General features: G+C 40.8%; 3 protein-coding genes across 8 annotated transcripts; 1 reads left to right on the top strand and 2 right to left on the bottom strand.

Moving 5' to 3' along the window:
- Nucleotides 1-24,746: 24,746 nt before the first annotated feature.
- Nucleotides 24,747-52,993, bottom strand: PRRC1 (proline rich coiled-coil 1). 3 transcript variants are annotated; one of them, XM_054808772.1, is made up of 9 exons: nt 52,646-52,993; nt 45,315-45,428; nt 41,091-41,477; nt 40,078-40,235; nt 35,573-35,675; nt 32,453-32,616; nt 31,165-31,268; nt 29,914-30,016; nt 24,747-26,276 (listed from the first exon to the last, which is right to left on the bottom strand). In XM_054808772.1, the coding sequence occupies exons 2-9, from the start codon at nt 45,406-45,408 to the stop codon at nt 26,067-26,069; spliced, it is 1,323 nt and encodes a 440-aa protein (XP_054664747.1). In that variant the 5' UTR covers nt 45,409-45,428; nt 52,646-52,993; the 3' UTR covers nt 24,747-26,066. The 3 variants fall into 3 exon arrangements, with proteins under 3 accessions (XP_054664747.1, XP_054664748.1, XP_054664749.1); XM_054808773.1 differs by lacking the exon at nt 52,646-52,993 and adding an exon at nt 52,380-52,490; XM_054808774.1 differs by lacking the exon at nt 52,646-52,993 and adding an exon at nt 52,388-52,470.
- A 17,215-nt stretch (nt 52,994-70,208) lies between these two features.
- MEGF10 (multiple EGF like domains 10) lies at nt 70,209-181,727 on the bottom strand. Of its 3 annotated transcripts, none has more exons than XM_054810377.1 (25): nt 181,614-181,727; nt 154,956-155,087; nt 150,988-151,089; nt 149,568-149,668; nt 140,542-140,634; nt 125,858-126,104; nt 125,132-125,252; nt 123,166-123,302; nt 119,013-119,225; nt 112,990-113,164; nt 112,048-112,168; nt 109,533-109,696; nt 106,331-106,433; nt 96,831-96,977; nt 94,474-94,608; nt 93,990-94,118; nt 90,778-90,906; nt 88,962-89,090; nt 86,281-86,409; nt 85,556-85,792; nt 84,134-84,261; nt 83,841-83,964; nt 80,791-80,835; nt 75,546-75,752; nt 70,209-74,626 (listed from the first exon to the last, which is right to left on the bottom strand). In XM_054810377.1, the coding sequence occupies exons 2-25, from the start codon at nt 155,069-155,071 to the stop codon at nt 74,466-74,468; spliced, it is 3,393 nt and encodes a 1,130-aa protein (XP_054666352.1). In that variant the 5' UTR covers nt 155,072-155,087; nt 181,614-181,727; the 3' UTR covers nt 70,209-74,465. The 3 variants fall into 3 exon arrangements, with proteins under 3 accessions (XP_054666352.1, XP_054666354.1, XP_054666353.1); XM_054810379.1 differs by lacking the exons at nt 154,956-155,087; nt 181,614-181,727 and adding exons at nt 151,422-151,515; nt 151,786-151,846; XM_054810378.1 differs by lacking the exon at nt 80,791-80,835.
- Nucleotides 181,728-217,725: 35,998 nt separating this feature from the next.
- CZH5orf63 (chromosome Z C5orf63 homolog) lies at nt 217,726-228,189 on the top strand. Of its 2 annotated transcripts, XM_054810644.1 has the most exons (5): nt 217,726-217,891; nt 218,907-219,024; nt 223,958-224,078; nt 226,911-226,967; nt 227,740-228,189. In XM_054810644.1, exons 3-5 carry the CDS (start codon nt 223,959-223,961, stop codon nt 227,917-227,919), a joined length of 357 nt encoding a protein of 118 aa, XP_054666619.1. In that variant the 5' UTR covers nt 217,726-217,891; nt 218,907-219,024; nt 223,958; the 3' UTR covers nt 227,920-228,189. The 2 variants fall into 2 exon arrangements, with proteins under 2 accessions (XP_054666619.1, XP_054666618.1); XM_054810643.1 differs by lacking the exon at nt 218,907-219,024 and having other exon boundaries at nt 217,729-217,891.
- Nucleotides 228,190-239,727: the final 11,538 nt, after the last annotated feature.

Below are 239,727 nucleotides of genomic sequence, written 5' to 3'. Positions count from 1 at the left end.
GGCATGAAAATGACAATGCAGTCACCTCTTCTTAGAGACGGACAAAGGAAGAGAGTAAAACAGATGGGAGGATCCACGGGTGTGCCACAGCTGTGGTTACCTCAAGGAGCAGATATGCAGTAGGACTGTAATAGATCAAAGTTGAAAGGGAGCTGGTCACAGATGGGCCAGAGTGATTTCAGGAGTTCACAGTTAGGCTGCATGTGTGAAGAGAGGTGAAAAGAAGCTGTACGAGGAGATAGGGAGAAGCTGCAGGAAAAAAGGGAGAGAGGTTTGAAGGACAGTTAATTGCAAAACCATGGTTTCATTTAAGTGCACATGACAACAAGAGTCTAGTGACGGAAAGGAAGGGACAGGAGTATTTTGAGTCTCAAAATACTGGGAAAGAAGCGACAAGAAAATATCAGTTAACAGGATGTGTGCATACATGCAAACACAAATATATATTAAGGTATTCAGATTGTAATCATCCCATAAACTGAAGACATTTCTGGTAAAGGAGCAGAATTATTATGGCAAGCTACAAGATTCCCAACCATCCATACTCACACTTCTCTACACTATTTGTACACCCGTTGCAGCTCCAGTAGTCTCATTGCCAACTGTGAAGTGCCCTGGTTGTGGTGGAGCTGTCTGTGCATCTGCTATCATGCAGGAGCATAAGAAGATAGAACCTCACCTTTTCCAAGAGGCCTCATTTTTCTTATATTCTCACTGTAAGGTCACAAGAACAAAACTGAGGAGAAAACTCCAGTGCCAGAGTTTTGGGAGATGGCTTCTCTATCACATACCTCCAGAGTGAAAAATGGGATTGTGGTGTTTTTAAATTTGATATGATATGCTAAATCTAAAGCCCCAGAATGTTACTTTATCCATTTAAAGAAAAATAAAAGGAATATCCAAGGTCTTCCTCATATTCTCTGTCCTCCTTAAATTACTTTAATACAAAATACAAACCATTTTATCTTGAACTAAGAAAGCCAATTTTTACAGTGAGAACAATCAATTACCGGAACAACCTCCCCAGGGATATGGTAGAGTTCCCATCACTGGAGGTTTTCAAGATGCGATTGGACAGGGTGCTGGATAATCACATTGATGCTCCTGTTCCCACAAAAGGTTGGACCAGGTGACCTTCCAAGGTCCCTTCCAACCTGGGCTGTTCTGTGATTCTATGATTCATTTGATATATCTGATATGTCAAAGATTAAAAACAAAGGGAAAAAGAGAGGGACAAGTCTTGTTCTGGGAGATCTCATTACACATCATAAAGCTGCAAAATTGTTCGCAGTATTTTTAAAATCTTTTCAATATTCTTAAATTGTTCTGATTAATCTCAACCACTGCATGATATAGTATTTTGAAAGCCAACTTCCAGCATCTTGACCTTCAGCCTTGTAAAGGGCAGACTGCAGTCTTGTTAAAGGCAGGCACAGGAAAGGTACTGGGGCAATTTCTAACTGCAGCTTGCTGCAGTGAACACTGAAAATGCTACTGAAAGAGTGTTTCATTGCCTTCATGAGCACGAGCATAAGCATTTATCAATAAAGCTTTCTGATTACATTAGACCTTTGTAGCCCTTAAGGCTTCCCAGATGATGAAAACACATTTAACATGCATTGCATTTAAACTTAAGATATAAAATATTGAAACAATTGTGAAGCTTATGAAAGGACGTGGCTTAACAGAACTGGAGACTGCGAGCTTTTGTCTCTCAGGCTCTGCAATGGTATGACAGTATCTCCCCCATGCTGCCTATCAAGATAACTTTACTCTGGTTTGGTGAGTTATCAAGTGGGGATGAAAAAAGTTAATATTTACTCATTAACTCTAATTCACTCCTTTATTGCTAGCAAACAGCAAGACAAATGAGATATTGTGCAAAATCCTCACGTGACTTCAAACAGAGACCTCTGGGTTTTTATTTAAAACAGAATGTTCATTGGGCTACATACTGCACATCTAATAGCATGAATCTCTCAGAAGCCAATATTGCTGTTAATACTAGTCAGCCAGTTTATTTGACAAATTTCGTCTTTTTTTCTACTAACAGAAATTATTTGAAATACTTCCTTTTGAAGGGGTGAGCAAGCACAAGTCGCAACTTAGCTGTGCCTGGTCACATATCATAGCTTCTTCTCCCAGACTCAAAGCACATTAAGAGGCAGTGCTCCTCCCCTCCTCTGAGGAGTTTACATGTTCTGCAATCACGCCTCCAAGGTTTTGCAATTACTCATTCAAAACAACAAACCTATTGATCTCGCTTTCCATTTTCTCCCTATGCCCCGTCATCCTGAAAATCTGCATGCATAGACCTCCCTGTCTCACCCTGCTATCCCACCTCCTCTGCCGTCTCAGAAGCGATGCCTGACACAGGTCCAGTCAGAAGGCATGAATGAAGCTGCCATCCTCTGCAGGATTTTACCACTCACACTTGCATCTGCTTCTAGTCAACAGAGACAACTTAACATCCTCTTAATCTATATCTCTAGCAGATAATCTGTGCAAAATAACTGCAGTTGAGTCATTTTCTTGAAGTTACCATAGCTTGATAGAGAGCAGCCATTCTGTAAAACAATCAATCTGCCGTTTGCTCATCAGTGCTGCATTCACATTCGTGATGTGATGAGGTTGACTTCACAGCACTGACACTGCAGTTCACCTTGCAGTCATACTTGAGCTTTCTCAGGGAAAGCTGTGAGGGAACTAGTACAGCTACTGCACTGGATGCCCTTCACCTGAACTCTGCTTTTACCAAGGCAATGCCCTTACACCACGAAATACAACCTTGCTTTGCCCCGGCTGCAATAAATGTAAATATTAGAAACAGCTGCAAAATCATCTATTTCTGTTGTTTAACCTGCTATGTTGCTTGCCTAAGTGTCTTTCATTTCAGTGAATTCTAACTGCTCACATAAATATTTTCTCTTTGCCCTAAATTTAATATCTTTAAGTCTCACCCAATTCTTTATCACAATTGGGAGGGCATATTATTACATTCTCTTTGATTGTTTTTCAGTTCCAGTTCAGAAAAACCTGCTGCACAGGTTTCTTGGTAGATGAACTATTTCATTTTTCTGCACATGACCTTAGTGAAATATTACAAAGAGAAGGTCTCTTCAGTAAGAAGGGAAGGAGACTCTATTTTGACAGATATTTATAATAAGAGACTCTAAAACTGTGTAAAAAAAAAATAAAGCAAATGTCTCTGAATTTACTTTTATTTCAGGAGAATTTGATTTCCTGCAGAGAATTTTGATCATGAAGATCCTGCATTTTCCAGTGAAATGCATTTCTCTGAAAATTGTGAAAAAACTTTCATATTTTTTCACTAAAAATACCAAAATTACATCTTCTTTAAAACATAAAAATATGGATATCATTGTCCCATTCACAGCCTATTTCTGGAATTACAAATAAAACTTGAAATTTGTGTCTTTTCAGTCCCATTATTTGAAGTCAACACAAGATTTTCCTAAGGCAAAACCGATTACACCAAAATTATTCTGGCAGAACTTTGTCTAACATTCAACAAAGAATGCTGCTGCTTCTTCTCCTCCTCCTCCTCCTTCATTTTGTGAGCTGGTTGTGGGCATTTGGATCCTGCTTGACTGATAATTTCTACATTTTGATGGCTAGAATTTCCTTTTTCTCTAAGCAGAAGCTGAAGTTCTGACATGGTCACATGCCAGTAGGAACCAGGCTTTAAGTAAAACATCAAATAGCCATAATTAAATTGCAGGAGTTTGCAGCATTGTCTTAGCTTGCTGGGAAAGAAAAGCAGGCAAGTTTTTGAGTAGTCAGAGGCTCTTAAGTGGTGCTCTGACTCACACAGAGGGAAACCACACAACCTTATTTTGAGAGCTTCTCTTTGCACCTTCTTCTAATTTGGCAGTCCTGGGGCTTAGTTGGTTTCAGAAGAGCAGTATCATAAATCACTGTCATTGCTGAACTTACCCACCAAGAAATACAGACACCATATTGTGAAGCTGTCTTCCACTGCTTCTTCAGATATAAGTTTGTCTGGAAATGCTTTGAGCGCCACATCAGATGTCCTTTATAGTACACAAGCAACCTTCACACGAAAGCTGTGTACTACTTACCATGAATCACTGAATCTGTGACTCACTGACTTTAAAGTGCAGTTGTAATACTCTGACGAAAAAGGCTGTGTTTCTTCTGCTAAGATATCCACTGGACATCTGTGGATAGGTTCTCTGTTTTCCCAGTGTCCTTATGACCAAAAGTAACAATATAAAAGAAAATAACTTTTGGACTCATCCAATATTGATTTTGAAAATACACTTACAGAAATGTACTATCTTTAAAGAAAATGTCATAGTTTCTTGGGAGTTAGGGACAAAAAAACCCAGTAAGGACCGCAAAAGCAGCCAAAACCAAAGAGGTTAATGGGATGCAGATCCTGCAGGACATATGTCAACCTTGAGTAGGTACCTGATAAAACTGCTTTTCCACGTAAGCATACTGAAACTCACAGTCTCAAGTGTCACCACAGTTGGAGACAATAGTAAACTAGATATGGGCTTGAAGATGTGATGGAGCGAACGATGAAACTTAACTACACAGGCAACAGACAACTGCTGATTCAGTACACAGCAATAAACAGAGAAAATTACTTTTGAGAGAAAACTGATCACAAAATCAAAGAAAAATAAAAGAGCAAGCAAAGCAGGGAAACAGGTTTGCTGCTCCTCTAAGAAAGGAGCAGCAACTGACAGAAAACTATGCATCAAGGGAGAAAAGAAAAGAAGCAAATCTTGACAAAACAGAGATTAGGGTTCAAGAAAAGAGGAAGTGGGCAGCCAAAGGCTCAAGAGAGAGACTGCAACACAGAATGGCCTTGTGACAAATGATGTTGTTAAAGCCCCAGTGCTAGAGGAGAATATGTCAAGCATAAGTGTGTTGTGGAGTATGGACAAAGACGACAAGATTCAGGTTATCTCCAAGGGAAGTCATCGCCTCCTTGGAGGAAAATAACAAAAGTAGGACAATAGAACAAAGGTCAATAGGTTGCTCTGTGTTTGGATCCTTGAGACATGGTTGGTGATAAGCTTTATCTTCTCAATGGATGGACTCTACCTGAGTCTTTAAGTCACTTAAACTAAGCTGATAGATCTGGAAGAAGAACTAGGAAACAATCTAAAGTTATTTCCAGTTTTCAGCTTATGCCTTTACCGAAAGCAAGTATAAGTACAATGGCCTTTTGCTGGCATAACATTTGGTGAAGAATAAAACTGGATATTAGCCCTTGGAATAGCTGAGCATGCTAATACTAGTAGCATTTCTTCTCCGGTCCATATATGAGGGACAGTAAGAACACAAAAATCTGAAGTATACTTATAAAATAAAACTAATAGGAGAGGCAGACCACAAAGATATTTGTGAAGAGAGAACAAGATGTCACATAAAAAGTGAGAAAACTTGAGGACACAAGTAACTGAAATGGGATTCAATTTTAGACTAGAGACCCCTGCTATGCACACAGGGACAAATTAAAAAAAAATCTGTTTGTAGCTGAGAATTGACTAACAAGTGAAAGGAAAGACCTGGAAGTATGTACCTGATCACGGATGAGTACAAGTACTCCAGATAATGACAAAGAACACTTAAATTAGGTCCTTGGTGTCCCTTTATGTGGCTATCTATCTTCAGAGACTACAGATGAGCCTCTGAGTCCCACGAGCCATTGTTGGTTATGGGCAAGTCCAGAATCAAAAGATAGTTTAGACGTTTACCTGAACAAAAAAATTAACCAATTAAATCCTTACTGATATATGTCGGGAAAAATGTTAAGCAAGCAATCAGAAAAAGCTGTGCAATAAATCTTGTCAGTTGGCACATCGATTTTCATTATTTGCTACTTCCTCAGAAAGTCTGTGCAGCTCTGGAAAAAACACGAGATGACTGGAGGAAAACATGGTTCTAATTTAATATAGAAATGTAAACAGAACTTTGGCACAAGGAGAGAGCCATCTTCTCTAGTTCCCACAAGCTATCCTAGGCATCTCTGCTTAATAAACTCATTAGTCTGATTTTTTCCAGTTTTACCTATGAAATGGGTTGAAGTTCAGATTGTCATAATTATAATATGTTAAAAATAAGCTAACATAAAATTTAAGATATGTGGATTAGTGCATTCTAATTTTGTACTCATTATTGCAATCAATGAATGAGAGATCAAAAATTCTGCAATGCGAACATGCTAAATATAGATATTTTGGGGTTGCATACTTGTTCTTTTTGTTTTAAAATTCTGTTAAAACTATTTCATCTTCATATTTCCCTACTTCAAAGTATTGGAATGCTATTACTCCCTTATTTAGCATTTCTTAGCAGTACTTATATGAAGACATGATACTCAATTTCTAATGACAAATTGTGAATAAATATTCAAAAAGGAGTAGGACAACTTCTTTGTAAAATTGTTTCTGGTCTGAAAGAAAGTGTGCATGACAGGATATATACAGGTTTGTTAGTATAGATATATAACCAGCAGTAGAGTGAATCACTTCAGTCATGGCAGAAATTATGTCGGAATAGAAAATTTATAGCAAAATCCATCTGTCTTCATGTATTTTGCTTACTTTTATTTTGGAAGATTGCTGTGAAGTGTATTTTTCTCCCAGAACTTTGTGGGGAATTTCAGACTCTTTGGTTTTCATGATATTCAAGACAACATGACATTCTTTCACTTGAAAAAACGCACTGGGGTAGGATTTGACTTCCACCTTCCCTGCAGCTCCCTTTCTCTGCATACCATCAAGGAGATAAAAAAAAACCCACCTCTATTTGTAAGACCCTAATTTGGCATGCAATTAAATTGTGTGTGTTGGGCATGGGTACTCTCTCTGGAGAGATCCATTCTCAAATGCATGATCATTGGCATTTTTCCCATAAAGACAGTGTTAAGAATTGGGTTTCCTCACAACCACTCTGGGATCATGCAGCCTCTCAGCATTTGTCTGCAATGGACAAGAGCCACGTGTTTCCTTGCCAGCTGTGCTTGGATCCAGGTGTTTCCTCTTGTTCAATGACTGTATTGTGACTGTTTGTTAACCATAATTTATATTTCCATGGTAGTGACAGGATGGGAGTAAATGCCACAGATAGCGTCTGAAACACTCATTTTTGTGTTGTTTCCCAAGAATCCCAGTCCACACTGAAGGAAGTGGAAGTTTTGTATCAAAGTGTACATTCCTGAGCAGGAATAGGTATAGGGTTAATAGGAACAGAAAATAACCTGACATTTACTTTTTCATTAACAGAGAAATAATTAGCCTAGGCTGATGACTAAGCTCTGAACAACATTACCAGGTACATCTAGTCAAGTGAAATGAATGGGCTATCTGTAAGCTAAATGCACACTATCTATCTAAATGCCTTTGTAAAGAGCCACAACACTGAGATACTAAATAAGCTTGCCTTTTCCAATGTGTATTTCTTAAAAATACTGAAAACTGACAGTATTGTCTTTTCCATCTAGTTCAAAATCCAAGAAAATAAAGTCTCTTTTGTATAAAAGAGATAAGACTTTTGCCAATTTTTGCATATTAATTGACTTACAGGAGAAGCACTGTCAATGTAGCAAGGCTGGCATTGTCATAGCAGGTTGGAGTCAGAGTTGGAAAAGAGAGAAGCGATACTGATAAATATGGCTAAGGGAAGTAATGGGCATTAATTTTATCTGCTACAGCCTCTATTTAAGATCTTCCAGTAAATAAGCATTATTTCCAGTATTTTCTCCAGAAGCCTGATACAATGGACTAAATACTCAGTTGTAGATTAGTTATGCTTCCCTGGTTTAATATGCCTTTAAACTGCCTAAAGATCTACAAGGTGCTACTTCGGAGTGGGTTAAATCTGAAATACAGAGAGCTATTAAAACCAGCTGGTTTTAATTAATTTCTTTAATTTAAAAATACTTGTCTACCACTGTTTATCTAGTGTGTTTTGATTTCTTTGGAACTACATTCTAAAAATGCCCCCCAAAATAAATAAAAATATGTCCCTCCCAAAAAAAGAAGCAAAAACTTTTCTGAGGCTTTGAAAAGAGCTGAATGTTTCAATTAAGGAAACATCTACAGAAAAAAGATTCCCTCACAGAAGGAAGGATAAGAGATTGAGAGATTTCCTGCATATGTGAAGTTATATCATCTTGGTGGAATGATCTTTTTGATTTTTTTAATCAGAGTTTTTTTGTTTGTTTAGCTATAAAGCAAAACTGACTAAAAAGCCAATTTTACTTATAAGACCTCCAGGTCCAGATTAAAATTATCTGCCTAAATAGTTTCAGTATTTTCATGTCTGTTTGGACCAAAACTTACTCTCTGAGCATTTCCAAACAATTGAAGAGAAACATTCAGTAGGACTTTATTACATTCCCCTCACACTGCAAGACTCCTTTTTCCCAGTAGTTAAGCTTAGTTCCAAGTACAGGAGAGGGAAAACAGTAGGAAACAATTTTCAAAACACGTCAAAATCTTAGGTGGAAGTTACTGCACTGCTAACATTTAAAGAAGCTAAATGTACTTTTTCATTACCATTACTGAGCTCTTCTGTTCAGATTCGCGACTGACCAGGAGATCTCAGATTTTTAAAGTATGTTTAACATTTATTTGTCACATGGCAGACAGCTTATCTCCCTACTGCTGGTTAATAAAAGTCCTTTATTCGTTGCAGGGCTAGACCCTGCGGTCCCCTGACATCCAGTGCCATCATGTGGAGACATGAACTGTTACCATCTGGATGCCAGACAGCATTGACAAGCATTTGCCCAAAGGCCCCGTGCTTTGGTCCTGTAGACCCAGAGATCCTTAGGAAGGACACACATTTGGCTTTTGCATACCAAGCCTTCCAGGGAGGTCAAAATGACCTTCAAACAAGCAATATACCAGTATTTATTGAAAGTAGATACACAATGGGTTTTTTTGTCGGAATGCATTACTGAGAATAGTAACAGCACATTAACTCTATTCAAGCCGATAGCCTGTGGTCTGCCTCATTACTATGGCTCAAACATTCAATTTGAAGACACAAACCAAAGAAAATGAGTAGTTATGTTTCATCAAGTGTCAAATGCCCAGAAAGTAACCACAATTTTCCACATGACTTTGGCAAGAGTTCTCTTAATTAACTAGAGAATGAGTTGGGGTCAAGTTCGTATGGTGGGAAAAATGAAATCTGAAATTCCTGCTGCAGTGCTTTCTGCTCCCCCAAACACATATGTCCACTATGCAGAACATGCACAGAAACAAGCAGAAAAGCAGTAATTCTACATTTCCCTTACTATATCTCTCCGCAGATATGAAAGCATTAACAGTATTTGTCATATCAGAAGTAATCACGTAAACAGGTTATCATCACATTTAGCAGCATCTTAAACCAGTGTGACAATTTAAGGACCAGTCTTTCTTACAGTGCCAAAATACTGTTAGTATGTCTGTGCTAGTCTGGTTTAACAGAAGAAAAGTACAGCAAAGCCAGCTCTCCTTCCCGTCTGCAGAAACTTTCCTTGTCTTGGAGCCCAAGGTGCCATGAAACGTTGTGTGTTATAGTTTAGAGCTGTGCTTGCAATATAATCCCTTCTACACAGTTCTCATAGTCTAGGAGGAAAAAAGGCAAAGTATTCAAATGAGAAGATTGATTTGCCCTCTTTTTTCTTACATATTTTTATATACTATAAACCATCTACAAAATATTTAATAATTATTATACATATATATGATCATATACATACATATGTGTGCATATTTATATGATCAAAGTAATAGAAACAATCAGACTTCTTTGTGAGAATACAATTTCTGCTCTGTTTTGCCCAAGTTTCTATTGGTTGAGCAACTACAGCTTCTTCATTTGGTGGGCCAGTTTAAACCAGGCCAGTAACTACCAGATACCCAGGGTTTTGTCAGTGGTGAATAGTCTAGGAGGTTCCTTTGTTAAAGAAGCATGAGTAAACTGGTCTTTAAGCAACATTTATATTAGTAAATAAGCAGAATCGAGGGAAAGGCTCAAGCACAGCCCTGCAGTGTGTTTAATCCCTAGCATACTCATAAGCATCACTGACTTTTGCCATACTGTGCTCTGCCTCATGATGTCTGGCATAGTTTTAAGTCTGGCACATGAGGGCCAAAACAAAGACATGTTTTGGATGTAATCACTCTGTGGCTGGCAAAAGCCTTGAAATGTTATTTTAGGGCTGAGCTTGACAAATGAACAGGCTTGTGCAGCGCGGCCACAGAGGAAGGGATCTGACAGCTGCAATGCCACCCTTAGGCTATACAGTCCTATGTTGCAAAAAACGATGGCAATGCTCATCACACCAGCTTCCCAGACAATGATTGATCCCTGACTAGTTCTCCTGCTGTCTCTCCTTCTCCTCCTGCCTCCCCTTTTCAAAAGGTGTTCTGTGGGTTTGAGTCTGCACACACAAAGGGGAGGTGTGTTACCAAACTTCAGTGGCAGCATACTAGGCAAACTTCAGACTAGGCAACATATACTTTTCCTCTGCTTCTCCTAGTCTGTCCTTGAGCTGGTTTCTCCCATCCAAAGTCACTTAAGCCGTTTTCATGCCCTCCCTCAGCCCTTTCACATTTCTTTCTTCCACCACAAAATATCTTGTCAAGTCACCAAACTCAGACTGCTTGCCTGTGCTTAGTATCAGCCCTTCGTATCTCCTAATTTTATTTTATACTATGCTTTATTTATTCTGATGCGTCCTGAATGCCTGTCAATACCTTTTCTTTTAGCAGTCCTGTCTGATAGATATATTTCCATAAATATTTATTTTAGTGATAATTTACTAGCCTGGACAGTATTTTCCTTTGCTTACTGAGACAGTAACTGACAGTACAAGACAAATCTGTAATGATTGCACTTTAGGCTGGTTTAGGGAACTGGCACCGCTGTAAATTGAGATCTGGATTTGCTGTATAGCAGATGGGCTCAAATTATTCCCCTCCACAATAAAATGAGCAGAGCAGGTTTGCCTCCTGGAATTCATTCTCAAAGGTCTCACTGAAAACAGGAACCATTTCTTTACTTGATCCTCTGGTAACATGGCTGCTTTCCAGTTCACTACTGATTGTCCACCCACAGTGCAACCTTGCAGGAATCTGAGATCCAAGGGGAATCAGAAACAATATAGGGTGCAGGCTTTGGGATGCAAGTGTCTTCTTTTACTTAGTTGCTTTCTTGCTATCTTGTCAGACAAGCAAGAAAAGGAATGAATGGAAAGCATCAGGCTATTTGGTATCTACTGGTAAAATCCAAATATTTCAGGTGTGGGGAACATGGGCAGCCAAAAGGGTGAACATGAGAAAAGAACAGGAGGAAGCCAGGAAGCATTTTGTTTTCAGAAGAAAGGAGAGAAATAAATGAGAGTAGACCAAAGTAAGTGATCATAAAGATACAGACACTGCTCTGGAGAGTCAAAGAAAACAAATACCTATTAGCTTCTTAGTCTCTCATGAATAAGAACTAGTATATAGGCTGGATGAGTATTTGATTTCCAGCTTTTGAAAAAATTATGGAGAAAAACTTGAAAACCCATTTTCTTAGTCAACCTCTCCAGAGAGTCTTAGAGGATTTTGTCAGTGGTTGTCTTGCAACACAAGATCACAACAGCCATCCTGGGCCAGGTCAAAGATCCCTTTAGCTATACATCCTATTTCTGATACTGGTCAACAGCAGACACTTAACAAAATAATGCAAGAACCACCCAGCACACAGTGATGCTTCTCATGCTAAGGCCTTCCATTTTCTAGCAGGTGTAGTTTAGGGATACAGCTGTATCTGCATCTTTGTGATTAATGGTGTTTTGTATTTCCCCATTAATCTCTTTCTGAAGCCATTTATACTTTTGGATTTACCAGGATTTAGTTCACCAGCATATTTGTTTTGACTCTGCATCTGATATATACTACATATCAGTTGTTAGTTCTGCTGGCTACTTAGACGAGCTGTAGCTCGACTCAACAAAATCACAATTTGACCCTTTCTCCCATCCCTATTTTTCAAGAATGATACCCGAATCATTCAGAAAACAGCAATAATCAGTTTTTCTGCTTATGTTTATGATAATTGAAATAAAGAATATGGTTCAAAAACCATTTAAAGATCTGCATGCAGCTGCTCTGGAAATCCTCAGGTTTTATCTTCTTGCTCATGTGGTAGGTTTCAAGTGTGGGAACCAAAGACCAGCAGGAAATGGGTAAATGTATTAAAAACTTGCCAAAAAGGAGGTTTTGAAATCAAAGACATGTCTTAGACTACAGCCTCATACTGTCTCCTGTGCATACTCTACTGTGGTGGTTACTGCATGAACAACACTGCCCTCCTCTGTATGAAATCACAACTCCTTACCTGCATGTACCCCTCTTACTCTTATGAAGTGGCAGCCGTTCCTTGCTGTATATGAAGATCTCCTCAAGTAGATGAGAAAAAAACATTACACAGAAACACAACAACAGGACAACCTGAAGCTGTAAGCATCTATCTGTGACTGTCAGATCAGCCATTTTCACTGCTGTTAGATGCTGAAGGCAAAGGTAGAGGGCTGAAAAATCATGAAGTTTTGACAGAGCTGTTGAGTTGTTCTTCAAAGAGTAAGGGTAGAGTGAAACACTGTCAAAAGCTGGAGGAATCAAGAGGTCCCTAACAGCATCCAGGGGGAGGATGACAGGCCTACCACAGCAGTAGGATTTCCCTAAAATGGAAGAAAGCCAATAAAACTAGGTGAAGAGAATTAAAAGAAGAAATGGAGGTGAGGCAAAGGACTTACAATGAATCAGACTAGGTTGAGGAGACGTTAACAGAAAGATAAAGTAGGATGGCTGAAATAATACAAATCAGGAAATGAGAGTTAAAAGCACAGCTGAACAAATCTGTCAGAGGCACTTTGTTGTTGTTGTTTTTCTTGTGCTCTCCTGCTTGATAAAGAGATCTGCAGATAACATGAGTTTGTAAATAAAACTGAGAACCATAGAAGTGTCCTGGTTAAAAAAAACTCAACAACAAAACCAACCCAGAAAAACAACAAAACTATTAGTACTTCATTTTGAGACAGCATAACTAGTGTGAGAAAGTTAGGAATCACAAAGACTATGTTCACATAATATTCATATGCCTTACGTTATCTTTATTTTGAAGTTTTCATCAGCTGTGCTTGTGAAATAACACCAACATCCCCTCAAAAGAAGCCATTGTAAAATCTTCTGCCCTTGGCTTTGGCTGGAGCAGAACATGGCAGATATAGGCAACCATTCACGTTCAGCAGAGACACCCCAGGTACACACAGCTGCACCACTGACACAGGGGTCTGGCACCTCTTGTGTTTTCCCTTGTTTTCTTGGCATTGGTATCCCTGGAGTGGATAATTACAGGACTGGTTTCAGAGTAGCTCACCTCCCTTTTAGAGCAGTACACAGAAGAAAATACACAGTGAGGGATTACACATACAAAACTAAAATGCCAAATGCTTTCAGCCCAGTACAATCCAAAAATCCATTTAGAAGTACAGCACTAAGGCTGTCACATGAATACTGCTAAATACATGCAAAGAAGGAAGGAAGCAAACACATGCATTTGCTCCATGTGAACTTGCCATCACCAAAACACTGGCACGCTCAAACTGAAAGGGGTTGCTGTTCCATGTACATCACTCTAGCTTGCTCAGCAAACAGCCCCACATCATAGAATCATAGAATCATAGAATGGTTTGGGTTGGAAGGGACCTTAAAGATCATCTAGTTCCAACCCCCCTGCTGCACGCAGGGACACCCTCCACTAGACCACATTGCCCAAAGCCTCATCCAACCTGGTCTTACACACTTCCAGGGATGGGGCATCCACAACCTCTCTGGGCAACCTGTTCCAGTGCCTCACCACTCTAACAGTAAACAATGTCTTTCTAACATTCATTTCACTACACTCCCTCATAAACAGTCCCTCACCAGCTTTCCTGTAGGCCCCTTCAGGTACCGGTAAGCCACAGTTAAATCTCCCCAGAGCCTTCTTTTCTCCAGGCTGAACAACCCCAACTCTCTCAGCCTGTCCTCATAGGAGAGGTGCTCCAGCCCTCTGAGCAGCTTCGTGGCCCTCCTCTGGACTCTCTCCAACAGCTCCATGTCTCTCCTGTACTGGGGCCCCCCCAGCTGGATGCAGTACTCCAGGTGGGGTCTCACAAGAGAGGAGTAGAGGGGCAGAATCACCTCCCATTAGAGGAATGTCAAATATTTGGATTCTTTCAATGTAACGTCTCATAGATATTAAGTCTTCACTGAATAAAGAGATAAATAAATAGAATCCTGTGTTAGGATACTCAAACACAATGGGATGAGTCTAAACATGGGTAGACACAACTTCTCTTTGTTCTGATACTTTTGCAAGCAACAGTCTCTTTTATGTAGATATCTAGGTAGAATATGCAACGTCACATAGTGTTTGTGGTTGCTTACAGATGACTGTTATGTCTTCTGCCTCTGAGCTGTTTTCCTACAGTGCCTACTGTACTAAAGATGTGTAGAATATACAATTATATTCATTACCAAGAAACCTTTCCCCTTCACTATACAAACCTAAGCAAATAAAAAGATATGCACTGAAACTATATTATTGTAACTATTTTATTCATACCAGTCTACTAGGAATTTGCGAGAAATTCCTCTGCAAGTAGCAATTTTATGAGGTGTTTTGAATGTCTTCAAAAAATTCAGCAGAAATATGCCTTTCTTTTAAAAACTAAATTTAAAGGTAATTAGGCAACTCCACAGTTTGAAGGATGCTATATTGGCAGAGGCAGAATATTCTGCTCAACTTCATCCTGAAAACGTGTAAGCACTGACTGGAGAGATCTGCTCTCACAAAACAGTGTTTATTCAGCTCTTCTTTTTAATGCCAGATGAGTTCAGCTAGCACTAACTAGAAGGGTGGGTTTGATCACAGCCACTGAGTAGCCAGATTAACTTCTGAGGCTACAAAATACTGGGCAGCATATGAACTCTCTTCAGTTCCCAAAACTATGAGACATTTGTAACCTTAGGTTTCATTCAACTTTTTATCTGTGTCTTCAAACCCAGTTTGTTTTGGTTTTGCCATAACTCTAAAGTCAAAACAAACTGCAAAGAAAACATTTTTTCGTATCCTTTAATTGTATTGGAGCAATGGTTTGGTATTACCCAGTTCTGCAGAACTCTGAAAAGTGTATTATGACCTGCTCTCTTTAAATGCAACCAAATCAAAATCATGAAAACATGGGACTACCTCATCAGCCTGCATGAACTTCTATGTTTCCACTTATGTTAATACAACAACACTGATTTAAACTAGCAAAGACTGAGAGTTTGACTAAAAACAGTCTTGTTTCATTTAACAGAAATGGGAGAGGTGGGCTTCCACATCAAGAAAACAGAGAGCAAATAGTAGGTAATATAAACAGGCTGCTGTGAGAGGTAACTAAAATTAGCAAAGCAAATTAAATAGAACACTCAAAAATGTTACAACGGTCTTTTCTGGGCAAAATGACAAAACTTTGCCTTTCATACTAGGAGAAACTTTACTATTAGAAATGAACCCAAGAAAAGGTAGCACTGTTTTTGTTTCTTTTGTCTAAAACTGTGTGCATTCACACACATGACTTTATGCAGGTATTGTACAGACTTTGCTAGTACTGCTTCATGCGCATCAGATAAAACTAGTCTTTATTCTGTTTCACTGTACCAATTAATCTGTAAATGCGTATGTTCAACAATCTCCTACTCAGTATCAGATAGTCCTCCAAGAATAAGTAAGAAAAACAAAGTTGCTCATGCAGTAGCTTCCAAGGTTATTTTGGACCGTTACAGTGGCAAGAGAAGATATGGTGACACATACCATCATCAAGAGGGGCTGAATTTTGCATCAGATCTGACCCACATGCTTCCACCCCCCTTTACTTCACACTCTTAGTCCCCAAAATACAGCTTCAACTCCTCATCCTTATTATTTTACTCTGTACCATCTTAAATTAGGCTTATATCCCTCCTTTCCTCCTCAGCTTTGTACTATATACTTCTTCATTGGCTAGGTCTTCTGCAGCTTCCTATGGCAAAAGTGCTGTTCCCACCACGGATGCATTCGTGTACAGCTAATGGAAACCAGAAACAAGCTCCAAAATCCACCTGAAGTCAGCCATGGCATCTGCAGGCAACAGCTTTTGGTTTTTGCTTGCACTTAAGAACCCAGAAAGCAAGAAGAAATTGGGAGCTCACTCCGAATTTTGCAGTGGTTCCAAGTTGCTCACTTATTTGGCTGTCACCCGGTGGTAAAAGAACCTGCCCTCATAGATTCATGGGATTTGTAGCACTTCAAAAAAACAAAACCAAAACACCTTATCCCCAGTAATAATTTTACTTTCTTAGACTTATCAATTTAAGACCAAATTTTCTGTATGTGTTGGGTTTGCGTGGCAGGGTTTTGGTAGCGGGGGGGCTACAGGGGTGGCTTCTGTGAGAAGCTGCTAGAAGCTCCTCCTGTGTCTGATAGAGCCAATGCCAGCCGGCTCTAAGACAGACCCGCCGCTGGCCAAGGCCAAGCCAATCAGGGCCTCTGTGATAACATATTTAAGAAGTAGAAAAACACTTAGAGGGGGAGAGCTTTTGCAGCCGGAGAGAGGAGTGAGAAGATGTAAGAAACTCTGCAGACACCAAGGTCAATGCAGATGGAGGGGGAGGAGGAGCTCCAGGCGCTGGAGCAGAGATCCTCCTGCAGCCCGTGGTGAAGGCCATGGTGAAGCAGGCTGTCCCCCTGCAGCCCATGGAGGGAGGATGAGGGGGTGTAGAGATTCCACCTGCAGCCCATGGAGGACCCCACGCTGGAGCAGGTGGAGGCACCTGAAGGAGGCTGCGGCCCGTGGGAAGCCCACGCTGGAGCAAGTTCCAGGCCGGACCGGTGGACCCGTGCAGAGGGGAGCCCACGCCAGGGCAGGTTTGCTGGCAGGACTTGTGACCCTGTGGGGGACCCCACGCTGGAGCAGTTTGCTCCTGAAGGTCTGCACCCCGTGAGAGGGACTCCATGCTGGAGCAGGGGAACGATGAGAGGAGTCCTCCCCCGGAGGATGAAGAGGCAGCAGAAACACTGTGAGATGAACTGACCATAACCCCCATTCCCCGTCCCCCTGTGCCGCTGAGGGGGGGGAAGGTTGAAGCCAGGAGTGAAGTTGAGCCCGGGAAGATGGGAGGGGTGGGGGGAAGTGTTTTAAGACTTGATTTTATTTTCTCATTCCTCTACTCTGTTTTGCCTAGTAATAAATTAGATGAATTCCCTAAGTTTGGTCTGTTTTGCTCGTGACGATAATTAGTGAGTGATCTCTCCCTGTCCTTATCTCGACCTACAAGCATTTCGTTATGCCTTTTCTCCCCTGTTTAGTGAATAAGGGGAGTGAGAGAGCGGCTCTGGTGGGCACCTGGCCTCTAGCCAGGGTCAACCCACCACACTGTATTACTGAGTTGCAATGTCCAAGAGAATAAGCTCTGCAGATACAAAGGACTGCATCTGCATAGGACAGGGAGAGCTTATATTGCTTACAACCTTCTAAGTATTGGGATTTGCATTTTTATAAATACTCTGAGATCCACAGATGAAAAGACCCATGTAACAGTGCAATTATTAATTACAGTAGCTCCCACTACATTCAAAACAAATATTCGCTGTCCTTTCCTCTTCAGACACAAGTTTGTTGATTTTGTTTTGGTTTTAATGCATTTTTATGAAAATAACAAATTGCAGTAGCCTACAGCAACATCTCAAGTATATCGTTGGTTGCAGGATAACTGTTTGGCCTGTCTGGGAAGACTTTCTAAACCTGTTGCTCTGCAAGATACTGTTTTTTACCTCTTGTTGGATGGCACAGCTATATCAGAATCCCACTACTGGTTGAAGTACTCTTCCCTACACAAAATACAACTTCCTGCACTTTGCCAAGAACTCATGGAACAATCACCATTTATTTGCAACAGTTGTTCCCACAACTGTGAGAATTAGATCATGAAAATGATCCCTAAGTACTATGGATGTATGTGTGGTCTGTTGTAAAAGCAAACAGAACAACTCTCTGTTTGATACTTGAGGAAAAAATAAATTAGGGTACTTCTCACTGCGGTTAAATGCCATTCTTCTCACAGCCTGTCCCAAGTTGGGAAATATAGCCAGTCAAGAGAGTTTAATTAAGCCTATATCTCTTATCTACTCATCTTCCCACTAGAAGACATAATTAAACTAGTTTTAGCATGTAAGCAGGGCTATGCTGCTTTTTGTTTACCAAGCTGAAAAGAAACAAGTTCCCTCTAGTATCCTGTTAGGTAAGTGTTTTCTTGCATTAAGAAATAGTACTATGAAATTCAGAGTAGAATTGACTCAACTGCACACAATGTAAGGCATCAACATACAGAATTCTATGTAATTTTGTAATAAAGCCAGCATAACCTTGGAAAACCAACTCACCTGCTCGCTCCTCTACTATATGAGGTACTTCTCTATTTTACAGGAAAGTCCATGTCTACATTCACTCACGCTTGTAGAATGCAAAGCTAATAGGAAATCTCTTTCTCAACACAAAATATTCTAAAATTTGCCTGTAACCTTTTTAAAGCTACATCTACTTTGATTCCAGTATATGAAAAATCACTGCAGTAGCTCAGAAGCAGCAGCTGAGTGGTTTTGGATCTGTTATTCCTCTGCAGCACGGTATATTCACAATTTAATTGCCAGGTTATAGTCTGGCTGCTTTACAAAGTCAACTGGCTGGAGTATCTAAAGCTTTGAACAGAATTCTGCACAATGAGATGATAAATCAAACCAATTGGAATTTTTTCCTTTTAGGAACTGTAGCTCTACACACCATTATTTTTATGTGAATAGTTTTTACTTAGTTGTATAACTATGGATGGAACAGAGCCATAAAGTAAAAGCCAAATGGCTCTGAGATTCAGGATGTCAGAATGTGAGTTCTTGATAGGTTACAGACAGACTTAATTGTTGGAGTTAAAATCCACGTTGGAAAATTAACCAAGTTTGAAGTTATTCTATTCTGGTTTTCAAGTCTGTTAACAACTTTTGATGGGTTACAGAATGTTCTCATTTGCTGCTTGTTCCAGTGTCTGCCAACAGTAGGAAATGAAGAAAGGCTTTTTTTAAAAAAATTGTTTGGTCAAAAATTATTAAATGTAGTTGTAAACTAGACCCACAGAGGTCTATCTTTCAGAGTGACTACTGTGCAGTGATAAACTCTTATTTTCCATCTGCAAAGTTTGTATCACTTCATACCATTATGAAAAAAAAAAGGTGACTTTTACAAATATCCTTAAGAATTTTTACTAAAATTCTTCTTTTCACAGGTTTATACTTATAGTTCTTCAAAAAACCTCCCACTTGAAAAACTTTCACTGAAAAACCTACCCTATGCTGCATGCAAGGTGTAAACATCAAAGGCAACTTGCAGGCATCATTAAACACAGATACTGAATCACAATTATGCTAAACCTCTCCACTGCAAGACTTGTATGTTTGTGTTGGTTCTCTTCTAAAGCTGGCCAAAATCAGCAGTAGCAGACACATCCAAGTTATTCCATGTTCCCATCTTATTTCTCAACTACCCTCTACCATCTCCTGCATCCAGTGCATTGAATAAAAGGCAATTAAGCTGCTGTACACTTTCCCCTCCATTCCTCACTAGATGTTCCTACTTCTCTGGTACTCTCCTGATTGCTTTCACATCCTTCCTATTTCATTCTTTTCTTTGCCCTCTTCTGCCATTGCTCATTATCTTGCCCAAATTGAGCAGGTGTCTAAAATAGAAAACTGGTATTGGAAGGAATTTCTAAAAACCTTTTGTTAAAGGACAACATTCTAGAAAGTGTATGAGCAGTCATTGAGGCTGTTCTGTTTCTGATTTTGGATCAAGATGTTCCACCAAAGTGTATTTGCTGTTTCAGCAGGCCCCACATGCTCCCTTCTAAACATCACAGATGTTTATTGCAAATCTTGAGAGGGGCAGCTGGGTGAAAGTTACCAGATTAGTTTCAACAAGTGTTTGGGGAATTTTGTAACCACAGTTTTTCTAACAGAGCCATGCCAGTCTAAATGGTGCTGTGATGAAAAAACTGAAGCCAGGCCCAGAGCAGTAACTTGCCAAACTGAGCCTAGCTGCAGCCAAAACAGAGAGAGCAGCCCCAGGTAACTTCAGCTCATCCTGAGTAGACACAGCTTATTCTGCTAGGAAATCTGCAGAAGCAGAAACCTCCACCAACAGGTCTGTAACACCTTAAGTCACTGCAGCTGCTTCTAAAGTCAATGTCTGACTAAGGCCACAGCGTAAGAGCTGGGATAACTATATACTTTCTAAGGCAAAAAGCTGTTCAGACTACTGACTGTGCAAATGAAGTCCAGAAAAAAAGTTTTGTCCAAGCAAAGCAGTTTTTGCACACTTAACTTTCTAGCCCTTCTCTACTGATAACCCAGTCACAGTCTCCCTCAAAATCCTCATTTGTGACATGCCTAAAATTCATCTATCTAATTGTACAGAGAGGGTATGCCACTGTATCTATTCTCTAAAGTACTTATACACATCAAGGAGTTAAAAACAATAAGCAATAGTTATTTGTTCTTATTAACGGCTGCTGTATCTTTAGTGACATCAAATAAATTGCAACAGGACTGAATTTGACCCAGCCTGTATTTGCAGCATACATCTTATTTTAACCTTTGCTATTCTGTATTGTGTATTCTTAGGGCAGGGCACCATGGTAAGTTAAAAGTGGAAATGCAGCACACATAGCCACACTTTTGCCACCTGTATCTTGACACAATTAGCAAGTGTTTTGAAAAAGCAGCACCAAGGGTTTCATCACAGAGTATCAACAATCCCAAAAGTATCCAGAGCCCAAATACATCCCTGTGTTTTTCCTTCTGTTGTCATCTGCAGTAACCAGATTGAGTTAGCACATGTAAATGTAAGCTTATCTCTGCTGCCACCTCATGCACACTTTGCTTCACAGGTACACCTGTAGGCACTCATTCCTCATTTTGAGGATAATACTACTGAGACAAGTATCTGGCTTTTTTTTGCAAAGCTTTCGCCTTGGACCTCTGTTGGATAACTTTTAAGCAAACTACAGGATTTTCCAAAATAATGGAGTTTTTTTTTTTTTTTTTTTTTACAGAACAGATATACTATTGGACCAGAATATTGGGAAAAAGAGATAAAACTAAGTCTAAATATTTCACTCTCTCCTAAACACTCATTTCTGAACCAGATAGGCAGGCAAACCAGGTACTTGCAGCAAGCCTCTGAGAAACTGCCTTTCTCAGTTTTGGTCTCCCAGCTTCCTAGTCACAGAGTCAGGGTCAACTTTCACAATTCATTCATTCTGCTGCTGGGAACCTCTCAGCCCACTGAAGATTTCGGCCTCATCACTGCATGGGAATATTTCTGGGAATATTCCTTAGCTGAACCATCCTTTTACATTTTCTGCTTAGCTTCTTTAAACATTATCCTCTTGTGGAGAGTTACTTGTTGTGAAGTTGGACCAAATGGGCACAGTAGATTTATTTAAAAATAAAATAAAATTTTTTAAAGAATATTAGAATTTCCTAAGCTCATTGATAATAAAAACTACCCAAACATCCTACTACAAATGGGAAAGCTCAATAGTTGCCACTAGGAGTAACTTGTCACAGAAAGTATGTGTAACACAGAATGTCTTTCTAACAGGATGGCTGTTGACATTACAGGTTTCTCCCCCTTCAAGAAAACCAATTAGAATGAAAAAGCTGGAAAAATATCTTTAGCTTCTCTCTGATCTTCTAAAACATCACTTACAGAAAGAAACAAAAATTCTTAGACTCTTAAGAGCTGGCATCACATAATGAAGGCATTTCAGAGGCTTCTATACTCGCCAGCAGGTGCTAGCTCTCATTTCTTTGAACAACTTTGTTAAGTCCCAAACTATTTTTCAGCCTCAGAATAAAAATTCAATATTCTTCCTACATATAAAATCTTTGTGCTGATTTTTCTGAAGACTGATTCATCTCTTATTATCCTATACAGGTCTTCTTAAGTTCAACTTAGATTTATCACAGCTCTGCTAAATACTAATTCCCATAACAACAACTAAAATCCAGCCATTGTACAGTGCACAAGCAACTTAGAGTCACTACCTTAACGTGTGCAGAGCAGTGCATCTAAACACTTAGCATGACAGGGGCTGCACAAAAGCAGCAAGTGTGGCTGCTTAGGGTACCAGGCAATAGCAGAGCTGATGAGCTATCTCCAAGATTTTAAAGACAGTGCCTTGGTTTAAAGATCATGTAGACCTGCTTCAATTTAATGCAGACTGGAAGAATTTGGCCGCATTTATCTGAAACGCTCTTTAAAAAAATGGTAGTATAATGGACAATTATATATTTTGGCATGCACACAGGCATGTGAAGGTTTTTAATCAGGATATCTCTGTCATGAAATAGCGATTAGGCAGTGCTGAGAAGCACAGGTGCAATCTTCTGTCACGTTCCCGTCCCAAGAAACCGAACTGACCACATGCTGGCAATGAATGAAATTACAGCATCATTATAAAGATGAGCAGCAAAAACAAGCAATGCCACCAATGCCGTAGCAGAGCACGCAGTTATTACTACATTTTTGCTTACCTACAGATGCAGACCATCTCTCGCAGCCTGGCCTTCTCCTCCCTGCTGATTATAGTGCTTTTACATTTGACTGCAGTGAGGCAGGAGCTACAATAGAAGTGGGTCAGGGCAAATTATGTCAATTTTACAATGTTATTTATCAATGTGTATTTCCTTGCTGAGGCAAATACCTCCAAAACATCATGAGAGTACTGAACAAGTCCATGATCATGGAAAAACAGCTTTCACTACTGCTTGCTACAAAAGATGCAGTAAACAACTAAACCAGCAATTCCAAATGCGGAAATAAAACACAGCAATTAATATAACTGGTCTCCCTCCGTTCTGGACGTATTCCCAGAACCATTTTCAGCAATCCTTGATGTCCACCATCTTCAAATGTGAAAGCTTTCCTGATCTTTTGTTTATGACGCTTGTATTTGAGCAAACTTATCCATTCACAAAGTAGCAGAAATGGCTTCTGCAGCTGCATCTAGTGATGACTAGCCATTGAGAATTGTCTTTATGTGGCCAAATGTATTCACAGATTCACAGATCGGTAGGGGTTGGAAGGGACCTCTAAATATCATCTAGTCCAACCCCACTGCTACAGCAGGATTACCTACAGCAGGTTGCACAGGATTGCATCCAGTCGGATTTTGAGTATCTCCAGAGAAGGAGACTCCACAGCCTCTCTGGGCAGCCTGTTCCAGTGCTCAGTCACTCACAAAGTGAAGAAGTTTTTCCTCATATTCAGATGGAATTTCCTGTGTTCCAGTTTGTGTCCATTGTCCCTTGTCCTGTCGCTGGGCACCACTGAGAAGAGTCTGGCCCCTTCCTCTAGAGATCCATTTTATAAGCATTTATAAGCATTAGTAAGATCCCCTCTCAGTCTTCTCTTCTCCAGGTGTTCTGATATCTGCTTTTCTAAGTTGATTTCAATATAAATTTAACACAGGATGTCAGTGTCCTACCTGTTGAGCTTCCTCTCCTATTATTGCCCTCATGACCCAGCAGATGGTAAAAAGCTGGATGTTATTTTAACTTGCTCCAGAATTCATCCATGCCAACAGCAACTGAGACCCTGAAAAAGGCCTTCACTCAGATAGCAAGTAATTTCAAATTTTATTAGCTTTCCAGAGCATATTGCAGTCATTTTTCCTCTCCCTGGCCTCTCAGGGAAGAAGCTGAGCTCCTGGCTTTTATGTGAGGTGAGGATGTTATTTTTTTATACATAAACACACAATGCTCAGTAAAGGGAGGGAATTAACAGAGTTATCAAGTTGAACTATTTTAATTCTTGGATGAGCAGTTGAAACTACATCAAAAGACCTTCATCGAGCCAGAGATTTTGAATGGAGAAAGACAGTTTCACCTGATCACATCATATCCTAGCACCCAATCATGAGGAGAAAGTACACAGAGAGAAGGCCGGGCAGTTGCTCTCATTTTGGCATAAAGAAAGCAAATTTCTACAGGAGAAGAGAGACTAAATATTCTCTAAGGCAGGCCAGGGCAGCCTTGGAGTATGCGACATTAGCAGCCTCCTAAGATAGCTGGAATGCTGGGCGAATGTCACCACAATGAACCAGGTGCTGCAAAACAAGAAGCTGCCTTCTATCTCCACTGTTACCACCTCTGAAAAACAATGAAGGCCAAGGCCACGAAAACGAAAAAGAAAATAGGAATTCCTCTTCAGTTTTATGCCAGGGGACATAAACCTATCGGTGATTTCACGTCTTGTTCCTTTGCATCATGGAGGATGCTGTAAGCACGGGATAAAAAGGCAGCATCCAACATAATATACGCTGCAAACTGAAATTACAAGACTTTACTGAACAATGACAAACAGAAGTCCCTGTATCACCCGTTTAGTTTACGATATGAAGAAGTGCTCCCAGCGAGAGACCTCAAGACCGCAAGCACCAGGTTCTGTTTGGTTTGGGTTTTTTTTCACACAACATAGATATTTAAGTATGTGCCAAATTTGTGACTTGAAAATGCAAATATAATTTCAATAAACAGATGTTCATCAGCTGTATTAAAAAATAAACCTTTAAAATAGATACCATCCTCTAGGAAAAACATTTATTCAAGTGATTTACAGAGTAAGCCAATTAAGGCAAAATATATTACTTGGAAATAGACAGGCTTTCACTAGGTACAAATATGAGCTGGCTTAACAGTATATTGTATATAAAAATGTTCTTTGAAAGCATCTAAGAAAGGTAAAGGCAGAGCAATACATGCTGAAAAACTGCTTCTTTATTGCAAACAAAAAGTATTTACTTATTCATAATTTCTTAAAAAAAGTATTCTTGCCAAAATATTTTCTTCACAATTATTTCCATATCTCTAAATAAAGATTTAAGATTGTGTGAGCATGGAAAGAGGGCATTTATAGCCATGAAAAAAATCAGACACCACTGAAGACTTATACATAAGAAACAGTGAGCTCATGACATCAAGAAGGCATTTAAGACTTACAAATGTTTAGAAAACTCAGGACAGCAAAGCAAGTGATACTCATCTCACCATTTTCCACATCAAAATGCTGACAACCATAACTTGATAGAAGAAATTACATAATTCCATACAAAATACAAAATTTGGAAGCACTGGAGTAAACTACTTTGTTGAAACTGTGGAAATAGTTTCATGCGTATGCGGTACCTGACCTAAAAATCACTGAAGCAACTTGAAATTTGTCTAGTGTTTTAACTGGACATGAATTTCATTACTGTTACAAAAAAGAAAAAAGCAGCATGGAAAATGAGATTTCAAAATTATTTGACTTCAACTAATGGGGCATGGATTTGTGCTCTTCTTCAGCAGCTCACTCATGCTGTAAAAACTACTCAGCATCACTCCTGATAACTTATATACAGACGCCAAACCTATAAGGTGTTAAGTACTACCTAAGCACAGGCCCCAAGAAAACATCTAATACAAAAGGTAGTCTCTCTGGATTGAAATGCATATGTAACATACATGTTATACTGTTAACATGTTTGTATTACTAATATAATAGCAATGCGCCCCTTCTTTAAAAAAGTATACTAACTAAAATATCTCAGCAAATGCCTAATAAGGTGTTAAATAATAGCACATTCCACTTTACAAACTAATGCTATTTGTCCCAGTTATAAATATACGTTTGTTCTGTTTTCCTGTTTTGTGAATCATATTGGAAATCACATAGTAGTTAAAAATTGCAATTGCTCATTTCCACTATTGGAAATTACCTTCACTTCTTAAAAAGTAAAATATACTTTACAGTTAGATTACAAATCTGCGCTGTATCCTCTGAGAATGAGAATATGTAGCTTTCACTTCAATTCCAGAATCAAACCCAGTATTCCTTAGCATCATGGATCAGCCTTCTGTCAAACGGTCCTGGGTGGTAAGTGCTGTTTGTACATTCCTGCTAGAGCCTTAGCTGCACTGTAGATCATCTGTCGACGGGACATACCAGTGAATACCATGTGCCAATCAGTCCTGTTGACATTCATTATACTCTTCTCAAGCACTTCGCCCACAGTCACCAACAGGCCTGACCATCTCAGATTGTAGTCCTGAGGAGTGAGATTCTTAGCCTGTATAACATTTTGAGAAGTGATTATTGAAAGAGTTTGAAATGAGTAGTTTTGTTTCTATCTTCACTATTACTGACTAAGTAATCATTCTTGTATCAATAGGACTACATGGCAAATTAAAGGGTATCAGAATCCAAATTTCAGACTGCCCTATAATTTGCCTAGCCAATTATACTTTTTGGACTAGTACATATCATGATCCAAATGACATCTTAACAGTATAAATAAGATGCTTAAGAGAGTAAAGACATTCAGCCATTACCAGGAAGTAGTTTTCTCTCTTAAAGTAGCCAACAGATGGAATCAGTAACAATACGTATTTATATAATGTCTCTTACCCTCCAAAGGTTTTATAAACAGTTAAAGTGTCCTTCTGAAGCAGGCAAGTAGCCAAATACAAGAGAAAGCTGAGCCTGGCAGAAATGTAGGACCAAGATACTTGCATGAGATCACAGAGGGATTACATACTGTAATTCCCTGAAGCTAGAAACAGAAGGAAAACAGTGGGGGAAGTATCACTGCGTTTATCTGGTCTGATGCTCATCCTAGGCAACCGCCTCTGGTCACTGTCACATACAATGAAGGGTAGAAGGCTTTTAGCCCCAGTAAGACTGTTCTTAGTATTAGTCAGTTCTTCATAGCATTGCATATTGTGCCCATTTCTTCATACAGATAATCTGACAAATATTTGAGTTAGTCTGTCTCCAGTGCATGTACAGCAGATCAAAGTTTATTATTGTGTTCCAGCTTTCCTTAAACTACTGTCTTGCATAACAGCATATATAAGTCTGTTAGATTATGCAGTCTTCTCCAATATCAACATAACTTATTATCAAGAGGTACATAAAAGGCAGATTTCTTAAGCAAAGGAAGAGGAAATTTTCCTTATTAGTCAGAACATACTGGCAGTAAGAAGTAAATAAGAGTGCATCTAGCTGCAATTAGGGACTGAATATCTGATTGCGGTATCTCCGTTATGATCCACAATTGCATATAACTTCATCAATTAATTATTTGGTATTTTTACTGCTAAAGAATCAGTAAACTGCAAATAACATAAAAAAACAACCTTGCAGTGGTTTCCCCATCATGGTTGCAATTTCTGGCTCAGCAAAAAACCAAGATGACATCTGGCCTCTTAACAGAAAAAGGTTCTCAAAGCAAGCCCTCAAATCCACCTTTTTACTTCCTCAAGCAATATTTAGAGTTACGAGCAGTGATGAGTCTCATACGCACTCAGAGAACTCTGTGCCATTGGTAAAGACATTAACATATTCTATACAGTTTTACCACTATTTCCACTACACAGAACAATAAAACACACAGCTAGCAAGAATTCTGAGGAACATAATTGCTTTTAATGTTGTTTTTATTAAATCTTTTGTATTGTAAATAACAAATAACATTGCCTGCCCAACACATACTTCTTCTCTGTTCTTAGTCTTAAACTATTCAATTGCTGGTTTTTTTCCTGTCATAATCTAGATTTTGCGTAAAGATATTGGACTGGATTTATACAAATGTATGTTTCTTGCACACCCCTGAGAGAAATCCACTCTGATCTAGAAGACACATAGTGGGAACAACTGGTGCACACACACAATGAAGAGCCCAATGACTCACCACACATTATGCACAACTTAACTGAAATATATAATAGCAAGATTAGGAAAAATTTAACGCTGAAAGTATGAAACAAAGCTATGTTTTGCTGTTGATGTATATAAAAGGACAGTTTTCTTTGAATAGCAGAGCAGAGTTTGGTATAATTCAAGTTTAAAGATTCCAGTTTCACTGAATCTGTACTATATGCCAAGCTATACACTAAATAGGTTGTATAAGAGTTAAAACAAGAACGTTTCCTGCTATTATGAGGTAAACACTATTTTTCAAAGTTACAAAGCATGTTTACCTAAGGGAAAAAACCCTCAAATTTAAGCTATTAACTATAGTTTTTAAATGACAAAATAGAGAATTTTCTGTGAAACAAAAATTAAAGATATGTATTGTGCTTTATGTTTAAAAAAAATCTTTCAGTTCAGATCAATGCTTCATAGACAATGTGACAATTATTTAAGTAGTAACTTCACATTGCTGTGTCTATTTTCATGGCATCATAGAATGGTTTGGGTTGGAAGGGACCTTTAATGATCATCTAGTCAATGAAATTTTATCTGCTTAATTAACATTTTTCCCTGTAGCTTCACATCTTTCTCCACTCTTTTTGAAAAGCACTCTGGAAAACTATAGAGAGACAGAGCAGTATTTCTCCTTTTGCCACTCATCAGCTTTCAAAGTTGTAAGAATTCTGAAAAACAAGAACTAAAACCAATCCCACAAATGTTCACTCAATTGGAATTGGTACTACAAAAAAAAAAATTAAACAGCTACTATTTTTTTTTCTCAAAACCCCCAAAGGATCAAAGCCCAAACAGTTTTGTTTTGAAATTCTTCACAGAAACATTTAGTTAAAAAGAATTTTCAGACCAGAGTTAATTAATGTATGACAGTATCTGCTGTCAGGCAACATGTACTGACTGGAGTTTGGAGTAATTCCCAGTGTGTGCCCAAAGAAATGTAAACAATCTCATGAAAAACTTCTATTGGTGATATTTAAGAACTGCACAGTACTGCATTATTTCTATGGGATGAACCATGATATTTCCAAGATTCATATCTTTCCATTTCAGAAATTTTACATGCTTGTCAGAATAGCAGTCAGAAGAGGACATCCGTCTTGCCTTTTAGGTGAGAGTTTGTATGTTCATGGTAGAATTAAGTCCAAGCACAGATCTGAAGAATGGGTATCCTTTATTTATTAGGAATGAGTTTTGAGAATACTAATCCGTACTGTATGCTGTCTGTTTGCTGCTAATTAACAACATAAATACTGAGGTTTTATTAAAAATTGAGTGGAAAGATCTCAATTTGTAAACTTGTGCCTAAAGGAAGTGCTAGCTACTTCACTGCATTGCTACCATGTACATGTGTTCACACAGACACTTCACTATTACACAGTTTTGTTGGCATTAGATGAAACTCCAATACATATGTGAAGTCAGTTAAAGAAAGGAAATCAAGCCTTCGGATGGATAAGAGTGCTTACGGCACCTCCTAGGTGCAGCTGCTTAGTGCATTACTTAAGCTGCGAAGACCTCCTTCTGCATCTGAGGAAGGGTGAGTATTCTTATCTATGTAAAGATTCATGAGGGTTAATTTTGAGTCATGGAACCAGACTGATGACAATATTTCAATAATTAAAGTTATATTTCCTTTTTGAGGGAGTACTTTGTGGTTAATTTCTTCCTGGTTAATATTTCCTCTTGGTTAATTTCTTCTTGGAATATTTCTTCTTCATTAATAAGAAAGTAAACCTAGTGCTTTCAAGTGCCATGTATTGCAGAATGAGACTCTTGATCAGTAACTGCTTTGCCAGAAATGCCTAAAGATTTTTAGGTAATACATAAACATGATTCAAAAATAGTTTTTTCTAAGTTTTATATAGTTTTTAATTTTATAAATTAAAACATTCAAGTGGAACTACTGTCCGTAAGAACTGACATCACAAATGACATGAAAACTTAAGTCTTATGTCTCTACTGTTAATCCAACGTTGGTAAGAAAACTAAAAACTCACCTGCTGAACATATTGCAAAGGCACTGGTGTTGCTTGGGTAAAAGCTTCCAGATGAATTCCATGAACTGGATCCTCAATAATCAGACATCCAATGTCAAACCACCTGCAATGACATGCAAGTTACTTTACCTTTGAGTACTGAGTATCACTCAATTGAAAAACATGTTAGCAGTTGAATTATGACCATTTTACAAACTCTACAAATGTAGTATATAATGCAATAATGAGTTATCTCAAAGTGTTCTAGTATTTTTCAATTAAAATTTGCATATGCATATTTATAAATTGATATATTTTTATATATATATAAAAAATTGTAGCGCATGTGTATGCATGTAAAATACATACTATACACAAAAATACATAAAATATGTGAAACATTGAAGAAACAAAGAAAGCTGGTGGGGTGGGCATGAGTGCAGATAAGATCTTTTGGCTGTATTTATTATGCTACAGTTTTCATTCAATCTTTGAAAGAACGTTTCTCATTAAGATAACCTTCCCTAACAATAAAAAAAATAAATCTATTTATCATTCATGTTCTATATCCAGATTTTCTGGTATGTCTAATACTATAACAATGATTTAAATGGTTTATTCAGAGAAACACTTCTGAACCTTTCAGAAAAGATGGTGCCTGCTGTAGCAGACACAGTAAAGGCTACTGAAGCAGTACCCAAAATGGTTCCCTATCTAGCTTTCAAGAACATTAAATCATTTCTCCCTATCAACAAACTAACATGATCCAACACTGACATGATCCAAATAAAACCAAGGGCTACCTCACTGTATTCAATTCCTGTAACAGTTTTACAGTTGAGTTGCCACAAGAGAAACATATTCCAGGGAAAGCACAAACACAAAATCAAGGCCAAGGATCAGAAAAGATTTTAAAAGAAAAATAATTAACTAACAGTAGTTAGTTGTTTCATATATATTATACATGTGTCTACATATAAGTTGTATTCCATTCTTTAAAGCATGGGAAGCAAGGATGTTGCTATAAAAAGAAATGCACGATTTTAAGCTTCATGTTAAGAGTTCCGTGGAGCAAGACAGGAAGAAGTACTTCACTTGCATCATCTTTGTAGCACATGAACATCATCACCAAAATCAAGTCTGCCAAAGCAACACTGAAGGCTGACTCTCTCCTTTCTTCTGCTCGAGTGATACTATCAGCAACTCCTTATAGGCCCCTTTGAGTCCACAAGAATGTTCCTTCCCCTCGCCCCCCATATTTGAAGTTCTCACTTATCAGGAAGCAATTCCTCAATGAAGTTTTCTACTGATACAGCAGGCTGTTTTTCATGTATTACTCCTGTCCGACGCAAGCTGTCTATTCTTTCTTGGGCTCCCTAAATGGTAACATAAACCGTTAGACAACATGCTGTTTGAATCAGAACATAGTACAATGCTTACAGATGAATGCAAACAGAAATCTAGAACATACTTTAAGTTAAACAGAAAATATGAGAGATTTTGAAAAATTACTCTTATTTCAACATTAGAAAAAACAAACCCCCAAACTCATGAAAAGCATTATAGCTTTTCCCAAATAGGAATTCCAAACAGTAACAAAAACTACAGAAAAACTAATTAAATATTTTAGTTTGTTATTTTTCGATGAAAATGACCTAGATTAGCATGTAAAGAATTCCTAACCTGTAACTGTGCGAAGTTTCACTATTAGTTAAAGCATTAGTATATATTTCTGTTACTCACTTTGCAGCTTAAGATTTGCTGGGTTTAGATCCTTTAAGAGCTTTGGACCAACTTTGTAAGACCAACAGAGAAAATCTCTTTGTTGTGGTATATATCTAATTAAGATGTAGGAATCATTCGCTTCAAACCTGTTATCACTCAAACTGTAATACAAATACTACTACTACTACAGTACAATAGCTAAACAGGTAAATGAACATATATATCTTTCTCATTTACCTTAGTATAAAATTGTATCAGCTAATATATTGCTATAAGGATAAGCTTTACTGAGCTGTGAACACTGCCACAGCAGTTAGGAGAAAATGCTTCCCTTTTAATGAGTAAATTATTTGCTTACATTTAAGAAACAAAATACTAAATAGTTGTTTTCAGAGTTTTTACTTATTGGCCAAGGAAGTGGTTCCACCTAGATACAGGTGACAAACATGTACATTTTTAAAATCTGGTGAAACATCCTTTGCTAACACTTCCTCTGGGCCAGCACAGCCATTTGCAAGGCTGCACAGTGAATTTTTACTTTTTAAATGTAACACAGATCTGTTGGGGAAGATCCCTGACAAGCGTTGGTCAAACTATGTTTGATCAACAGAACTAGTGGGGAAACAACTCAAAGAGTCTCTTAACTTCTAACATTCCCAACATGGTGTGCTAGTAAAAGACTAAGAATAAATGCCTGATACACTTTGAAACTACTGTAAAGTAGAACTAGATGATCTTTAAGGTCCCTTCCAACCCAAACGATACTATGATTCTATAGTTTCCACATTGTCTTTGTGCATTGGAGGTACTTCAGTACTGTTATATATCAGCTTACTTTTAAACCTGCAGCATAGCCCACAGGTTGGGGTGCGATGTTAGACTGTGCAGCCTCTCCAGTAACAACAGCCATTCCAAAGACTTCTTGAAAGGCATCTCGAATTGCTGCAACTTTTACCTCTTTATTAGAAGTAACCACTATGTCCAGTTCTCCCCCAGTTTCTGTAAAATACATATATATATATGTGCATGTATTTTTTCTCATTCCTATTATAAGCTAGTTCAAATACACTCTACATCTTAAGACTATACTTCAGCTGGTCTTCTTTCTCATGCACTGTACATAAGTTCTTTCCTGAACAGAAAAAATTAAAAATTAGATGAATAGCCAAGTGATTCACAGACGAAAGACAGACAACAGGAACTGATGGTTATTCAGCACCTAAAAAAAGCATACCACGCATTTAAGATGACGATTCATGGATTTAGGAGAACAAGAGAGACATCCATTTCTAAGGACGTTTTGGTGTTACCAAACCACTAGGAAGTGGTAAGGAATGTTGGTGTTACACACAAACTCCTCCCTATGAAAAAGACCAAGAATGCAGATGCAGTTCATAAATTCCAGTGACTAGCTGTCAAATTACATAAGCTATAAAACTACTTTCTAGTTGTTGTCAGACTGTGAATTTCAGTGTCATTTCATTGCCTGCCTGCCTCCCTACAGCTTTATCTTGTTTTTAGATATTTTGTTATAAGTGTTTCTGAAAGATTTCCATATGGCAATATGTCCATAAAGAAGGATGAGTTTTCACTAAGCTTTTTTAGAATAAAACAAAACAGTTCATGAATTAAAAGAAATCTAAAACTACTACAAAAGACTCAAGATGAGCTCAATTATACCTCACATCTGTCTTTATCACAGCTGGATCATTTTCATTGTCAAACAATTTATGCAAAAACATTTAATAAAATTTGTCCCTGCTGTGACAAGTTTTATTAAGAACAGCTTAAACTTTTTTTTCAAACATGGAATATGACATCAGTGAAAGCTGCATAAATAACTTGGCATCAACAATTGTAAAGGACAAATTAATGGTCAACATGTCCACAAGCAGGCACTAAGAGTAATAGGTATGGATGTGCCTCTTGTCATCCTTAGTCCAATGGCTGTGGATGATGGAGGAGTACAAGGGGAAAGGACTACAGAAGTCACCAGATCTACTGTCATTTACCATTCAGCATCTCCTGTTGCTTCTGCTGAAGACAGAATATTGAGCTAGATGAACCACTGGACTGGAGTACCTTTTATAAGGAAACACTGACAGAGCTGGTAATGTCCATCCTGGAGAAGATAAGGCTCAGAGGGATCTTACTGATGTATACAAGTACCTGAAGAGAGGGGGCAAAGAGGAAGGAGCCAGGTTCCTTTAGTGGTGCCCAGTGACAGACCCAGAGGCAATGGGCACAAACCGAAACACAGGAGGTTCCATATGAACATGTGGAAAAACTTTTTTACTGTGAGGGTGACTGAGCACTGGCACAGGTTGCCCAGAGCAATGGTGGAGTCTCCATTCTTAGCGATATTCAAAAGCTGCCTTGACACAGTCACAGAATCACAGAATGGTAGGGGTTGGAAGGAACCTCTAAAGATCATTTAGTCCAACCCCCTGCTACAGCAGGATTACCTACAGCAGGTTGCACAGGATTGCGTCCAGGCAGGTTTTGAATATCTCCAGAGAAGGAGACTCCACAGCCTCTCTGGGCAGCCTGTTCCAGTGCTCAGTCACCCTCAAAGTGAAGAAGTTTTTCCTCATATTCAGATGGAATTTCCTGTGTTCCAGTTTGTGCCCATTGTCCCTTGTCCTGTCGCTGGGCACCACTGAGAAGAGTCTGGCCCGTTCCTCTTGACATCCACCCTTTAGAAATTTATAAGTATTGGGATCCCCTCTCAGTCTTCTCTTCTCCAGACTAAACAGACCCAGCTCTCTCAGTCTTTCCTCATATGAGACATGCTCCCCTTTTATTCCACATATAGTCCACTGAATTAGTACAATAGCGCAGCAATGTGGTTAGATGGATCACAGAATAGATCCAACTGAATAACAGCTCAGAAAAACAAAATGTAAAAACATTTTAATGGTTTCTTCTCAGCCCTATCAGTTTCCTGACCAGCTTCACCTACATGCAGACAAAGGGCAGTACTGGGACAACTAAGAAGGAAGACTGCTTACCAGACTGCTGGAAGAAAAAAAAAAACCAAAACCCCAAAACCAACCAAAAAACCACCAAACAACAAGGAAAAAAACAAACCAAACCAAAATCCAAAACCTAACCACAACCCTGACAAATTACATCATTTGTTTCCCCATTTTAATGAAGTAGTAATCTTAGGTCAGTCATATGTGACATGCAGTGTATTCTAGCAAAACAAAAAATGATGAATACCACAATGCTGTTCCTTCCTATTAATTTTCTAGCTGTAATTGAAATGCTATGCTTTTCATTCCAGGCTCAATGCTCAGCAATACTTCAGACTTCATTAGACCATTTTAGAATTTAACATTCCTACTAACTGATTCAAGAACTGCTTCAAGTTTGCCGAATTTCCTAAAAATAGTATAAATACTATTAGGCTAGAAAAGCGAACAGATGAAAGTCAGAAGAAAGCCTCAAAAGCAATGTAAACACCTCTCCCCTATGCCTCTCTGAGTACGCTTACCTTTTGGCTTGTTTTAACTTTAATGTGATAGCTTACACAGTAGCATTTAAGCATGTGATCCAATAGAATACATACAGTGTATTTTAAAATCAACTCCATAAGGCTTAAATAGAGACACAGTGAGAGAAAACAGTATGCAACTTAAGGATTACAGACAAGGTCTCTTCATTGTTTTTTCTTTATAATTTTCTCATCTTTCACAATCTGAATTAAAGGATATTACTATGCTGCTATCTGAACTATAGCAGAATACCAAAGTCAAATGAACCTCAAGACACACATAAAAAGTCAGCCTCCAGAGTGAGAGTTTCACTGGACAATACACTTCAGAAATCAGTGCATTACTGTGACTTTGAATTAACGCACTACATATACAAACCTCAAGCGTAGAGTGCTATTATATTAACCTCTCTAATATTTACATGTATTACTTAATGGTTTGGCACAAATACTTACTGATATATGGAACCATGCCAGGATCCAGTGTTGCGATCATGGTCTCCACTGAATGTTTGGTTTTATCAAGAACAGACTTCACCATGGGATTCTCAGCTACACCCTAAATTTAAGCAAACAGATTTCCATATTATCTTTTGTTTTTTTCCCCCAAGAAACTCCAGTGTTACAGTTAAAAACCAACCAAAAAAAACCCCCAAATATGGTCTTCTTACCACATTTACACTTTGTAACACTTATTGTATCTCACTCCTCAGCACAAATGCTGCAAGATGAAACTATCAGTGCATGACTTTTCAGTTACAACATAAAGTTCAAATATAGTCTTTACCATCCTCTTCTGCATTAATGCAGAAACAGCCCCATCAGTGATGGTGGGCAACATGCTTGATCCAGTCCTATTCTGGGACCAGAAGTCTTGAGCATTTAGCATAGTTGTAGATTCCCAATGCTAATTATAGGTATCATCAGACTAGGTAGCTAGATTTAAACTGTGATAACTCAAGCTGAAGAATCTTTCTTTTCTGACCTTCTTAAAGACAATAGGACCTATTTTTGAATGGCCCATTACTAACAAGTAAATTGAGCTGGAAGTCCTCAATTTATACATAGATTCTAAACATTGCTGGAAAAATGTTCTACATTCTCCAGCCAAATCATAGGTGGAGCTGCTGACAGACCTAAAAGTTCATTAAACACAAACACTGTCCAGTGTCTTGCAAATAGTCTTAATGAATATGTGTGTCGTGGTTTAGGCCCAGCCGGCAGCTGGGTACCATGCGGCCGCTCACTCACCCCTCCCCCAGTGGGATGGGGAGAAGTATAACAAAAGGCTTGGGTCGAGATAAGGACAGGGAGAGAGATCACTCACTAATTATCGTCACGAGCAAAACAGACTGAACTTAGAGAGGGAATTCATCTGATTTATTACTAAGCAAAACAGAGTAGAGGAATGAGAAAATAAAATCAAGTCTTAAAACACCTCCCCCCACCCCTCCCATCTTCCCGGGCTCAACTTCACTCCTGGCTTCAACCTCCTCCCCCCTCAGCGGCACAAGGTGGGTAGGGAATGGGGGCTGCGGTCAGTTCAGCACACATTGTCCCTGCCGCTTCTTTGTCCTCAGGGGGAGGACTCCTCTCATCGTTCCCCTGCTCCAACATGGAGTCTCTCCCACAGGCTACAGTCCTTCACAAACTGCTCCAGCGTGGTCTCTCCCACGGGGTGCAGACCTTCAGGAGCAAACTGCTCCAGCGTGGGTCCCCCATGGGGTCACAAGTCCTGCCAGCAAACCTGCCCTGGCGTGGGCTCCTCTCTCCACGGGTCCACAGGTCCTGCCAGGAACTTGCTCCAGCATGGGCTTCCCATGGGCCACAGCCTCCTTCAGGTGCCTCCACCTGCTCCGGCATGGGGTCCTCCATGGGCTGCAGGTGGAATCTCTACACCCCCTCATCCTTCCTCCATGGGCTGCAGGGGACAGCCTGCCTCACCATGGTCTTCACCACGGGCTGCAGGGGGATCTCTGCTCCGGTGCCTGGAGCACCTCCTCCCCCTCCTTCTGCACTGACCTTGGTGTCTGCAGAGTTTCTTACACCTTCTCACTCCTCTCTCCGACTGCAAAAGCTCTCTCTAACTGTTTTTTTTTCCTTCTTAAATATGTTATCACAGAGGCGCTGATTGGCTCAGCCTTGGCCAGGGGCGGGTCCATCTTGGAGCCGGCTGGCATTGGCTGTGTCAGACACAGGGAAAGCTTCTAGCATCTTCTCACAGAAGCCACCCCTGTAGCCCCCCCGCTATCAAAACCTTGCCACGCAAACCCAACACAACGTGTATCTCATCAAATGTTTATTTAAATTCAGATAAGATCACAGGTTGAAAGAAGAAAGTTACCAATACTGAATCATTGAGAGATAAATCACTGGAAACTACTTCGCAGAAACCTTGTATAAAATTTCTTTAGTAAGCAGACTGCTTTCTGTCTAATATTAAAGCTGTCAGGTGCAATGACTGCAATAGTATCTAACTCTGCCTCTGATACATTACGTAGAAACCAATCTTGGAACTCTTGTGAGACCGCTTAGCCATCTTTGACAGATCAAAGGAACTGCAACAGTCTCATTTGATTCTAGACCACTAATTTTTTAATTTTAGATTGTCAGAGTCTTGGATATTATCTAGCTTGAAGAAAATCTGGAAGAAAGGTGTTTGATTTCCAAAGAACACCAGAGGAAAAAGGGTAGTTCAAGCTGTAGCCAAAAAGAAAGGCCTGTAACGAAGGCCTGCTTATATTATACATAATAAGAAAACATAGCCAAGAAGAAAGGCCTGTAATGAAGGCCTACTTGTATTATAGGTGATAAGAAACTATTCATTATTACTTTAGGTAGAAGGCTAACGATTCTTAGAATGAGCACCTGCTACACAGCATGAGAAAAAGGAGGAGCTACAAGACACTTCAAGGTCCTTATGTACATACTTTGCAGAAAGGGAGGACATTAATTGCCTCCAGCAGCATCCTTATCTTGCTGAGGCGTATAGCAAACAATTACCAACACCGAAATATTGAGAAACTAGGGGAAAGGTAATTTGGGCCAGGGTCCCCACGACCACGGACTCATAAGCCCCCTACCCAAATTATCCCACCTACTCAAAAGATAGAGGCGGAGAAAGGAACTGAGCATGCATTCTAGTTTGCATACTAGGCAAAGAAATATGAACCAATTATTGTAACGGGGAGTGTACCACTTTGTAATCTTTGTAACATTTGTGTATAAATATGACAAGAGAACCAGCATTAGGGGTGCCTGATTAGAGGAACTATCCTCCTGACACCCAGCCCTGCAATAAAGGAAATGCCTGCTTCTTAATGCTAAATTGGTGTTAAGGAGTTTTCTTTCATTCCCGAATTTCGGTGACAAAGCTACTTCAAGAACAGAAGTAAAGATAACTGCTTGCCACTACTGTGTAAGCTCTTCAACAGGGAATCCAGGATGCATTTCTGTAATAATTACCAGTTAGTCTCACAGATTCTGGCTGATGTTTAAAAAACACCTGAGACTGATGTGTGCTTCCACACATCAAAAACCTGATGATTTCAGTACAACTAATGATTCCTCATTCTTCCACCTAGGAAACTCCCAGAAGTCACTGAACACGCAGAGCACATAGAATGCTTCATACTTCAACCAAAATCTAGATTACTGAAGTCAATGATACACATTCTCCAAAAATGGGAACAGGACACATTTTGGATCCTACTGGTATACAGACAACAGTAATGTGGATGCGATTGGCTTTTCAACTAATTTGCAATTGCAAGCTCTGGTACTTTCAAAAGGGCTACACAATCATGTTAGAAGAAAAACATTCTCTTCTGGAACATTACCATCTATTGAAAATATTAAGAGGAATATGATGACCGAGAGAAAGACATTATTACTTAAAGGAAGGAAGATGATGTGTTTTTATGATCATGAGAAGACACCTCTCCTTTAAAAGGGCAGCATGACAACTCTGCTGTCACCGTACTGATGGAGGATTAATCATGCTCTTTAGGACCATATCACTGTCAAGATGTGTAGTCCTGGAGTAAGGGAGGGCTCGCTCTGTAATGTGTCACACAACCTATTTTCCCAGATTTTCTTGTTCAAAAGGCTTTGAAAGTCCCTCCAAAACTCTTCAATCCCACTGAGACATAAATCATCTTGATTCTTCCTTCATGTTTAGTATGACACAGTACAGAAAATGGTGTTGCTCTCAAAGACGGTTCAGTGTTCACATACAGTCCTTAGATCTTTCTGCCACAATCTTCATGATGCTACTTATATGTAGCTTTTGTCACAGCTCCAAAAAGGTTACAGGCTAATGAAATTCTACTAGTTGATGTTGCTGCTTATTTCCTCTGTATGATTAAATTGCACCATAAGGTGTATCTGTTCTGCACTACATACTCCATGCCTTCTAGCAGAATCGAAAAATCCTACAAAATATCTTAGACACTTCTTAAGAAACTGCTCCTTGGTGGCAGAAATATGTATTTGTCTCTCCTTGAAGAGACATGTTTGTTTTAGAACAGGCAGGACTTGCATCCTATAGAAAGCAAATTCAGTTTGTTAGGAAATGACAAAGAAACAGGATATGCAAAGAATTCTGGTGAGGTAAAAGAGACTATCTTTTTCTGCATCCAGTCGCTGTAAAATAAAAATTAGCTTTTGGGTCTTGAAGAGGTTCTGAAGCTTCATGTGATTTAAGAACATGTGACAAACCTATTAGGTATGTATATCTTCCTGTCACAAGCACTAAAATGAACACGTAGAATACCTGCATTTATGTAGTCCTCATTCTTCTATATAGAGGAAGAGCAAAAGCACAGTTTCAGCAAATACCACTATTAAAAACAGCCACCTTGCACATAAGGACAGTAGTAACATGCATTTAAAAATGTTATGTCTTATAGCCAGTAAAAAATGGTAATTCGTTGTGAAGGGTAATATACAAAACCCCATACCTTTATAAACCCCCACAGTCCTCCAGCAGGTGTTCCACCTTGGGCAGTAGATACTCTGGGGTCTTCATGTTCCTCAGGAAAAGTGATTGCAGAACCAGTTCCAGGAGCCAAAGGTGATGAGAAAGTTGCTTGTTGAGTAATAGGATCTGCCAAAACACCTAGTAAGACAGAAAAATAAAACACAAGTGTTCATTTATTGTACTGCACTTAATTTGTTATACTGTAGCAACATGCAATTGTTTAACAGGAAAATAAGCAGGAAGAATAAAATAATACTGGGCTGATTTACTTCATTTCTTGAAGGCCCCTGAACAATTATGCTTGTTAAAGGTTAGCAGATATAACTACTGTAAGTTCAACAACATCTGCTAATAGAACCAAGATTGCATGTACATTGTGTATAAGATTAAACAATTTTTTTTTCTTAGCATGTTAGTTAACAGTGGTGCTTTTTATTGTCTTCAAATTTTCATAAGGTGGCCTCAGTAAAGGAAAAAGAGGAATGGGTGTTGCTCTCTGAACAAAGAGAGAGAAGTAAGAAATTTTCTAACCTGGAAACAAGAAAATAGAAGCTGCTGTCATGTGATGGATGGCTTCTTATAGATAGCTTTTCAGAACAAAAACCTGAAAATTATGAGATTACAGCCTGAGATATCGTATCATTCTGTGGAAATATAATGGCTGAAATTGACTCTCTGATCTAAGCAACAGATAGGTATACATGTTCAGCCAGGCTTTCCTGTGCAAGTTAACAAAAAATAAAGCTCTCAAACAAAGACTCTTCTGTGAGCCTGAGTGCTAGCAGAACTCTACTAAAGAGGACTCTCTGTCCTAGACCGTGACTGTACTTTAAAGGCTATTCTCCTTTCTCCTGAGTGCAGCTACATTAATTAAGCGTAACTGGAATAATAAAGAAGCTAAATTTGCAGGACTCTAACGGAAATGTGAAGTAGCCACCCAGGAGATCCCTCATCCTGTCTCACAAACATGAAAGCATATATACAAAAAGTTACCTGTGACTGGAGGTGCAGAAAATGATGGCATCAGTGGGCTCTGTGGTGCTCGGCCAGCATGTCCTCTGGTAATATCATAGGTTGAAGATATGGAAAATCCTGAAATGGGGGGACCAGTAGGAGGTGCAGGAAGACTAGAGCCAGTAGTAGAGCTTAATGGAGGAGGTGTAGAGAACTGGGACACGGAGGTACTAAAAGATAAAGGGGCAACATGAGGTGGGGCAGGAGTTAGAGGTGGTGCAATAGTAGAAACCGTTGCAGAAGGCACAACTGGAAGAGAAGCTGAAGTCATCATAGGAGGAGGAAGTGAAGGCCCTCCAGCTGGCACAGGTGGTGAGTATGCAGGAGAAGATGACGTGCTTGGTGTTGCAAGGGGACTGGACAAAGCTAGGGAAAAAAAGAAAAAAATTTTGGAAATGCTGAGTCTTAATCTCAAAAATTCAGTTATATAATTGTTCAAATTTTTACAAATATGTTTTGACTTGGTCTGCTTTTTTCCCTTCAAAGTGAGTTTTAGTTCTGCTTGAGTTTGCATACAATACCAATTTTTGGTGATAGTATCTTGTAATCTCTTTTTCTTGCATGACCCTATTTGTCATAAGCTTAAAAAGATAAGTCAACATTTGACTTATCTTGAATTTACAGCAGCTGAAGTCTGCCTCAGAAATTTCTAGCTAGTGCTGTTCCTTCTGAGTGACTGCTTAATCAACAGAAATAATGATGATGCAGGAAGTGTCCATCTTTAATCTTAAAACGTACACTCATAATATCTGGGAGGGTGGGAAGTTACCTCACAGGTATGGTTCTATGAGATGGGCTGAACACCAGGCACCCTCTTCCCTGGCACTCAGCCTCCTAATCCCTCTGCTTTCTCTGCTTCAGTCTGGCCCTCAGCTGATCCTTGGATAAGCCAATTTTGCTCTCTAAACCAAGTTTAAACAGAAAAGTAAGTCAGAAAACCAGAAATTACCATTTTTGACAGCAGTAAGCTGTTGGATAACCTCAAACATCAAACTGGCCTCAGCCTAAATATCAACGACAGTCAAATGATATGCCAAGTTACACTAATGCAGTGGTCTCCAAACTTTATCATGCACACCTATCAATAAAAATTTTTTGAGCATGTACCTCCCCAATATATGTATTTTTTTATTTATAGATTATTTACATGTACCACTGTACTAGCATATTATGTATATCATAAAACATACACAATAGAAATTTTAAAAGGATGAGATAAAGATTAATTTAAAAATTTCAACTTTTCTGATCCCGCTGAAAATTTTTTTATGAATATACTATTAATAATATAGTATGTTAATAACGGTTAAGGTACTACATAAAAAAATTATTAATAATAGTTGTATTGTGTGAGCAACATGATTGAAGCAGCCTCATTATTTTTTAAATCTTGGGTTAACATCTCACAAAATAGCAATTTGAAGGCCTGGTTCTATGTTCAGATTATTTCAATACTTAGCTTTAATGGCTGTCATAGCTGGAAAAGATACCTTACAAAGATATATAGATCCAAATGGAAGAAGTGCATTGTTCACTGTGCTTACTAAATCATGCTATTTGTTTTCCACTCCCACTCACCAATTATACAAAGGTTTTTCTTGAAATGGAGCTAGCAAATCTCTGCCTTCCCTGATGTCAATCAATAGTTCTTGCAAACAAATCAAAAGGTGTTGCACTTTGTTATTTTTAACAAATGGGTTCAAAACCCACTGAAGCTCTTCATTTGGAAGATTTTTACACAGGTCAGGAAATTCTCTTTGCAAGTTTACGTGTACAGATTGGACCGTTTTTATACGTGACACTTGCATTGATTTTGGCAACAGGATTGCCTAACACTGGAAATCTTTCCAAATATCAATTTTCAAAATGCTCTCTCAAATGCATGACTTTCTTACAAAAAGTAGTTACTGTATCACTCCTTGTTAGAATATCACCTTTAATTTGAAGGGACAAATTATGAATCCCTTTTTTTTTTTTAAATATCTACTAGGTAGCACACTGCTGACAGCCACCTGTCATCACAGAAAATATCAGCAAATCTGGGAGACTTGTCTTTTTGTAAAAGACAAAGAGTTCATGCCATCTTTAAGTCCAACTACTCTTTTAAACACCTTGCCACATGACAACCAGCGAACCTCTGTGCGATACAAAAAAATTTCATGGTCACTTCCCATCTCATTACAAAGTATTGTTAAAAAAATATACTATTTAAAGATAATTTCTATAAAATTAAGCACACTGATGACATCCTGTAGCACTTTGTGCACTTCCAGGTCCAGTTTCTTTGCTGCAATAACTTGCCTATGAATGAGGCAGTGAATAAATCTCATGTGTGGCGATACCTTTGTAACCTTATTCTAAAGTCCATTTTTATCCTAGTCAAAGCAACTGCTCCATCAGTGGTTACACTTACACAGTTTTAATAAAAGCACTGCTTTTATTAAAGAAGTCATTTACCCTTGAAGATATAGCTTCTCCAGCACATCCCTCCTTTAGCATTTGACAATATAGTAGTTCTTTGTGTATTTTATTATTGAAGCAGAATTTAGCAAAAACCATAAGCAGAGACATGTTAGGAACATCTGTACAGCAAACCTCCCATGCTGTAATTTGTTCTAATACTTGTTTCTTCAAATCTTCAGCAATGTTTTCTATGGGTCTTTTAACAATATTTGCTGACAAATGCCACTTGTGACCATGCTGTTTCCATTTATTACTTAAGACATTTTTACCATGTCAGGAAGAACAAGTGTTTCCCCAATGTAAATAGCTTTTTGTCTTCACTATTAGGTAAGAAATCTCCAAAGAGGCTTCTAAAGATTTATCATTAAGTTTGCTGAATTTTTTTAAGTACTGGATTGAGTACTCTATGACTTAAAACATTACAAAATAAATTTTTATATTTTTAGAGGTTTTCATGTTCTGATTAGTTTTTAGATGTCTTGCTAATCATAGTGGTTTCACACTATCCTTAGTTAATATCTCAAGGCACAATATACACTTAAGGCAAGGTTCATCATTAACAATGGCAGATGTAAATTTAAATTTGTCCTGGTTTTTGGCTCAGATAGAGTTAATTTTCACGAGAAGCTGGGAGGGCTAAACCATAACAGTATTTCAAATAGTTCTCTTGAAAATTTAGAAATTTTTTTGGCCAACTTTTTGTCAAATCTGATTAGATTGTTAGCCATACAATGAGGTAAAAACAATGGCAAAAAGCTTGTATTGGAGTCAGAGAAGTGTCAGCTCTTCCATATCCTTTTTGTTTGCTAGTGCTTAAATTTTTTTAGCAGTATTTTCAATCTGTGGTCTCTTTGCAGGCATCTTTTTTTAAGTCACTTGTTCATTTTGTGAGGGTTAGTATAGTTAAAACTAGATAATAAAACCCATAAATCCACTTAAGCAGGCACACAAATGGCAAGGCATCACAACATGATGAAAGTGTGTTAACAAGTGAGGGTGCCAGTGTCAATCCCTTAGCATCATGGAACATCCACTTCTCCCTCAGGACACGTGAATGTTCGATGTACGGACAAACTGAGTGGGGACACCAGTGTCAAGCAGTATATTAAATATTAGTAAAGCTTAATTTTTCTTATTTTAGATAAAATAAGTATTAATGAAAGCTCTAATATTTTCTTCCTGCACCCCAATGGATTGCCTGGCACACCCTCTGGGGTTAAGGGCACCCCACTCTGGAGTCCACTGCAGTAGTGTGACTCAGGATAACAATACCAGATGTGTCAGAAAATTGAATATTCGGTATTCAGAATATGGTGTTCAGATTCTTGAAAAATTAGATTAAGTGCTTTGATTACCACTCACAATATTAAAAACCAAGTGATTATGCAGGTTTGCCACTATCCCTGACAAGACTGTAAATTTGTTTTGAACTCCCTTCTATGCTGCTCATCTAACAGTGCGCTGTACCAGAAAGTATTATTTCCTTGGCTCCACATCCTTAAAAAACACAAGTGCATCCACATGACTTCATAAAAGAGTTTCAAGAATAAAAAAATATTCTGTGTGTCAGATGTATGTCAGATAAGAAGCACACTTCCACGATAAAGAAACAATTTAAATTTTTCCAATTAGACTGGTGAAGACCACTGTAATTATCGTGATTGCAACAACTTTCGATGAATTGCTGTGCTTCAAAAGACATGAATAAACGTGACCAACTTGCTGAGGAAGTTTCTGTACCTAATGAGACAGGTGTAGCAGCAGCAGCAGCCCCTGCTGTGCTTGGTGGGGGCGTACCAGGTGGAGTTGTCTCTATTCCACTCTCTTCCATCATTTTCCTCCAGCTACAAAAAGCTGTCAGGGAAAAAAAAAAGCGTATCTTGAGAAACAAGGGAAAAGATTTTATATTAGAATGTAAAAGCCACAACACAGTGATTTACAATCCTGAACAGAGCAAGTAGTTCAAATGCAAACTCTAGAAAAAAGAAAAAAATTACTGATCACAAGTACATAATTACCCAGTATGTCTCATTTCTCCTGTATCTTCCCTTTATTTTTAGCACTCTGATAATACTTCAAACGCCAAACCTCCTTCTAAAAACTTTACTGTGCATGCCAAGTTATTGCTTCCAATATATACTGGTGGTACTTAGATAGGCAATAATAGAGAAGTAATTAATGATCATAAAACCCATACCCCACTGCAAGAAAAACTTAACTATGGGTAGTGTTTTGCTGCATTATTGAGCTGTAGTAACTCCAACAAGGACTTGTTACTTTCAGAGCTGATGCATGACAGGATGCAAAAGGTGGCAAGAGGCAAAACAGAGGACCGAAGTCTCCCCCTTCTGCCAGCGAAGAATGACAACTACCCACAAAGTTGTAGCCCTCTCGGGCTTAAACACTTCAGGAGATGCTCCTGACCATCATACTTGAGCGCAAACACCGTAACAGTGGCATAGCTGGCAAGGGCCCAGGACTCCTGACTCTGTGACCTTAACTCTAACCATGACCTTGTCTACCTTAAAGGATAAGCATTTTGGGGTCAGCTAAATAAACCTCCAGAAAAGCCACGTGAAACCAGCTGAAATTCACTTATAACATGAATAAAATTACACTGAAATTAATTTACACTGAACAAGTTTTCCAGTACAGACAATACCTGTAAAATCCAAGTATCATACTGCTCTGGTGACTATCAGAAGTGAAAGTAACTGAAAACTTTGGCTTTTATTTTGAAGGCCAGATTATGTTTGAAGTATCTTTTAACATCTTTGAGTAAATCTTTAAAATATACGATGTCTGGAAAGGTAAAGCTATATGCTTATTTAAAAATCTTAAATTAATGTAAAAGGGCTTAGGAGAAGAAAAGGAGAGGGCGAAAAATTAAGACTTCCATGAACATCTGGAGATTTTTGTTCTTCAGTGCAGAGGCAGCTAAAAAAACCCCTGCTTCTGCCCAAGTCTGGTAAACTAGACAGAAATTATTTGTACCACTCCCTGATGTAACAATTCATAAGGAAATTTTAATGACACAAAAATCCTATATAAAGGAATTTATGTATGAAAAATAGGTAGAAGCAAACAGTTTCCATTATATCCATTACATCAGCAGCTACTGAGGACTGCCAGCTTATTCTCTTTAACAATTAACAAAGGAAAAGGCTTAGATAATGTGTTGAGTGAAAGTACCCATGTGTATATAAAAAGAACTCCACTTAGAAAAATACAGGGGTTTTCCTCTCTTTCAAAAAAGAAAAAACCCTCATTGCCTCATTGTTGTTTTAAATGTGTATACAACTCAAGTTTAATATGGAGGAAAAATTACTGTTATTACCAAATTGAAAAATACAAAAAGTAGGATGTCAATGTTAGTCTTGACAAGCTTACAAAGAGCCTCAAAACCAAATGAAAGCATCAAAATCACAAAGGAGAAATTATAGTCCCTCTTACAAACCAGTATGCTTTGCGTAAGTAATTCAAGATTAAACATTTGAGCCCAGCCTCAGAAAGCAAGTAAATGTGGTTTATGTGCAGCACTCTTAATGACAGAGGGATTTTAGGTTCCAAGTACCTCTTCAACTCATCCCATCTGAAGAGAAGCTTTTAAATGAAGGAGTCAGTAACTGTCTGATGGGGAACAGACTGGCTTGCAGAATGAGTACATCTCACCATCCCTCAGAAAGGAACTGCAGAGTCCTCCATTAAACTTCACTAAGTGGAAGAATTTGCAATAATAAGATTTTGTCTTTTAATCAAGCTGCAGGAGCTTACATTCCCCCTCACAGAAGTATTTCTAAAGTAATTCTTCCAATTATACACTGTGAGGAAAGAATTTTCCATTGTGCAACTAAAGCACTGAAGACCAAAACCTCCTAGAAACATTTTCTCAAGGCTCTTTTAATCTGCTGCTTGATTTCACCTAATGCCATGATTAAAAACTGCTGAGAGGTGCTTACTAAAAACAAATACTGTAGCCATGTAGAATGACTGAAAAAGTTATACAGACTCTTTGAAAAGCCACTCTGTGGAAAGCTTTTTCAAAGCTTTACAGAGCTATTAAAGGGGGGGGGGGAACAACCCCCCCAAAAAGTAACCTAACTGGTATCTGGAAGTTAGGAATTAGTAGAAATGTAAATAACTCTGCAGTTGCTTTTGTCTATTAACTTGACAATGAGAAAAGCAATTATTAAACAGAAACAGCAATCCCAAACTTGCAAAAATTTTGAGTTGGTTGCTGAAATATAATGATTAAACCCCCCATAAAACTGACTAAAAATTTGAATTAAAAAAAAAAAGAAAAAAAATCAGTATTTCACATTTTCTTCTCTTACTTGTAAGCCTCTGGGAAAGCCAACCATCTGCAAATCCAGCCTGACCAGGAAATGGACGCCTGGGAGGAAAATATTGCCAGTTGTAGGGCTTATTTACATTCCCTTGGACTATGCAGGTCCAGGTGTGCACCCATAGGCAATACGTCCCAGTAAGCTGTATACCCTCAGAGTGACACCCAGTCAGGAGTATACTGCTATCTCCCTTCTGTTCTGGCTTAAATTTTATCCTTTGACCCTAATACATCCCGTACTCTTTCATATATTGTCCACTATAATCAGTTAGTGTTTTACCACTAGCTAGGGAAAAGAAGCTCTCTCCTTACCTTTTGCTAGAGGAGTTGACAAATTACTTTATTCTCTCACATAATGCACAACCACAATAGCCTGTAGTATTTTCTTCCAATTCTCAACTTTTTCTTTACTCTTTTCCCCTTCCATCTACCCATCCCGCTGCCAATTAGAGAGCCCTGAAGCCTAAATGCTCCTCTATCCTTTTCCCTTTAGCTTACCCATCCTCTCACACAACCAATAATCTCACTGTGAATTTCTGATCTGGCAGGGACTAACATGAAACCGGCACAAATAACAGCTTTATATACACTGAATTCTCAACATAAGCCAGTTGTAGTTTGCAAATGCTGCAAGAAAAAAACATAAATAATTGGGAAAAAAAGAATAAGGTTAAGGAGAAAGATGAGACATGAGAGGAACGAATACACAAGGAAGGAAAGCAAGAAGTACAGACAGGTGTAATTTGAAGCTAATAGGTCATAGTGTTGAAAAAAATCCAGCACTATGTGTAACTGAAACTGATCCTACAGGACATATGGTTTAACACTTGAATCTAAATGGCCTACCTGAAGCCAGTTACACAAGAGAAACTGGGAAGCATTGGGGTGGAAGAAGAAAATGGAGGGCAAAAACCCCAAGCAATCCACAGACTTTAACAGTGTTCAGTCCTCAACAAAGTTTCCAATGAGGGTTTCCAACTTCCCTTATGGGAGTTGCAAGGAAAAAGTTCCTCAGGAAGATCAGTCTGCAAATCCTTAATGACTGCTGGGTGTGGAACTGCACTGTCTTTTCAGTGATTTGAAAAAAACAGTAATAGTAATAATTCTTCATAGTCCAAGCCACAAACACATAATTTGCAGCAAATAGTGCCTGAAAATTCAGCCTAATTTCATAAGGAAGTGACTTTTTAGTCTTCCTGCAAACCAGAATGTTTTGTGTTACTAAATTGAAGACATAAAGGAGAAACTGAGATAGGCAAATTGAAGCCTGGGCAATTAGGCGAACATAACGGCAGTACTGCCATCTAGTGATTTGTGATGATAAATTGATTTCACAAATTTCATAATCTTGCCACATTTAGCTAGAAGAAAATCTTGTCTTATGCTTACATTAAAGTAAAAAAGAAGGGATACGGAAAAGAGAAATACACAAAACCACAGGAAAAAACCCTACACTCCTAATGAACAGTCATCCTTAAAATAACCCCTTTAAGAGGTGAAAGCATAGATTTTGTTAGGCTTCCATCACTTACCTGGTTAAAAAAAAAACAAAAAAACAACCCCTGTCAGTACTAATGAAGACACTATAGGGATGATATTAAACTCCCACATTACACAATGAAAATAATAGTATACCCACAAGGTCTACCCAGACTGGTAACTGTATTTTACTGGTTCTCACCAGCTGAATCTCAGCCATTAACCTAGTTCCCAAATGCAAGGCCTGTGTAAGGTGAAGGGAAAACCAGGCTAAAGTTCTGACTGTTAATTTTAACAGGGCTTGTGTTAAAAGCAGGAATGAAATAATTTTATTTGGAGACTTAAAGGCTGAATTGGTAAATTATTAATCTTTTGGCTTAAGTTTAATAGGAAGTAATTACATTTGCATTAATATTCTGCAATAATCCTAATGATATAACCATACTTCAAAAGCATTCTTCAGGATATTACTCTAAAATATAAAAATTCACAGTTAACTATAACCTACAAATGGAGATTAGCAAATTTCACATGGATAAAAAAACATTATCTAGAAAGCAGTCATACTTCAGAGTTTATAATGAGGCCATATTTTCAGTCATCCTTAATTAATCGCTTCTTGTATTTCAGTAGATGCTCCTGTTAATAAAAAAACTCCGTAATATACTTAAGAACCCTAAGAGGCAAAATTATTCTCTAAACAGAGCCTAAAATGAAACAAAACAACAGCTGGAATACTAAATTCAAATACTATTAAACCTCTCATCTTTAATCACAACAGGCATAACTATTTTAATTGTGTGTAACAGTACTGATTACACACACTGTTAATAGCTAAGCACAAGTTGACAACTGTCCAGAATAAGGAGCAGTAATTTTTTTATTTATTTGAACAAATCAATTGTTTGGAGCCATTCCCAGTGCAACAATCTCTTCAAATAAAATGTTGCATCATAAGTTGCATTAACTAATAGAGGGATTCATAGGCACATACTGCTAATCAACAAGAGAGAAGTCAAAGGTGAAAAAAAGCCCAAGAACTCATAGAGACACATGACCAAGAAGAAAACAAGAAAGAAAATGACAAAAGGAAAACCTTCTGCTATTAAAAATGGAGTGAAGCTGACATCAACCAAAAAGACAACACTTTAAAAAAACCCACAAAACAACAGAGTTGAATTGTTCATATATTAAAGTTTCATCTGAAAGATTCCTCACATTCGTTTATTCCATTTTAGAAAGGGAGAGCACAAAGGCAGGCATAAAACTTCCTTCAGACTCTGGTCTGTTAAATGCAGCCAGGTCCCAGAGGACATACAAAGCCTCACTGAAGCCAAAGGAAGTGCATAGAGGGATCATCAGTTTAATCACCTGGTGTTAAATGGCTTGTTCTAAAGTCCAAAGCCTTAAAAAGTGGTAATCAGGAAAGAGAAAAAAGGAAAAAAGAGAACAAAACTCTCCTATACCTGCTTTATATTCATAGCATAATGTTAATCACAACACCCACATTAAAAAAAAAAAAGTCTGTTTACCAAGCAGAATCCAGTATGCCTCAGACTTAATGCAGTACCAAGACAGCTTGAAATACCAGGCATGCCAGAAGGGTTTGGCCTCATCTCCAGACTACTGCAGATAAGAGTTATTGTAGTCCATAGATACCATAAAAAATAGGAAGTTTTTCTAAAAGCTTCCTAATCTTTGAGAATTATTTTGTTTCCCACATTCTTAGTGCCATTGCCAACCCTTAGGATTTGTTCCAGACCACACACATCCTTATGATAAAATATTTATTTTTAAATATCACAAAGCTTATGTAGCTCCACAGACTATTACGTTCCAGATCACTGATAACCACAGAGAACTACTGACCTAGTATTCAGTGTTATATGACTACATAAAACCATCAAAGAAACAGCTAGACAAAACCACGTACATCCTACCAATTTACACCAATAGCTATATCGTATGATGTGATTCAACAGCTCCAGCACTTTCAGAGGATTTTCCCCCAAAAGAAACGATGCTTTTTTCACGTGATGATAAAATTAAGTAAAACATATAAATCATTGGAACAATGCCTCCAGAGATATTATAATAACAAATAAACGTCCTGAAGCATCACTTCTATAAGATACCAATAGATCCTCAAGGGTAAGGATTTCCACTGTCAATCATGCTAATTCAAGCTAAAACCACGTGGGTTTACCAGAATCAGCATTTCCATCCCTAGCTGCAAGGCTGGAACACACAGCCCTGAAGGCAAGCATCTGAACACTCTACGCAGTGCCTGGAGAAAGCCTGGTCACTCAGAGAGCGACTCAGAAGAGCAGAACAATATACATGACCTAACAAGGTATCAGGACCAGCCAAATGGAAATTCTATGGAGTGCTGGTCCACGCTTGTGTTTGCAACACCACTAGTCACTGAAGCAGCAAGGAGTCCTGCCATGAGGACCCTGATCTGCCTTCACACCGCACGACCCTAACCTTACAATAAGCCCCAAAGCACGTTCCTGTCAGCAGGGAGGACAGGAGACGCTGCTGCTCTTTAGAAGGACAAGATGGTTCAGAATAGGAGAATAACCCAGACTGCCCTTAGCAGGGTCAGGCCTCTGGCAACTCTCCAGGACTGAGCCCGGTGAGGGGCCGACTCCGTGCAGCCGCAGGTTGTGCTGCCCAAGGGGGAGAAGCGCCCGGGCGGGAGGTCTTGGTACGGCTCCCGGAGCTCGGCCCGAGACCTCTACACGCCCAAACACACACACGCACTCGCGGTCGGGCCGGCAAGCTACCCCAAAGGGCCACGGCGCTGACGGACCGCCAGAGTGGCGCGGCCTAGGCCGGCAGGCCAGAAGAGGCGGTGCGGCCCCCGCCGGCCTTCCCCCCCCGTACACCCCCAGGGAAACACCTCAGTGGCCCCCCCCGCGACCCCCTGCCCTACCTGCCACAACCTCCCACACTGCCCTCCCCCCCGCCGCCTTAACCTTTGAACCTGCCACAGCCGCTTCAGGCCCCAACGGCAGCCAACGGCTGCAGCCGGCACGCTGGTCCGCGGGGAAGCCACCGCTCCGGGACGCCAACACCGCCCCCCGACCTAGCCCAGCCCAAAGCCTCCGGCCACTCCCTCCCCGCCGCCAGGGACGATGGGTGCCAGCGCGTCTCCTCTGCCCGCCACAACACGCGGCCTCACCGAACCCAAGCGTCGGAGCCCAACGCCTCCTCCCGCCGCGGCCCACCCGGGCGCGCTCACCTGGCGGGCAGGCCGCGCCCCAGGCCTCGCTGGCGATGAATGGAGGGACCGACCGATTCCGCCACCGACTACAACTCCCAGCAGCCGTAGCAGCGCAGCGCCCGCGCGCTGCGCCGCACCGGCCCCGCCCCGCGTTGCCACGTCTCCTGCGGCGCTGCTTGGTGACGGAGCCTGCCGCCTGCCCCTGCCGCCTGCCCCTTCCGCCTGCCCTTTCCGTCGCGCTGCTGCCGCGCACCCGGGCGCCCCTGGGTGCCCCTGGGTCCAGGGAGACGCGTCCTGCGGTTTCGGCGGGGGGGTGCTGTTCCTCGCCCGGCGTGCCCCTGGTGCAGCTCGCTCCCTGCCTCCAAAATGGCGGCCGCGGGGAGCAGCACGCCTCTTCTGCCACGTTCGCGGGAGGCCGCGGGGAGGGAGCGCGGCAGGAGGGAGGGTAGGTAGGGCGGGGTAACGGACTCTGCACGGCGCGGGGGCGCCGTTTGGGGCGGCACGCCGTCTCGCTGCCCCCCACACCCCAACATACTTTTATGCTGTCTCACGCGCCTGTACAAATCGTCAGCTGCGTGGGTATCAATAGCCCCTCTGCCTTCTTCCTCTGGCTGCCACCAACAAACAAATTACTCAAATTTTACAGCCTTAACAAACCATCAGGCATGCTTTACTAGATTTCTAATTATGGGAGTTTATATTTTAGTTACAATCACTTTTCTCCTGTCCCTCGATGACATCAGAACCCATTGCTTAGAAACACCATAATGGGCTATCCTCAGCTATGGTGCACGCCCCGGCAGCTACACGTTCCCCGGCATGTAACATCCACTGGCTCTTTCAGTACTCTGGGATGAATCCCAGCAGGGCCCATGGGCTTGTGCCCTCGAGACCATGGAAGAGACGTTGAATATGGAATGGAACTGAGCCCTGAGGAACAGTGCTCGTGACTGGCCACCAGTCAGATGTGGTCCCATTCACTACAACCCCTTGAGCCCTGCCATTCAGCCATGTCTTCACCCAGTGCACTGTGCACCTGCTCATCTTGCAGTTGGACAACTTGTGCAGAAGGATGCCATGAGGGACTAAAAGCCTTACAGAAATCCAGGAAAGCTGCATGCATTGCCCTCCCTTCACCCCCTAGGTGGGTGACCTTATTGTAGAAGGATCTCAGATCAGTTAGACAGGGCTTTCCCTTGGTGAACTCACGCTGACTGTGCCTGACGACTGCCTTGTCCTTGAAATGCCTTTCAGTAGCACCCAGTAGGATCTTCTCCATCATTGTTCCAGGTACTAATAGGCTTGTAGTTTCCTGGGTCTTCCCTCATGCCCTTCTTGTAAATGGGAATAAGGTTGGCCAGCTTCCAGGCAGCAGGGCCCTCCCCAGATGCCCAAGACCTTTGGTAGATGACTGAGAGGGGTCCCGCTGTAACATGCGCTGGCTCCTTCAGTACTCTGGGATGAATCCCACCAGGCCCCATGGACTTACAAACATTCAACGGATGCAACCGGCTCCTCACAATTTCAGGGTCCACAAATGATGAGTCACTGTTCCCACAGTCGTGCTCCTCCAACTCAGAGGACTGGGCAGCCCAAGCTCTATCGTTAGTATTAAAGACTGAGGCAAAGAAAGCATTGCATGCTTCTGCTTTTACTGCATCCCTGTTTGCCAGAGGACCATCTTCATCAAGTATCGGCCCAGTGTTTTCCTCCTCTTGCTACTACCATCATTAAAAAGTCCTTTCTTGTTGTCTGACAGAACACTGGCCAGTTTCGACTCTCACTGAGCTTTAGCCTTTTGTTCCTTTGGGGCCTGGCAGCAGCTCTTGGTGCCAAACCCAGCAGCTACCTTCTATGCCTCCCCTCATCTTCATCTTGCATGGCCGGCTTGGCTGCAGAAGGGGTCATGGAGCAGAGTGTCAGAGGAGGTGGGGGACCCTGGGGAGCAGAGGGGAGATGCGTTGCCATTTCTGTGGGGTTCATTCACAGCAGAGAGGAGCTGTGCTGGGGGAAGTCCTGCAGAGAGCACGCGATGGGGAGGGGTGGTGGGGGTGGTGGCGAGGGGCACTGGGGAGCTGACAGTCCCCATCTGCCAAAGAGGGGTCCTTTCCAAGCGGAGGAGAAGAAATGCCAGCGCCAAGGCTGGATCTGGAAGAGCAGGAAGAAAGCCTGTGCTCGAGGGCAGCAGCATGTCCATCTTTCTGAGCTTGTGTCCACGTAGCACTTGAATGAGGGGAAAGAGGGCCCAGCAAGACCAGCTGGCGTGACTCAATGGCGCTCAGGTCAGTGCAAAGAAGCCCTTCAGGTCCATAGGGCCAGGACCCATGGCGCTCAATTGAGGGGAAAGGGCCCCTGCGAGACCACAGGGCCAGGCGCCATGGCACCTTGCTGAAGGGAAAGGGCCCTGCAAGAGCAGAGGGCCAAGATCCACGGCGCTGTGCTCTGGGGAGAGATGCACTCAGGGAGCACAGATAGTCAGAGCAGGGCAACGAGGCTGTGCGAGGCCAGAGGGAGAAGCCCCATGGCGCTTGGCTAAGGACAGCGAGAGGAACCGGTGGGCATAGACCCAGGAAAAGGGGGAGAAAGCAGCACAGGGGGGATAGCAATGGCACCTGCACTGTTAGTAACACCAAGACTTTTTCTGCATTTTTCAAGCCTTTATTTTCTTTCACTGCCTGATAATTAGACTTAGAGGGCCGGGAGCCCTTGAGGGCCAGCGCATGCCCCAGCTGCTGGCCCAGCCCTGGTTTCAGCAGCACCTGAGGCGTTCTCCTAGTGCTGCCGGCGGGGTGGCCTCTTCTTGGCTGCAGAAGAGGCCTCAGGGCTGCTGGCCCTCCTCTTCAGGGGTCGCCATCGCCCCCCAGGGGAGCATTCTCTGCCCTGGGTAGAAGCAGATGGACGTGCTGCAGCCTCCTGGGGCTCCTCCTGGGGCTCTTCTTGCTCCCTGGGGATAGGAGCAGGGGCAGAGGGAGGGCTGCTGGGACCCTCTCGAAGGGCAGCTGCTGCGGTGCTGGGGAGGTCGCCCACGTTGGTTCCTTCAGGGCTGTTGGAGGGGGCCAGGCCAGGTGTGGGAGACCCTCCTCGGGAGGCAGCAGAGCTAGGGGCAGCCATGGGGCTGCCCTCCCACCCCCTGGCAGCACGGCCGTCCTCCAGGCCCAGGAGATGGCGGGCCTCCCCACTATACCATTGCACGGCAACATCAACAAGCTGGTGCACAAATGTCACCATGCAGCTTTGGAGGGAGGCCCTCAGCAGCTGGACCAGAAGATCTTCAGCCACCCAAAGAGGACCAGGAGGGACATGACGAGGCCCTCTACTGTGGCTGCCCGCAGTGGCTGGTTCTCAAAGATCAGTCCCAGCTCCTGCCGCACCCAGGCCTGAAGGAGCTGGAGGAGAGCTGGGTGGTCCCAGAAAAGGGATGCCCAGGTGTGTGGCTGGAGGTCGCCCAGAGGAGCCCCAGGCACCATCCTCACAGGCCGTCGTCATGTTGCTGTAGGGCTGTGGGCAGCTGGACGTCCAGGAACTCCTCCTGCCTGGCAGCCGGTGACTGGCGCTGCCGCAGGTGGTGTGACGACATGCTCCTCAAACTTGTCATCTGCCAGCACCGAGTGCACAATGGAGAGGATCCTCCTTTTGCAGAGGGGGCACTCGGGCTTGCTCTCAGCCCACTGCTGGATGCATGCATAGCAGAATTGGTGGAGGCATGGTGTCACGTAGCTGGCCTCCTACCAGCTCTCCAGGCAAATTGGACAGCGGTTGTCTGGCTCCATGGCCATGGTCTCCACGTGCTGCAGTGGGCTGGGGGGAGCTGGGGATGTCAAGCCGCTCCTCCTGACTGGCACTGCAGCAGGGGGTGTTGTGCTAGAAAGGGAAAAGAGGCCACGGTCATTGGCTGGCCCGGGCAGGGTTGAAAGAAATGCCCAGGTCCCTCAAGAAGGAAACCCTCCCAGCTCCCTGGGGTGAAGTGTCCCCTCCCAGCTCACCTCTGCTGCTGTGAGCCCGCCTCTGGGGTGCCCCGGCTGCCTGAACCTGGCAGGGCCAGGGAAAACCCTCTATCAGAGGCAATGGAGACATTGCAGCTCATTCCTCAATGACATCAGAACTCATTGCTCAGGGAGTCGGTGATGTCAGAACCTACCATTTGGGGACTCAGTGACATCCAAACCCATTGCTCGGGGACATCACAGTGGGCCATCCTCGCCCACTGCACTCACCTTAGCAGCACTGCAGCCCCAGCACATGTGTCTGGGGTTACCGCAACGCCACTTCCCACTCCATCCCACAATGTCCTGTTAAATCAACTTACTTATTGCCTCGTATACACTGCTAAAAGACGGGAAAACAAAAGCGAGCAGGGCAGTGATTCTCATCTCCTAGTTGCAGGGCACAGGTGGTTTCCATTTAGGATAATCATCCTTCCCCAGTGAATGAATACTCTGTGCAGCCCCAACAGTGACTTGAAGGTTGAGATGAACTGCCAAGAACAAACGTGAAGAAGGAACCTCAAACCTGCCCAGTGCAATACCCTTAATGAAGTAATCAGCTCACTATTGTTCCATAACAGCCTTTTGCTGACCGCTAATTGAGGTTTCTGTTTTCCTTTTAGGTCCATCTGTGGATCGATACTAAGGGAATAGGCTTCCTCCATGGTGTCGTGAGCTGCTCCTAGCCGGCACCAAGTCTCATGCGTTTTCCTCTCCAAGATGGTCTGGGAAGTTTCAGATTGGCAAAACTCCACTTGGATTCCTTTCCCAGCAAAATCTCAGGAGAAGCTCTAGTATGGTCAAGAGGCAGAAGCTTTCCAGTGCCTTACGCCACCGGTGCCTTTCTCGTTCCCCATGGTCTGGCTCTCCCTGGTTGTCCACTGGGACTCCAGCAGCATTTGCGATTGTTGCAGCTCCAGGCAGCCTGGCACCTTCACAAAGGAGAAGACCCAGTCATCCCAGGTCTGACACTGGTGCAGACACCCCTGGCAGACCTGTGTGTCACACTGAGAAGCTCAGCTCTCTATTTGCCTTTCCCCATGTCAGATGCTGCCAAATCGGTCTTTGTCCATGCACATAAATCGGTCAGCCCACCTGCGGCAAGTCTTGTCCATGCTGAGAGTTGGTGACAGCGATGTTTCATTTATCACCTATGACTTCTTCTGCCCATAGAAACACTGAAATTTCCACCTAGTCCACAGAGATCGTCATAATTTTTTTTTAAAATGGAAATGAACCAATAGTCTTTTGTTAAATATGGGCCACACTTGGTGTGAAACGCAGATTCAAAATGCTTATGAATTTTGTTTGTGAACACTCCAAATTTCCTTTTTTAGGCTTAGCACCTTTTTCTAGCCCCAACGCACACAGTAATGCAAGAATAAGCTTCTCCCTTTCCCTCCTGCAGCCTCTTATGCAAAAGCATACTGAGCTATATGACTAAAGGAACTAAGGAACATCCTTTCCTCCTCGGCTAATACAATTGATTTTTCCACATCATTGCACTATATTCTCAAATTTGTAACACTGAGAGATTGGAAAAGAGGCATGTGCCTGCCCCTTTTATGAGAAATCACCTGTGTCAGCATCATCTCTCTTCACAAATAAACTAAAACCATTAGACAGGAAAACTGATGAAATTAACTGCTTCTACTGTGTGGAGCCAAGGTGTGTAGGTACATCTGCAACAGCAAAAGGATCCGTGAATTCTATACGGATTTAATCCCTTTCTGTGCACACTGCAGTACTAATTTTTATTTCTGTAATTGTTTTTTTTAGTAGCTGATAAAAGAGCTTTTCCCTAGATAGTGTACGGGTTGCATTTGAAACATGTAGCTATGAAATACTAGGAGGCTTTGCAACAATTTTTCAACATGCCAATGAAGGGAACAGAGTGATTCCTGTCAGTACTGACTGAGAAGAAGAATTGCTACTTGCGAACAATTGCTTTCATTAAAGGTGATTTTCTTTTCTGTTGGCTGATTCAGACTCAAGACATTTATCCAGAAATTATCCAGAATTATCTCTGTGAACTGCAGAAGGAAAGCAAAGGGGTTGTTTTTCATTAGAAATAATGATATTTTTTTTGGTGATGTTATTTTGTTTGTAGCTTCATCACTAGAAATGAATCTTCCTCAAAGACCAGGTGGGGGCAAAAGTCACACCTTTAAGGATGGGTTATATGAACAAAGGTACCGGTTACAGAGAGTTATATTCAAGAAGATTTGTCAGCCTTAAACTCAGGCCAGAAAAACTTGCATGAAGCAGAAAGTTTGATAGCAAGAAGAGAAATTGAATTGTACCAGTTTTACTTGGCTGATGATTATAGATGGATCAGCTAATGGTAGTAGAAATTTCATCACTGATTTCACCGGGAAGAGGATAGTCTCCCAAGAAAACAGCTGCATGAAAATCAAACTCACCTCTCAGGCAGTGAGATATTTGAATGAGTAATGGTGGCAGAACTGAGCAAGAAATAAGCCTTATTTAGCAGGTCCAAAAAACAGAAAGAGGGAGTGTTTTTTTGTTTGGGCTTTTATTTTGGTTTGCTTTGGTTTGTTTTTTTAAGGGAGAGATAATAATTCTGTGTATGAAGATACAGCTATCTCTAGTTCAGGAAACAGAACAGTTCCGGATATTTTTGACATCAAAGTGCAATGACTTCCTGTCTCTCTTGTAGATCTTAACTGCACGCACGGAACTAGCCAAAGAAGAGAAGAATGCTTCTTCAATTAAGCACCTGAAGAGGAGGAAGATAAATACATGCAAGGCATATACATGTTTCTGGAGTGTATTGTGGATCTCATCTCTATGTATTTTTTGTTAGGTCTGTTGCCTTGGATGTTAACTAACCTTAAATCTAGACACGGCTATGTAAGAAAAGCTGCTGATTGTGCCATTTCCAATCGAATAAATGTATTTAAGGCAAAAGGGGTTATATTGCCAGAGGCTTGTTTATACAGTACCTATTTTACATACTGGAAATATTCCAGACGAAGAGAAAGACTAATGAATAAGGACCTTCATCCATTGCGATGAGTTACAGTAGAGAAGTTAACTAAAGGTTCTGTAACTTCAGTCTTTGTTTATGCCTTATTCAGTGGGTCTGCTGGTCCTTGTCAAAAAGGCATCCCTGCTCATTTCCAGTGCGAAGAGGCAGGCAGTGAGTGACATTTGCAGAGAGAGCGAAGTTGAAAGGAATGACACATACTCTTCCAGTGAGATTCAGGTTCAGGAGGATGTCAGGAGAACTCCTTTGTGACCTTGAGGGACAAACGTCTGCTCCTGCTTCGATCTCAATAGTGTGGGCAGGTGCTGAGAGAGCACGGTGGAGAACTGTTTTACAGACGGCTGCCAAGCACTTGAGAGGTCAGCTCCTCAACATTGACTGTGACTGCAGCTTGGGTTTGGCTCAAGCTGCCCCAGTCAAGGCCGAAAAGTTTTCAAGTATCACTTTTAAGGGCCAAATGCCTTTGAGACAAAAATAATTAATAAAGACAGAAGAGGCAAAAGCAGAAATAAAATAAAGCCCCAAAAGTTCAGTAGTATCTAACCAAAACCTGTTTCAGTTGCTGCAATAAGACAATTGTCTTGCTCTCTTGCAAATTTAAGTGTCTTCAGTAAAAATCATAAGCCCAGTGCTTATAGCAGATGATAAAACACCACCGAATAATTCACAGCTGCACTGAGAGAACAGCGGGTTCCCAAAATAAGTACACCGTCTGGTTTTGTAGCCATTACATGTTCCTAAGCACTTTCAAAAAATCACTCAACTTGCTCAGCCAGCAGACTTTACCAGATGCTCAAGTGACTGCAAGGGAGAGAGAGGAGTAAGCTGCCTTTTCTCTCAAGGTGAAGACGACTGACATCTCTGAACACTTTGGCTTCAGCATGATAGTACTGAAGTATGTACCAATCCATAACACATTTTATCATAAGTGAAATAAGAGACTGAGCTTGGCCTGCCAAATGGTCTCTGTTAGCAATTTATTTCATAACTATTTGGGGGCTGTTAAGTTCTAGAAACATTTGTGCAGGTATACAAACAAGACCCTAGTCTGAATTTCAGAAAGGTTCAGACCAAGATTTCTCTTCAACCCAGGCCACCATATCAATTAGGACAGTGTTCTCTACATGGCACTGCACTTTCAGCTAGGCATTCTCATTGCCACCAAAACTTTTGGCAAAATTGGTTTGTTGCTCTCCCGGTGACAAGCCATAAATCTGGCTGGAAGAGTGTGGTATGTTAACTTATGAGCTCTGGAACACAGATTCTGAGGTACTTAAAAAAGTTACTCAGCATAAGCATGCATAATTACATAGCTAATTTTGCCGCTGCGAGCTCCCTTTTCACACACGTAAGTCCATTTTGAAATAAAGTTTCTTAAAACTACTCGTGATACTTTTCTTCTTGAAACACGTATTTTCACCTCTCTTTATAAAGCTGAAGGCAAGAAACAAGGCTGAATTTCAGAACAAACTGCAATTTGGAAATGGCCGTTCATCCAGATAGCTTTGTAGAAACTTTAGAAGGATTGTAGCTTAACTGTGTCTTAGGTGTGCCTTACACAACACCTGATCATAGCCAACTGTGGCTTGATCATGCATGTGCTTCTGAGCTGCTCCCACTCGTCAGTGACTTTCATGGAGGAGAGAATCGAGACTCCGAAGAGCACAGGCCGTGTTCACAGAGCTGCAATGTGGCTCTGCCTACGCCCCTCTCTCTAGCTCAGTCCAGCTTACTGCGTGTGTTGGCACGCAATGTTCTTCTCTCTTCGGGGATGTTGCATAAGCCATCAGCCAGATCCTGCACTACCCACACAATTTGAAGTTCTGGCCCCAAGTCGTTTGGGGCACCTTTTGTTCCCTGGAATATGAGCTAAAATAGCCTGGATGAGTGCTTAATGCTAAAATAACATTTAGTCTGACCCGTAAGGAGGATTTAGCTACTATCATTGTAAGGAGAAGAGTGATCATCACTCACAGCGGCTTCACTAGATGCTGATAAATTCAGCCTGGGCAATTCAAAGATTCTGGAAAGGGTGTGTTGGGAGGTGGTGAAGGAGAGGGAAGTGGGGAAGAAAGGTAAACGAGAGAAGATGCTGCCTGTCTTATGGCATTGAAAACTTCAGCCCATGATTTTGTCTGTCTCAAAGAAACAGCTTTTCCCCCACTCTAAGAAAGGATGGTATCTTTTCTATGCTACCCTGACTGCTGAGGCCTGACTTCTCAAAGAAGAGCCCAGAAAGGTCAGATTTCCAGGGGATGAGATCTGTCTTGCTACAGAAATGAGATAATGCAGTACACACAGCCGCGGAGTTTGGGCTGTTGTGCTTTCTAAATCACAGGATTTGGTTTCCCGGTCTCTGTTACTGCAGTACTTGAACTGACCTAGAAGCAGCGATATCTGGCTACTGATTCACACTCCTGCTGCAATCAGGTCTTTGCCTTACTCATTTGCAATATCTACAGAGGTGTCTCTCCGCGTGAGGGTTTCATGTGCACCTGTCAGTCAACTGTGCGATGCCGGGAGGACACCAGGGAGAGAGCAGACCACCTCTAGGTAGAATTACACTACCGGGAATGCATATTGGCATACTAGACGGTGAAGAGATTAGACCTACGCACGCGTACAAAATCTCACGTGTGCACGGTCTCTCATACTCCTCTCAACCCGAATCTACCTGTTTGCCTCGTGCCATACATAACTCTTTGACTTTAGGGACTGCAAAGAGTAGGTAGTACTCCCTTCGTTTCAGAAGCAAAAAAGAATGGGCACTTCTCTCAGAAAAGTGCTTCTCTTAATCTCTAGCAGTTCTGGGTAGTATTTGTATAACATTTGGGCACTTGAACTCATATAAAGAACCCCTCACACACACAGGGGGGTCAAGCAGGGAGACTGTAGATGTTTTTTCCATGACTGCCTACAAGGGAAACCCAGGCTGGACTGGGCTGCTGTCCCTGTCTGACATGGGCACGCTCTGCCAGCAGTTGAAGTCAAAGGAAAAAGGCTCCAGCTGATCTACTTGCAGTGCTGTCCTTCAACAGTACATTAGCAACATTTGGAAAAGAAACCACCTCCAGCTTTCCTGTAAATCCATCTCTCAGGAAAGCGCTTATGACAAATCCTTCCATTTACCTGAGAGCCCTAAAAGAAGCCAAGACCTGTCACAAGTTATGGTGAAACAAGTCTCATCGTGACACAGGTCAGGATGTTTCCAGACTATCTTGTGCTTGTACTGGAGAGGAAACAGACAGTAGGCACTCCATCAGCAGGTTTACTCTGACTCTGTAGGAGACTTGTCATGACAAGAGAAGATATTATTAACTGTTATTAGAGAAAAGACATTACCTTGCATCCTGGGTGAGGTTCTTTTGGTAACTCCTCCTCATTTGGTATTCTTAGTAACAGCATTTCATTGACAACAAACATAATCACACACAACTAGGGCCAGATGCTCCACAGGTGTAAAGTGGACCAGTGCCACTGAACTTGGTGGAGTTTCTCCAAACTGCAACAGCTGAAATGGCAACGAATAAGCATTTGTGGAGTCGGTGATGGGTTTTCCTGCAGAATCCAAAACAGTGTTTTTGTCTTGCTTTGTTTTGTCTCCTGTTCCTCCACTGAAAGTGATGGGAATCGTCCTCTTACCTTTAATGAAATCAGCAATGGGCTCTCATTATGGATGGTAAAGGATTTTAAAAGTGTAATTCTTGTATTTTCTATAAGCCCTTTAATGAAGCTATCTACCATTTCCAGCTGCTGATATTAATGAAGGTAGTGAAAACTCATTGATCATAAACATCATGAGCGTATTTTAGAAGAATTTATACAGCATCTTAAAAAACTAGCTAAGTTTCCGTAAGCACCTGTCAGTAAGGATAGTGAGTGCTGTAACTAACTGGGCCAACCCCAAATTCCTACAACATGGGGGAGCCTCCATGCCCCAAATATTCCAGGCACACCCCATGAATGTGTGGACTTTTTACTTAGTGGCATTGTGGTTTTAACATAAGCAGACAGCAGAGTGTGACATACTGGCAGCCTTTTCTGCTTCTATCTGTCAGCAGTAGGGCAGGTGCATCTTTAGACCAGGCTCTCGTCTCCATCTCTGGTAACATTATAATGGAGAAAGGCAGCAAGCCTTTGCGTTTTTTATCAGGTCTGAGCTATTAGTTTTATTCCAAGAATGGCCACAATAAATGCCATGCAAGAACAACATTTGAAGGATGACTCTAAATTTAAAGAAAAAATACTGAAATTGTTATTTTTATTATTCAAACCATGGAGGGTTACAGAACCAAAGTTTGCTTGAGCTACTGCCTTTGAAAGAGGAGAAGTTTTCTTCTAGTGGGAACATTAACCGAAATACCTGGCAGTAGCATTGTTCATACAGCAAAAAATACTGAACTATGAGCACCTTGTGTCTCTTGTTATTAACAGTGACGAGAATATATCTAACCAAGCAATTTAAAAAAAATGGCCTCAAATTTCTAAAATTAGAAGCGACTTTCTTTTTGAGGCATTTTTTTCTCCTCTTTCTTTCAGTGTGCATTCCACATCAATATATTTTCCCAATTTAACAAGGCCCCATTTTTATGGATACTTCCTAATCCCCTAAGAAGGGGGGATTTAAGGTAAATGCTCAACAATTCTTGTTTGCGCAGCCAGCTTTTGGAGCAGGGGCTGTCTTTCTCTGTATTTTATACTGTTCTTGGATGATGGAATCTGGTGTGTGATGGGGCACCCCGAAGCGCCTGTGGCCATAAGTCCAAACGAGAGCAGGTACATCTCGAAGCGTCTGTGGCCGGGGTTATGTCTGTGCCGCAGCAGGTATTCCTCTGAAGGGATTGTGGCCCAAGGATAAGTCCGTGCTGCAGCAGGTACACCTCGAAGCATCAGTGGCTGTGTATGAGATCATGCTGGAGCACCTCAAAGTGTGTGGCCGTGGATAAGCCCACGGCAGTAGAGTACAGAAAAAGCAGGACATTGCTATCTGATGTAAATTAACTGTCTCAGCACAAATACAGAAGGGATTAGAATTAAGTGATGTATGCAGTCATCATTTTACAACTTATTTTGAATCCCACCCTTTGCATCCCTGACTGAACCACTGAACTTCATTTAGTTTTGGATAGGAGGAAGTATATGAGAAACTTTTTTTCCAGAAGTATATTGTCAATAACTTATACCAGAAAAAATAAACATTGTCTGTACCCAAAGCATTCTTACCAGCTCATACAACTGGCCGTGATATGTTATTATTTCTAATAACGGAAGTAGAGATGAGTGATTTTGTTGTCGTTGTTCCCTTGTGAATAATTTATTTTGAAAGTTTGTTGGTTGTGTTTTGTTGGGTTTTTTTATCCTTGAAGGCAAGGACAACACTGGGAAGTACTCACAAAGTGAGGTCAAGAAGACTGAACAGTTTCAACTGAAATAAGAACTACAAGATCAGCAGAAAAGAGAGAAAATATTTATTCCATAGCACAATGGTTATGGGTCTTTCCTAGCAGTGCTAGATTTCAGTCCATTTTCTTAGTAGCAGAAACTGCACCGGTGTCACACATCCTGGTACGTGTCCTGAGGATGGCGAGTAAGTATAAGCAGAGCAGAACTGTACTAGTTTCCTCTTTCTTCACTTGATATAACCAAAATGAAGTTGTTAGAATAGATTCTTGACACAGCTCAAATACTTTCACAGGATCACAGAAAGGTTGAGGCTGGAAGGGACCTCTGGATGTCATGCTGTCAAGGCCACCTGCTCCACCAGACACAGCTCAAGACGCTTACCCAGGATGTTGTCCAGACTGCTCTTCAGTATCCCTTCTCCTGTCACGGGGCACCACCGGAAAGAGCCTGGCTCCATCTTCTCTGCAGCCTCTCTGCAGGCCTTTTAATACCTTGATGAGATCCCCTCTGAGCCTTCCTCTTCACTAGGCTAAACAGTCCCAGATCACTCAGGCTTTCCTCAGAGCAGAGATGCTCCAGTGCCTTCATCGTCTTCATGGCCTTTGCTGGACTCTCCCCAGTATGTGCATCTCTCTCTTGTACTGGGGAGCCCAGAACTGGATGCGGTGCTGCAGGTGTGGCTTCACCACTGCCAAGTAGAGAGGAAGGACCATGTTCCTCGACCTGCTAGGAAAACTCCTCCTAATGCAGCCCAGGACACCGTTAGCGTTCCTTGTGGCAAGGACATATTGTTGGCTCATGATGAACTTGGTGGCCACCAGGACCTCCCGGGCTTTTTTCTGAAAAACTGCGTTCCAGCTGGGCAGTGTGCTGGTGCCTGGACTTGTCCCTCCCTGGGGCAGGAATCTGCGCTGCCCCTTGTTGAACTTCTTGGGGCTCCTGCCTTGGCAGGGTGCGACCCTGGGGTGACGCAGAGAACAGTACCACGTCGTGACTCTGCGCAGGAGGAGGGGTTGGAGAGGGTGCCGCTGTAGCGAGGCTGCACCAGGCAGTGCAGGATGGTAGGAGAGCAGAGCCCCAGGGGGGATGTGGGGGCAGAGGGTGTGGTGAGGAGATGGATAGATGTGGGATGATGAGGGGTGGGGCACGTGCCCCAGCTGCTGGCCCAGCCCTGGTGTTGGCAGCTCAAGCGGCATGGTTCTAGTTTTGATGCCGAGGTGGCCTCTTGGGGGGCTGGGAAGAGTCCTGGGACCTGCCAGCCCTTCTCTTCGGGGGTCGCCGTGGTCTCCCAGGGGAGCGGTCTCTGCCCTGGCTGGCAGTGGATGGACCTGTCACAGCCTGCCCTGGATCTGTGTGCGGCTCTTCCTGCTCCCCGTGGGTGGGAACGGGAGCGTCGGGGCGGCTGCTGGGACCCCCACGAAGAGCAGCAGCTGAGGTGCTGGGGCGCTCCTCTGCGTCCGCTCCAGCAGGGCTGCCGGAGGGGGCTGGGCCAGGAGCGGGAGACCCCCTTCGAGAGGCAGCAGGACGAGGGGCAGCCGTGGGGCTGCCCTCCCGCTCCTCGGCAGCATGGCCGTCCTCGAGGTCCAGCAGACGGCGGGCCTCCCTGCTGCAGCGTTGCACAGCGACATTGATAAGCCGCTGCACGAAGGTCTCTGTGTGATTCTGCAGGCTGACCCGCAGCAGCCGGACCAGGACATCTTCGTGCAGCCCAAAGAGGCCCAGGGTGGACATGACAAAATTCTCCCCTACGGCTGCCCGTGAGCGCTGGTTCCTAAAGATCCTTCCCAGCTCCTGCTGCACCCAGGGCAGCAGGAGCTGGAGGAGGGCTGGGTGGTCCTGGAAAAGAAATGCCCAGGTGTGTGGCTGGAGGCCACCCAGAGGAGACCCGGGCAGCTGGTGCTCCACAGGCGCAGGTTCTGTTGCTGCAGGGTTGTGGGCTGCTGGACGGCCAGGAACTCCTCCTGCCTGGTGGCCGGCAACTGATGGTGCTGCGGGTGGTGTGATGAAATGCTCCTGAAAATCATCATCACCTCGCACTGAGTGCACGATGGATTGCACTGTCCTCTTGCAGAGGGGGCACTCAGGCTTGCTGTTAGCCCACCGCAGGATGCAGGCATAACAGAATCGGTGGAGGCATGGCATCACGTAGGCAGCATCATCCCAGCTGTCCAGGCATACGGGACAGCGGTTGTCCACCTCCGTGGCCATGCTCTCCACGTGCCGCGGTGGGCTGGGGGGAGCTGGGGACGTCAAACTGGCCCCTCTGACTGGCGCTGCAGCAGCGAGTGTCGTGCTAGAAAGGGAAGAGAGGCCACGGTCATTGGCTGGCCTGGGGAGGGGTGGAAGAAATGCCCAGGTCCCCCAAGAAGGAAACACTCCCAGCTCCCCGGGGTGAAGTTTCCCCTCCCAGCTCACCTCTGCTGCTGCGAGTGTGCGTCCGGGGTGCCCCAGCTGCCTGAGCCTGGCAGGGCCAGGGCAAGTCCTCTAATGGCTCTGGGACTGAGCACAGGAACAACTTCCTGAGCACTCCACCAGCACCAAGGCTTCGCTCAACACTCCAGCCTTGCAAACTGCTCAGCTGGAGTCTGCGCACGAGCCGGCTGGGTGGGACTCAGCGCCCAGATATAAGCAGCGAAGTGCACCTGGTCACAATCTGTCACTAGGTGACATCACAGCTATCCCTCGGTGACAACAGAACCCATCACTCGGGCATATCACCATCCATTACTCAGGGACCGCACAAGGGGCCATCCTTGACCGCAGCGCTCGTCCCGTCAGTGCTGCAGCCCCAGCACATGCGTTTGGGGTTACTGCAACACCAGTGCCCGCTCCATCCCCCGTCTCTTGTCATGTGCTCGGCATTGGTGTTTCATGGCAGTCACCGAGGCCTGGGCCGTGTCTTCCCAGGGCCCCATCAGGTCACCCTGGCCGGGGCAGACGTCGCCGGGCACATGCAGCAAGAGGGTTCCCTCGGTAGCACCTGGAGCCTCCCTGGGAGGCTGCAGGACAAAGTCCCACAGGCTCTCCCCACACCCCAGCACTGCTGGCCAGCCCTCTGGGCTCCCCGGACTCCTCCCACGGGGGTCACAGGCAGCACTTGGCTCGCTCTCGCGGGTTTTCTCCTGTCTTTCTCCCCTAGCCAGAGGGCACAAGGGTGATCTGATCCCCTCTGCTCAGCACCATCAGGCCTCATGCATGCACCACGTCCCATTTGGGGTGCCAGCGACAGGAGGGAGGCCGACAAAGCAGAGGGGCTGAGGGGAGGCAAGGAGGGTCTGTGGGGCCAGGGCCGGCTCCGCATGGAGCAGAGGAGGCGTTGGGGCACCTCACAGCGCAGCCCGGTGCCCGTGAGGAAGGCAGCAGAGGGATGAGGACAGGCTCATCCCAGCACTGCCTGGTGGGAGGGTGAGAGGTGGTGGCATCTCCTGAAACTAGAGAGGTTCAGGCTGGAGATAAGGAGTCAATCAAACCCAAAATCCCTGTGAGGATCATGAAGCACTGGAGTGGGCTGCCCAGAGAGGAGGTGGGATCCCTGAGCTTGCAGGTCTTCAAGACCTGAGTGGCCACAACCCAGAGCACAGCTGTCACAAGCCCGTGAAGAGATGCTCCCAATGTCCCAGAAGAGAAAGGATTGCCAGTGGGAAACGTAGCAAAGGTTTCCAAAGGTGCAACACCTTCCGGAAGCGGCAATGTCAGACCACCATTTTCTGGTGGTCTTCTGGCTTTCACAAATATTGATTTAGACTAGACTAGACTAGACTAGTTCGAGTTGGAAGGGACCTACAACGATGATCTAGTCTGACTGCCTGACCACTCCAGGGCTGACCAAATGTTAAAGCCCCCACGGCTGGGGCTAAACCACAACAGTCCTGCTGCTGGATCCCAGGCAAAAGAGATCAGCACCTCCCTCTCCACTTCCCCTCCTCAGGAAGCTTTAGAGATCGATGAGGTTGTCCTTTAGCCTCCTTATCTGCAAACTAGACAAACCCAGAGTCCTCAGCCGCTCCTAATAGGACATGCCTTCCAGCCCTTCCACCAGCTTTGTTGCCCTCCTCTGGATGCATTCAAGTACCTTCACATCCTTCTGAAGTTGTGGGGCCCAGAACCTCACACACTGCTCAAGGTGATGCCGCATCAATGCTGAATACAGTGCGATAATTCCCTCTTCTGACTGGCTGGTTACGCTGTGTTTGATGCCCCTCAGGATGGGGTTTGCCCTTGTGGCTGCCAGGACACGCTGCTGACTGATACTGAGCTGCTGTCTTCCAGCACCCTCAGATCCCTTTCTGCAGGGCTGCTCTCCAGCCACTACTCTCCCAATTTATACTTGTGCCTGGCATTCCTTGGTCCAAGATGCAGATTGCCCAATGCTCCAATGTATCTAGATCCCTCTGCAAGGCCTCTTCGTGCTTGCTCGAGTCAACAGCACCTCGCAGTTTAGTATCATCAGCAAACTTGCTAACAGTGCATCCAACTCCTGCCTCCAGGTGATTGATAAAAATATTGAATGGAACTGGCCCGAGAAGTGAGCCCTGAGGAACAGGCCTTGAGCGCTTGGCTCACTCTCACGGGTTTTCTCCTGACTTTCTCTCCTCATCCAAACAATTCTGTGTTTCTATGATTAGTTCTTAATGCCAAATCTCTCATCCTTGATCAAACTGTGATAGTAAAGAACAATTTCCCACATGTCTATCTGTAGCCAGTGTCTTAAATTCACCTTGGGAGGTAAGAGTTACAAAACAGAAATTGCAATATGTTATACCCTTTCATGCCATGTTTGTACTTTGGTTACTGGCTTTTTAATGGTTAACCCAAGGCTATTATTATTATTATTAAATTATTAAAGGGAAAATGCCTTGCTTTTGTCAACTCAGCTCCCTGTCTTTCTCAAGGTTAAAGCTTTAAGCATTCAAGGTACAGGCGTTAAAGAATCACACCCATTTACGGAATTATGTACAAACAGACAGTAATCACAGAAGTTCAGTAGTTCAAAATCCTTCATTTTCCACAAAGCATCTCATAAACTACTTGCTTTCTATAAGAGGGAAAATAAAATACATTACTTGGTGGTCCAGCATAGGCAAGTATAACATGTTTTATATTTCCCATGCTATTTCTAGATCCATCCTAAGCAAATGAAAAACAAAGAAAAAAAATTCACAGCATTTCACATCTTTCATTAGAAACTTTATTACATTAACCTACAGGTATGTGAAGTGAAATAAATGATAGTGAAGGGCAGAATGATGAACATCAGTCATCTTTGGAAAATAGATATATTTTCACAACAAAACACTTTTTTGTTACAGCTAAGAAAAAAAGCCAGGCATACTTGATAGGTTTTCTTTAAAAATATATTACAGTTCAATCATATCTTGTTGGCTAAAAACCTGAAGATAAAAGAGTTAGGTTCAGTGCTCTAGCACTAGTATGAGTGTACCAAATGACAAGGTAATTAATAAACATGCACCCATTTGTTTTCAGTCATTTAAACTACTATATATACAATCTTTAGTATAAAGCATTTTTGTCAAAATTAGCTCTGTATTCTTCAGTCTGGACTTTAGTGCTTCAGTATACAGATTATTATTTGGACACATACCTAATAAAAAATTCAACTGTAGTCCTGGTACTTGGAAAATCCAATATATTTTAAATAACACATTCCTCACTTTTGATTTTGTTTTATCCTAACTTCAATATTAACTCAACTTTGCAGATTGTCTCAGCAGAAAGTATAAGTACAATGAAATCTTCTTTCCCCTGTAATCTGCATGCACATCTCCAATTAAAATCAATGTGAGTTCTCTGGGTAGATCAAGATAGGAGAAATTTTATGTATAACTGTGTTGTGATTAAGAATCTTTGATATAGTAAAAAGCTTTGAGGTTCATGGTGTTTCTAAATGACCAGAATTAATATACCTACATTATTTAAAACCTAAAGTTTATACTTACTACTTACTTTAAAGTCAGCTATTAACTTTGGGCAGCATTTTGCACTTTATTAAACTGATACCAGATTGCTAGGGGACAGCTATCGCCATTTTCAATGCTACATTTCTCACTATTGTAATGTGAATATTTAGAGGCAAGGCATCTCTTTCCATTCCTGTCTGTAGTGAAGCCAATTCTCTAAGTAGATGGTGTTTGCTAAAATTATTCTATAAACTCACTCATTAAGTTCCCACCACAATATAGTATGCATGTTCAGAAATATTTAAGTTCTCTAAAGAGCATACTGGGATCTACAAAAAGGGCTATATAAGAGGCATGAGGATTGGTGGGGGGTCTTTTAAATTGACAGCAGATTGTACTTCCCTAGCTATACAGGAGACAGCAGAATTGCTAATCTAAGTCCCATGTGCTTTTTTCCTCTGGAATGATATACATGGCTATCATTTAACAAGAACACATTAGCCCTGCAGGCAATCTGCTTTCATCTTTCAATGATCATTCACTGAAGTAAATGCAAAAGTTGTTTACTTGACCTATATGTATTACAAATCCAGCTCTGATATATGCAGACATTGTTTACGCTGACTACACAGTAGGAGTTTTACCCACATACAGAAAGGCAGACTTTGGTAATGTGTGTGTTTAGAACATACACAATAGGCAAAATTATCAGAAACTCATCTGTTTTGATGAATATTTGGCTCAATATATCACTTGAGGATATGTGACATACTGGAAGTTTTGAAACATGTAATTTATTCAGGTCTTCACTTTTTCATATAAAAAAGAACTGTTTATATTATGAAGATTAATTTATCTAGTGGTCTCCAAATTTTACAGAGTAAGAAAATAATTTTTTGTGAGCTCACAATTGCTAAATACAGCATTTGCTATTCATGGCTTCAGAGAATAAAGGTTTTATTTTAAAGTCTGTTTTGTACAGTACAAACAGATGTATATACCAGTAGCTCTATATGTTATCTACACACACACAAAGCCAATCAATACTTTGTTTTACGGAGGGATTAAATGGTAACTAGATTTTGAGATCTTGTAATTAATTTTTGTACTTGCAAAATCCAAAGATAACCAAATTATTTATTCCAAGGATGTACAAGAAATGCCCAGGGAACTGCAAAACAGCCAGTGCTCGTGGCCTGCGAGAACCCATAACGTTACAGGGCACTACAGGCATATACAGGCATATACACTCTCAGGCTTGGGCACATCTGCAACAATGTCTTTGGGTACACATCTCTCATTTATCACCACTTCAGTGATAACAAATAAAAGCAAATTATATTTCCATTTCTGGGGTTCCTTTTAAAAAAATTTTCCAAAACTTTTTTCAGTTTTTCTTCCAGTTGATCCTCTGTTGCATTTAGTATTCCAAATGCGATTGATTGTTATTTTCTTAGGAATACATCAATGCTGTCGCAATAGTGATAATTCTTTGTCTCAGACTGTATTGCAGCTCAGATGTGAAGATAAAAATGGTCATGGGACTCCCAGTGCTAAGCCAGAGAGCACATATACCAGACTCTTGGCCTATCAACTGCCCTTCACATTGTTATAGTATATCACAGGTCTCGTGCCAAAATGTGACCCCAACACAGAAAGAATAGAGAAATAGTGCTTCCCATTATATGCCATATGATGCAATCGCCTGTATCCTTTCCCCATCAATCAGAGATATACTAACCCTTGGGACAAGCTATTCACAAGAAGATAGCTACCACCAGGGCAAGGTGGAAAAGCCTGCTGGGGTTATGTTACAAGCATGTCAGCAGGTAGCATCACTGACAGCAGCAGCAGCTGGAAGTAATACTGCCACATCATTTTTAGGTTTCTAAAGGTCACTTTCCACTGAAAGAGAATGTCCAGTCTATAACAACCACTTTATTTTTAGGCTGACAAGTTTGGGGGACACTTTTGCTTCAATGGATGGATACCTTGGCAAATTTAATTTCCATCGAATTGCACAGTTCATAACAGACTGTTTTGGAGAGAGAGAAAGGAGCCTTTTGGAAAGATGGTCTCCGTCCATATAGTCAACAGAATAAGCTGAACATTAAAGAGGGACTGTTTTTTACTTTTCTTCTGCTTTCTTGTTATTATCCTTGACAAAAGCACCTTGATTTTTTTTCCCAATTAATTCATTAAGTTATGTATTAGCTAACCACCTCTGACAGACATCAGTATGACATGAATTCTTTCTTAATCCTCTCCCTCTGCCCAGAGGTCCCTTTAACCAGACAAAATAAAGGCCAGTTGGCAAAAATGCAAAAGAAATAGACACACAGTAGAATATTTTTGCAATTACAAGCTAGATCACTAGAAACACAGACACACAGCATAAAAATGGAGACACAAGTTAATGAAGAATGGGGTGTACGTGTCACATTATTAGCAATGCAAAAGACCAGCTTAAGCATGTGTTTCTCTACATCAACTATAAAAAAGAAAAGGTGCCTTTTTAGCAAGTATGCACAGAGATTGCTTAGTTATTTCTAACAAAAAAAAATCAGAACACTTTACTATTTTTATCCTATATTACAGTCATTATTACTACCTGTTTATAACATGTAAACCTTTCCTTGCAGTTAAGATTTACAGCAGTCATCACCTTTGTCCACTCCTTACATAATCAGTCCATGATGACAAAAATAAACTGATTTAATATACATATTTTCTGAAGCAATTACTGATATGTTATGGATTATTAGTTGTGTATGGCAGAAATAGCGGTCAGAACTGCAACATATGGAGTTAAATGGCAACGAAAGATTTGTTGAAGACTGGAGCAGGGTCTGGAGTACCAAGAGATCTTGAAGCATCATTTGATATTGATGCATGCAATGCTTTTATCTCCAAGACTATTCAAGCAAGGTATGCCCACCATCAGTAATGGACAAAAAAGCCTGATAATGGATTTCCTAAACAACTGCCGTATTGTGCTTACTAATCCCCATCAGATCTTGTTTCTTAATATGTCTTGATTAAAGATCAGAATGAAAGGTAAAATTTGGCAAAGCAGTTTTTCTTCTACATAACTAGTGAATCAGATCACCTGTATGAAGTGGTATTTGGTAAATTGCACTGTCCTAGGAGTATTTCTACTCTGAAACATGACAAACACGAAGTCTATATTTAAAGTTGCTGAAATAGGATGTTATCAAAACTGATCTGCAAACTAATATTTTTAAGCCAGTATATTACAGTATAAATGTGTTGCATACCTGTTTCTATAAAATTTACTGCCATGAAAAAAAGAATGAACAGGATCCCCAGAGTGTGGCATTTGTCCATCTGTCACTTGTATACACAATAACAAAATCTCATGTTGACATTCTGTTTAATGTACAGCAATTGTCTGCTGGACAGATTCAGAACTAAATATGATGGTAAGTAAATTAGAGGAAGGAGCACAATCATGCCACTTTGCCCCTTGAGAGTCCCACTGTACTATGCATCAGCTTTTGGAGTCATTCACTGCTGACCTCCTTCGTAGAGGATGTGGGGCTATCTCGAACTGGTAGCAAATCATAATGACATGGAATATGGCTGTTTTTTGGAAGATCATAAGGATCCTGGCTGAAACGTCCGGTGCTGCTGAATGCTCCCTGGACAACACTCACTGTAGGCTCTGTAATAAAAGAGAGCACATGCATGCAATGCTAGAAGCGGCAAACAGAAGGCAAACACTGTATTTCATTTCAGTTTGCATTACAAAATATCCTCCCCTTTCTGCTTCAATATTCCTTGTCATGCTGAGTCCTGAAATGCAGGGGTAGAAACAAAGATTGATATTAAGGTATTTTGGCTTTATGCTAAGTTACACGTGTGGGCTTGCAGCAGGGCCCTACCATGAATATATTTACTGACAGAAGCAAGTGGAGCAACGTCTGTTCTTTGTGTGTGGATAAACTAAAAACAAAACCCCCAAAACCAACCAAACAAAACAAAAACAACCCCAAACACATTTGAGGCTTTTAATCAAGTTTTTATAAAGATCGTTAGAAACACAACGGGGATATTGATGGATTTCAGAGGAATCTCTAACTACAGACAGAAAAGGAAAATGGTATCCTATGACATGTGACATACACTTTATTCCAGTCTAGAGACCATTAGGATAATTACCATTCTACAAGACCCCAAAGTTTTCTGTAACTACAAAGTCTGCAGTAACTCGATAGGGCCCATATCACTGAAATACTCTGTCTGTGGGTCAAGAGCAGGGTCTTCTGGTCAAGAGTAGGGAACAGATCTTTTCTATCCCTCCTGTACACTTACTCCAGCTGCGTTCAGTACTTAACAGCCTAATCCAGAGTTGAATTATAGTGCAATCACATGCTAAGCTTATCTTATGCTGTTGTTTAAAGAAAGGCTTTCAAACCAGGGAAATTCAGAGGTACCTCTAGATTATAGAACAGACCTGAATGTATTTCAAGCTCTGTTCTTTCAGTCATTTTTCATGTGTTTTGACTAAACTGATTGAAGAAAAAAAGTCCTGTGTTCTTTGTTCTTAACCTTCAACATCTAGAAGTAGATTTTGTACTTACCAACTTCATAAACGTTCTTATTGGCTGAAGCAGAGCCAGCGATCTCAGCATATGGGGAGTCCCTGCGTGCTGGTGACTTCATTTCAACATATCCACATTCTGAACTTTTTGGTACGAGAGCTGGTGGGTCTTTTATAGTAGCATATGGGTTCTCAGAACTACTTAATGAGCAATTACTTAAATTGTATTCTGAGTTCTTCACTAGATCTGTGAAAAGAAAGGCTCTTTCAAGCATGCTACATACTATGGACATTGATACTAAACAGGGTGTTAAATGAATATTTAATTGCAAACCAGTCACAACACTTCAAAATGTTATACAGTAATTAATGAAAGCACGTCTACTGCTATACTCTTTTCTGGGCTTGATCTTGCAATCAGCAAATTCCTGTTGCAAAGTCTGAGCATCATCAGTTCTGGTGAGAATAGTAGCTAGCATTAAATACAGATAATCATATAGTCATAGACCAGTTTGGGTTGGAAGGGACCTCAAAGATCATCTAGTTCCAAACCCCCTTCCAGGGGCAGGGACACTGTCCACTAGACCACGTTGCCCAAAGCCCCATCCAACCTGGCCTTGAACACCTCCAGGGAGGGGGCATCCACAACTGCTCTGGGAAACCTGTTCCAGTGCCTCACCCTCACAGTGAAGAATTTCTTCCTAACATTTCATCTAAATTGACCCTCCTTCACCTTAAACCCATTACCCCGTGTCCTATCAATACATGCCCTTGGAAACAGTTCCTCTCCAGATTTCTTGTAGGCCCCCTTTAGGTACCAGAAGGCTGCTATAAGGTCTCCCTGGAGCCTTTTCTTCTCCAAGTTGAACAACCCCAACTCTCTCAGCCTGTCCTCATAGGAGAGGTGCTTCAGCCCTCTCATCATCTTCGTGGCTCTCCCCTGGACTTACTCCAACAGGTCCATGTCCTTCTGATGTTGGGAGCCCCAGAGCTGGATGCAGTACTCCAGGTGGGGTCTCATGAGAGAGGAGTAGAGGGGGAGAATCACCTCCCTCGACCTGCTGGTCACACCTCTTTTGATGCAGCCCAGGACATGGTTGGCCTTCTGGGCTGCAAGCACGCATTGCTGGCTCATGTTGAGCTTCTCATCAATCAATACCCCCAAGTCCTTCTCCTCGGGGCTGTTTTCAATCCATTCCTCACCCAGCCTATAGCTGTGCTTAGGATTGCACTGATCCACGTGCAGGACCTTGCACTTGGCCTTGTTGAACTTCATGCGGTTTGCATGGGCCCACCTCTCCAGCCTGTCAAGGTCCCTCTGGATGGCATCCCTTCCCTTCAGCTTGTCAACTGCACCGCACAGCTTGGTGTCGTCAGCAAACTTGCTGAGGGTGCATTCAGTCCTACTGTCCATGTCACCAACAAAGACATTAAACAACACTGGTCCCAATACTGACCCCTGAAGAATTCCACTTGGCACTAGTCTCCACTTGGACACCAAGCTGTTGACCACAACTCTTTGAGTGCGACCATCCAGCCAATTCCTTATCCACCGAGCAGTCCATCCATCAAATTCATGTCTCTCCAGTTCAGAGACAAGGATGTCATGCGGGATGTCAAATGCTTCACACAAGTCTAAGTAGATGATGTCAGTTGCTCTTCCCTTATCCACCAATGCTGTAACCCCGTCATAGAAGGCCACCAAATTTGTCAGGCATAATTTGCCCTTAGTGAAGCCATGTTGGCTGTCACCAATCACTTCCTTATTTTCCACATCCCTAAGCATAGTTTCCAGGAGGATCACTCCATGATCTTGCCAGGCACAGAGGTGAGACTGAGCAGCCTGTAGTTCCCAGGGTCTTCCTTTTTTCGCTTCTTAAAAATGGGGGTTGTGCTTCCCCTTTTCCAGTCAGTGAGAACTTCACTGGACTGCCACAACTTCTTAAATATGATGGCGAGTGGCTTAGCAACTTCATCCACCAGTTCCCTCAGGACCCATGGACGCATCTCATCAGGTCCCATGTACTTGTGTGCCTTCAAGTTCCCTAGATGGTCTTGAACCTGATCTCCTACAGTGGGTGGTTCTTCATTCTCCCAGTCCCTGCTTTTGCCTTCTGCAACTTGGGTGGTATGACTTGAGCACTTGCCAGTGAAGACCGAGGCCAAAAAAGTCGTTGAGTACTTCAGCCTTCTCCATATCCTGGGTAATCAGGTCTCCTATTTCCTTCTGGAAAGGGCCCACATTGTCGCTCGTTTTCCTTTTAGCACTGATGTACCTATAGAAGCTTTTCTTGTTGTCCTTAACATCCCTGGCCAGATTTAATTCTATAAGGGCTTTAACTTTCCTAACCTGATCCCTGGCTGCTTGGACAGTTTCTCTGTATTCTTCCCAGGCTGTCTGCCCTTGCTTCCACCCTCTGTAGGCTTCCTTTTTTTGTTTGACTTTGCCCAGAAGCTCCTTGTTCATCCATGGGGGCCTCTTGGTGTTTTTTGCTTGACTTCCTCTTTGTTGGGAAGCATCACTCCTGAGCTTGGAGGAGGTGAGTCTTGAATACTAACCAGCTGTCTTGGGCCCCTCTTCCCGCCAGGGCTTTGTCCCATGGTACTCTACCAAGCCGATCCCTGAAGAGGCCAAAGTCTGCTCTCCTGAAGTCCAGGGTGGTGACCTTGCTGTGTGCCCTCCTCACTGCCCTGAGGATCTTGAAATCCACCATTTTGTGGCCACTGCATCCAAGGCTGCCCTTGAGCTTCACATTCCCCACCAGCCCCTCCTTGTTGGTGAGAACAAGGTCCAGCATGGCATCTCTCCTCATTGAGGAAGTTATCATCATCCCAGGAACCTCCTGGATTGCTTATGCCCTGCTGTATTGTCCCGGCAACAAATATTGGGATGGTTGAGGTCCTCCATGAGGACCAGGGCTTCTGAACGTGAGGCTGCTCCTATCTTTCTATAGAGGGCATCATCAGCTCGGTCTTCCTGGTTGGGTGATGTGTAGCAGACCCCCACTATAATGTCCCCTGTCCCTGCCCTCCCTTTAATCCTGATCCATAAGTTCTCGGTGTGCTCCTCATCCATCTCAGGTGGAGCTCCATGCACTCCAGCTGGTCATTGACATAGAGGGTGACACCCCCTTCTCATCTCCCCTGCCTGTCCTTTCCTAAAGACCCTATATCCTTCCGTTCCAACACTCCAGTCATAGGAACCACGGCACCACATATACATGATGCCAGTAAGATCACAGCCTGCAGGCATGCGCATGTCTCTAACTTGTCTTGTTTATTCCCCATGCTACATGCATTTGCATAAAGGCATTTAAGTTGGGCCCCCGATGAAGCTGACTTACTGGCTGGAGTGGCTGGAATTCTTTTGTGCTGCACTTCAGGTGTTCTCCTGTTGATCTGTGATCCTTCTCCCAGCTCTGGGCATCTATTGCTGGCACTGGCATCAAACTGGTAGGAGTGGGATGGATTGAAGTTCCCCTCTCGTGGTAATTTTAGTTTAAAGCCCTCCTCACCAGCTTGGAAAGCCTATGACCGATGATGTTCTTCCCCTTCTCTGACAGATGGACCCCATCAGGTTTCTCAAAGTGAGTCACATGGTCTAAGTAGCTGAAGCCCTGGCTGTGGCACCAGTCCTGTAGCCATTTGTTGACTTGCCAGATTCAACTGGCCCTTTCATACCCCTTCCATTTGACCATGACACTACTTGTGCTCTGGAGTCCCTTACTGCTGCTCCCAGGGCTCTGTAATTCTTCCTGATGCTCCTCAGGCTGTTCCTGGTTGCATCACTGGTGCCCACATGAAACAACAGCAGTGGATAGTGGTCAGTGGGCTGTATGAGGCTTGGTAGTTTCTTGGTGACATCCCTGATCTGAGCCCCTGGTAAGCAGCACACCTCTCTAGAGACTGCATCAGGTCAGCAGACGGGTGGCTCTGTACTGCTCAGAAAAGCCACCTACTACAATCACCCGTTGCCTTTTCTTAGTTGTGCTGGTTGTTATCTGGTTGTTGACTGGGCTGCCTTACTCAGCTCCAGCATCTCTCCTGATGTGGTGGGTCTTTCCTCTTCAGTCTGCAGCATGATGAAGTGGTTCTGCAAGGGCACCTCAGGCTTGGGGGAAGTCCCTTCCTCCTCCTGGTCCTTGCTGTCACAAGCTTCCATGCTTCTGTATTACTGGACCCCCTCCCTTCAGTGTGTGCCAGTGCAGCTTGTGGCTTGTCATTTCAGGATTTAATAGGACAGATAACTGTAGTTTAAGAGAAGACGTATTTTCTTATGCTGGGGAGAGATTTTGTGGTGTCCATATTACTTTGTTCTCTGTATTGTTTTGTGACATGCTGTGTTATTTAACCTTTAGAGCTGAGACTTTCTCAGCTTGTTCCCAACTCTGATTATCCAGTATGAGACAGACCTTGGTGAGCCTGTCAGAGGATAGGTGCTCATCATTTTGTGACTCCTTTAAGATATTTTAAATTGGGCTTCCTCTAATTCTCCAAAACCAGGAAATGTCAGGTGTAATAAATCACTCTTTCAGTTTAATTGTCGTGTATTATATATAAGGTGACAAACCAGCTGTTTTTCTCTATATATTTAATTCATTATTCATATGGACTTAGCTACACTTTTTTCATTGTTTGGATATCCAGGCATTCTAGTCACCCTTGGCATACCTTAATCATATAACAAAAATAGTGACACACACCAGTATGGTCCAGTGTAAAGTCTTAAGAGAAAACTGGATAATTCAGAAGATCAAAATATCATCACCACCCATAAGTTCTGAAGCTTTTCATTCCTTTCTATGTATTCATATTTTGATATCCTTTCCAAAGGCCTCCAGTGAATGTAATGAAGCACTGCAGGCTTGTAGTCATGCAGTCCTACATGGACCATGCCAGTTGCAAGAGGAATTGGCTCTCTTTTAAAGCCTTTCATCAGAGGCAACATGCACCCTTACCTGGCTCACTAGGCTGAATTCAAGGGCCATCCCCTTCCTGCTGTCTAGAATAGAGCCATTTCATGACTGAAGCATTACAGAAAAATTTGATGTATGTGACCCATAGAGGACTTAGAAAGGCTTGGTTTGTGGGTTGTTTGGGTTTTTTTAAACCCTCCCCTCAAAAAAGAAAAAAACAAACAAACTTCATGCATTGATTCAGTATCTAGGAATAATTTAGTCCAAAATAATTTTACATTCTCTTCACACAGAAACCAAAGATAATTTAGAAGAGTAAACTGAATGTCTACCTCATTTCATCTAAATGCATTCAGAAAATAACCTCACCTTTCAAGGACTTTCCCAAATATCCCCTATCAAGTCCAAAAGCACCTGAGAAAAATTATATAAAAACAGTAGTTTTAAAATCAAAGAAAAGTGATTAGACTACAACTTCTAAAGCTTTAAAAATTACTTTGGGACTAATTTCTATCTTAGAATAATTCTCTTACAAGCATTGTGTAACTGCCCAGTATAGGGTTACAGAAGCATTGTTACTATTTGCTTGCATACTTTCATACAGTAGCTACCTGAACAGGGAAGGTGGTTAAAGTCATAAGGGACCATTAAATTATCTAGTTTGACCTCACATATGTCACAGGCCATTATGTTTCTCCCAATTACTCTTGAATGAGCCTAATAACTGCTGTTGATTAAAGCATATTTTTTGTTTGGATAAACCATATCTACCAGAAAGGCATGCCATCTTGACCTGAAAATCTCAAGGTATGCAAAGTTCACTCCCATTCTTGGTACTTTGCTTCCAAAGTTAATCATTCCCATTGTATTATCCAAGGTCACTCTGTTCCAGTCCCTTGACCTGCAGGAATGGCCTAAACACCTAGTACTTAAATCAACAGCTTTGCAATTATTTGTTAGTAACATCTTTCTCTCAATAGAAATACCTTTATAAACATCAGCAATCAGCAATGCCTGACAACTGTCTTCAGAGACTTGGCACTTACCTGGTTACTAATCCATTCAAATAGCTTGATTGATATTATGGAGTGCTAATTTTTTAATCTGATTGTATTGTGGTACTATGCTAGAAGCATTACAAGAGCCTAGAATAATTTTATCTATACAATATATCTCTAAACAAAATTCATAGTTTCCAAGAATGAAATTATGTTATTTGAGGAGTCCTAAATCAATTAATTTTATTCCTACCTCATCTTTATTTATTAGATCTCATGTCAGCTGTTCTGTTGTTTTTACCAAGAATAATGCCTGAGTCACAAGCCTAGTTACCCAAGTAATCCCATTTGATCTTCTAGAAAACAGACATAATATCAACATTCATCCAGTCCTCTAGAATCTCCTTGTTACTCAAGATCTACTGCAGTGGGTTAACCACAGCCAGTATCTCTTAGGAGTCTTAAGTGCTAGTACAAATGCTCTAAGAAAATGTAAATTTGAACATTGAGCATTATGACTGAAACTCTTTCCTAAATAAACCCCAGATCTCAGCCTGAATTGTGGTTAGACTGAGAGTGGGGATGAGCAGGAAAAAAAATAATGCTACATAATGTTGTTCTGATTGCCAGAATTTGATACTGGTAAGAACCAGAAATGAAGGTAATTAAATGATTGGGTTGGATGAGGGTCAGTGAGGTGGGTAGAGAACTGGCTGAATGGCAGAGCCCAGAGTGTTGTGATAAGCGGCACAGAGTGTCGTTGGAGGCCAGTATCAAGTGCTGTGCCCCAAGGGTCAGTGTTTGGTCTGGTCCTATTCAACATATTCATCAATGATGTGGATGAGGGGACAGAGCGTACCCTCAGCAAATTCACTGATGATACTAAGCTGGGAGGAGCGGCCAGCACACCAGAAGGCTGCGCTGCCATTCAGCGAGATCTTGACAGGCTTAGAGAGCTGGGCAAAGAGGAACCATATGAAGTTCAACAAGTGCAAGTGTCGGGTCCTGCACCTAGGGAAGAACAACCCCAAGCACCAGTACAGGTTAGGGGCTGACCTGCTGGGAAGCAGCACTGTGGAGAAAGACCTGGGAGTCCTGGTGGAGTCTCCATGAGACAGCAATGTGCCTTTGTGGCCAAGAAGGCCAATAGTATCCTGGGATGCATTCAGAAGAGCATGGCCAGCAGGTCGAGGGAGGTTATCCTCCCTCTTTACTCTGCCCTGGTGAGGCCACATCTGCAATATTGCATCCAGTTCTGGGGTCCCCAGTTGAAGAAAGACAGGCAACTACTGGAGAGAGTCCAGCGGAGGGCTACAAAGATGATTAAGGGACTTGAGTATCTGTCTCATGAGGAGAGGCTAAGAGAGCTGTGTCTGTTTAGCCTGGAGAAGAGAAGACTGAGAGGAGATCTTATCAATGCTTAAAAATATCTAAAGGGTGGATGTCAAGAGGAAGGGGCCTGACTCTTCTCAATGATGCCCAGTGACAGGACAAGGGAAAATGGGCACAAACTGGAACGTGGGAAGTTCCATCTGAATATGAGGAAAAACTTTGGCACTTTGAGGGTGACCGAGCACTGGAACAGGTTGCCCAGAGAGGTTGTGGAGTCTTCATCTCTGGAGATATTCAAACCCACCTGGATGCCATCTTGTGCAACATGCTCTAGCAGGAGGGTTGGACTAGATGATCTTTAGCAGTCCCTTCCAACCCCTACCAATTTGTGAATCTGTGAATCTGTGATCTAAATTATACTGGCACTAAAAGTCCTTTTTAAGGGTGTCACTGGTCAGAGATATGATGAGTGCAGTCCAGCCTTTTTGGAATGTAGGACATTGGGAAAGGATGAAAAGACAGCAAAAGATAGCATAAAGCAGGATACAGCAGCTCTCACCACTTCTCAGGAATTTTTCTCCTTGAGGACAATGCTCTGTCTTTTAGCAAACAGGAGGCTTAGCTGGGCAGATGCTCCTAGAATTTACATCTGAAGCAGCTCAGATGATAAGAAACTAGTTTTTAAAGCATTGATTCCATTTCATCAGGATTAAAAAAAGATATATGCAACCTCTCATTTATTTAATAAGTAATTTTGCCAAAGCAAAAATTATTGTACAATACCCATTGGTTTATGAAAGTAATTAATAAGCAAATATTTTATAAAAATAATATGAGATATTTTGCCTATCATGTCTACACTGGGCATCAGACTGATTCACTGTTCCTTACAAGGAGTTACTTTTTTATCTCTAAGGGTACTGCCTTAAAGGAAGGTTGAACACATAACCCTGAACATCACACGCAGTCTGACAAGCCTGGCATTACCCTCAGTGCAGAACCAGGAAAACATCTCTGCTTTCCAGTCGTCCCAAACACAATGAATAACATTCACAGTCTCCTCCTTTTTTTTTTTTTTTTTTTTCTTACCAAGCTCATTGAGGTAGCCACCATGTTTCCAGTCTGCAGGCAGTGTTCCTGTATAGTCCATGACAGTTCCTCGTTTTCCAGGTACCACATTTTTCAGATTCACAAACAGCTGATTATTTTTTGCCTAATTCAAAGAAAGAAAAGTAATAGAAACTGAAACTGATGAGTAGTTGCTGGATTTCCAGGTGATAATCAGGGAAAGCAAAAATAAACCAAATACAAAACATTAGGGAACAAAATAAAATAAACCAAAGGCTAATTTACACAGAAGCATTGAGATTTTTCTGCTTTACCTTTGCCAGGGTCAGTCTGTCCATGTTGTTGACATGCGGTGGGGTAGTGCATTGAGTTAGAGTATGATAACTAGGGTTAGAGAAATAGTGACTGTTAGCATTTCCACCATTACTGTGAGGGATGGTTTCTGAAAAGAAAAAGAAAGGAAAATGATCAATTAAAAATAACATGCCATTTCTTTCTTGGGATATGTTTTCAACAGTGCTGCACTGATTCCAAAATCTGATTTAGAGTTTCTTGAAAAAAAATCTAAAAATTTTCCATTAATTTAAAGAAGTTAGACATACAGACCAGTATCTGACTAGTCACATCCTCACTTCCAGCAAAGAGCATTCACAAGGGTTACTTGCTAACTTCTCTTTCTGCTGTGGTCCCTTGCTCTCTTTTGCCTCTGTAGTCATTGTCCTAATTATAGACACTTTTACCATCAAGTTCACAGCAACATTTTCTGGTGCTTCAAGAGCACCACCACCTTTGCTGATACATCTTTCTTGGCTCTGACAACTGTTTCTGCTGACTTCTTCACCTGCAGCCTTTCTTAACAGCTGTGTGCAAAAGTCAGCATTGCCTGAAGTTTCATGCACCCATTGCATCACTCTTATTTTGTTTTAGTAGCATTGTTCCTTCCTTTCATTTGTTTCAAACTCAAGCCACTCTGCTATCTGCCTCTCTACAGAATCTTGCCACAGCTAGTGTGAAATCCTGATTTTCTACAGCTATAGCAATCTTTCTGTATTCAAGCTGTTGGCGTTGAATTTAATGTCTTAGTAGAAACTGTATTTTGCCACACTTTCCAATTCTGTTTAAAAATAGCCACAGAAGAATAGAAAAGTCCACACTTCCACTGTTTAATGCAGAATAACATTTGAGAGTACAAAAAGTTACACAGTAAAGTGAGGTATCTGGTCACTTGTTCCTTACAATTAACACATTTTACCAGGGTAAGGCACCTTCATAGTATCAAAAGCAGAGATTAAAAGACTATGATGCAGAACAAACTGAGCAGCTATAGATGCTGGGGCAGCATCATTCTGAACTCGGGTGAATTACCTCCAACAGCTGAAAGGCAAGCACACAAGTCTACCATCACATGGTCTCGTGTGCCAGTTCACCAGCACCACTGTCAGTGTGGTCTAAGGGGCTGCTCCCCTGCAAAAGGCAGGTGAGAGCAGTGTCTCAGACTTCCTAAAGAGGGAAACCCTCCCCTGCCTCTCTTTCCAGGAAGGCTTCCAAGGCAGAATTGTAGATGCCCTTTTTGAAGTTGAGTATGTTCCTGCTTACAGCAGCCCTTGCTAATCCAAAAAGGTGAAATGTGCACATTCAGGCCCTGCTAGGGGCAGATCTGAACCCCTTCAGAGCTCAGCTAAAAAAGCACGAAGTCAAGAGATGGAGAAAAAAACCCTGTTCTAAATATTACTTACCTGAAATGGTGTAATCTGCATTGATGACCCTCATAGCAGGGGTATAGGTCACTGCGGGCATGTTTGTTTCTTTTTCTTTCTGCTTATGTCTGTAAATGACGAACAACACTAGCAGGAAAAGCACAACCAGGACAAGAATGATGATGCCTGCTATAGCCCCTATCTGGTAAGAATCAGCAGGGATGGCAGTACTGGTACGGCTTAAACTGTTCAAGTTTCCCACTATAATTACACCAGCTGCAATAAAAGAAGAAATGAAAATATGTGGCATAAATTCAGAAGCTTATGTGTCAGGAGCAGAAGACAGTATTTCACTTCTGAATCTTTCTGTTAATTTAACTGTGTTTAATAATGCCAAAATAGAACTATGTCCGAAACCAATGTGAAGACAATCCTAGCCTTAAGGAAAAGATTAATCTTCTTCATAGAAAGAGATATATTCATGAAGTTGAAAAAATAAGAACATTCTGTAGGCAAAAGCACAGAGCAGGTAAAGCACATGGTCTATCAGCAGCTCTGGCCAGCACAGCACTGTAACACATTTCATGCAATCTACACTTGAATGCTTTACTCCAATAAACTATTACTGAGGCAACAGAATGCACTATTTAAACACACATGCCTTATCAGATTAATTTAATTAATGATACAGAGATGGCATTTAATAGGTTAATCCAAGCTTTATATAAAACAATTACAACAATTTTATTGCGTCTAGGCTTTACCTTGATCACACCTGGCCCCTTTCCAGCCTGGGCTGCAGTAACACGTTCCTGTGATGTGGTCACAGGTTGAGTTGTTCAGACAGTCACATATCTGCCGACATCCATACCCATATGTACCCTGAGGGCATTCTGCACAAAATAAGTGCAAATAAAAATCAGAAATAGTCAGTACTTCTTAAATGTTTTGGTATTACAGATCTACAGCACCATACATACTTCCATTTGTTTCTAACCCAATACCTTTTTTTGTACATGGCCAGCAGATGGCAACGTGTTATTAGTGGTAGACCTCTATGGAAAAGACTTTCTTGAAAGAGGACCTCTATGTGTGTGGTGTATATGCAGGAAAGGAGAAGGAAAAGGAGAAGGAAATTGTATTCAGAAGTGATTTTCCTTTTCTTGTAATGTGTCTGCCACTAAGACAGTGAAATTAGGAAGGAATAAAAACCAAAAAAGATTAAAAGGGTAAAAGACAGTGAAGAAATGGACAAAATGTGCCTTTCTACACCAGAAGGTCAGGTCTCCCAGGTTACTCAGATCCCAGTGCTTGAAAAATCACATGATCATATGAGTGGAGCTAGACATCTGGCTGGTGTCATGTCATACAACAGATGTGTTGATGTGGTAAGAGAGCAAGAGATAAGGGCCGTAAGAATGAGTCTAATATATACCATGCGTTTATATAAAAATAAAAGTGGTCCTAGGCTGCTTATAGCATATTTTGTTACTATGATGTATACATTAAGAAACTACCTACAGGAGAAAAATGCTAAATTATGAAGAATAAGCTAACTGGAAGAGTTTTACAGGATTTTTTTCTCTCCCAGAATGATATGAATACAACAATTAATTACTCATCAAGGTGTCTCCTACTTCATGTAATTAGCATAGTAAAGAATCATCCCACACTGATAAAAATTCTTTTCTACTGCCACCTCTATTACTGTGTGGCTTGTTACATTATTATAGTTCTGATGGTCTGAGGAAGTGTGGTATTTCTTTACCTTCTGAGACTCAATTTTCTGAAATCTCTCAAGAGCTTTGTAACTATATTAATTTATTTTTCATTTTGTCTTTTTACAAGAATCTAACTCATATTTTAGGTATTCCTAATATAGAATAATTTACAAGATAGGTAACAAAACAGGTGCCAGAGAAATCTTCTTGCAGTCTTGATAAATCCAGACTCAAGTGGAATTTCATGCTTGTATACCTTCTCCTTCTCTTGGTTACTTTCAGTAAAATAAGATTATAACTACTGAAGTCAATGGCTGGGCAAAAACCATCACAACATAATATATTTTGGCATTTTGACATCTGAATTGGAATGAAAAGTCAATTTTTGAAACTGGTGTTCAAATTCAGAAATACTAAAACATTTAGTTTAATATTGTTAAATAATTATTAACAAATTATAGGATAAAATATAAAATCTATAAAACATAATAATAAAGTTAGATTTGCCAAAGTATTCAAAATTATTTTTTGATATCATGACATCAAGAGAGGATCTTAAAAAATTTATCTTTTCCTAAATATTATTGCTTTTTTGAAGTGAAACACTGAAATCATCAAACTAGAATAAGAAACTTTAAATAGCTAATAATCATATGTTGCGATACATTATTTCATTGAAATAAATGTATTCCTCTAAACCATTCAGATTTTGTTGCAAATGTATTTTTCCTAGGAAAAAAAATCCACTTCTAAATTTTTAGTGGTTCTATCATAGATGTTGATTAGCCTTAAAAACCTAACTCATGTTGCAGCTGGGGCTAGACTCACTGCTGAGGGAATAAAGGGTGTCTATAGGAACACTAACCCCTCCCTTCTGTTACAGCACTGCCGGGTGGGACACATGCTATCTGGGCCACTGCACAGCCCTTCAGATCCAGATGCAGCTAAATCAGTCCTGGTTATAGGTAATATGTAGTGTCTTCCACACAGCAAAAGCAAAGCCCTTGTGCACAACTCTGATGCCAAAGACAGGTTTAAATCTTCACAATAGTAGGTTGAATGGATTGCTTTGCACTGCTGTATAAGGCAGGAAGTGTGGGAGCACCACCCTGTAGTGTTAGCAAAAGTTGGACTAACAGTTCTGTGCTTATAAGCCTGATTATTCTTTTAATGTTGTACAACGTTATACCACCATTGATGTCAGTGGTGGTATTCTTGATTTTCTTGAGTAAAGAACCACACACATATGAAAAAAAAAATGCCATCTATTATGCTTTTATAATCCAATTGCATTGTAAAACCACATTGCAAAGATTAATTTTATCCACTTGGATTGATGTGGTACTTCTTATCTTTAGTTTTCTAACTATTAGTTTTCATTGTGGTTTATGCTAATGACAATTACTTGGATTCATTTGTTACTTTTACATGACAGAGTTGTTAGGATTTTTCAGTATTATGTCCAAAGCAACTAGAATGTAGTACAAATGCCTCTTAAGTGTTGCTACGAATTGAAAGAAACAGCCATCACAATCATAATCAGTCTTAATAATTCTGCGGGCTTTTATCTGTTTGGAAAAAGGTCCAACTCCTGAAGCTTTAACCCCATCAAAACTCCCACTGAAGCAAAGAGGTTGTATCACAACACTGGCCAAAACAACAGAGGGTTGGGCTCAGGGTTTAGTGTTTGCTATCAGACACGAACAATTCCCATCCCTACTCACTCTGCTCGCAGTGCTTCCCCATGAACCCTGTGCGGCAGGTGCACTGCCCACTGATGTGGTCGCAGTCGGCTCCATTCTGACACTGGCATATTGATGCACAGTCCTTCCCGTAAAACCCTAGGGGACATCCTGCAATACATGGAGGGGGAAGAGAAAAGGAGTGAAACGACTGCTCTAAAAATAAAATGCAAATATTCTGGTTAAGTATGTTACTGAGAAGTAATTTCTGTAGCCCTGCTATTCAACATGGCATTCTATAAACACAGTAGATCAAGACCTATCCTATTTTAAGCGGTTTAAAATACACATTAGGCAAAAAATACATAAAAATGAGGTTGAGAAATTGTGTGGACAGCAGATGTTCAGAAGGAGGCAGCAAGAAGGGCTCCTTAAAGAAATGGGTTTAAGAAGGTATTTGAAAAAGGAGAAAGAGGGCAGTTTGTCTACCAGAGCAGGGCGTCTGTTCAGTGATGAATGAACCTTTGGACATATTTTCTGCACAGTTGATGTTGAAGCATAAAAAAAATAAAGATAATAACATATTGTATCTCAGCTCCTCACAAAGATACCATTTCAGTATGAAGAAGACACATCACCGCAAAGAGATCATTATTCACTAGCAGGAAGCAAAATAACCACGATAGCTGACAGCTGAACCAGTATAGTGAATGTCTTCCAGAGCTGCATCCATATGGCCCTATAATATATCTGTTACTTCCTGCCACTACAACATTATTCAGTTGAAAAAGGAGAGTTCTGATTTTATGAAAAACGTGTATTTAAACACTGAATGCAAAACACAGTTAGCAGACTTATTTTTTTTGAGTTCTGGTTGTGCCCAGATTACAGACAGTGGGGGTGCCTGGATTGAAGATAAACCAAATTGAAGCTGTAGTATGATAAGGATAAGAAGATAACTTTATCAATATATATCTCTAACAAATGTTTATTTCTCAAACTTTGTATGAACACTTACCCAGCATATAATGAGTGCCATATACCTACACAAGTCACTGCACTGCTTGTATTTTTATTTTAATGAAAAGCACTTGGAAAAAAAATCCACCAGTATTAATGTATTAATTACATTAAGAAAATTCCAAAAGAAATTACAACATTACAGTCTCGTGAAGTTAAGTTTCTAAGTTCCAAAAAAAATAGTTTCTATATCAGTATTTGAATTACATCTGCTGTGCTAAAGCTGTTGTTGCACTTTCCCCCAGGAGGTAGCAATTACAGATACGAGATGTACTGTATGACTCCTTTGCAGTGACAACAGGGACTGTGCCTCAGTAGACCACAGCTACAGCTAAGCTAGAAGTTGTTCTCATGGCTTCATTCAGGTCTGTGTTATCTTACCATTTTTGTTGTTGGGTCCCTACTGCTAGAGTACTTTTTGAGGAGGCTTCAGAGAGGGAAGGAATTAGACAATACCGTCATTCCACCCTGTGGGGAATGCCTGCAGAGCTGACACCATCCATGCTACAGACTGCACATCTGCAGTGGTAACATCTGAATGACAGAGTCGTTCATTCTGCATGTGCATATGATAGACTCTTCCACAGGGATGCCCAGCTGCAGCCAAAAGTTGCCTTCCCCTAAAGAAGGGCTAAAGAGGAGTCTGAATGTAGTCACCAGCACTATGCCAGTGCTTATACAGGGGCCTCCCCTGCAACCATGGAAGTAATGTGTTGTATCTTCTGGATTAAAAACAGTTAGCAGCATGGGAAGAAATCAATGAATAAAGTGTGAAAATACTGAAGGAAAATCGTGTCACTGATTTGTAGATTAAGAACAGATAACAAAATTCACTTACTTTGTGTGCAGTAAAGGCCAGTCCATCCTGGGGTACATTTGCACTCCCCATCGTAGGCACTACAGTAAGCTCCATTATGGCAGTTGCATGTGTGGATGCAGTTTGGTCCCCAGTGGGAAGGTGGGCAAGCTGAAACAACTCAGAGCAATTAATTAATCTCAAATGACAAAGATCCTTGATATCCATGAATAGAGCTGCTTACATTTGCATACGAACACTGCTTTGTTTGGTGTTTGTTGTTTTTCTTTTAAACGCATTTTTTGGGCTGCTCTATTCTGAGTAAATAACCACAGAATTTTTTTTTTTTTTGTAAATAAGGAATCTTTTTACTCTACATAAAAAGTGCTGCAAAAGATTAAAAGTGTGAAAGAAACCAGTGATTCATACTGGATACTCAGTAACTAGGACACTCATACTGGCTTTCTCTTAGAGAAAGCCATGTAAGTTTCCCTTCTTAATTTATTTTTTAATCTGCAAACAGTTAAATTGAGCACAGTAGAGGGGATAAGCCTTGTAAGCCTCAAAAGTGAAGGAGAACAAACAGAGAAGGTTGAAACATATCTTATAGCCCATAGCTATAGACCCAATACTAAGCTTACTTCTTGTATTTCCACTGTTAGATTCTACATAATTGCCTAAATGTGGTGCATATAATCAGGACTGTACCTTAATCAATTTAACTCAGTTGCTTCCGTGGGTCCATTAATCAATACAATATTTCTAAAAACCAAGTAATTGTCTATAAAGTGGAGATTTTTTTCTCCTCACAATCATTTCGACATGTTATGTTAAAGTTACAGAACTTTACTGACTGCTTTGAAAATGTCATGGTGAATGAATTTGATACTATGTGCTGCCATTAGAATAGTGAAGTGGTTCGAAAATGCTAATTACTATTCAGAGATAGCAAAAAATAGTCTTCTTCATGACAGACTATCACTAAGTGCAGAGGGTGCTCCAAGAATAGCCCCTTTCTGTTGATTAGGTTTTCAGAACATCTTGAGATTTTTATTTGTTCCTTTAGTAAAGATATGCATAATTTAAAAATAGTTTTGTGGAAGTACAGCATGAGTATTTCATAGGAGAGAAGAAGCAAGTCAGATATGGAAACCTTAGCTTTATTCCTGTGTCAGTTTAAAAAGGCTGTTAACTATTTATTGTTGTGTACTGATTTGGTTGTCCAGAGACATGTCTGAGAGCAATAAAAACTCTTGAATCCTTTAAATGTTTGCATGATGACTCATCTATGTGTGGGCTGTATTTTTGCGAAGTGTTATCTTTGCCCAAATTTCACTTCATTAAGAAATACACTACATTGTATTGAAAAAAGTACTAAGTTTGTTTTTTGTTGTTTCTACTTCAGTTGTGCCTTATGATGATTTTTATTTTTGTTTTTTGTTTGAAATTAGTGGTCAACTAAGAAGGAATGCAAATCCTGTACAGACGAAAGGTTACAAGTTTCAAAAAGGTCGCTAGTTCCGAAAGAAATTAATGGAATCATTATTTTCCATGTGAACGAAAGGCTTTTATACAAAGCAAATAAACTTCCTCTGTTACGGTCCATGAGCACAGTCTCAATAGAAGCTTCCATTCATATTGCTGGCACCATTTTCTTGTTATTGATTCAGTGAGTGAGTCCCTCCTCCGCTTAAATACCCCTATTCTGCTACTCTCCCAACTACCTACTTATTTTACCATAAAAACAGGGACCTTTGTTGCTACTGCTTTCCACAGGAATAGGCCAAGATTTATTTTGGTATCATATTGAGTTGTGCATGCTAATCACTTCACAGAATTTAGCCAGCAAAGGATTTTTTCCAAATTGACCAGATGTTACATCACACTGGTACAGAGCCAGTTAACCTGGACCAGTCAAACCATAAATGATATAAACCAATGAGGCATGTTATTAAGAAATGCACCTTCGTGGAAACCAGCAGAGTATCTTTTGAATTTTGACGTATCAGGGTCTGGTACAGCTTCTTTTATTCATAAAAATAGGTTGACTGAAATTTTGGCATACATGTATTTCACACTGTGTGGATTTTGGTACCTTGTGGAGTTGGATATGCTTCTTGTGAGAATTTTGCTTCAAGTGTTTCTCTACTGTTATTAGCATTTGCATAGAACTGGCAAGGCATCTGGAGAATGCCTAATTATTTAATAAAATAACTCTATGAAACATAATAAAATCAGGGCCTAGCACTTCTCCTTTCTGAGTCAATAACAAAGTCTTCACTGACTTTAGCATACCAAGACAATGCTCATCAAGTGAGACAGAAAGACACTAAAAATGTGATCTGTGAAACATTTATAAAAGAAAGGAGAAAAATCGATCAAAAACTTATAAGCACTTAAAAAAAGTAATAGTGAAAAATTTCTTAACAAAATGTTCAAATGTTTACAAGAATAAGGATGATCTTGCAGCCAGAGAACTAACTTGTATCTAAGAAAATTTTGGCTTTGTTCTGAGGCTTGCCACTAGCTCTCTATGCAACTGTAGTAAGAAGAAACACCTTGTATTTCAGTGCCTCAGCTCCTTATTTGTAAAATAATACCTCTGTTATTCATAAGACTGTCCTGAGGACACAAGCCCTGGTATGTTCACAACACTGTTATAAGACTAAATAATCACAGACAAGCAAACAATAGGTCAAGAACCCTCTCTGCAATGGAACATTCATCAAGTCACAGGCTTTTCATGTTGGAAGAGACCTCTAGCACCACCTAGTCCAACATCCTGCTCAAAGGATCTTCAACGATGATAATTTCACAACATCTTCCAGACTGGAGACTTCAGAGCCTGTCTAGACAGTTGCTGTGCTTGGCCACTCTCACAGTAAGGATTTTTTTTCTTTTATCTAGTAAAAGTCAGACTTGCTGCAACCTGTGGGCGTTGTGACTTGTCTTTTCACAGTGCACTTCTGCAACAAGTCTGATCCAGCTTCTCTACAACTCTTCTGTGGGCAGTGAAAGACTCAAAATTGATCCCTCCTGTCATATGCTCCAGCACACTTATTAGAAAAATCATAGTGCAAATATGTTTCTGATAGTGCCAATGAACTGCAGAGAAGTTTAAGATTTCTTCATTATATACCATGAAGTCCTAACTTCTAACTTACACAATGTTTCTTTATCAAAAAGTAGATCATTTAAATAGACAAACCCTGATTAATTGTTTTAAAAATAAAGGAAAAAAAGCTGATACTTACGCTGAGAGCAGTCACTACCAATCCAGCCAGGGTAACACTGACAGGATCTATCAATAGGATTACATGTTCCATTATTGGTGCATGTACATATTCCAATGCAGTTCTTGCCAAATCTGCCACTGGGACATACTAAGAACAAGTTGTCAGAATTAGAACTCCTTAGTAATCAGAACAAGATTGTATTTTCTTTATTTCAAGAGAAAGCAACTGATATTTGGATTGAGAAAGGTATTGCCTAGTATAATGTTAAAGTAAGGCATTATAAATCCTGGTATTATACAAATAATACAAATTACAATACAGTGGGTTTTGTACTTAGGGATCAAATGTTCAAACAGCTTAAACCTGCTTAAGATTCCTAATTTATAAACTGCACATACTACAACGGAAGCTATTTTCAGTTTTATAGTTTCCAAGTGATGAAATGAAAATTATTAAAGTATTCTGTCTCTGCATCCCATAGAGTCTTTATTGCAACTTGTACCTTCGTTACAGAGGGCTCCTGTAAATCCAGGTAAGCAGTCACATAAGCCAGTAATATGGTGGCAGGGACCACTGCTGTGTACACACTGGGGGCATGTCTGGCTGCAGCGGTGTCCATAGAACCCAGGGGAACAAACTGGAATCAGAAAGAACAAACTGTCATTGCCTCCTGCACTCCCTAAACAGCCGTGAACTACTCTTCAGTGCACTTGTTCCTGACTTTGAATTAGCTCTGCTTTCTAAATACACAAGACTTGCAGCGGTGGTTCTTATTATTCATACAGTTCAATGCTTTACACTCACAAAAGGAAATTTGCTCATCTTCCTCAAGGGTTTACTATATTCTAGTTAGTAATGATTTAGTTGACTTGTCAGGCCACACTGTACTTGGGTTATGTTTGAAATGTATACATGCTTTTTATATTATACATATTTGGCTATACATTATATGTCCTCTACAACATGAACATTTTTTAAAGTGTATTTGAAGAAAAGTAATTTAAAAATGTAGAGTGGATAGTTTTATCTGTAGATGAGTATGGTAATCTTAGACCTTGGCTTCTTATGTGTTTCCTAACTTGGAAACACTTATTTTTATAATAGACATTCTTCACTCAGAAAAACGTACAAATGTTTTCCAGTCATCCTTTCCTTTAGGTATTCACTGTACTCATTACATGATACAGGCAGCTACACATCACCTAACTTTTAGAAAACCTGAGACCAGAAACACAGTCATTCACCTAAGGTGAATGCTAAAGGTACTAGTTTCTTTTTAAAAAAAGGAAAAAAAAGAGGGGAAAAAAAGGCTGTCACATAAAATCTCCTTCTTTGTTGCTCTAATCTCTTTTGGCATTTATTTCCTGATAAATTAGAATATTATGTAATGCATCAAGAGAAATACCTGTTGCACAGCAGCAATTAGCACTGACAAAAACTAACTTGGAATCTTTTCAATATTTTAATTTTATTCATGATTCAGTCTTTTAATTATACACTTGATACAAGCTACATGGCCAGATCTCTCTAGAGAGATTAACTTTTCCAAGTGAAACAGTGCCAAAAGGTCTTCCTGTTTACTGAAAAGGCACTTTCTGACTGGGATCCAAATTATTCATATGACCTTTGTCTTCCTAGCCTCCAGACCATGCATCAGTGAGGGGCTCTAAGAGCCACCAGACTGGAAGCCTCTTGCCCAGATTATAAGCACCATTCCAAAACACAGGGAACATTTTTTACATGTAGTGTTACACTTAATCTGTCTTTGGATTAACTGATTAACTGCAAGGCCTTTAGAGATTAGATAGTGAGAATAATTACTGAACTTAGTTAGAAATGCTTAAGGAATACTAATGCCACACTAATATGGGATTTAGTAGTGCCATAGGCAATCACATTTTTCAGCTTGAAATTTTGCCATTCCTGGACTGTTAGGACTTCATCCTCCTCTGGTTCTCCTTCTACCTTCTAGGAACCATTTCATGTTATCTCCTGCCTTTTACGCCTCTTTTGGAGGACCTGGTAGCATCTCTGCTTGGCCTTACTCCATCTGCTTCTTGACCCTGTTTCTGGGAGACCTCCTCTGAAAACAGGTCTAACCTCCAAGTGCAGAGGACCCACATTTCTCTTCTCTGAACACCTTTCCTTCACAGCTTCAACAATTGAAACTGAAGACAGCTAGACTGCTGGAAAACTGCAAAAAATCTTCTTGGATATTTTGCATATCATCTTATTTTTGCCTCCCTCTTTCTGGTATGATTTGCCTCAGTTATCTGTAACTCTCTTCCTGTAACATTTAAATTTTACAGAGACAAACTCTTCAAATGTGATTATGGATACCTACGACATCCTCTACTTATTGTGAGGCCTGATCCCACTGGCCATTCGCTGCTGCTTCCAAATAAGTGTTAAAAAAAGCACAATAATTAGGTCAATGATTCCTATCGGACTCAATGGGAAGCAAAGGTTTCTAGCTTCTGAAACTCATGCATGTTTTATTTACCTACCAAAACATATATTACAAAATTAATGATTGACAATCACATTTGTAAATGCCTGCCTTTAGAATGGAATCTCCTACTAAATTTGTTTCTTAGAAAGTTATGTGCATAACGACATCATGGCAGGCACAAACAGTGAATAAAAGTAAAGTACCATAACAAGAAGACCACTACTAGTTGGAAACATTTGTTAATTGTAGTTAACACTTATTTCTGTATATGCATACATTTTGATAAAATGTCCAATGTTTCATAGTAGTTCATACTACAATTAACAAAGCATTATGTTATTATATCACATGTATTCCAAGTAAGGGAGGAAGAAACAGAGATTTTAAAGTATTTATTTTGTCCTTACTTCTCTGACAAGTGGTGCCTCTGTATCCTGGTGCACACTCACAGATTCCATCATCTGGAGAGCAGGATGCTCCATTTTTGCAGTAACAAGACAATGAGCAATTTGGACCCCACTGTCCCTCAGCACACACACTGTCACAGTGAATGCCTGCAACCATAAATAAACAAAACCGTCAGCCTTTGTAAAGAACACTTACACATAGTTAGTTTAAACCTTTGGTCCTCAGAGGACTCATTTCAAAAACACAAACCCTGTTTATGAAAGTATCACTAACATCCAGAAAACAGAACAAGGTAAACTTGCATCTCTCCTTTCCCCAGAAGTGAATTTCTTTTGTATTCCAGTTTTGATGAGATGTACATAAGGGCTGATCCTGAGTTCTGTAATGGGAAAGCACTTCTGCAGAGTTACATGGCACATAAGAGCTCCGTGGGATGCACAGGTTTCCAGCCCACCGATAATTTAAGATCTACAAAGATGAATGCAAACCTCTCAATAACACAGAGTTCCATAATTTTCCAAGACCTTTATACATACAAAAATTTTAAAAGGTCTTTTATTCCTCCCACTTTCACCACTGGTATCAATAAAGAGAATTGAAAGTAGAAAGTAATTTAAATGCAGTGAAATAATGTCTTTTTCTTCCTCCATAATGGCTGTTTCAAAACAGCAAAAGCTTATATTCAAATTTTATGTTAGGGAAATGCATGACAAAAGGTATTGCAAAGACTTTTCTTTCAGAATGTAAAAATTCCTAAGGTCTGATATAATTTTGAGTAAAAATGGGGTGCAGGATACAGAATGATTTCTAATTAGTGGTGAGCTGATTACTGCTAAGCCTCATACCAAATGGAAAAATGTAGTGCACACAAAGGGTTTCCAAACACACCATGTGAGCATTCCAAAATGCTTAGCTGCAACAGTGTTAAGGATGCTGGTCAGTCAGTGCTTTGTCCAACCATTTTTGGCATAAAATTCATTATAAAATGGCCAAACCTGAACCCCTATACATAAATCACAGTAGAAATCACTAATTGTAACCATCCAATCACGGGATTTTTTTTTTTTTCAATGCAGCAACATTAAATATAACTTTCCTGTTTGTTTTTTCCACTATCTGCTTTATAAAGCATGTTAAATGCCAGCAGGCACCACTGTGGAACTCAGACCATATTGTGTCTACAGTACTTTGCATTAACAATTAAGTATCATTGTAGCGCCTCCACTGAATGAAGCCCTTCACTAAGGGAAAAGTGGAATGAATCCAACCACAAGCATGTCTTGCTTTGTAAGTAATTCCAGCAAAATATGCCACAGGTTTACTGGCTGCCAGATTCCTAAAAAAGCAGAACAGTTTCACATGTGACAAGAAAAAAATGTTTTCATTTCAAAGAGCAAAACCTATGTTCATAACAACACTGAAAAATACTTATGCTGTTTAATGATAGACCAGACTCAGGTGATTCCTCAATCCTCACAGCATGTGCCTTCTAAAGCTGCCTATATCCAAATATTCTCTAATCAGAGGAAAGGTGAAACTCCAGACTCTCAAATTGTTTGCTTCTCTGCAAGACAATCAACAGACTGAATAATCAAAAACATGGTTCAACAGATTGCACCCACTAACGCCAAAAAGAGAGAAAACACTCGCCTTTTAGAATCCAGATGCTAACCAGCAGCAAACAGTACACAGACCACCTAAAAGCCCTAATTGTACAATGATCATTGGTTAATACTGACCTAAAACAAATTTATTGAAAAAAATGAAAGCTTCTTATATCATTACTTTTTCATTTTTGCCTACATAGGCAATGTCATTCTCCTATCTTCATCAAATTTGAGAGGCAGTGTAGACTTGCTTCTCAATAGCCTGGGTCAACTTTTTCATTAACTCCCTATTTGTGGATAAATAGATAAAAGAGAGTGGTTTGATTTTGAGAGATGCTGATGCACATGAGGAGCATGACATCACAGCATTTCTTTTAGAAACAAGACCACTTATTTCAGAAGTGTAAGACTGGTCTGCTTGAGGTTCCCAAATTTGAGAACTCGGGTTTCTAAGTCTGTGAAAGCACAAGCAGACATACGCAGAGGATTTCAGAATTGAGCCTGGCATTCTGTTCACGTGAGTGTTATCTGTCATATCATACGTAGCTTCACTCAGTGAACCCTGCTAGAGAAAAGATATATTTCACAGAGTCTTAATGGGTTTCAGTTGTGTTCAGTATACAATGGTCACTATTAACAAGTCAGTGGTTGCCAAGAGTTGCCATAGTGCATTATCTGAGATTATGTAGACCAATGACATACAATAACACCAGGCTCAATTATATCATCTTGATCTGTACACAGAGGATTCTTTATGACAGCATAGTGTCAAAGGGTGATACTGGGCACACTAGGATAGAAAAGACAATGGGCTCCATGCTGCATAAAGCCACAATACTTAAAAGAGCCAATAACTACCATTAGAAGCGAAAAAGGAAAAAGTTCCTCCAGTACACATCAGGGAAAATTATCCATTGGGGAAACTGAAAAAATTATCTTTTCTTTCCCACTTTCACCCCTTATGAGGAGGTAGTCAGGTGAAGAATGATATCCCTCTACTTAGCAAAGAAACAGTGTATTGTAAATATCACTGAATAATAATGATGACAATATAACATACTGAAAGAGTGCTGAATATGACTTCTGTTTCACTATAAAAGGAATTTTATTATATTCACTATTGATTATAAGCAAAATCAATTTCACTCCTCTGTGTGTGTCAAGAATGAATGTAGCACAGCAGAAGTACTAATTCAGTTAGTAATTTAGTGCATCTCATAAAAATAGTTTTAAATCTCATTCACTCACTATTATTTAGATAACATCACAAGGCACTTAAAAATGAGAAACTGAGTTTCACATCTTATACCTGTAAAAATCAAATATATGTATTTTTGAGAAAGAACAGGCTAGAAATATTTAAAGGATTAAAAAATAAAAAAAGAATTTTCTAGACTCTTATACTTTATATGAAATTTCCTCAAAGAAAGCTATGCTTTTATAGAAAAGCTAGAAAATAATGAGGAAAAAAGAAACATTTTTACTAGAACTTACAAAGCAAGATAGACTCAGCTTTTACTACAATGATATCGTCATTGTACTGGTTTATGACTGCCACAATTTCAAGTGAGTATTAATCTCTTATGCAACAGAACAGTTTTTGGTAGGTTTTCATGTTGATTTTGATACTGATAAGGATAGCTGCGAGGAAGTGTTTTTGCAAGAGCTGTGGACAAAGAGCTCTTTGATGGCCTTCAGAAGTTGCTAGGCAATAGCTGAATGGTCATGATAAACTTCAGCTAAGCTGCTCTGAAGAAATGCTCATGCATTTCATGCCCAGTACTTTATGCTAGGGGCCTCACATCTAAATCAGCATTCTCCCAGCATTCGTAATTGCATGAATGAAGTAAATAATTCTTTAGGAATACCAGTGTTTCTGCCCATGCTAGCACAGTGTTTACATACTCCCTATGCTATATTTTTAAGTTGAGACTCAATGATCCATCCAAGTCAGATCAACGGAGAGCTAATTTGTTTTAGCACTCAAAGGGGAAAAAAATCTACCAATTATTTCTTAAGATCTTCCCAGGCAAATTTATTATTTATTATTATGTTTCCATTAGTCTGATAAAAAGTTATCCAAACTTTAAAGGTTTGGGTTTTTTTCATAAAGAACATTTATTTGCTATACAATTTATCTTCACAACACATGGAACTTTCCAGTATAGTCTCTCAGGATTAAAACCTATTTGTATATTGGTGTACTTCCCATATGTCAGAGCTAAATTGGATATACAACAGCCTAAACAAGAGAAGGGTCAAGCCATCAAAACTTGGGGAAATCTTGCTGTCATTAAAGCTAATGATACATTTCCATTACGGTCCAAGATCTCACCCCTCATATGTGAGAGAAACAAACACTAGATCACTTCTGCTCAAGGAAGCTAAGACTTCTGATGGTGAGAATTGCTTCCCTATCCCTCTGTCAAGTAATGGACGAGCAGCCCAAAGAAAGGAAAAAAACAGCACAGGGGAGTGGTGAAAAACTTCATAGGCACTATTTAGAAGTACTCTCATTGTCTGTAATTACCTTGCTCCCTAGCTGAAGATAGCCAGAAAACTTAGAGTGTCTCAATTTAAGGAGCTAAAGAAAGGAACAAAGTTTTTTCTCTAGAAGTTCAGACTGCTGCTTCTTCACTGCGGCAGCAGGAGCGTTTGTGCCCACAAGTTTTGGTAGGAAGCCAGCTACAGAAGCTTGTCAACAAAATCAGCACCGTATCAGAGTTTGAAGGCAAACATCAGTATCTGCAACTTTTAGTTGAAGAATCACTTTTGAGATATGCCCAGTATCTTTCTGAAGGACATATTGTTGCTACATACTATCATCCACTCCAGTGATGTTCTTCTTTTCATCTACCACATTTTAGGTAGCCACAAGAAAATAACACTTCTCCTTTTCTTACCTTCTTGACAGGTAGAAAATAAATATACTTAATCTACTACTTAAAGGTCTTCTTCTAAAACAGTGGTATTTTTTCCACATAAAGACCCACCACAATGCATAGACAATAGAGATACGGACACAGTGAAGTCCAGACGTAGGGTAGGCCAAATGTCATATTGAAGAATTAGTCTCCCTAGGTTTGCAAAGTAAATACGCCATTTATCATGACACAGTGCCCACATATGATTTATTATTTGGCACACTGAATACTCATCACAATGGGACCTTGTGCTTCAGGAGCCCAGGGAAATCAGCTAAGGTGGAAGGAAACCTGGCTTGGGTGCACCTGGGTGCCAGCACCACACACACCGTTCCAGCAGCAGCTCATTTCTCAGTCTCAAGGTGAGGAAGACCCATGACAGCAGTCTTTTATGTCTTTTTTATTCTGCATAGGAGGGGAAAAAAATGTGTACACATTAAAAGCTAAGAAGCAAGGGCGAGTTCTAGTTCATGCTTCCCAGGGCACTTAGTACTTTGCATCAGTGTGGGGTGTCAGATGACAGTCCTCCCTGTTATAATCCAGCAACAAATGTGCCTCTTAGAAATAATGTCAGGAGCACATGGAAAGACACAGCACTTCCTCACAGAAACAACACATCTGGTGATGGGCAATCTGACCAGCGTCAGCAGGTGTTCGGCACAGCAAAAAGTCACCAACACTCTATCTGCGGTAGCATATGGATGAATACAATACTGTGCATGCTGGTAAAATGTAGGCTGATATTACTGCATCTGTCTTTTCCATAACCAATGCTATTATTTTGGTACAGATAGCAGACCAGTGGTATTTCATAATCCCTGGCACTGCATAACCTTTAAATTGATTTTAAAAATTGTCAGTATGAGAATGCATTTCTTCACAAACAGAAAGGTCCAGGAGAACTGCACCCAAGAAAGCAGAACAGTAACGTGTTATCAGTAACACCCACATTACTGTAATACAGTAATAAACAAACTGTCTGGACAAAACCCTTTGCCTTTTTTTACAATGCTTTAATGTGAAATCTCAGTTTGCAAGAAAATGAACTCTCTCATCTTTTAGGCAATTTGGAAAAACTGTATTTTGACAGCTGCTTGCAGAATAGGTAAGATTAAGGGATGAAATTACAGTTATCGTGGTGCTTGCTGGATTGTAGTCATTGAGAGAAGTGGCCTATTAAAGGTAGCCCTTTAATAGAAGTTAACTTAAAGTTTTGGTATATATTATTAGGAGAATTCGTTATCATTCCCTATTGGGGGAGTACATTTTCTGCATCTTTCTTCTGCTATTTTAATGGTTCCTACTCTTTTCCAAAGTCTAGCTTTTGCGCTCCCTCCAAATGAAGAAGTTATTTATAACATACAGTGAAAATGTCAAGGGACAAGAGTGTTTGGGGCAGACATCATCATCTGTGTGGGCGAATGTTTCTGGTTTGTGCCATCCTGTCATGTGATGCCAGGAAAAAACATCACCCTTAACTCTTGCTTTTCTAAGAAGAATTAAGCTGCTAATAGGAGCACTTAGTGTAAACTACAGAGAGGGCAGGATTTCTAACAGGAGTCCTATAAACAAAGCCACTTTCATTTAGGATGAAATATCTAAGCATCCTCGTAGGCAACAGAACCTAAATTAAAAATAGAAATCCTAAATTAAAACAGAACCTAATTAAAACCAATTTTAATTATTTCTTGAGTTTTATAACAGCTCATGACAACACAATAATCAATAACTGAACTTACACTTTCGTTCATAACTAGGACCTAAGAAGCAAAAGATAATACGTAAGGCATGTTCAAAAGTAAAGTAAAAAATACTTAAAAAACCTAAACCATATAGCATCTTATTGTTGACCCAATGCTCAGCTGCAGCTATATCATGAGACTAAAGTAAAGGGTAGCACGTTAGCTAGGCTGCCCTTTGGTACACAACAGCACTGGTGCCCACTTCAGCAGCTTGGAGCTCCCTCACTACCCGAGGGAGCATGTAACATACGCTGTGACCCCCTCTCCTGTGCAGCGCATTTGCTGTTCCCCAGCGTTATGGTACAACTGTGTCATCCAGCAAGGGAAAAATCTTCCACCCTTCATTTATTTCTGCAAAGTTATATAAACTATTCCCTCTGATGAAACTCCCTGGGGAAACTGTAGACAACTGCTCTGTTCACAGGGCTGAGAAAAATATAACATTTAAAATATCTTTTTGGAAGCTTTATATATTTTTGGTGGCATCAAAACATGTGGAGAAGTTCACCTTGGATTCATCAGTTTATTCTTGCTGAAAAAGAGAAAAGACTTACATTTTTAGGCTTCTTTAAATGTATTTATTTTTAACAATACCCTCCCCATAGTTTTTAAACAACTAAATCCTTCATTTGGCTTAGATAAGCATTAGACTGATCCAAAATCAGTTTCTCCTTCTCTTTTTTTTTTTTTTGGTAGGTAATACTAACCACCAAAAACTACTAAGTCTGATGGTTACTTTAGCAAATCTATCAAAAAAAATCTAAGCTATTCTAAAATAATTTGTTGCAGTTTAGTACCTTCCTATATTTTCACAAATCCTCCGCTTCTCCACCTATCATGCATACAAATACGTATACAACTACCTTTCTTAATCCTACAATCTAATGCTATCTCTGCAATGTAACATTACAAAACAGCTATTTGAGAACCTGTTTCTAAAGTATTCTCTCCTTTTTTTAATCATTCCAAATATAAGTATCTACACAAAGACCAGATTCCTCATGGGTATTGCTCTGACATGTGAAGTGTGGGAGGAGGATTTTTCCAGACACTGAGTATAAGGCAAACTATGTTGTTTATGTCATATTGTGTGTCTAGACATCACCAACATGTTGAAACTAGTCTGTTACACATGCTGTTGTGATGACATCATCCAGGGACAGATACTCAATTTTATCTATATTATCTATTGTTACTCTTTCTAGTAAACACTTCTTCCTTTCTAAATATGAAGACAAAATAAGATTTCAGTAAAGGCAAAAATATTGTCTCCTTTTCAATACCTGAGTTTAAGCACAGTCAAGGTTTGTGCTATACTTGAAGCCTTTATCACATCCCAGGTAAGATACATCACACTGGCTAGATAATTTTTATAACCTGTTATAAAACGATGCTAGATTTGTAGTATGGCCTTTCAAAACCACCTACTTTAATCTGGGTTCATTCATTAACACACTTCTGGTATCTGATGATTTGTCAGTCCTAGTGCCTCACAAAATAGTAATAGATGGCATAACGCTAATGGTATTTTTTCATTTCACTCAACTTTTATTATTTTTGCACTCTTGTGGTAGTCATTTCCCAGAGGTATCTGAGTGGCTGATGGTAAGTCACACTGCAGCTTTTGGGAAGAGAATAAAACCAACAAACTCCTGGCTCAGTTAGGTGAGTGCTGGCTCTGGGAGTCTCTTTCACACTGAAAATGGCGACAACGGGGAAACCCAATGGTGAGAAAGGCCTTCTCAAAGAACTTGGCAGAAGCTTAGTATTCAGCTACCTTGCACAAATAAGAAATGGGTTTGGTCTTCCAAAGCAAAGCATGAGCCCTTCCTGCCCATGTCTGTATTCCCTACAGATTTCTACTTCCTACCCCAATAATCATAAAAGCCATGTTCATCTGAACAGAAAGTAGAAAAAAAAACACCAGGTAAGCTGTAATCAACTACAACTAATCAACCTGAACTGCAGACACGGAGTATTATGTACTTTGAACAAAGTGCCTGTGGTCCATCTACAGAGCTAGGAAAAATACCCAAAAACACATAAAAAATAAAACTTGGGAAAAACCTCAGTAAAGACTGTATCTGAGGAAGTCATAAGCTCTACACAAACTTTTGTGAGCACAATGATTTGCTAAACTTGTCAAATAAATGACTTGATGCAGATTGTCTCTGCTCACCTCCATCTACCATGTCTGGAAGCACCAGAGAAAAAAGGAAACAATTATATCATGAACCTACAAGTCAATTAGGAAAAATAGTAATTTATAAATGAGTGAGTGGATAATAAATAATACAAGCTTGTATCTGAAATCACAAAAAACCTTTCTTTTCACAGCAGAAGCATGCTTTGTTTATTTAAGGTGTGTTTTTCATGCTGACTTCTCATTATTAAATGGACGGAGTCCACACAGATGGATGACATGGAAACTGATCCTTGCAAACTACAGTATCACAGTGGGACACAAAGTCCAGAACACTCTGAGGAGGGGCAAACTTAGAGTGTCAATTAATCCTTATTGAAGACGGAAGAGTTTCTGCAACACTTAAAGCTTAGAAATTCATGTGAGAACTAAAACTACCTCCTAGAGATAAAAGGAAGGTTTCATAATAGCATGCCTTTCTGCATAGTTGCATCATGTTTTCAAAAAAATCTTGCTTTCTGCAAACAAGAGAGTGCTACAACCATTTCAAACACAAATTCTGATGAATAATAAAATATATATAGTCCTTAAAACCACAAGGAAAATGCTGGAGAAACTTTGTGAAAAAAAGTGCAACAATTTTCATACAGAACAAAATACATGCAGAGAAACTTAATTTTTCAAAAGTTTAAAAAACTTAAATGGCAGCACAAGTTCTGCACAATTTATCCTCTTTTTGGCTGCCTGAGCAAATTTTTCCGAGTTCCTGGATGTGATGCTTTATGTACCAAAGCTGCCAGCACAACCTTGAATACTTACAGTTATTCACCACTTTCATAAGGAATCATACTGTGGAGGCACCCAATTTTTCAGATTTACCCTTCTGCTCCCAGTTTTCTGTGGATCCCATGCTCAACAAAGTTTCCACACCTGTGAATCACATGTGGGACACAGCACCCCCAGAACTGGCCCTTCACTCCTTCCAGCCCCACATAGACTCCTGTACCAATGAAACTGAGAGGTAAGACCAAGTGCCACCATAGTGGAAACTCTCATTGTCCTTCATGACAGTCTCTTTTGTACCTGACCATCCTGGTAGACAGCGACAGTAACCCGTGGTGGGATGACAACCGTCCGCATGGCTGCAGTCACAGCGTTCAGCACAATCCATACCATATGTGCCATCCTGTGGCAACAAAAAAAACCAACCCAGAGATGACAACAACTGGGAATTAGAGAACAAGTTCTGGTCAGTCCTGCCTCAAAAAGAAACCACAGATCTCTCCTGAATCTGTAATTCACTTTCTTGACATAAAACGCTTCTGGCTTTTGGAACAGTTTTTGCACCCCACATCTTCATTCTTTCATTTAAGAGGGGAAAATAAAGAATTAATTACATTCTCCTGAAAAATCCCAGACTACTGGACTTGGAGACAGTGATTCAGAACACAATAACCTACAACATCAGAGGCTGCAATGAAAGCTTATTGTACTGTCCCTCTAATTTCCCTTACAGGTGAGTTCCTACTCCAGGACCTGGAGGTCCCTTGAAGGGAAAGAATTCAGTCTCCTTTCTGCCTCAGACCCTGAGCTCTCTACATTCTAGTCAAAAAAGATACCACATAATGCCACAATTTCTAAAACAGAGTAGTAAAATATTAGATGAAAATATATCTACCGTGTGAAGTTTATTGCATAAAAAATACAAACTGTATCACTTTCTTCTCATTAAAAATCCTTCCCTCTGCACTACAGCATATATTGTTAAAAACAGAATCTCTTTGGCTATGAGACAGTACACAAAACAAAATCATTTTTTTGCTATGCAATATTTTTTGAACCATCAAGAGAAATTAAAGTAACAAATTGAACACCCCTCTTAGTGTATTCAGCTGTGCCAAAAAAGCACAGCTGATTTTCATGGTACATCTGAACATCTGAATTTGCCTGTTCTTCTTCTTCCATAGAAGGTGGCACATACATTTGGGGTAATTCCATACGAAATCAATCTGAGAAACTGTACAGAGCAAAATCTTTACAACTGCATTCTCAAAACAAGGCAAAGTACAGCTGTAAATTGATCTTACAGAAAAAGTGTCAAAACCAAATTAACAAACATGGGAAACAGCCAGTATAATTTAAGGTAATACTTCTGGGGCTACCCACAGCAAAGGCAAAAAAAGAAAAAACATGGCAGGTTTAAAACCCAGTAATTTAAATTAGAGGCTAAAAATTGGTCTCCATCATATTAAAAATCAGAATAAAATCTATATGAAAACTCATCTTCTGTTCTTTGATGTTCATGCCTACAATTCTACTGAGTTCCACAGGATTTAGCTATTCAATTACCAGTCTTTCCAATCTAAAGTAGAACAAAATCTTACATTACTTGAGTATAAGGAGTCTTTTGCTCATCTCAACAATACATTTTTATAGAGAGAAAAAGAAAAGACTAAGCGTTTCCTTTCCATATAATCAGATTTGGAAAGAAAGGAAATCCTCAAATGTTGTTGAAAAGTGGTATTTTTAGTCTGCTATGTATTTGGACTGAAGTAACAATCTGGGCAGTGATACTAATTTTCTGAAGTTATTGAAACAAATTGAAATACACTGATTTAAATAAACACTGCTCAAACAAGAAAAAAATTCAGACAACACTGGACATATTTCAATTAGTTTTCTGTTTATTCTCCTGCTCTGGAATTTTGAGGCAGAATATGCATTTGAAATATGTAAATGCTTATGGGCATCATTTGACACAGATAGAGAGAGAGAGCAAGACCATGAGCATGGGCATGCTAAATTACCTGATATAGAAATGCTTTTAAGCATTATTTGGCTAAATTTGCAACAGTGAAACAATACCTATCGTTTTTAATAAGTCATTTCTGGAAGAGCTAATGGAGCTTGGGAGATCTCATCATCCTTCAGAATCAGACACTAAGTGATAAACAAAGCTGCTTTAGAAAAAAAAAAGAAAAATTAGTCTTTGATGGAGATGCATTGTTGGAAACACTACATAAACGTGCACAGATGGTACTCTAATCAGCTTTGCAGAATATTTTAGAATTTGTCACTTTAATCACTATATCAATGTATGCTATATCTCATCTTAAAAAATGACCACACAAAAAATTACTTCTGAGTATTCTGAGAACAGGTCAACAGAACAAATTTTCACGCAAAACAAAGGTGTGATTTCCAGTCTTACACTGTAGTTCAGCTATTCCTATCATGTTACTGCTCAGTAGAGCTAGTCCAAACTGACAGAGGCTTAAATATGATATGGGAGAGGAATTTACAAGGTTTGTGTTCAGTTCAGGTGATTCCTTTACAAATTATATTAAACCAACAACGTGCTATGCAGTAGTATTGCAGAAGTGAAGCACAGACAGTGGAGAGGAAAAGGGGAGCAGACAGTTTATTAAATAAAAGAAGTTTGTTAAAAATTTCCCTTTTCCATCGTTGGAAAAGATGGACTCTGGAGAACCCAATTTTTCATAAAAGATGTCATTTTTTTGTCTATGAAATCTAATTAAAACCAAACAGTTACATAATAAAGCAAATCAGTTTTGAATTTTACCATTTTTAAGATTTTGAAATTATATATTTTTATGACTTCCCCAAATTACAGATTATAAGGTGGAACAGAACTGATGAGGTGAATGCCTTTGTCAACGCAATGATTTCTAATTTTGCATTTCTCAAAGTCTGGGAGATAGTGGAAGTCAGAGCCGCAATAGGAAGGCAAAGACCTGTCTGTCATGGGACTGGGTAGAAAGAGCGACTTCTCATGTCTGACTGAGAAGGAATGAAAGTTCTTCATTCATACTGTACCACAGATATAAGCTAATTTAATTAAAATTATGTTGTTTGATGTGAAATACATTTTTGGTACATTTTTTCTCTCATCATTTTTACTTAAAGTAGTTTAACAGAAGCAGTGTGGACAGCATTTGATGCTGATAGAGAGGGAAAAATTAGGTTCTGTGTTTTTCAACAAATTCTAAAGGAGCTGGTGAAAAGTCTGAGGTTCAACTTTAAAGCATGAAAGCAGAAAAAGTATTCATCTGTGCATCTTCTTTTTGTGGTTTCTGTGCTTTGGTGTGCTGTGCAGCAGAGTTCTTCCAGAATTGTTGGTGCATGACTAGAACCCAGTCATGTATGGGCTACCAGGTGCAGTGCTTCTTGGGGACTTATGCCCCTGAAGTCAGAAGAATGACAGAAGCATCCCCCTGCCCAGTATTATCCTACAGTGCAAAATTTAGTGAAATTATTAAACTACCTGGCAAGGGAGTTCACATTTTTCTCCTCTCCAGCCTGGGGCACAGGTACAGGTTCCATCCAAAGCATTGCAAGCCCCTCCATTAAGACATTGGCAAGTTAGGTTACAGCCAAGTCCCCAGGTACCACTGGGACAATTTATTGAGCAATCTACACCATGCCAACCTGTCAAAAATAAGAATTAAAGTGTCAAATTAATCAGGTTTTCCCCCATTCCTCTTTAAGGATGTTTCCCTCTGCCTACCATGTGGCATCTCTTGGAGATGCGCAATACCAGGGGTAACATTAACTACAGGCCAGTATCAGCTGTTTCAGCTGAGGACTTGCCCAGGTTTGAACAGAGGTGCTCAAGGGCACCTTGTAACATCTGTGCACAGCACATATTTGCAGAGGGGTGCCAACATACAAAAGCAATTGATAGGAGATCTGAAATTAAAACAGAGACACGTTGAAATTTCACTGAGAAGCACTAAAGTATACTGAAAGTTTTAAGGCATAGCCTGAAAAAAATTAGGAATATTTTCCCTAGACTTAAGCTGCTGCTTTCCTAACTCTGCCACCAGTGTTCAATATAGACAGTTCTGCAATATGGTTTTAACAGAATTCTTAGACACAAACCCCAAGAAAACATAAAAGTTGTGCATAAGTTGGATTTCTCCAAGGATACATAGAAGACCTTTTAGATTATTTCTGTATGTCTCTCCAGACAGAAGAAAAGAATGTAATGAAAAATGGTTCTAAAATGCAGCATTAACCACTGATTATGCCTGATAGCAACAATTTGCAGACTGCACACTGGATAGACAGAAATGTAAATAGATTTTTAAAAACGTGATCATCTATTGGATATAATAGAAATGGCATGAACCAGTCATACGTTATCATCAGCAATGACACAAGCCAAGTTTCTAATTTTGTACCTTGTTTACAGTAAGCGAAGGGAAAAATAATTCTACACTGAGCCTAATCAATAGACTATGCAAAACACATGTATTGAAATGAAGCTGCCTCGTGCCCTGGATTGATAACTTTGAATTGAGGGGTCATTTCAGGAAAAAATGTTATACTAGACTAGCTAAAGAATTGAGATGCTTTCTCTCAAGTGTCTTCCCAGGATTTATAAATTTCCTTCATTTACATGACAAGTATCTGGGTTTAGTTTAATTTCACCATTTGTTGTCATTTTTCATTGTAGTATGATTAAAACTGCATGATACACAAGAAGATAGGATTATGCATGACTCAGGAAATAGTTTTTCTCCTCACAACCTAGCTACTTAGCAGTAGGTGCTTACCTACTTTAACAGAGTTAAATCAGCTCCACTGTCTCTGCTAAGAGTAGAAGCTGGAAACTCTTCACGTTTGCTACATGACTGATTTAATCATATCAGTCCCTGACAAATTTAGTGGCTACTTGTCTAGGTAACTCTAACACTTCTTCCCCACTCTCAACCGTCATGTATTTTTAGAAAAACAGTTTTAGATGGGGGAGATCTACAATGTAGGCTGGGCATGGGATTTGCTTGGGAGCGTTCAACAGCCTGCCTCTCTCTTCTCAGCAATCCAGCATCACAGCTGAGGGACATTGGACTTTAAATCCTTCCTTACAGCAGAAGTGAAAAAGAGAACAGGTGTATTGCAAGAGTGGATCTTTAAGTGGAGTTTAGAAGCATATTTTGGGTTGAACAGGAACACTATGTAGACCTTTAAATGGGAAAAGATCTCTGCAGAAGCGGTGCTGGAGGATGTCTGAGATATCTTTGCCCCAAAGGCATGTGCTAGTGGGAGATAAAGAGGTGGGCAGGCACATACAGTTTCTAGTGGAGATACACTGACGATCAGAATTGCTGTTGGCAGGAAAGAGCCAGGCAGAGGGGTCAGGGAGTGTGAGTCCACTCGCACTAATAGTGGGAGATTCAGAAAGTCTCTCATGGAAGCAGGGAACAGTAGAGGGCACAAGCTGGGAAGGGGATTAGGCAAGGTTTTGTCAGAGGACTGTTGATGAAGAGAGTCTTCAAACAGAATAAAATGCCAGTAGATATCAATATCAGTGCTAAACTGGCAGGAAGAAGTCTGTGCCTCTGTGTTACTGAGAGGGCCGAGGGGGGCAGGCAGAGGTGGTGCTCACCCAGGCTGAGAGGAAACAGGGCTATGTATTTTTACTAGAAAGGCTGCCATCAGATAAATGGCAGGCATGCCAGTAGTCCTTCTAACAGAGGATAGCACTGCCACAGGAGATAAGTGGTGGCACATCTCAGGGCAAACACTAGTAATTCACTCAGCCACAGTATCCAGCCCACAGAGAACTGCACCAAGGAAACACAAACATGAGGTACGTACACTCTTCTCTGAGCAGATGTTTTCACCTCCCAGAGCAGCAGAAGCAAAAATTATCTAGTGATACGGCCTTCAGGGTGGTCTGCTTTTTATTAAGTTTCTGTCTTCTTCTCTACTTCAAAAATCCAATTTCATTTTATGATTACAGAAAAAGAAAAATAATCTGAAGGGACACTCACCTGCTTTGCAGGCACAAGAACCATCTACTGGTGAACAGATGGCTTCGTTTTTGCAGTTGCATACAGACGAACAGTTTACTCCGTATGTCCCCAGAAGACAAGGAGTTCCACAAGTAGCGCCCTGAATTGTACAAAAATAGAGTCTAAAAACTATCTGAGGAGGTTCAGACAATAAAACTAATAAATGATCTAGACTGACTCAGGTGTTACAAAAGCCAGAAAACATGACTGTCCTAGGCTGTCACGAAGTTATCCTAAATTTAATGGCGAGGGAGTCCTTCGTGCTTTTTAAGTCTACAGTAAGCATTAGTTTTCTGTTAGCTGCTGTGAAAGCTCAGGTCACATAGCTAACACCACTTGGTTAGATCAATGGACAGTATTTTCAGTAATAAAGAAGTCCTTCATGAAACCAAAACACAGTAAGACAGCAGGTTAATGAAAAATAAAGTGGATATGTAAACTATTTTTAAGAATTAATTTGGCTGAAGTTTTCAGAGTTATTATTGCTAGAAGAACAGTCATACTGTAAAATGTTTTCTATGTTAGATTAGCATCAAGGTAACAGCAACTGTGTATAAAAGCTGCAGAATAATCTGTCCTGAACTGTAAAAACAGATGTCTTTAGGGTTTCTCTGGATGGAACATGAGGAATTGGTGCAACAATATAATTACTGAAATCTATCATTCCTTCCTTTATTTACACCTCAATAGGACAATGTCTTATAAAGCAAGTAATTTTCCTTCCTTAAAACGGCTTCATTTCAGTACTGAGAACCAATCACGTATTTTGCCTTTTCAGGGTCTTCTAACCCAGTGGTACCTAAATATCCTTACCTTTCTTTTTCTCTGGTGGAGAAAGGAGACCCTGGCATCTTGAAGAATTTGGCACTTAACTAAAGGCAGTGGAGTTGAAAATGGACTGTGAAAGTGAGACTTATTTACCTTAAATCCAGGGGCACAGGTGCATTTTCCAGTCACACTATCACAGTCAGCGCCATTTTGGCAGCTGCAGATCTGCTGACATGACTCGCCGTAGAATCCCGGGGAACAAGTCTCATTGCAGTAGAGCCCAGACCAACCAGGCTTGCAGGAGCATTCCCCAGACATAGGGTGACAGCTGCCAGGAGGGGATGAAAGGATAAATAATTCAGGACTAAATGTGACATCAATTTCTTTTTTTTTTTTCCAGAGAACAGAATGCCGTTATAGATAGGTTGCATAAAGGATCTTGTATGCTAAGCATAGAGATGGTTTTACTCCCCAAACCACAAAGCAAAGCATTCTGTATATGTATATATAAATGCATGCTAATTAAAATAAGAAATGTATCATACAACATATAGACATTTTGGGACAACATGGAAAGAAAAGAAGACGTATTGTTTTTCTATAGCTAGTTGAAAAAAAAAAGTATCTGAAACACAGTTTTTACCATAAAATAGATATTCATGGTTACAAATATTAAGGTGATGAAACTATTAAGTTCCCCAAAATACATTGCTAGGTTTTGACTCCAAGTATAGAAGGATCATTTTCATAACACTGCCCAAACTCAGCAGCAAATTGTCTGAGAAATATGATGCTTCAGTAAAATAACATGGCATCCAACACGAAATAACAACACAGCACCCAATGAGTAGCAAGCATGCTCTTTTCTTTAAATCTTTGGTTGAAAAGAGGACAACTGGCATCTTTCCAGGAATTACACAAAATCATCTTCATTGGGCAGAAGTCAGATATACCATCAGAGCAGTGACCTTTTGGAGAGTATCATCTCCCCTATGCTGGCCATACCTGGTGGCAGACCAGCTGTCCCTACCTGGAACAGCAGCTTCATTGAATGGCCAGTCAGACAGCTGTTGCCTCATAACAAATGGACATCATCAGCTGTGCAAAGAAATATGTGCTGGAAAAGTGAACACAATGGGGTACTCTGTAGCTTGTCTGGCAGACAAAGCACTTGCTTAATTCTCACCAAAGGAAAGCCTTAATATCCAAATCCAATATATTTACAATGGGAAGACTGTTTAAAGATATTTATCTGCCACTGATTTAAGTGAAGTTCCTTTAAGTGTGCTGGGGAAAAAAATGTGCCATTGTCCAGACGCATTAAATGACCCGTGACAAGAGCCTGATTTTGCGAGATTTGCTGACTCCTTGTGTGGGGGTATGTTTGAAACTGAGTATTTTTCTGACCATTTGAAAGTTTGAAAAAACACTTAATGCACTTTTAGGTGCTATAACATAAATAACAACAATATTATTTGAGGAAGTTGCAACATAACAAGGGAATGCAGTGTTACTTGCAACTGCTCTTGGACTTGAGGACTACTATTGTCAAGCTAAGAGTTTCCTATTGCCGGATACAACTAACTGACAACATATTGCTGATCAAGTATGAATTATAAAAGTTGGAATATTATGCATTCTGCTGTCTCTATATTATTATATTATTATGATGTCATGCACTATGACATCATAAGAATTTAGGGGTCTTGAAGATATTAAAATCTCTGACAATATTAAGCTGGTTTACATAAAGTGAGAGGAAAGGTCTTTTCAAATAAATGATATATGCAGAAATGGTTCATGAAAACACATGATGCAGCAAGATAATAAGATTTGTCCCCTATTCCTAACTTCCTGTAGGCACACAGTGGCATTTTGGATCCAGTTTCCATGTTTCTTATCAGTGGAAGAATACAGGGCAGGAAATATGAAAAGATTTTTCAATCCACAACTGAATAGTCATTAGGATATGAATTAGAATGTATTTATAACATAAAATTAGTAGGACTGTCATTTTAAGACATAAATCACAGCGCTGTTTGTTGTTGGGGTTTTTTCCTTTCAGGAGAGGGGAAGACCACACGCATGAGAAAGCATTAGGTATGAATCAGAGGCATTGATATTCTGTGCCCCCCAGTGAGTGTTACTAAGGCATACCTGCACATATATTGATTGACACCAAAATTAGTATTCCGTAATTTGTAATTAGATGTAGGAAGCTGGAGCACTTCTGAAGCTTTCTGATGGGTTCTCATGCAGTTAGCTTAATTGGCAATAAGATTTATGTATTAAGATAGGGAAACAAAGAGATATTGAGAAACATTTCCAGTACATCTGCTTTTATTCCTGCTCTTTTGTTCACACTTTCTGGAAATACAACCCTACTCTGTCCAGAGACAAAAAACCCCTTATGCGTAGTTGATATTATATATTTAAAGAACTTAGGTGAACTTAATGATTTTCACATGATTTATATAGGTGTTTCACTATTAAAATATCCAACTAAATTCTGTAGCACCCTATGCAATATAAAATTTCCATGAAAAGCTCTTGTACATGTACGTACAAGTCCATTAGAAAAATGCAAAATTGCAAGATGCCCTAATCTTGACTTTAAAAATACACCCAGACTATATGAACTAAGCATGTATCACACCATAAAATTCCACTCAACCCTATATATGTATCCCAGAAAAAGCATGAGACAAAATAAACCCTATCAGAGCTCATGAATAAACGCTAATTCCATCCTGAACTATACCTAATGAGTTGGTGATATAGAATGACCCCAGATGATCTTACCCTGACATGTGAAGTAGTAGTGGAAGATCACCAGAAAGAGCTTACAAGAAAAAAAACCAGAGACATCTCAAACTTAGCTTGGAGATCAATGTGAAACCAGTGCATGTGCTGTAACACAGGTGTAACAAATGTCCTTGGTAAACCTTCTATATAAATACACAAGCTACAGCATGCCCTTTTTACATTTTCTTAATGATCATCAGATGTCACTTGAGTAAAGACACAACAAAACTCAGTCTAAAAGTGGTTTAGTCTAGAAGAACATTCCTATACAAAACAAAGTGACAATGTTGACGAAGGCAGATTGACGTCTTTTTCGCTTATTCCTGCAAACTGGATCTTCAGAATGACGAGTTTCTCTAAGCCTCACAAACTGTGATTGGAAGTGGCAAGGACACATGGACCTGCTCATACCAGCTCACAGTGCTGCTGTTGTACCCCACTGAGGAAACATGTTTTATATGGTCTTTGTATTAGCCAGCTAGCACTCACTCTAGTTTTTTTCTTGACTATTGAGTAAAAAGGAGAAATTCATAATGTCACCTAGTCACAGAGGTCTGTGTCTGATTTGCACTCTAGCTCAAATCCTTTCGTATATATCAAAAGATGCAATGGAGAAGAACCATTTGTGAAAAAAGTCTTGGCACAAGAGGGTTGTTACCTGCTGCTGTCCTCTAGACCACTCAAAAAGAACAGAATCTCTCTAGTATATCTATATCTAACCCTTTACAAAGTGTAAAGGCTGCTGATACAACTAAGAACAAGGATGGGCTTGCCTTTCATCCCCAGGAGCTGCCACCAACAGCAGCAGTGAAATCCCTCTAGCTTAGCCTACCCAAAATGCAAATTATGAATGATTGCCAAAGCTGTTTTGATGCAATTTCCTCAATCATAAAACAGTAATAGTAATATGTATACATTTTTGAACTATGGTGTATCATAATGTTTTTGTATCTTTAGGTATTTGAATAAAACAGCTAGACACATACTTGTATACTGCAACTATGTACATATATTTTATAGCAATATTGTTTGGTGCTAAGTATTTTTTTAACTAACCTTCAGTTCATTTCCATATCTATGAATACTAAGAACATAAGTAATAACATAGGGCTCTAAGCCTACCAACAGCTCCTCTTCAAGGATATCTAAACTAGTGGTCATACCCGGATGAAAAAAGTTTTTACAATACCAAGGGCCCTAGAAGTTCTAACAGAAACCTAGACCTACAGACACACAAAGTGTGTTTGAAGAAGGAATTGTACCCCCTTTTTTGTACCCTGGGATTATTGGTTGTAACATTGCTGCTAAATGGGTTAGTGCTATAAAGAATATCCTTTGGCTACAGCCAGCACAAATAGTACTTGTGGTGGACAAGTAAGGGATGAGGATATTCCCTCATGTGCTTAAAAAGCTGTCTCCAGGCTGATTGATATTTAGTGAGAGATGAAGACAGCCAGACACAACTGGCTTCTCAAAAGATTCTCAAAAGTGTAAAGTGTCCACAGGCAGCATTGTCTTCTATACCATTACTCAGATGTGCTTTGATTTCTGTTATTTGGTGGTCTTAACCACTTCCTGACCCAGGGGGAAGGAACTTATATATGAAAAATACACTTGTGAAGTCATGAAAATCTTTGTTGTCCTGACAGATCATTTATGCCCTCGCAAATATGGTCCCGCACCTACAGGGCTGCTAAGTGCCTTTTGATTTGTCATACAGAGGGGAAAACGTTCAAAAACAGACCAGCCATATGCTGCTGTTTACATGTGAACATTTGTGATCTGATTTGACCACAAGCTGTCTTCCAGCGGTATAAATGAAGGAACAGCTGTGTTGAACATGAATGAGAAGTAATCCCTGTAATATCAGAAATACTATACAGTGTAATGCATTCCTGTCAAACAAGGCTGCTACAAGAGTCTGCAGACAAATTTTCAGGAAAGCAGCTAACCATAATTCATAATACAATAGTATTTGGTCTACTAGCATAATTTAGGATCTAGATAGGTCAGCATTATGGTGACATTTATTCTTGAATGCGTTGCCCAAAGAATGAATTGCTTGATTTTATGTCAAAAACTGTATTTTTTCAAAAGACATTTCAAGTAAATGGGATAAACAGAACTGCAAGCGCACAACTGTAAAAGCATATGAACGGAAAGGGAAAAGAATTCAGTTTGCTGCCACATGGTTTGTTAATGAAAGGCACGTTGAACAACTCAGACAATCTACAAAGTACTTTTTCACAGAAGACTAAAAGAATAGGTATTTCCATGTATGAGCTTGAGTGCCTTAACGTCATTGCTAAATTCTGACTAAAGGCTTTTGTTTTATTTATGAGGAAAAGTGCATCTTATATACAACATACAGCAATGTTCTATGTGACAGTCAATAGTTTCTGCAAATTTCTTTCACAGTTATTTTCAACAGCAAAAACTTAGACTATGCTCGCAAACCTTATCTAAGGTATTGTGATTAGTAATGCAATAAAGTGTAAGTGAATGCACAATGTCCAAAGTATTTCAGCAGAACTGTGTTTTGTAACAAGAGAAAGCTGTCCAGAATTGTTCTATAAATATGTTGGCTTGCCCTGACTGACATCTAACATTCCTCTCTCACAGCTGAAAGTTTGTCTCCAAATAGCTAGTTTTTAGATTCTCATAACAATATGCTGAAACACTGTGAAATCCACAAAAACACACAAAACTCAAAAAAATAGGATTCATTACCATCTGAATAAGGAAAGATGGTAAAAGGTAAGTCAATTGGAAAACTATTTTCATTTGATTTCCAGGGATCAGATTTTACCTGCTTTCTAGGAAAATAATTTAAATGACAAAAAAAAAAATTTAAACTTAAAATTGGTAAGGCTTCAGAAATTTTGTATTAAAATAGTCGCCTACACCAATTCTTACATATTCATACAGAGAGAGATAGAGAGAAATGGATTCTCTCATGCCTGACTTGTAAGAAAATAACATTCAGTTATTTCTCATCTACAGCACACCAGAATATGCAAGGAACATATGATGTATACTGACTATTTACTGCGAACGATATAAAGATTTATTCATGTGGTAAATAGAGACAAAGGACACACTTTGTTTTAACATTTATTTCATGGGTCAAAGACCAAATAGAGCGGTGAATATTAAGATCAAATATAGTTGCAAGCACTGAAATTCAGAAGCTCTTTTGGGTTGGTATTTTCTTTCTTGATATGGTTAGAGAATACCAAATACTCTTACAAGTATTTAGCTGCTTCATTTTGCGTGAAATTACTAGAAAAATCAGGAAATATTTATTTTCAGATTATATTTGGATTTTTATGTTCTATATGGAAAAACAAGCTAAAGGGTGTAAAGCCTACCTCCAGGTATTGGGCATGTGGCAGGGACACTTTTTATCACACTTGAGACCATAAATTCCCTCAGGGCAAAGCCTTGTTTCACAGTGTTCTCCAGTGTATCCTGGTTCACAGAGACAGGAACCGCTAATATGGTAACATTTCCCACCATTCATACACTTGCAGGTCTCAGCACACTGCACTCCGTAAGTCCCCACTGGACACTCATCTTGGCACCTGTGAGAAAAACAAGCAAACAAAACTTAGTTTTATTTCCCATACAACACAGCATTTGGACATTTAAGGGAAATATGGTTTATGAGGAATCTCTTATACTGGTCTAAAATGCCTCTTCAATAGAGCAGGAATTATATAACTTCATATTTAAAAGTGTCTGTCTCTATGGTTTCTTTTGCTGCTCAGCTAGACAGGCTTAAAACCATTGGGTCTGCAAATTCCTTTGGAAAAGGTCTCCCTTCTCTCGAACAATCGAGACAACATGCATACACAGACCATTGCACTTTGCGTTCAGGAACCAGAACAAAACCACACCCTCTTAAATCAGACCTTAAGCATGAAGGAATAAATTTTCAAGTATTTTCTTTCAGAAGCCATGCATCTGTAACTTTTTAAAGTGATCTAGATTCTCCACTTAGCAATAGTGTGAATAACCAGCAGACACTCGCGCCCCTGCAGACACTCAGGCCAGGAAATTCCCTGGCAATCACACTCAGCAGTCTCCAATGAGAATATTTTCTAATTCTGTTTCCAAACACATGATGTTTCCAGAATACCTTTCTTTTCAGAATTCCATTCTAAGCCTATTTTTCTTTTGTGATTTTGCCCTTCAAAAATTCATTGGATGTTATGGAAAAATCTTCAGGAAGCCAAAGCCCTTCCTTTCATCTGACTTTTCTAATAGATGAAGGTGAAAATTAGTAAAGATTTGCATTTAACCCATATGGGATAATAGCAATGATTTTTGTTGCTCCTTAAGGAAAATATATCCTAATAAAGAGACTTCTTCACCAAGCTTTTCCAGAGCTTTTAGAAGTTAGCTACTTTAGTCTTATAGACTAACAGACTAATAGCCTTATAGACTAATGGACTAACAGTCTTATTTCCTTAATGTTTTACAAAGACATTATTTAACCTAAAGATCAGACTGTATGTTTAGCTGTCTAGCCTGACTACAAAAAAACAACTTTCAGTACCCTGTTTCTAAAACTTGCAACTCATTTACTAATGAATTTCCAGATAGCAATTTCATTTGGTGATGTATTTAAGAGATACAATATGAGTTTGATGTTTTCAGCTTTACTTTCTCTGTGTTTTATAACTGAATTGTTAAAATTTGAAATGCCACTACTACTACAGCATTACTGAAGGCTCCAGCACTAACTGCACTTAAAATATTTGATAATATGTATGAAAGTAGACCTCTCAACTCAACAGGTTCATGCCTCAGAACCAAGGGTGACAACATTTCATAGCTTGTGTGTCAGGGGAAATCCCCATATTTTTCAGTTTAAGCATCCTATAAACTCTGGATTATGTTGACATAGACAAAAAGACAAACCAGCTAAATCTCAAAGCTTTAGGGCCAGAACATGCTGACATTGAAGTCCTGAGGTGGGCACAGGCACATAACATCTTCTGCAATTTGGGTACCTGTAAGTTTTACCAAGTTACATATTGTGCAAAAATATTATTTGTTAATAAGGCACATTATTAATGGTTTTATCAGCTTATAACCTGCTCATTTTTCCAGCCCTGTAAAAGAATTTCCTTGGTGGTCTCTTTCCATTTTACTTATATACTTGGCTTTTTTTTTTTTTTTTTGTATGATTGGTGGTTTATTACAGGAGAATTTCAAAGGCACATGATACAAGGCCCTGCAAAACATTACAGAATTTAGCAGAGCCCTTTGACTGAGGTAAAATGGGTATACATGGTCATATCATGCTTCCACAGTATTTGCCTCAATCTGTACTGTTATCCAGAAACTTCAAGATATTCGTAACTCTGCCCTGACTGAAGCCGTAACTCTGCCCTGATTGAAGCCAGCAATAAAATCCCCTTACTTTCAGAGATGTATCATAATACTAAAGCTAATAACCCTGTTTAAATGTCTCCTAATGAAGTTAAACAAATAAAGCTGAGAATTAATTTTCTCCAAATGACAATCAGGAATCCCAGCCAAATTAGACAAAATTTAACATTGCAATTATATTTATTTTTTTAATTGCATCTTCATAAGCCTCTGAAACACCCTTTTTCACTTCCTGGTGATGACAGGTACTGATCAAAAAGTATTAGGCAGAACGATTATAAAGGTAGTTTAAACTAGATTCCCTTGTGTTAACTCAGATCACCTAGAATCTGTTACTGATGTAGGAAAAATAAGGGTTAAGACTGCAAAGTATACACCACTTCAAGTACCCCTAACAGTATGTTCTGAAACTATAGTAACCAGGATAGGATCTCCCAATGGATCAAAGATTTAGAACAATAGGACCCTTCAAAGTATTCTTTCCCTATTGTAAGTGTATATAAAATATATCTGGCCTTGGAATAGTATCAAGAAATAGTGTATCCTCAACTCACCTGTATTGATTGTAATACTAAAATGTACACCCCTTTGTGAATAATGAGCATGCTAACAAGAAGACCTCCCCAAATGTTTGAAACGTGAAGTAAAATGTGTATTTATGGTGAAGGTGGGTGAAGGGTGGTTAAGGAAGTTTAAGAACACCAATCAGCTACATCTTGTTATTATGAAAAAGGCATGCTTGATGTACTCGGCGTGCCAGCTGGTGTTAGATGCCTGGCACCCTATTCTGGCCAGAATTGAAATAAACAAATATCTCAACTCTGTGTGTGATTGGCTCTTTGCACACGGTGTGAAGGAAAACATTATATGCTCTAGGAGTCCTCTTTTTCTTGCTGTATGACCAAGTTCCAGGAGTCACCACAACACCAAAATCTCAGACAAATGCTATTGAATTTACACACAGAAATGGACAATAGCTTAGTACTTTTAAAAAACATCTCTTTTGCTGCTGGTATGTATGTACTAGCTCAGCCGATGCCCACACATTTCTTGTAACACTTCCCTCCCTTGCCAGTCCTCTGACATGAAATAAGAACCAGGTCTAAACCCTTGTTTCTGACCTCTTCCTGTCCTTGGAGTATCTTGAAAAGCAAAAGAATTGCAAATACAGCCTGTTCTGCAGGGAAAAAAGGGAGCTCGGACGTGCAAAAGTGATCAAAATGCTGCAGCCTGTAAGGCATTTCAGATTAAAGTCAGATGTAACTTCCAAGACAAAAAAGTTAATTGCTAGTAGTAGTGCAATGCATAGACTCTCATACAGTTATTCGATTTCCCTGCTGACTTGTCTGTGTCTCCTTAAATGCATCTACCACCTTCTGCACTGTTTCTTCACAGATGTATATTTAATTCTGGCATCCAAATGGCTCTGGACTAATTGTTTCTGTGAACACTCTTTGTGGTAAGTGCATATGGATATAATACCTACTATTGTTGGCAGAGGTCCCCTGGACTGACCCCAGTGATTAAGCTGCTGCTGACTTCAGCAAATGAGTTGTGTGCTCTTTAAAATATATGCAGGAAAACACTTCTTTCATCACTTTCCACTGCCTTCAAATGTGATGTCTTGCTATATTATCTTTGCAATCTACCAAAGATGATTTTTAACAATCAAGTCAGAAAATAAAGAAGTTTCGCTTCTTCATTTGAATGAAATATTACAGGAGACAACTCTCCAGCTTGCTCCCTATGAAGACAAACCAAATGAGCCTCCCTTGCTACTATGACTGCCAAAAATCTGCACAAAACCAAGAGTTTCCCTCCTCACCCCTTCATCATACTCCAGACTGCGTCATTCTGTAAGCCACTCAAGTGAAGACCCACAAGACACTGCCAGAGCATGGGCAACAGCAGGAAAATCCTGAAACCAAGGAGTTCCTCACAGAAAGGGAATCACATAGGCATTTTTAACTTGTGACCCAGCATCACCTAAGTGACAAACATTTCCTAAGACTCTCTTAATGGTATCACAGATATTTTCATTCTGCTTTCTACCAGTTTCTTAACTTTCTCTGTCATAGCAGATCCCTTGCAGGTTCAGCAGTCAGGCAAAAAATTTTTCCTTACCGTTCCCCTGTGTAACCTGGGCTGCAATGGCATTGACCTGTCGCTGAATCACAGGTCGCTCCGTTGTGGCACTGGCACTCCTGGGAACAATTTTTCCCATAACGACTCTCAGGACAAGGCTGACCACAGACCATGCCCTGCGTGTGCAGAAAAAAATCACAGTATTAGATTTGGGATTACAGCTTGAATGGACAAGGAAGAAAGTTTTGTAATGAAGGAATATCAAGATCTCGTGTCAGTCGTCTAGTGCTGATCTTGGAAATGCCAAACTCTTCTCCAGCTTTAAATGTGGAAAGGAATAATCTTGTAGGATTTCCATGTTGACAGCCAAAGCTAATGACAGACACTATCTCTAAGCAACACTGAAAACACTTAGACATTTAAGATTAATTGATGTCTAGCTCTTCCCAATTTATTTATCTGGAGTAATATACATCAAGACATCCGGAAATGCCCTCCAATGAATAGTGGTGTGGAAATCAGTATTTGCTGTAATGCCCCAATTATACTACTTTATAATAAGTTGTTTTATTCTGATGAAAGGAAAAGCTGGCTGTAATTTCATTGAAAGCAGCATATCTTAAAAGCTTAGGCAGGATGTCTGCTTCCCTTCAATGCGTTTTGAATTTCTGCACTGCTGTTTACATCCTTGGAATTAATTACACCTGTGTAGCGAGGGAAGCATCAGATCTTAAGACATTGACGAAGCCATTTCAAGAAAAGCTTATTTATGGCATTTCATCAAACAAAAGACATGTAGGTATTTCAGCTGATGTGAGATACTGCAGAATTTATACCTGGCTACTTTAAACCTTCCTTACATGAAAAGCAAAAGAGGTTATACTGAAAAAATTTGTGTTTCACAGAATTGAAAAATCTAAAACTAACAAAGAGATATGCTTAAATAACTACTTGGAATAGAAATTAGTCAAAGGGCTAAACAGTAATTTATTAGTTAACACACAAACTTGTATAAAATTTCCATCACTGCATCATGTGCTATCACATTTTTCATTAGCTGTAGGAGTAAAGAATTTTTGCAAACATTTGTACTCTATGACCAAGAATTTCATTCTTCTAACATGAAGTGGATTAAAAAGGAAAAATGGCTGTAATCCAAGTTAGGTAGTGGTGCTAATCAAACACACAGAGATGATCACTTACAGCTATGTTCTCTAGCTGGTGAAAAACTGACCTCTGCCACAGGCTATCTCAATATAATATCTCAATTATCATGAGAGAAGTTCAGTAAATGTGGATTTTCACCCAAAATGGACATTCAAATAGAAAACATTATTAACACATATTATTGATAAATATTATCTACAAATGTATTTCAAGACATTATTTGGGCTTTGATCACCTTCCAGCCTTTTGATCACCTTCCCACTCCATTACTTGCCAACTCGAGTTGGCAGCCTGATAGTAGGGGAAGCTGCTTGCAGCTCCAAAGTCAATTCTTCTTTCCCTACTCACTGACAAAAGAGCAGAAAATCTAAAGATAATGTCAAAGTTCTGATGTCCCATTTCCATCACCAACATTTCACACCGTATCTAAAGGTTTGGTGGTTTTGCCATGCATACTATACATATGAAAACAGGCACAAAACCCACTTCTAAAATACTTAATGGTGTCACCTCCCTATAATATCAAATTATATCTAGAAACTAATGACTTCCAGACAAGATTTAAAGGATGTTGCCTTGTCACAGAACGATTCATATCTTTTGTTTCCCAGAATCTGATATGGTTAAAAAGGCAGCACAGAACTGGAGGATTTTCAATAACAGATGGTTTTGCAAGCATTTTATTCCAGTCTCTTATGCTAAAATAAGTTTCTTATTACTCCTGGCTGCAGGCAGACTGCATTTGCTATCCTCATTTCTTAACCTTTTCTGACGCTGCCCAAAATCTACAAATATGGAAGTTTTATGGGGCTGTGTAGATTTCAGAAAGTGTTTTTACCATCCATCCCGGTGGGCAGGCACACTCCCCGGTGACGTGGTGACAGATGCCTCCGTTCTGGCACGGGCACCTCTCCTCGCACTGCGGCCCATGCTTCCCGGGGGGACAGAGGTCCTCGCAGCTGGGGAGGCAGGTGGTGGTGTACAACAAAGACAACCATTACTTCAGCACACGCTCCACTATCCAGCCACCTCTTTATTTTTAACGCTATTGTTAACTTTTCCAGCCAAAAATATGAAGCAGAAAGCAGTCCAACATAAAGAGGCACATGCTGAATATTGTGAAGTATCCATGCAACAAATCTAAGCAAACAGACCTAGCAATCTAGGAATTATTTCTTCTCAAAGATACTTCTTTCTACACTGGTTGGTGCTCATTCGTTCTTACTGATAAAGCTCAAAATCGATTCTGGAATGACAAAGCCAAATAACACAATGTTTCAATGTGATTTTCCAAACTTGTAGCCAAACCGCTTTCATGTGGTCATGAAGAAGCTCCTCCTGCTATGTTTTATGGCTTTTACTTAGCAGTCCAGACCAAGAACACTTGATCTGAATGTGCACTGCAACATGATTTGCCCAGCTGCTTCTTAGCCACTAGCCCTGCTTCCCTGCATTACATAGCAGCCAGACCAACAGCACAGTGTTAAAAATTAATCTAATTTCTCTTGTTAGCACTATTCAAAACTTGTATGTCTCCCCCATAAATAATATACCCACTGCTTACAAGGCACCAGTGTATCCAGGAGGACATCTGCACCCTCCAGTCACGTGGTTGCAGGTGGCTCCATTTTGACACTGGCATTTTTGATGGCAATCGTTGCCATAAGTCCCTTGATCGCAACGTTCCTCACAGCGCCAACCTTTGAAACCCGATGCACAGTGGCAGGCTCCAGTGATGGGGTTGCACAAGGCTCCATTTTTGCACTGGCAGCGGCTGCTACAGTGAGGTCCCCAGTGGTCACTGTCACATGCTAAAGGGGTAGAAGGAAAAATTTACAGCAGTTTTATAATAGCTCATGTTACAGCACTGAAGATACTATGAGTCAACTGTAAAAAAAAAAAGTTATAAAATGGAAATAGTTATGTAGTATGTCTTCAGTTCTCCTTGGTCCTCAAGGATCTTGGCAGGCAGACAGAACTTAACTTATGCACACAAATTAAATTCTTAAGCATAAAAGCAAACACTTTAAAATGTGAAACTGTGAAGTAAATGCAAGTTCTAGGCTCTTCATTGACAAAACTCTTCATTATGACTCTCCACCATCACATAACAGTTATGGTTGCAGTGAGCTTCCATTTACACAGAGAAGTCTTGCTAACTTAAAAGAAGTAAAAAAATGTAGTTTAACTCCACAAACAACTGTCTGATTCCCAGAAGGAAGTTGCAAAGCTTACTCAACATAAGATTATGATTTTTTTCAAATCCATAAGTTCCTACTTGTTAACGTAATTGCAAATATTTCCTTTTCAATCTTGCAATGTACTGTTAGGGCAAAAGAAAACACATGAAGTGTTTCACCAAGCAATAGAAATTAATGATTACATGGTTAAACTTAATCTGGATGCTACAGATTTGGTTATCCAATGTATCTTCATGATCATTCAAATGCATCTTGTCTGCCCCAATGCAGCCCACTAAAACCTTATAAGCAAACCACTCGGAGGTTATTTTAGCAACAAAAGAAAAACCTTAATGTTAAGGAAGAAATTTTTCCTAAGTGAGAAACACAGGAGTTCTGTAAAGAGCCAGAAGATTAAGGTCACCTAGAGTTCAACAGGAATGTGCTAATCATCTGGTCAAATGATCTTATTTTATTTTTATGTTCTGTTGATAACAGCAGTACAATGGGAAACTTCAATTGCAGTGACTGGAAGCCCAGGCTCTCCTCTTGGGAGACTGACAACATTGTTCTCCCAGTCTTCTCCGGGGGCAAAAAAAGCCAGGCAGAGAACAGGCACACTTTCCTAGACTAATGTAAAGTAATTCAAGAATCCTCCTCAGGGTAGGAATTATTCAGCTATAGGAGCTGTTCAATCAGGTTACACAAATAAAAAAGGATTAGGGTCTTTTAAAGAATCTAGTCTTTAAGACTTTTTTTTCCTGGAGAGGTCACTAGAATATGCATCCATAATGGAGATATTGTGAGCACCTACACACAATAAAATACAGAACAACAGAAAGTATTGTTATGTATTATAAACACCCAGCAATACTGTCAAATGGACAGAACAACTGTCCATCTATTATTGGTCTCTTTCTTCATCTCACACATCTTCAGTGTGTGTTTTTTGTTCTGGACTATACCACAACACATTGCTGTCTACAGCACACAGCATCTCACAAGTTGCCTTTTCCCATGATAACTCACATTTGTTCAGAACTGCTATATGTTTCTTGTCAACATGTCTGCATGGAATAGAAAGTGAGATCCTCGTGCTTAACCAGTCCTCAAATTGTTGTCAAGAAACTAGTTATTTTGGGATATATATAGATACATGTACAGATGGTGAGACATCTGAGACAACTGCATGTTCTGTCATGATTTGGGCAGACACCTCTACATATTTTTTTGCTTAACACAGTAGTCTGCATTCAGATAACAGTCTTCCTCCTGCTCCCAGACAAAATAGACAATTTCAATTTCAGCTATTCCTCATGGAATAATTTAAAAATTAAAATTAAACAAAATTTAAAAGCCGTGTCCTCATAAACAGAAGAATTCAGACTGATCACCAGACCTCAATTGTTCCAGTGCAAAGCTCAGTCAAGGATGAATGTGGCTTGAGCACATTCTAGATATAAACACATGACAGGCAAGAGAAGACTTAATCTTGGGTGATTAGTGCGAGCTTGTGTTCTTTCACCAGTAGCTGGAAATGGGATATTAGATGCAGTGCAACAACATTCATGCTGAAGATACAGCGTAATGAGTCTCAGAGCCACACAGATGAGAAACATCTACTACCACACATCTGCCATTGAATCCAACACCCAGGTATGAAGACTGCCTTGCTAGAAACCATTTCACTTGTGAAGCAACAGAGGCCTTGTACCCTCTCTGCTCTTTTTACAATCCCATCCCCAGCCTGTCTCCTGGGATGCGCCCTGCTGTCTCCTGGAGATTTACTGATGTCCAAGGTGAACGTGCTGTGTCTATGAACTTGAACCTTTCTCAACTATTTGACTATAAGAGCATGTACCGCACAGTACGTAATAATTTATTAGTTTCCTGGTATGACCTTCTCATTATGTTTGCAGGAAATCATTAATATAAAAAGCATCATATGGCTGCTAATGGGATTTCCGGTCTCATGATGGTTCTCCTGGCAATGGCCAGGTGGGTAACAAATATTGACTATGCAGTTTTTCACTACAGCACAATGGTGAAGCATTCCACCAGGACAACGGTGGCCCCAGCATAGTATGACTGCACACATGACAGACAGTCCTTTACGCAAGGTCTGTCACCAGCCTAGCATGTATCTGTGAGCTATGGGCAGAACTGTGGAGAAGTTTGCAGGATTAATGGGAATAAATAATAATTTTGAACGAGATGGATAAATCACATATTTTACCTCTATGTCCTCTGACTGATAATCACTAATGCACCCCATAAGAAATTAAAGTGATTTGTCAAAAAGTGATGCTCAGTTTACTATTAAAAAGAAGAGGGCAAAGGGTAGAAATGTTTCCTATGGTGAGTTTGGTTTATTTTTAATTAGTTTTGGAGGCTAAATTTACCAACTATTACATCAGACTATTTCTGCTGCTTCCTCATATTCAGACACTAAGAAAGCCAGGCTGGAAGTCACACAGCTGCTAATCTAGTAGAATGGGATAGTCTTTGAGTTAATGACTACCGTCAGGTTACAGACTGTCAGCTGGAGTTTGATCAGAATAGCTGCTCTGACTGTCCTGACTGCACCAAGGTCGCAGGCACACACGCATATGCAAACACTACATGCCCACACACATAAAAGTGTCAGCTACTGGCTTCTGAACAGATTTGGAGCTGTACATCATCTGTCTCAGCACAGGGTATATGCGAAAGGGAAGCAAAGTATAGAGACAAGAGCCCCGTATTCAGAATGGTTTCAACACAAGGACAATGTATCTCAGCCAAATAACTCCTGGAAACAGTCTGAATCCTGCAGAAATGCAAAACTCAATCAGTAAAACAGGGTTAATTTTCTGCATTGATCATACAGAACTGGCCTAATGCTGTTCTGTTTTACACAAAGCACCTTCCTTAAAAAGTTGTTGTCCTTTCCCTTTTAACATATGTCATATTCACACTCAGGTTTTTCTGTTTTAAATAGAAGAACTAGCTAGCTGTACTGCTCCCTATCAGCTTTCATAGTAGAGTCACATGGTCCTTTCTGCCTTCACCTTACGCTGTAAGGGAAAAACAAAATCGAAGTAAATGTTTAACAAACACCATTGTATTATTGCCACACCTTGCCATTTTTCTTTTAATACATTCATACATGTGGGAATATTTTAATTTTTTTTGTCACCACAGTACATGCTGTGCAGATCACACAATGCCACAAATACAGGACAGAGAACTTTTCTCTCAAAAAGCAAAAGTTTGTCCTTGGCAATAAGGGCACTACATTGTATAAACTCTCATTTAAAATGAGCAAGTATAGTATGAAACTCGAAGACAATAGAGGTCTACCATCATAAATAAATGCTTGCTGAAACTGAGTGCCAAATAACAACTTTAGAAACATAAAGAAGCTCAAGGATTCAACGGTGAAAAAATCACCTTCAAGAAGAAATTGAAATCTGTGATTGAAATTGCTATTTTCAGGGGCCTCGTAGCATTTTTGAAGATTTAAAGTTCTGAATTTCCTAGTATAACAACTTTAATGCACATTGTTATTATGCTGGGCTAGATGTGGTTTTTGCACATGGTTTCTGTGACCAGCTGGTGATTTGCAAATTGGGATGGAGGGAGCCCTGATATTTTATAGTGCAAGGTATGAATTTTTATAATAATCTGAAGGACATCTGCAGAATTTAGTAACTCCTTTATTGCTCCGTATAAACAAAGACATTTTTAACTAAATGTGGTCACATACTTCGTAAGGGGGTTTTCTGCCTTTTTTTCCCTCACTGATTTCATTAAAAGGGAACACAAAAAAAAGTGCAAATGAGCCCAAGTTTATTCCTGACAAACTCACCTTGATCACCTACAATTCTGTACTTCTCTAAAGAATGGCCTATAATGAGAACAAAATGAGGCTATCAAATCAAGTCAAAGAACATTTCAGAAGAAAAACCTCCTTAGAAACTCTGACTTGCAACTGTCTTTTAAGTACGCTACAGTTTCCCTTATAACATGACATTCAAGCCAGACAATGTTTATTGCAATGCTTTTTTAAAGATCTTTCTTCTCTTTTTGTCTGTCTTTTTTGCTAATGGGGAGGTGAAAGTGAAGAATCACAGCAAAACTAAGATTTACTTTCCTTGCTATCATTTTTTGTAGCTGTCTTATATGTAGCACCAAGACAACAGAATGAGATTTTATTCTGGTTACACATCTTTCTGCAACACACAGTGCTGTGTGTTTCTGGAAATACATACCATTGTCACCAAAACAGAGATTCTTACCACAGCATTAGGCTTATGTATTTTTATGGTCTTGTAAAACAACCAAAACCAAAATTCCCTACTACAGACAGAAGAAACAGAGTGAATGCTCCCTTACTTGGAATGCAATATTATGAAGCACAAATTTAAAATAAGCAAACAGTGCCAAATATGCAGAATTCCTATCTCTCTGTTGTCAAAACTCCAATATAATTTCTTTGGATAGGTTCAAGGAGCCACAGCCTTTAGTAAGTGGAAGCTGATTTTCCTTGCTCCAGCATGTAAAACAAACTGACCTTTCTTCCTTTCTAGATTGTCACATCAAGGACAAGTCTAAATCTTTGTGCCTTCCTTTGCTTCCCCCCTTTGACTCTCAGATCTCTATTGCCTTGTCCTTACTTCCATGGCCTTTATGGTCTATCTCTCATCCATGATTTCTTACCCAGTATCCAAATATCAACCCCCACATTTACATCGCCCATGACATTAGTTCCTTTGTTGCATTTTCAAACTATTGTCTTACTTGTTTCTCCTCAAGTTGCCTCTATAACATGGCGCAGCTCTCTACATCCCAAGCCACAAAACTGCCATGATGTCCTCCTCCAAGTGCCTAGCTTACAACTCCTCCTTCCTGTGAAGTCCACAAAAAGTTGATGTGGCAAGTGTGTCAAAACCACTACCTGCCACAGTCATTTATCAGTATTTGCTTCCTTCCTCATCTCCTATGTGTTGCCAGCTTCGTGTTATGTCTTTTCTTTCAATCAGAGGTTCTCTGGGGCAGAGGCAACTTTCTGTTCTGTGTTTTTAATTGCAGAAGGAGTCCACAAATCCCTAGCGGGGACAGCCATGAGGTCCACCAAGGAGCAAGACTGACTACCGTCTAAAAGTAGACCAATGTGTTTTAAACATTCCATGTTTAAAAACTTTTCCAGTTTTTTTGAGACAGAGGATATAAATAAGAGTAACATTTCTGGGAGGGCCCACAAGTGACTTGCATTATCAGAGAATAACCACCACGAATAGCCAAGTGTAGCCAGCATAAGTAAAATAGGCCAATATTAAGAAAACTTTGATTTATCTAAAGGAGTAACTCACTGACAATCTTGTTACCATAAATTGTCTAAGGCTGTCCAGAGTTCTGGAAGAATGATTCTTCCCTATGTTCCAGAAGCAAGAATCATGCTTGTCTTAAAATAAATATACATTAGTGGAACTAATACTTTAGATACTGTGTTGGGTTTGTGTGGCAAGGTTTGGGTAGCGGGGGGGCTACAGGGGCGGCTTCTGTGAGAAGATGCTAGAAGCTCCCCCTGTGTCTGATAGAGCCAATGCCAGCCGGCTCCAAGACGGACCCGCCACTGGCCAAGGCCAAGCCAATCAGTGCCTCTGTGATAACATATTTAAGAAGGAAAAAAAACAGTTAGAGAGAGCTTTTGCAGCTGGAGAGAGGAGTGAGAAGATGTAAGAAACTCTGCAGGCACCAAGGTCACTGAAGAAGGAGGGGGAGGAGGTGCTCCAGGCACCGGAGCAGAGATCCCCCTGCAGCCCGTGGTGAAGACCATGGTGAAGCAGGCTGTCCCCCTGCAGCCCATGGAGGAAGGATGAGGGGGTGTAGCGATTCCACCTGCAGCCCGTGGAGGACCCCACGCCGGAGCAGGTGGAGGCACCTGAAGGAGGCTGTGGCCCGTGGGAAGTCCATGCTGGAGCAAGCTCCTGGCAGGACCTGTGGACCCGTGGAGAGAGGAGCCCACACCAGAGCAGGTTTGCTGGCAGGACTTGTGACCCCGTGGGGGACCCATGCTGGAGCAGTTTGCTCCTGAAGCTCTGCACCCCGTGACAGGGACTCCATGCTGGAGCAGGGGAGCGATGAGAGGAGTCCTCCCCCTGAGGATGAAGAAGCGGCAGAAACAACGTGTGATGAACTGACCGTAACCCCCATTCCCCATTCCCCTGTGCCACTGAGGGGGGAGGAGGTTGAAAACCGGGAGCGAAGTTGAGCCCAGGAAGATGGGAGGGGTGGGGGGAGGTGTTTTAAGATTTGATTTTATTTCTCATTCCTCTACTCTGTTTTGCTTAGTAATAAATTAGATGAATTCCCTCTCTAAGTTCAGTCTGTTTTGCTCGTGACGATAATTAGTGAGTGATCTCTCCCTGTCCTTATCTCGACCCACAAGCTTTTCGTTATACTTTTTCTCCCCTGTCTAGTGAACGAGGGGAGTGAGAGAGCGGCTCTCGTGGGCACCTGGCCTCCAGCCAGGGTCAACCCACCACAGATACCTAACTGCCAGTAAGTAGAATCTGATAAATCTCAGTAAGAATTTCACAACAAAACAGAATAACTTTTATGAAGGCAGCATTTAAATTCATAGGTGAGAGAAGCCACTCACCTCAACTCTGCTTCTGATGACCTCAGTAAGGAAACACACCCAGGACAAGTCCTCCCTTGTCTCCATCAACAACAGATGCCCATCTAACTTTCAAGTGTCAACAGAAGGGAAATTTAATTCTAATTCATGTGTTAGATAGTCTTGTATTTTGCATACCTGAAAATGTGTTTACTGCTTTGCCTGAAGAGATTGCCATAACTACAATATGAAGGCTTCCAAAGACATGGTGTACACCACACTCAGCTTAAAATTTTGTCAGAAAACTGGATTGATATTCTTTTTGATAGGAAAGAACATATTTCACATACCGTGACAACAGCCAAATAGGTCATATATTACATTAAGGCATCATGTACCTTTGGTCTACGCAAAATTAAATCTGGATCCTCAATTATTCTTAGCTGATAAGGACACAAAAAGTCACAGCCATACAGATGCTACTTTTAATGATCTTAATTTCTAAGTGTGTTTGTGTTCAGAACAATATTCATTGATTCACTAAGGAAAAAAAGTGATAAAAATATGTATGTTGTCACTAATCTAAATCCACATCATCCTTACTGGAAAGTTTAGAGACTATTCTTGAAACTGCTCTCTGCTATTATGATTTTGTTAGCTGTGGATCTAAATTGATGGTGTTTATTTCCCTGAAGATATTCCTGCAGGACAGGAAACAGATAATAGTTCTCCCAACTGGAGTTTAAACCAAATAAAAGTAAATTCCTGCTGATTCTGAAAGCTATAAATACTCAAGTGTGTTCAAAATTCGACAAGATGCCTTAAGCCCCCAGTGATATCAACCTGTATGCCAGACTGGATTGCAAGATAGTAAATGTGGAACATGGCAAACAGAAACTTCAGAGATGAGCTGAAAAAGCCAGAAAATAAAGCCAGCTATTCTAAAAGTAGAATAAAATCATCATTTATAAAAACCTTCAAAGTCTTATTTAATAAAAATATGAGATTATTCTCGATATATTTTTTATATGCTTTGTTCTAGTCACCTCAGAATGTTATGAAAATATATGCACATGCATATCAGAACAGAGATCTTTTTCCTTTAGAGAATAACTTATAATAATTGTAAAATATCAATGCCTTTTAGTAAAAGACTTATTTTACCTACATCCCAGACACAGAAATGCATGGTAGTGGGGGGTTTTTCAGAACGCACTTTCTATTAAATCTGGATTTTCTTTGAATCTTTTGTTTCTATGAGATTTTATTTGTTATACTGTACGCTTTTTACCCTGTGGCATATTTTTCATTCTTACTTTTAGTTTTGTGTATAAGAAAGGATTTTTATTCAAAATGCTAAGCTTTAATTTAATTTATGGATTCTTCTTTTTTACTTTGTAAAAGCCTTTTGATCCATGAAGTGGAAGAACAAGGAAAATGTGTTTTTCAGATCCTATAAAAGGCTGGAACTATATGCCTTTCACATGCCATAAATTTCAGAAGACTCTTTAAAGTGCTTTGGAAATCAGAACACAAGGTTGGATAATTGCTAAGGAAAACACACGCAGATTGCTATTGGTGTTCATTTTATCTTGCTACTGAGATAAAACCTGTTAAAAATAATCACTATTATAGGAAAACTTACAAAATTGTAAGTATCTGATTGTACTGTATAAAATAGATTGATGTCCATGATCCTGATTTTGCACACATCTCCTTGTAGGACCATAAATTAGCCTTTTTGCTTTTTTGCAATGACTTGAAGGTCATCTTAATTTTTAAATTAGCAACAAATGTTATCCTTTACGTCCTCAAATATCTGCTAAGTGAGCCACTGACAATACATAAGTCCATCAATATATAAGGCAGATTGAAATTAAACTAATACTAAAAATACTTCTGCACTGTTAGTAGAAAAAATAATTACACAGACATTATTCAAGAAATCAACTTAGGTAAACACCACAAATATATTGAGTTTACGAAATGGTGAAAAGCAGAAATGAAAAACATCTCTGATCCAGAAAATGTTTACAAATCAATAAAACTATCACCATTTACTGCAATGCCTTCCTTCAGTAAATCTCAATATTTTTTAATAACTCAGTTTTGTAGAAAAAATATTTTTGTTTCTGCTTTTGCTTAAAGATTGGAATTATAATTCAGCAAAATGCTAAAGCATGTCCACAAAGTCTAGTTCCCTAGACCTTCAAAACCAAAATGCTTTATAGGACAGAAATTATATAAAACATAAGAATAATATTTCCAATACATTGTTGTACTGAACTGCAGAAAATCATGGCTGCTATGTAACCCTGGGAATTTTGACACCAGCTACCTTAGTGACACTGTCAACAAAGAAGGTGATGGCAACTTCCATTAATACTTATTTTCCCTATTTACACCTGATCTAACTTGCTGGTGGGTTAGTTTCTCAAGCCAACGATATTCAGCCTTGTTAGAGGAGAAAATAAAGAGTTCAGCTGGCAAAACTGAGAAGTCAGGAAATTACAGGAATAATAATTACAGAAGAATTAAGGTTAATGAAAAATACAGGGAAGACACATGTAAAAAGAAAAGGCTAAATTTAAGACTGTTAATGACCTAACAGTCCTTTTGCTAACAAGATGCATTTGCACATGTGGCCATTTGGGAGCCAAGGCGGGGGGCAGTTCTGCGTTACTTGAATGAGCTATTTCTCTACATCTTCCGTAAAATCAAATACATCTCTGTCAGGCTACTCTGCAGTTTTGCTTGTGTGTTTAGCAGTTTCTCAGTTCTAGGAATCAGGCCCTTCTGGTGTAAGCATATGGTTAAAACTAGAACCTATTTCTACAGCCTGTTGGAAAACTGAAGGATGAGCTAGCTCTTCAGACATATCTTGCAAGCCCTATTAGTCAAAATGCTTTCGACAAACAGAAAGGAAGGCAATGCCTCTGTCAAAGAAGCTCATTCAAGATACACAAGCTGTGCCGTCAGAGTGTACAAGATGCTCCCAGGCACCTTGCCTAGTATCTGCACCAAGGGGGCTGTTTCACTCGGGGTGCAAGTGTATCTGTGGAAAATAGTCACGCATCCACCTCTGCAGGGTTAATGGAAATTATAAGCTCCACTGAGAAACTGGCAGCGCTTGTAACTCACGTGAGTGTCTCACAAAGCTATGCCAAGGGATCCAGTTTCTGCCATATTCTGCATCTGCCAAGTCCCATGAAGAAAACAGTGAGATTTTGCGAACTTTACAAACACCCATGACAGTAAAGCAGAGCTACTGTCCCTTAAAAATTTCCTTAATAAATGCATCTAAAGGAAAGAAGATGTTTCTCTGAGATGCCAGCTTTAAACACTCAGCTTAATGTATTAAGGAAAAAGCCATTTCTCTTCTCATGCTTTGTAAAATCCTGGAGCCAAATTACACCTTAGTGTCACTTTTTCTACCCCCATGCCCTCAGACTGTAGTCCCAATGAAACTCTATTAATCACCAACAGAATCAAATTATAAATTAAAATCCAGTGATTCAAACAAATCTAATTACTTAAATACAATAAAAATAGAAAATACCTATACACATTTCCACAAACAATCCTAACGTACTTGTCAGAAACCCAAACCATGTCATTCCCTTTTTTCTGTACTACTCAGGCCAGCTGGGGAATCCCAAAGGCTATAACCTTTGCAGATGAGTCAGTGTAATATTGATTTTGGCCTTTTGCCTCTGCTCCAGCTTATTCAGAAAGTGTCCTATTGATTTTGACGGAATTATTTGTGGACTACTAGGCATGGAAAGAAAAACAAAGTGAATATCCTGATTGCTTAGTGGGGCTCCATGTTAGGCTGCATGTGTATCTATCTTGCACACACATTCAAAACTGACCATCAGTTTTAAACATTATGTATTACAGCAAATACTGTTGCAAGAGTGTGAGCAGAAAATAGGCAGAAAACAATCTACAAATGTAAAACATAGTTTGATCATCTCTACACATCTAGACAGCCCATTATTACTACATGTAGCAACTTTTACAGAAGACTGCTTTATACACAAACTGTAGTCAATAATGCTCTTACAACATGCAACAATCCAATCTGACATATGCAAGTTAAAAACTTGATATAAACAATGATCCAGTTTGTGAGGGAAAGGTTGTGTTGGTTTGTTTTTCAATAAAATCTGTTTACATTTTTAATCTACAAACACACCTATCTTTACCACTGTGTCCTTTTTTCTGAATTTTGTCCTTGTCCCCAGCCCAGAACCGATCAATTTATACTCCTGAAGTTCACAAACACTTATTCAACAGGGTGCTGACAGTGCGCTGCTTGTGCTGATTTGCTTGCTCCAAGGGATAAGTTCAACACATCTTCTGTCCACTTGTCATTGACCTGACTACTGTGTTCAGTCAATAAATCTTTATTAGAATAACTTGTTTTGCATGACTGTCATCTCTCCCACTAGAATGGAAATGTTCTGCAAATGAGTGATCTTTCAATCCAAGTAGTATTTCTTTTCAGATACATGTACATTATCATCATCTCCTTCATCACCTCCCACTGAAACTCACTGCAAGCAAACATTGCCTAATACAGTATATTTCCTTTAACTAAAAAGAAAAGGCCTGAAGAAAAAATACTTCTCACACAGGAAATGTTCCCCAAGGAGGTATTATTTAATTAGTCAAATTTCGAGACTACCACTCAGGTTTTACTTACAAAAGGATACATCCAATCCTATTTTAATCTCAGGTGGGGTGTAAGGTTTTCAGAAAGGCAGAGGATGTTATGGAGAGGAGAGTTACGGGTTGAGCTAGAATTAAGCGCTGAAAGAGGACAGCCTCAAGTAGTCTTGTCAAATTTTTATCTCTCTTCTCCCTAAACTGAAAGCAGCCACTGACCTAGGCTACTGGGAATTGGATAAGACTCACCACAAAAAGGAGGTAATGGTTGCTACAAAAGGAAATGTGAGCATCCCAAAAAGTTCAGTCCCTAGAAAGGTTATTAGGCTGTAGCACAGCGGTATGCAAAGACATGCAGAGGAAACTTGCTTATTCAGATTTTACTGCACAATGCATGAATTTAGTTGGTGCAATCACTCTATCATTTTTGGAGAGAACATTATAGCATTTAGGATTTGCACTTGTCTGCAATTACCATCCAGAAAGTGACTGTCACATAGAAGCTGTGGCGCACAGTTTAAAAATTTATTTTAAACACAACTGAGAAACAACAGACAAAATCAAGTTGGCAGTTGGCAGATGGACAGATGCTGCAAAAGGACTAACTCTGCTCTCAGATACTTACAGGTGAAATTCCTTTGTAAAAAGAATCATCAATCCTAATAGAGAAAGGATAATACTTTGGAAGAAAAAGTTTAGTTCTGCAGTTTTACAAAAAGTTTAGTGCTTAGAACAGTTGCTTCCGATATGTTTGTGTCCATGAAAATGAACAGATTACTAAATCTGGAAGTTTGCCTAATATGTCACACTTTGAGAATAATCTCTCCCTTTCAGTTACAGTATTTTATTTGGTAATCAGTAACCATTAAATCCCCAACTGTCTGCCTTACAAACATACTGGCCTGTCTTTTAATCATTGTTCCTTCTCCATTAATTCAGTTAGTTACATAGTTAAAATGTTTACATGATAGACATAATTACAGTATAGCAATTTGTATGTATTTTTTTTGAATGCATAACTTGCTATTCAATCAAAATTATTATTTGAAAAAGCATCTATTTTATCTCATTGTACCTTTCTGTTACCAAAACTAATCAAGCTGGGGATCATGCAGAAAATACAGTTAAAGGCAACATATGAAAATCTCCTGTGATCCGAAACAAATTTCAGCAGTTCCAGTTAGCTCTAACGTCACGCAGCAGTCTTTAGAGGATCAACAACCTCTCCAGAGATCACACTGTTCAAAGGTACGTGAACAAAGGCTCTTTGAGCTTTGGCCTGTTGTATATGCACACCAGAAAGTATTTTTGCTATTGAGGCTGCTGTGAGAAGCAATCAAAGGAAGAAGCAGAGGAAAAGAGCTGCACATGTATTAAAAAATGAATTATACCAGACAGGTAAGGCAAACGGACTCTAGAAAGTCCTGTGAGAGGAAGGATTATTTCCAAAGACAGATTTAGATGTTCCTGTCTCATCTAAAGTGCCCTTTCAGAGAGTATCAAACTTAGAAATCTCAATAAATAACAGTATCTCCCCATTCTACATTGTCTAGTGATAGACATTTCTTCTGCATATTTGATTATTTACAGAAGAGTTTGATATATAAGGCTTTCAGAAAGAAAGATAACATTTTTTGACAATTTCTTCTGACCGTTTAGCACACTAGATTAAGATCAGTACTACAGTAACATTGCATTGCTAACTGAGTTTTAGGTCTTATACAAAACTTGGTGTTTCTTTAGACCTATTTATGAAAAGAATCACGTGTAAGTATATACAAAGACTATACAGCAAATGTAATGATTTTTAACCGGTTAAGTTCTTCCTCATGTAATTTATTATTAATTATTTTTAGTCAGTCTCTCAAATTTCACAAAATATGCTGCCAGATAATCAGATCCGTTCCGGATGAAAAGTCACTGTAGCACCTTGTATGCAAAAAAAAGAACATTTCCCTATTGTTGTTCAGTGAAAATAAACCACATTATTTTTGTCCTGCTGATGATGCAGTGACTAAGAAGTTCATGAACTGATATTTTACTACTTCACCTTGGTTTTTGACATTTTGCTATGTCCTTGCATCAAGTGTGTGATGGCCTTGATCTTCATAATTTCCTTATTAAGCGTGACCACCTGCTCGCGGGGTTGCATGTGACTGCACCCACGTGCCAAGCAGGAAAGGTGCCAACCTGCCCGTGCCTCCCACTGTGCACGTCCTCGATACTCCTTACGTGCTCCACTCATCTCCTGCACACACTCTTGGGAAAGGAGAAGACAGTTGGAGAAACGTGACTAGTTGGTGAGAGTAAAATGGCAAAGAGACTGAGCAGACAGGGAGCAACTAATAATGCAAGAGGGGAACACGGGAGGGGCGGGGGGGGGCGGGGAAGGACAAGTCAGTGGCAGAGTGAAAGGGGATAGGGTTGTGAGAAAGGCTTTGCTCACAGCATTTACACGTGACCTGGCACCATCATTCTTTATGCATTAGGAAAAAGAAAAAAATAGAGATTTTCTTATAGTTAAAATATAATTTTATCCAGACAATAAATTCTGTATAATCTGGCATGTTTCTGAGCACAAAATAGCTCATGATATTTAGTGCTGCTAACATTGGTAACATTGTTTGCAAGTAAATGAAGAAAAATCAGGTCACGCAGAGTAACCTGGTAACTCAGAACAAACCCCTGACCAGAAAACAGGAGCCCAAGCATAGGATCCATGATAATCTGCCCAAGAGAGAGGACAACACTGTGGAAAGAGCACAAGACAGGCAGAAGCAGGTGAAAACTCACCACTGGAGCAGTTGGGTCCTCCCCAGCCAGGCTCACACTGACAGGTGTTCGGCGCAATGCAACGACCATGGACACATTTATCAGCACAATGAGCTGTCAGAGAAGGACATAAAAAAAGAATTAAAGTAGAACTCCTAGCACTAGGAAAAATATTCTAAATGTTTTCCTAATCCAGATCTTTCATGTCTCAAAGATGTTTTAAAAGCAAAATAAACATAGTGTATTAATGTTTGATAGTGTCTCTTCTAAATAAATCTTCACTCTCTTCTATTTCTCCTAAGTTTGAAGGGTCCAGCTAAAACCATGTTGGTGCTACTCAACTACTTTTGCATTTAACAAAGAGAAAATTGTCCACATTTAATGAAAAGAGTTACAGTATGATATGGGTTGGAAACCCATCTGAACATGGTCCTGAGTAAGAGGCTACAGGTGGCCCTGCCTGAGCAGGGAAGTTGGACAACATGACTTTAGAGGTCCCTTCCAAACTCAACCATCCTGTGATTCTCTGAAGCAAACTCTCACACCAAGAAGAAGAGGGGAACTTCTGCACACATAAAAAGAGGTTCTCTTGCAACAGCATGGATAAAATACGATTTGCAACACATCAGTATTTTAATATTGATTTTTCTGAATGGTTGCACAGTTCAAATGAAGCCCAACAAAACAGCGATGATTAAGGTAAAGCACTAGATACAAACCCTGTGAATCACTGCAACCTGTATTCTAAGTGCTAAGCAGAGCTGCTTGAAATTTTTGTTTATAATTTTTTTTATGATTTGCAAGCAAGTTTTTCTACAGTTAAGGCTTACTTTGAAATACAGCTTTTATTTGAAAGTTTTAAGAAAAATTTGAAATGGCTTCAATACCCAGCACATCGATGTAACTGATTCAGAATAAATACACTGAAGAGGAAGAATCTACAATCAGAAACAGTTGGCTGGCATCACATTAATCATGAAATACCCTTAACTTTCCAAAATATATACACTGTAATACTTTCCTTCTAGTTTGAACAACAATAAAACTTAAAAAATGTGCACAGGATGAGAATTTTCTTTGTACCAACATTTCCAGAGAAAGTACAAGAGGAATCTGATTGGTATACCAAAGAATACAAGGTGAACAGTGGGAAAAAGACAAAGTTGGTGTTTACAAGAAGTTTAATGGCACTACATGTGAATCATTTAGGTCCTGAATGGATTGAAAATGCTCTACAGTAATTAGGAAAAATACCTGCAAAATGTCCTGGTTTTTTTCTAATTAAACATGATGAAACATGGTTGAACATCTATTTTGTGTGGCCAAGGAAAAGGAAGGCCACACAGAGATCAATCATATATATTATTAAAATCTTTGGTTATCTGGGATCCCAGCCATTAATTTCATATTTTTACAGCCTTTAATTTTCATTCTCAACTTTTATTGCTAATAAGGTACTTTTCAGATGTGCATTAAAGTGATCTTCATTAGAAATCAACAGGGAGAATATGAATTTTTAAATGTTAGATGATACAATATACTAACACAAAGCTATTTCATTGTTCTCTATTTATTTATTTAGTATGAAAAGAATGACTTTAAATAATACATCACAATGTTCCATTAGTCTTATCACTCAACATGAATTACTTGTATCTGAACATTCTTGCTTAGTAAGTGCTGCCTTGGGCACTGAAGCTCTTTCTAAATCAAATGTGTGAAAAATCTTAACAGAAAATGATAAGACAACAGACAGTAGCTGTACGCATACACGTCTCTGCATGTCCACATGTATGAATAACTTAGTGAATACCAACATACTCAACCCACATTCCTGAGCAATAAGGCTAAATACAGTAAAGCAAAATTCCATCGCATACTGTGTGGGACAGATGGAAAAAAATACAAAAATCAAAATGTTGTAAGAAACTAGACCCAGCGAGAAGTACAGAAGAAGCATCTTTGAGCATGTCCTTGCACTGCCTCTCAAACCATGCTGAGCACATAGGTCCTTACTACGGTCCCTATGTAACAGCACACACTATGGCACTGTGCAAATAATCATCAATTACATCCAATAATAAAATAGAATTGTCTTAGAACAAATGTACAACAGATGAAACTTTGGGTCAGAGTGTTTACAATGCAGAGTCATCTCGCAAATTAAAGCTATATTCTTTTCTTAGCCACAATAGCATAAATCAATAGTTGCTTCTTTTCAGCCACTTGAAGTGGTGTTTCAGTTTTCCAGTAGTAGAACGTAAATCAAACACAACTCTTCAAAACATGCTACCACTTCTAAGTTATCTATAGGTAACAAAGTCGGGGGTTTTGACAGCCAAAACTCTGCTGACTCTAATGACAAAGAAATATGGGATAAGGACCACTGAAGAAGAAGGAAGTTGTATAATACAAATATTGCTACTTCCAAATAAATTCAATGAAGATCATTTAAAATTGTTTTTTATATATATATGGCATACAAATACACAAATTTCTTTCTCAAAGAAGGGGTTCATGTAATTCTCTTCTAAAGCCAAGAATGCATCAAAAAAATGTTCAAGATATACAAAAGAATTAAAGATATCCAGTATTTCCTTTTTTTTTTTTTCAAAGTTTCTTAATGCCCCAAAATATATCTGATCAAAGAATGATTCTTTCTACACTCTGGATATACATAAAAACCTATTTTGTAACCAAAAGAAATTATTCTTTAGACACCTTATGGGCTAACTGATTCTTGGCAACTGATTCGTAGTTAACAACCCTAAGAGACAGCATCTGTAAGAAAATTATTGCACTGAACATAAGAGAAGTAAAATTCACTACACGACCTACAAAAAGGTGTAAGGTGAGGACAACATCAAAAGCACTAGAACAAGCTGAAAAGACATGAATGACATCAGGGACAGAGAGACTATTTTCTCTTCATTTTCTAAGGAATTGTTGGACATGATAGAAGAAAATACTTATGTGCAAGAGCAGGTGAAAAACTTAACATGAAGTCTTTTTGATACTGAGCAGCGTAAAGAAACAAAAATTCACTGGCAGCAGTAAATTGCATAAGTCATATTTTCTTCTTTTGTAAGGGAAAAATCAATTATCACATGAAAAGCAATCTGAGCTTACTCTCGTGTGTTTCCTCTCACATCTTACTTCCCCTTTTCCTCTGTGTCTTATTGTTCCCTTCAAAATCTACTCTAAAATCTTTCCGTGTCCAACTTACAGGTCTATTTCAGAGGATCTTATCCTTTCGTTATCTTAAAAAACAAAACATAGATTTGCTCTTTCTGATTATAGAGTATCAGCCAGCTTGAAGTATCTATAAAATATCTACTGCTGCATGTGCAATTCCCTGTAACAGCCCCTTCTGCACCACGGGAGGAGCTGCCCTGTCCCCTGGACACCAGTTCACCAGGCTGCTTGAGCTCTGTTCCCACCTCAGTTGCAGCCACTGGTACTTCTGTAACCAGCTGGATGAACATGCCCTGCTGAGGAAGCTCAGCAAAGTGAATCAATGTGAAAAGACATGTGTAACCCACCGAGGCCATCGACACCAACATTACAGCAAGCTGAAAGTGATGTGAGGCAAGGGCTTGACCAACATGATCGCAGACATGCCTTAGCACCACAACTTTGGAAAGGGAGCTCATACCAGGGGAGTTGAGACAGTCATGCTAAAGGCATAGAATATATAATACAATTTTAGCTCCAGTTGCCACTTTCAAACACTGACCACGAGTCTCGTACTGATGTCAATGAAGAGAGGAAGACAGTGCTGCAGCATATGAGAAGACTGCAGTTCAAATGCCTACTTATATGCTGATGGGCTCCAGCGTACCCCCTGCGGTTCAAACACAGATAGCTCCTCCATTGCTCTACCTACTTAAAGTACTACAGCTAGGTGGAGTAACCTCTGTGCCTCATACAACATCCACTTCCATTTCTGAACTAGAGCATATATGAAGAGTGGAACATTGTAAGACTTGAAATTTGTGAATGGCATTTTATTAATCTGCTCCCTGCGATTAAGAAAGTGACATGAAGTTATTTCATTGTAAGTCACCATAGATGACATTTAGAGAGCTGTACATTGCATTATGTGATGTTAAAAGAAGATACAGAAAAATTTCCAGTAGTAAAAGGCATTTAGATCTTTAATGACATTTATGCGTGCATTTTAGGAACTGTTGCTTTTTCATTTTGCAAAGTCAGACATAAATCCATTAACATAAACAAAGCTTGAAATATTTTGGCTGTAATTATGCACAGAAGTAAATGACCAGAAGAATCAACTACAGTTCTACAATTAGACTTCCACCTTTTAAACAAATTAATCATATCATCAAAAAGGCAGATACCTGAAATCATACCTGATTTCATGAGATTTCATACCTGAAATCTATTAAATAAAATTCCTATCAACTTTACAGAGAATTCATATTAGGAAGACTGGAGTAATATCTGAACTGGCCCTGCTTCTGGATTGCAAGTAAATCTCCAATTTATTTATTTCAGATAAATGACTTCCAACAAAAGAAGTCATACTACATGCCTGACTGTGCTTTGTGTTTAGCATTTCTGCTAATAGCACTCTATCCTGATTTGGATACCTAGTCTTTGAAAAGAGCAAATTGAAGAAGGAAAAAAAAAAGCTACTTCAGTTGTTAAAGTTCTCAAAATTTTCTGAATTAAATTTGAATGCACAGAGCATTTCAAACTGGAAATAGAAAAAAACCCTCTTCTACATATTCCACAAGGTTTAACTTCAACCTCCTCAAAATTAAAGTCCCTCAGCACTTAGCATGCAAAATAAAATTCGAATATCTTTTAAACTACATTATAAATGTGTTTTTTCAAATAAATTCTTCACTTCAATACTGTATGCTAGAACATTTGGTTAATCCCTTTTTCCTATGCTTGATGACTGGTTGCTATTGAAGTGAGTGATATCCAGTTATGCATTAAGATAGTTTATTTTCTATTTCATGTCTAGAGGAAATTCAACAGGCATAAGTCTTCTTTAATGTTCCTAGAAATGTGTTACACGTGTTTCACATGTGTTTCACATACAGTCAGAAACTGTATGTGAAACTAATGTTCGAGCTATGAAAATGCTACTAGGATCAATCTATGTTCTGCATGTGTGTTAATCTACAAGAAAGCCACCAGAAGACATCTTAATGTCTTTGAATTCTTTCATTTCAGAAACATGCTAACAATTGAATGGACTTTGTAAATGTAAAATAAATAAATGTAAAAAAATGTAAAAAAAATAGAAGATTGCAGTTTTTTTAAAAACTTGGTATATATATATATATACTGAATCAAAAGACAAAACACAAAAGGAATTTTCATCAAACAGTGAAAACATAACATATATTTCACCTATTGAAAGTTTTCAGGAACAAGTATAGAAGTCAGAGTCACAATTCCTCAGAAATCTTGTGTCCTAAGATGAATTCAAATTTATCTGTTCAGATTGGACTTGAAAAGGACTCAAAAAACCCCTCCGCATTTAAATTTCAGCCAGTGCTTTTCTGTGGCTGTTGGTCATTCTTTTCATTTTTGAATACAACATTTACAGACTTTAGCAACGTGAGGCTGGCACATTCTTGCAATTCTTTATGCATTTACAAATAATTGTCTTCCCACTATAGGCACTACAACTAGGAAGTACTGCCTCTAGGGGAACAGTGACTGGTGAGTATTCATGCTGTAGATTCCTAATTATTATTTTTAAAAGGAAGTCACAAGGTTTCAATTCATCATTGTATGCACTGAAGTGTTGAGTCATACTAAAATCATCTACCAGCAGAATTTTCTAATTAAGCTTTCTAAATTGAGAAGTCAAATAAAGGAACAAACAAAAACAAAAACATCAACAGCACCACACATATTTTGGCCTTTCAGAAGCATCCTACATCCTCCACTAAGTAAAAAAAAACCCCACACTGCACGAAACATAAAACTACCCTAACAGAAATGCTGTGGCATTGTGGAGCAGCAACAGCATAAAAGAAGGTATCATCTGCAACACTTCAAATAGCTTTGATCCTCTTCTGTCTTCACATCTTGTTGGGGTGGTTCAGCCTGGTGAAGAGAAGGCTCTGGGAAGACCTTATAGCAGCCTCCCAGTACCTGAAAGGGGCCTACAGGAAAGATGGAGAGGGACTGTTTACAAGGGCATGTAGTTACAGGACACAGGGTAATAGCTTTAAGCTGAGACAGGGTAGATTTAGATTAGATATTAGGAAGAAATTCTTCGCTGTGAGGTTGGTGAGGCACTGGCACAGGTTGCCCAGAGAGGTTGTGGAGGCCCCATCCCTGGAAGTGTTCAAGGCCAGGTTGGATGGGGACATGGAGGGTGTCCCTGCCCATGGCAGGGGGGTTGGAACTAGATGGTTTTTAAGATCCCTTCCAACCCAAACCATTCTATCATTCTATCATCCTAGGATATAAAAAAAGGGGGAAGTGCATGTGTGTTTTTCAATGAGGTCACCATTTTCTTGCAGAAAAAGATTTTGTATTGCCTCTCTGCCAGTGATATTTCTGCCATGATGACGTATGAGAAGAGTCCTCCCCATATCACTATCTCAGCTGACAGCATCACACTTGCTTTCCAAGTTAAACTGAATATCAGCATTTGGCATATTTTTATGTAATAACAGTAAAAATTTCATATATCCAATGTGATCTGAATTTACCACGTTCTGAGTATTACTATGTTGTGAATTTACTACATATACTATAGCTATGTAAAAGCTATAGTCACATAAAAGACTTATCATCACACCTCTCACGTGATCAGTCAAACTGTTATATACTTCAAAAGGTATACTACTTAATAAAAAAATTAAATTTGATCATTCATATATGCTGCATAATAACCAACTGTAGTTAGACATTGGTTCCTAAAAGTCTAATACACACATGCTAAAAACAAAAAGGTTAAAAAAATTGCCAATCTGATCTCAGATAAATCCATTCTTTTAAAAACTTGGTTTTTAAATATATCATTTTGACCTTGCTTTTTCATGTACAGAAAACACTTTAAATCAAAGATCTTACTGCTGCATTTTCAAATTCCAGGAAGTGCTGTGAAACAAAAATATAAATGAGGATAGTGTGATGTGTTATGATATTCACAGGGTATAATTTTCCATGGATAGATACAAATAAATCCTGTTGGTCACTTCCAGTATGCACCTCACAGAAGCAGAAAGGCAAAAATTAAGAAACTATTTTGCGTTTGTATTGAATAAATAACATACATACTGATATTGATTTTCAGACTCTCGTTTATCAGTAAAGACCACAGACTTATCCACTGCATTGCTGTCTCCTGAACTGGGTTGCAAAATCCAGTGCCAATGACAAATCTCTAGTTATCCGTTATTTCACAGAACATTTTCCTGGACAAGCTTCTCCATACCTTGAATGCTATGCTTCACCACTGTCTTACAGACGTAAGGCAGGCAATAAAGCAATGAATGTATCTCCATTTTTCTCATTCTTGGCTGAGAAAAAATCACCAGGTAAAGCAGCGTGCCTCAGAGAGTTAGGCTGAAAGCATGCTGTTACAGAGCCAGCCTTTCGCACACGCCTCAGTCCAGGTCCCGCTCCAGGGCAGTGGGAGTGTGCCAGTTGGCTCCCCATGCAGACCAGCCAAGTCAGGATCTGACCTGGGGAGGTGACACAGAGCTGCACACGAGAGGAGCCAAAGCAGCCACCAAAACAGCTCACATGCTGTGGCTTTCCCAATAAGCTGGGCTTTTCACTTTTTTCTCCTGGCAAGGCTTGCCAATCAGTTGCCTGTTCAGGAACTGGGCGACAAGCCCAAGGGCAGCCCCTGCAGTGCAGATGTTCCAGCCCCTCACAAGTCTGCTCCTACAGGGCCCCACACTTCCAGAAAAAATTCGACTATACCACCTCAGTCCCTCTGACATTGTTGGTTAAGGTTCTGGAGGGTTTTAAAATCTCATTATTAGAAGAACTGAAGCAAAACCAAGGAATGGATTTTTACCTGTTTTCCTCTATAATGCATGCCCTCTCTGTCTCCTAAAATTAATAAAAGTATACACACAGGTCAATATCACAAATGACATTACAGACAAAAGATTGCCCCTGATGAGCCCAGTTTTTCAAGGAGATGAAAAGATGAAGAGGTTTGGTTCCCTGACTTCTGGAATCTTACCATTGCAGTCCATGCTGCACATGTACATTCACAGGGACAAATAATCTGAAATACTATTGAATTAATTTCATTTTTAGCCCTACACATTTTCCCATCTCCGAGGATACGCTGTCTTTCACAATTGCTTACCTATCACAAGTTCCATGCTGTCAGTCCTGCCGACACAAGCATCTACCCAACCTGCTGTATGACTTTCAACAACCCCACATTAAACTATTTACCATACACTTCCAAGGCTCTGGATGAACACCACCTCTATTTTCATACTGTCTTGCTACTGTGCTCTTGAATGAGTACCATTTTAAGAATCAGGCCTTCCTAGGCACAAGGCCATACAAGAGAGAGAAAGAGCCAAGGCCACCACCAGGCTCTGGACACAGCTCTTCCCTCTTTAGACTTAGGAAGATGTGGAGACGGGGCATGTGCCGCACGAAAAGGCAGGCTGCTGCCTTCAAACAGTTGTTACAGATCTCTGTATCTGCAAGAGATGATAAACATGGGGATCAACCGGGGCCCACAGTAAGGAGAAAACCCTTGTATTTCCCTTCTGGTTTTGAACCTCATATTTATTTACCGTGTTGAAAAATGCACTTACACTTGTGCTTTGCATTTTCCATATGATCATTAGCTGGAATCACATCAAAGCTGGTTACTTAGACATTTGAGATCCAATTATCCTATCATTTGCATATGCACAACACCATTTGACTTCAACGAGAGCTGCACGTGCACCACTGATGAATAACTGAGCCCCCACAACTCAGCTTCCACAAGCTGCCCATCAAAGGGGAGTCAAACCCACATTGTGATAAATGTATGGAATTTCAAAGCAAAAAGAAGATAAACTTACGGACACACATTTCTCTGCTTTCATAAAATCCAGGGCAGCACTGGGATTTACGCCTGTACATTGTTTTTTCACCATGTCTATAGGCAGTACGATAACTGATCCTAAAGAAAAGAATGAATGGTTGTTACATACAATTAATGGTTCAGAAACAAAACAATATATATTCATACACATTTTGAAGAACATTCAGGTATCAGTAAGAGGAGAGAAAAAAAGCTACTTAACTAATATGCAAACCAGAGCATCACTGCCTTTGCCATTAGCAGCATCTATGGAAGCTAAAGGCTGGCAATACAAATCAGTTTGCTGGATCGTTACAGCTATCAGTTTCCAAGGGGAAGACTCCTGAGGAACATCCTCCCAAGAGTGATTCAGTTTTCTAGGGTCAGAGATGTTGTGAGAAGAGAAGGTCTGGTTAAGGCAAGAGATGGGAGGGCTCAAGAAAGAACTTGGCCCTCCTGGGCAGCCAGCAGCATTGCACACGTTTTGCCAGGGGTGTGCCTGTGTTTTGCTGAACGCAGCCCTGCAGAGCAGTGGTGAGCAGCACACAGAGAAATCAGCACATAGACCTGTCAAGAACTGCAGAAAATATAGCTTCCTTCTGACACGAGCAAGTAGTATTTATCAGAAGTGGGCTCTCCCACTGCTCTCTCCTCTCTGCTCCTCACCACATCTGTAAATCTCCCCACGCCACCCCCTAGCTCTCCTGGCGGCTGACCACATACTCCACCAAACAGTAAACACAATACATTCCCACAACACCTGAGACAGTCTGAACTCCCAGCAAGGAACAGCTCATATATAAATGGTGAAATAGGTAAACAAAGTGTAATCTCTCTTTAAACTCAGTATCTGCTTTTTACATACTATCTGTACTGGTCTGTCTGCTCCAGCTGCTGTGCTCCAGGGACCCTTTCCCACTGCTGATGGTTCATACGTATGGGCGTATTCCTCTGAGGAAATGCTTTTTACAGCTGTCACCAGTTTTTAATCGTTCACCCCTTGCTTACTTTCTGCAAGCACAAGGAGTTTCCTTTAACAAATCTTTTTATTTTCATTTCAAGTAGCATGCACTTTCCCCAGAACATAAGGTTGCAAGCAGCAAGGGGTCTCTCATGACATTTCTGAACAAATACATCTCCCAGGGTCTGGGGAATTTAATTTTGTGCATTGTACACTTTTTCTCAACCTGTTCATTTTCTGTTAGCACTCCATGGGATGATACATCTCGACTTGTTAATGAAACATATGTGACATTGCTTGGACAAGCATTTTCCAGTTGACACAGACCATAGTATTTAGACACACTAGCCACTATAACTAAAATATCCTGCATATCATACTTGACTTTGACAGACACATAATCTTTACAAATATCTACAATATCAGCAGTTTGACAATATTAACTAGCATACATCACCTGTGTCGTGTGCACTTAAACCAGTTTAGGATGTCAGTACAACTGGTGTAGTAAATTTGATCAAAAGGATGAGGATATGACTCTTGCACTGTAACTGAATAACTGGGGGAGAGAGAGAGAAAGCAGATTATCAAGTTAAGTCCTTTATGCTACAGTCTGATTTAAATAAGTCTTTTACAGAGTCCTGGTATACAAAGAAATAAATAGGAGAAAACACTCATGTGCAACAAAAATTCACAGGAAGTTTAAGTAAAACATGAACCAGCTAATTTTAAAAACCAGAAGATATCAATTGAAAGTTTTTTCTTCAACCAAGCAAAGAAAAATACGTATACGGAGAGCCATCATATCTCTACTGTGTAATATATTTCATGAAATAGTACCACTAGACATTGAAAGAGCAGTAAGCCTGAATTAAAAAAAAAAAAACAAACCTGTGTCTCAAATGAGCAGCAAATTGAAGTAGTGTGTAGTACGTGTTCTCCTGTGGCCATAAACTTTTACTAACATCACTGGGTAATTGGAAAACTAGTTAAGAGTCAGAAAACAAGGTTTCTTCTGTTACCATACAAAATAGAAAAATCCAACTGGATTTTCTGAGAAATTTATTTTCAGAACTGTAGTTGTACCCATAGCAAAATATCTCCTTTGGTAGTGGAAAGGTCCACCAGTGTATTTAGATACTAAGTGGGTGTTGGCACAGAAATACACCTAAGTAATAATTACTGAAAAGTCATGTAACAATTATGCCATCAGTCTATTCAGCAATCAGAAATTATAAAATATTAAAGTCCATACCTTATCTTACCAGCTATTTTTTAACAGAGAACTTCTTTTTTTCAGAAATACTGTACTGTAGTCCTATTATTATTTTCTGTTAAATTATAAGTGCAGTGTCCTAGAAATAAATCTACACTCTGATGTCCAGAGTCTACAGAGCTGTCAGTGGGGCAAGAGGAACAGAGCCCTGTTGCAAAAGGGAAAAATATTGAATCATCCTAGAAAACTCTTCAGCAGGCTGTTTGTGCTGGCAGTCAGTCAGTCCTTGATTGCACAATGGGGTTAGAAAATATGGGAATGCATGGCAAGTTCCTGCAGTAGGACTAATTCCCAGGACCAGCCAAAGCACTTACTAAGTGTGTAGCCCATTTGGCTTTCACTCACTTTCACTTACACCCTCTTTGACCTCTTAGCACCTATTTCAGGGTAACAGCCACAATCTCCTCTTCCTACTGTCATCACCTATCCTGAAGGAAAACACATCCAGACCCACTTAACTCTAACAGCCCAGAACTTAGTCTTTGTTTTTCCTACATCCATATGAAGGCAAGCAACCCTAATCCATCCAGCTGTCCGACCTAGTCCAACAAAACGTTGGTGGGATGCCAACGCCTGCCTGGGGCTCTACGCATTTTTGTTCGAAGCAGGACACTCTCTACTTGCTGTGATTGCGGTTCATTTGTAAAGACCATTTTATTACTGGCTGGGTTAGATTTATTGAAAGCATATAGCACTTCCAGTGACAACAGCAGTAAAGAGCTTGTATCTGGGATTTTTCTCTTTCATACTTATGCACCTTTGTTGCCTGCTCTGAGCAACAGTGTGAATGTTTTAGTAAGTTAACTTGGAGTTCCTCTCCATTTCTGAGATTCAGCAGAAGGAAAAAAGTTCATGCAACAAAATGGGCATGCTTGCTAGATATATTTTTCTTTCTGCAGACTTTGATTAGTTTGTTTTAAAATACATTATGCAATGTAAATAGTTGTATTTGAGTTTTTTCCCCATTTTGCTTTTACTATGTTGTAGCTTCCCTGAAAACCACTTTTATCTATAAAAATGGTAAACAAAACATACACAATATAGAGCAGTACCCAGTAACGTAATAGATACGTGTCTGAATACTGTAAACAGGTATTTAGTATGGTAACTACTTCATATATACATTGTTGTATAAGTCAAATTGTAAACAACACTAAGGACAGAGACTCCAAATGCTTCACATGAAGCTCAGACAAATTCCTGGGGAAAGTCCTTAAGTGATTTTTTTTAAAAAAAAAGTAAATACAAGTTTCAGTTTTCTTTGTAAAGATGCAGCCATAACAATTGCAAACAAATGTACAGCGGCTTAGCAGCACTCCCGGTGATTAAACATAAACCACAGTTAACCTTAAATGCAGAAATACTGATGTCCTCAAGTGAACAGTTAGACTGTCTCAAGGACTAGCTAATCAATCACAGGCACAACAATAATAATGAGACCATAAGGCTTGGTTTCACTACTTGTGGTGGGTTGACCCTGGCTATGGCCAGGTGCCCACCAGAGCCACTCTCTCACTCCCCTCATTCAATAGACGGGGGAGAAAAAGTATAATGAAAAGCTTATGGGTCGAGATAAGGACAGGGAGAGAGATCACTCACTAATTATCGTCACGAGCAAAACAGACTGAACTTAGAGAGGGAATTCATCTGATTTATTACTAAGCAAAACAGAGTAAAGGAATGAGAAATAAAATCAAATCTTAAAACACCTCCCCCCACCCCTCCCATCTTCCCGGGCTCAACTTCACTCCCGGCTTCAACCTCCTCTCCCCTCAGCGGCACAGGGGGACGGGGAATGGGGGTTATGGTCAGTTCATCACATGTTGTTTCTGCTGCTTCTTCATCCTCAGGGGGAGGACTCCTCTCATCATTCCCCTGCTCCAACATGGAGTCCCTCTCATGGGAGACAGTCCTTCACAAACTGCTCCAACATGGGTCTCTCCCACGGGGTGCAGAGCTTCAGGAGCAAACTGCTCCAGCATGGGTCCCCCACGGGGTCACAAGTCCTGCCAGCAAACCTGCTCTGGCGTGGGCTCCTCTCTCCACGGGTCCGCAGGTCCTGCCAGGAGCTTGCTGCAGCGTGGGCTTCCCACAGGCCACAGCCTCCTTCAGGTGCCTCCACCTGCTCCGGCATGGGGTCCTCCACGGGCTGCAGGTGGAATCTCTACACCCCCTCATCCTTCCTCCATGGGCTGCAGGGGGACAGCCTGCTTCACCATGGCCTTCACCACGGGCTGCAGGGGGATCTCTGCTCCGGCGCCTGGAGCACCTCCTCCCTCTCCTTCTTCAGTGACCTTGGTGCCTGCAGAGCTTCTTACATCTTCTCACTCCTCTCTCCGGTTGCAAAAGCTCTCTCTAACTGTTTCATTTTCCTTCTTAAATATGTTATCACAGAGGCACTGATTGGCTTGGCCTTGGCCAGCGGCGGGTCCATCTTGGAGCCGGCTGGCATTGGCTCTGTCAGACACAGGGGAAGCTTCTAGCATCTTCTCACAGAAGCCACCCCTGTAGCAACCCCCGCTACCAAAACCTTGCCACGCAAACCCAACACACTACTACAACCTTTACACAAGAAAAGAAGTACAGCAGACACTTGTGGCTCAACCTCTCCTACCCATTGTGGCATTCTCCTTGCAATTAACATGCAACTGGATGAATGAATGGACTGACTAAATAGCTGAATTTCTTTCTGTATGTTATAAATTCCTGAGCCTCATCAAAAAAATTAAACAACAAATCTTAATTCACATTCAGTGAATGTTCAATAGGGAAGAATTAGCATAATCAAATTTGGCCAAACTCCAGTACGGTTAATTATATTTCGCATATGTAAAAGCTTCTTTTCACTTAAATTGAAAAAAGCTATATTTAATCACTTCCTGTACCCAGATAGTTCTGTAACATTGGTGGTGCTACTGTAATGTTTTGTGCATCCTAACCCCTACTGCAAAGATAACTGCATTTCAGCTCAGTGTGAAATAGTCTTTTACTTATCCATGAACTTACCTCGCCCATGCAGTAATGCAAAGTCTTTTCCTAGTGCCTTACTCAACTAAAAGCTTTAAATCATTTAAAATGTGCCAAGTAAAACAAAACAAAATTATTACAATCAGAATCCATGTTATGTATTTTCCAGAAGAAAAGATTACCTTTCCCAGTGGCTACACACGTTGGGATCTTCCAGATTCAAAGATAAAGTTGTCCCCATCCAATGGTACAGGAGTATGACAGGGAACCCAAAAAACAAGTTCAAATGAAGAACCATCTTTCCAAAAAGGTGGCTGTAAGAAAAAATATTTATAATGCATTAACAATATTATACAAATGATAAAGGAGATAAAAGTATTGACCCATATATAATTAATATATATAATACAAAGCAACAAGTACTTCAAGAAACACACACTGCTTGCCTAGTAGCAGCAATATCATGCCCATTTTGGAAGAAGAACCCAAATGGAGTAGTTTCACATGAGTGGCAGGGCAGTCAGCTGGTGAACAAGCTACATTTTAGAGGTCCCACTGTCCCATCAAATTGCAGGCAGTCAGGCTCACTCTGTTTAGTGTCCACACCAAATGACAGGGCTGTAATTTAAAATAAAAGCTGGCATTTGCTCATCACTGCAAGAGTAGAAAGGTTCAGGTGATGACACACAATCAGAAATCCTGCACATCACTTACTCGCAGGAGGAGTTTGTGCTACTCTGTCTATTGCCAGCAGCACCAATTCCTACAGCCTACACTGACCTCTTAAAATCCCCAGATGCCACCCCATCTCAAGCAGCATCTTTTGTAAAAAGCTTTTCCCCAAAGTTACACACTGATGTCACTATGTGGCTTCATAAGGATGTCTGAGCACCTGGACCCAGGGTCTGCTTGGGAAAGGCTGCACCCTAACACCTGGGCACTACCTCGACCTGAATATCTCCATAAAATGCCTTCCTATAGGGCCCAGACAACAGCATCACATGGAGAGATGCAAGTCAGAGGAACAAAAAGCAATATAATGATGTTCAGCAGGACTCAGGGGGTGGTGGTGTTTATTTTTTAATGCAAATATATAAATGAAATTATATATAGATGCATCAATACTCCTTATCAGTTCTTCAAGATGCTAAACAACAGTATTGAAAGGTGCAATGCGAGCTCGGGACTTGCAAAAAACAGCATGGTGCACTTGCTAACTAACCTATAATTCTCATACAAACCAATTAATTAATCAGGGGAAGGGTTTAAATTACTTTGCTTTACATTGTTAACAGACAGCCTCACGTGTTATCCTGCATTGTTACTGTTCTTTAAAGTTGAATTCCCAACATGGTTTGTAAAAACTATACCCCCTCCTCTGCCAGACGTACAATTCCCAAATACAATAAAAATTCTGCTTATAAAAATTTCTTGTAATAACATAAAAATCTAAATGATTATCCTAACACTTTGACTAGGTTTATCTTTGTTTTCAAGTAAATGATTTTAATTTGCATACTGAAAGACTTTTAATCCAACTTGCCATTAATCCACAAACGCAAGAATGAATAGTGGTAATAGGTAATTTGTAATGACTTAAGCTACTGTATTTCCCTTTCAGAGAACATTTGACCTTATATCCTCATTTTTTCACAAATTTTAACACTATGTGGCTACAGAGATCACCAAAAAAAAGATCTTTGAGTCTAATCTGCAGTATATAAGAAAATAATTTCTAATAAATGTTTGTTTTGAAATAATACAAACATTTTAAGCAAAGTAAATTAATCAGAAATAGCAATTTCTTACTTTAAATATTACAGAACATAATAAAACAAACCACACCAATAACTTTATTTTAGGAGAAAAAAGTCCACTGGACCATGAAAAAAAAAAAAAAGAAGAGTTTAAATAGCCTTACTTTACAATGCCTTCTTCAGAAGTCAACATAAAAAAGCTCTCAAAAAGAAACTATTATATTTAAGATATCTGAGGATACAGAGATGATCCCATTTTGCTGAATCCCACTTGAAAAATCAGGGCTGCTGAAAGACATTGCATGGTCTGTAACTGTTTCACTGCATGCACACTGCATAGCAGAGTAGTCAATGTGCAGTTGTTTAAAAAGCAGTAAAAACAGCTGTATTTTCAGCTAATAATTTCCACAAAGTGGTTATTTCCCTCATTGAAAATGGTCACTTTGATTATGCAGATTGTATTTCCCTTTTTTCTTTTATTCTCAACTTCAGTAGCTTTCCTTCTGGATACATTTAACAAAATTTAAAATAAAAAAAAAAAAATCATTTGCATGAACCCCCTAGTGTAAATCTTGATTGCATTCCAGATCTTTTGCTTAATTATTAAGGAAAATCAAAACAGAAAATCAGTACAACTGATTAGCATTGCTAAAGTGTTTATATTAGCAATAAAAATTGTAGATGACTCATTTAACTCTTGCTGTCTACAGTTTGCACTGAGATACCCTGTTCAGAGATTCACTTTTGTTATTATATTTCACTTAAATTATGTCACCAAATAATACATCGGTATCTTCACTATCTACATATATGTAGTACCTGTGACTTAAGTACTGAAAATGCTCATGTTGGAGAACACCTTCTCTACGCAAATTAGTGATTAGTAGTTGTATGAGAGAGTAAATAACTCATCCTAAAGCAGAAAGCTCCTCTGACCTCCTACAGCATATTGTATAATTCATATTCCTGAGCCAGAAACAGGAATTTTGCTACCAGGCATTGAGCTTTCTACTTTGAGTAGCACCATTGACCTCCATGAAAAAGAACTTCAAAGAGGCAAACAGTTGTTCCCAAAATGCTCTCCAATATCCAGCAACACATTTGCATATCCGGGGTGTGCGTGTGGGTGTGGTGGTGTGTGTGTAAGAAAAGACATTTTTCAAACTTCATATTGGAGTTAGCAAAATACATTTTCCAATCATTTTGGTTGTTAACCAGCATGTATGGCTCAGCGCAGGTCTGGCTTCACAACCCAAATGACCACACAACAAATTTAAACCACCCCACAGTGTTTTACTGCCAAGTCTTTCTTCCACTAACGCACATGTAGAACACATATGTCTTAACAGAACACTGAAACCTTATTGCCCCTTAGCATTTTTTGTACTATTCGAGGCAAAAACTTTAGTTGACAAAGCTGCATCTTTACACTCATTTGGGCAGGATCTTTAAGGCATATCCTGTGCTGTACGAGGTCTGTTTAGCTCAGAGACTTCTCTGTTTCCTTGGACTTTAATACAGGCCCATGGTTTAAAAATGTTAATAGGAAAGCAATGCAGCTGCATGAAGCAACCGTAGACCATTCCCCTAAGCTTCTGTAATCTAATTAAGGAAATTTAGCTCATTATACATTACATCAAAGGAAGATATTAATAGTCATCAATAATAGTCATATTAAGAAATTAATCTGATCATCCCAAGGCACATTAGAATTACTAACAAGCTCATTTAAAAATAGTATAACAGGTGTACAAGTATCCCAAAAATATACTCCCATAAATTTCAGGTACTCCCCTAAATACATTGTTATGGGAGCAACTACACAAACTACATTCATTTCACCAGTAGGCAGATGAAAAGCCTGTATGTGCACCATATAAACACAGACAGTTAACCATTACTACCCATCGTCTGAGATTTGTAGGCACTTTCTCCGCCAGTACGAACCGTGTTGACAGTTTTGCATGTTTTGCTTTGGTTTGGGCTTTTTTTCCTATAGACTTCAGGATCAAAACCAGAGAAAGAATAAATAACTAAAAAAGGCAAACAAATGCTTCTCCTCTACGTAGTGAAAACTGAGACATGATTACAAACTAAACTCTCCACCCACCCAGAGCAGAGCCACAAGCAAAATTCAGGGTACACAGCTCTCCCTCAGATTTGCTGTAACAAAAGGTAAGTAAGTATGAGTGGAACTAGGGGAGCAGAGGAAGGTAAAACAATGCAAAAAGTAAAAGAAGTGAAGGTTGCTTAAGGCTGCAAAGAAGTATTTTTTGGTCAGCACAATCAAGTGCTGCCAGTGAATTAAGCAGGATTAGAACTGCATGAGCAACAGAGAATAGTATGATACAGTTGCTAACATGACATAATGGACCCAAGACCAGGGGAAATGCTGATGTAGCTTTCTCATTACTGTTGCAAAAGCATTTTTACCACTGCCACATAAAAAATGCAGCAGGAACATGCCATTTAGTTAGAAGATGAACTTCAGAATAATAAGAGGTTTTCATACTCTGTCATACTATCTTTAAGGTTTTACAACACTCATTTCTCTCTTTGTGCAGTGATATGGCACAGGTATGTCGAACTGTTCTCTGGGTTGTAATTCCACGGGCTGTTCTTAATTACATCTGCATTGCATTAACCTGCATGTAAAACAAAGGCTATTTTAAAAAAAACCTTCATTCTGTGCATCATAGTTAAACTTTCAGACTGAATTGTAAACCACACGGTCATTACTGCAGAGTCCCTTGCTAGTGCCTCTGCCTTCACACTCTCCAGAGCATGACAAAGCCAGCGCTGCGTATCAGACTTAGTGACTGCTACCCACAACTGGAAATCACAGCTCCAGAAGAGACAAAGACTTTTCCTAAAGATTTTCTGGTGAAGAATTGTTTGGTCCTTCACTTCCTATGTAGTGTTTCTCATAACATTGTACTCTCCTTACTCTTGAAGTTCAGCTCCTCTACCAGGGGCACAATTTGTTTATAAAATCGTCTCTTACACTACCGATGTCAGGCAAAGCAAAATTTGAACCTGACCTAACCTTGTCAATGATAATTAGTCCCATGTTAACTTCTGCGAAAAAACCTGATTGCTTTTATTGATTACATTAGAGAATTAATGGGTGAAGAGCAGAAGGCGTTTTTCCTTTGGAAATCAGTAAATCAGTTTGATGCTGTGTCACATGAAACCTCTCTCATAAACCAAATACGAATTAACCTGAATAGGAGCATTATCACACAGACCCTAGACTAGCTGAAGAACTACAATCACAGCAAATCTAAATAAAGTGACTGGTCTTTTCTCAAATCCTCAAAATATGTCACTCCAAAGGCATCATCACCAGTTAGGGGAGCTCAGAAAAGACCAATATGCAACCCATCTGGCAAGGCTGAGACTCCTCTTGACAGAAAACGTGTGGGATCTGGACAGCTAATATTACAGTTTGCTAAATGATAACCCAATAGTGCCCTAAATTAAATAACCCTTTCACATCCCCCATGATCAGAGATTACAATGGCCCTTCTTCATGCAGTTTAGTCAAATCTGATCCTCTTAACTCATGTTTCTTTACTTCTATACCTTATTGCTCATCTGAATGCGTGCTGACAGGTAACTGCCTTAACCACGCACTGACAACCTGACCCAGCTGGATGAATTTGCTAAATATATGTGACTAACCGTAATCCATACTAACCCAGTCACTGAGCCCTCCTTCAAAACACAGTATTAATTTCCTTATTTCATACCCCAATACACAAAAGTAACAGTCCCTCCAGTCTTCCTCTTCACACATTTATTCTTCTGCAAGCTTTATCACTCCTGAGGGGTGGCAGCCATTCACGTCAATTAAGACAAGCCAATGCAGCTGCACCCCAGCTTTCCTTCTCAATTGCTAGCTGGTCTTGCATGAAAAATAGAGTACCCCTAAGTCACTCAGGAACAGTGACACTGCAGACAAAGTTTCAAATTTGAGTTACTATCTAAGATTCAAAGTGAAACAAACTGACACATTTGAAGAGTCCAAAGGTGTTTAAGATGGACTAAGTGCATGAAATGCAAACCCAACTGATTTAGAATGATACCTGAAGAATAACCAAATTAGAGGCTGAGTGTGCTGGAAGAAGTCTCCTTTATGGGGACAGATATACTGCTACTTTTTTCAAGTGCCATGCTATTAAGAAAAACAAATCATTAATGAATTGCCATTTTTCTTCAGTTACAGATTAGATATTTTTTATTTTTCTATCTTTAATTATCAGAGGTTTCTAGGAAAATGAGGTTTATGTAATCACGATGTTTGTGTATGTGTTCTGGCCTCATGCCCAATAACTTCCAAATCACTTAAACTGGAGTTAACAGAAGTGAAGAAGTCTTGAATTGTCAACTTCCAGAGAATCCACTGATAACACACAAGTCTGGAGGAGAACAGGCTTTATTTGCCCATAAGTCATGGAAATACCTGTTTTGAAAGCTATGACATAACAATCCTTTAAGTAATGTTATCATTTCACAGGCTGAATGTCTGTACCATTCCTTCTAAATATAAACACAATAATACATGATCTGATCTTACATAATAGAGAACACCTGTTAAACTGTATTTTGGAGTAGGCACCTTCCACTTAAACATGAAAACTTTCAGTTGGAAACCTGGAGAGGTTGGGATCTGTCACACTGCACATTTTTTTCTAAGTGTCAATCTCTTGGACTGCAGTTATCAGTACTGTTCCACAGGCCAAGTGCAAAGTGCTGCACATGGGTCAGGCAATCCCAAGCACAACTACAGGCTGGGCAGAGAACAGATTGAGAGCAGTCCTAAGAAGAAGGTGTTGGTGGATGAGAAGCTCAACATGAGCTGACAATGCACACCTGCAGCCCAGAAGGCCAACCATATCCTGGTCTGCATCAAAAGAAGTGTGATCAGTCGAGGGAGGTGATTCTGCCCCTCTACTCTCCTCCCATGAGACCCCACCTGGAGTACTGCATCCAGCTCTGGGGGCCCCAGTACAGGAAAGACATGGCTCCTGTTGGAGGAAGAGGTCCAGAGGAGGGCCATGAAGATGATCAGAGGGCTGGAGCACCTACAGGCTGAGAGAGTTGGGGTTGTTCAGCCTGGAGAAGAGAAGGCTCTGGGGAGACCTTATGTCAGCCTTCCAGTACCTAAAGGGGACCTACATGAAAGCTGGAGAGGGACTGTTTACAAGGGCATGTAGTGATAGGACAAGGGGGGTCCTCGAGGACTCTGGATTTCCCTGCAAGTCATTCAGCAGCATCTTTCACAAGATTTGTTCTTACTGTAAAAGATCAGATGACTGTTTCCCCAGGATCTTCTGTCCTCTTGAAAAGCAAGACCAGCTTCGCTTATTGCCATGCAACACTCTCACCATACAGTGAGAGTTTCCATAGCCACTAAGCTGGCAGGGATGATAGATCTGTTTATCAGTCCTCTTCTCCCTCAAATTAGTATTAAAAGGAGAGGGAAAGAAAGTTCAGTGGAAGTCAAGTTTGCATGAGGCAAGGAGGCACGGTAAAGACAAATGCCAGTATGCCAGATCCTTTGCAGATGGACTCATTATTATTCCTCTGAGGCAGGTTGCCAAACATCACAAGCATGGGGTCATTTCACTGTAGCTGTCATTGTTCACTAAATCAGAGTACTGTTCACTTTTTTTTTCAGGCAGATAACAAGTATAGGTCTTGAACATGCAAACCTGTGTTTGTTAAGGTTACCTACAGCACATGGTACTGCATGTTTAAAGATTACTCACACAGAAAGTTGACAGGATGAACAAAAATCTTGTGGCTAAATGTGCTGTCCGCTTATTTTCCACACAGGTGAAAAGTTACCAAATAAAGACAGTTAAAGCTGTCTCGAATCCAAATGAAAGTACATGAAAAGTGCACTTTCAGAAGATGAAACAGCAGCTAGAACATAAACCCTGATATACTACTTTTCCACAAGACACTAAGTGAACCATATAAAACTATGTCAGGTAAGTGTACTTATTAACTATTTCTGGTCTGAGTATCAGTAGGCAATAATTTATTGCTTTAACTCCAGGCTTTCGTACAAAAAAAAAAAAAAAAAAAAAAAAAAAAGGAAAATTCCTTAAATGCTTAATGCTCCTTCGTCCCAAGCCAAATAATGAACAAGAGTAAGCAATGGACAAAGAAGCTATACGTGAGATGAGGAAGGGCAAATAAAAGGAATTTGTTTCTAAAAAGAATTTATAATAAACCAATTTTGTAAACAGAGAGCACTGAAAATCTTCACAGGCTGTGTCTGTACTGTTGATGTTAGCATTGCCTCAGGGTCACATTTTTGGGCAATGGCAACGTGCAGCTTGTCACCAGGGAACAACTTGGGACCAAGAGTAGTCCCCTCTTCCACACATAGAGAAGGGCATGCAGCAGCCTGGTTTTAGAAAGGCCACCTTCAACCACCATCTCTTTCTCTTAAGCGTGTCTAGATCTTCAGAGATTGCCATTTCCCAGCTGACTGCCTGTCTGCCTGTTTGCGGGTGAGCTACTGCAGCTGGTTCTTGCCTGCACCCTCCAACCAGACCTTCAAGGTCTTCCTCCTTCCCTTCCAGACCCTCTCCACAGCTGCAAATTGCCCCAGGGCTGCCCAGCTGCCCCCAGGAAAGCCACAGGCCACGTTTTGGAAGAAAACAGTGGCGGGATGCAGAGACATGCAGAAGCCAGGGGCTGGTTGGTGATGTCACTCAGCTGAGACGAGGCTACTGATGCAGGGACCAGCAGCTTTCAGTCCAGGCACAGATGGCACTTATCAGCCCTGGGCATCTGGGCAACTGTTGACAGCTAACAGTTAGTTAACAGTAATGAAAGCAAGTAACACATATTTTAAGAGAGGCAATACAGTACAGGGCTTGATATAAAAATCATATCCACACAGACAGACTTCCTTTCTCTGCTCTTCCTCTTTCCTTTTTTTAACCAAATCATGTATTCCTTACTGGACCATCGGTCTGTATATTAATCCTAGGGCTATTTTAATAGTACAGGTGAAGGCTAGAAGGCTAAGAGTAAAAATGGCTAGATGCATGTGTTTAAGGAAAATTATTTGTCAAGTTAGATGTTAAGAGGCAAGTATGAAAGCTCTGTTTATTACAGAATAAAATGGTAAGAATTTTTTGCATAGGCCCTTAAGCAGATAGCATCACCAGACATATGATATCTCATTTTTTTCTAATGGGAATCATAGAAAAGGATATTGTATTTATGGATGCCACTGTGAAAACTTTGTGGTTGCTGACAAGTTGCCTGGGACAATCCTGTGGTTGCCTAAATACACTGATGCCCTGGTTCCACTGCTGCAGAAATTCTCATTCATGGTTTTACCCTCTCTTGTCCACAGCTTTGTGACCCCTCTTTTCCTATTATCTCAAGTACCAGCCTCCCAGACACCACGTCACTTCCAGCTTATTGCCACAGTATAAAGGAGTACAATCACAGGACTCAGACAATTCCTTTCACTTCCTATGCAATTTAGGATCCATTTCAAATGTGCCTGCCTTCCTTTAAAAGTCTTCTGCTTTCTTGTTTCAGCCCTCTTCAAAGACTGCCTCTGTTTCCTTCCTTCTCCCATTACATGCATGTTCTCTTTTTCCAGATAAACTTGCATCATACATTAGATTCTTCCTTTTCCCAGACACAGCCTCTGTTATCACTGGCAAAATTCTTCAGTCTGCGACTCCCCACACTTGTCACAACCTTTACTGGACCCTTTCACTACAAAAATCAGATATATGAACACCCTCATTTGTTTATACCTTCTAGTTGCTAACAAGTTATTATAATTTGTGAACAAATTTGTTGGTAACACTGCTTCAGTACCTTCACCTTTGTAAATCATCCAAGGAAATGCCCTTTTGCATATAACGCTCTACAGAAAATAAATTTGTCATTCCAGTTAGCTCCTGTTTTCATGATTTACACTATTTCACTCCTGTAAATCCTTATCACAGTACTTTGTTACAGACGTCAGTTTTCAAATTACCTGCTTTGTAAAAAAAAAAAAAAATTAACTCTGATGCCATCTCATTTTAACAGCTTCTGAACATTTCAATGCATTACTTATCAGCTTTTCTTTTCCACCTCCAGCAGTCTAGTTTAAAGCATCTATGATTCATTGCACAAGCCTCCCACGCCCTCCCACGCCCCACAAAGTCAATCCAAAATATTTTAGTAGAAGAATGGGGAATCCAGAAGTGTTTCCTTTGATACTTCATTCATTCACTTCTTCCATCTTTTATTTTGGCATTTTCAAAGGTTAGAACAGATGTAGTATTCCTGCCTTCTTTCCTCAAAGGGGAAAACGGAAGACTATAATGCAAAACCAAGTGAGACTGGTTAATTTTAGTTTTTTAACAAAACCACATTTAAAGGAACAAAACTTATTCCCATTAAACTCAAAGGGAATTCTGCCCTGAACAGCTTTCAGTATAACCCAATGAGGCGATCCTATAGAGTAAGCAACATATAAGACTGTAGTTTGCACAGTAAACTGGCTCAGCAACACTGAGAGATCCTTTCAGTGCATCTTGTGGAATTGCTACTAGCTGGAATAAATGGAAGGAGCTCCATAAAACAACATGTGCAAGACCAGACCCATTTTCCCACATACTCATTTCTCACCCATGTCCCTGTCTCTCTTCACCACAGTTAATTTACTACTGCTGCAGGCCTTAATGAGATGCCATCAAGTGATTACACTGTGTCCATTTATACTGGTGGCAGCTGTATATCATTGCTACTGCCTCAGGAGAACTGGGGCAAGACTTCAGTTTTATTTTAACTGTATACCTTTCATAACACTTGTAAGCATATGCAGTTATAGAAACCACACCTCTGAGCCTCCCCCTTGACCTTTATTTACTAGTTTGATTTTCACTGCTGCACTGACATTACAGGGTGACAATTTGGTCTCATTATCCTATCTGTGGCCTGTAATATCTACAGACATAGTATGAACAACAGGTTAAGGAGTAGCTGAACATTTAAAACACCTGAACTCGACATTACATTCTTTTTAAAAAAATATTACAAAATTAAAACCATGTTTGCCGTTGTATAATTTTAGTGCTTAGTCTCCCTATCTGTCATCAGAGAAAAAAAAATCCTTAGGGAGAAATTCAGCTTGCCAGGTGCCAGTGGTGTCTGCAGGTTACTCTCCTTCATGCACGCGCATCTACACACTGGTGCACATATAGACATGCAGGTCAATGTACACAGACAGATTCAGTATACTCCTAGATAAATAGTTGAAGCTGTAAGACAAGATGCTGTGCTTTATTGAATAAATAATACCTCTAAGAAATAAAACTGCTACCAACACTTGTGATGGGCAGTAAAAAACATATTTTTTCCAACAATGACAAAGTAAACAACTTTGTATTTTATGCAGAAAACCACTTTGATACTAAAAGAGTAATTTCATATCAAAGTTTTCAGTTCTGATTTATATTATTTTCAGTTTTCTCCTACCATAATTTTTAGAACATCTCAAATCATTAATTTCTTAAATTAATTTCTTTTAATGATGAATCAGACTCTCCTTTAGAAAGAGTGCCTAGTACATCATTAAAAGGAACTAATGAAGGCAAATGCCTTAGAAGCTCTAACAATCAAAAGAAGACTTTCTTTGGTTGCAATTAATATCTTTTTTCAAGACAATTTCTCTTATTAAAATATGTTAATATACTTTGGTTACAGGTTCTCTGAAACTTTCCTAAATGTCTGCTGCTAATTCCAGCTGAAGGCAGTGTAATTTGAACCCAGAAGGATCAAGACCACATTTTTATTAACTTGAGCACGGGGCCCTAAATCCCTCAAAATGTTATCCTTCAGGACACACATTGCCTTCTTTAAACCCACACCGCTTTGCAGTATGGGTTGTGAAAGGACAGCAATAGCATGAGCACATATCTGTCATTACAAAAACGGTCTATTCATAGCATTGTCTGACAAAGCACCTTTAGTAACAAGGCACCCTATTCAGAGATCTAATTTTTGCAGACATTTGTACGCCAAATTAAAAAAATCTCTATGATGGTATATTTAATGAGGTACTTTGTTATTCGTTGTAATAAAAATTAAAAGAGAAAGACAGAATTCTTCAGCTTAACTGCCACATCTGTCATTGGGCACTTTACTGTGATTGACTGGAGTGTGTGTCAGAAACCGTGCCAGGAAACAGGCAAACTTTGTAAGTAGACTTGTAACTTACAGCCCAACTGGCATTAGCAGCATCTCTGTTACAACTTCTACTGCCGTTCAGTTAAAACTACAGGAATATTGGCCTTGGTTCATTCATTCATTAAAATAAAAACAAGTATTGCAAATTGGGCATGGGGTTTTTTTAAAGGACAAATTAAAAGTGTTCACTATTTTCAGAAGGAAATGCAGTGGTCATCTGAAGGTGTGAACATGTCATCTCTCATTAATGGATGAGAGACATAAGCAATCCAGAGTTTGGAAACTGTACAGGATGAAATTTCATGTTCAGTAGTACATCTCCTGCTTTATTTTGCTAGCAGATAAGCAGCAAGCTGAGAGGACAGTGAACAACAGCACAGCATTTGCAGAGGGACTGGACGATCATGGCGAGGGAGCTTCTGGGAAGAGCAAAAATGGAATGGACACTCTCCTCTGATCTGCGTGGAAATTTGGGACGAAACTCACTCACAAAACTGTTCTCTTTGAAATCCAGAGCAGCCCAACAGCTCAAAGCTGCCAGCATTTGCAAATGACCTTGCTGGCCACAGCAGAAACACTCCAAGCAGCTTAGCAGGGCACTTCATGCAGAGGTAGCAAACCTGACTGAAACTCCCTGGCAGCAGACAGTGCAAACTAGTAGGGGAAAGCAAAGCCCACATAAGAGGGAGGGATCAGAGGAGACATCCCTGCTGGAGGGAAGGGATGCCATCCAGAGGCACCTTGACAGGCTGGAGAGGTGGGCCCATGCAAACCGCATGAAGTTCAACAAGGCCAAGTGCAAGGTCCTGCATGTGGACTGGCGAAATCCCAAGCACGACTATGGGCTGGGCAAGGAATGGATTGAAAGCAGCCCTGAGGAGACGGACTTGGGGGTATTGATTGATGAGAAGCTCAACATGAGCCGGCAGTGTGCGCTTGCAGCCCAGAAAGCCAACCATGTCCTGGGCTGCATCAAAAGAGGTGTGACCAGCAGGTCAAGGGAGGTGATTCTGCCCCTCTACTCCGCTCTTGTGAGACCCCACCTGGAGTACTGCATCCAGCTCTGGGGGCCCCAGTACAAGAGAGACGTTGAGGTGTTGGAGAGAGTCCAGAGGAGGGCCGTGAAGCTGATCAGAGGGCTGGAGCACCTCTCCTGTGAGGACAGGCTGAGTGAGTTGGGATTGTTCAGCCTGGAGAAAAGAAGGCTCTGGGGAGATCTAATTGTGGTCTTCCAGTATTTGAAGGGGGCCTACAGGAAAGACAGTGAGGGACTGTTTATGAGGGAGTGTAGTGACAGGAGAAGGGGTAATGGGTTTAAGCTGAAGGAGGGTCGATTTAGATGAGATGTTAGAAAGACATTCTTTACTGTTAGAGTGGTGAGGCACTGAAACAGGTTGGCCAGAGAGGTTGTGGATTCCCCCTCCCTGGAAGTGTTTAAGACCAGGTTGGATGAGGCTTTGGGCAACGTGGTCTAGTGGAGGGTGTCCCTGTGTGCAGCAGGGGGGTTGGAACTAGATGATCTTTAAGGTCCCTTCCAACCCAAACCATTCTATGATTCTATGGTTCTATGACTGCGTGATGCTGGGAGGAAGCGCATCCCTCCTCCTGAACATGGTGGTATGCTGGGTGGTGCTGACAACTGACTTTAATGACTAAAGACTCAGATTCATGATCATGACCCCTGGTGAAAACTCCACTCTGGGCTGGCCAATAACTGCTGTTATGCTGGTTTTTACTATCAGCTATTCTTCTTTTGGCTCTAAAAGCCAAGTTCTTAGCATCACCAGTCCTGACATTGCAAAATGACTCTGAGCTTACATGCACTTTCGCCCTTGACTGCTTCTTTCCAATTTCACACAGGCTTTCTACTAAGAGTATAGAAATGTATGTTGCTATTGTCAGCAAGGAAGATGGACAAGCCAGCTGCCACATTGCTTAAAATTACTTCTTTTCATCCATTTCATCCAGTAAGGAGCAAGGGATTATTTGACCTTCCTTACTGATTTTTTGCGCTGCTCTAGAGAGTGCAAAGAAAGGTAGGAATGTGTAGAAGAGGAATGAAAACTGCATCGATATCCATTCCATCCACTTCTGAAAGGCAGAAGGATGCCCTTGTATTCAAAGCTAAAGCAAAGCTGTCTACCACAGGCTAGGGTAAGCGACAGGCGTTTAGTTTGACCCAATCTGTTAGCTACGCAGTGAACTAATACATGAATACATCTTTCTTCTCTCTGGAGGGCAGATTGGGACACTCTAATTCCCTCCCTCCAGGAGAGCAAGTGACTGTTTTTTGGAAAGAGTCTCCCCTGATGAGTGAGATGAGCCAGGGCAGATGCTCTCTGTCACTGTCTGAAGGTCTTTGTTGTGCTCTCAGGAGTCCAAGGCTGCTCCATGCTGCAAGGGATTCCAGCACGTTTCCGTGTGGCACTCTATCTCTGGGCTCTCTTTCCTCTCATGTGCCTTTTGCAAATACCTGATCTTCCTCAACTTCTTTAATTTGGCAAAAGATAGGATTCACTTCTTAAGCACACTTATTTTTAAGTATATGTTATGTAATAATCTCACATACAGTATTTTTATCAGTGTAACTCTGTATAAGATCTACAACACTTTTTCTAACACTGGAAGGCTTTTTGTTCTTAAGGCTACTCTTAATAAGCACACTGTATATGGAAAGTATTTAGACACCTGTCTAAATATTTTATGTCATTTCATAAAAGAAATTAGTAGCAGAGCTGAAAAAAGAATTTAGGTCTGTTAGTCTCCATATTCAGCCTACCTTTTGGACCCATGCCTCCAGTTGGATATTTTGCCACAGTGGCAATAACCCGCACAACGTGCTTACAGTGCTTACTGTGGGTGTAGCATCAGAACCATGAAATACAGACTTTTGGGTCTTTGACATTTACAAAGGAATCACCACACATAATATCACAACTGAGAGAATTTTTAACAGATTTGGGTCACCTCTGAAGACACCAATAATGCCCTCCTGTCTGTCTGCTTTTTCATTTCTTTATTTTTCCCATTGGCGTTCTTGTAAACTGCAATGAAGAAAAACACACGTGCATGCCTAAAAGAAAACCTTGATGTACTACAACTTTGGCATTTCCCTGGAGACAGACAACACAACAGAAAGCACGGTAACTTTCAGAATTGTGGTGAGAGACTCCCACAAGCGAAGAGGAAGAAGCCTAGGATGCAGCCTCCAGAGATGTTTCTGAATGCCACTAGACATCTTTGGAGTGACTGCAATGGATTTCTACTTCATTCCAAACCAAGAGGCAGCAGCCTCAGACATTTTTTACGTCTTCTCTGATTGCTAGATGAGAAAGAGTATTTCCTCCCTGTATCCCAGCACTACTTTAGCAAACCAAACCAAACAAAAATCTATTTTCTGAAGTTGATCCACCGTCAAAACAAAAATTGACTTGTAAAAGGCTGTGGTACACTCAGAAAGGTTGATAGTCTGCAAACACACACAAAAACCTCTTCTGTATTTTAGTGGTGCAGACCAGAACCCCAAATCACTGCATCCTTTGAGGTTCAGTTACCATGAATGCATATCCTGGCTGTTGTTATTCATACATAATGCAAATTGGCAGGAACTAAAGTTCAGCAAGCAACAATGGAGCATGTCTTAAAAGTGCATTAAAGTTGCAGAGGAACAATATTGTTCCAGAGATGTGATTAAGTCTCCCAGCTCTCTGAAATGGATTATGCAGATGGAAAAATCTACTGACAGCAGCAGGGACACTTAAAGCAAGGAAGCATCTCTCTTGCTGTGTTTTTGTTTAGTTTTTCAACAACTACTCACCCAATCTTCTTATTCAATAATTAAAAATGCACTCTTTTGTGGGCTCAGAGTTTAAACAGCTTCCCCAGAACTAGTGAAACTCACTTCTATTCAGTACTATCTGCTGTCTTGAAGTGATGAAGCCCTGTGGCACACCTGCATAGCAGTAATTGCAAAGTCTAGTGCCCTTAATCCAAAACAACCCTAAAGCATAAAAAGCAGTAATGTTGCTAAGCATTCTTAGCAGAGTCCATTACAGATCTGGCAATTCAGCTTTTTTCTAAAAGAAAATTTAATAATCTATTAAAAGAGGTCAGCTTTAGGATATCTGAATGACACAGAAGAGTGTGTGTGTGCGCGCGCGTGTGTGCGTCACAGATCCTACAATGCATTACCCGGGCGATGCATTAGGAATCTGTGTTCATGCACCTCACATCAGTTACTCTAAAAGTCCACTGATTTCACTTGAGTTATTCCTGGTTTACTCAAGGCACATAAGAAAATCGGGCCTTCAGCCTCTGTTGTCTTATGTCTTTTAAAAGAAATGAAACTAGCTAAAATTAATTTATTAAAAAAAAAAATTCTTTGCACACAGCTACAATCTTAATGAAATTTATCCCTCAGTTTAAAATACGCATTTCAATGTCACTGGCAGGTACCCTTCAGAAACAGTTGTTATTTACAATATCAGTCTAGGGAGAAAGAAAAAAAAAAAGAAAGAAAAAGAAAAGATTAAAAGATCAAGTTACTCTTCACTTCCAAACAAGCCTGGCCACAGCTGTACATCAGCTTCCGAGCAACTGCTCCGCAAACACACAACAGGCCTTCTGTCTTCCCACAGGGTTTGCTTGGGTCACTGGCATGTGGCATGGATTAAAGCAGCACTAAAGCTCCATTACAGAGCAGGCAGAGCCGTGAGTTAAACACACAAGCCAGCGGTGCCACTGGTCCTCATCCAGTGATCCGCCCCGAGGAGTCTCCCTCTGTCTGGCGCCCCTGCCCCCAAGGGTCTCCCCCAGTGCCGGGAGGAGCTCATGCACAGCTCTCACACAGTCCATGGCCAGGGTGGAAAAAAGGACCCCGAGTATTTTTCTGCTTTCATGTGTTAACTGTCTAAGCAGAAGGGAGTTAGAGGGAAGGAGATGAGTATGTTTAGAGGGTTTTTGGTAGGCAAAAAGAGGATAGTGAAGCGGCAGTCTATGATTTTGGTGGTGACAGAGCAATGGAGTTGGGCAGCCTGTGCAAATTGTGAAATTTTCTTTAGAAACACCATTGTCAAAACTGAAAGCCAGAGGAAGGCGCAGTCCCCATGCCAAACACCTGAGTAAGTGGTGCAGAGGCTCCACTGGTCAAGGTTTAAGTCCTCAGTCCCCTGCACAGGAAAAGAAGGAGATGGTTTTACCAGAACTGTTACACTTGGTAGACCACTAGCCTTCCTGCACCTCAGCAGGCAAGTAAAACCGCCAGCAGGGCCAGGAAGGTGGGTTTATTGCTTCTGGACTTACAGTTCCTCTCTTCATACACGTGACATTAAGAAACTGCAGTGTTAGGTTTGGGTTTTTTCCTGCGGGTCATGCCAGGAAGACAAGACCAGCGCAAAACAGCAGCAGCAGCCATCCAGCCACAGGTGCACAGATCTTTGTCATGGCAGGGAAAAAAATCAATGTCTTAATTTCAATTCTGGTGCATAAAAAGCAATCATGTCGTTAATCAGAACCCACATAAATAAATAAATAAATAAATAAATAAATAAAAAATAATGCACTGCAGCCAGTGAAATACTCCTCAGCTGCAGTATATCGAAAACTCCCACCAAAGGGCAAAGCAACACCACCCGTTTGGAATAATGGCATCAGGTATTTTATTCTGCCTCTCTTCCATGCTCTCCAACCAACATACAGCTGATGTGGGTATTAATTACTCTTAACTGTTTCACCTTTGCTGCTTTGAGGAACGTGGCCTTTGGACATGAGAAGGGATTGTGAAGTAGTGGCAGGGGACATGCAGTCTCTGATGGAAGAACCACCCAGGGTTTGTGGGTATTCACCTGCTCACTCCCAAAGCACGTAATGGCTCTGGAAGTAACATAACAAAATTAGAGCACATAGGACAAAGCTACAGATGGGCAAATGGGACTCCCATTTAGGACTTCACAAAAACTCTACTCCTATTACAATTATCTAGTTTTTCTATGAAAGTAAACACCACTCTAGAGAGGATATAAACTAAGACTTGTTGAACACAACTGATAAATCTCCTTCCCATCGTTCCACAAAATCTTTTTGAGGTGTTTAGATTCCTGAAAATCTCATAGTTGCATCATAAAAAACAAAATTTCACAAGTTTCGAAGTTCCCATATTTTGATGTCACTGAATGCAGTCATTTGAATACTTTCAATGCATCAGAAAATACCAAAAGGATGGGAGGACCTGACAACATCAAACAGGACCATGACAGCTTACCTCATGAGAGACAGCAACACCTATACCAAACCGTATATAGCAGGCAAAAATCATACAGCACCATCTCTGCATTAAGCCCCACCCACAATTTTTTAAAATACATACTCAAATGTCCTTCCTTGTTTTTTATGGCCCCAAAACCAATCATGGTCCAGGAGGATGCGATTTGATCAGTAAAGCACACCTGGGACATGAGTTCATTTGTACAAATCCAAACATTAGTATTTGGAAGTAATAATTTCCTTTCGCTGAGTGAAAGGGCCATGTGACAGATAAGATCTTAGATTTGGAGAGGCTGTTTGCTTTGCTGTCTTCAGGAGATGGACAATGTGCTGTTTCACAGGACACGCACTTTTAGGATATTCATACTAACATTATAATTGAAGAGATTCTTATCCACAAAGGAGTAACTATATGGATAATGAAAATCCACTGCTGTTATAAGGCTGTGTCATGGCCTACAAACATCCTTTAATGGCAGCACATGCAGAGATCACAAGCATTATTTCCATAGTGCTTGCAAGAGAAAAGGAAATCCTAACTTCTATGCAGTCTGGCACCCTTCTAACACAGTTTAAAAAAAAAAATATGAAGTACCAATCCTTTTCTTGAGGACTGTTTGAAAAATACCACCTGTCTAGCTCGGCTTTACCCTCAGCAAGCATTTATTCACCTGACTTACTCAGATCACTGAATTTCTTAACTAGCCCAGTCTCCCTCTGACACCAGCTGGGCTGTATCCTCAGTATTTCTTTCCATTGAAAGATTTACTAAAACATCTAAGGTAAACACTGGAGGAAGAAGCTGGTCACGAATCTAACTGTGCCAACCTTGCTCCCCAAACCACACAGCTCTTGTTTTTTTCCCAGGAGCAGTGAGACTCTTCAAGCACACTAAGGTTAAAGAAGCGACAACCACCAAAAATTGATCCAAGTGTCAGGCCAAAATTGGCTGGGATTTTTACTGACATGTGAAATTCAGACAAAATCGTTAAGCTCTCTAGTTTTGATCCTTAACCACAAGCAACTTGGCACAAAAAGGAATTTGTGAGCAAAAGTGCCATGTTCATACAGAGCCTGCAACAGCTCCTGAGAATCATGTCTTTGGAGTGCAGGGGGTGAGCAAAGGGAACGGCTGGCTGCTGGGGCAGCCCTCAGCACATGCTGGATGGAGCAGGACTGAGCTTGGCCCTTTATTGGTGCAGGCAAGAATAACAAAGTCATCATCTCTTCCAGCACTTCTGTATTTAAATAGAACTACCAATATACCATGCTTCTTGATTTATCATTTGTACCCCAAACACAAAATACAGCCTGACCCTCTTCATATTAAATCTTGGTGACACAAACCTCTTAACAGAAGCATAAGTAATTTTGGTGATTGTCTCTCCCAAAAGTATAGACAAAAAACCCTCCAAAATGATGGAGAACTGAATAAATAAAAGGATTAATTATTTACTACTACTCTGTCACCAGTTGCAAAAAATGCTTTCTGCTCCTGTTTGCATTTCAAAAGCTTCTCTAAAGTAAAATATTCACTAGGAAAGTGTAAATAAAGTAGGAAAAATGTGTCAGGAAAAACAAAACACAACTGTAGTATATGAAATAATTTTATATTTTGAGTTTCTGTATTCAGAAAATGTTACAGTCAGACCAAAATGAAAAAACATATTTGAACTTTACGTGAAATTAAAGAAATTGTACTCACGGTGCTTTGCTTTTATAAAAGTATCAATATATCAACAAACAGACAAAGACTGCTCTGTAAATGATGTGTTTGCCTTAAGCTAAGTGTTTAGGAGCAAATACCATTCAAAAGCAAACACTAGTTTAATAAGGTTCTCAATGAGAATAAGAAAAAAGAAAAAGGAAGAGAGGGGAAAGGAAAAAATAAAAGGAAAAAAGGGGGGGGGAAGGGAGGGAAGGGGGAAGAAAGGGGGAAGAGGAGGGGCAAGAGGAGAAAAGGGGGGGAGAAAGGGGGGGAAGGGAAGGGAGGGAGAAAGGGGAGGAAATAAGGGCGAAATAAGGGGAAAGGGGAGAAAGGGGGGAAGGGGAAAGGGGGGGAAAGGGCAAGAAGGGGGAAAAAGTGGAGAGAAGGGGGGAAAGGAGGAGAAGGGGGGAAGGGGGAGAAGCGAGGGGAAAGGGAGGGGAGGGAAACGGGGAGGGGGGGGAACGGGGCGGGGGAGGAGAAACGAGGGAAAAAGATAATGTACAGCAGTAGCTAGGGAATGAGGCCAAAGCGCCTTTGCCAGCTGTAATCACCAGTGACTCCGGTCATCATCGGGTGCCACCTCCTGTGTGATGGAGAAGACAATCCAGCCCCCAGGGCTGCAAAGGCAAAACAGTTGTTTTTAAACAAATACATTTCTAATTGAAAAGCTTTCCAGTCCAGCTGCCGTATCCTATTTTTTAAGTAGATTTACAATGGCTGACACAAGCATGAAGAAGCTCACAAGTTGTCAGGGACATTTCTTCATGTATCAAGTGCTCTGATTCTTGTTGAATCTTTTAAAAAGGGTGTGTAAGTCACTAAACATGTGCTTCTCACAAACATATAAGCATTATTTGTGCCCAAGTTCCAGTGATCATAACTTGTGTGTTGACAGACCAGAGCAGTCCAAAATTTTGCAAAGACTTTAGAGGAAAATAAAACTCAGTTATGCATGCTCAAAAGCACACTGTGGGAAGCAATCCTGTAGCACAGAGCAAAGGAACTGGAAGATCTGCTTGGTCTGTTGACATACTTTGTCTTATTCCCACCATGCCTGTCCTCAGTGCTATGTTACATGTTTTTTGTTGAATCCTGACAGCAACTTCCAAAAAAACATAAATCAATGATGTCTTTTTGTATGTACAACTTAACAGGACCTTGGCGCGCACACACACACGTATTTGCGTGCGTGCGCGCACACACACACATCTTCTTTTTTAACATGCAAGTGTATTCATGTTCTCAGGGGCGACCAAGCTCAGTCTGACTATTGGCTTTAGGAGGATCTGATGCCAGCCAGCCGTGCATAATGGCCTCTTTGTCTGCTGTCACATGAACAGCGTTGTGTTACAATCATTGTCACTCTGGGCTTAAACTGCAAGGCATGCTTCTGCACAAAACATTCACTTTGGGGGCTCTTTTTGGCAGACCCCTGTGATCAAAACTGTTTCACTCCTCTTTAGTTAATCAGTTCAGCAATACTGAAACTTTGAAAGTCAGGATTCTAAAGCTCTCATCCAAATCAATTGATTCTGAAACCTCTCTATGGGTCACATGAAGAAAGGGGCACGTTACATAAAACAGCCATCATGTAAATCACCATGCATGAATCAACACCAAACTCAAGTTTTGAGCAACACAGTTAATAAAAAATAGACTGCCATGGTACAAAAGGTCTGAATGAAGCCAGCAATAGTGAAAAACATAGAAAAAAGTTTGATTTAGTTCACCTTTGCAGTATGTGAAGTCAGAAGGATACCACCATGGTAGTGGGATCCCCCTACAACCTAGTTTCGGAAAAGACAAGCACATGATCACAGCTGCAAATTCCTCCCCTTTGTTCCATGAGCTAACAACCTCACTGTTCCTGCCTGCATCTACAACGCAAGGCAGATGCACCCTGTAGCCCTGATCTTTAGACATGAATTACGATGGTTAAAACTGCATGTCAAAATGAGACTGCAGCATAATGCTTCCTCCACACATGCTGGCTGCCCTTGAGAAACCCCAACACACGTGCAGAACTGGAGCTGGGGAGCCCTCAGGCAGCTCCCACACCCTGGGCTGGCACCACTGCAGAGCTGTGGCGTGACTACAGAGTACAGGCAGTGCACGGCACTGCCAGATCCACTGCGAACCATGGATGAGGATCTCATAATCACTTTTCCTAAGCCCTTTGATGGAAGAGTGTTTTGTTTCATATGATTACTTGTTGAATACAGTGCTAGTCACTTTGAAGAGGGCTTACAGGATCTACCCCTGAAGGAGATAAGCATGATGTGGCAAGAACAATGCTTGTGATGTACAGAAAACTTTACAAAGCAGTGGCATCTTTCCAAAAGAAATAGGAGTGTGCATGGAACAACAAACTACCAGCTTGCTTATTGTTTTCTGTCCAGTCCATTTTTCCTTCCTTTTCAGTCCATGAAAGTAACATATCTTCTGCTAACCTCTGGTTTGGTATTCCATCCTGCTATTGCTCTTAGATGTGTCAGTCACCCTAAACACACACTATCACTCTCTTGATCATTTTTCCGTCTTGAGCAGCCTTGCCCAGCCCTCCCTTTTCTCTACATCCTCTGCTACTGTTTCAAGCATATCCTCCCAGACCAGCACTGCCCACGAGAGACATCACTAGACTGGGTCAGGGCCCCCCAGTCTCATGTCTGGACACCCTTCCCCCACCACAAAACCTTGCTGGTCTTCTCTCGTCCAGACTGCAAATCCACCTTCTGCATCACTCTAAGGTCATGACTTCTCCGAGCTTCCCCTTGCCTTTCATGGTCACTTCCCATGCCCAACTTTTCTCATACTTAACAAGATGTTGACTCCTTCTTTGGCAGGGCCATGGTACTAGCCCTCACTGGTAATATAATGGTGTTTCAGAGAGGTAGTTATACATCATCTCCTATTTGAAGACTCTCACCTATCATTAATTCCTTTAAACATTTTCATTTCCATGATTTTTGATGAATAATAATATGACTGTGGCTTGGCAGCTGTTTTCATTATTTCATTGTCCTTCCTTATTTCCTGTTGTTTTTTGTCTTAAATTTTAGATTATAAAAGGCAAGATCATTTTTGCTATTGTTTTTGTGCTGTTGTACAGCTCCTGTTACTGGAGTGGTGGGACACTACAGCCGTACAACCAACAGCTGTTTAGTGCTAGTGTTTCTATTTTAAATGTAAGACACATTAATATGAAGTCTTTACATTCAACTTTCTTTGCAAGACTTAACTTGCATCTCTGTGTGTTCAACAAAAGTAATTTGGTAGGCTTAGAAGAATGTTCTTTTACAGCAGCAGAAAAAGATTAAATTTCTTTCCTGAGGTCACAGAGCAAGTCAGTGTCAAAGTTGAAATTATGCTTTCTGCTTCCCAATCTATATTCTTTCGTTGTCTTGCACATCAAAGGGCTCAGAATTAGTACCTCATTGCTGACTATGGGCTAATTTCTCTGACAATCAGATACAAAACACAGATAAAACATGAAGAGCTGGCTGTCTACATTTTAATATAAACCTAATGTGTACATCCAAAGCCATGAACCACAAATCCTTACACAAGCAGAACATCAATTAAAGACCAGACAGTTTGAATGGGTTAATTAGCAAGAATGCTGACACAATCAATAAAGCTATTCTAGTAAAGGCAATCCCTCCCCAGAATACTACTCCTATTTTTCTGACAGATGGCTTTAGATGACACACACTCTTTTCATAAGAAAAACATATATCAACACACACATTCTTCTCATAGATGAAAAAATAATGCAGTTACATCTAAGTTCATGATATGCTGATTCTAGTGTATGTTTCTAATCTTCAAGGGGGAATATGAATGCCAGTTACTAGGAAACTCATCCCTTAATATTAAAATCAGGGTCAAGTTCCATTGCTGACAGTGAGTCGGTAACATTACTACTATATAGTAAAATCTGGTGACACTGGCATAATTCATCAAGGAAGACACTGCTTAATGGGAATAAGGATGCAAAAACTGTGACTGTAATTCCACTACACCATTCCACTCCACATCTAAAGAAAGGCTTACAGTGGATTTTCACTGCTGTATACTGTGTTCCATCTAAAAAATGAATGTACTCGGTGACATCCATGCTATGGTATTCTCTATAGAAGAATAAACATATCTTTGTTTTGACTAAAATTGTAGCACATATGCAAAGAATCTGGGTTTTTTTTTTTCCTTCCTCAAAAGGCACTTAACTTCCCCTAATGAGAAGAAGTGAAAATGCCTAAACAAGAAAAAGGTATGTAGAGACAGCACAAAACTCCTGCCAACTAATCTGAATATAAATTCAAGGGATCCTTACCAGCTGCAGTCAAAAGCCCACTCCAAACTCTGTTAGATGTTAATCAAACTTAAGTATATTAATGCACGGTTCCTGTGTTCTTTGCATAGATGAGTTAACTGCTTTTGTTAAACTGCATTTGCTTCCCTAGGTATATGCTTCCATACTGCAGAATACATCCTTTTGTGGAAAATGTGGTTATGAGAGTCACCGAAGGACTGTTCACTTGGTCAAACTCTTCTGTTCACCTGCAGCACAGGAACAGCTCATGTAACACTGTAACCTCTGGACAGGTCCTCCAGGTGCCCAGCCTGTGAGGACACAACACCACACCTCCAGTAGCATTTTAAGTGTTGGCATTAGCTATGCATATTTTAGTTACAGCAGCTAAGTGGTAAAAATTATAGTATAGAAACAGCTAAATCATCATGCTATTGAGGCAAAGGCAGTACAGTTTCTGTCTACTGGGGCTGTGTTTGGGGACTCAAAATTGGCATGCACAGCCCTGCCCCTGGAGAACAGCGCAGACTCTGGACCATTTCACCATCTGATGCACAAAACAGGAGAAGTCTTGTGATTTCCAGGGAAATTAAACAGATACAACCAGCTTACTTCACACAGGTGACTGTGCAGCAAGCAGTTGAGAATTTTTTTTGGAAGATATGGGTTGTAATCAGAGAGCGAGACATAGAAAATTCATTGCCAATCCTGAGAACTGCTCATCTTCTAGCAGAGACTTATAACCTCCAGACTTACAACTGCACCATCTTCAGAAGCCAAATGCAAAGCCATGCCATCTCCACAGCATATTAACAGTCAATACTAATATGATGCAACTGATCCACCTCTTGTAAATTTGATTGTATGACAAGGCCATATGATGATTACAGTTGTCAGTGTAAGAAAAATTAAATAACTTTTACTAGATATGGTCCCATGTTTTGATGCTGTGCAGGTGCATGAGTTATATGAGCAAACAAGTAGAAACTTGGGCCTAAATTACATTGTTTGTCTAGCTTATTAAAAATCTGGGGCACATCTGCCCAGTTGGCCTTTCTGCCTTGAAACGCAAAATAAAAATAGGCTTCTTAATACCATTTCATTTACAAGGTCATTGAGTAGCAACCGATACAGGTAATTTGGCCACCCAAGCTGTTATTTTCCTACATTCTGCCTCCAGATCAGACAGTTGCACACCCTTCTGTGCTTCAAGAAGAACGCACATACCTAATTACATATGCTTTCCTCACGGTATTGTGTTATTGGGCACAAATGCCATTTAGGGGTTTTGACAAGGAAACTGAAGCCTGAAGCCAGCTTTCAGTTTCAGTCTTACATCAGACATGCTGCTTAGTCAAAGCATCTCAGACTTTTCAGCGTAGGTCTGTAGTTTATCTGCTGGAAAACAAATGTCACTCTCCAGACTTGGCTTTTTTTTTTTGTTCTTCCAAGTTACTGGATAAAAACATTTTTCCTAAATAGAGTCATTTTGTTAATCTGCTTTCCAAACTGCTGCTGCCAAAGCTCTGTTACAAATCTGAGAAAGTACGCCATGAAACATCTTCAGTACTGACAGTATGTTCCAAGCTAAGGTTTTAAACTCGCTCTATAATAAAAAGTTGGTACTTGAGAAAAACTTCAGAGCTGTACACAATTCTGGGAAACACATGTCTGCTTTGACTACATTTAAGTACTCAACGACTAGCAGCAACATTTAAGTAATTCGTAAGATTACCAAAAAGCCCTGCATTCCCAGCTCATTCTGGGAAAAGCAGCTGCTTATTTTTCCTAATTGATTTGTGCCTAGATTTCCAGATAGAGCCTACTTCTTGGCTGAAGCACAAAATAGGAAATATTTACACTACTATGACTGTTGCCAAAAGAAAATCTGTACAGGATACCACATAACTGAGAATTTCTCTAGGCAGCTTCTGCTGAAAGACATATGCTGGAACAAAGTCAAGTTATTAAACAATGTGCATTTTCACGTGCAGGTTATGCTTATTTACATATATAGAAAAATATCCCCCTATCTCAGTACGTACCCTCTTTCCAGGCTCTGTTTAGGACTGTCAAAAGCTTTTTCGTGACAACGAACCTTGAAAAAGCCTTTAAAAAACCCTTTAAAAAAAAAATCCTTGGCTTTAGGAGAGCCTGAAGGGACTCGTCCCGGCTCTGGACCGCTAGCACGGGAGACGGAGACCATGCGAGCTGGGGAGAGAGAGATGAGCCTGCCCGGAGCCCCAGAGCCGCCCCGCCAGCCCGGTCACCGACCAGTGACAGCACGGAGGGAAACGCTCGGGCGCCTGGCTGCTCTGCAAAGGCGGCGGTACCGAAGAGCGGTGCCGGCATTCCACGGCGACCCCCAGGACACCTGTGCCGAGGGCAACTCCCGCTCCGCTCTGGGGACGATCCCGCCTCACCTCCTCGTCCCCCTGCCCCGGGCACAGCTCGACCCGAGATGCCGCCGCCTGACCCGAGATACCGCCGCGCTGCTCCGCCGCATCCGCGCCCGGCACCGCGGCTTCCCGGAGGCGCACCTGCTGCGTGGGGCGGGACGGGATGGGTCCTTGCTTACCTGTCCCGCGGGCGCCCTCCTCGTCTGACCGGGCACCGGGAGCCGCCGGGTGCCGCCGCCGGGTGCCGCGCCGCCGCTGAGCCGAGCGAGGGGCGCTGTGTGCGGCGGGGCCGGCGGGGCGCAGCCCCTTCTCCGCCCGACCCGGCCCGGCCCGCCCACACCCCTGGCCTCGGCCTCCGGCCCCGCCGCTGGGGTGGGCGTGCGAGTGATGGCGGCGGAGCGGCGCCTTGTATCACGACGGACAGAGAGACGTTTGACGGACAGACGGACACTTAACCGGTTGCGCGCTTTTCGGACTGGTATCGCTGTGGAGCGCTCCGCAGCGCGGATGATGCCTTCCCCCACCCCCCGCCCCAAAATAGCCTCCCTCCAGTCACTTGCAGGCAAAGTGAAAGCTAGATAGGGGCCTCGGAGGTTATTTTGTTCATCCCGGTGAACGATGGGTACCTACCTGCCAGGTGACCGAGGAATAAAATCGTCAAAGCTTCTTAGGTCCCACGAGTAGGAGCTGGTCCTCGGCTCCGTCAGGAGACTCAAATCCACAGAAAAACGTACGTCATGTGCTCCCCTCCGGTACTGCTTGAGAAAGGAAGGACATCATTACTTTACCACTTCTGTATGTTTTTGCACGTTTAAGTGGAGATACTTTTTATTCCCCAAGTATTTCAGGTAAATCAGACCTGTGATCCTGCTTCGTGATTAAAGTTGTAGCCTGGAGCATGGGGAGGAAAATGGTTTGTGAAACTAAGCAACCATTACATGGTGGTTGCTCTCCACAAAAAAGCCCCGAAGAGACACAAATGTTATCCCACCCACACACACTCCCTTTAACACAGCCTCTGCACGATAAACTTATGTATGTTTTAAATATGAAAAGCAATCATAAATAATGAGGACAGTAGCTAATCTACCAAATCAGCTTTTGCAAGGGGAAATCTGCCTTCCATAACTGCTAAGTACTATTTTGGAATAGATGGAATTTTGGTTTTTGCACTTCATGTACTAGGAAGTTGTGCCATTAAAGCCTCTTTTTTTTACAGAAGAGCGGGTAGGTTTTATTGCTGCTGCTAGCTCAGGCTGGGGTGTGAAAGCAGCACCCAGTTTGCACAGGCTGGGCAGGGCAGGAGTGAGCCAGGGCCCAGCCAGCCAATGCTTGGGCTGTGCAGAATGTGCTGCAAAGCAGAGACACCTGCTGTTGCTGCAAGCGTCGGGGTTCTGAGAAGCTCATTCCAGTACAGTACAGCAACGACACAGCTCTAATAGCTGTTATACTATACAGATAGTATCTTTGATTTACCAAAAAAACCCCAAAACAACCGATAACCCGAATTTTGTCACAGGTACTCCTCATCCCTGTATCTAACCCTATTAGAACTAATGGCAGTTTTGCTCTGATCTCAGGCCTAAATGATTAAAAACCACCAAGAAATAGCACTAAGATGGGGAAAAAAGATATTTCGAGCTGATTCAAATTAAGTATCTTAATCACAGCCAGAGTTTTTTAATCCAGAATGAATGGCAATTGTCTGCACAAGGACTTGGTCTAGCCAGCTGAAGATCATCAGTGCCAGTTGCATGCTTGTTGCTTATATTTGCTTACCTTCATTATCCTTCATGGGAACATATATCTGTTTACTCCTTCTCAATGTGTGGGCCTTAAGATATATCAGTGGTTTAAAACACTACGTTTCTCCAAAGCAGTAAGTTTGTAATTTAGTTGCGTATCACTGTTCCTCCAGTTTTGGTGTCAGAAAGATACATTCATTCTCAGATCCCCAGTTAACATATCAAATGAAGTTGTGCCAATTGTGTGTTACTCCTTTTTGACATCTCTTACAACTTGAAGGACTTCCTGTCTGTTTCTTTAATCATATGTCCATCTGTAATGTATGCATATAAATGTGAAATAGTAAGAAAATATATTTATATTTTTCATCATCTTTTGCACTGAGAACCACATTTTTTGTGAATTCTGTCATTTGCTTTAAGGGAAGTTTTGGAGCAATAAGGAATTATAAGAGATATGTCATTATAAGAATATGGCCCTAACTGCTCATTTGAAGATAACTTCCTCTGTAGTACACTTGTCATGGAAATACACATACCAGGTAGAAAATGGACAACCTCAGCAACAAATGATGCAAAGAGAAGATGTTCTACCAATTAACTAGATCACCTTTGATAAGAAGTTCCTTCTTTTTTATTTTTTTATTTTTTTGCAGTGGTGGTAGTACCTCTTCAAACTGAACTCTTCAAAGTAGTCTGAAGCCAATAATCCTGTCTTACTATCAGGATAAGAATTAGTTTAGAGATGTGCAAGACAAACAAATCGGGACCAGTGCCAAAATTATTTGCTTTAGAAGCTGGTTTCCACATCTTTCCCCAGTCTAAAAGTCCACACTGTTTCCTAGTTGTTTGGAGTGTTATTCTCACTGATAGCAAATGGAGAACAACAGCATATTTTCATTTCCACCATTCTGAACTGATCTCCTTAATTAGACAAAGTTTAAAAAATTATCCGATGAATATGCTTAAAACCAATCTGAAATACAATTCGAGTGTCTCTATAAAAATTATGAACCTGTAGAGGATCAAACATTACACCAAAATGAAGTCATCCGTAAAGGTTAAGCATCAAGTTAAGCTAGTCATCATTGCAAAGGGCAATTACGCTTACCTGTGGTAAGACACCTGTCTTGGGATGGGGTGAACTGGCCTCTAAAGATGTTTGCCCATCACTACTGACTTAGATTAGATATCTTAACTTTTAGACTGCAATAGGTGGCGTGAGATGAAAGCCACCCTATTTTGCATACTCAGGGATGTGCTAGGCAGTGTATCCAGATTGCTGGCCAGAAGCACACACTGAGCTGCAAAACCTTTCTATGAAGAAGCTGCTTTCAAGAAGTCACGATTCTCAACAATTAATTGCAGCAATGAAGAAGTAATTCCTGTTCTGAGAGCAGGAGAGAGCTACACATCTTGAGTACTGCAAGATTATCAAAATGTGTGACTTGTTAATGAAGCCTGAACACTCTTAAAAATTCTGAGGGCTGCAGGACAAAGAATGAGACTTATTGTGGCTGCACTCTGCTCTTATCACTAATGGTCTTCAGTTCAGCCCGTGAGGCTTAGTTTCAAAGCACTCTAAATGTTTTAAAATATTCTGGTGCCGTATATGCTCCACCTAATTTCTATGTAAGCATGATTATTTCTCCACAAAAAAATAACACTTTAAAACAAATAATTGCCAGTCTCACTCTTTGACTCCCTAAGAAAAATTAATTGTATGATGATGTCTTTGATCTGGTTTCTCTTTGAGTATGGAAAACTTTTAAATTATTGTGTGGAACATCTGGATTCTAGACATTGAGCAGAAATCACAGAGGAGATTGTCTTCTACCATATCAGCATCTTAAGGCCTTTGAGTACATCCACAAGAGGTTATGGACACACATAACTGACACTGGGTAGTAATAAAGCTTCAAAAGGAAGAGCATAGATCCAGAAGAGGAAAAGTATTGGATACTATCTACTGAGGAAAAGAGTTATATGGTTTTGGCAGGGATAGAGTTAATTTTCTTCCTAGCAGCTGGTATAGTGCTGCGTTTGGGATTTAGGATGAGAATAATGTTGATAACACACTGATGTTTTTAGTTGTTGCCAAGCAATCAAGGACTTTTCAGTTTCTCATACTGGCCTGCCAACAAGAAGGCAGGGAGCACCCAAGAAGCTGGGAGGGGACACAGCCAGGACTGCTGACCCAAACTGGCCAAAGGGATATTCTATACCATACAATGCCATGCTCCACGTATATAACTGCGGGTCAGCTGTGAGCCAGGGCACCTCAAGAACTAGCTGAGCGTCAGCTTCAGGTGGTGAGAAATTGTGCTGTGCATCAGCATATTTGTATTTATAGTTATAGTTATAGTCATTATATTGCATATTTATCGTATTTATATTTATTATTATTATTATTGTTGTTGTTGTTGTTGCTGCTGGTGGTAGTAGTAGTAGTAGTAGTAGTAGTAGTATCTTCCTTTTCTGTTCTATTAGACGGTCTTTATCTCAACCCATGAGTCTTACTCTTTTTTTTCCTTTTCGATTCTCTCCCCCTTTCCACTGCAGGAGGGCAGTGAGCAAACAGCTGTGTGGTTGTTTTAGCTGCCGGAGTTAAACCAAAACAGCATAAAATATGCATGTATATAAACGGCACAGAAAGTGTGATCTACAGTTATAACTATCCAATGCTTTCCATTTCTATTTACCACTTTGTCAGCCAAATTATTTGATCTGAAAATAACTAGATGTGAAATTATATAACATGACCGATCCAGCTGGTACACAGAAACACAATTGCATTAGAACACAAAATTTGCACTCACAGTCCAGATGATGTCTATAATTTCACATTGTAAGGATTTTAGAATGAGATATTCATTCTCAGAAAATGAGGTATGAAAGAGAAAAGTGGTGTGACAATGAGTTACAAGTGGTTTCATCATTCTTTAACTTTGAAGGGATGTGAACACAGAGTAACAATGCTGCATTCCCTGAGTGCCTCATGCATATGCTGTTTTTCAGTGATAAAGGGAGTGCTGTTTGCTTTCAAACTGTAATTGCAGGGAAAGGAAAAGTGAAAAAAGGTATCACTGAAATCTGCGTGACCCTTCTTATTTGTGCTTTGGCCTTCAGAAGGCAAAGGTGAAATGAAGGGGTGATTGTAGGCTGGCCCTAGACTTGAAAGTAAAAGGTTCTGGGGAGTGGAGACAGGAAACTGGAAAACAAAACTGAAAAAAAGAAAGGAAGTAAGTGGGGAAAAAAATACAAAGATAGTAAGGAGAAAACAGCGAAATAATAAACAGAATAAGGAAGGAGAAAGGGATAAGCAAAATAATATGAAAGAGATTATGCCAGAGTGGTTTTTGAATTGTCAGGTTCTTCAAAGACATCCATCCTACATTTCAAAACAGGCAATATTTTTAACAATTCCTTGTCATTTTATAAAAAAAGTTATTTTGGGCCTAGTTCTGGGCACAAGCACTGGTGGTAATCCTGCTATGATATGATAATGATATGATATGATATGATAATGATGTGATATCAGAGAGAAACAGGACAATTTAGAAATTGCTGACTCTCCAATTCTTTTTGGTGTGGGTTTGAGGACATATCATGGCAGGTTTTCAAATACATCTATAAGTGAAAAAAAAGATGAAAACTTAAGTATGAAAATGTAACAATCTATGATTTGAAGACATAGGTAAAAAAGAAAGACATTCAAAATTGGAATTCCTGAATTTTCTACTGTGTAAGATTTAAAATACATTTTATGTTTACCTTTGAAAACAATCTTTCTTCACTTTAAATAGTGACCAGGGATACTATCAGGTGGAAAAAAATACCTGCTGTGGCCAGCAGACAACTACTTAACATTCCAGACAAAACAAAATATGCACAGCAGACACAAGCAGTCTTGTAAGATCATTTCATCAAAACAAATTAAACTGAAGTAAGATATAATTTATAATATTGGCTTTTGGAGGTGTACAGCATTTTCTATGTACAAAAATTACCTTTATAGTGCAATGATCCTCTTTAGAAAAATAATAGTGTTATTTGAGGTAATTAATAGGAAAATCCAGGATTGTTTATCTTACTGCTAATAAAAGGGGGGAAAAAAAGCTTAAATATAGTTCTCCAAAATTACTCTTTAGTCTTTTATAACACAATTTGCCTAAAAATTCTCAGCTTCTTGCAAGCATTAATTCAGTAACTGTTGAGAGACTTACATTTCTCATACACATTGGTAAACACGGGCTCAGACTGGCTGACAGATCTTAGAACAGGCCTTAGCTGTTTTGAATCATGGTTCCCTAATTGCCAGTTCCAGATGACACTTTCAGACTACTCCAAATGTAACTTTTTCCGCAGAACTCAGAGTTAGTAAGTCTTATGCTCTGAAATCTCAGGATAAAATAAGTTGCCCTGTGTGCTTCTCGGTAAACCTAAAATTTTCACACACTGATAAAAAAACCAGCTATAACAGCACCTTCAAACTTATCAACAGGCATGCACTCTGTTTAGAAAAACACTGCAGCAGCCTAACGGCAACCCTTTTTCTTTTTTAAAATAAGCTTTTGTGCTGTAACTTTCCAGTATGCAGAAATAGTAATGCCCAGGGGAGATATTATACTCTATTCAGGAGTAACACCATTGAGGAAGTAACACCATTGAGGGACATTTCTACCTTGCAGCAGTCCCATCCAGCAAACTGTTCCCTTCCTTATCTTCTCACCATCTCTCTGCTATTGACTTGATGAAAGAAGAGCATTGAGCAGTTCAGATCACTCTTATAACAGGATAAAGCCTTTCCACCAGTTCACTACAGCTCAGAATAGTGCATAGAGGCTGGTGGCAGAAGCCAGAAAGTGATTCCTTCCTACCACTCCGAAGTATGGTCATGCCTAGCACAGATGACAAGCAAGAACACTCCAAATACATCAACATAATATTGCATTTGTCTCCTTTAAGAGGCAAGCAGTGACAGAATCCGAACAGCTAATCCAACCAGCTCAGTATCGCCCGCCGTTAACAATGCTTCAGGTCTTTCAACTCTATCAAAAATATTTAACTTTTCTTTTTCTTTTTTTTTCTAATCTCAGACTAAAAGCATTCATTTCCACTTAAAAATAAAAGCAACAGTTTTAAAAAATATGCAACATGCAATGTAATAAACTTTCTCTACTCTAAATGATGATACAGTCCCAAAGTGTTCAGATTAGCCAAGGAAAAAGTTCTGTTGCAGCACTACAGAGCTACAGCCTACCTAAGAAAGAATTTTACAGCAATGTTACGGTTGTACAAAAACTCTTTTTAATGCAAGGTCTGGGGTAAAAAAGAAGTTGATAAGACTTCCTATTGATTTGCTATTTAGTTTCTGAAATCTATTTAATACAAAAGCATGAGTTCAGTTTCATTCAAGTTCAGTATTCCCATATAACATACTAAAAGTCACATTTATTTTTGGAAGCTGAGCATCTCTTAACATACTTGATTTGTTATTTTTCTTTGCTAGATTTTAAACCAGTTTCTGTTGTGTAGAACAGTCAAGTCAATAGAAGCACAGAAGTGTTGCATAAGAAATAAAGTATTTCTAGCTTATGCAACCAACCCAGCTATGTCCCTTGGAGCAGTTAGGCCATAAATAGCACACAATCACTGACATAATCAGTTACCACCTGTTTACACATACTGATGAAAGTAAAGCTATCATATCTGCTTCATTTAATAGCTGGTATTATGCTTGTAGTGTAACAGAAATCACTATCTATAAGGTCTAAATGTTCACTAGAATTTGATTTTAGGTCACAGGAGCCCAAGATGAGATGCATATATATGTGCCTATATATGCATATGTGTACATGTGGAGAATCATAGAATGATAGAATGGTTTGGGTTGGAAGGGTCCTCAAAGATCATCTAGTTCCAACCCCCCTGCTACGGGCAGGGACACCTTCCACTAGACCGGGGTGCACAAAGCCCCATCCAACCTGGCCTTGAACACTTCCAGGGATGGGGAATCCACAGCCTCTCTGGGCAACCTGTTCCAGTGCCTCACCACCCTCACAGTGAAGAAGTTCTTTCTAACATCTCATCTAAATCTACCCTCCTTCAGCTTAAACCCATTACCCCTTGTCCTATCAAAACATGCCCTTGTAAACAGTCCCTCTCCATTTTTCCTGTGGGCCTCTTTTACAGTACTGGAAGGCTGCTATAAGGTCTCCACAGAGCCTTCTCTTCTTTAGGCTGAAAAACACCAACTCTCTCACCCTGTCTTCATAGGAGTGGCGCTCCAGCCCTCTGATCATATATATATATATATTCTATATTATAAATATATATAATTATATATAAATATTATTTATTATATTATCTATGAATACATGGGCAACATTTCTGCAAAGACTTTATCTCCCCATCAATGCAGCATCCATGGATTTCAAATATATGCATTTGAATTCAGAGTCTTGATACAGAAAAGAAATAACAAACACTACCACTTTCAATGAAATACCTACTTAAACACTAGCTAAGCACATGCAGGAGAGAAAACAACACACAATCAAAATGTCTTTTTTGGTAGTCTCCTATTTTGAACCTCTCAGTATATAAGTATGGCTCTGAGGGTAGTTCTTAGTTAAAATCCCTTTTTTTTAAGACAGCATCACGCAAATTAACATACCACTAAATAGAAATAAATACAATAGATTATCATCATTGCAGAAAATAAAAAGACTTATTTTTTCATTTCACAGTTTCCCAATATCACTTCTTGAAAATAGCTGTCCCCTCATTACAAGTAAATTTTGATGCTTTGAAAAACATAGCCCAAAATCTCTGATTGCACTAGGCTCTGATAACATGCCACTTCAAATTCTTGAAGGCTGCTAATAAAGTGTTCAAATTTCATTTCTGTGAAAACGCTTGCTCTTCTGCAGCAACAATTGTAGCCTGATACGTTACACATAAGTGAAAAAGAATATATGTGAAGGCCAACCATACTGAGACACAATTCCAGTCCAATAAAGTAATTTTTATTTACGTGGTGACAACAGATGAGTGTCTGCTCTCTGTACTTAGAATCATAGAATCATTTAGGTTAGAAAAGACCCTTGAAATCATCGAGTCAAACTGTATAGAAATAATTAAGTCTTGTCTGCCCAGTTACAAACCAGGGACCTTTTGCATGTGAGGCAAATGTGATAACCACAACACTACAGAAATACTCTTTATGTACTTATTCACATACTCTGGGAGAAGTGCCTATAGTACAGTTATGGCATACAATTTTATTTATTCAACATCTGGTGTAAAACTATAATTTCTCCTGTTCAAATATTAGATCCTGTGTGTACAAATGGAATATATTAGTGTATTTGTTTGAGGTGATAGAAATAAGCTCTATAATTTTCAAAAAGTTCACTAATGTGGCTCTCTAACAGTTTTCAATACAGAAAATGAAGTTAATGTTGCCATACTTGCGTTTAGATCCCACAGTAAGGAAAAAAAATTCACATAAATGAATAGCCTTATTTGAAGTTAGATTTGATTTATGTAAGTAACTTTTAAACACTTGCATTTGTTGCACTTCATAAAGGCAAATGGTTTTCTTGAACCCACAAGAAAATACAATGCTTCTCTTGCAGGTCTTAGTGCCTTATAAGAATATAAAATTAAATTTGCCAGCTTTTGTGACTTCTTGATAAGGTAGATCTCATTCGCATATGGAAGAAAAGGAAATTAAGATTTGGTGGCAGAAGTATTCACGTAAAAATCTTGACATACAACTCCTCTACAAAAAACCTGAGGTTGGTATGTTGAGTACTGTAACATTAAAGACAACTTAGAAAAGAGATAAATAAGGCAAATGCTGTGACAAACCCATATGTAAATTGGCTAAGAACTTCTTCAGTCTATACTCTTTTTTAAAAATATAATCAGTTTTACAGAAAACTAAAAACAAAACAATAAATTACACCCTTTTAGAGAAATTCATCCTCATAGTTTGGAGAAGAAAATTAAGATGTTCAGAGCATGATAAAATTAAGTGCAGTTTAAATCAATCACACTTCTTACATGCAGCAAACAGAAGAAAACCATCATTCAATTAGGTCCACAGCATCTGGAGTGCTACGTGCTACCTGGTGCTGAATACTGCCCTACTAGCTTGCATTGGGAATCATCAGAGACGCCTCATATGTTTAGCTCAGAGTTGTAATATAACAGATACCATAGTATTTAAAAGAGTGGAAGGTTTAATTAACCCTCCTTAAAGATTTAGTGCTTTCTTATTTACTTTTTTAAGAAAAATGTGTTTGGGGATTACTTCTTTTGAATTGCAAATTTAGCATAAAGACCTTATTAGTCTTCCTCACTAAAGGGATGTTTTTCAAAGTTGATGCAAACTGTATTAGCAGCTACATTTTCTGGCAGAGATGGGAATTTCAAAGACTTGAAAAGCCTGCCAGGCTAGAAAAACAAAAGTGGGAAATACTGCCACATTCCTTACAATGTAATTCAGTAGACTGAAGTTCAATTAGGTGCCACTGGTTATTTGCTACCAGCACTTTGCTTTATCTAAAGTCCTGAACGCTCATTTCATGATGGAGTTGTGCATTTCCAATTTTTTAACATGGTGGACATCTGAAAGTGTGGCCTACTGCCCTGAATGCAGCATACCAGGGATGGTTGTATTGCAAAAGGTATATGGAAATAGGATTGCAAAGAAACCATGCAGATGTCACCTGCAACTCCGAGACGTTGCAGACGTGTCTGTGTTCAGCACAGCTCTCCTCTGCTGCTGCACACATTGATATCTAAGGGGAGAGAAATCAATACGGCAATTATATTTGCAGCTATGCAGTCTTGCTAGCAAAATACCTATGCTGTTGAGGGCAATAGATCAGGCACAGAAGCTTCAGTGTATCTCAGATTGGATGCAGTATCTCAGTGTGCATTTATAGCATTATTAATTACCTTTAGGGGGGTTTCTTTTCTCTTTTCTTTTTTCTTTTCTTTTCTTTTCTTTTCTTTTCTTTTCTTTTCTTTTCTTTTCTTTTCTTTTCTTTTCTTCTCTTTTCTTCTCTTTTCTTCTCTTTTCTTCTCGTTTCTTCTCTTTTCTTCTCTTTTCTTCTCTTTTCTTCTCTTTTCTTCTCTTTTCTTCTCTTTTCTTCTCTTTTCTTCTCTTTTCTTCTCTTTTCTTCTCTTTTCTTCTCTTCTTCTCTCTTCTTCTCTCTTCTTCTCTCTTCTTCTCTCTTCTTCTCTCTTCTTCTCTCTTCTTCTCTCTTCTTCTCTTCTCTTCTCTTCTCTTCTCTTTTCCTTTCTTCTCTTTTCTTCTCTTTTCTTCTCTTTTCTCTCTTCTCTCTTCTTCTTCTCTCTTCTTTTCTTTTCTTTTCTTTTCTTTTCTTTTCTTTTCTTTTCTTTTCTTTTCTTTTCTTTTCTTTTCTTTTCTTTTCTTTTCTTTTCTTTTCTTTTCTTTTCTTTTCTTTTCTTTTCTTTTCTTTTCTTTTCTTTTCCCTTCCCTTCCCTTCCCTTCCCTTCCCTTCCCTTCCCTTCCCTTCCCTTCCCTTCCCTTCCCTTCCCTCCCCTCCCCTCCCCTCCCCTCCCCTCCCCTCTCCTCTCCTCTCCTCTCCTCTCCTCTCCTCTCCTCTCCTCTCCTTTCCTTTCCTTTCCTTTCCTTTCCTTTCCTTTCCTTTCCTTTCTTTCATTTATTTTCACTTCTTTTGATGATGTTGCCTACCCTCACTCCCCACTGGAAATTAGGCTACAATGTTTGCTTTTTTCCACATAATAAAGCAAAAATGACAAATTATTTTTACACTTCAGCATTTGAAAGATGCAGAAGCTGATGGGGTGATTGTTAATGTGTGGGCCATCAATCATGTTATAGATCCACAACCAGAAAAAGCATAATACAATAGGAGGGGAACGATTGCATGGTACTTTATTCTATAGTTCACTGCACCGTGTCAAGAACAATTGCAGCCACTCCAGATGCTATAATGCATTTAAGTACACATATCAAGCAAAGTAAATGGAAACCACAAGTCTTAGGGGCAAAGGAGACTCTTTCTGTAGGTTTTTCCAAGAAAAAGGAATCAAAACTACTGTGCAATTTTAGGCATTTCCAGAGAAAATATCGCTTCATACCCAACACTGCAATCAAAAGTATCTAACAGTGGTAATAATGTCAGCATGAATATCTGTGTGTTGATTTGTAGGTTCAGGTGACTCGCACTGAAAGCCAAACTTTAAACTGAAATTGCTCTCATCTGCCTTTGCAGTGCATAGTTAGGAGTGAGCTAGTTGAAAGCCAGGGACACTGTCTCCGTACTTTCTTCCTCCTGGCCACATTCTCAATGACAGTTTAGGCAAGGCTAATATAAGGCTACTCAGGGTACATCTGAATGACATCTTTGAGTGTTGTGCAGATGTAAAGCAGCCTATGCACATCAGCATAGACCTTTGCAAAGAGCACCATCTGCCATGGGATGTATTTGCCTAAGCAGAGCATCAGATGAAAGTGAAAGTTGTTAGTATGCAAGAATCTGCCCAGAGCTACCCCAGTTATGTATGCATGGCTCTGAACTGACAATGGAAAACGTTCCTTGATCCCTGTCCCTTGCTAGGGGACTAAGCAAGACAACAAGCAGGATCTGAGCCTAGGGTCAAGCACTTGCAACAACACTTGCCAAGTAAGGACACCAGCAGTGCCCAAATACTCCAAGACTCATTTTGTCATGGCCTTTTCCATGTTACCAGAAGGATTACCAAAAATCTGACTTTTAAAAGTTACCTCATGTCCTGGTCCTTTGGGCTCTATAGCTTCCAAAATACACAAGGTAGATACTCCTGTCTCATGTAGAAGTACCTGAAACAAGGTATTTGAAGGCAAGAGTTCTTATTTTGAAAGACATTTCTTTAGCATTTCAATACCTACAGCAAAAAGAATACTTATACAGTTTTAGTCTCTGTTCTCTGCAAGAGCTTATGCTGCTAATAAAGAATATATTAAAGCTACAAAACCACTGTTATAGTGAAGCAATATGGTATAGTCTTCTACTGAGTAAAGTTCTTGTGGAGAGATTTTTTAAGTTAAGACAAGACTTTTCCAAGCTACCAGAGTTTAAGGAGGTTTTTTCTTCTCCTTCAGAAAAGTTTTCTGTGCCACATAGCATCTCAAAAGAAAAGCTGCTTCTGCCTAAAATGTTCCTGTGCTTATGCATGAACAGAGTTTCTGATGAAACCTCTGTTTCTTTCATTCATTTCATCATTAGCTTTCCTAAAACTGGACGTCCAGAATGGAATGATGAGCTACTCTCCACAAACTAGTATTTGCAAGTATATAGGCTTCTTCCAGTTATAACTCATACAACCCATTACAGTAGTATTTTTACAACCAAAGCGGTGAGATGGTAGTACTTCACATAGCTCTTTTTTTTTTTTTTTTCCCCATAGAATAACATGTTCAAAAAATAGCTAAGATTATGAAGGAAGCAAAATTAATACTTCTGCAGTTTTATTATTAATCAGGAAATTTTCAGAGAGAACATCTACGACAGAGTAAAGTTTACAAGTATTCTTTCTATTATTAAAAAATACTCGAAGATGAGAAAGCAACTGTTAGGTTTATGGCATGGAGATATACATATATATATAAATATATATATAAAAATCAGTTTGTTGTGAAATGATAATAATTTTTTTTAGAAAGTAGGGTTCTATGTTAGACAGTTTAAGAACCATCATTTAAGTTTCCAAAAATTTTTGCCATAACCTAGCCAGCCTCTCAACTATATACCCCTTTCATGTTGCACAGCACAGGAAGCTGTACATACTTGTAATGGTAGAATATCTTTTAACATGAAAGACAACACATATTTTGAAAGAAAAAAAAAATCCTACAAACCATATTTTGATTATTTTTTTTTTAATTTCACTATCACCTGTGTACATTTTAAATTGAATAAAAGTAGATTTTACTAAAAATGTCCCTACACCATTTATATAATTTTCAGGCTTTTGTTAATGTTCAAAGGACTTAATTATAGAAGGTCTTGAACTGCCAACAACTCCAACACTAACTACAGACATGATGTAGCACAGTTACTGAAATGTCATACTGACAGATTTCAGTCCCGTTTTCTTGTAATATGTCAAAATTATTACTTCTGTTCTACACTAGAACTTAAATGGATAAATTATTTCAAAGTTCTTATGAAACCTGATGTTTATTTCAGAGGCCAAAATCATGGCTTCCATTCACGAATCCACTTAAAAGGCCAGGACAATGCAATATTTTTTCAAGATCTCTTCATTAAATTTCCTGCAAAATAGTTATATCATTTTAAAGGAGTTGGTTCCTAAGCCTTTGACAGAATATCCAGCAGCTCACATCTGAAAGACATTATTGGCATCATTGAGTATTGATAGTATGTACCCGTTAGTACTACTCATAAAAACTAAGTAGCTATTAGTACATAAATGTGCTAGTTAACTTCTCATTAGGGCGAATTCCCCACTGAGCTCTACAATGATGTAGCTAAACTGCTAGGTATTCAGTGCAGTCAGTTTAAAGCAAGCTCAGGTATCTCTACCATATTGCTGTCATTTTTCTGCATGGAAGGATAATCTTATAGATAGCTGTCAAAAATGAAAAACAAAATAAAGGATCTTCTTTCGTCTCATTCATGCACATGTACACCCACCAACCCATTTTCTCTGCCCTCATCCCCTTTGTTTTCTTGCATTTGCCTGCCAAGTTGCTCTGGGATTTCTTGCTTCAGTACTGTTGCCTCCATCCCAGACTGTCAATTGCTCACTCTGAAATGATAGTTCTCATTTGAATGTATTTGAGAAATAATGTCTGCTAGCAGAGGCTACTTGGTTGTTGTTTCAATATCTAAGGCAAACCCCCAAAATATGGGTACAAAATTAGCATGCATGGGATGTGGCATATGAAATAAGCACCTCTGGCATTACCAATATTTAAATGCAATAACCAACAGATGCTACTGGAAGTGTTTCACAGGCTGGTCTGGTTTGGGGCAGCATGCCCTGTTATGCCCTCCTTTCACCTAAATAACCAAAATTCCACCCAAACTTAGTCTGGCTAACATCCTTTATACTTCTCTGGGTGCTTTAGATATACTTTAGTCATGAAGAAACACTGTTTATTGTTTATATCGCATGGTGAAGACCAGGATTTATAGGTCTGTTTTGCTGGAACAAAATCTGTTACCTGGGACTTTTATTGTTTGAGCCTTGCTGGGCACCAAAAATTTGGTGGCTAGCAAAAGAGAACCACATCAATGTTTCCATTTATTTCCAAGTAAAGCACCAATCTCTGGAGTGATTTATTAATAGAGGAATATCATTACATAGTCTGTGAAACAAACTGTAGTGATTTTAGGGTTGGTTCATAAAGAATAAATAAAACATTAGAGTAAGAGTGCAAACAATGGCATGCTTTGTTATTATGGCACTGCTTCACTTTTATGACAGGTGTGGCAGGATATTGTCAAAATGTCATGAGTGACAGTGACACTCAAAGGTGTCACAGAGCACACCCCCCCCCCCCAACCCTGGTCCCAGGGGCCAGATGCACAGGGCACAGTAGGTGTAATACTGGAAGCTGCTCAGAATACTGTCTCGTTATTGAGAGTCCTTTGCACTAGCAGAAACAGGGGTGCACAGGGCCTCCAGAAATTACTAGCAGGGTGCTTATTTCAGAACTGAACTGAAATAATACATATTAGGTTTCTAAATATCAGGAGACTAGTTTGGCAAAGGCCTACCTGAGGTGCTACTTGAGGTCCTGGTCAATTTGATTAATTGTAATCCATATTGTTGGATATATACATGCCTATATCAGAGGTGGCTTCATAACTTTCTGTGAATAACAAAAAAAGTAAACACAAAATAGCATAGGTTAACAGCAGAGTGTGCAAGCTATTGGGTTTTAATAACTTTCTGAAGATGGAGTCAGATTCTTACCCCAAATACACTCTATCTCATATACGGTGAATCAAGGTTTCTAAAACAAAATCTGCTATCTTTCATGAGCTAAAATAAATTACTTATTTTCATGTGCATTATAATAATAACCAGCATGCATCTGAGGGAGTCAATCAGAGAGATTTTACTGTAGGATTTTAAATGTTGCAAAGCAAAGCCAAGCACAAGCCACAGGGTGGTGCTATTCTCACTTATATAACCAACATTGTTATATTGTATATTGTGTCAAATAACGAACATTTTCTGCATTTTACTTGCCCAATAAATTTAGGACAACAGGAAAACTTGTAGTGATACCTAGAAATGCAGTCAGAAGAGTGGAGGAATGATTTTGCATCCTGATGGCTCTCCTTGAGGAATTACAAGGTGCGTTATGATTGCTTCACTGCAATCAAACCCATTAAAACAAGGAATGAAATTCGGCATGAACAGAACAACAGAAGGGAGTGCAATGCAGAAGTAGAGCCAGGCAAACTCCAAACAACTCTTCATTCTTTCCACTCCATCATCACACAAAATTCTGATCAGATGCTTTAGTCTATGGTGTAATTAGTTTGAACCATATTTAGACAGGCTCCTAATGTCTTGCAGTTGATCTTCCAAGATCATGGTGCTCCACCTGTTATGATATTATGGACAGACCTCTCTTTAATCTAAAATCAGTCTCATTCTTGAGCTGAAAATGCCTTCTGGCAGTCTTATCCTTCTGTATTTGTGAAGTATATGAGGTTAATTAATTAATGGCTCTTTCCAGTACTTGCTTCAAGAAAAACTTGTCTGCATGGATTGGTTTAAAATCCATAATGAAATGGCCTTGGCAGAGATTAGCTCTCTATGATCAATAGAAATTATTGATTCATTTGCTTTGTAAGGAAAGTTGCAAGTACTTTGTTAAGGAAACTATAATGCTTTGCAGTTGCTTTTTGTAGTAGCCCCAAAGTGCTGAAGTGCTTGCTGAAATGTATGCTGATTCTGAAATAGCTTGCAGTGGAAATTCACAAGAATAACAAGAGTCTCCTGGGTTTTAGTATCTGCCTTGCTGAGGAGAATTTTGTTCCTTCTCCATCAACTGCTGTAGAAACACAGAATCATAGAATCATAGAATGGTTTGGGTTGGAAGGGACCTTAAAGATCATCTAGTTCCAACCCCCCTGCTGCACGCAGGGACACCCTCCACTAGACCACGTTGCCCAAAGCCCCATCCAACCTGGTCTTAAACACTTCCAGGGAGGGGGAATCCACAGCCTCTCTGGCCAACCTGTTCCAGTGCCTCACCACTCTAACAGTAAAGAATGTCTTTCTAACATCTCATCTAAATCGACCCTCCTTCAGCTTAAACCCATTACCCCTTCTCCTGTCACTACACTCCCTGATAAACAGTCCCTCACCAGCTTTCCTGTAGGCCCCTTCAGGTACTGGTAAGCTGCAATTACATCTCCCCAGAGCCTCCTTTTCTCCAGGCTGAACAACCTCAACTCTCTCACCCTGTCTTCATAGGAGAGGTGCTCCAGCCCTCTGATCAGCTTCGTGGCCCTCATCTGGACTCTCTCCAACAGCTCCATGTCTCTCCTGTACTGGGGCCCCCAGAGCTGGATGCAGTACTCCAGGTGGGGTCTCACAAGAGCAGAGTAGAGGGGCAGGATCACCTCCCTCGACCTGCTGGTCACACCTCTTTTGATGCAGCCCAGGACATGGTTGGCTTTCTGGGCTGCAAGCGCACACTGCCGGCTCATGTTGAGCTTCTCATCAATCAATACCCCCAAGTCCTTCTCCTCGGGGCTGCTTTCAATCCATTCCTTGCCCAGCCTATACTTGTGGTTGGGATTGTGCCGACCCACGTGCAGGACCTTGCACTTGGCCTTGTTGAACTTCATGCTGTTCGCATGGGCACACCTCTCGAGCCTGTCAAGGTCCAACATGACAAACAGAAAACTGTCCTACTTCAGCTCACTGTAGGACCTAATTTTTTTTTAATTTATTGATTTCTGTTGCTTACACTTCTCATCATAGTTCTCAGCTAAGAAGTGGAACATACTTCCTATACCTTTTTTGAGGTTCTTAGATATGAATAGAAACCAATCATCAGCACCTCCTCACGGCAATGCAAAACCAACAGCAAAGCTAAATGAAAAATTACATATCAACTCACTTTACTATGGCTAGAACACTACAATATTTACTTTCAAAATAGCTGCTAGGAAGAAGTCATTGAGTGCAGCAGAGAGAGATTGACTGGGTTAAAATATACCAAAACCCAGGTAGGATTTAGTATTAAAAAATTAAAGGGTGGTGAACACTAGAATAAGTATTGAAGCATAAACGGATAAAATTATCTTAATCTTGTACTCATTCCTATATAGGTTTATAAGCATCTTCTTTACAAACTTCCCATCTCTCTGCCCAACTACACATAAATATCATTAAGAGAGATAGTGCTTTAATTGCATTTAGTATAATACAGTATTTCCACTATCATTCTACAAAGTTACCCAGTCCTCCAAACCTATTAGGTAAATGTTAGAGTACTACTACTACTAATAAGAAAAATAATAATAACCCTTTAGAGATTCTATGTGCATGCCATTTCACTGTTGAAAGTAATCAGGGATAGAAAATCAGTCAGTGTGAAAAATGTTATGTCATTGGCAGATGAGATTAAAATATCACTAAGAAAGTTGGAGTGTAGGTTATTTATTAGGTTTTTCTAGTACATATGGTATAATATTCAGTAGATTTATCATCCAGCTTTAAAAGGGCAAGTTTTCATAGCCCTTAGGCTCACTTCTTAGATTTCTAAGGAGTGTATGTGGTAATTCTTACCATCCAGTTATCACTATATCAACAAAACAAAACAAAAAACAACCAACCAACAACAACAATAAAGGAAAAAATCGGACTGTTCACAGAATGGCCTAGTTTTAAAGGGATCTGATTTTCAGACAAACTGTTGAGTGCTTTGTGGAAATCACTCTTGGAAATCTCCAGTAGCTTAATGGAATTCAGGAATTCCTTGTTGTGACAAGGGAAGTTTTCTTCAAATTCATGGGTAATACTTATTTTTTAAAATTTAGTAATGAATAATGATTGAGTAATTGTAACATGAGATATCCACAGGCTCCTCATGAACATCAGGTAGGTCAATGCAGTCAGTGCAATTACTGAAGATTGTAAGTGTTTGAATGAACAGACTGCAGAAAAGTTGAGAATAAAGTAAAACTCACTAATATGTTATCCTGAATTTATGTTAAAGCCTTAAGATGTCAAAACATTTTTAGGCATATCTTTTTATATAACAACTTCAAAGGGAAAAGTGTTGGATAGTTCATTAAGTTTGCAAATGCATTTAAATTTTCACTTCTGCTTAGGCTACTTTACACTGTTCAGCAAGGACACAAATGAAAATTTGCTGATGAAATGTCAGGGTCAGAAAGCTCAACATGAAAGAAAAACTTCATCAGCTGTGAGACAGCTACAAACTTCTGCTACGTTGCCTATATGGAGTCAAGTATACAATTAATTTATGTCTCAGGAACAGATTATTTTATCTTGTATTGTGAAATTACTTTTAACCAGATCATCTGCATCACAGAATGGCCTGCAAGTGGATTTGACATATAAAAAAAACATTGTAAAGGTACTATACAAATTCTGAAGCTGTAGTGAGTAGGTCCTGCAAGTTGCAATAGGAAAAATGTTTAATCTCTCTGAGTTGCTATTTGAAGCCTTTGTTTACAAACACTCATACAAATAGTTTAATGTTAGTAGCAGAATAAAGCAACACAGTACCATCTCTTCTCTAATATGCAGTGTTAGAGCAGTATTTGTGAGACCAATAAGTAAGTCAAAGCTCAGACTTTCCTCAGGTGCTCTAAAGAGAAGACAGCAAATTGCTAAAGACACTTTAGGCACAAGAAATAGTGCATAAAAACCTTTGTTCAAAGAGTTGGAGTTTTGCAGCCAGAATATCTTCTTTCACAAAATATTTTTCAGAACTCTTCCCATTTCTGTTTATATAGCTATTGATTTGATATTTTCTACATAAAACTGAGACTTCCTATTTTCTTTTAATTTGTCAACTTGTCTACTGTTTAGATTGAACTCTTCAGGCAGAGATCCTGCATCTGAATTTGTTTGAAACACTATAATTTGTTCCAGATATTTTCCACAAATTTAAATAACAGTATCCAGTGATGCTATTGACCTTGTGATTTTAAAGATTTAAAATAAGGATTCAAAGACTTTCAAGATTATTTCATTAACAGCTATTTAATTGTCTGATTTTTCAGACAATGCTAATCTAATAATCAAAGAAAATGTCTGCAGGTCTGATGTCATTCTTTATCTGTGCTAGCACACCATAATTATTACTAAACCTAAGATTTAAAGTACTTAAAACTTTATATGGCTTTATGAAAACTAAAACTAAAAAAAAAAAGTACAAGAAACATTTGGAAACTTATTACAGTGAAGAATTGTTAATTAAAATGAAATATTACACTTGCAAAATTTGATTGCTGTTTCAAAGTCTGTGACAGATTTATACTGCTTGGCTGAAGAATCACAGGCACATTTTAAAAGAATTAGATCTGTACTGGTTACAGCCTTTGAATCATGGTGTATTGTTCTGTTCTGACAAATTGGAAGTCCTTGAACAGATAATTATACACAAAGTCTTGAGGCTCAATTTTGCCTCCTGACAAGCACTCCACTTAGCTGAAACCAAAGGAACATCACAGCCTATCTTCTAAATTAAAACTGAACTTCCTTGAAACATAAGGAAAACTTTTTAAAAGAGATGCTGAATGCTGTATCTCACTCACACCAGTTTAATTTTATTTTTCAGAGCAAAGAAAGAAGTGACTACGACAGATTACTAATACTGCACTTCAGGTTTATCATCATCATCATAGATCCAGATTTGTTACTTCGTTACTTCATTTCTTTGATCAGTATTTTTGCGTTGACCATGTAAGTACTCATAAACTAACCTTAGCACCCAACTATAAAGTAAAACTATGTAAAGCAGCATGAACCCATCCCATCAATACTTAACACTGTTTTCCCAAGGTACTAGTTTTCCACTGGTTAACAGGAATATAGTAAAATAGGATTGGAGTTCTTCACCTTTTACCCAAAATTGCAACAAAAATTGCAGCATGTCTGAGACATTAATAAATTAGATAAATCATGGAAGTGAAGAATTTTTCATGAGGAAGCTCTGATGGAGCTCCTTTCCTATGTAGGCTCACCAAATCCCTGTCTACACAGCCCTGCTGAAGCCAAAGTAAGAGTTATGCCTTTTCTTTTAAAACTTTCTGCCTGTACTACTCAAATAAAGCTAGTGTCTCCTTTGCATTGAAGGACTAAAACTGAATTACTTAATTATCCTTCCCTACCTAGGAATCTTTTTACCTTGTTCAGAACAACTCTTTCAGTATCTTTCCCTCTCCTTCTCTCACCAAAAATAAATATAATGTAACACACCATACTGAAACAAAGTCTCATAATGCAACTGCAAGAAGCCTCTGCAGAGATCAGTTTTGTTGAATATCTAACTACATTATATAGAAGCCAGTGAAGTATGTGGTCACATTCCAGCTGTGCTTAGCATCGTACAGACATACCAAGAAGATAGCCACACTTTTTCTTGAAGCTACAGGCTGCCTGACAGCAGGGTCCTGTTTTTCTTGAATGTGAAACAACAGTTGAAGGAAGAAAACCTCAGAAAATAAGGGCACACATGAATAGTACAGGCACAAATTGACTACATGTTATGTGTCCAGTTAGTTTCTGAAATAATGAAAATAGCTGCCTTCAACACAAATGAACTGCATCGTCTTGAGCAAAGTTGAGAAAGCAACTGCTGTGACAACATCATACTGTCAACACATGGATCCCTCTGTTGGCTGTCAGTGTACAACAGATAATATTATTCATGTTAACATTACTGTGGCAGTTTTGGAGACCTAATCAAGCGTCAAGGCTGATTCATATATAAAAATACAACATATGAAGGATATTTGCTGCAAAGATCTAACCTAAGCATAAGGCCAGAGATAAATATGGGTGGCTGGAGAAACTTTGATGATTAGTATGACCAAACAGGCCCATCATCCCATATACTGGACTACATATAAAAATTACCTTAAATTATATTAAAAAACAGAGATAACAGGTAAGCTTTAGGGCTGTGTAAGTAAGGAGAACACTTGTATTTGACATGACAGAGAACAGGAGTCATGGGCTGAATGAAACTAGACAGGTGACGTGATGAAAATAATAGGATAAGAAAATTTTATTTACATTGAGAATAGATGCGTATGAAGCAAGGCTGCATTTTTTCTCTTCTCAGGGATGAAGAAAGGCTTTTGCAGCAACCAAGTAATAAATTGTGATCCAAGACAAGAATTTTAGCTGCATAAATTAATAGGAAAGGCCGGGGATTAGAGATGTTATATGACAAGATCTAGATAGACCAGAGAAGTAACAACTGGAAGAGGGGTCTGAGTTGAAGAGTTTGCCCAGTTATCAGCCTGAGTAACAGACACTATAGTGATATTCCACAGGGACAGAGAAAAAAAGGTAGCAATGGAGAATCCTGGGGAAATTAATGTTGTTTTATTCCTGCAGAACTAATAACTAAACAAACAAAAGAAAGGAAAAAAAAGTACTTAACCAGCTACATTTTCATTTGGACAGTAGAGAGAGGTCCAGAAGAAAGAATTTTCAGTTTAAAACAGTAGCTGAATCTGTGTTTGAGGATTCAGTCACTCACAGAGAAACAAGATGTTGAGAAAGAGAGAGGTGAATACTATGGGACCCTCACTCTTTTACCTATTTTCAACCTGCTAACACATGCATACATGCACAAACGCACAAGCTGATCAAGAGTTGAAGAGCCCAAAGCTGAAGGAGTGATTAGAAAACAACAAATTCTTTCTCCCATTCTTCCTTATGCCTACTGAAAAACACATAGTCACTGAATCTTACTTTTGGATGAAATATTGACTTTTGGATAGAAAGGACAAAATGATCATTCTGAGTATATGCATGCTGTCTTTTATGTTGTAGGATCTCCAGTTTAACCTAACAGTTCAAAGAAAGTACTGAATGAAGTCACAGAAATACTGTGAAATTAAGTCAAACAGAAAGAATAAGGGGGTTTGATATATCTGCATTGATTAGGAATAGAACAAAAAGCTCATATTTGATAGCATCTGTGCACAAATTACCATAGAATTGCTTTAATTGTGCAATGCTGCTGAAATAAAGCTGCCATCCTTTCTGTCTATTGATTTTATGAAGATCCCAGGGCAGGTGATAAAGCATGATGAGAAGATTTACATCAGTAGCAATAAACAGGTGTCACCATCATTGTCACCTTACAACTTCTCTGCCATGGGATCATAATTAGAGCAATACCCAAGGTATGAGTTATCCCATCATGTACTTCTCTGTAGTATAGGGGGCAGTACTGCCCTGCATGCTAGGGAGATATCCTTTATTAGAGGTTTAGCTTTGAATACAGTTTGAGATCAAATCCAGTCAGTGATCCATGCAGCATACCATAACTGATTTTTGCTGCTGTCAAACCAAATCCTTGAGATGTCTAGACTATAGCTCCATACATTTTTGGTAACACAAGCTTTACACAGAAAGTCAGAGCCCTCATCTATGAAAAAATCATAGTAACATCATGTTCAGCTAGATCACATTATATTAAAGGGCATAAAACCAACAGCCTTTCTCAGCAATCCAATTCCTTTAATCACACAAATAATAAGACTATCTATATGGCTGTCACCAAAATCAAGAAGCAGAGTAAACTAGAATGGGCTGAACTCTTGTTAGGTCTCCAACAAGAGACTGCTACAAGAGCCAAATAGCATGTTTAAAGCTTGTCTGAACATCTTCAGGCTAAGGAAACTGTTGCTGTGGAGACATTCCAAAAGACAGACATTTCCACAAACCCTGAAGCTAGCTTCTTCCTTTCTAGTCTCCCCTGCCTGACAACAATACATTAATGGTCCCCAAGATTTCTGCAAAGAGGGTCATGCATCATCACCCTGGGATCTTGTTTTTCTATGTCTTGCAATTTCAAGTTTGTGATCAGTTTTGAATTTATTTTAAATCAACACAAAACACAACGTTACTGCTGTTATGAACCAGCATAAAACGCTTAGCTAAAAAAATCCACAGCATCAGAGGGGATTGGTTCAGCACAGATTATGCTAGTAGTGGGTTCATTATTTACTGTGTAGCAAAGGAGGAAACAATACTAAGAAAAAAAATCCCTGAACAAATGATGTGAATAGAAGCATTTGTATGCTACATACAGCTTTTAATTGGGTAGTTAGATTTAAAATAATTTTAGTTTCAACTGTAAAGCCACTGCTTTACTTTTTTACCTAGAGGGAATTCAAAATAAGGAAGAATTTTAACACTTTCTAACATTTTTTATGAGCTTTTTAGCAGGGGGACAGAATATGACTTCCTCGTGTTTGATTATAAAGTGATCAATTGGGAATAACAGCAAAAATCAGCCTTTGCATGATAGCAACTATATTTTGTCTGAATTTGAAAGAAATACGTTAACAGTGTAAAGGTATTGGGAGAAGATCCATTTCCTTTAGAAACCTATATTATGAGAGGAAATAAAAGCAACGCATGCTATATTAGGTAGAACACCATTACTTAATACATCATTATACAGTACATCATTACCCTGAGAAGGAAACTGTTTCTTCTTCATTTGATAGCTGACAGAAGGATACCAGAGCCTCACATTCAGTCTTTTTCTCATTGTCTTTCAAACTGTAAATATTTTTTCAAGCAATGAGTGTTGCAGTATGATACAAGGAGAGGCGCTTTTTGTCTTAAGAGGTAAATCCTTGTAAAATACAGAAAAGCATTTCTAGGCAAAAGATATGAACGTCTAGGAGTAAAATGAAATCTCTGCTATTCAGTTTATAATGGCAAATAAATGCTACTTGTTCACATGCCATTTATGTGTGATCAAAGGCATAGTATATGATGGGAAAATTTTGGTTAGAAAAATGATTGCTGAGGCCTTCACATAATTTACTGGGGACACATGGACCAAAATTGTATATGTTATTTCACTGTCCTATTATTCCTTAACTATATGATCTTGGAGATGATGGGAGTAGGACATTTACAACCACTGTTTGTCACAGCAGGCTTAACATTTGTTTGAAGATATGGCTAGTGATTATCCTAGCTCCCATGAAAACTTCCATCTTCCTACAAATACTCTCCACTGAGCTAGAATTTATGTAAAGGAAATGATACTATTAAAAAAGCTGTTAAACACAACTGTAGTCCACTTTTTTTAGCACTCAGAACAAACACACCACAATTATTTTCTGTGCTGCATGCAAAGGAATGGTCTGACCAAAAGCATTTTAAAGGGAAGGGAAAGAATTGATTTCCAATGTGCTCTGGCTCAGCCTGTAACCAAGTGCTCTGTTGGTGCTCAGTAAACTAAGGTGCAGATATCATAACAATCATCACAGCAATGTTCAAACAGAAACTATTAGATATAAAAATAGAGTCAAAGTATTCTCAAAACCACTATTATGCAATGTGTCATTTAGGTGTCACTACATCTGATGTTCAGATGATCACTGGGTTAACAGACAGTGAAAGTTCATAGGCAGGTGGTCCTCTAACTTTCAATTATGTAGGTCATTATAAGCAAATGAAAATGCTCTTCAACTGTCATTCACCGTATAAAGAGGCACATTGCTGTCTTTTAATATATTCCGCAAAGTGGTTTGCCTCGGGCTAAGATCTCTAAGAGGCATTCCTTGCAGTTACATACTATTGCAAGAATTTGCTCTAATCTTAGAGCCAAATGTACTTCTCTAAAGTATTTTCCTGATCTTCCTCCACTCCTTATGTAAATTATTGAATCTGTGACACTGTGACTGCTTTTTCAATTTGTTACCTTTTTCATATTTAAATTACCTGAGCACTCAGAATTTCACATTTCATCCATACAAAACAATTCCCTACCCTGGGCAGCCTATTCCAGTGCTGGACTATACTTTCGGTGAAGACATTTTTCCTCATATCCAATCTAAACGTCCCCTGGCACGACTTGAGGCCATTTCCCCTCATCCTATTGCTTGTTACTTGGGAGAAGAGACCAACACCCACCTCACTACAACCTCCTTTCAGGTAGTTGTAGAGAGCGAGAAGGTCTCCCCTCAGCCTCCTCTTCTCCAGACCAAACAACCCCAGTTCCCTCAGCCATTCCTCATAAGACTTGTTCTCCAGACCCTTCACCAGCTTTGTTGCCTTTCTTTGGACACGCTCCAGCACCTCAATGTCCTTCTTGTAGTCAGGGGCCCAAAACTGAACACTACTCGAGGTGTGGCCTCACCAGTGCCAAGTACAGGGGGACGATCACTTCCCTACTCCTGCTGGCCACACTATTTCTGATACAAGCCAGGATGCTGTTGGCCTTCTTGGCTACCTGGCCACACTGTTGGCTCATACTCAGGCAGCAGTCAACTAACACCCCCAAGTCCTTTTCTGCTGGGCAGCATCCAGCCACTCTTCCCGAAGCCTGTAGTGCTGCATGGGGTTGTATGACCCAAGTGCAGGACCTGGCACCGAGCCTAGTTGAACCTCACACAGTTGGCCTTGGCCCATTGATCCAGCCTGTCTGGACCCCTCTGTAGAGCCTTCCTACCCCCAAGCTGATCAACACTCCCACACAGTTTGGTATTATCTGCAAACTGACCGAGGGTGTACTCAATCCCCTCATCCAGATCAAGATAACAATATTAAAGAGAACTAGCCCCAGTACTGAGACCTGGGGAACACCACTTGTGACTGGCCACCAACTGGATTAAAATCCATTCAGCACAGCTTTTTGGGCCCAGCCATCCAGACAGTTTTTCTCCCAGTGAACAGTACACTTGTACAAGCGGTTAGCAGCCAGTTTCTCTAGGAGAATGCTGTGGGCTGTCAAAGGCTGTACTGTCAAAGGCTGTACTGTCAAAGGCTTTACTAGAGTCCAGGTAGACAATACCCACAGCATCTTCCTCATCCACTATGTGGGTCACCTTGTCATGGAAGATCAGGTTAGTCAAGCAGGACCTGCCTTTCATAAACCCATGCTGACTGGGCCTGATCACCTAGTTGTCCTGTATGTGCCCAATGATGGCACTCAAGATGAATCTGATCCATAATGGTGCTGAGAACTAAGGCTAGACTGACAGCCCTGTAGTTCCCCAGATCCTCCTTCTGTCCCTTCTTGTAGATGGGTGGCACATTGGCTAACCTCCAGTCAACTGGGACCTCCCCATTTAGCCAGGACTGCTGATAAATGATGGAAAGTGGCTTCATGAGCACTTCCACCAGCTCTCTCAGTACCCTTGATGGATCCCATCAGGCCCAATAGACTTGTATGTGTCTAAGTGGTGTAGCAGGTCACTAACCATTTCCCCTTGGATTATGGGGGCTTCATTTTGCTGCCTGTAGAATCTGGTCCTCTTCACTCTGCTCTGTCTTCCAGCTCAGGGGGCTGGGTACCCATGAAAAATAGGTCTAACTATTAAAGACTAAGGCAAAGAAAGCATTAAGTACCTGAGTCTTTTCCTCATCCTTTGTCACTATGTTTCGACCCACATCCAATGAAGTATGGAGATTATCCTTAGCCCTCTTTTTGTTGTTAATGTATTTGTAGGAACAGGGTGGGCAGTTTGTCTTTTACACCGGTAGCCAGATTAAATTCTAGTTGGGCTATGATCCTTCTAAATTTATTGCTGCATAAGATCAAAATGTGTGTAACTGTGCCAGGGCAAATGCCCTGATGGTGCTTTATCTACCATGATCTGATAAGTATGGTAAGGACATTGAATGCATCCAGAGGAGGGCAACAAAGCTTCTGGAAGGACTGGAAAGCATGTCCTATTAGGAGCAGCTGAGGCCTCTGGGTTTCTCTAGTTTGCAGACAAGGAGGCTGAAGGACAACCTCATTGATCTCTACAGCTTCCTGAGGAGGGGAAGCAGAGAGGAAGGTGCTGATCTCTTCTCTTTGGGATCCAGTGGCAGGACTTACGGGAATGGATCAAAGCTATGTCAAAGGAGGGTCAGACTTGACATTAGGATCAATCTCTTTACCAAGAGGGTGGTCAAACGCTGCAACAGGCTTCCTTGAGAGGTGGTTGATGCCCCATGCCCATCAGTTTCAGAGGCATTTGGACAATGCTTTTAATAATAGGCTTTAAATTTTGGTCAGCCCTGGAGTGGTCAGGCAGTCAGACTAGATGGTCATTGTAGGTCCCTTCCAACTGGAACTACTCTATTCTATTCTATTCTAAATCAATGAGGCATGTTCTGGGGCTGCAGCGCTGATGAGGTGAGCTCTGTGGTCAAGGATGGCCGGTTGTGATGCCCCCGAGCAACGGGTTCTGATGTCATTGAGTCCCCAAGCGGTAGGTTCTGACATCACTGAGTCCCTGAGCAACTGGTTCTGATGTCATTGAGGAATGAGCTGGAATGTCTCCAAGCAACAGACTATGACATCCCCAAGCAACGGATTGTGACCAGGCGTCCCTCGCTGCTTAAATCTGGGTGCCGAGTCTCATGCAGCCAGCTTGTGTCCGTACTCCAGCTGACCAAGTTTGCAAGGTTTGGAGTGTTGAGCAAGGCCCTTGGTGCTGGTGTCATGCTCGGGGAGTTGTTTCTTGCAGCTCTCAAGGCCCGACCCCAGAGCCTCTGATAGAGGATTTCCCCCAGCTCAGGCAGCCAGGGCACCCTGGAGGCACGCTCACAGCAGCAGAGGTGAGCTGGGAGGGGACACCTCACCCTGGGGAGCTGGGAGGGTTTCCTTCTTGGGGGACCTGGGCATTTCTTCCACCCCTCCCCAGGCCAGCCAATGACAGTTGCCTCTCTTCCCTTTCTAGTGCAACACCCACTGCTGCAGCACCAGTCAGGATGAGTGACTCAGTATCTCCAGCTCCCCCCAGCCCACCACAGCACGTGGAGACCATGGCCACGGAGGTGGACAACCGCTGTCCAATTTGTCTGGACAGCTGGGAGGAGGCCAGCTACGTGACACCATGCCTCCACCAATTCTGCTACGCCTGCATCCAGCGGTGGGCTGAGAGCAAGCCTGAGTGCCCCCTCTGCAAGAGGAGGATCCTCTCCATTGTGCACTCGGTGCGGGCCGACGACAACTTTAAGGAGCATGTCGTAGCACCAGTTGTCGGCCGCCAGGCAGGAGGAGCTCCTGGCCATCCAGCTGCCCATAGCCCTGCAGCAACACAACAACAGCCTATGGGGATGGTGCCCAGGGCTCCTCTGGGTGACCTCCAGCCACACACCTGGGCATCCCTTTTCCGGGACCACCCAGCTCTCCTCCAGCTCCTTCAGGCCTGGGTGCGGCAGGAGCTGGGACTGATCTTTGAGAACCAGCCACTGCGGGCAGCCATGGTGGAGGGCCTCATCATGTCCCTCCTGGTCCTCTTTGGGTTGGATGAAGATCTTCTGGTCCAGCTGCTGAGGGCTTCCCTCCGAAGCCGCGCAGTGACATTTGTGCACCAGCTTATTGATGTTGCTGTGCAACGGTATACTGGGGAGGCCCACCGTCTGCTGGGCCTGGAAGACGGACATGCTGCCAGGGGGTGGGAGGGCAGCCCCATGGCTGCCCCTAGCTCTGCTGCCTCCCGAGGAGGGTCTCCCACACCTGGCCTGGCCCCCTCCAACAGCCCTGAAGGAACCAACGTGGGCGACCTTCCCAGCACCGCAGCAGCTGCCCTTCGAGAGGGTCCCAGCAGCCCTCCCTCTGCCCCTGCTCCTATCCCCAGGGAGCAAGAAGAGCCCCAGGAGGAGCCCCAGGAGGCTGCAGCACGTCCATCTGCTTCTACCCAGGGCAGAGAATGCTCCCCTGGGGGGCGATGGCGACCCCTGAAGAGGAGGGCCAGCAGCCCTGAGGCCTCTTCTGCAGCCAAGAAGAGGCCACCCCGCCGGCAGCACTAGGAGAACGCCTCAGGTGCTGCTGAAACCAGGGCTGGGCCAGCAGCTGGGGCATGCGCTGGCCCTCAAGGGCTCCCGGCCCTCTAAGTCTAATTATCAGGCAGTGAAAGAAAATAAAGGCTTGAAAAATGCAGAAAAAGTCTTGGTGTTACTAACAGTGCAGGTGCCATTGCTATCCCCCCCGTGCTGCTTTCTCCCCCTTTTCCTGGGTCTATGCCCACCGGTTCCTCTCGCTGTCCTTAGCCAAGCGCCATGGGGCTTCTCCCTCTGGCCTCGCACAGCCTCGTTGCCCTGCTCTGACTATCTGTGCTCCCTGAGTGCATCTCTCCCCAGAGCACAGCGCCGTGGATCTTGGCCCTCTGCTCTTGCAGGGCCCTTTCCCTTCAGCAAGGTGCCATGGCACCTGGCCCTGTGGTCTCGCAGAGGCCCTTTCCCCTCAATTGAGCGCCATGGGTCCTGGCCCTATGGACCTGAAGGGCTTCTTTGCACTCACCTGAGCGCCATTGAGTCACGCCAGCTGGTCTTGCTGGGCCCTCTTTCCCCTCATTCAAGTGCTACGTGGACACAAGCTCAGAAAGATGGACATGCTGCTGCCCTCGAGCACAGGCTTTCTTCCTGCTCTTCCAGATCCAGCCTTGGCGCTGGCATTTCTTCTCCTCCGCTTGGAAAGGACCCCTCTTTGGCAGATGGGGACTGTCAGCTCCCCAGTGCCCCTCGCCACCACCCCCACCACCCCTCCCCATCGCGTGCTCTCTGCAGGACTTCCCCCAGCACAGCTCCTCTCTGCTGTGAATGAACCCCACAGAAATGGCAACGCATCTCCCCTCTGCTCCCCAGGGTCCCCCACCTCCTCTGACACTCTGCTCCATGACCCCTTCTGCAGCCAAGCCGGCCATGCAAGATGAAGATGAGGGGAGGCATAGAAGGTAGCTGCTGGGTTTGGCACCAAGAGCTGCTGCCAGGCCCCAAAGGAACAAAAGGCTAAAGCTCAGTGAGAGTCGAAACTGGCCAGTGTTCTGTCAGACAACAAGAAAGGACTTTTTAATGATGGTAGTAGCAAGAGGAGGAAAACACTGGGCCGATACTTGATGAAGATGGTCCTCTGGCAAACAGGGATGCAGTAAAAGCAGAAGCATGCAATGCTTTCTTTGCCTCAGTCTTTAATACTAACGATAGAGCTTGGGCTGCCCAGTCCTCTGAGTTGGAGGAGCACGACTGTGGGAACAGTGACTCATCATTTGTGGACCCTGAAATTGTGAGGAGCCGGTTGCATCCGTTGAATGTTTGTAAGTCCATGGGGCCTGGTGGGATTCATCCCAGAGTACTGAAGGAGCCAGCGCATGTTACAGCGGGACCCCTCTCAGTCATCTACCAAAGGTCTTGGGCATCTGGGGAGGGCCCTGCTGCCTGGAAGCTGGCCAACCTTATTCCCATTTACAAGAAGGGCATGAGGGAAGACCCAGGAAACTACAAGCCTATTAGTACCTGGAACAATGATGGAGAAGATCCTACTGGGTGCTACTGAAAGGCATTTCAAGGACAAGGCAGTCGTCAGGCACAGTCAGCGTGAGTTCACCAAGGGAAAGCCCTGTCTAACTGATCTGAGATCCTTCTACAATAAGGTCACCCACCTAGGGGGTGAAGGGAGGGCAATGCATGCAGCTTTCCTGGATTTCTGTAAGGCTTTTAGTCCCTCATGGCATCCTTCTGCACAAGTTGTCCAACTGCAAGATGAGCAGGTGCACAGTGCACTGGGTGAAGACATGGCTGAATGGCAGGGCTCAAGGGGTTGTAGTGAATTGGACCACATGAGCACTGTTCCTTCCAACTGGAACTATTCTAATTCTAATTCTAATTCTAATTCTAATTCTAATTCTATTCCATTCCATTCCATTCCATTCCATTCCGTTCCGTTCCATTCCATTCTACTCTACTCTACTCTACTCTACTCTAAATCAATGTTTGTGAGAGCCAGAAGACCACCAGAAAGTGGTGGTCTGACATTGCCACTTCTGGAAGGTGTTGCACCTTTGGAAACCTTAGCTACGTTTCCCACTGGCAATCCTTTCTCTTCCAGGACACTGGCGAGCATCTCTTCATGGGCTTGTGACAGCTGTGCTCTGGGTTGTGGCCACTCAGGTCTTGAAGACCTGCAAGCTCAGGGATCCCACCTCCTCTCTGGGCAGCCCACTCCAGTGCTTCATGATCCTCACAGGGATTTTGGGTTTGATTGACTCCTTATCTCCAGCCTGAACCTCTCTAGTTTCAGGAGATGCCACCACCTCTCACCCTCCCACCAGGCAGTGCTGGGAAAAGCCTGTCCTCATCCCTCTGCTGCCTTCCTCACGGGCACCGGGCTGTGCTGTGAGGTGCCCCAATGCCTCCACTGCTCCATGCAGAACCAGCCCTGGCCCCACAGACCCTCCTTGCCTCCCCTCAGCCCCTCTGCTTTGTCGGCCTCCCTCCTATCTCCAGCACCCCAAATGGGACGTGGTGCCCGCATGAGGCCTGATGGTGTTGAGCAGAGGGGATCAGATCACCCTTGTGCCCTCTGGCTAGGGGAGAAAGACGGGAGAAAACCCATGAGAGCAAGCCAAGTGCTGCCTGTGACCCCCGTGGGAGGAGTCCAGGGAGCCCAGAGGGCTGGCCAGCAGTGCTGGGGTGTGGGGAGAGCCTGTGGGACTTTGTCCTGCAGCCTCCCAGGGAGGCTCCAGGTGTTACCGAGGGAACCCTCTTGCTGCATGTGCCCCGTGACATCTGCCCCAGCCAGAGCGACCTGACGGGCCCCTGGGAAGACATGGGCAAGGCCTCGGTGACTGCCATGAATCACTGATGTTGACCACATGACAAGAGCTGGGGGATGCAGTGGGAAGTGGTGGTGTGGTAACCCCAGGCGCATGTGCGACAGCAGCATCACTGTCCTTAGCCGAGCGCCATGGGGCTTGTCCCTCTGGTCTGTCATTCCATGAGTTCTTTTTAGTCCAAAATTGTAGAACCATGTCTATACAGTTTTTAAGAGATATGCAGAAATATATAGGAAGACTTACGCACTGTAACAGGATGGTTATGCATGAAATTGAACCCTTGAGTCATAACTGCCTTTGATATTTAAAAACATTTGTGACCAGCAGGTCGAGGGAGGTGATTCTGCCCCTCTGCTCCACTCTTGTGAGACCCCACCTGGAGTACTGCATCCAGCTCTGGGGGCCCCAGTACAGGAGAGACATGGAGCTGTTGGAGAGAGTCCAGATGAGGGCCACGAAGCTGATCAGAGGGATGGAGCACCTCTCCTGTGAGGACAGGCTGAGAGAGTTGGGGTTGTTCAGCCTGGAGAAAAGAATGCTCTGGGGAGATTTAATTGCAGCTTACCAGTACCTGAAGGGGGCCTACAGGAAAGACAGTGAGGGACTGTTTATGAGGGAGTGTAGTGACAGGACAAGGGGTAATGGGTTTAAGCTGAAGGAGGGTCGATTTAGATGAGATGTTAGAAAGACATTGTTTACTGTTAGAGTGGTGAGGCACTGGAACAGGTTGGCCAGAGAGGCTGTGGATTCCCCCTCCCTGGAAGTGTTTAAGACCAGGTTGGATGGGGCTTTGGGCAACGTGGTCTAGTGGAGGGTGTCCCTGCGTGCAGCAGGGGGGGGTGGAACTAGATGATCATTGAGATCCCTTCCAACCCAAACCATTATATGATTCTATGATCTATGATTCTATGATTGTCTGAGCCAGAGTGAGAAATAGGGTGGAGTTGCACTACGTTCAGATCTCAGAATACATTTTTAACAGAAAACTTTAAAGCAATCTATCTTATTCCTAAGCACCATGATAGTGACGCATGTTCTAAGTATTAATTCTTTTTGGATCTGTAATATCATTCTTTTCAAATTGCTATGACCATTAATGAAGATTCATCACATAAGTATTGTATTAAAACCAAAGTTAATTTTGTGCTGAATTATCCACAATGTGGTATCAGAACCTGCCAAAACAAAACCAGTTGTTTACAAAGCACTCTAAATAGTAAATTCTCTTTGCAGAAGTTTGTAGTATAAGGAACATTCTCTTTTTTTTTTTTTACATTTTTATCACACATTATAAGGAACCTGGTTTAAGAGTGAAACTAGCCCACACCAGATACACCTAAACACAGAAGAAATAAATATGTGACAATGTAAGAAGACCAAAAGGTCTTGAAATATATTTTTCTCTTGCAAACAGCACACCATCAAATGAATGCCATTCTGAACAGTTACCTCAGTAGGGCTAGTTAGTGGTTTGGTTAATAATTGGACTTAGTTAGGCAACATGACAATTACATTGAAATCAGGAAGGAAACGTGGCCAGAAGACCACTTGGCTTCAGCAGCAATTCTGTTTGAGTAAACAGACCAGTTTGGAAACTGTGTGGCTTTCTCCTCTAGGTTCCTTTGGAAATCCTAGGCACAGATACCAAATTAGGCTAGACTCGTTTTTGGAGTGAGAGGGATAAATCTAATCTGGGACCCGACATGTCAAGAAAATGCTTATGTCTTTACCTACCCCCGCTTTTCAAGCAACCTCTGCTGAAATTTCCCTCTCCCTAAATGTCTTCCTTCCACCGCTTCTCAGAAATTAAAAGCCAAGTGGGATCCAGTTCAGTGATTCCATTGGGTGAGGCTTGACAGGTCTAGCATATACCAATGCCAAAATTCTGATACTAGAGTTTCTGACTGTAACACAAAAATGAGCAGCCTGTGTCAGCTGCCAGCATTTCAGCTCTGTTCAACTGAAGGAATTAAGATACTGGTTGAAAATGAGTCACTAGGATCCGGAGCTGACTAATTCTCGCATTAGTTTAGTCTGCTAGTTAATAAGATATGTCATGTCAGCAGGGTAAGACTGCTCTCATGAAAGGCTTTCCCACTACATGCTGTTGTACTTCTCAAAGCACAGATGAAGAGGGGAAGCTGACTTGAGTCTATACCCCAGAAGATTCGTCTCCCACTCTCAGCCTAGGAACAACTACAAAAGCACAACAAAAATCCTAATGGAAATACAGCAACTAAAAGAACATGAGCCTACAGCTTTCATTTCGCAGCAGTGAACACTTGCTATCTTTTATTTAAAACACTTTTCTGGAGAAAGGAAAATGAACACACCTTACAACTAAAACACTCACAGTAGTCAAACAGACCATCAAGAGCAAAGAAGCAGCGCACACTACACATTTCTTTACGGACAGGCCCTCTCTTCTGGCTAAGTATCTGTCACAACAGAAGGGACAAAAAGCTTACAGTTTCAGACAAGAATGTGACTTCATTTCAGCAGAGAAAGAGTTCTCCCTGGGACTGTCAGCTTGCTAACTTCTTTAAATCAATCCCTTTCCTGCTTTTACTGTATCCCATTGTGTTAATTTGAGCCGATTTCCAATTTAATTTGGATATATTCATATACTCCAAAATATTCTTGTTTGATCCCAGCCTCATATCACCCACTAATTTGCTTAGCTTACATACCATGTAATGCTGCAAGCTGTTAATGAAAATAGTATTGTGTTTAGAATGGATGTCTGTAGTTTCCCACTGTTTTTCCCAACATTATCCTCAATCACGACTATGCTTGCTGCCTGCATTAAATTTTAAAAGGTAAAAAATAAAAAAGCAACATATTACATCTTTAATAAAACTCTTTATTTTATCTACATTGCTGCTGCTTGAGTCACATGGAAGCAGAAAGTCTCACTAAAACTGAAATACATATTGTCACAATCTAGGTCCACTGCTTTCTTGTATTGCATTAAACTTATTGCAATTCCAAAGGAAAGAAGATAAATTAAAGCCCGCTTACTCCATTTGAAGCCAACAGAAGCAGCATGAGGCAAAGAACTGCAGGATTGGCCCTTTGCTTAGGGGAAATTTCTGCTTTTCTACCTATGCTGCCTACAATTTCTCAGTGTATTTTCCCCACACCTTTCTCTTATGATCCCTATGTGCTTTCATTATTGTGACCATTCGTGCTTTAATAATCCACTCTAATAATGTGGTTTTGTGGGTTTTCTCCATTATATCTAGAGGTATTCCTTTGTGAGCCAGAGCAGATGGCCAAAATCCAGGTCCTGCACATCCATCCAGGATGGAGGAAAAGATGATGCGGTGGCTGGCTGCTTTTTGATACACAACGAAGGGCACGTAGTGAGAGAAGCAGGGAAGCTCAGTGCGGCACAGGGTCGCGAGTGCAAGCCAGAAACTCTGTCCCGCAGAAAAAAAGGGGCGCCCAGTTCCGGCTGAGCTCCCAGCTCCTGGAAAACCGAGCAGCGCCGGCTGCGGGGGCTCCTCCGTCCCGGGGAGGACATCCGCAGGAGCCAGGGCAACCGCCTCTCACCGGCAAGACGTATGAAAAGTTGCCTCTTACAGGACGGAGGCAGAGGCTTCGGTGGGAGCACCGAGCTCGCAGGAAGGCACTCCACCCTCCCCCGCGGCTTCGACGCAGCTCGGGGGCGGGAGAGGAAGGAGCGGCTGCGGGCGGCGCGGCCGGGTGACCAGCAGGGGGCGCCGAAGCGGCGGCGGGCGCGGTCTCCCACCGGGCCGGGCGTGCCGAGGCCGCGCGTCCTTCCCGGGCAGGGCTCCGTCCGCTGGTCCTCGGAGTTCGCCGGGAGCTCGCGCCACGGCCCAGCGGGGGCGGAGGGAGGCGGCAGGCAGCGGCGGCAAGGTGGGTGACCGCAGCCCCGGCCCTTGCCGCAAGCCTAGCCAGGCGCGCGGGGCCCCGTGAGCGCCCCCGGCCCACCCGGGTTAACGCCGGCTGGTGCCGAGCGTCGGGCTGGGCCGCGCCGGGCCGCGGGGCCTGGGCAGCGGCAGCAGGGCCTTCCCCGGCGCTGGCGGTGCAAGCGCGGGCCTTGCGGTGGGCCGTGGACGCAGTCCCCCGCCGGCACCGGGCCTGCGGACGCCGCCCTGGAGGACAGAAGCCGGGCGGAGGGAGGCAGGGTGGCGGGGCGCCGCTGGCTAAGCCCCGGACAGCCGGCACTGGCGCGTCTCTTGAGCAGTGGTGGTTTTTAATGGGCTTTGACTCTCTCTGTAGAGGGTATTACTGATTTAGAAAATACCATCAAAAGAAATAAGGCTTTCTCATTACAGGACATAATGGGAAGATCTCCGGATACACTCTTTACTCGATTTGGCTTGCCCCCAGCCCTTGGGGGGAATGGATCATTTAGCTGAAAAGTTTTCAAATGGACATGTTTAAAACAGGCTTTTAAACTCCATTATAATTTTACTTTATGATAATGGTCCATTGCATATGCACTTTCTTTAGTCTTCAGAAATGGTCTTGTGGCCATTACAGCAACCTGTTGAATGTTTTTTAAATTGTCTGAAATGCAGAATATGGGCCTCAGACCAGAGTCTACAGTGGATACCTCTGGAGGGATCACTAAACAAAATTTGTTGCATGTTAGAATGAAATTATACTTCTGATCTTTTCTGGGATGGAATGCAATGTGTTTGTGGCATTTACCCCAGGTTACTGTAGTTTGGAGGAGAAAATGTGTAGAATATGCATTGATTGATATATAACATCACCTCACAGAAACAGGTGGTATTATTGATGACATTTTTGAATTCTGAGTTGATTTAAAAACCTGATTCCTTCCTAAAAACCTTTAAAGTTAAGTATGTTTGCAAAAAAGAAGTTCAAAATTTTCCTCTGTTTTGCATGCCTCCTCTGAAAGGCTGGTGCTGTAAAAGCCTTGTGGGGATCTCAACAACTGCAGGATTTGGTGTCCCTACTCACTCAAGCTCGTTGGTCTCTTGCTATGGCACCATATTTTCTTGTTCAGCATTACCCTGGTAAGTACTCAAACTGACAACAGCAGACTGCCAGCAAGTTTGCTTTCCTTGGTGACCATAGCTGGATTTGAATGAGGGAGAACAGAATAAGGCTGTTTTAAACCATCACTGACTTGGGCCAGCAGCATGTGTTCTTACATTTGCATCTGCTTGTTTTCTCCATTCTCTTTCAGTTGATACTTTCTCAAACTAGAATGAGGATTAAATGGAGGATAGGAGTCAGCTTAATAGACACTTAGAAAGTTTTTTTAAGGCAAATAGCTAGAAAATGTCTAGGACATTTTCAATGTAACATTACGCATGTTCCTGATGTGTTCCTGTTACCTTGCAGAAAGAGATGTGATTTGTCCAGGCTATCCCCATCTTCTGTCAAACCTGAACTAGGGTTCCAAAATCAGGTATTACATTAATGTAAAGTGTATGCAGACAAATGCCTGCATGAAACATTACAGGCTTGGGGAAGAGTGGCTGGAAATCTGCCCAGCAGAAAAGGACTTGGGGGTGTTAGTTGACTGCTGCCTGAGTATGAGCCAGCAGTGTGGCCAGGTAGCCAAGAAGGCCAACAGCATCCTGGCTTGTATCAGAAATAGTGTGGCCAGCAGGAGTAGGGAAGTGATCGTCCCCCTGTACTCGGCACTGGTGAGGCCACACCTCGAGTACTGTGTTCAGTTTTGGGCCCCTGACTACAAGAAGGACATTGAGGTGCTGGAGCGTGTCCAAAGAAAGGCAACAAAGCTGGTGAAGGGTCTGGAGAACAAGTCTTATGAGGAATGGCTGAGGGAACTGGGGTTGTTTGGTCTGGAGAAGAGGAGGCTGACGGAAGACCTTCTCGCTCTCTACAACTACCTGAAAGGAGGTTGTAGTGAGGTGGGTGTTGGTCTCTTCTCCCAAGTAACAAGCAATAGGATGAGGGGAAATGGCCTCAAGTCGTGCCAGGGGAGGTTTAGATTGGATATGAGGAAGAACGTCTTCACCGAAAGTATAGTCCAGCACTGGAACAGGCTGCTCAGGGAAGTGGTTAAGTCACCATCCCTGGAGGGATTTAAAAGACATGTAGATGTGGATCTTAGGGACATGGTTTAGTGGTGGGTTAATGGTTGGACTCAATCTTAAAGGTCTTTTCCAACTGAAATGATTCTGTGATTCTAAGTTAATAAGAATTTCATCCTCGTGTATGTATACAAATCAGTGGAAAACGGGACATAATCCTGTCCAAATATGTTGATAATTATGCATATAAAACATTCAGAACCACAGGGCAAGAGTATACTGGTGACTTGAAGATGAGATTATTTCAGAGGATATAGCATCATTAAAAGGTACATAGTTGGAGAAAAAATCAGCCATGCTTGTCTTTGCTTGATTGATGCTAAGATAAGGTTTATACAGATAATTATCTCATCTAAATAATGGCTAGTTTTAGTGTCACATTTTATTATTCTTGCAGATGAGGATTTATTAGGTGATGGAAATTCCATTAACAGGAAATGAGTCCAATCTGGCTTTGCAAAATACAGCATGGGCCAAGTCCAAATTTACAAGCATAATTTATTAAATCATTCTGTAGTGTTGTAGTATGGGGAGGATAAGCTCTGAAGTTTGCAAGCATCCTTCTTTACATTTATGTATTAATTTTGTTCCTCAGACAAATCTTTACATTTACTGGGGGGGGGTAGGCTAGAGAGAGCTCCACAATAATCATGTTGAAAGATTTTGTGTGTGCTTTTAGCATTTTAGTTTCTTAATAACAAAAGACAGATGTGATACAGATGTGAGCAGGACATGAATGCCATGGGGCATCTGTGTGACACTTTCTTCTTGTCAGTGATGAAACCAGCCTGGGAGTGACCTCTGAGGTTGGAGCTCTGCATTCCAGAAATGTTGCTTAGCTTAGTGCAGGCCAGCGTTGGGAACCTGCTTGTTCACACGATGGTAGTATGGGTGCGCTAAACACCCTCGTGGTTCTGGGATGCTGTTCTGACAAATTGAGCTGCTGCCGTAGATTTGCCTGGTGAATGATTGGATATTAGCTTTTATCAGCTCCTGATCAATAGTACCTATACTTAACCCTTCAGAATATTAGAAGCCTTCAGTGTTTGTGCAAAACCACTGCTATTTGGTTTTATCCATGACCTTTTTACTTAATCCAGTAAAATTAGTAAGTTCTGCTGATTTAAAAGCAAATTTCTATGGGGGCAGAGCCTTAGTTGCAATCTTGTTAAACTGAAGTTGCACCATGCTTTAGCCCAGGTTCAATGCAGCAAGTCTTACTGCTCTCCTTCCTAATGATGCTGTCTGGCAACTGTGGGCTTCAGAAGCATAGCGAAGTCAAGCTCTATCATCTGTAGTGCGGGAACATGCCATCTGACAGTATCTCACCCTCCCGCAGGGCTAGATATCTCAAACTGCTTTATGCTGATGGAAGAACAGAGCATGACTGGGGCCTGGATGGAGACTGGTGCCATTTTATAAATCAGGATTAGTCCTTCAAGTCTTTTTGTAACTGGTATTGCAGTATGGCCTTAGTATCATTCTATATAGGTGGAAAAAAATGACAGCCAGGACTCTGTTTTCTTTAGGTTATTTATAAAAACATTCACCCCAGTTTTATGCTAACTCTAGAAACAGCAGACTCTTGCTTCAGTAGTAGTACTGGTCAATGAAGATTTGTTCCTGAATTCTGAAGAGACCGTTGCTTATAATTATTTTAAATTGGCAAGGAAGTATGACACTGTGCCAGCTTATTTCTTTTTGTGAGATCTTGAAGCTTAGGTGCTGATGTTGTCTTATTCAGTCCCCTTCAGCTGATGTTTTAGTAGAAGTTGTCCACTGGACTCAAATTTAGCAGAGGGTGGAGGGATCAAAACGGGGTATAAAGGAGTGAACCAGGGCCAATTTATACCCATATATGTATATATGGAGGGGAATAAGATACATGGAAATCAAGTTTTTATTCATTCTGCTGTTCACAGAAGAATTTGGGGGCATTTTCCTTGTTTTGAGGGCACAAAATTTGGCTTGCTAGGCTGGCAACAAAAGCATTCATTTAAAAACTTGTCAGGATGCAAACTGTTTGGCATTTTTATCTTGCATGTGAGCAGGCTGACATGCTGCAACTTTGTATGTCAAAACCACATCCATTCTGGGCACCTATTTAATGTGGACGTAAAAATTTCTAACTATGACTGAGGCTGTTTACTGTTATCCAGATTTGCATTTTTCCAAAAGGTTCCAAGCTTATTTTTGTGTTTATTATGTAAAATCCCAGACAATTAGATTTCCACCTGGCTAAGTAAAACAAATGCAGTAGCTGCCAAGGACTATGACCAATGGCAATGTGTGCTATGCCAGTCCCCTGCGACTTTGCAGTAACAGCAAGTGTACCACTCTGCCCCAGCAGCTGACTCTTACTGGTATCAAGCTTGACACGTACAGATGAATAGCCCTTTCTGTCCCAAACTAAACAGTAAACTCAAAGCCTGTTTGTTGCAGAAAACTGTATTATAGTCAACTTGTTTTTTACATGGTAAAAAACCCCCAAAGTAAGCAAACCAACCCCTTGATTCTTTTCTAGCTTCTGAAATCTGATGATTCAGGCTATAATTTTCAAAGGGTAGTACCTTTTCCTTGTATTTCCTCTGTTGAAACTTCTTCTGGAAACATGGCAAGTTACCCTTACCACAGTCCTCTGGGGAAAAAAGGTGTCTTTGACAGTGCAGTAAGGCTAGTGGAGCACTGCCCTGTCACCCATTTGATTTTTCTTGTGGTTGTTATGTAGAAACGTAGCAGTTAAGTAGTCGTAAGTTGAGAGTAAATGACAATGTTTTGTTCTTTTTTAGCACTTCTGGCTAAACTGTCTCTTTTAAATGAAATTATGTAATATTAGTACTGCCAGATTCAGTGAGTACATGAGGCTCCTTTTTACTGGACATCCTAAAACATGCATGTCAGTTGCAACATAGTCCTGCTCACATTTAGGTTGTTTAGACTTGTGCCATTACATTGGGTGTTTGTGGTTAGCTGTAGTTAATAAAACTACAGGTAAGTTGTGCCTGAACAGAAACAGTTTGGCTTTATGTAAAAGGGACTTGATTTTCCTGGTGTAAATTCTGATGGCAATTGTCACATCTGCCGATAGTCTCTATGCAGACTCCCTTTTGCTTCCAGTTTTTGCCTTTCAGTCCTAAAATGCCTTGCAAAGGTCCCATTAAGACACAACTTTGGAGGAAGCACTGTTGTTATTAGTGTTATTATGAATAGGTGACTTCAGGACTCCAACGTGGCACCCTTCAACAACACTAAATTTACTTAAACTCTCCCAAAGAAATCACAAACCTATCAATGGCTCTCATAAATTAATTTGCTGTTGCAGGAAGGACTCAGGGCAATGTGCATGCTTTTAATATTACCAAGTTAAATCGTCTTGGCTGCAGCTTTTTATTCACTGTAGAAAGCATTATGTTAATATTCTGATTAGGTACAGATTAGTTTTTTGATGGAATAATTTTGAGTAAGTAGAATATGTCAAGCACTGCAGCAAGATTACTGAGGTTCAAAGCACAGCACTTTGCATTTTGTTAATATCATGTAATTCTTACTGGCATCTATGCAGTTGAAACAGCATAATACATTTATGTCAGCATTTGTGCTAGGGAATTTAAAAGGCATTTCAGCAAGAAAACATTGGGTTTTTTCTAAAACGGAGCTACGCTTTTTGAGCTACGCAGTGTTTCTGGCCTGGCATGGTAAACCATTTTTCTGATTAATGTGTTCATACTATGAACATAAAAATCCTGGGAAAATGGTTTCATTGTGTGTATTTTAGAATGCAATTGAAGTATCACATTTATCTTAACATTAAATTTCATGAGCTATAACTTGCGACAAAACAATTAAATTTATTTTTAAATTAAATTTATTTTTGCCTTAACAGGATGATGGTGCTTTGTTTTCTAAGCAGAACACTGCATCTAGCAAGACATTCATCCAGTCCACTGGGGAGGCAATTCTGTTCAGCCAGCACAAATAAGCCAGTGCTGACTTTATTCACCAAGGTAAAAGTTGTTTACAGAATAAAGCTAGGCAAGACTCTGTATTTATCAGCTTTGATATACATGAATCCCAGATGAAATGGCTTAACCATGCTTTTTTTCCCCTTCAAATTTGTGTAGTATTGGGCATTTTACTTCGGGGGTGTCTTTTTCACCAGGCTTTTACAGCACAGTGCTGCTCTCATTATAGCAAGCACATAGTTACAACCAACAACTGAAGATTTTGGGATAGTTGCATCTCAGTGATACTACAGTCCATTTGCTAGTTGAAAATTGTTCTTTAAATGCAGTCTAACTGCCAGTGTTTCATCCTGGAAATGAAGGACAAAAATGAGTTGCTATACATAATCTGCTCAGGACAAGCATCAACAGCCGAAGCAGGCTTTTCAAAGTACATATGTTTAATTTCGACACTATCTGTGAGGCTGAAAATATATCCAAGTAGTGCTGGTAGTGCACGAGGGAAAAGTAGATGGTGCTTTACCCTCTTTTTGCTTTATTGACTGTGTAATGCTAACAGGAATAAAATGCAGGCAAAGGTTTGTCTGTGGTATGAGCAGATATGCTTAAGAATCCTATTTAGAAAACGGATGTAATGGGCAGGAATGGTCATTCGTGAACTGTCACCTTCCATGAATCAAGAGCCTGTGTTATCTGCAGAGGTTTTCTGCACTTTTAGATAGGATGGCACACAGTGGGCTACGCTGCATTTATTTGGTTGATGTGGCCTTCAAGAGGAGAATAACTAGAAATGCACAGCACTGAGAATTTTGACATAAGTGTGGCAGTATTTGTTGGAGATGGATGCGAGTAAAATAATTTCCTCCTCCTGCACGATGTTTGTTCACTCCATACGTAGGCGTAAAGGAGTGTTTAAACTATGTAACATGTGAAGAGGTTAAAGAATAAAAGGTCACTATCTGTTTATTAGTCAGAGCAATGCATGCTATAAGAAGAACTATAAAGTTACAGGTTAAAAAAAAACTTTTTTTTTTTTTTTTTGCAAGGTTATTATAAATGCAGATCAATTCTCCTGTCTAGCTCTACTGAGCAGATGTTTGAGTGCTTATGCCAACACAGAAGAAGAAGCAGTGACAGGCAGATGGGTCTGCTTCCTTCAGCATTAAATGACCACAAAACTGCAGTCCAAGTATGCAGCATAAATGGCAATTACCTGTAGAAATAAAACTGTCCTTTCCACCATGTGTGTTGTCTATCTGCACAGCATATGTCACTTCAGGAGGGGATTTTTACTACCTCTGCAGTAGGAGTCACTTTTGCCACTTCTGTCTCACATCTGACAGAGAAGGTTGTCTGAGACAGCTTTATCCCTGCAGTCTTACTACAAATTAAAGTGATGGCAGAGACCTGCTCTTGCACTGTTCTACTGAAAAATATGTACTAATATGAACAGACTGTTTAAACAGATTTCACTGTTAGTTGAAATAGTTTACTATCTGATTTTAAACCAGTTCTGATCTTACTAGTACCAAGTAGTGCTTAAGCTTGCCATCAGAGCAGGAGTAAAAACGTATTTTTTGCTAAGAGTCAACTTATTCTGTCGAATGCTTTTATGTGATTGTTATGTTAGAAAGCTCTCCACAGGCCTAAGGGAACTGAGTATGTCCTGCTTTAACTGTAAGGAGTCTGGCTTGTTACAAAACTGATGTGCAGGATTCTGGGACATTCCTTTCAGTCACCAGTATCAGGTATATCAGTCTTTCCAAAAGCAACAAGAACTAGCAAGAACACAGCACTGTTGATCTTTAGCATCTTGCATAGGTTTTCAGAGCTAAGGACTTCTCTGTGTAGGAAAGACAATTTAGATTAGATGTGAATTAAAAATAGAATATTTAGTCCATATTAATTCACAAGCAGGAAATAAGAAGTAGCTGTTTCAGATTAATTCCATGTTTAAACAAGCCCTAGGAAGACTCTAAGTGGGAGGGAGAGGATAAGGTCTTCGTCAGCTTTGAAAGGTATTTCAAGGCAGAGGGACAAAGCTATCACCTTCACCACTGTATATCTTGCTGTGTGAATTATAGGCCAAATTCTGCCATTCCAAACATTGAAGCAGCGTTCCTTCATGTGAGTCACTTCTTCAGGTACACACTGCTCTAATGATCATGATGCATGATCAGCAGAAGTCAGCTGTATAACTGTAGTGGAAGACAAGGGAGTTTTCAAAAGTGAGAGGTTCTCTTTGACTCCATCACAGGTCAAAACACTGCAGCTGTTTGCCTGTTCTCCATGCTGGAGGTTACTGTCCTCCCAGCTCTGGAGGGTGGGGGATCATACTTAATTCCTTTCAGGCAAAGTCAGCCAGATTATCTTAAATCACCTTCTTTTGCTATTTGAACTGATCCAAGTGACTCGATCTGAAACAGATTAGAAATTACTCATGTGACTTCCTCATGCCTCTTTTATCAATGGAAATTCATCTATGAAGAGTGGTACCCCCAGTTGTTCTCAGCTGATGATGGCAATGCTTTGAATATTCATTGCTGCTGACCAAAAGAAGGGGTCTGTGCATGACCTTCCAAACTGTGCCCTTGAATCAGCCTTTAGAAGAGCTGTTGAAAACTGTTAATTTGCACCATGAGAAAAATAATAGCAAATGAGAAATAATTAAATTTTGTGGCTGAATAGTTTGTTTTCTTTTCATCCATGCTGGCACTGATAAACTAAAGATTTAGAAAGCAGTAAGGCAGGGTGGCATGGGGGAGGGAACCCACATTTACAGTAATGATCACTCCTCTCTGTTTGTTACTTTACAGTACAAATGATCTATGTGTTTTACTGTATACTTTAAATGGCCTGAATATTTTCCTTTAGAAACCATGCCCTCTATGTGATGAAGCAAAAGAAGTGCTTGAGCCATATAAGAGAAGGGTAATGTATTGCAATACTGTATACATTTTCTAAATAGAAAGAATAGTTAATCAGGACTCTTTCTTTGTGAAAGAAAATTGCTTGGATTTATTTGCAGCTGTTATACTTTCATAGGCTACCTCTTCAAGACAATTTCAGCACTGATTTCCATAAAACTCATTATCCAAAAGCCTTTTGCAACAATGCTACTCAAGTATTGGCAAACGAAACCAATATACACCTTGTTGCAATAGTTTTTAAAAAAACACTGATTTGTAAATACTATTGCCTTGTTTGATAGAGAAGTTTGCAACTTTTATGAGGCAGGTAATGATATCATTTGGGAAGGGTGTTAGTAAGTGAGGCTTCGAATATTTGAACTATATGTGATTGCAATTTTTGCCATTCTTCAAGCAGGTTTCGATATCTGTCTTGAAGGAAGAAACTTAACAGAAGCATTAAGAAGTGTTGCACTGTGCTACCTAAGAGGCAGCTGTTGTGTTCCCAGCTGCGTATTTGTTGTGGTTGGTGCTCACAGGAGCATGGTTCTGCACAGAGGATCAAGAATATCATCCTTGACAAGGGAGAGAGTCCTTTGCAGACATGCAGCCAAGGATTGTGGTTAGGTGTATTTTATACCCACAAAATGGGCAATTGTCTACAACATGGAAGGATAAATCCAAAAGCACTAAGAAAATAGCCTTGCATTTCTGAAAAAAATATTGATCAAAAGACAAGCAGGTGTTGTCTTTCAGTGTCCAGTGGGTACTAACCTATTTCTTTTCTGTCACAGTTTATTTTGCAGGAGGTGGATATTACCCTTCCAGAGAACTTGATATGGTATGATAAATACAAATATGACATACCTGTTTTTCATTTAAATGGGAAGTTCCTAATGAAGCATCAAGTAGACATTCAAAAGTTTGAGAACCAGCTTATGAAGCTGGAGTTACAAAATGATGGAAACCGGTGAAGAAAATGCAGCTGCTCTGGTGTGGATCTGAAAGGACTGTGCAGTATAAATTGTGTGAAAAAGCAGTATTCATTATCTGGCCTTAGGTTTCTTATAATGTGTGGTACCAGTGTCCTAAAAAACCTGAGTGACTTGCATTCTGTTTTCTGTTAATCATCCAGCCCAGCTGCACCAGTAGCAACCTTTTCTGTACCATTCATTTGCTGCTATTGTAGGCTGGCTTTTCATTGACAGAATAAATGCTGTTCCGTAACAGCAGATAAAGTGAAATCTGTTTGTATTGGGTTTGTGTGGCAAGGATTTTGTTAGCGGGGGGTGCTGCAGGGGGTTTCTGTGAGAAGCTGCTAGAATCTTCCTCTATGTTTGATAGAGCCCAGATGCACCCGCTGCTGGCCAAGGCTGAGCCCATCAGCAATGGTGGTAGTGCCTCTGGGATAACATAGTTAAGAAGGGGGTAAAAAAAACCATCAAGAGCAATTGCAGCCAGAGAGAGGAGTGAGAAGAGCTGAGGAATAGCTCTGCAGACACCAAGGTCAGTGAAGAAGGAGGGGCAGGAAGTGCCCCAGGCACCAGAGCAGAGATTCCCCTGCAGCCTGTGGTGAAGACCATAGTGAGGCAGGCTGTCCCCCTGCAGCCCATCGAGGAAGGATGAAGGGGTGTAGAGATTCCACCTGCAGCCCGTGGAGGACCCCACGCCGGAGCAGGTGGAGGCACCTGAAGGAGGCTGTGGCCCGTGGGAAGTCCATGCTGGAGCAAGCTCCTGGCAGGACCTGTGGACACATGGAGAGAGGAGCCCATGCTGGAGGAGGTTTGCTGGCAGGACTTGTGACCCCATGGGGGACCCACGCTGGAGCAGTCTGCTCCTGAAGGGCTGCACCCCATGAAAGGGACACACACTGGAGCAGTCGGTGAAGAACTGCAGCCCGTGGGAAGGACTCAGTTGGAGAAGCTGGTGGAGGACTGTCTCCTGTGGGAGGGACCCCACGCTAGAGCAGGGGAAGAGTGTGAGGAGTCCTCCCCCTGAGGAGGAAGGAGCTGCAGGGACAACATGTGATGAACTGACCATTACCCCCATTCCCCATATGCTGCTTAGGGGGAGAAGGGAAGAGAATTTGGGAGTGAAGTTGAGCCCGGGAAGAAGGGAGAGGTGGGGGGAAGCTGGTTTTAAGATTGGGTTTTATTTCTCATTATCCTACTCTGATTTGATTTGTAATAAATTAATTTTCCCCAAGTTGAATCTGTTTTGCCTGTGGTGGTAATTGGTGAGTGATCTCTCCCTGTCCTTATCTCAACCCATGAGTCTTTTATTACATTTTCTCTCCCCTGTCCAGCTAAGGGAAGTGGTAGAGCAGCTTTGGTGGGTACCTGGCATCCACCCAGGGTCAACCCACCACAGTATTTCAAGATTGTTAGGACATGTAAGTAGGTCTGTAAGAGACTTCCTTGAAGAAGTCTAAGAATCTATCCTAAGTGCTCATTTGAAATGGAGGAGAGGGCATTTACTGTAAATGAAAATTACATCTTGACCTGGTTTAGGTGCAGCCGGCAGCTGAGTGCCACGCAGCTGCTCGCTCACCCCTCCCCCAGCGGGATGGGGAGGAGAACAGAAAAACAATGGCAAAGCCTCGAGGGTTGGGATAAGGGCAGTTTACTGGGACAGCAAGGGAGAGGGGAACAATCAACAACAGTACTGATAACAGATATTCACAGTGGGTGATAACAGAGAACAATTTACCCATCCAATGACTGACCCACCAACCAACAGACCACTCAGCCCTTCCCGGAACTGCGCCAAAAACCACGCCACCCCTCCCCTGCCTGACTAGCCCCCCTTTTATGGTGAGCATGATGTCACATGGTATGCAATAGCCCCTGGCCAGCTTGGGTCACCTGTCCTGGCTCCTTGTGAAATTAACTCTGTCCTTGCCAGAACCAGGACATTATCCACCCCCTTATTCTATACCATCTACGTCATGCCCAGATTATTTCACAGACACCATTCTCTTACTCCATGGGCCATCGCTCTAAAGTGTCCATCGAGTTCATTTAGTCCATGGCTTTGGGTTCCATCTGCCATTACAGTCTCTCAGAGCAGGAACAATGGTGCGTGCTGCTGGACTGTTGCACGCTGCATCCAGAGTTTTTCACGGCTGGTGTATCTGGTATGGTCCATGCTCGCAGTCTGGACATCAAAGATGTGATTTTTCAATGAAGTTCCTGGGCACCAGTTGAAGTCAGTTCCAGTTCCAAAGTCCATCATTAGTTTTGGGTGATTCTTATGGTCATACCATTGATACAGTATATAGCTATTAACATCATACAATTTAATTTATGGGCTATTTTCACCCAAAATCAAATCCCCTTGGGGTACACACCGGACTTCCCCATCCTTTCTCATCACCCGCCAAGTGCACCCTGGTCCCTGAGCAAAAGCGATCCCACAAGATGGGCTTGCCTTTGCCTGAAGCGGAGATAACCCAAACTGTTTTACCCAACATATTTTTCATGCGCACTACAGGAACTTTATCCCCTTCTACTGGGCGTGGAAATTTTGATTGGGCAGGGCCAGCTCGATTGGCAGATCCCTGAGTGTTAACTAACCAGGTGGCCTTTGCTAAATGTGTGTCCCAGTGTTTGAGGGTCCCACCACCCATTGCTCTCAGGGTAGTTTTTAGCAGTGCATTGTACCTTTCAATTTTCCCAGAGGCTGGTGCATGGTAGGGGATGTGATACACCCACTCAATGCCATGCTCTTTGGCCCAGGTGTCTATGAGGTTGTTCCGAAAATGAGTCCCGTTGTCTGACTCAATTCTCTCTGGGGTGCCGTGTCGCCACAGGACTTGCTTTTCAAGACCCAGGATGGTGTTCCGGGCAGTGGCATGGGGCACAGGATATGTTTCCAGCCATCCAGTGGTTACTTCCACCATTGTAAGAACATAACGCTTGCCTTGGCGGCTTTGTGGGAGTGTGATGTAGTCGATTTGCCATGCTTCCCCATATTTATATTTCAACCATCGGCCTCCATACCACAGAGGCTTTACCCGCTTGGCTTGCTTGATTACAGCGCATGTTTCACATTGATGGATGATGACCTGTGAGATGGTGTCCATGCTCAAGTCCACCCCTTGATCACAGGCCCATCTATATGTCTCATCTCTTCCTTGATGGCCTGAGGTGTCATGGGCCCACCGAGCTATAAATAATTCACCCTTACGCTGCCAATCCAAATCCACCTGAGCTACTTCAATCTTGGCAGCCTGATCCACCTGCTGGTTGTTCTGATGTTCCTCAGTGGCCCGACTCTTGGGTACATGGGCATCTACATGACGTACCTTTACAACTAGCTTCTCTAGCCAGGCAGCAATATCTTGCCACAATGGGGCAGCCCAGATGGGTTTGCCTCTGCGTTGCCAGTTGCTCCGCTTCCACTGCTGTAACCACCCCCACAGGGCATTGGCCACCATCCATGAGTCGGTATAGAGGTACAGTGTTGGCCACTTTTCTCTTTCAGCAATATCTAAAGCCAGCTGGATGGCTTTCACCTCTGCAAACTGGTTCGATTCACCTTCTCCTTCAGCAGCTTCTGCAACTCGCCGTGTAGGACTCCATACAGCGGCCTTCCACCTTCGATGCTTTCCCACGATGCCACAGGACCCATCAGTGAAGAGGGCATATGGTTTCTCATCTTCTGTTAGTTTATTATATGGTGGGGCTTCTTCAGCACGTGTCACCTCCTCCTCTGGCGACATTCCGAAATCTTTCCCTTCTGGCCAGTCTGTGATCAGTTCCAGAATTCCTGGACGATTGGGGCTTCCTATCCGAGCCCGCTGTGTAATCAGTGCAACCCACTTACTCCACATAGCATCGGTTGCATGATGTGTAGAAGGAGCCCTCTCTTTGAACATCCAGCCCAGCACTGGCAGTCGGGGTGCCAAGAGGAGCTGTGCTTCAGTGCCAATCACCTCTGAAGCAGCTCAAACCCCTTCATAGGCTGCCAGTATCTCCTTTTCTGTTGGAGTGTAGCGGGCCTCGGATCCTCTGTATCCCTGACTCCAAAACCCCAGGGGTCGACCTCGAGTCTCCCCTGGTGCTTTCTGCCAAAGACTCCAGGTAGGGCCATTCTCCCGGGCTGCAGTGTACAGCACATTTTTTACATCTGGTCCTGCCCGGACTGGCCCAAGAGCTACGGCATGAACTCTTTCTTGTTTAATTTGTTCAAAAGCTTGTTGTTGCTCAGGGCCCCATTTGAAATCATTCTTCTTCTGGGTTACGTGGTAGAGAGGGCTTACTATCAGACTGTAATTCCGAATGTGCATTCTGCAGAAACCCACAACGCCTAAGAAAGCCTGTGTCTCCTTTTTGTTGGCTGGTGGAGATATGGCTGCTGTTTTGTTGGTAATATCCATTGGGATCTGACGCCACCTATCATGCCACCTTATTTCTAAAAGCTGGATTACCTGCGCAGGCCCCTTCACCTTACTTCGCTTTATGGCAAAGCCAGCCAGCAACAGGATTTGGATTATTTTCTTCCCTTTCTCAGAAACTTCCTCTGCTGAGTTGCCCCATACAATGAAGTCATCAATGTATTGCAGGTGCTCTGGGGCTTCACCCTTTTCCAGTGCAGTCTGGATCAGCCCATGGCAAATGGTGGGGCTGCGTTTCCACCCCTGGGGCAGTCGATTCCAGGTGTAGTGGACGCCCCTCCAAGTGAAGGCAAACTGTGGCCTGCACTCTGCTGCCAAAGGGATCGAGAAAAATGCATTAGCTATATCAATCGTGGCGTACCATTTGGCTGCCTTTGACTCCAGTTCATATTGAAGCTCCAGCATGTCTGGCATGGCAGCACCCATCGGCGGTGTGACTTCATTCAGGCCATGATAGTCTACCGTCAGCCTCCACTCTCCACTGGACTTCAGCACTGGCCATATGGGACTGTTAAAGGGTGAGTGGGTTCTGCTCATCACTCCCTGACCCTCCAGTTGACGAATTAGCTCGTGGATGGGAACCAGGGAGTCTCTGTTGGTGCGGTATTGCCTCCGGTGCACAGTTGTGGTAGCAATCGGCACCTGTTGCTCTTCAACCCTCAGCAACCCTACAACAGAAGGTTCCTCCAAGAGACCGGGCAAACTAGACAATGGTTCAGTTTCCTCTGCTTCCAAAGCAGCTATTCCAAAAGCCCACCGGTAGCCTTTTGGGTCTTTGAAATACCCTTTCCGGAGGTAGTCTATGCCCAGGATGCACGGAGCCTCTGGGCCAGTCACAATGGGGTGCTTTTGCCACTCATTCCCAGTTAGACTTACTTCAGCCTCCAACAGAGTCAACTGTTGGGATCCCCCCATCACACCAGAAATAGATATCGGTTCCACCCCTTCATAGCTCGATGGCATTATAGTACAATGTGCACCGGTGTCCACTAGGGCCTTGTACTCTTGTGGGTCCGATGTGCCAGGCCATCGGATCCACACAGTCCAATACACTCTATTGTCCCTTTCCTCCACCTGGCTGGAGGCAGGGCCCCTCTAATCCTGCTCATCATAGTCACTATTCACCTCTTGCAAAAAGGACTTAGAAGTCCCTTCAAGAGGATCATAAGTACGATCGGGCCTTTCACTTGGTCTGGAGGGCTGCCTGGTGGAAACTGGAGCGGCATTCTTTCTGGAAGAGTCCCTTTGTCCAGCTGTCTTGCCTTGTAGCTCATGTACGCGTGCCTGCAGGGTTGAGGTAGGCTTCCCATCCCATTTCCTCATGTCTTCTCCGTGGTCACGCAGATAAAACCACAGGATATCTCGTGGTGTGTATGCTCTATATCCCCTCTCTGGAGCAGAAAAACACTTACTCCTAACAGCTGCAATACAGGTCTGTACAGGTGAAGAGTAAGATATATCCTCTTTGAGTTGCCGGACGTCCTGGGACAGTTTCTCCACAGCCGAGACGAGGGAGGAAGAAAGGCTCTCTTCATATTGCCGGAGTCGGCCAGCCACTTCGTCCACTGTGGGTGCCTCTTCACTTTTCCAGTCGATGACTGCCAATGAGTTGGCGTACGATGATGGTGCACTTCGTACAAATTTTTGCCACGTGGGTCGGGTACATTGGACTTCATCGGGGTCTGTGGGCAACTGTGCGTTGTCTGGATCATAATAAACGGATCATAATAAACCATCTCCCGCACAGCTAATTCCCTCAGATATTGGATACCTCGTTCCATGGTGGTCCACTTGCCTGGCCGGCATACAACATCTTCACTGAAAGGATACCTTTCCCTCACACTTGACAGGAGTCGCCTCCAGAGGCTGAGGGCCTGTGCCTTCTTCCCAATGGCCTTGTCAATGCCCCCTTCCCTAGACAGGGATCCTAGCTGCTTGGCCTCCCTGCCCTCCAGTTCCAGGCTACTGGCCCCATTATCCCAGCAGCAGAGCAGCCAGGTAATAATGTGCTCCCCTGGAAGGCGGCTGAAGTCTTTCCGCATATCTCACAGCTCACTCAGGGACAGGGATCGAGTGATCACTTCTAGTTCTGGCTCTTCTTCTTGTTCTCGTGATGGTCCCGGTTCATCATCATCTCTCACTAAGCGAACCGATTTCCTTGTGCATTTCTTTTTGTGTATAGGGGCAACTGATACTGGTATGGGTTGATCTTTTGGCTCGGCTACAGTGCCTGTTGCAGGGGCTCGGGTAGCTGCAGGGCCTGTGGGTCCGCTCTCTCCCTCTGGATGGTGCTGTCTACTATCAAGCAGTGTTTGACAGATTGTGGCCAGGGCCCAGTGCAGTAAGTTGTGTCTCCTTAGAATCCCCACAGCATTTTCCTTTCAAATATTCTACCATTTTATCAGGGTCTTGCAGTTGTTTGGGAGTGAAGCTCCAAACCATTGGGGGTGCAAAGGTCTCTAGATACCCACCCATAGTCTCCCCCATGCCATGCCAGCCCTGACCATTCAGCCTTGGGGAAGATCCCTGGGTGGTATTCTTGAAACAATTTTTGCTAACCCTGAACAGGATTTGGAAAGCATGCAGGAGACCTAGCAATAGGAATATACTGGCCTGAACATTCCAAGGGTATTCAAAATTCTCAAAAATTGTTGTAACCAACCAAAAGGGGAAAGGGGAGGTGAAAGAGTGGGAGAAGGTATCCCCCCCGTCTTCCCCATAGACTGGGTGCAATTATTAATCAGTTCTGAAAGATACTGACCGAGGTACGGGCCTGACAGAAATGCTACGTACAAGTACCAGCTCAGACTCATGACCATCGATGATATCTTATCATAAGTCATTATCACACAATACAACAACATGAGAACATAAACCCCTCTCCCAGAGGTGATAAAGAGCGCTGCAGGGATTACATAGAGTAAACACGGGTTTACAAACCAGAGCCATGTGACCAAACAGAACATCATTATGACCAGTGACTGTTTCAATAACATTATAAATGCTTATAACAACTTTGTTTTAACACACTTGGGTCATACTTGTCGTTATCACAACCCTTCGTGCCCCATGTTGGGCGCCAAAAGGACTGACGTGGTTTAGCCCCAGCTGGCAGCTGGGTGCCACGCGCTGCTCACTCACCCCTCCCCCAGCGGGATGGGGAGGAGAACGGAAAAACAAGGGCAAAGCCTCGAGGGTTGGGATAAGGGCAGTTTACTGGGACAGCAAGGGAGAGGGAAACAATCAACAACAGTACTGATAACAGATATTAACAAAGGGTGATAACAAAGAACAATTTACCGATCCAACGACAGAGACTGGAGACCCACCGACCAGACACTCAACCCGTCCCAGAGCCACGCGGAACCCGCCCCTGCCCAACTAGCCCCCTTTTATGGTGAGCATGATGTCACATGGTATGGAATAGCCCCCGGCCAGCTTGGCTCACCTGTCCTGGCTCCTTGTGAAATTAACTCTATCCTTGCCAGAACCAGGACAAGAGATTAATGGTGTAATGGTGGCTGCTTCTTCCAACTCTTCTTCTGCTGTACAATCAAACACAACCCTGCATTGTGCATGCTTCACTCCTATTTTCCTTGTCAACACAAGTAGCACATTCAGGTGTATGAGAAAGGTCATTGTAGACCCATGTGCAAGCAACAGGCCTGGACTCCAGGGTGAATGTTCTATGGTATGGAAGGATCACTGCCGGTCACTCCTCTCCAAACACCACCCTGTCCTTCCAAAGCCAAAACATGGGGTATACTGCCAAATCCTTTCAGCAGTATCTGAGAAGCTGTTACTGTTCTACTGGTTTAAGGGAATGGGAGCCCTGTTCTCATCAGTCGGGACACAAAGATCAGAGGTGGAAACATGTCAAAAACGTGTTGGTGACACACCTCAAAGAAGGAGCTGTGCTATAATCGTTTCCAGATAAAAGCACCTCAGGACAAGGTGATGAGCAAGAGGCTGACAAGTCATTTTGGACCATAAGTGCTACTGCAGGTTTCTCATTGCAAAATTAGGTTGTGTCAAGGTTGCTGAAGATGTTACTCCTTCTCTGTTACCTTCTCTGAGGAATACAAAATACTGAAGTAAAAACTCCGGGAGACCACCTTCTGTTTCAAAGCCAGAAGCTCTGCTCAGTGGAATGATAAGGCATTCAATGACTATATTCACATGTGGACACCAAGAGTTCACATCTTCTAAGTAGCAGATCAGACAGAGAAGTGTTTCAGCGTCATCTTCCATTTCCCTGCTATTATCAGTCCTAAAAATAGTCATGTGAATTTGTGATCCCATAGGCAAAATAATTTATTAACCTCAATGGGACCAGAAGTTTACCTCAAATAGTTAACTACTTTCCATTTCCTTTGGCATGTGGGGAGACTGAACAAATGCTTGTGTGACTTAGCATGACTAGCAGGTCTGCCACCTTCATTTTCCAAAACCAAGAAAGAATGTATCGTACGTTATTTTAGGGGGAGACGGGTTGTTGTTTAACACATCAAATGTGTTAAAGTATAATCTTAAAATGAGAAGGCATATGCCCCTGCTGAATATATAGAGGCATATGCAACTTTATGAAAACTGGCAATTTACTCTTTAGATAGTGAACATTGGCAGGAGTACAAAGCTCCATAATGTACTATCCCTGTAATGTAAAAAGAACTTGAATACAAGATGAATTTGTTTCCTATTTCTGTCCAATTAAAAAGCACATACACAATGTCCTATCTTCTTCCAGTAACTATAAATAAAAAATACCCACCAGGCTTACTTGCTTGTATCTTCTATTTCTCTGACTCTTTACTTGTGTCTTTAAATTACACACAGTACATAGAAGGGATTGTCTCATTTCTTTAAACATAGCAGTCCTAGCACAGTGTCTTCCCATCCAAACTGGCCTGTGATACATAATCTCAGATTGTCTCCTAGCTTCTTAAAGAAAGCTCTTTCCGTAAGGTATGGTTCTCATTTATATTGTATTTTTTTCTCTCTCTTGTTAGTGTCTAACTCCCCAAAATAACAAAAAATCTGCATGTAGGCTTAGCCCATTTTGAAAGTATTTATTTCAGTTTTGTGCATGATCTTTAATCACATGGCCATCTGGATTAACTATGAGTGCAGCAACATGTGGAAGTAAACAAAGCCACATGTGCAAGTGTTTGCAAGATCATAGTTGGTTTTTTTTTTTCTTTCTCAGTGACAGCATCACTTTCCAGTCAGCTTTGTACCAATACCATGTCTGTTTTCTATCACGTCCTGCTGGCAATAAGCCTTCTTGTGAAGTTGCTGGACCTTGGATACCCAAACTTAAGTTCTTGCAGGGCAGGGCGGGAGCTGTGAGATACACCTGAACAGGAAAGTTTCAGCAATTAGGGAACTCCAGCTGAATACTGACTTGTGTTGCGTTGGCAAAGGACATGGTAAGAACAACAAAACCACCCTCTATCCTTTACCCTCACCTCTTGCAGCATTTCAGATCAAATTCTAGTTTTTGGTCTTTATCTTCAGGTGGTACATGACACATACTCAGGATATCCAAAGGGTAAAATGAGTTCATCCAGGAGACAAATACTGTCATGTGTCTGTCTTGTCTGTGGAATGAACTGCAGGCACTGAGGGCACTCCAGACCTTTCACATTTTTCCTTGATGTTGTCTTCTGGAGTGGATATGGTTGATCAAAACTCTATGTACAGAATATAAAATAAATCCCCCCCCCATACACACACACAAACCTTACTACAATGATACACAACTACACCCACTTCTCCTGGGGACAAGATGAAAGAACAACATGTGATATGTGTTACTGGAATGCACCTAGATACTATGGTGATCAGGGCATATAAAAACTGTCAGCTTTAATTCAGGATCTTACCATAGGCCATTTATTTTTAGCCTGTTTCCTAACGAAAAGAGACTTGGACCACGTAATCATGTATCAGTCTAACTCTTTTCCTCCCCTTCTCCCCTTCCTCTCTGATTTCTTCCCAGGAACATGTAACCCAGGGACCAGTTCAGCAAAGTAATACAGCTGGTGTTTTGTTTTGTTTTTTTTTTTTTTTTTCCCAGCTATTATATTTCTACAAGTTACCTTAAGATCTGCTCCTAGGAAGGTGACAGAAATCTCTCCACCCATGTCCCCCAGCAGGGGAAAAGCGTGCTGAATGAAGCCACCAGGCATTTTGGCCAAGTGGCTGCTCCCAAGCAAATGGTGGAAGGGTAGCTCTGTACTGACCGTGCCATTTAACATCTCTCATCCAGAAGGCTTATCACAGCAAATATGCTAAGGAGTCACATTACTGCAGTAGAAGGAAGTTTATGCAATAAAGGACACCAATCCACTGGTGACTAGGCTCATTAATTTTGTTTCTCACAAAACTGCCTGCTTAGTCATCATTGCAAAATTCAGATGCTTAAAGACAAAAAGGGGTCAGAAACTACATTTATACACATAGATTTGATGTGTGTGTAGGTCTAGATGAGTATTTAAGCTTTTACTTAAGAGGCAAAACGCCCATTGCAACAAGGTCTCCATCGTGGTAAGGGTTGTCACTGCAGACCTGTTTGCGAGGCTGAGTTCCAAGTGACTTTACTAATGTTCCCACTCCAGTAAACATCTACATTTCTGCTTAATTTAACTCACCTACCTTCTGCCAAGGTTCACTGAGTGACTCAGTGTTTAGCCCTCTCCTTTTATTTTAATACACAGGTAGCACCTGTGTGCTGCTTCAATTCCCATCTGGAAGAGCACCTGTGTCACTGGGGGTGAAGACACACACAGGTCCAAAGATTAGGTGGGGCTTCTTTACTCCGCTGATGGGAAAGCAGGCCAAAAACAAAACCCCCAGGTGATTAGGCTTCTAGCAAAATTAAAGTGTTATCTTGGTGTTTTAATGTGCAGTTGTATCGAGAGAATGCAGCAGTTTTACAAAAATATAGCAAAATAGATACTATCTCAGTTCATTTATTTTTGAACAAAGAAAGCAAAGTTGTTTGAGAAAGGCCATGAAATTGAGAACTATAATTAAAAAACCAAAAATATTAGCCTTTGTGTTTCTTTTAGGTTATTCGTTGCTATCTTGGGAACTTGGAGTTGTCATTTTTAGATACAGCTTTAACTGAGTTTCAGCAACTCGGATGTTTTCATTGACATCAACACGAGTTTCACAGGCAGAGAGGTGCAGCAGGCTTCAGAAAAGCTCTCAGACTACTGAGAAAACAGGTATTTCGAGGTTTTAACTTCTTTGTGATGAGAAACTGAATTGTTTTTCTGTGTTTGGGGGTTTTGTGGCGTTTTTTTTGGTTGTGTGTGGGTTTTTTGTTTGGGGTTTATTTATTTTAATCTAGACTTGAGTCTCGCACTGTTCCCGTTAA

This window comes from Grus americana, chromosome Z, assembly GCF_028858705.1.
Source record: "Grus americana isolate bGruAme1 chromosome Z, bGruAme1.mat, whole genome shotgun sequence".
Classification (NCBI taxonomy): domain Eukaryota; kingdom Metazoa; phylum Chordata; class Aves; order Gruiformes; family Gruidae; genus Grus; species Grus americana.
The sequence above is the reverse complement of the archived record's forward strand: the minus strand, read 5'-3'. Positions and strand labels throughout refer to the sequence as shown.

Coding starts and splice junctions, on each gene's coding strand:
- CZH5orf63 (XM_054810644.1), top strand. CDS start 223,959: ATGATGGTGCTTTGTTTTCTAAGCAGAACACTGCATCTAGCAAGACAT. Junction 224,079..226,910: donor TGCTGACTTTATTCACCAAG/GTAAAAGTTGTT, acceptor ATTTTCCTTTAG/AAACCATGCCCTCTATGTGA. Junction 226,968..227,739: donor TTGAGCCATATAAGAGAAGG/GTAATGTATTGC, acceptor TTTCTGTCACAG/TTTATTTTGCAGGAGGTGGA.
- MEGF10 (XM_054810377.1), bottom strand. CDS start 155,071: ATGGTTCTTCATTTGAACTTGTTTTTTGGGTTCCCTGTCATACTCCTG. Junction 113,165..119,012: donor CACATGCCCAATACCTGGAG/GTAGGCTTTACA, acceptor CCCTCCTGGCAG/CTGTCACCCTATGTCTGGGG. Junction 74,627..75,545: donor TAAGAACGTTTATGAAGTTG/GTAAGTACAAAA, acceptor CTTTTATTACAG/AGCCTACAGTGAGTGTTGTC.
- PRRC1 (XM_054808772.1), bottom strand. CDS start 45,408: ATGATGGAAGAGAGTGGAATAGAGACAACTCCACCTGGTACGCCCCCA. Junction 35,676..40,077: donor GACTGTGGGGGTTTATAAAG/GTATGGGGTTTT, acceptor GCTTAAATTTAG/GGTGTAGCTGAGAATCCCAT. Junction 26,277..29,913: donor CTTTGCAATATGTTCAGCAG/GTGAGTTTTTAG, acceptor AATGTTATACAG/GCTAAGAATCTCACTCCTCA.